The 288,358-nt window shown below is 40.0% G+C and overlaps 2 protein-coding genes across 2 annotated transcripts; one reads left to right on the top strand and one right to left on the bottom strand.

The window, feature by feature from the left end:
* The first annotated feature begins 1,599 nt into the window (after positions 1-1,599).
* LOC121949357 (nuclear receptor subfamily 0 group B member 1-like) lies at positions 1,600-3,559 on the top strand. Its single transcript, XM_042495023.1, is given in 3 exon segments — positions 1,600-1,790; positions 1,793-2,374; positions 2,955-3,559. Coding segments are annotated over 3 exon segments (879 nt in total). The 5' UTR covers positions 1,600-1,735; the 3' UTR covers positions 3,197-3,559.
* Positions 3,560-14,793: 11,234 nt separating this feature from the next.
* il1rapl1a (interleukin 1 receptor accessory protein-like 1a) lies at positions 14,794-221,540 on the bottom strand. The gene is made up of 11 exons (XM_042494889.1): positions 221,459-221,540; positions 155,936-156,221; positions 146,308-146,494; positions 143,688-143,841; positions 89,832-89,906; positions 39,851-39,983; positions 32,813-32,958; positions 24,321-24,467; positions 20,441-20,611; positions 18,027-18,071; positions 14,794-15,883 (listed from the first exon to the last, which is right to left on the bottom strand). Exons 1-11 carry the CDS (start codon positions 221,538-221,540, stop codon positions 15,162-15,164), a joined length of 2,148 nt encoding a protein of 715 aa, XP_042350823.1. The 3' UTR covers positions 14,794-15,161.
* Positions 221,541-288,358: the final 66,818 nt, after the last annotated feature.

Genomic DNA, 288,358 nt, shown 5'->3' on the forward strand with positions numbered 1-288,358 from the left:
CCCTGGCGCCCCCTTCCTGCTGCTCTCTCTTTCAGGTAGCAGTCAACCCTAACCTGCGCTCCCTCTTAGGAGCAATTAAGATAAACCTCTAATTCATCTGCTTTATCCTGACCTGTCTTTCTCAGTCTCTCATTCACTTGACCTCCACTCCTCCCTTCCTTCAAACCAGCCGCACCCCCTCCCCCCATCCTCCTTCAGTGACAGAGGCAAGGAGAGCATTGAGTCATGACATCATAATTCACCAGCTCCTGTTTTCACGGTTAAATCAATATCAGTGTGTCCGAGTCAAGGTTGGAGGCCGGCCTTCACAGCTCAGCTCTTCCTACTTCTTTCTCATAGAAAATCATATAAATTGTCCCTAAAATAATTAAGCCTTCAGATCCGTCGCTGGCCTATATTTTTTACCGGCTCCTGCCTGATGAACAGCGCTGCCAGAGAGTCAAGGTAATGCTGAGAATAGAACCGGGCTCTGATTCCTTGTCTGTCTCTCTCTGCCTTTTTCCTCCTTTTTCTCAATTAATATTATAGTCTGGTTAATTAACCAGACCTACTGACTGCTGCTTTTTACATTTGAAGCTATTATGTGACACAGTCACGCTGAGTCACATAAATTGTTTTATTTGAACTTTTCTTAACTTTTTGAGCAAAGAAAGATGTAAACCACTTTAGATTATTAACTGAGTTTTTGGTGCAAAAATATATTTTTTTTATAGTGTGGCACAGGCCACCTCTGAAATCTGACTCGCTGCCCCAGATGCCATCTCATCATGATTGAGTGGTTTGACGAGTTAACTGAATTTTCATTTATAGGTGCAATTCAGTCTTAAACCTGAAAGGCAGTAATGTGCCAGAGCAGTGTTTAGCTTGACTAAATTTTTTGCGTGGTTTCTACATCTTAAGGAGGATAAGATTAAATACTTTTAAAGACTGTTTTAATTAAATTACATTTATTGTTAAATTTAAGTTTATTGTAACACTTAAAAAAATAAATAAGTTATTTAAAAAAATACATTAGTAACATGTTTTTGAGAATTTACATTTCAATGTCAGAAAAAAAGGAAAACAAATTCCCTATTTCCCACGTTTTGGCATTTCTAAGACTTTTGAAATATTGATGTAGACATTTTAATACCAATCAAGGCCTTTTTTTTTTTATATTTTAAGACTTTTTAAGGATACGTGGGAATCTTTACTAAAAACACATTTAACCTTTAATGATGTCTCATATTAAACAGAATGGGGAAAATATTTGTATATCCTCTTTACAACTTTGCTAAAACAACAAATTAACAATGTCATGAGACTTTTGCACAGTTTGTAGGTAAGAGTGGAAATGGTAAACTTGTGTACTTCATGCCACCCCTGCAAAAGTCAGTGCCCCCACATGGGCCACCCCCTGTAAAAAAAAAAAAAGTCTGGACACACCACTGTATAGGATGTGTTTGAATATGTGGGGGCCCAAAAAAGTGTGTGTGTATGTATGAGCGAGAGAGAGAGGGAGAGAGTTTGAGAGGACGAAGAGGAGGTGGAGAAAGAGGAGGTGCCTGAGCCTGGGGAGGCGGAATATGCAGAGAGTCTGAACAGGCTCTCAAAGCGCGGAGACAGACGGGAGCTAATATAAACGTGCTGCCCTTCACTCGGGGCTAACAGGGGCTAAGAAAACAGCGCTACCTCTGCCACTGACCTCCTGCGCTTCAAAGAGACAGCGGGACGCGCTGAGCTCCGGCCAGCGGCCATGGCCACGCTGGAGGGCTGCCGCTGTCGGGGTGCCAGCGGGCGAAACAACAACAGCATCTCTACAGCATTTTGAAGAGTGACAGCCTCGCGACCGCCGAGGAACACCAACAACAACACCCCCAAGAACAACAACAAACATTGCAACACTTGCTCCACAAGACCTCCTCCTCCGCCGCCCCAGCGTCGCTGCAGGAGCTCCGGCAGCAGGCGTGCTCCTGCGGATCGACGCGGCGCCGCGGAGTCCTCCGCTCCCCGCAGGTGACGTGCAAAGCCGCCTCGGCGGTTCTGGTGAAGACGCTGCGGTTCGTGAAAAACGTCCCCTGTTTTCGCGAGCTGCCGGAGGACGACCAGCTGATGCTGATCCGGAGCGGCTGGGCGCCTCTGCTCGTGCTGGGGCTCGCGCAAGACCGAGTGGACTTTGAGACCACGGAGACCGTGGAGCCCAGCATGCTGCAGCGCATCCTCACGGGTTTACCGGACAGGCAGGGTGAGGTGCTGGCCGGCCAGAGCAGGGGGACAGCCGGGGTCTCTGTCGTGGATATCGAAGCGATTAAAGCTTTCCTGAAGAAGTGCTGGAGTGTAGATATCAGTACGAAGGAGTACGCGTATCTGAAGGGGGCTGTGCTGTTCAACCCAGGTAGGCAGTGAACACCTGTGCGTCCCAGTTATTTTACTCAGGTAGCACAAAGCGGGCTGTGCGTTATTATAGTCTATACGCTAATTGATTGGCTTTTATATACTTCGTTGTTTGGTTTTCTAACAGCAACATGTGAATCAGTGAAATGAGATACAGAAAGTGCCTTTTTAATAGATTTCAGGATTATTGCATCGTCTTGCTGCCGGTTGTTGTATTTACAGCATGTATGGAAACTAGAGATGAAAACAATAAATCGAGAATACATTAATCCTTGTTAAGAATTTAATCTAATTTAAAACATATTTAAAGTAAAATTTAGCCTAATTGTTCATAAGCTATGTAATGCTGTCAAAGTATATGCAATATGTTGCTGTGAGCTTTGATTGAGGAAAAACGCATTTGGTATTGTTTGAAATAAGTAAAGTTTTCATGTTTTTCAAATAACAATCGATCATTCATTTTTACCAATAATCGATTAAGGAAAGTGCTTATTCGCAACCCAAATGGAAACCAAACTGAACTTCTCTGTCCATTCACCTCACTTTCCATGTCTCCCTTCTCTCAATTATCTTTTCCCCAGATGTGGAGGGTCTGCGCTGCCTCCACTACATCCAGTCCCTGCGTCGCGAGGCGCACCAGGCTCTGAACGAGCACGTCAGGCTGATCCACCGCGAGGACACGACGCGGTTCGCCAAATTGCTCATAGCTCTGTCCATGCTGAGGGCCATCAGCCCGCCGGTGGTCGCTCAGCTCTTCTTCAGACCCGTTATAGGGAGCGTCAGCATCGAGGAGGTGCTCATGGAGATGTTCTACGGAAAGTAGGTCCCAGTCCACAGAGGACTGAGATGAATTCAGCTGCCAGATGGGACTGAAAGGCCCCAAAACTCTTAATGGGTGGGAGGTGAGGGCAGATGAAGAAGATATTAGAGACTGAATTTACAACTACTGTATGTGGGAGATCTTCAAGGACTGGGACATGATCAACACAAGTGTGTGTGTGTGTGTGTGTGTGTGTGTGTGTGTGTGTGTGTGTGTGTGCGCGCGCGCGAGAGAGAGAGAGAGAGAGAGAGTGAGAGAAAGGAAGAATGTCGAAGGCGAGAAATGTTATAATAGAGGAAAAATACAAAGCAGCTGCTGGAATTCATAACTTATTTGTTTTTATATAAACTATTTTTCTATAATAAAAAAAAATACTCTCTGGACAGTTTTTTTTTTTTAACCATTGTTGTTTGTGTGCGTGTCAAGGTTATTATAGTTAACCCTGTTAAACCTGAGCAAATTGGCTTAATTTCTTTCAAAAACATGGGAAGGCAGCATGCTGGTTATCAAAAATAGCCCAAACATTAGCAAGAAATAATGGTAAAAACTTAGAAGATAATAACCGAAAAATTTTGGGGAAAAGTGCAAGAAAATGACCTCAAGAAAGAGCTAAAAGGAATTTAAACAGTCTTTTTCCTTTTTCTGGAACATAATTATAAATATATAATTTTGATAATCTCCAGTAATCCAGCCCTGCTAATTTTTAATTTTAATTTTGCCACCATTTACTAATTCTTTGCAATGTGGGACATCAACATCAAACCAGTTTTCTCAAGTTTCAGAGGTTTTTAATGCCAGTGGAAAAATGTCTGAATGCAGCACAAAAAAATTGATGTCGATCCAGGTGTTAAAGGGTTAACTAAAACTAAAATTAGTTTAGTAAACTGAAAACAAAATAAAAACAAGACTTGTAAGAAGGAAGAGAACTTAGAGAAACTGCATTGTACTTACAAAACCAACTAAAATAACATAAAAATATACAGAGGACATCTTTAGTTTTACTCTTTGTCAATTTGGTCACATTTGTCAACACAACAAGCACAAGGGGGCATTTGTACGTAAGCTGACTGAGATAAGCCTGAGTCAACTGCCCTCACAAAGCATTTGTAATACTGGTTCTGAATTTCTCAAATCTAACCCCACCCCCCCCCATTACAATAAAAATAAAGAATAATAAAATTATTTAATTAATATTAATTATTTAATTACTAATTAATAAAAAACCAAATCTAATCCGAAATGAGCATTCTAGAAGCAGACTGAAACTACACATAAATGAAAAAAAAAGAAAAAGAAAGAAAACTACTGAACTATAACAACTCTGGCATGTTCGAGAAAGAGAGAGAGATATGGATATCAGCTCTGCCAATACTGACACACTTGTCACTGGGTCAAGTATGAAATCAGCCCTACATAGAGGTTTATCTAGGAGATAATATGTTGCTGTACGTAAGCAACTTGTAAATCTAACGTGCGTCACCTTGAAAAAAAAAATCTGAGTCACACTGATTCATGTCAACTGCTGTTTAGGTTATTCATTAAACATTTCACTTGGGGATGCACAGTATTGGATTTTTTTGCTGATATCCTATATGCCGACGTTTTCTTACTTATTGTGGCTGATTGCCAATGCAGAAACTGATAGATGCACATTTATTTTTCCACCTTAATGCAGAAACCAGCAAGTCTCTCCTGTAGCGTGATTAACATTTTATGCCTATTCTTATCATGACGGCCCACTGGTGGTAGATGCACACATAAATTACAATGCTTCTCAAAATGTACACATTCAATGGACAAAACAAGAAAGCTACTTCAACTTGTATTACATTTAAAACATGCCATATACATTTATATATCACAAATTTTAAAACAAAACTGCAAAATTCATCCCATTTTAGCAGCTTCTGTGATGCTCTCCCTTAGACAGTCCTGCAATAGCCAAAAAAATTAGACCTATAAAGTCGCATAATTCAAGTGTCATCTTGTCGGCCTGTTATATTGGCAGAAATGTTCATTTCAAGCTAATGCTGATATTTCATTTTAAAACCTATCTGCCGATACCGATGACATGCCGATATTATCATGCACTGTAGTATAACTACAGATTAACATGAAGCTACAGTCCAGCTTCTCACTGTCCAGTCCAGCAGGTAAGTTGGAGACTTTAACAGCGGCACTATGACTAGCTGAAATGCCATCTTAGACCACCAGAGTGCAACAGCAGCACACGCATCACCCTCCTCGTCCACCGACACACACAGGCTCCCCCCCACACACACAGACAGGTGCAGAAATGGTGTAGTAAAAGTGCCTCAGGTAATGTTCTAACTGTCTCTCCAACTCTGGCCATTACAGTGTGGAGTTTTGTGGATGCAGACTAAAATGCCCCCGGCAGAAACTATCTATAGAGGAAGGATGGAGGACTGGCTCTCTGGCAAAAAAAAAAAAAAAAAAAGTCGACCGTATCCTGCAGAGAGAAAGCATCTGGAGATTGCACATAAAGGCAAAGACAGATACTGTATGGCATCATCATGCAGCATTAGGTTCCATTAATTCTATAGAGAACTAAGTGATGAAACACTTTAAAACAATGGGGCAAAGCTTTCCTGCTGTTACAGTACATTACAGTAAGAACGAATTATTTTACGAGTCCCTGGACACCTGATTACCGCTCCCAGCTACCACACTTAGTCACTGTTCAAAGGCCAGATGGCTTGTAGCGGCACTCAGTCCCTGCAGTTTTGTTTTGGCCCGCTCTGACAAAATAATCTGGCCAGAAGGTTATAACTATTTTACAATAACAGATGACCTGTTCTGCCCATTTTTGGATTATATCCTAACCCAAATAAGGGAGAGAAAAGACACAAATAACTTATTTTTCCTGGGCAGTAGGTGTGGGCCCCAAAATACAATATTATCATGATACATAAGTAGTTAGTAGTATTAGTGCAATTTTAAACATGTTACTATATGCTATATGAGTACTGCGACTACATATATTGCAATATTTTGCGATTTAACTGCAAATTATGTCCCCAAAGGAATATTTGTAAAAATCTGTACTGTCTATTAAAGTAGTTTTTGTCTCTTCATCTTGCTTCACACTCATTTTTATTGCAGCAAGATGAACTGAAAGAGCAATTTATTATATTATTCTAGTACGCTACCAAAGTTTGACCCTTTGAAAGCTGGACTGAATTTCTTAAAAAAAAAAAAAAAAAACAGGAAGAATTCAATGAGCATCTTAAGAGGAAATGATCCAAAATAAGCAAGAAATTATTAAGGTACTAGGAAAAGTACTGGAAAATTAGCACCAAAAAGGAAAAGAAAATTTAAAAAAATAAAATAAAATAAAATTAAATTAAAAAAAAAAATTGGGAAAAAACCTTGAAAAATAATAATTTTTGTAACATAAATTTAAAAGTGTAATTCTGATCATTATGTAGTTTATTTGTACATTTTCACCTTGGTTTGAAAAAAGGTTTTTCTAAATCTACTAATTTACGGAACATTTCTTGTCAAGATGCTCATTGCCTTTTTTTTTGTCATGTTCTCAAAAGAAATAGATTTGCTCAGGGTTCAAATGGTTAATTTGTTTTTGAAGTATTTCTAAATTAAAAAACAAAAAAAATTATACTCGGCATCCATGTGACAATATGATATTGCCACACAAAAATATTGTGATACTATGTTGTGTCCATTTTCCCCCCACCCTTACTGCGCCTTAAAACAGAGAGCATTGACGTCAGTCACTGTGCAACAACATTTGGAAGCTGTCTGGGTGTAGAGGAGGCTGTGAAGGGCGGGAGGTGGTGTACTGTTAAAAAACATCACAGCGCAGTTGAGTCTTTCAGTAAGCGACAACCTTATTGAACTGCTCTTTAGAGTAGAGTGAAAAGATATTTCTGTGCCTGATCAAGAGTTTTGACAGGTCTTATTGAGTAAAGTTTGCCAGGGATATTTCCATTCACCAGTGCCTCACATTTATATTGAACTCACAAGTTTGGCAGCCTCATCTGCTGGAGCACCTGCTGTTTGGTACTTACGACAAAGGAAAAATAAAATGAAACATAAAAAAGTACACAAATGGATTATATCAGCTCTACAAAATCTCAATGAAAAGATGTTTACAAGGGCAGTATGCAACACACTAGCGATGGCTCTACTGCTCTGCTGTTTTTTTATGTTTAGCAAAAAATTACCACATTTAATCAAAATGAAATGGCAATGAAGGGAAGAAGCCAAAGACAATGAATAATAAGAAGAAACCATGAGATACCAACTGAATGTTCATGTAAAACAATCACTGATAACTCTCACACTCCTCCCAGTGGACTGATAAAGTATTGCAGGACAGGACAAAAATGACAAACAAACTGGCACCCTGGCACGTGAGGGACCATCGTGGACTAAAGATATGCTTATTTTCACAGATGGAAGGTGTACTAGGATATTTCACTAATGAAGCCTCAAGTATTGTTACCCTAATAAAAGTTTACTCATGTACAAATAAATTATATTGTGTAGAAATCTGGTCTACCTAAAAGTAAAAAGTAGGTCACTCTGAATAAATTAGCCGACTGCGTTACTTGCAATAGGGCAAGCAAGTAGCCAAAGCCAAGAAAGAAAGATAACGATGATGATGATGTTATTAAAACACATTTTTAGGCAACAAAATGAAGGGCAAATGTGTCAACAATGAGCCCCCGTTTATAAGGGCAATTTGCACAAATGACAAAAATCACAGACAGTGAATAAGAAAAACTGTGAACACCACGGCAGGTGCAACAAGAATTATTAGAAAATACAAGCCGACACTGCTTACAGAATCAACAAAACCATAAAATATCGCAAACAGGATTTGTCTAAGCAAAGATGACTGAGGACAGCAAATATCGAAAGGTTGAAATGAGTAATTCATTTATTATATATACCAATAAATATTATGAATGTTTGTTTATAAGCTGCTCCATGGTCAAATATAATTTTGCAAAAGTGGCTGCAGGGCAAAAGCAAGTTGAGCATCCCCGGCCTAGACTATAAACAATATCAACTGATGAGCAGCAGCAGCAGCAAACACATATTAAGGCACCTCAGGACTACCATCACACAACCAATAGCAAGGCAGTATGAGACAATTAAGTATCTGTTTAACCCATAGACTGGATATGAGGATTATTTTATATACAGTCTACGGTTTAACCTGACAATATCGTATTATATTGGTCATGAAAAATACAAACTGCCCAACATTCCTGTTTAAAAAACAGCTTTTTTTTTTTTTTACCAGTTTAAGATGCTTCCACTGGTTGACCAACTTAAAGTGTGTTTTTGCATTGTTTTTGATGATTAAGCTGGTCATACGAGCTTGTGACAGTCACTCTAGCTGGTTTATCTATATAAATTCCTGTAAAACTGAACCCAAACCAATGTCCTTGAGCATGGAGACATAACAGCCTCAAGAGGGGGAGGTATGAAAAGCAAAGGGCATAAATCAGTTAAGTCTACTGAACTGGAATATGCACAAATATAAATGTGCGCAACTTGGAGGGCTGGTCACACCAGCATGTCAGCTAAACCATCAAAGACCAACAAGAACTAGGTCAGGACCATCTCAGACCATCTTCGACCAACTAAAACCAACTATAACCAGTTACTAGCACGAGTTGTTTTTCCAAGCTGGTTATTTTCTGCAGGCATGAGCGGTAATGAGTTGGGAGACAAGCATGAAACATAAGGAAATTGAAAATGTACTTACATCATTTCGCGGTATTCATTAGCAGGCTAGCTAACCTTAGCTAGAAAGTTAGCTTTCGGTGTCCCTCACATACACACATCGCTGCTGCAGGCGATACAAACACCGCGTTAGTTCACGTGAGAGCAGTGCGCTGAAGCAGCACGTGAGCTCCACGGTGTGGAACGTTCGTGGGAGAATTCTAAGGTCACGTTCTAAAGTCACGCAACTTTAGAATTCTTCCTCGAAGAGTTCCACCCATAAACACATTTGTTGTTGAACTCACCTGAGTGACTCCGCGAAACCATCCCCAATGTGCTCCAGGTGCAACTTTTCTGTTAAACTTCTGTTCGTTAACCAGTCCACTGGGCCTCTCCACGGAACTCCTGAAAGTTGTTGTTGTTGTTGTTGTTGTTGTTGTTGTTGTTGTTGTTGTTTCAACACATTTTTAGTTAATTAAAGAGGTTCTTCGACCGAAACTGGGGGTAAAAAGTTCCTCGCGAACGCAAAAATAACCGCACGAAGGTCCAACGAAGGCGTTTTGGCAGTTAGCATAGCATGTTAGCCAGACCCGTGACATTCACCCGGCAGTTGACGTCACGAGACGTCATGGGTGTGTTTGATTTGTATCACCTGGCTGGTGCTGCATGAAACCACCGACTAATGAAGGTAGCCTACACGCAGGGCCGGCTCTTGGCATAGGCGATGTAGGCGGTCGCCTAGGGCGCCATCTGCTGGAGGGGCGCCGCCACGCCGCCAGTCCCCCTTGGCCTCGAGGGAAAATAATAATAAAATAATAATTTTCCAAGCCCACTGGCGCCCTCACTTAGTGTTTTCTGTCTAGAAAAAAAATATATATATATTGACATTACAAATAAAAAAACAGTGACATGTTCCTAAATTATGTGTGAGCACGTGATGTGTCGTTATTGGCTGCGGAGGTGCGGGTTAGGGTTAGGGCACTTAGGCCACCAAATTGGTTAGAGCCAGCCCTGCCTACACGCAGCTTATTTTACTTATTTATCTATTTATTTATTTATTTTATGATGATGGCAATACTACTAATAATAAATAACAACAACAATAATAACAATTCTTGTTGTTATTATTATTATTAGTATTATCATTATTATACCAAGGTCCAAGGTGCAGCTATGCTAATCTCAATCCATAATTGAAGTGAACTGAATATAGGCTACTTTATTTCAAACACTGAAATAATAATAATAATAATAATACTGATGATAATAATAATAATAATGGTGTAATTTGTAGGCAATATGTTAAATAACAGTAACCAACAGGCCTAAATAACGGTGAACGTATAATGACACAATTATTACTGTATATTGTTTTGAATTATGGTACTGTTCACAAACTGGTAGCCTAGTGGCAGCCTCATACCCAATTTTACAATTTGAGCATTTTTCTGGAGTGTCAGCTGCATCATCTTCTCTGCCACAGCTGTTGATTTGACTCTTGTCTTTACTTCCATTCAGCTAACTTTGAAATGTGACCTTTGCTCTGTAATCACTGCGCCTTGAAATGTACCAAAATACACAATTGAAAATGAAAAATAAACTGCTAAGGTAAAAGCAAAATTATTAATTACATAAAACACTCCCACACACCCCTGTAACAGCAATGATAGAAGATGAAATTTATTACTTCAACTTGTGCTTATTTCTGTCCATCTCTAGATGTTCCCTCTCGATGGAGCCTATTTTCTCTCCAATTAAGCTCTTAATTGCTTTGGGTAATAAAGAGTCTATTAATCCTGTGTCTGCTAATAAAACTCCAGCTGTCTGGCAGGCGGCTGCCAACATGCAACAGTCACCAGCTCTACTTGTGGTTGACACCATGTTGTGTGCACCTGCATGTGTGCATGCTCAAACTGTTGTCATCTTTATTAGGCCAAAGTCAATTCAAGTGGTTGTGGTTCATTTATGTTTTCACTTTTGTAGCTGTACCTGTTGTTTCTTTGTGTTTGCATAGTCTGAAACCTTCTGAGCTTTCTTGAGCTCATTTTGCGCACCAACAAAAATCCATAGCTTGTTTTTATGGTAACAAACTCTTTGTCTTTCACTACCTTTCTCTCTTTTTAACTCTGTCCCCGTCTTTTTTCCCTGCCCCAGTTTCTCTTTCTCTCTGTTATCTCCTGGGATTGAGAGAAATTCAGTAAATCTGCTTTCTGTTTCTGTTTACCTGCGTTCCATCACAAACAGCCCTTGTAGGTAGTGTGAATCCCCAGGAGATGGCACTGTTTGGCAGCACTGCACCACCGTTGTGTTTACGTTGCCAAGCAAAAGTCAGGCATCAAATGAGACTGCCTGGCTCCGAGCCACAATGTTTCTTTAACCAGCACTTTTTAAAAAAGGTTTATCTTTGGCATTTTGACAGGAAACATGGAGGGGGGTGGGGGGGTACGATGCAAAGATGGTCCCCAGCCAGGGTCAAACCAGGGAAATGACGATTACATGGTGAGTGTTGTTGACTACAAGTCCTCAGAGAGCCAAATATCAGCCCACTTTAACATGTGCGATTCCTGACTGCTGTTATTACATGCTGTCTAACTGTTGTCCTTTCTCCTTTGCACTGACATCCTGCTGTAAATAATAATGTTAGTGTTACGTTATATAATGTGAGACTTATTAAAAGACAGGAACATAAACGTACACTGCTGTTAAAAAGTTTCGAATCGCCTATAATACTGATGTTTTTCTGCTTAACCTTTAATACAGCCAATTTAACAGTTAATAACAGTACACTTCAGACACAATTTTTTATATTTGAAATAGTTTTGGCCTCCAAGGTCAAATTAAATGATTAAAACTTCCATTTAGGTGTTGCATGAAAGGGGAGAATCATCCTGAAACCATTTTTTTTTTCCAAATACCTTCAATGTTGAATTTGTTTTCCAGTCAAGAGAAGCGTAAATGCTTCTCCATCAGTACTGAACAACAACAGCGCTTGCAATTGGGCTCTAAATATTTTAGAAACCCATTTTTCTTTTGGTCCTCTGTACTCAGTTGTTAGATTGAGTAGCTTTAAACTATGTGGTGGAAAGAAACTAAATACATTTACTCAAGTACTGTACAATTTTGAGGTACTTTTAGTTTTTCTGTTTTCTGCTACTTTACTGCTCTACTTGACTACACCCCAGGGGCAAATATTGTAGTTTTTATTTTTCATTCTGCATTTATCGGACTAAATTTACTAACTAGTTACTAGTTTTCAGATTTCAGAGAAAAACATAAATTTAATATAATATAATCACCAAACACATTATGGTGTTAAATCATCTCAAATCAAGTGTCTATTAAAATGTCTTTTTTTGTTTTCCTGTCCACAGCTGCTCAGCATGGAAACACATGGAAGGAATTCTTAACTAAAAAGAAAAAGGTCTTCCTTTGATTAACTCAGACTGCTAAAGCATCATTTTGGCTTCAGATAAATTTTGAAATATGCTTCAAGTTACAGAAATGGAACGAGCATTGTGTATTTCTTTCCTTATCTCTTCTATTGGAAGTCAACAAGCACTCTCTTCGGCTGTCTGTCTGTCTCGTTCTACTACAGCGTGTGAAGGTGAAGGTGAAGGCACAGTTAGTGTTTCGAGGCTTTTCAGGAGTATCTGGACATGAAACCCAGAAAAAATGTCGGCATTGAGTGTTTCTGAAAACCATGGACACGTTACATTTGTATGTTATTATGGATATACTTACAAATACATTGAACCTTTATGTTTCTCTATGTTTCAACAACAATGTGGTTAATCGTGTATACTTTATTGTGTATGTATGTATGTATATGTATGTTGAGGAGAGGTCGTGGTGCCGGGATGGGCTCTGTGTGGCTGCCTAAGTTATTGTTTGATAGTTTGTCTAATTTGGTTGGATTTTATTCTTTTGATTGTGTCTGACTGTGGATCCTTTTATATCTATATAATTTGTATGTATGTATGAAGTCTAAGTGAGTACATTTGAGTGTTTTCAAAAATAATACAAATTTGAATGACAAAAACAGTGGGGTTAATGCAGGGTTTGATACAAAACACTTAATTATGGTTAGGAGACAATTATGTTTCGGCCTAAAATACCCATTTTTGGCGTCACGATCCCATCAGGAAATACAGTGATGTCGCTGTAAAAAAACAATCTCTTTTCTTTGCACGATCCCTGGTGGAAAAAAAGAAGCGATGGCTTGCTGTTTGGTGCCGTTGGGAACACAGCGATGACTCATTAAATCACAACCTTTATTTTGTTGGACTTTTAACAGCTGTATGCAGTATTCTGCAGCTTGGCAGGCATCTCACCTACATCATGCCATCCACCATCCCCGATTGCAAAGTCAGCTCATATATTACGTCAGTTTGGAAATGTTAATATTATACATATGAAACATACAAATGTAAAATATTCGTGGTTTGCGGAAATGTGCAATGCCAACTTTCTTTCTGCTGATCGGGCTGGTAGTGCCACTCATTTTTTCACCCATGAGTCAACCGTCACCAAATAAGTCACAGAGGGCGATAAACATGACATTTATCTGACTATTAATGCTAATTTTCAGTGGTGTGATTAGCATGTGAGGCAGATGTTATGAATTATCGTCGTAGATTAAGTGTCAAAGTTGGACAAAAAAGAAAACATCAAAAGGAAATCAATGTTTTTAATGTGCAGTGAGAAAGTAAGGGCAACTGATAATGATTGTGTTTCTATAAAGATAGACATTTCTTTCCAAGTGAAAATCGTGTTTATATATTTATATAAATATCTATATTATATATAGAATACATATCTATTTGCTATGCATACTCAAAAATCACACCTTCAAATATATTTAAAAAGTCTTTCAAAACACAAATGTATTCTTTTCTTTCCTTAAACATGAACTATCCATATGAACCAAAGTAATTATCAGGATGGGAATAATATTATGGTTTAAAAACCGAAACATTGAAAATGCTTTACTTTTGAATCTAGAACAGTAGAGGACATTATTTTTTTTTCATGTGGGATTCAAAAGCCACCTTAACCTCTTGACAAACCAGGAACCACATTGCAAGTGTACAAAACCAGCATAACACTTATACACAAATCCCCTTCCTATGGTCGATGAAATGCAAATAAGTATGACTTCTCAAGCAAACTCTTTTCTGTTATAAAAATAGAATTCTTTTTAAAATAATCTACAGATTTCCTTTTAAGGTGAGGCATTTCACTATCACTCTAAAACAGCAAGGCTGTTTGTTTCAATAGAAAATATGAAGCTTTAGAGAGAGATCTGCCAGTCTATCGGTCGATCTGATTGGAGAGGACTAGCACTGCCCCCCAATCGCTCCTCCTTTGCGGTCCCACGGGACGGTATATTTTTGCCAGCTCCTCCTTCTTTTTGCATATTCTATGATTTTTTAAAAGAGAGTTTCCTTTTAAACTAGATACACCTTTTACAGGTAAACAAAAAGAAGTTTCAGCTCCTTGAAGCTCCTGAAATGTCCAGGCAAATTTCAAAAGTGTTAAAAAATGTTCTCTTAAACTACACAAAGATTTAAAAACAAAAACAAAACAACAGCGCAGGTACATGACATACTGGCTTTTCCAAAAGAAAAAAAAAAGAAGAAAAAAAAAGAAAAAAGCGCACTGAAATAAGAATGAAAACTAAAAAGAGAAAAAAATATACAACTCTGTATAACAAGTTAAAGCAAAGTCCTACAGTAGAGAAGGCAACAAACATGACTGAATAAAACAAACAAAAGAACAAAACAGGAAAACACTGATGCTACAAATAAATTGAAATATATGTACAAGACCCTGTTTTCCTTTTGTTTGTGTGTGTATGCACATTTGTGTGTGTGTGTGTGTGTGTGTGTGTGTGTGTGTGTGTGTGTGTGTACGCGCGAATGTGTGCACAATTGCCATAGAGTGTTCTTGAATGTGGAGTTCTTGCAAGTCCGTATCTCGCTCGTGGATGAAACAGTGTTTTAATTTTATCTCCTGTAGTTCCATTTAGAAAACATCCTCTGTAAAAGAGGCGCTGTCCGCTTGAAAAAAACAAGGGAAGTCCAACCTGCTGTATCTCCATCACTTGCCGCCAGTTAACAACGGTTGGAACCAAACGGGTCCAAATCTCTTCTCGCCGCGTTCACGATCATAAACTGTTCCTACCAGACTGAGCCTCGCCACATCTGGCTCCGACTGATCTTCCTTTGGCCGATGCTGAGCCTGCTCATCATTACCAGATGACGCTGGAGATGCTGGTTTCTCTCGGCAGCAGAGGGAGCATGGCGTTGTTAGCGTGCGCCTCCTCCAGGCTGTGCTCTCGGCTCTTCCCGGGCGGCCTCTGTCCGTTCAGCAGTGTCAGTGGGATGTTGCAGTAGGTGTGCTGGTTCCCCAGAGAGGACAGAGGTGGCAGGGTCCCTCCTGGGGGTAAGTCATACTCGTAGCTGCGGTAGTAGTGTTTCTGCCTCATGGTGGTGTGGTAGGTGTTGTGGAAAGACGAGCGCAGTTCGGGGTGGGCGGTCGCCATGGCGGTGGAAGTGGCCGCTGCCATGGAGATGGCGGAGACGGTCTGCAGCTCTCCGAAGGGGCCCTGCTCGCTGACGTCCAGCGCCGGCTCGTGGGTGAGCATGGGCTCTGTGCGCCTGAACGGCATCTCGTACTGCAGCTGCTTCCAGAACTTGGAGTTGAGCTTGTTGCTCTTGGAGCCGCGCCACTTGATGACAGTGAGGGTTTTAATGGTATGCTTGAGGGCCTCCACCTCCTGGTAGTTCATGATGCCGCGCAACTCGGCACACTCGATCAGGATGACTTTGATCTCTCCAGTCACCAGCATGTTGCGCAGCCGCGTCTCCAGCTCAAAGATGCTCCAGCCTCGCCGCACCACATAGTTGGGTGTCATCACTATAATGAGGCGCTTGCTCTGGTCCACACAGCGTGCCACGTCCTCGATGTAAGCTGCAGGAAACAAGAAGCGAAGAAAGAAAAGAACAAACATGCATGAGAAAATAAGAGCGGCAAAACAGCTGAGTATGTACATTCAGTGTTTTGAGCTTATGATTTAGTGAGGACAGGGGCACAACACGTAATGATGGATGAACACACAGCATCAGACACAAAACACAAGACAGTGAGGGTGGCTATTATGCTGTCCACCTCCAGTATCTGGTCAAATAATACTCATGTTAGTCCGCAGTTTATCGTCTGTAGCGAACAACAGACACTGTATATGTGTGTGGAGATTATTTATTTTAATCTGTAAACCTTTTTATTTGGGAGGCACTTTGTGCTTTATCTTGAAAAGTGCTACATACATAAAGATTATTATTATTACTGTTAGATATATATCTAATCTATCTGTCTCTGTTCAGCTGAATAAATATGTTTTTGTTCCGGTGCATAGAGTTGGGTCAGTTTTGCTGGTTTTGCTGGTCTGTTCTGGTGTACAAGCTTAAACTGGTTTGATTTTATATAAACTGGCTCAACCGGCATTTATCAATGTGACAGATGCTGGCAAATGAAAAAGTAGCTGGCATCAGCAGCCTGTGCCTAAGATGTCATGGTGCTAAATCCAGCTTATATGACAACATTATTAACAAAATGTTGTGTTTATAAACAGACAAACAGCTACTAGTTTCTAACCGACAAAGTGCAATTTACTGCCGAGCCGAGCACTGACAACATGAAGGTGATGACATTTCATTTGTGCTGCGAAGGGGGAGGTTATGTTTATTTATTAAAAAGTTCTTGTGTGTTTCGGGTTGGCGAGACAAGACATAGCAGAGATAATCTCTCAAGAGAACTAAAATTGCACCAATATGCCAACATTTTGGATTTGAAGCCAATGAAAGAGGAATGCAGTGCGCCATTTGAAGCTCAACTTTTGTCAGAAGCCCTGTCTACATTTATATCTGCTGCTTGCTTTGAAAGCTCCGCAGTGGACGAGGAAAGCTGATTCATGAAGTTGAAACGAGGAATTATCTATACGACACCTCCTAAAAACGTATTTTCTATTGTTAATAAACGATGTGATCAATATTTCTCTTTTAAGTGAAGGGTTACCTATCATATTCTTTTTAGCCATAACTTTAAAAATCCTGATATTAAAGATTCACTTTAAATTCGTGGCGAAGCTATAAGGTCAGTGCACCGCTGAAGAGAGAAAAACAAATCGTGGTGAAAAGCTGGCTCTTCAGGTTAAGTAAAAGTAAGCGATGTTGGACGGAGGAGACCGAGACGGTGATGCATCAGAATTAGAAAAAAAAGAAGCAATATCTGATTCAGAGCAGCAATTATAATGGCTTAATGAACAAAACTTTGGTCAAAATATGACAGCGCTTTATGTGGTTCATTAAAATTTGAAGGACCTTTTAATGAAAAGGGGCTATTTTCAAAGTATTCCAGTACTTGGTCTTTTCCTCCTCAAAATTCAAGCACTCTAAGCACTTCATGCACATCGTGCAAACCTTGTATGTTCTATGTCATTTCCAGTAAATATCAAAGTATAAAATCTGTTTTCTGTTTAAAAAAAGTACCAACGCAGAAGTGTTTACGTATCCAGTCTGATCCCTCCCATATATTTATTTATTTTTTAACGTGACTTGACTGAAGTGCATACTGAATGGATTCAGTGTAGACAGCGAGCTCTGATATAACGCAATGCAATGTGATAGTCGGACGCTTGTATATTTTTGTTACATTCTGTCATTATATTCCTCTAGGGTGCAGCTGCTTAGTCAAGTGTGACCCCTAGTGGCAAAATTCAGTATATCGGTCCGATGTTAGGCTGAATATCAAACTGGTTTGAACATTTTTTCACCAGCCCAGTTCCTCTGGTGCAGTTTAAAGTATGCATTTTAATCAAAACTCTGGAGGTCAGACCCACAGACAAAGCTAAGCGCTGTACTAAATGGCTCTAGATGGGGGGCGATGATTGATAAAGCTGCACAGTCTACAGGATTAGGCTGAGTCGCTGTCTGTTGAACTTGTCCTGGTGTTTCAGATCACACAGCACTGCCACTCTAAGCGTCTCTTTGAAATTTCCTAGGAGCAGGTAAATGACAGCAGCTGATACAAGAGGAAAAAGACTGAGGGCAAGTACCTCCAAAGAGTCGTGTTTCGTCCTGGTAATGCTCATTGGTGAGACCTAAACATAAACATTTTAACATTTAGGTCACAGGCAGAACACAGCACAGACACAGAAACATGCTCAACATAGTCGTAAAAAGTGGCCGCATCTCCTCTCAACTCATCTTTTTTATTTCACATATGATTAATCACATACCATGTTTCCTTGATTGGACATTCATCTACAATGAGTTTGCTTGGCACTGATGCTGGCAGCAATTTTCTTTTGATTAAAGGGAAGAGGCGGCAGGGCTCAGAGCTTTCACACATTTCTCACTGATGTTTAATTCTGTCTGGACCAACTAGGACGTGTTTGTGTTTTATCTGTTCCACATGAAGCCTACAGTACAAACACACAGCATTACTACTAACTAGAGCACGCTGTGTACCACTGGCACAGACGGACTACTGAGCAGAGTTAACACGCATGAGAATATGTTCAGACAGAATTTTCATGGACTTATTAATGCATGGATGAAAACCAGGGAGGATGATAAATTTGTTCAAGATATCAGCTCCTGGTGCACACTGTATATTCCCATGCCTGTAGTACATAGTATAAGAATAGCTGATGTGAAATACTATGATCTTCTGCTTTTATCCAGAGAGGTTTGAGAGGATACAAGAAAACGGCTTCTTGCCGATTGTATTGTATTGACTGAATATTTCCTTTTTCTTCTTTGAAATAGTCATCCACTAATTAGTAATGAGTGTGCATGCACTCTGAATCTGCCCATACAGCACAAAACATTGAAACACAAGACAGTGACAGTGAAAAACAACACAGAAGACACACTACACAACAAACAAACACTTCAAACTCATGAAGTTAACTTGATTAAGGGAGCCGGGCCGTGTCTCAACCACACTCAATCAAGCCCACTTACACCTGTTTAACTGATCCTAATCTGCTCTTTAGTCTGTTTTCTAGACGACAGAGTTAACTGCATGCTTGTGTCAAGCCAAAAAGTTAAAATAATGCTAACTTTGACAGCACCAAAGAAACAACATTGATCTTGAGCTGCAGATCAATCGCGTTTGAAAGCGACTCTCCTTTCCTGTCAGCCCTGATACTTCACACATCTGCCACAATCCTCGGTCCACTCTTACCGAAGCCACATCCACACTCGTACGTTTTCGTTTTATAATGCATAACTATAGAGAGCCCCAGTAATGGAAAAAAACCTGGAAATTTGTTAGAATTCCAGCACCTTGTTCCCTTGTCGCAGAGTCAATGGGTTTGTTGGTTAGAAAACTAAAACAAGATCCAGCTTAAGAGACTCTCACATTTTGGTCTATGACATGAAATATATATTGGTGAAAACGCCACTACTTTGAAGCTTTTATGTGTTTTTAAATAGACAAATGCTAACAAGAGGCTAAAGGAGACTACAGAATATCATCGTCGTGTCGTGTCGTTCATTTATTGCCTAACTTTAGCTTTTCACTTCTGGCGATCACATCTAGGCTTCAAAAACCCTAAAAGTGGTGCTCATTTGTGAAGATTATCTTGCTGAACAAAACGTGTGCGTATCATAAACATTTGTTTGCCACAGAGCTCGTCTTCTGCAGTGATCTAAAATCCAATGGAAAACCCTGAAAGCTTTTTGACATAGGAACCAGGACAATGTTGACTTCTGCGTCGGCTTGTTGAAAAATGTCATCCCTTGGGCGCTCTGTTTCTGCGTTTAAGCCTAGCATTTACTCTACTCTGGTGGTTTGGTTTGTGTTTAAATTTCCATATGTATATGGCGTACACCCCTAGTGTTCAAAGTCAAGGGATGCATGTGTTCATGTATGGACAGAAACGCCATAGCTGAAATGGCGGAAATGTTCATTTTTATTGTTTTCCTTCATCCAATCTTGTTGAATATGCACATGTTGCAGTAGAGACAAAAAAGGACCAATAATGCACGGCAGCACATAAATGGTGAGGTTGGCCTGTCATCTGTGTGGTCAGATTTGTGAAATATTTTGTTTAAAGACGTATGATCCACTGTGCATGCACTTGCACTAGGCTTGAGTGATATCTAATTTTTAATACCTTTATACCATCCTGAAATTTCACTGGGGTGCAGAGTTTATGACCCTATTAGTGTGTGGCATGAATGCCCCCCAGAATGGCCTAAACAGACAACTTCCTCTTGTACGCTCGTCCCTTTCCTCACATCCATCCTCAACATCCAATACTTCCTCATTTCACTGAACCTTTAAACTCATGTTGTTGTGGCATGGTCCGTGCTACTGAATGAGAAAGTTTAACAAATCTGCCAAACATTGCAGCAACTATAATACACGAGCAACTGTGAGTGCCCTCTCGCTCCAATACAATATGACACATGAACATTTATGTGCAAGCGCGTAAACACTGACAGTCACCGGGCTTACTTCCTGTTGGAATGAGGTCTCGATCTGGGATGAAGAGTTTGTAGCCGTAATGTTTCTCCAGGACATCGGGGAGGATCTCCAGGGCAAAGCGTTCCTCCTCCCTGGTCTCCTGACTCCACTGGTCAGGGTCCACTTTGGTGTAGGACAGGTACGCATCGTAGTCTTTATTTTCTAAAAAACAGAGAGAAACAATGGAGAGTGGCTCATGAGAGCTGCGCTAAATACCTTTAAGTCCTGCACAAATGGCACAATTTGAAAGCGTGTATACACATATGCTAGATGGACAAAAGTATGGACACCTAAACACTTCATCCATATTTGATTAAAAACACCTATGCTGGTTTTATAACAATTTATAATAGCTTTGGCTCAACTTTCACAGCAGTTTCAATTACAAACCTCTTAAAGGAATACTATAAATGCCCTATATAACCATTTGTACATCAGTTACTCACCCTGTGCTACGTAAATTTAAAGCTTGAAGAAAAGCTTGTTTTCCTCATATGCTTTTGGTGAACGAAAAATCCAAAGTTAATTTTTGATGAATTGAAGTCAAACTGAATTGAAGGGGTCCATGTTTAACAACAGCAAAACTATGTAATACATCCGTTTACAAACTCTACAAACTACAGCTCGTGCAGGACAATCCACCTCCCAAACAGACAGTCCTTCCCGATGGGGAACTGAAATAAAAGTGAATCTTATCTAATAACCTTAGACTTTACTGACAATAACAGTCATTTTACCTCACTGAACACGGCAGCTGCTGGTCTGCCGCTGCCCTGATCAGTTAGTTTGTGTTATTGTGTGACTTTGGTGAATCCAAAACAAACCCTCAAAACACCAAAATCACACAGTAATACATACTATCAATGACGCAGCAGTAAACCAGCAGCTCCCGTGTTCAGCGAGGTAAAATTACTGGTTTTGTCAATGGAGTTTGGCTGTGAAAAGAACAATGATAAGTTTGACTTTTAGTTTAGTTACCTGTTGGAAAGAGCTGTCTGTTTGGGAAGTACCGAGCATATGACTTTATAAATGAGACTTGGATCATATTGCACGGCATGAGAGTTTTTAAACAGCTGTTTTGACCTAATTTTTCTGATGTTAAATGCGGACCCCTTTTACTTCAATTAATCAAGATTTTTCCCGTTTTTGATTTCTTTGCTCATCACTACTCAACTAAGTATTCCTCATGAATTCATTGTAACACAGGGTGAGTAATTGGGCATATATGGGTGAGGTACGCCTTTAAGACAAAACACTATGTTAATAATTTTGGGCTTAGAATCTTATCTGCACAGCACACAAAATGAAAATGCCTGTATTGCATTTAGTATGTCATGGTTATTTCCTCAAAGATTATACAAATTACTTAAAGAAGAAATATGCAGAAGCCAGACGAGGAATAAGTGCAACTTTTAAAAATGGTCATTGTTTTTTAATTGAATGTGCTGCATTGCTGTAAATATAATGCAGTCTAGAGTCTGACTTAACACCACAACAGAACTTACATTCATACAAGATAAAGCAATCATAGCATTTGTACTTCACTGCATCGGTTTACATCATCTGTCCCGCACCAGCCGCAGTTTGCTTTTAGTAAAACACCAAATATCTGATATTTCAATCACTTGTATATTTTCTATAAAATGCTCCTGTAACAGTCTCTATTCTAATGGGAGGGCTTTACACAGAACCTAGATTCACGGATCTGCTCTGATTCTGAAGAGTGTTAGTGAAGTCGGCCACTGATGTTAGGAGATACAGCCAATCCAGTTCATCAAGTTCACCATTTCTTTCTAGATCTCGCTGTTTGCACAAAAGCTTTGTCATACTGAAACAGGAAAAAATACTTTTCCAAATCACACTTTAGCATCTTTAATTGGAACAAAATGCCCTTAGAAAAAAACAAAACCCAGCCACGCACAAGTATTTGGACACAGGCGTCCATATATCATTGGCCAAATAGTGGAGGAGAAATAAATTGGGGTAGATACAAAAATATCAAGATCAAGATGCAGGCAATACCCTATTCCCCACCTCGAAATGATTTCCCAGAAGACAGTGGGAAGAACTGAGAAGGCAGAAAATAGAAGACAGGGGAAAAAAGCACCACTGGTGACATGTTCAGTGAGTCCTAGTCATTATGCTCTGTAGAAACCGGATTGTGGGCCAGCCAAAAAGGGAAGAGGGGCTTTTTCACAAACTCTTTGAGGAGCATACGTAGCTTTGAATCTCACTGGAAAGGCCAGGGCTGCGCTCAATCGGATCCATACATCAAATAATGGCTTTCAAATTAGCAACCAACCTCAAATTAACCACCTAGCAATCTTAGAAGAATCAAAAACAGCTTGTATCCGCGGGTCCCTGACGGTATGACTTAATCATGTGGAAGTTTGAGTCAACAAAACAGCGTGTAATAGATAATGCATGCTACTGTAGAAACAAGCCAATGATTCAAAAATGAGTTTCCAGAATTTTTGAGGAGAGAGCAGAAAGAGTCAAAGCGAAAAGGGAAGATAGTGGGACACCAACAGATGAATCGTTAACTGAAGCAAAAGTTAACTCTGTTCTGTAGAGAAAACAGAAAGTTGCCCTCCAATTTCAGGCTGTTTACGCCCCTATGTGCTGCTCAGGGAAGGAGCTTGGAGCCTGCCCGGTCCCCGTGTCCTGCTATCTGGCCTTCGACAGCAGAGGGTGGGCATCATTCCATGACATATTGAGACTGATCTCTTTTTAAATGGGCAACAAATTGAAAATCTGTCTCCTCTCTTCCCTATGCAGCTGATGCAGGAATATACAGTCACGTGCACCTCCACACCAACAGTCGAGAGAGAGAGAGGAAATGGGCTGCTGTCACTGAGATAGGAGACGACATTTGTATCTAGCAGGGAGTCTGTTATGGATAGAGGCTCTGACAGCACACACACATTAAATCTCATGCACATGGGTAAACAAACAGATTGATTTACCAGTGGTGGAAGAAGTATTCAGATACTTTACTTACTTCAAAAGTACAAATATCACCCTGTGAAAATACTCTGTTACAAGTAAAGCATTGAGAAAGGTATGTAAGTAAAAGTAAGTAAGTATAATCAGGAAAATGTAGTTATAAGTAAAAGTACTGAGCGGAGTAAAAAAAAAACAACAACAAAAAAAAAATCATTAAAAATGAACACACCTAAAAAAATTAAAAAATTTAAAAAAAAGGAAAAAAAAAAGATAAAATAAAATAAAAAACACCCCAAATCTCAGAATTATTAAAAAAGGAACATCCCCCAAAAAATCTAACTATAAAACAAAAAAACCCACCCCAAACTTCATAAGGAAAAAAACATCTAAAAATTACCCATAAAAAGTAGAAGAAATATCCCAAAAAACTCAAAATCATAAACAAAACTGAAAATAACATCCTCCTCCACAAAACTCAAAAATAAAGGAAAAAGACTTAAATGTTTATCAAAATAGTTGGCAGTTAATCAACTTAACTTATTGTTGCAGCTGTACTTGTATTAACTGTTTGGTAATAAAATGAATATCAACCATCATGTTTCATAAACCTTTCTTATGTTTTTATGCAAAAATTTCAAAAGTAACTAAAGCCGTCAGAGAAATGTATTGCAGTAAAAAGTACAATATTTCTCTCTGAAATTTGGCAGAGTAAAAGTATAAAGCAGCATGAAAATAAAACATTCAAGTTAAGTACAAGTACCTCAAATTCATACTTATGTGCAGTGAGTCACATTTCACCATTAATTAACCCTAAACAGGCACATACACAACCATCTCTGCTTCAAATTTTGGAAAAGAAAAGCCTGGTGAAGAAAGAATAAGTTTGAGGTCTTTAGGAAAAAACAGGGAGAATTTGTTTCTTTACCTCCATCCACATCCTCGCTGCCAAAGTGCCTCCTATAGAAAAGCATCAGCTCGATCTTGTAGCATTTGTAAAGGGAGATGAGGAAGATGAGTAGCAGGAGGATCGCTCCCAGCCCTCCTGCCAGCTCCACGGTGTACATGAGTTCTGCTGAGGACGACACACAGAGCAGAAAATATTCAAAACTGCTGGTACGCTCACATGAATGCCCCAGGTTGAACTCAGGTTGGCTTCCTCTTCAATCCCCTGTTAAAGGTCAGATGTTTGGGATTTTGGAGGATGTAGTGGCAGAAACACACATTCCTTTGTGTGTAATCACCTGAAAATGTTACCTTTGAATGAGCTGTTATATCTACGTAGGTAGCGGGTCCTAGTCTATGAAAATGACCATGTGTGTTGCTATATTTCTACAGTAGCCCAGAATGGACAAAATAAACTCTGGCCACCACGAAAAAGCAAAGAGCCCTATCAAGAGCCAAAGTATTTAGCAGCCCCTCAGTGAAGACCAGAGTTGGAAAAACACAGTTTTTAAAAATCTGAAACTGTTTTATACAGTGATTTTTTAGTGGTTTAAAACACCTGGTTTAAATAATGCACACAGGAACATATTTTCACTGGAGGGTTCAGCACATTATATATATATATACATACATAGCTCACAGGAGCTAAAGGGACACTGCTCAGATGCACCTGCATTGGAAGCCCCTCAGACACTGTTTCTCTCTGGACTGCAGGTGCCGAAATTTGTTATATTTAATTTTATTGGTGACAAAAAGTTGTCTCTTCGCTGAAGATACTCACATATAGTGGGCAAACCACAACATTCGCTACGCTCTTCGGCTGCCTCACCATTAGTGTTAGCTGCCATTACTACACTCCCTCCTGATGGACATGCCCCCACAGTGGAAGTCCCACATATTCAAGATATTATACAGAGCTAAAAAAATGATCCTGATATTCTTCTGGACTTTCTCAGCAAGTTATTGCTATTAATTGGCTCCTGGTACTTCAGATCCCTCCCTAAGTTTGGCTGACCCATGGATGACCTCGACCCTGTAATGAAGACCTTGTCACATCTGATTGGAGAAATTAATTAAATCGTACATTTTAAACATTTCATGTATTTCCTTACAGGCACACCATCATATGCTGTTCACAATTTAAAACAAAAGATTAGATAATCCATTAGTTTTGGTAAATAGCCAACTATTTACAGAATGGGATGTTCCACTCCTTGTCAACAGTGGGTGCTGCAGCACGCTCAGCACCCACCTTCCCTCACTCCAAAGTCCTTTTGTTTTGGAGAGGAGCAGACCTCTGCAGATTATTTCACTCCTGGTAAAAAAAAACAAAAAACCTCCTAAATGTCTGAATCTTAGAAGAGAAAAAAAGGTAAGCACATTAGCAGGTGCTGGGCTAGCAGCCAGTCTCCAACCAGCCAAACTGTGTCAAAGAAACACTGATTTTTAAAGGAAAACTGATTTTATTTGAGAGTTTTTAATAGTTTAAATCATCTGGTTCATTTGTTTTGTAGTGAAAGAGACCCCTGTGGATAATTCAGCACCAGGTAAAAACCTCCAGAACAATAAACACTGAAGGGATTATAACCTGGACAAGTTTCAGCTGGTTGCAGTGTTTCAGTCTGCTATCCTCACCGCAAGATGCCACTACATCCCCCTGAATCTTACACCTTCAAAGTCAAAGGATGAGGCACTTCTAGGACACATTTACATTTGCTGGAAGGCTGGACAATCATCAGTATTTTCAGAGCGAAGCAGCATCAATCTTCAGGGGGAAGAGACACAAGGCTCATAATGACTTTGGGAAAGATGAGAGGGCACAGTGCAGGGAGACACACGGAGGAAAATAGGAGGATGATGAGAAATGGGGGTTCATTTCTTTGGAGCAGCGATGACACAGCTCTGCACTTTGGCTGTCGTCCACAGTGGGACTTGTGACAATTCTGGACATGGATGGAGGCATTCTCAAAACAAGAGGCTTCAGTCTACTCATCTCACTCACTCCCCTCTCCATCATAACTCTCTGTCTTCAGAGCTATCTTGCCTTCCTCCCCCTCTTTTCTCCCCCTTTGTCACTCCATTCATTTCTCTTCTTTATTATCTTCTCTCCATCTCCCCAGAGACCCGGCTTAGGGAAGGATGAGTTATGTTGTGTATGAAAGCAGCGTTTACCTGGTCGGCTCAGCTAGAACGGGTTCACCTTATATCTCTGTCACTGTAGGCTGGAGCGATGCATGGCTGCCATGGCAACCGCAATGCCCCCTCAGTATTATCACAGATTACGGACACAATGAAGATACATACCTTTACGTTCCTTTCAGTGACATGAGATAGTCTCGCAGGATTTCAGTGCAAGCCATTTTATTTTAATGATTTTCTTTGCTGCACGCGAGTGATAGCGACCAAGATAGAAGTGAAGTTATCTCACCACATTGTTGCATCTGACTGGTGCTGCGTCCCAAATTCCATAGCAACAGGCTAATCAGTATGCTTAAAAGTATGTGAGATTTTTTTTTTTTTAATGTGTCTGCAACCTTTGTATGAAACCACTAGTACGATAATTGCATACTTTTTCGCAGTAAATACTACTGTATGTGATAGCTGGACACCCGCATAAATAATCCCATAATGCAACGTGGTCAGTAACAGTGTTCACAATAGGCAATGGTGGATAGCGACCAAAACAGCCCTGTAACATCAATGTAAGTGTTAGTATAGGCTTTCACCTTTCTAGGTATAAATAATATAATATAGTACAGTACAGTATATTATATTATATTATATTATATTATGTATATATAAGGGCGGATGAAGTTTTCACGTAATGTGATAATTACAGCTCAGTGCGTCCAAAAACATACATACTAGTGTTCATTCACACAAACCCTAATCCTCCAAACAGACCTGGGGAAACAGCATAGACAACTGTGACGTCACCCAACAGTTTGTGGAGTCCCATTTTCAAGCCTTTATGTCAGCATTTTGGCCGTTGCCATCTTGGTTTTTTGGAGTCAGAACTGACCGTATTTAGACAAGAGGCTGGAGCTGTGGAGGAGCGAGGGTGGGTCTGACACACGGCCTGTAGTGACGCCTTTCAGGCAGCCTGTCACTCAAACTGCCTCGCCCCTTAAATATATGTAAGTTTGGGCCTTTAAAGATGTGTACTTTACACTTTTTATTTAGTATGTTTAATCTGTGCAAAACCACGGTGTAAAAGTACTTTTGTCTTGACCTAGTGCTGGAGTCAAAACTGTGAAGTTTCTGCCTTCAGTCTTATTTATGTTAAACTAAGCTAACCAGCTGCTGGCGGCGGCTTCGTTTTCACCAAACAGACAGACTGGTATCGATCTTCTCATCTAACTTTTGGCAAAAAAGCAAATGAGGATATTTCCCCAGATATCAAACAAATCCTTTAACTTGTAAAGACAGATTTTCTGTATCAGTTAGCACATTACCCTTGATTTATTTACCGCTCTCTCTCAGGCAGACAGCAATGTTAATTTGTCTCTGTTAAATGTAAATTCTTGGCCTTTAATGCTTTTAATTAACAGTCATCTTATCTCTCACGTTGTTTATGTTTCACTGACCACCACTTACCCTCTGAATTCTCTTTTTTCTCTCCATCTTTTCTGAGATGGACGGACAGGCAACCTGCAGAGACATACCTGCTGCAGGGCTTAAGAGTGATGCATTCTGGGAGGGGGAAACATGAAATAAACATCAGAGTAATGTGTGAGAGAGACAGCTTGACTTGAAGTCTGTCTTTGCGTCCCTCTCCTTGGAAATGCTGCTTTGACAGAGACAGTTAAATGAAGCTGTCTGGAGTCTACAAAGACCACTCAAAAGGAATTGGGCCATCTAAAGATGGTCACAGAGACGGAGATTAAAGCGGAGGAGACAGACAGATAAAGACTTAAAATGTAATTGTATGCTGAACTTATTGGCCTGTTGGGAAAAGCTGAGGACCAATTTGCTGTTTAAACAGCCATCAAATTACCTCTCTTTGCAGGGTGACAACCAGTGCATGAAAAGAGCTTCAGACAAGTCATGCTAGAGAGCCAAAATAGCTGCACAGCTGCTGGAGCACATGAAGGAAGGAGAGGCACAACCACACGGAGCTCCAGCACAGACTGTTAACACACGCGTGGATAATAGAGGAAGTGAAGAATGGACAAGAAAAGGACAAACAAAAGGATGCTGTAAGGATTTTAGGGGGGATAAAGTAACGTGTATGATGTCTTTTTTTGTCCTGTTATTCTGAGGTGAAACCTGGTCAGATATCAGCTGTTTCTTGGGCTGTGTTCAGACTTCTTTCACAAGCTGTAAAACCTTCAAAACCAGAGAAAATTAGGTTGGTTTCTTTTAAAAACTTTGGAAAAACAAAAATGCAATTACCTACTTGGCAAGAGATGCCCTGCAAACAGCAAGAAATAAGGAAAAGGTGACAGGAAAATGACCTAGAAAATGACCAAGTTTTTAAATTTTTTTAAGGAGAGGCAAAATGTCCATAAAACTATAACTATTTTTTAAAATTAATTATTGTTAATTATTTTTGTTTTATTTTTATTTATTATTATCATTTCTTTCAGCTAATTTTCAGGTTATTTTCTTGTATTTTTCCATTATTTTGAAAAATTTCAGTTTAGTGAAAAATATGTAATTAAATTAAAATTATTATTTAAAATGTTTTTTTTTTTTTTAGCTCCGTAAAACAAACAGGTTACATACAAAACAAATTCTTCTCAGTAAAAGTTTATATGTTGAATTAAACATTAATTCTGTTGCTTAAAGCCTTTTTTTCGGTGCAGGTCAACAAAACTGCTGAAAGTTATTTGATATTTATGACCTTATGTCTTTAGGTCTTTTCCACTTTATTGCCCTGTTTAAACATTTGTCAGAAAAGCAATCAAAAAGTAATCAAATGTAATAAGTTATATTCTTTGAAGTTATTAAAATACTTATGTAACTTTTTATATTTTTAACAGATTAACTGGTAATCTGTATCCTATTACATTTAAAAAAGTCACCTGCCCAACACTGCATGTACACACGACCACTTAATAAAATATTTTTTGGGCCACTTGGGGGCAGCAAAAATGATCTGTGAACACAAAACTGACATACAGTAGTATGACGTCAAAAGGTCGATATGACCAACTTAATGACAAACATTATTTACATATCTGGCAGATGCGAAGTAACATAAGCGTTAACCTGGCGACATGTTTTTAAACATCTGTTGATTTTTTTCTTTTAACTCTAGCTTTTACTTTTAGTTTTGTTCTCCTTTCCTCTTGAGGGAAATATCTGGCTCTAAATATGTCGGCTGTTTGCTGCTGAGCTGGTAGCCTGGTAGTCCTGCAAAAAAGGTGATTCATGGGTGATATTTTGTCTTAATTTTATTTCCCGTGTCAGCTATGGCTAAGTAAAAGAACATGCCAGTCAGATTGACAACGTTGGATCATAAATATATTAAAAAAATTAAATGAAAACAATAATAAAGATTTTATGTTGTAATCCTCTGACTGTTCACTTTGTGTGTTGGGTCTGGCTCGTGTTCAAGCTGGAATATGAGAGCTGCTTCAGATAGTTGCGTTACTAACAGGCATGTTAAACTGTGGAGATGTATCTAAATATTATGAGATTAAGCAAAAAATACTCATTCAAATGTAATTCCTGAATAACATTGGTTTTAAATGAGATTATCTTAGTTTTACGTGTATGAGATGGCCTAAAATGATCACTTCAGATGTGCTGCAGTTGTGTGTCAGCTGGTCTTCTGTGCTATATAGAATATAAAATCTGCTTCAATCAGGTGTGTCAATAACAGAAGCATGCAAAGTATACCATGGCTTTTGGGGAGCTCACTTTGGTTTTTGGAGGAATGCATGCCTTGAGGAAAGGTCTGATTGTGACTCTTGCTGCGAAGAAGCATTCATAGCTGCCAGTATGTCGGCCTACTTGCTTTACATCAACACATTTGATATGTAAAAGATCTTTGGGTTAATTTGTGTTTATCATATTGAGCTGCCACGCTTTGATGGTGATGCATTGTTGGCAATAATAGTATGCATCCAAGTATCTTTGTCAAAGTTAAATATTGATGACTCACCCTTATGCATGAATCATACATTTATAAAATCCTAATTTTATATATGATCCATGATGATGAAGATTGAGTAAAATTGAAACTGCATTGAAAAAAGGCTTATTGTCAATATTTTAGAGACCCAAATTTCACAAATCATGTTTTCAGGGGAGCTCATGTCTTACTAAGAGGAGCTGAGCTCCTGTGGCTCTGCTGCAGATCACATCCTGACTAACAGGCACTTAAACTGTGGAAATGTGCTGCTAGATATTATGAGAATAAGCAAAAAATATGCATTTAAATGGAATTTCCTTCTTAGTTGTGCATGTATGAAATAGCACAAAACGATCACTTTAAAAGTGCTGCCTAACCAAATTATTTGAAACAAAGCATGGTTATTATAGGATTTGCCGTTTCAGGTGGGCCTCAGATCTTGTGTTAACTGGTTGTAACTTACTGGTCATATGTGTGAGTGGTCTGCTGGGTGCATTACTGCAAATTTCGGTGCTGGTTCGGGTCTTGATAATCAGACCTGTGCAGGCTCTTTCAGGTAGCGTACATACAGTTTATTAGGGCTTTTCTCATTGAAAACAGCTTCTTGCTGTGTCTTGAAACAACACTGACAAGAGCAGAGAGTCAATCAAAACACCAAAGTTGTGCGCCCTCAAACCAAAACAATGAGCTGAAGGATGCTAAAACATTCTGTGGGCTGAGGGAAACTGCAGTCAGGCGATCAACTCTCTGTGGGTTTGTCACTAAAAGTAAATCTTTACACATTACACCAAGTTATTTGATCCATTATGTATATATGATTAGAGCAATGGGTCTTATCCAGAGTTCCTGGGGTCCCCCAAAAAATGTGGAATAATTTATTTTCTGTATTTAATTCACTATAGAGCCCAATGTCAGTTCAAGTCATAAGAGTGACTCTTCTGATCAGAGGTTTCACCTCGTCCACAGTTATCATGGTAGCTGACAACTACAGATTTCTTGCTTGTAGTTGTGATTTCTTTATTTGTAGTTTTTATTTATGGTTTGCAGTTTATTGTTTTATTGGTATTTACTACATATTTAACATTTTGATTAGCACTGGGGCACTTCAATTGTTTTATCTTTCATCATCTTGTCATGTTTTATCCTGTATGTTGTCTGTGGTGTCTGAAAACTGTGTTAAATGGATACCATGAACTTTATACTGCAAACCAAATAAAGGAACCTGAACCTGAATCTTAATCATGTCTAGCAACCAAAATCTTTTCAGATGGAAGTCCCTGACCGAATGTGTATCAATGTAGGGGTCCTTGACACAAAAAAGGTTGAGAACCATTAAATCAGCTTTAACCCCTTTAACCTCAATGAAGCAGCCAACACAACACAAAGAGCCTTTAAAAATCTAATAGAAATTCAGGAGACACCAAATATGTGATGGTTAACATTTGAGGAAACCTGTATAAAGTGATGCACAAGTAGGGGCAAAGGACCAAATTCAGGGGCCTATGCATAAGCAGTCTCTTTTAAAATGTTCATCTTACAAAATCATTTTGCTTTCTTTCTCTTTCCTTTCTCTTTTGGAACACGGATTTCACTTTCTTGGGGGGAGACGTGATGTTGTACCTTCGTAATTTTGTCATGGCACCAGTTACTTAAAAATAAATACTTGCAAAAAACTACAACAACAAAAAAACCCTTTTCATTTAAGGCTTTTTGAGCCCCCCCCAAAGCACTGGGCATCTGAGTAATCAGTCCCATTATTCCCTTTACCATGACACCTCTGTGCACAAGACATCTAAAAATATGAGCATCTGGTGAAATGGTGCATCCAGGCTTTGCATATTCATTCATCACGTACTGTAGCTTCAATGAAAAGTTGAAACACACGGATATAAAGTATATATTTTTATCTTTGTTTTATTCCCACTGATGTGATGTTGTCTTCATATATTTTTTATTTTATTTTTATCGTCTTCTATTGCTTTTACTCTTATAACTTCTAAAATGTATTCATTTAGTCCTTTACCTGCCTTTCGAGCCCTGCCTGCTTTATCACTTTTACTCCTTTTATTTGCTTTAATCGTGTTGACCGTTTGTTGCGCATTTCATTCTTGCCTTGTGGTTCGCCTTTTATAGACCTCTCTCTGTTTGGCATGTTTGTTGATGTTTATCTTACTATTCCCTGAGTTGCTGCCTTTGCTTCGTCTGGTAACAGTTGTTTTTCAAGGTGCTATATAAATAAAGTTATACATATATGTATGACTTAGTCAGACAGTGAGGAATAAGATGATTATTCCAACCTTAAAGCCAATTATGGGGAAATCAAATGCAAAAACTGGATGTTGAGGCGTTAACAGCCCTCAAGGCTGAAGTGTGAAACATCAACCAGCTCTTACCCCGCCTGAAGAGCTGGATGGTAGCTTGGCGACGGCCGTTACCATTTTCCACATAACAGGAATAATTTCCCAGGTCCTCCTCCTCCAAGGAGTCAATGGTCAAAGAAATGGCCACTTCCTGCTCACCGAGATGCTCCTTGACAACCCTGAAAGACAAAACACCAAAACTTAATGACTTCCCTGCAGCTCCAGGTAAACAGAGAAGAGAAGTGGCTCCGCCTGTTGAAGCCACTTCCTCTGATCTGATGTACGAGAACGTGTAATCAAGTGCATGTAATGACACGCGGCATGTATGTAATGGAGCCTCGAGAGCTGTGATCAGGACTGCAGCAATCACAGAGCATATTGTGTTACAATTCCCAACGGCCGCGCCATAAAATGCCTGTGAGCAACCTCGTTCTCTAACAAATATATCTCCATGAAGCGCCCTTTTGTGTTACAGTAAGTACTTGCAGGTATGTTCATTTCTTCTCTCTGCACTCAAAACATATGAGAAATGAAAATCAATAAGGGCTCTTCCTCGGAGTGTGCGGGGGGGGGGGGGGGGAGGGGAAGGAGGGGGGGATCAAATAATGGCGATCAGAAGAAAATCTTTTTATAGCGGCTGCCATGGTAACGGAGAGAAGGAGAGAAAGTAATATTCCATAAAGTAAATGAGTGTCCCCCGCTGGGCTGGTTGAGCCTGATGGAGGAGAGAATGGGGAGATAATGCTCTCTCATACCTTAGACACACTACTTAGCCCACTTTCTGCCGTACCCTCAGCACAAATTACACTTTGGAGGAAACAAAGTGCAAATGAGAAAGAGATGTCTGTTTGTGTGAGTGCGAGCATGTGCATGTATGTGTTAATAACGGCGGTGTTGAGAAGGAGGAGTGGGACGAGGAGAGTGTGTGTGTGTTTGAGTGTGTAGGGGGATAATGACTCTCAAGCATCTCTCTTCTTGCTTGCCTTCAAGCCGATAAACTGCACATAAGGACAGCTTGTTGGGGAGATTTGGCATCAGTAATTGAAAGTGTATCACGGGCGCCGCGTGGAGAGGCTGAGGCGGTGCTGATGATATTTGTAGTTTCAGCTGAGTTTGTTGTGCAATGGTGTTGGAAAGGGGGGGATGCTGGGAGCGCTGGGAGAAGTAGGCACGGGAATAATTCATGTCTCTCCAGGGAGTGGTGGCTACTTTGAAGCCTCCAGTTTCACATTATCACACCGTATGAGGCAACGCAGCTCGCTGCCATACCAGCTGATGTATAATGACCAACGCTGTTCAACCTAAGCCTCGAATGGAGACGATGAGGACCTTAAGTTAGAGGAGGTAAATAACAAGGTCCAGGTGAAGCGCAGATATGCATATCGCAGCTGAATTACAGCTCGTAACACGCATACAGCTGGGCTGAGGAGGGAAACTGAACTTCAAGAACACTTTGATCATCTGCTGGTGGTTCACTGAAGGATCCCAGCAACAGCTGAAAAAAAAGCAGGGAGGGAGCCTTCGTCAATTACACCCCAAATGTGAGGAACACACTATTTATAGATATCAGGGAAGCCAGCTCAATAAATACTTTTAAAAGCCAAAAACTTATTTCTTGATTTGGTCAGCAGAAGTCCAGTGTGCAGGATTTAGGGGGATATTTGGCAGAAATGGATTGCAATACATTAAGTGTATTTTCTTTTGAATATAATCATCTGAAAATAAGAACTGTTGTGTTTTAATTACCTTAGAATGAGTAATTTATATCTACACAGGAAGTGGATCCTCATCTGTGGAATATGCCACGTTTTTGCTGTCGCCCAGAAAGGACAAATCAGACAGAGGGTCTAGATCAGGGCCATGTGCGATTTCACGTTAACAATCAAAATTTCCAGCCCCCACATGAAACTGCTATATTCAGTGTTTTCACTGATTTAAATCACTGAGTCTGTTTGTTTAGGAGAGGAAGACCCCTCTGCGGATAATTCGACCATGAATAAAAACCTCCTGAACATGAACACTGAAGAAATTCTAACTGGGAGAAGTTTCAGCTGGTTGCAATCTGTGATCCTCAATGCTGGATGCCACTAAATCCTCCTAAATCTTACACACTGGACTTTAAACCATGACTTTTTTAACACAGGCCTGAAACTCTGTCTTTTTATACCTTGCACTGCTGCAATTTCTTACTTTACTTTATGTCACTTTAATATAAATGTTTGGTAATTTATTTGATTTTATAATATATGATTTTATGATTTTTTTTAATTTATGGTTTTTTTGGCATTGAGCTATCACGCCCTCTCTGTATTCTATTTTATTTTTGTTTTTGATTTAAATGTTATTTTAAATTGAATAACCTTGTTGGCCTGTTTTATGTCCATTCGTGTAAAGCACTTTATACTGCATTTCTTAAAAGAAAAACAGTGGCACCTCCAAGAGGTGGAAAAAAATCAGTACAATTTAAAGGTTTTAGTGGACTGTAGGTATGGGAACTTTGGGATTCATGACCCCACACGTTAAATAACACCATCACAACATTATTTTTGTTGCCCCACTTGCCGGGTGTTATTCAAATATATCAGATTTAAACATAATTCCAGCTAGCAGGCATATATTGAGACAGTCTCGGAACGTGGGGAGAAAGTAAAGAAACGTACGGTAAACAAAACATCACCATTTCTGCATAGCTATGCAGAGCAGAGCTGCTTCACTTCAGCAGCTACAGAAAATACATTTGCCGTCATGTAATGTTACATGGAGGATTATCCACAGAAAATAACTGTGAAATCAATTTTACTTTTTCAAAACTCACAAGGATTCCACTACTTCAATGACTTTTCCAAGCCAAGAAAACAAGATTTTGGAATTCAATGACTTTTCCAGGTTTTCCATGACCGAGGACACCTTGTATATTGCATGTTAGAACAGCAGAATCAAATTCCTGAAATTCAGTGATGATTTTTGGGGTTGATGTGTGACCCCAAGATTTTCACTGGCCCCATCTGGGCACCTCCATGTCAAATTTCTGGCAGTGCCACTGATGAAAGGTGCTACATGAATATATTTTTATCTTTTATGTTACACTGCTGCATCTGCCGTAACACGTTAACCCCTAGGCCTCAGATTTATAGAATTCCATGTATATCTTTGTAAAACTCTTCAGCTAAACACTTTTCTTCTGGTTGAGCAAGTTTATCAATATCAAGTTAGCTAAATGAGTAAATTGTGAACACTTTCCCAAACGGTGGCTGCTGCAGGCACTTCTTTCTTTCCAATATTCTCTCTCTTTCTTGTGAGCAGAAGTCTGTGTTTGCAACTTATTCAGCCCCTTTATACATTCAATTCAACGTACACCTGCAAAAACACCAACTGAACTGGGTCAATAACATATCGATCACCTTCGTTAATATGCTGAGCCAGATTTGTTTTGTTAATTTATTAATCTCTGCATGCTATGCTAATGTCCAGTCATCCATGCTATGATAACAACAATAGCCCTGTCCCGCTGGCGCAAATGAGAATTTATGGGCTCGGGTTACCATAGAAATGGGGCCCTGTGAATCAATAGGCTCTGGGTTGGGTAAATAAACGCCTGCAGAGACTCTGAGCCCAAGGTATGAACGCTCGTCTTTTAGCTCAAGTTTGGCTGGTGATGCATTAGTAATAAAGCTAAAAGAGTGTGGGTGCTGGCCTGAAGAAGAGATAGCTAATCCTTAGAAACATGCCCACAGTATCATGTAAAAGGGAGACAGCTTGGCTGCAGGGCGAGCACAGATTTGCTCATGTTTAGTTTCTTCTCTCCTTCCTCTTGGTTGCTCCCCGTCCATGCTTGGTCCACATGTCTGTCTGACTTTGCGGGAGTAAAACCGCGGCAGCAGCGGCTGGATGTGAGGAAGCTTCAGGTGGCAGCATCAGCAACAGAGAGTGGATGATCAAATACATTATTGATCTGCTGCATGAAATATTGGTATGAATTATTGATATGATAACCCCTCAGCCAGCGAGCGGGGGAATCCTGGTGTCAGGGAGTAATGGAGGAAGAGAGAGACGGAGAAGGACAGGAGAACAGCGTCGGTGATCAAAATGAGATTTGTTTCTGTTGCATGTTCATATCAGCACACAAGCAAAATCACAGATTTGTCTTCTTTACTTTCCTCCTAGGTGACTTATACCATATTTCTTACTCTTTCTACTTTTTTTCTGTCTGCCCCCTTTCTCCCTCTCTCCTCCTCCTCCTCAGCTCCCCGTGGCCCATCTGCATGCCGCTATAGGTGGCTGCAGCGAGGGAGATAGCGATAGTGGCGGCGGTGTGAAAAATGGCGGTTGTTAACCATCTGACAGGGCTGTCTCCCCAGAGCTGCAGCCTCTCCAAACAGCCCTAATGGGAAACATGCACATGGACGAGGGAATGGACTTGTTTAAATATGTTACACCACTAGGAGGGAGAAACATGGAAATGGGCTTGTTTTAAATGTCTTGGAGTGCTGAAAGTGAGGCATGCTGGGTGAATTTCACAATGTTACACTGAAAGGAGAGGACAAGGGAGGGCCCGTTACAAGAAAGTGCTTTTTTAAGGATCAACACTTAGCAGACTTATACTTGTACATGTGTGATTTATGTGGACAGAAAGGCGGATATGGACTTCCTTTTTCTTAAACGGTGGTTTCCTACTGTGGCGGTGAGTATAAACCGGTAAATGTGCATCCTAGTATCCACCTGATAAATACAAATTTAGAAAATGCTTGCCATGGAAAGAATGCAGTAAACAGTAAAGAAACAAACTGGTTCCTATGTAAGAACTTAACTGGAGACCTACTTTCTAAAACTGTCCAAAATACAATAAAATTGACATGACTTCTTCACAGATTTATCGTCCAAACTCCACGCTTCCTCTTCCTTTCATGAGAAAAATCATACTCAAAGGCTGCATTACTCTGAGACAATCAACAGCTGAACAGGCCAGAGAATTTATGACTGCATGTCGTACGGCAAGAGATGTTTGTCTCACATGATAGGTTCAATTTTTTAAAGAAAATCTTTCTGTGTTATGGTGGCATGCATTACCTATTTAACAAACTATTTAATAAAATGTAACTATTTCACAAATTGAATGCACATCGTATTTTATCCTAAACTGAGATGGGGCAAGAGAAACACATCAAGTATTCATGAAAGCTGAGATCTTAAAGGCTAAGTTTAGTATTTATACTATATATATTTAGTCAACTTGGACCCTATATTCAAATGTTTTTGTGTCTAAGTGACTAAAGTGAACAAAACGTTTCTGAAACTGGTCCAGTACTGAGCAAGACTGCTTCAACAGCCACTCGGGGCATGGTTTCACTGCCAATATAAATCCACAAAAAGTTGTTTTTGCCACTGACATGTTCAGGTTGTTACTATAAGAGTCTGATAAGAAACAGAGCTTTTTGTTAGAGCGTGAGATCCTTTTTGTTAAACCAGAAACAGCTCCAAAGTTGCTACTGCCAAACCCACCAGACCCCATTTAATGATTGTAAATCACATTTCATTCAAATCAACAGAAACAAAATAAAACTCACAAAAAACATCTTGGTTCATCTTTTCAGTGTTACAACAATCGCAAAGTCTGATTGGGCGAAATAAACCCTAAATTCACCCAGTTAGGTGAGAAAATATGCTGCCTCTAAACACACTAAAATTACTGCTTTTTTAAATGTAGTCTGATGGAATTGGCTATGGGGATCCTGGGGCTGTTTCTAGTTAGGCAGAAAGGATTTAAAAAGCAGACTCATCTGTTTTGACTTGCCTTTGTTTGATTTGCCTATGTTTGTTTTTCATGTAATTATCTGTATTTAGTGTTTTAATCCTTTGCTATAAATCACTTTGTGCTCTTGAAAGGTGCTACATATATAAACTTTACTCACTTACTCAAAACTGGACCAATGTGAAAAACAGTTTTCCCCATTAGTCGTTTATAAATAAGAACACGGGAAAATAGGTTGAAATATTCCAAACTAACCCATTAAAGAACAGTACTGCACCTCAACAACTGTGTCTGCCACCAATTTCACTATGAAATTATTTTGCAGAGACTTGAAACTTGCTGGCATTAGACAATCCACCATGACACACAATTCACCACCTGTATTCGTTTTCATATTTTGCCAGAACTGGTAATTCTGCTGCACACAAGGACTGGTTTGAAAACTCTCTTTGATGTAGCACTCAAGGACGCTCCGACATCCCTGACTTCAGTCAGCTGCAGAACAACTAACTTTTCAATGCAAGAAACAACAAAACACCACAGTTTCTTTCCATGATGTAAAGGTTTGTTGATTTTTTTTGTTTTTTTGGCTTGAGGCCTGACTTTTCGACAGCAAAACTGGTAAATGCAATGAGGCGTGGGACAAATAATCAATACAAAACTGTGGTACAATACAATACACTGGCACTAATACTGTAGTATGTTGTGTTGATACAGTGTGCAGCTATACTAACACAACAATGTTTGGAATTATAAGCTTGTACTCATTGATTTGTGTTTAAAACATGAAAATAAAAACAATTTAGAAAGCTGTTAATAAACAGTATTCCTCGAAAAGTTGAAATATGATTTTTCTATTTCAGGGGTGTGTGTTTAATTCACTGACACACGTATTGCGATACATAATAGATGATTATCTTGCTGTGTATGTGATGGATGCGCCTCTATTGGTACTGTGCAAAATGTAGCTTATTATCCTGTTTCCACCTGCTTGCCGACGCATTTCCACTGAACAAAAATGTAATTTAAACAATAAAATAAAGGTGACAAAATGAATGAGTGATGCTTTAAAACAAGCTTTAAGTCTCTGCATGATGGTCACACCAGAGCAAAATAAATGAAAACCAGCAGCTGTTTGGAAGGCAGCAAATAAATCTCTGGAAAATGGTTGGTTTAGTGAATGCAATTTGGAGTTAATGGGCTAAAACATGCAAAGCCATTGGTATCGTCCGTTAATATTTTCCAGTGAATTTATCTACATCTGCTATTAATTCCTCATTAGTGCCATGTCCTGTGAAATCAACTCCAGCAGAGTTTCTTACTTGATGTCGCTTTCCTGGATCCTCTCTTCGTCCAAGTCCTCGATGAACTTCTCTCCCTTCATCCAGTAGATGAGTGGGCTGACGTCGCCGCTGTAGCCGAAAAATGCCCGGCACGTCAGGTTCAAAGCGCTTCCTGCAAAGACAGGAGGAGACATGCTGTCATGCTTGATTGTCCTGCTGGCTTGTTAAAAGGTGTGCGTTAGTGTGCAAGGCCCAGAAAATATGGCACAGCTCCTTCAAAGTCAGTGACATCAACAGAAACATTTTGGTGGAGACGTTAAATTCATATGTATGCATCAAACATATGCTGGTGCATTACTGCCTGGGCTATCATGTGTACACACACATCCTAGCACAAAATTCATGTCAAAAGTGGTTGCATGAGAGACGATGTAAGCTGGACACTCAACACACCTTGGGCCGCTGTGATTACACCAGACAGTCTGTCCTTCAACACAGAGTGAAGGGATCTCAGGAAATGTTTTGATTCTCTCACGTCAACAGCACACACATACAGTAAACTGATCTGAGTAAACAGCAATGAACACATGAGGGCACTCAAGAGCTTTCTACAAAACCCCTCGAGACTGTGTGCCCATGAGAGAAAAGAAGGCAAAATGATGTGAGTGGAGGCTGACAATAACATTATTTTACTTCGAGCTGCTGCTGCTGGGTATGAAGGAAGGTCAGGAGTCAACAACTGCAGTTTGCTGAGAGCTGATGTGTGGAGGAAGAAGTGATTGTCACTGAGGGTCTTTGTTCCGTGAATTGATGGATTATCTCGTTGGTTCAACAGAGAGAGGCCGAGTATCCAGGAGGAAAACAAAGGTGATGCTTCATGCAGCAATTGAAGAAAACCTTCATTTTAAAGGGACAGTTACCCCCAAAATCAAAAATAGATATTTTTCTTCTTATGTGTAGTGCTATTTATCAGCCCAGATTATTTTGGTGTGAGTTGCAGAGTGTTGGAGATACCGGCAGAAGAGATGTCTGCCTTCTTTCCAATGTAATTGAACTAGCTGGCACTTGGCTCGTGGTGCTAAAAGTTCTAAAAAAAATAATGTGAACAGTAATGTCTCTTTATAGAAATCATGACCCCATTACTCAAGATAATCCACAGACCTTGTTGTTAACAGTTTCGTGTAGGAACTAGTTCTTTATACTACTATATATACTATACCCATGGACAAGACGCTTGTGACAGCGTGAGTTGTAAACATTAATTGCATCCTCCCCGGCTGAGCTGTAATGTCAGCTAACTCAGTGGTGTTAAGTGAGCTAGCAGTAGATGCATGCTTCCCTTTGCGCGGTAATATGGTTGGTGAGTGTACTTTGGTAGAAAGAAAATGATTCCTTCCAACATGAAACTTCTTACAACAGGGTCTGTGGATTATCTTGAGTAACCGAGTCATGATTTCTGGAAAGAGACATTACTGTTGAGTTTTTCAAATCTTTTTTTGTTGCTTTGAACACCACAAGCTGAGTGCCATCTAGTTTACCTCACTGTTCTTCATAAAAGTTACGATCGTGGGATGGGGGAACAGAGTTTTGCACGCCTTTAGGGCAGCACCAGAAGTAGTAACAGCACTAAACAGACTTCATTATAAAAGGGGAAGCTGGCAGGACAGGATCATGAGCAGGACAGTTTTGATGAAGTGTTACGCATGCGACCCACCTCTGGGACATTTGAAAAGTAGCTGGTAACAGTTAGCAGCTAACTCAAAAACCAAGAAGCAGCTGAAAATGTCTGCAAACTGGTAAAACTATGAGATTCGGGAGCTCCTTACCCTTCAAGCAGAGGACAACATCCAGTCCCATAACACAGGGACAGTAAGTGATTGTTATTGCCATATTGTGCAGTTGTTATTCTTTAAAAGGTGACATGTAGCCAACATGTATGTTGCACTAGAGGCAGGCACTGTTGTGTTAAATGTCACACCTGTCAGGCCTCTTTTGCTTCTTTGATGCCGGTATGCTGTCTAAAATTACATACTGGAGCAGCATGATGCTGCCATTATTTTGTTCTGTTAAAAATGCAAAGGAAGCATAAAGAAGGGACTATGTTGTGGCCATTTATTGCACTCTCTGTGTAAAAAAGAGCTTTTGAGGGAATATTCCTACAACCAAACAATTTAGACTCATAACAAATATCAGGAAAATATGTATTTTTTTAAATTTTGGGCTGGACCAACTCTTTAAATCCATTTCACTAACACTAGTGGTGTAAGTGTGCTATGAAAGATGTAAACATGCAGCACAGACTGTAGCAGTGGTGTGAGTCGATTAGATTTGGCATAAAGAGGCTCCTCTTTCCCCCACTCAGGCAAGACCTTTAGTGTCCATGAACTATGCATGTATCAGGCTGGTGAGTGTAAAGATGGAGCACTGTTGGCATATACGAGCACATGTTTATTTTGCTTCTCTCTGGAGTGGCATTCTCAAAAAGGCCCGGGGTGCAGCAGCATGTTATTGCTCTCAGCGAACGACACAGTAACATGTAAACAACATACAGATGAGGGAGGCTCATCATGCAGCAGCAAGTACTGTAAACTGTACAGTGAAGGACGCTCTCCTCTTGGGAGAGCCAGTGCTCTGCCTGACTTCGAGGCATGTGATTCGGGGAGCATTGGGAGGAAGGCATGACAGGGGATGGGGAGGTGAAAGAGACGCTTTTCCCTGTTTCACAGCAGGATTTATGAGCAGGAGTGCAAGGTAAACTGTGCTGGTATGGGGCATGTATTCCATTAATCCTGCTTAGCATGTGACAGCACCATGGACAGCTCCCCACAGCCTAGTGGAGGGAAAAGATGGCAAACTATAGTCCTTAAAGAAGTATTTCACCGAAATAAAGAAGGTCCTTGAATAAATCTAGGCCGTCTATGCAGTAGAAATACGCACATTCTTTTGAAACTGGTGCTACGTTAACAGAGAAAACAGAGAAGGATGCTTTTGCTCAAAACTACCAGAATGCTACATGCCTCATCAGACCAATAAACACTCCTGCTGTTGGATGATGTAATGTAGACTGGTCTTTGTGCAAGAATGGCTGGATCTCGTGTTACAGTTATGTACGGCAAGCTAAAACTTTTGAGGTGAGAAATAGGTAGTCTAGTAAAACCATCCTGATAACATGAGCTCAACACCCTGTTTCTCTCCCTAGTTCAGTCTGGACTTTAGTTTGCGGCAGTTACTCGCTTTGACAGATAAACTCCATCAGCCAATACGTTAGCATTTGCATCTGTTCCTGTACTACATGTCGCCAGTCTATAAAAGTCTAATAAAATACAATTTATTTATATTAACCATTTGTATGTGAAGTGTACCTCATCAACAACATAGTTTTTGTGGTACACTGGCATTGCCAGTTAATGTTATTTCTCCATTTCTCATTCAGCAGTCCAGAGGCAGCTGGCTGCTGAATACCAGCTGGCAGCGTCCTCGTCTGTCCGTAGCATTGTGAACAACAACCTGCACGGCCGTGATCAGCTTTTCAGCCCCTCGTTTCTGCTTCTCCATTAGTGCAATCAGTGGCAAAACAACAATTAACATTGTATTTGTACCAGGGAACATCCTCATCACCAACAGAGCCAGTTAGTAAAACAAGCTTTTGCCAAATCCAGTCAGAAAAATGGCAAAAAAAAGTCTTCTCCTCAGAGGCACTCCGAGAGTGCATCCTCCTGTCCTTTTTTGTCTCAGTTTAATGTTCTTGTCGACTCTACCGCTGATCTAATTTCACTTATTCCTGCGTTTACTCTGCTAATGCTGATGTTAGCACTTGTTGCTGCATGAGCCACTATTACTGTTTTGAAAGCAGTGGCTGTCAAACTACATCATCTACTATAATGCAGTTTCTGACCGGCTGCTGATGTTTTCAACTACAGATCCTTGATTCGCCTGACTGGACTGTGGTGGACTGAAATCGTTCAGACTGAAGACAGGGAGAGATGGTGAATAGATTCACCTGGCTAATAAATAGGCAACATAATCTTATTTAATGTTTGATCAGCATTGATCAGTTTTTTTTCGACTTCCATTCTCACTGTACAGTATGGTACCCACTTCCTGCTGAAAAAAAATCACTACTGCAGCTAATCGGGGCATTAAAATTTGCAGTAACATTATCATTGCCTAGTTTTATCGTTTGATTGCATTTCGAGTCCAAGTTCGAGTTTGAGAGAGAGGCGGGTAAATCCTTGTGATCCAGCTCTGGTGGGCAATACAAATATGTGGAAGTACAGCCTGAGAGCTGGCCAGACACTGTCAAATAATGTGAAATATGTCATTTGATTGAGGGAAGGAGGGATGTCTAGGGACATCTTGGCACTGGTTAGAGGGAAGAAAATTTACCATGGTTCATCTACACATACTGCCCACATTGTTGTTATACAAAGCTGGCTGAAAATTGGAAAAATAACTAGTATCCTCTCAGATACAATCACAACATAATGCTCATTGTGCTGCATTTTACTGGGGTTTCCATTTTTTGGGGGAGGGTGGTCTTTGCACCCCTTCCTCTCCACTAACAACCTTTTTCTCCGCTGCCCTCGCCAAGACCGGTGGAACACATGTCTTCAGAGCAAAACTGGCAAGGTTATTTTTGAAAACCTGTTTGTGTTTGAACTAAGGGCATGTATCCTCTGTGCTCCCGCTGCCCACAAACCCAGACACAGCTTCAAAAGATTTCAGTAGGTCACTCTCTGCACAAGCAAAGTTTTAAGGCGTGCAGAGAAGGAGGATGGGAGGACACCCAGGAATGAACTGATGGTGGAGCAGTGGCTGACATTTCCAAAGTTCAACAGCCACTCTCAGCTTGGTATTTGTGCACAGCCGGGCTCTACAAAGGCTACACGCTGTACCTACAAAACAGGAAACCTCCTGCACGCACACGCACACGCACACGCACACGCACATGGACACAGACACAGACACACACACACACACACACACACACACACACACACGAAGGGTTTTCTGCAGTGATACTTAACTGTACAGTCACAATTCATCATTTGTGCAGCAATCGTGCAAAGTAACCACACTGTGCAAAGCACGTATTGTACAACTGTGTTTCTCTGTGTGTGAGGCTGATGCAGCATTTCCTTTTTCCTCTGCTTATAAATCCCCCCCATGCTGTTAGTTTATCCCACAGATCAATTGCAAACTAGGAATGTCATGCTGCCGGCAGCCGCTGCCTGGAGAGGAAGTCTCCACTGAGCTCCCAGGGAATCACAGGAAATTGTTGAAGGCCTCATGCTGTCTTATTCTAATCCAAGTGCAGCACGCCCCAAAACTCCCTCACAGCCACTTTGGTTACTTCTTCCACCACTGCAAACATTGCTGGGGGGTGTTAAACCTGCAACTTCACCATCACATTCATAACACCCGTTTCCACTGCAGGAACACGGGGTAGTTTACGGGGACTTGCCTGTTGGCGCAGGTCCTCGGTAGAACAATTTTCTGGAATTTTTATGGGGGTGAAACAAGTCCGTGCCTCAAGGTATGTACTTCAGTGCAGGCCCGAAAACTGCTAGGAGGGTCATGAGGATGATTCTGTGCTGACTGGGTATAACTCAAGGTGGAGGAAGACATCAACAAAACAAGCACCATTTTTAATACTACGTTCATGTCATATCGGAATAAATGGAGTAATGACATTCCCACTGGAAAAATTCACACGAACGGCCTCTCATGTCTGAAAACAACTCAGAGATAATTTAATAACACAAGTTGCTGACTTGGCATCGTGAATGCATAAACATGGTGGGCAAAACTCCATGTTTGGTCAATGGTAATACCCTTTTGGCCTTTTGGCGTTGCACACTTACGCCAAAAGCACTGACGAAGCGGCACTATTTTACGAGTTCAGAATGAGAACGGACCGGTAGGACGTCTCACTGTTGACTGTTACATAAAGATGTCATTAAGAAAAAAGTTATAGTGTGTGCACTTTTTCATGTGCAGCCTTCAATTATATGCTGGCTCCCTAACACTCAGTCATCATTACTTTTCAAAATGCTCCAAAATGGTTAGTTTAGCAGGAGTTACTCCCAGGCCCTCTCGAAGGGTTGCAGAAGGTTTCAATTGAAAATGTTCCTCCTACTGTTAAAAAGGTGATTACAACCCTGCATCACATGATCTTAGGCAGCAGATGGAATTTGCCAAGTTGTATTGGTAGATCGATTCCTCAGACTTATTATTCTTAAGAAAAAAATTGAAGGACAACCTTCTACTTTTAAAAACACAATATAGTTCCTTCGACTATTCCCAAAACAAAGACCATGTGTGCCATTCGATATGTTCAGTCAACAGCTTTACAGACATGTCTTTCACAATGATGGTCTAGAGCAGAAATTGTTTTTTTTTGTTGTTGGCTGGGGGGATAAATTGGCAGCAAGGCTGAATGCTACATCATACACAGCTCTATAGTGCATCAATATATCCATGGTCACATCACGTCCTCCTCCGACGCTAAAAGTACATTCACTTCCCTCTACGGTTCTTAAGTTATTCGCTGCACATTCCAATGCACAGTTGAAATAACACCAAGTTATTAAACATAACATGTATACATCTACAACAAACCACCACAGCTGCAGTTTAAATCTGCGTGCTGAAGAGAACGAGTGTGTGCGCAGTGCTGTAGAAAAAGATGTACAAATATTAGCCATGACTAATATTTGGCATGACTCTGTCATTAGCCTCTGAGCCAGCAAACTACTATGATGTCAAGCCGGTTGAAGTTTGAGCAGATGGTGGGAAGACTATTAACCAGGACTGGAACAATGAGGTGAATAATTCGCACACTATCAAGTTAAAGAGGAGGAGGAGCAGCTTTTTAAATCTGTTCTCTCCTGCTGTCAAACCCCACAGCAGTGTCATCATTACTATTATGATCTATTATTATTCCTGAGCAGTTTGTAACCCTTGGTAACTCACAAGAATGGTGTCTGTGTTGACTTAAACTGATCTTGATGGTGAATTATTACCAAGACGTTATTGTTTCTAAATGGGTGAGGTAGTAATGTGCACAGACAGACCCCAGACCACGCAGACTGTAGTCAGTTCTAATGATGTGAGTGTGTGTGTGTGTGTGTGTGTGTGTGTGTGTGTGTGTGTGTGTGTGTGTGTGGAGGAGTTAAGGGTCCATTCACCACCTCGGGTGTCCTAACAGAAGAAAAACATACACGTCTAAAAACCTGGGTAATTAAAGTGCTTACCGGTTCATTTTAAAAGAAGAGTCAGTTCTCAGATAAAAGCAGCACGGAGGGCGAGGAAAGCCAAAGAAAGTTAAATTATAACCTTGGGCTTGAGAGAGGCTTTTAAGAGAGCAGCATGAAAAAACAAGAACAAGCTGAAGGATCTGTTCCAGCGAGAGTAGCAGATTAGAGTGAGTCCTTTTCAGAGGCTACTTCACATTGTTGGGACTGTAACCGCAGTCACAGTTACAGGTTTTAACTAGAATTAAAACCTCACAGTCTTCGCCAACCAGACAACTTACAGTTCACATACATGCCTGTCAAGACTCATATAATATATGGAGAGAGGACTTTAAACAAGCTATTAAGAGTATTCTTTGGCGAAATGTGGATGCACACATCTTCAACCCAGCAGCACAGAAGATCTTTAAAATAAGGTGTGCATCAGGGATGTGTTTAGGGAGCGGCCTGAGGTGGAAAGTTTTAAAGGGCTGCAACTGACAAAATTTTTTATTATCAATTATTCTTTGTATTATTTTCTCGCTCAATCAATGATTCGTTTAGTATGAAATGTTTAGGAAAAAAAGTATTTTTAATATTTTAAATGAGTTAAAATCATCTACTATTGCATAGGGAAAATAAAAGTGCCAGACATTATTTTTCAAGTAATTTTTTTCTCTACAAATTTATTTTCACATAAGGATATAGTTTAAAAGCTAATTTGCAATAAAATATTAAAAGAATTACAACGATTATTAAACATTTTCTTGATATTGATATTATCATCACGATGTTTTTTCCTTTATCATCAAATCCTGCCATAAAAATGTTTATTGTGGCTGGCAGCCCTACTCACAATTTACAGCAAACAAAAGTGAAAACAACATGCCTTTTTAATATGCTGTTAACAAAACAAGACTTGGCAAAATACCATTTCATAGGCTGCCAGCAATATTAGTTTACATTTACATTTGATATGTAAAAACGAAAAAATTCAAATCCATCCAGTTTTTTTTGAAGTTGACAAATAAATGTGTCATTACAAGACTTGGCAAAATTTGTTGTGAGAAATATCCCCCGCTGAATGTGCGCCTCGTCCAGCACCGGAGCATGATTAAGTGTTTTTGTGAGTGTGTGTCTCTTTATCTGTGCATGTCTCTGTGTGTCGTCTTTGCCTTCACGCATGCGTGGGTGTGGAACAAATGCATGTAATCTGAGTGATTGACATCCTCCCCCCGGCTGAGAGTTGGTCACAGCGCCTGATGGAAATGAGATTTAAGATCCACCCTTTCTTTTATATCTGCCCCGCGTCTATCAGAGTCTCACCGACTTCCACACAGACTGATTACGACTCGGGTCCACCAGAAGCTACATGATGAATACTCAGTGAAGGACAGTATAATTTGAAAGGATACCTCTTGAACCTAATTAGAACTGGATGTGCAGTGGAGGTGAAGTTATAAAGAGCCCCATCCCCGCTGTAATCTAGCCTCTGTACCACTGGCCCCACAACACCGTTTTCTCAAATTGTTTTTTTCTCTTGTTGGTCTTTGAAAAGCTAAAATGGGAGTTTCCATCAAGACAAATGGGTGCGTTATACTGTACTGGCTGGAAAACCTCAATATTTCAGCAGATGATTATTTTGTGAGCGTTCAGTGACTTCATGAGTCAGTGCTGTTAAAGCGGAAAAACAGTGAGTCTGGCTCCGTCCAGGTAAAAAAAAATTCACCTATAAGCACGTCTAAATTGACTAATTCATTCAGTACTTCTTGTTTGTGTGGGTGCAATCACTTCCTGAAGTTTTGTCATCACTGTGAGGTTGCCAAGCTTGAAATAACCCAGCATATAACTTCCTGTGAAGCCATGAATTGTTGTTTGGCTTTGATACAAGTTAAACAAACATGATACAATTTGTTAATTTGTGAGCTTTAAAGGTGCAGATTTCGTTATCTCTGGACAGAGTCAGGCTATCAAGCTTTATATTAAGTTAAGCTACCTTGTGCTCACCCCGCCAGAGGAAATGTTGGCATTATACGTTTCTGTAAACCACGAATACTTTGTATGTATGTATGTTAAATGTTTCTAAAGCGAAGTGAGTTGACTTCGTCGTTGGGAGGTGCAGAGGATGGTGGATGTGGTGACAACTAGCTTCAAGGCCTTCCATACTGCAGCCCACAACAGACCACTATTCAAGACCAACAAACAACACTGTGTGTGTACTGTGTCACAAATGAATGAGTGAATACGTGAATGCGTGAGAGACCAAGAATGGTGTATTTTGGCATTTGGAGCGACTATAAAATGACTCGTGCTGCAGAGGGTCATGAATTTGATTTGCATCAACCCTCTGCGCGTGTTTAGCTGATTTCACAGTATTTGGGATAATTAGGCTTCACAGAGCTGGCACTCAGATTCAGACAGAGGAATACTTTCTGAGCCAGAGGAGAGGAAAACAAACCTTGCACAGAAAACACTCTGCAGATGCTGTCCAAATTCAGCACAGATGCACAGCGCACACAGTGAGATTGACAGATACGCAGACAGAGGGGCAGATGAATGAACAGACAGGCAGGAAAAAAAGAAACAATAAAACCATGCGCATACAAACATGATTATAAGCGAACAGACGCACACATGCACGTCAATGTCAGCTCTGTCTTTTCTGTCTCTTCTCTTTCTCCCAGAATCCACTGAATAGGCCCGTTGTCTTTTACATGTCACTGCTCTGAGCAGAGTTTGATTCTTTGTGTGTGACAGCCACCACCATATTTTATTTGTAGAATAAGCAACAATCTGGAGTGCTTTCTGAATAAGTCATGGTCGGAGTGTGTTTGATGTTTCATAACACACTCTGGTCTTCATCACAACCCAATGTTCTCTCAGTGCTCTATTTTCAAGGCAGGGCGAAGTCTGGCACAAAAAGCGATACCACATGTTGGTGTTGTATTCACCCTGAAGTGCACTTTGCACATTTGTTTGATTTTCTTGCCCTGTGCAGGTGGGAGGAACACTGAGTTGGAAGGTGTTGGTATTTTGTTTTAATAAAGTATTCAGTTTTCATCAAAACGTCAATCATTTTGCAAATATTCATAATTCCATTTGAGCTGAAACTACCATATCAGCGACTATGATTTGAAAAGTGTGGCACCAAAACACAACACCGCTACATAGAAAGCTGGAATTGCTGTGATGAAATAATGCACAACTCTGCTGCAAAATAACCACATCATCCCAGTTAAACTCAATCATTTCTGACAACCATAAAATGCAGGAGAGTCTGGGGACACGTGGAAGGTAAAAAGTTTGCACAACTGACAGTGAAAATATCAGAATTAGAAAACCAGCCTCCTTTTAACATCATATCACATCCTCGGGACTGCCTGTTCCTACCAGCCTTCACTCTGTGGACTCATCCAAAAACACGATGTTACCAAGGGAAACAGCTGCGTGCATCATCTCCCTTTTTTCCATCCTGTCTTGCAAAAGCCCCATTTCATTTTTAAGAGCTTTCCTAATTGCAATATGATGTCATACAGCAAAATAAAGATCCAACCTAGACACATGATAAGACTTTAAAATGGCATGCTCTGAATTTACTATTGTCCAAAACAGATTTTCCACTAAAATGTTCACTACTTTACTGAATACTGATTGTGCTGTGTGTTCACTGGAGATTTAAAGGTTTCATTTGTGTAATTTGACCTTCAGGTCATTGCTCAAATGTGAATGTCTCAAGCCATGATTGACAGCTGTGACAGCCAATCCATGTGCTCGCATTCAATGGGGCTTCTAACGATTGGTCGGATGGGTTCTCCCACTGCGACTATCGCTACTGCGTCTGGCTCCAAGTCTGGCTCCATATGACTTCACTAGCGCAAGATGGCAGCGCCCATATATATTTTAGCCTCACTTAAGTATAGCTGGGGTATGTGGTGGCACATCAACCATCTTTATATACAGTCTATGGCAGTTACCCATGGTCGTCTTGTGGGAGGGGCTTCAGACAGACAGAAGACGTTTTTTTCGAATTCTGCTGTTTTTTGCCTTTTCCAGATTCCTGCTGTACCCAGCTCTAATAGCGTCATTGAGTTAATGTGGGGGAATTGTCATGTTTTTGCACCCATTAAACCAATTATCTCTTCACTTGTAGTTGACAACAAGGACACTGTGTTTGCATTAAAACTGAACCAAGTTTAATTTATTTGTTGAATTACTACTTAATTTTATATTAATTAATTAAAACCTCATTTAGCTGGTTTTCGTTTTTAGCCAAGTTAGCCAAACAGCTCCTGAGATGGCAGTTTTGTCTGTCAGTCCGTCACTATCCAGGTTAATGATCTCAACAGCTATCACACTGTCATTAAATTTGATACAAAGAGTCATGGTCCTAAGTACATGGATCTCCATAACTTCTGGTAGACTCTTAGTCACTTGTTTTGTTTTTATCTTCACACCTGCGTGTTTCTGTACATAAAAAAGCACAGTCACGAAGCCAAGTATCATTCCAAAGCAAATTAAATATTTCCAGAAAATCAGCAAAAGAAAATTCACCCGCATAGGTTTTGTAATTAGCAGTTTGGTGCATGGAGATAAACCATTGATGGTGCCATCAAACCACTGCAGAACAAGAGAGTGAAAGACTTTAAAAAGGCACATCATCTACTTTTGTTATATATATATTACATGTGTCTGTTTTTTTGTTTGCGTTGTTTGTTTGCCACAGTATGTATTTTTTTTCTTTCGACTTAACAACTTTGCACTGTGTTGCAATTTAGCAGTTACATTACGATAACAACTGAATAAACCTCTGACTGCAAATTTCTCTCCTTTTAACACAGACACACACCTGATGCTACTACAGCGTTTTTAAGGCAGCCGGTTGGCGTCCTTACAGCTGTGGTTGGTTGGGAAACCAAGATGGTACAATCATGAGCAAACCTGTCAGCTTATACCGGCAGTAATGTACTGATGTAGATCAGATGAACACCTCATATTCTTTAAATGTCAACATATGACAAGTTGAGAGCAGCAGAGTTGGAGCAGACTTGTTATAAGCTTGAGCTTATCAAATGAGATTTTAAGGTGAGCTGTAAATCTAAATACAAGAGAGGTTTCTCATTCCATATAATGCCATAAAACCTCTCATCTGAAGTGAAAAATCTCCAAAACTGCAGTATAATAAGACTTTCATGCAAAACAGCGTTCTTCTACAGCCCTGCTTTTGACAGACCCTGTCATTTCAGTTTGGGTATTTGGAGCATTAATTAAAATGGCCAAGCAGAAAGTGCTTGTGCGCGCATATGTACTGTATATGTGTGCCTGTGTGTGAGAGAGAAGGAGGGGGAGAATTCGTGTTGGTGAAGATTTCCTGTGGATATCGCTGCAGGAAGATCTGATACAAGTCCTGTCAGTCACGATTCTTCCCCCACAAGGTGTGAAACAAGCATGAAAAAGTGCACATGGTACTGTGTAATCCTTTTTCCGCACGCAGAAAGGATAAGAGGAGCGAACAAGACAGGCAGTAAATAGACACATGTAGCTTTGAACAACAAAATTCCGATGCATTTCAGACTGTTGTGATACTTCGGGGGCATGCTTGCTTTCAATACATTACAGATATAAATGTGTGAGTGTGTGTCGTTTGCTCAAAGGGAGGTGCATCCATCTGTGTGGTTAAAAATGGATGGATCACTACAGAAAGTGGCAGTGAAGAGAGTCCCTGTGCATCTTGCATATGATAATTTTCTATATGCTGTCTTATGTAAACTACATGCAGCCTCAGATTCACCCCACAATCACACAGTAGCACACTTCCACAGTACACACATGCTCAAGTCAAGGGCAACAGAGTGAGATGAGTTTGGGGAGAGCCAGAAAGTGCTAAAAAAAAAAAGGAGTATTGAGAAAAGATGGTGAACGACAGCAACTGAGCATCAGCAACAACCCCTAGAGATTCCACAAAATTCTCATTCCAGTCCCCGTCGCTAAAAATATCTGATCCTGCTTCGCCGTCTGGACTCATCTCTCGCTGCGAGGGGAGGGGCATCTCCAGAGAGAACAGGGCAGGTGTGTTTACTGTTTTCTGGTCATATCAGGAGTGGGGTGTTGAGCTCCGGAAAAGTCCAAATCTGTCTGTCAACGTGCCTTTTCTTCAGCTGCCTGCAGGTTTCCATGACAACGCCTACTGTGCTGGGTAGGAGCAGCTCTGTGGGCTCCATCAGGACCAGAAAAAACAGTGAAGACAGGTACTGTGCCACATTAGGACCTCTGTTGCTTTGTGCCGATGGCGTGCGGCAATCAAAGTCGGCTCTAATTGGAGGAGAGCAGACACAAAATTCTGGCTGCACACAACCAGGCAACATTTTTAGAACTATAGCTGCCCTGATGCATGTTAAAAAAATATTTAATTGCTTGGAAATGGCCTTTTAATAAAACTAGAATGCCTAGGCAGTAGAAAGAAAAAAATACTAAATTAAAATTAGTGCTACATGACCAGAGGAAACAGAAAAAGGACACTTTTGCTCAAGATGTAGGAGCCTACAACTACCAGAATGCACTGTGCCACAGCAGACTAATAAAAGCTCCCGCTGGTGGTAATGTTAACTTGTTCAAGTGAAACAATGGCAGTCGGCTCTCACATTACAGATTAACAATATACTAAAGCAGGCGAGAAATGGCAATGCGGTAACAGAATCATGGTTCATATTTGATCAGCGCTGCTTAGTTTTACCATTAAATCTCTTTTTTTTCAACCTCTATTTTTATTGTGCAGAGCTAATTTAGTTGAAAACGGGTATTTGTGTTTGCAGTGGCGGCATCAGAGTTCAGTTGCACCAACATACAAACATAAACACGACTTGTCCTTTGCCTCAGCTTGTTCAACAAACGTCCAAACATACGAACACTGATAGTGCACCGCTAATTTTTCAAGCAAGATAGCTAAAGTTTTCTAATTAACTGATCTGCAGCAGCACATTAAGCAACACTAACGTTATATACGGGCAAATGTCACTTTAGTCCGTTAAGACACTTGTGTGGTCCTTACTCTTTAAAACCACTGCTAACGGCACACTGTCCGTGAGTTGTAAGCAGACCGTTTACTTCTTCTCTCCTTCAAAAGATTATTTTATAGGCTTTTCAGCTTTAATGGATAGGACAGACTTTACCATGAAAAGAGGGAGAGAGGGGAAGACATGCAGCGAAGGGCCGAAGTCGGACTTGAACCTGCAGTCGCTGCAGCGAGGACATAGTCTACCAGGTGAGACTGGAAGCCCCACTTTTTCTCACCAGTTCTACTATCCTTCGTGACTCCATGTCTCTGAAATTCGCTTTTCTTTTTCTCTGATCCTCCATAATAATTTTATCGCAAATGATAAATCACCAGCTACATAGTAGCAAGACAGCAGGAGAAGGTTAATGTATCTGAGCACCACATGCGCTGCTCGGCAACAGCCGTAGTCGCTGCAGATTCACTTAGACCAGGCGTAGTTAACACTAGACTTAAGTTTGGTTGGTGCAACCGACGTAAAGTCCGTTCTAAAAACTGGTCTTAACAAAGACCGGCTCAGCATTCGGGACCAGGCTTAGTTAAGACCAGCCGATGCAAATGGCTCCTGGGCAGCACGGGTGGCGGGCAATATGAAAATGCAGAGGAACAGCCTGCGGTTCAAACAACAACCCAGGAGAGACAGCGAAACTCTGCCAGGTGACGTTCTTGCATCAAATTGCATCACCCATCAGAGTTTTGCCATTTGGGGGGAGGGGGGATATCTAGGCACTGTTTAATGGTGGAAAGTTTACCACAGTTCGTTTACACACACAACACACTTTGTTACGATACAAAGCTGGTTAAAAATTGGTTAAGTATCCCTTTAAGATGCGGCGTTTTTTGTTCACGGCATGGCAGTGAGGTGATGTGGAACAATGATGGGCTGAACTGATTACGTTTTACTCTGCATTGCGGAGAAGTGCAGGTCGGCGTGAGGTGGGCAAATTGGAGGGGTAAGAAGTGCAGCAAAAGAGCGGATAGGAGGATTTGGGAAGAATAAGTGGAGGAATGAGTAAGGGCAATGAGAACATGAAAGAGTTGGGGCCCACCCCCCTCCGCCTCTCTTCTGTTCTAATATCGTCCCCTCTCCAGAGACAAGCCCTTAATTACCATTACAAGCCTGAGAGCTTTTAACAGAGGAGAATCCTGCTTCTTTCCTCTCTGTGGCTCCTTCTCAACCGTTTGTTCCGTGGCCCCTGATGATCCATCAGGGAAATGTCAGCCTTTAATTACCGGTAAAAATTAAAGCCTTTGTGAACAGGTAGTTGGTGCCCTCACTTTCATCTCCCCTTTCCTCTGCTAATCGTCCCTTTTTGATGACATAATAGGTGCTCTGTCCGAGGCAGCGGAAGACAGAGGCCCATTATACCATGAGAGGCACTGTGGGGTATTATGCGATGATGAACTAAATAAACGCTCCTTTATCTTTCTGGCAATTTCATACCGACTGAGGGATCAACGTTGCATCAAGTGCCTCCTCAAACCTCAGACTTGTCCATATCCCATGACAGTAGCCCCTTCAACACAGAGTTTGCACTGCAGAGACGCAACAAAGTGACTTCTTTATGCCCTCTTTTAATGTTTTGCAAAGAACCAAAATTCATAGACATCATGCTGTTCTTATGTATATTTTAGACAGCATGCCAGCATTGTGGAAACAAAAGAAGAGTGATGGGCGTGACATTTAACACAACAGCATCTGCCTCTTGTGAGACAAATAACAAACGCTTCGCCAGCACTTTATAAACAATAACAACGGCATGACATGGCTATAACAATCATTTACAGTTCCTGTTATATGTTATACTGTTTTGAAAAGTGTCGTTTTGGCACTGGTATTGGGAAAAAAAACACACAAATGATACCCATCCCTGTTTGCTATCGTATCTTTTATACTAAACAGCAAGACAGCATAATGGCATGATATTCCCACGGCGCTAGTGTGTCCCTGAGCACCACCAGCAGAAATAAATTCCTCAACACACCCGAGCTCAACCACGCTGTGAACCCTGGCCCTTTTAACCTGTCTGCAGCCTGGCACACTGTAATCCAGACATTTAGAAACTACTGAGTCTTGTTCTCTGACAAAGTGTCTTTGTCACACACGTCTTATCATCGCTGCAGGCTCCACATCCTCTCTTTCTTTTATACCCCTTTTATTTTTATGCCTGAGGGTTTGGGGACCACTTTCCCCACTGCTGTGGGTTCATGTGGAGTCTCCTTTTATGGTCAAAATGAGACCAAAGAGAATATAATTTTCCCTCAATGACACTGGGAGTCATCCCTCTAAAAACTCCCTCTCAAGAGTCTTCAGAAACCAGGGGCAAAATTGCCACTGACCAAGAAAATGTATTGAAATAAAAATGCGTGTCAATACCTGTGATGTTGAAAATGGCAACGTAAATGCGAAACAAAGAGAGAGGGGGAGAAAGAAAGATTAGTGTGAGCATTGCAGTGAAAAGACAAGTGCAAAGATGCAGAGCATGAGAGAGAGGGAGCTGTAATTGGCTCCTGTCCAGGGGGCTGGAGGCCAATTAAATGGTGTGATTTGAACACTTGACGAGGAACATCACTTTAACGAACGACCCGAGAAAGGCCTGGCTGCAGGCGCTGACCCACTGACCAGAATACTGACTGAGGCCAGACTAACTCAATCAAAACCAGAGCTCACTAAACAAGATCAGGGCACACCAACCCAGACCATCCACTATTAACCCACAAATTACAGAGGACTTTAACAGTCATCTTCTGTCAGCAGAAAGACCCAAGACCCCAAACCACTATATATTTCTGATATGAAACGGGGAACAATGCACCTGCTTTAATGTTATTACCTGATTAAATAGGCGCTACTGGTGGTTCTCAGCCTCATAAATATGGGTTAGCAGGGTCCCACCATACCGACTAGTACGTTGAGAATGCCATTATCAGCCCATTAAATACTGGTTGGTATCAGGAGCAATTTAGGTTTAATCTTTTTGGGTCTTAAGTGCCAAAACTACATGGTTAGGTTTAGAAAAAACATCATATTTTGGCTTACAGTAAGTACTTTAGCTACTGACATAACGCTAAAGATATAATGTGTAACATTTTTGCAATAAATTGCTTAAAAACAATAAGACTGTTTTGACCACAAATAACAATGCTGGACTACCCAAAAATTGAACTTGCTACTCAGCTAACGTTACAGTCTCTGTATAGGTAGTGGACTCTTCTGATGCTAATGGCATAATTATATACATCAGTGGACACATATAATACATTACTGTAAAATGTGTTGATAAAACATCAATTGAGTAAAACTCTTGCTTTCCTACTAAAAGTAGTAGTTCAGTAATACCAGAAACGTTGCAAGAAGTAAGACAAGATCAGAAAACATCTGTCACACAGTAAATGACACAGTTTAGAGGCTTGTGACTGATAAATCAGTCAGATAAATGCCAAATTGGATGGAAAATCTGGTCAGGCAAAGTAAATGATGAGTCTATTTTCCATGCTAACCATTACTGAGGTATTAATTAGACAGGAAAGGCAGGTAGACAACACCTGCTGTGGTCAGTGGAACACAAAGTAATTAAATGCTTTACATGCGCTTTACGTGAGACTCTGAAACTAAAACAGGAGAATAAATTACACGAAATGAAAAAAAAAAAAGAAATTGAGGGTTTATTTCCAAAAGCAAAGTTGGTGATTGTTGGACAGTGGAACAACTATGACTACTGAGAAAGTACGTCGGTTTTGGTAAGTTTTACTTTGTTGTTTGTAGATTTTAAATGAAGTGTATTTTACGATGAGTTAACATGGCAGGTAAGCTTAGTCTTAGTTTGGTTAAACAGAGAGTCTGATTTGGGTATGGATGTATTTTTCTGTTTAATAAGTACAATAAGAGTAAGAAAAGGCCAAAATGCCATTTTCAAACTATTGAGTGTCACTCACATTAAGGCCCCACTGCCGTGTGTTATAACTAAAAACAATCGGCATCATCTTTTGTACTAGTCAAATGACCACGGCAAACATTTCAATGTCCTCTATATACTTGTTCTATTTTTGTACTGTTATCGTTAGCTTCTCTCTAATTTACTGTTGGTTAATATTTTTAAAAATCTGTTCTTGTGCCAACTCCATTGTCGTATCTTTTGAATTTCACTGAACTTGTACAGCCCACATATATTTGTACATTTGGACAACTTTTTTTTTACATTTCAACATTTGCCTGCAGTAAAAACTTCAAAGGCCGATGTCTGTCCTCACCTTTAATTGTAGCTGTGTACCTGCATGCATAGTGAGGTGAAGTGTTGATGTTGCAGCAGAAGGTCAGAGATGTATTTTGGTCCTCAGCACTTCAGTGATTTACAGTAAAAATGAGTATAGTCGCATTTTAAAATGAGGATGGCGGCTGCGCAGGGAAGTGTGAATGTCATTGTGGAGCAACATGTTTATGAAGCTCACTCATGCATTTTCAGTCAATAATTAATATAGCTCGAATAAAGCATACATGCTAATAACTGTAAGACTGAAATGAGCAACAATGACACTTGCTTCACAGCCGCTGTTTGTGTTTCTCAGTCAAACCCCGCAATTCATCACAATAGAGCGAGGATTAGACACAAATGTGACGCATTCGAACCAATTTAGACTGCAAGATATTCATGCCTAATTTAAAAACATGAAGGTACATTATACTAATTTGCAGTTTAATAGCGACAAGACTTGCTCATGCCATTCTAAATGTAATAATTTTATGCAGGAATTGTGATTTCTTTTTTTTTTTTGCACACCCTCTGGAGCTTTACACACACCCCTGGCTTTACGCTCATACCCTGTCTTGAGAATAGCAGATCTAAGGAATTAATTTACTATTTCTCTTTCATCTTTTTTCTCCATGCAAGAGATCACATATCTCCACTTCCTGAAGACAGAGACCCTCTGCATCTCTTCTTTATCCTCCAGATATGTCGCCCCTCCACTTTGCAGCTAACCTTTTTTTTTTTTTTTTTTAATGTGTAGCTATCGAGCTATTTCCTCCAACCAAAGCTTATCTTCTGAACATCACTCCAAACCCCCGTTGCCCTTTTTTCTTTTCCTCCCCTGCCTGCTTTTTCTGTTCTCCTCACAGTCCACCCCCCCCTCCCCTCCACACACATATACAGCCCTCCTTCTTTCTATAACAGAAAGGGGTGCCCACCCCTCTTCACCTCGGTTTCTTATCGCACCTCCAGCACTCTGTTTGCACTCTCACCCCCTGGTTCTGAAGCCTGACCCTCAAATCTCAACACAGCACTTCAACCATTTTCAATTGAGGCCTTGATAGACACATAAGCCTCGCTACGCCTTCTCCTCATCTTTTTTTTTTCTCTGTTTGTCTCACACTTCTCCCTCTTTGTCATCTCTTTGCAGTTTCAATTGCTGGTTCCTCTCCATCATGTCGCCATCATATCCCTCCCTTTACACAATGCACCCGGAGCATGTCCGGTAAATTCAGGACTTTTGAGTGGGCGTGCAGATTGAGCTCCAGCCACAGGAGGCCCATGTGTTGATAAATCTAAATCAAGGCTGACAAATGACTTGTGCCAAGTGGGCTGGAGACACTGGGACAGGGGGCACTGGGGAAAACAGAAATGTTTACACACTAACACAGGCTGATGATGTCCCCTGGTACTTGCAAAGCGCTGGGATAATTTCACTCTGGCAAAAATACCTGTGGGAACTGCACGGAGCTGCTTCTCAGGAGGACTTTCAGCCAATCAGAGCGGCAACGAGGGAGCGCGCTAGGACGTTAATTACAGCAATGATTTCCTGTGAGGAGCAGGCTGTGTTTGATTTGTGTGTGTATTTGCATGTGTGTGTGTCACAAGCTACAGAATATATATGCTCCATCATGCCGGGAGGAGAGCTCAGCATCAATCAGTGCCCCCTTGTCTCCAGAAGAGATTAAACAAGCTGCACTGCTCAAATCCTTACAGAGATGACTCATCACTCATTTCTCCTCAGCTTCTGTCATTTTGGTCGTAACCTTAAAGGGGTAGTTCAGTTTTTTTGAAGTCGGGGTATATGGGGTACTTATCCGTAGACAGTGTATTACATACCCCCCAGTTTTGGAGAAGCAGGCTGAAGTCCGACATGGAAGCTAAGCACTCGGTGGCTAAAACTTAATTGAGCCACCAAGAAAAATAAATATCAGTTGAAGTGTACACTATATTGAGAGTATTTTTACTGCTTTACCTCAGTGTCACATAGTAATTTCCAATGGAAAAATAAGCAGTTACATTGCTCTCTTCAAAACCAGACTCCACTGAGAAAAATACAGGAGCTGCTGGTCTACTGCTGCCCTGATCAATTATTTTGTTTGTGTTATTGTGTGACTTTGGCGTCTAAAAGGGTTAGTTCGGATTTACCAAAATAACACAATGACACAAACTAACTAACTGATCGAAGTAGCTCCAGTGATCAGGGAGGCAATATGACTGTTTTTTTCAATGAATGAATGAAGCGAAAGTTAAAACATATTATAAACAAAGAATCAAAACAAAAGCATACTGTCCACAAAGGACTAGGTACAAGTAAAACTATATTCCTACTCCTTTCTCACTTTTTTCTTTTATCTCATATTATGTCAAAAAAAATTCCATAATTTATTTACAACTAGTGTACAAACAACCATCCCCAGATTACGTTTCACCCAATTAAATAAATAAATACATACCGCAGGTTTATTGACGATCTAAATATCCCTCAGTGATACCTGCCAAAAATATCTCTTTTGTATAGTTTTTTAAATTGATTTATGTTCATGCTTTGTTTCAACCCAACCCATTTCACAAGTCCACCCTGTACGCTGAAATACACACTCTTTTTAGTTGTACGAACATATTGTTTGTTTCTTTAAATTCAATTCTTCTCTTAAATGACCCCTCCCCCCTCCTTGTCAGAAGGCATTTTTTGGATGTTGCCCAGAAGTAAATTATTTCTTGCTCTAAACATGATTATTGCAGTCTTAAATTTGATCCTTTCAATGCGCGTGACTTTAAAAACAGTTTCAGTGGAGTCTGGTGGATTTGAAGAGAGCATAGATGGGGACTCTCCCATTGGAGTGGGCTGTTTGACGAAAAGGTTAAAACACTCGGAATAAATTGTACACCTAAACTGAGAGTGATTTTGTCAGGTGAGACTTTTTTAGGTGGCTAAAACACATTCTGTTGCTGACCCCCATCACCAGCAATTCATAGCTTCTGTGTCAAACTCCAGCCTCCAACCTGCTGCAAACTGGGGACATGCTCATTGACATCTGGTGTATTTAACACACTTACTGTGGATGAGCACCCCATACAACCCCACTTCAAAAAAAATCCCAACTATCCCTTCAAATGCTGCTGCCCTGTTACTGTAATGATAACACATTTTCCCTGGCATAAATCTAACAGAGCATCCTCTTGATGATTCAAACTTGCAAGGACACTATTTTTAGGACATCAAAACTCAATACATCATTTAATACTTTTAATTTTTTCTGTAATATAACTAGGATCTGGTTTCTATAGTAACAGAAAAGTTCACTGTGCGCTCATAATTTATCCACAAGCAGAAACAACAAGGCTTTCAATTATCGTCAGAAAATGAAGATCGTGTGTGCGTGTGTGTGTGTGTGTGTGTGTGTGTGTGTGTGTGTGTGTGTGTGCAAACAACGTGTTAGGCTTTACATCTACTGGTTAAGCCGACTGAGCAGTACATTGTGATCTTGCTGTTTGTAATGACTTTATTTTACACTGTATGATTGACATTGTTTGAAGTACACAGTGTGTGTCACATGACAATACATAAACATTTAGTTTTGTAAAACACAGCTTGACATCGTGTCTTGTATTCAGTCAGACATGTTTTAACTATATAGTCGTATATCGACAGTTACAGCTGTCCTTCACATTTCTGCAAAATCTTTGTTCTATAAAGTAGCTTCTTTTCCATCAGCCTGAAATGGTATTTACTAGTTTCTCACTTTGAGAGTTATTAACATATTGTTTTTGAAAGGCTTTGGTGTTTCACATTATTAGCTATATTTAAAATTATTTTTTTTTCACTAGTTTTAATTGTACATACACACATGCGTGGATTTAACATATCTTAGCTTAAATGCCATATATTGTGCTACATAAATTAAATTCAAATCTCACAAAAAAATACCTAAATTTGATGATTTGAAGATTTCTTAAGTGTAGGAATCTTTATCATCTACAGATATTGTAGAAACTGTGAAAGAGTGAGCTGAGTGATTTCAGCAATATGCATATGATATGTCAGTGTGAGCATATCTGACTGAATAATAAGTTTTGAGAAGAAAGAGTGTAGTTTTCAACATAAACTGTGTCAACAGGTTGCTTTCTAAGGGTAACATAAGTGTACCAGCTCTTAATTAGGTAATCTACTCTTCAGAAATATTTAAAATCCTGTAACTGTGCCCCCTGCGTGCATCTTCAGAGAACACAAATGCACACAAACAAAAACAAACACACCTTCACTAATCACAATGCCTAATCTTTAAATGATGAATAAGAACAATTCCACCACTAAACTATACAGTGGTGCAGATTTATCCGTGGTCTGCTGGGCTAAGACAAAATGTGAGTGATTATTCTCTGTGTGACAACAGAAGCGGTGCCTTATGGTCGACTCTAATTGATTCCATAAAGAGACAGGTATTACCAGTGAGGCAGCGTGGTAATTCATTTCAGAGACAAGTGGCCCTGAGATGCACTCAGAAATATACAGAGCCAGCAATCATGGCTGTGTGTGTTTGTGTGTGTGCCTAAATGTGCAAATACAACACAGCTTGGGCCACATTTAAACAATTATTTCCCTTATAAATATGTCTGGCAGTGAGGCAGGTTAAACTGGGAGATCCTCTACACACACAAATAGAGCCTCGCTGACTCTCTGATAATATCTTTGGATTAATAAAAGAAGATAAAGTGCCATTTGAGTGTGTGGGCACATGCTTGTGTGTGGCTGTTTCATGTGTGTTTGTGTGTTAGCAGGTTGAGATTATAAAAAGTCTCAGATTTGACAACTTGAAATGACCCTCAGGCAGGGATGAATCGGCTAAGAACATCTGATAGGAAACTGTTAAATTGTTAAATTGTCAAACACTGTCTTTACTGTTCTTCCAAGTTAAACATGTGTAACAGCAATAAATGATCTTTGCAATCACGCAGGTCGGTTACAGCTTAATTCTATCAGCTCCTTCTTATAATAACTGAGGCCTTGCACTTGTAAGCACAGTTGAAGCCTCATAATGACATTGGATATGATTACAGAAAATAGTGCCAGGACCATTTAATGTCCAGCTACGAGAGCAAACAGCTAACATTACAAAAAAGAAAATCTACACCCTGATTTCCTGCAGCACGTCCAGGGTTTCCCCTATAACTGTCCAGGTCAGGAACCTCTGTTAGGCCCCTGATTTCTGTCGTAATCCCAAAAATAAAACAAAGAAAATCCCACACACTGTCCTGCTTACTGCTGAGGTATTTATTGAATAAATAAAAGGACGTTTTGGTCTAACAGACCTTCATCGGGTATGATGGCAGCATCAGAACATTTCTACATACATACAAACACACAGTGCCTCATTTTTTTTATCATCCAATCAGAGGACTGCTGAGACTGAAGCAGTGTCAGGTGATCATCAGTCTCAGCAGTCCTCTGATTGGATGATAAAAAAAAAATTGAGGCACTCTCTGTGTTTGTATGTTTGTAGAAATGTTCTGATGCTGCCATCATACCTGATTCATACCTGATGAAGGTGCGCTAGATCAAGATGTTGTTTTACTCATTCAATAAATATGTCAGAAGTAACAGGCACAGTGTGTGGGAGTTTCTCTCTTTGTTTATAAATGGCACCATCCTCCGACGCACCTGTCACACATTCAGATGTGTAGAGATTATTCTCTGCAATTTCAATGCCAAAAATAATGCTAAATATCCATTCATTCTGAAATCAATGGTTTTGAGTTTTGCCTCTTTGCAGCATAGTTTATGTGCACTTGTCTCATTTCAGTTCAGTGTTCGCTGCGTTTTGCTGTCATTTATGGCCTCCTGTCTGTGTTTCACCAAGGGCCGGGCTTTGCTCTTCCAGATTAGGAATGATTACAATTTATTATGAACTGAACTGGTCAAATAAAGATCAGATTCTGATATATAAACAATGTGTTTTCTACTACAGAGTACTGCAGGGATAATGTACTGTAGGCCAACACAGAACTTAACATCACCCTGGTTCCCTCGCCAAAAAGCCATAGGATTTTTCTATTGGATATTGGATTACTGCAGAAAATAAACGCTGTGGCAAACAAACGTTTATGAAACTTACATGTTTTGTTCAGCAAATGAATCCTCATAAGTGAACACCACTTTCATGATATCTTTAGACTAAATGGATGTAAACCGCTAATGCTAGGCTATAAACGCACTGTACACTGATCACATGACTCAACATTTCCAGCACAATCACACTGTAGTCTGAGGTGTCATTTAGCCAATCTTTAGCGACCGTTTTTTTTTTATATGTAAGGGCTTTATCATTCACAAATGCTGTATTTACTGACATACTTTATGTCGTAAAACAAAACCTGAAAGTCTCTTAAGCTTGTGTTAACTACAGAATCGGCACTATTTCAGGCATCTAACAAAAACCCATTCAAAAAAACCCACTGACTCTGAGACAAGGGAAGGTTGACAGAGGTGCTAAAATGCTAACTAATCTTCAGGTTTTAGGAGTCATTATTGCAACACTTAACACTGCAGATATCAATACAATGCAATAGTGTATTTTGACAGCATGTTGCAATGACTAGCATTAGCAAATAAAGGAAGCAACATAACTTTTTTGTGACATAGCAGCCATCTTGGGGTCTGGAGGAAGAGCGTGGTGGCAACACTAAAGAATGACGTGGGCAAAATAAAGCATTATTCCGTTAAATTCAATGTGTTTCAAGTGTCTGTGCCTCTACATCTTTATATGTTTCACACACTATGAAATGCTGTCAAAGGAAATGCAAAATGTTACTGTGAGTTTTGATTGAGGTAGAAATGCATAGTTTGGTAAAAGCAAAGATTTTATGTTTTATTAAATCATGGTTAATCAATTAATTGATTGTGAATGTCACCAATGATTGATTGAGGCAAATACTGATTTTGCAACCCTGACTCAGACACATGGAGTCGAGCACCAGAGAGATGAGACAGGTGAAGTGAATGTTACTCAGGTTGACAACTGGATACGTTACTCTGGCAAAAAAAAAAAAAAAAAAACTTCTGAAAGATCCAAAGACAGACAGACATCGACCTCCCAAGACGTCTGTAAATCAAGCTAAAATATCTGCATTTTTTAAATGCACCGCCAAACCCGAATCTGGCGAAGGTGGCACTGACACAGCTGCACCCCGACAAGCACAGAAAGACAGGCTTTGATCCAACTTGGCTGTCAGAGAGGAAACACTCCTCCTGGCTCCGACTCCAGAAAGGTTAGGTGTAAAACTTCAGAAAAATGTGTAAATGTTTAAATGTTCCTGTTGTTAAGCCATGTTTCATGATAGTGGAGTCAGTTTGATAGTTAATAATGACATCATGATGAAACTTGTGATTTACACCACAAATTATTAATAAAACATTTTTTTTGAAAGGCAAACACTACATTATTACTCTTCTTCATAAAAAAAGAGATTCATTTTTGTGCTACAAATTGAGTGCTGGTTTTAGGAGTGTTGCTCCAACATGGCTTCAACAAGACCAAACAACCAAGCAGAGTCTTCACACGCTGATTTCATCAGACCTTCAGGTAACACTTTATTTCATAGATCTCTAATTTCCTTATTATTTCAATGGGACTTTGCTGTATAGATCTATATAATTTGGCATTAAAAACAGAGACAAGGTTATTGCAGTTTCATGAGTCATATTTGTAAAGCAAATTTACAGAGAAAATTCCCTGACTCACAATAAAAGTTTGACACCGCAATGCAGATCTACTTCAACTTGACGGATGGCCTACAGTACCTACATAGTCATGAGCACACACTGTTTTGTTTACAGAAGTATAGGATGCAAATATAAGATGAATGAAAATACAGGCAGGTCCAGAAAGGACACAGCTACATAGATTATATTAGAGATGGCCAACCTGCAGGTCGTGAGCCGGGTGCAGGAGATGTGTGTGTGAGTATGTTTACATGATGTTGTGAACTCGTACATGTGAGACAATGGCAGACGGCCAGCAAGAAATAATCTCGTATTACAGTTAAATAGTAAGCTACACGTTTCTGAAAACATTTGACTGGATTGGGGTGGGGGGATATGTAGGCATATGTAGGGAAGTTTACTACAGTTTATCTACACAAACTACCCACTTTGTCTCAGTACAAAGCTGCTTGAAAATCGGTGAAGTATCCCATCGAACAGAATCTTGACAGTCAGGCTACAATCGCTGCTGGACGCACAAAAGATGATCCGAACAGCCAAGTACAAGTGCTGTACACGGTCTGCTTTATATTTTCATCTAAAGGAAAGAATACAGGCTTTTGATGATTATCTCAGTAGATGCTGTAAAGTTGTTTTCAACTTTAAGTCCGCTCTGAAACTGTAGCCAAGCAGCTAATTAGTTATATGTCCTCATAATCAACAGAAATGATGGCCAAAGCTATTAAACCCTGGGTGAAAAAAAATATCCCTTAATAGCTATGAGTGGGCCATTGGTTCAGTGTTTTCATTATTTCTAACAAACCATCTGCTGTTCGCTCACACCCACCAGAAATGCAAATCTGAGCGAAAGATTCAAGGCAGGGGCCCACTAAAAAGCTGTTTGCTAAACTTTGTAATTACTACAAGATGTTTCGCTGTCAAATCTTCTATCACGCAAATGACAACTGGAGGCGTTGTAGTCTAAGAAACCTGGAACTGTATCAGAGATCAAAGGGTGAGAGAAGAAACAGGTGAAAAGTGCCATGAAGCAGGATCTTGGTTAGATAAAAATGGCTCCAGGCGCTACTGTTGTGCGATGCGGGGAACATAAAACCTCTGCTTGTTTGTCTGTATTTTGTGATCCCCGATTGATCTCGCTCTGGCTAAAAAAACCTCTTTGGTCCTCAAACTGGAGGCAAGGCCATCCACATTTAAATGCCAATGGCTTAAAGCAGGAAAAAAAATCAATGAAATTCAAATAAAGTTCCTCTGAAGTTATCAGCCATCCAATGTCAGTGTGGAGCAGGGAATTTCACAGATACCTCCCTGGTTCAATGCAGGAGTTAAGATGCAAATGAAGCCAAACTGCATGCGGCTCCAAACGCCGGCTCGCAGGAGGGTTCACGTTTTAAAGCTCAGCACCAGAAAACATACAACAAACATGCACGTCCTGGCACATACTTGAAGCTGACTTTCCTTCCCACATTATTCAATCTTTCTTGCTATGTCTCCTATTTTCCTTCCTCTTTCCCATCCTATTAACTGCAGGCATTTAGTCTGTGTGGAATCTTGCCGCAGTACTCTCTCAGAATGCTAATATGCCGGGCTGATGTGGGTCAGGACTTAATCCTGTAGAAATGATTATCGCTGCACGGCTGGAACTTCTCCTGTAGGATATCATTACCATTCTGTACTTTTCCACTGCACTGCACTATCACTCCCACCAAGACAACCACATCACTCCGGAGAAACTGGAACAATCAAAATGAAAATTATAGGTTGTAGCACCCAACTGGGAAATAGTCTGTCCCTTTGTGTATTCATTGGGACGTTGTGTGTGTATGCGTGTTGATGTGCTATATATATATATATAACAGCATATATGTGTAGAAAAAAAACTCTTCCCAATTGCCTCCAATTGCCTCCACTCTTATACAAATTGTTAGGATACTAACACTGGGTAGGGATGAGGGTAGAATGGGCATGTGTGACCATCAAGTGACATGATCAGCTGGTAAAGTAAAAGAAAAACTCATGGAAATTAGTCTCGATACTAGTCACAAACAAATATTTGCTTAAACAAAATAAAAAACAACATTTACAAACGTGCATGAAAATTTGTGAGTAATTTCTGGTGTTAAGGAATGCATTTTAAAATCCTTAAACATATAAAACATGTCATAACATCTTAAAACATATCCTACACATATTAGAGCCCATCAAGGGTTGAGAGCAAGATTTTATTTTCTTTTGCATCCCCTGGTGGTATGTTTTACATTCTCTCCCAATAAATTTTGCATTCTTTTGCAGTCCTTTCACAATACCTTGCAATACATCCATGTCTTTTTAGCCATATGTCCATTTCCACTCAGCTACTCCCGGCACAACATCCCATTACGGAAGAGCTCACTGAATTTTACTTTGAACTGGGCATTAAGCATGCTGACATGTTACTGCTGCTCAATAGGCATGGTTATGTAATTATTTAGCTTAAATTAATTCTTAGATCATATTGACTGACACCAAAGCTCTTTCACTGACACTGCATGCTTGTGCGTTACTTTAGGTTACAGATGCACCAAAAAAGACATGCTCAACCAGATGCACATCATGAAACACAAGCATCATTTGGAGGACAAAAGTCACAGAACTAACGAAAATGGCGCATGCAACACTTTAACCGATGCTGCTGGCTTAAAATACATAAAAACAACGAACAGCGAACAGGTCATGATTGCGAAATATACCCTGACAGAGTGAAACAAACAAAGGACCTTCACCCAGGAAACTGCTGTTTATGTCCCAAGTGTCACCAGAAGTCAAAGCCATTATTCTGAGGCAAAACAGAAGTGTCAAAAACTGCAATTCATCGTATGGCCACTTGAGGCTCGCTCCAAAACACAGTAAATCCCCAGAGAGCAAATATGCCGAACTTTACAGCAAAAATAAACCTGTTTGCAGCATGGCACAGCCTGATCTGTAAATATTTTCTCTAACCCATCTGTTTACATTTAATAAAGGCTCAAAATTAGAAATATTTAGGGGCGGGGCTGCTTTGAGTGACAGGCTGTTTGCAAGGGCAATGATTCAGTCCGAACTAGAGGCTTTTAAACAACAGTCAACAAACCAATGGTTGACATCACAGTAGTTACATCAATTATTTATACAATCTATCATTTTACCCAATCCATGTTTTTTTCCTAAACCTAACCAAGTAGTTTTGATACTAAAGCCTACCATTACTTTGAAAACAGTAGTTTATTTTGAAAAGGCACCGTATGCATGCAACACGTGGCAACTGACATGCCCAAAACAAGGGCCAGAGGGGCACCTAGTTTGAAGTGTAGGGCCATTGACAAAGATGCCGTATTTGATGAGTTGGGAGTGAGAGTGCATTTCATTGTTACCACTGCAGTGCCCCAGAACAACGCCCTTAATCCCAGCTGCTGCTCTGGGCGTTCTGGGCTTCTCACAGTGAAATTTCCCTCAGCAACTAAAGGTTAAAAAAAACACATATCTTAACTTGTCTGGTTCAGTCAACTAGCTTTTCGCCGCTGCTTTCGCTTTGTCTCATTGGTTGGCATGAGAGTGTCTTAGAAGGACCTGAAAGATTTAGCTGTGGAGAAAGACGTGAGGGCAGAAAATTGGTAAAGGGACAATCCATCAAACAATAACAATAATTATTTTATCAGGCAATAAGTGACTATTTTCATCCATGTGCGATTGTTCCCTTGTGTGTGTTTGTGTTCATCTGTGCATGTGTATGTTGTTGATTCACATAGGTGAAAAGCTAAGCTACCTGCAGAGCATGGGGAATCTGGGTAATGGAAAACTTATTTGTTTCACAAATAGAGTTTAAGCCAAAAGGGAATACTGTTGTTGTGGTGGAAATAGCATGAGTGCATGCTTGAACAACTGTACACAGAAGAAGAGAGAGGCTGAGATAGAGGAAGAGACAGCACTAGTGCTGATGCAATGCCCATATAAACAGTAAAAAGCTGAATTTCCCTCTTCTTTCTCTAACCAGCCACTGAACATTAACTGCATCCATAAAGCAAGGCGCAGCATATTAGCGATATGCTTGCTCTTAAATTACTTTCAATATAACGATCACTCACTGGTGAGTAAGGTGTATAGAGGGGATAAAACACAATTTATTTTTAATACTCAGAGGGAAAGTAAAAAAAAAATACAGAGGTAAACAAGTCCAAGTTAATTTCACTGCTCTGCCACAAATAAAATGAACTTTTGATACATTTGCCTCAGATGAGGCCTGCAAATGAAAGTATATATGATGACTACTTATTCACCACTTTAGTTTCAGTTGAGAAAAACCCCTCAAACTTTACTCTGGTAATGGGAATCACAAAAGAGGGCGAGATAAATTGAATGGGTGATGGAGCTGGAGAGAGAAAATAGAGGCAGGAGTCCAAAACCAATGAGCGGCAAAGAATGTGATGAGGAGGAACACCACGAAAGAGTGAAAGTGACAGATTACTTGTGAAACAAGCCGTGATCTGGAGGGCCTGTTCTGCTGAGGAGAACAAGAGATGAGGTCAGAGGAGTCCTTGTAAGCTTGACTACACTTGCACATACGTAAAGGTGACTAATTTTCTCATTTTCCAGTTGAGGACAAAGACTTGTAATGGCCCTCTTCGGCTGAACTCCATGATCAAGTCCACTTTAGCCCCACATTATGCTCTACTCGATCCACAGCTGTTCTCAGTCTGCCTCACTCTTAAAGGTCACACAGGAAACTGCCAACACACAAAAGGTCATGTTATCTCTAATAGGGGAGTGCATGCGATTAGAAAAGCCACTGAGTAAAGAAAAAAATTAAGTAGGAAAGGAGAGAAAGGAGATTATTACTGTAACAAGTTGGTGGTCTTCTCTGCCTGGCACACCTCGTATGAAAAAGGCCACGCTTGTGTCATGATACTAGATAATTAAATGCATAGAAGAGCATAAAGGAAGGAGTTGAGATGCAGGACGGAAAATAAAGTGAAAACACCAAAATGATCATGTTTTGTTGGTTTCACTGATTTTCAACAAGATTTGCAAGAAGGCACTGTTTACTGTGGTCAGAGTTATAGAAAGTCATAGAAAGAGTAAAATGGGGAAACCAGAATTATTGCCTCATGTTTGTATGACTCCAGTGAAGTTACATTCACATCCATGTCTGTGAAAATGTGGATGGTTCACACACATCGAAGATCTACACACACAGAAGATCTTTACAATCAGCACAGTTTTCAGGTGCGCACCCAAAATTAGTGTCACTACTTCAGTATCTGACCAGCGAGTTATGATGTTGAGTAATGGCCAGGAAAGTGTTTTTTCAGGACATTATAATGTCACAGCGAAAGTAACCTTCAGGATATTAAATGTCAAAACTTCATCATTTTATCCTATTAGAGATTTGAATAAAATTTTGTCATAATTAGCATACAAATTTCTGAGTTCTGTTCTTTGGGGCCATAGTGACCTTTGACCGCTAAGTTCAGTTTACTCTTGAGTCCAAGAATGGTTTTGCAAGATTTGAGGAAATTTCCTCAAGGTGTTCTTGAGAGAAAGATGCAAGGTCCCACTAATCTTGACCTTTGACCACCAAAGTCTTATACATTTATTGTTGACTAAAAGTGGCATTTGTGCCACATTTGAGTAAATTTCCACAAAGCGTTCTTGAGATATTCCATTCACAAGAATGAGCGTTGTTGTTGCTTTTTTGCAGTGGACTTCCCCATCTACATATTACGCTCTCTGTATCCTTCTGCGTCTTTTATTTACGTTCTGGGATGCCGCAACCGTGATGTCAAAAAAAGCACGTGGTGGGACAGATTACGTTGCACATGGTTATGTTTAGGCAACAAAAGCACATGGCAACCAGTGCCAGGACATCAACAATCACACATGCTGGCACGGATGTTTAGGATTAGGCATTAAGGGCAGGAATGGTTAGGTTTAGGCAAAAAAGGCACATGGGTAGATGTAGAAAAAACAAAACACATTTAGACACGAAGCAAACACTGGACTCCTTTATGAAAGTTTGCAGTTTGTTGACCCATCAAACGTTTCTTCCGCCCGCTCTATAGACACCTATGCCCTCCTTACAATATGTCATTACTGTCAGCGTTTAAACTTGACACTTTCTTGTCGCATATCATGCGGACGTGACAGGTTCCATCCAGCCGCGCTCTCAACTGATGCTGATTGTATGTGGATGGGGCAGGTGCTGTCCGCCTGTCCAGCAGCATATAATAATACTGTGCCTGGTTCTGTGTGGCTGTGTTCTCAGCGGCATTTCATGCGGATTTTGGATTGGGATTTTACACCGAAAGCACTACAAAGGCGGCAGTATTTGAAGATTTTGGAATGAGAACGAGCTGGCTTAAAACTAGACACCAGAGTCCCTTTAAGTAACTGAACAAGCACAAATTTGCAATAGCTGTGACCACATACACACATGCATCCACGTTTCCCTTTTATGCCAATTGGCATGAACACTTAGTCAGCTTCCCATTGGCTAATGACGAACCTGTTGACCAAATCTTGGGTATGTCTGTGTTATGTCTGTAGTGTCAGTGAGTCAGCAAGAAACTCACCATTTTGAAATTGCTGACTGCAAATCACTGTAAATGAAAGAGGTGTTTTGGATTTTGAAACAAAGTCTCACTGTGAGACAGAATGCGGCGCAATTATCTTTTTATCTCGATTATCTTTCTTTCATAATTGTTGGAAGCCAAAATCACAACTGAAAGTTGCTCAGTTCTACAACAGAGCAAGCTATAGAGCTGCTGGTTGCAGCAAAAAATAAGCAAATAAATAAAAATTAGGACCAAATTGAACTCATGACTGCCAGCTTTGAAAATAGTATATTTGGTGTCTGTTGGAGGCAAACAGCCAACGAGTCCTCACAACAGGCAGGTTTGTGATGCCAGCAGGCAGCAGTGGACAGATGGTGAGAGCTCTACAGGATTTTAAAGAACACCTCCTCTGAGTGTTGAGATATACAGTGACAGCAACCTGAGGTGAGAGGAAGAGAGGGGAGACGTGTCTGACTCACGGTCACCATCAGAGTTTTAACTGGAAAAACTCATAATAATTAAACTAACACTTATTAGGGCCTTCGCAATTAATGTAGCTGATTCAAAAATGTTTGTGCAGTGCATTGGTTAAATTCTGATAACCATGGTTAAAAGCTGACCTTTGTATGACATGAGACACAAACCACAGTAACACGCTTTACATGTCACACTTCTTTTGTCTTTGCTACAAAACACAAGGCCTTAAAGGGACAGTTCACACAAAGATTAAGACTACATATTTCCCTCTTGCCTGTTTTTATCAGTCTAGATTGTTTTGGTATGAGTTGCAAAGTGTTGGAGATATCGACTGTAGAGATGTCTGCCTTCTCTCAAATATTACGGAACAAGATGGCACTTGGCTTGTGATGCTCGCAGCAACAACAACAACAAAAAACAATTTGAAAAACTCCACAGCAATGTCTCTTTCAAGAAATCATGACCTGGTTACTCACGATAATCCACAGACCTTCTTGTGAGCAGTTTCATGTAGGAGCTAATCGAACTACACCCGCCAACCGTATCACAGCACAGAAGGAAGAGTGCATCGACTCATAGACGAGAGGCTCATGAGAGTGGGAGATTTAAATATTAATGGCATTCACCTCAGCTGAGCTTTAACATAAGCTTGCTCGGTGGTGTTAAGTGAGCTAACAGAAGATGCACAGTGATATGGCTGGTGGGTGTACTTCATTAAAATAGTTCCTACATAAAACTGCTCAAAACAAGGTCTGTGGATTATCTTGAGTCAGCGGGGCATGATTTCTGGAAAGAGACATTGGTGTTGACTTTTTCCGTCCAGTTCGATTATATCAGAAGCAGGGAAGACATCTCTATGACTGATATCACCAACACTCTGCAACTCACACCAAAACAAACTAGATTGATGAGTAGCACTGCATGTAAGAGGAAATGTGTGCCTTTAATTTAGGGATGAACTGTCTCTTTGATAAAGTTTCTGTCAACCAGTTTTGTGTTTGTTTGGTTTTTGTTTGGTTTTGGAGAGGATTGCACCCTCTCTGCATAGATCAGCATGTAACGTGAATGCAGGAATGATGGTGATGACGCAGTAGCTGGGTTAAGAGTCTACTCAGGCTGCTACATAGAGCACTTTCTAATTAGAAATGGAATAAAGTAGTTCCCTGGCAGCATTCTTGGCATGTCTGATGCACACGTGAGGCTCATAAGGTCTGGTCTCATACTCAAACTGAATGCTAAATTTCATTTCGAATATTTAATTGTTGCATTGCCATCAGTGCAAATAGTCATCAGGTACTGTCTTACCCCATGACTAGTCTTAATGGGGAATAAGTCATTTATTTTTCTTGATTAACAAGTAACAATGACTGATTGTATACAGCTGCCAAACTGTTTGCAAGAAGACATCAAAAGAGAAGGCTGCTTCTTAATAATATTATGAAAGTAAATGAGGCAAAGCAACATGATGATGGAAGTTTGAACTACTATGTAAATCTTATGTGACTCAGGAAGGAAGACGATATTGGCTGAGCCAGAACTTACCAAGAATTTGACTGGTTTGGCAAGATTTTAGAGTAGGATAAAAGAGGCAAGAACAACAGAAAAGATCTTAAGATCAGAGATATTTAGGAAGCTCAGTGTGCCGTCATTGCAACAATCTGTAGCTTGGAACATAAAACTGAGATGAGAGGAGGCAGTGAGGAAGCTGGCTTTAAAAAAACGATCCCCACTCTTCATGTCGCATACACATTGAGTCACTGAGATCAATGTTGGCTCAACAGGAGCCACTTAAGTGGTTATTAATGACAGCATGGATGTGTTATTGTGACAAGTGGTCAATGTTATTAGCTAACAGGTATGGAAGAGTTGAAATACAGTGCTCACATTTGGTTGGTCAATTAATTAGAAACAGTATCTGCCTCAATACTGACTTCAGGAAATATCAGCCACATGTTACCAATTCATATAACATAAGGACAGTTTCTTTGGGGCAGCCTGGTGGCTAAGATAAATCTACATAACTATAGGGCATCTGTGCCATAACTATGTGTAGGGCATTTCTACAATAATTTTTAACAAGACTTGCGCAATTACTCAAGGCAGGGCATCTGTGCAACACTTGGGTCTAGGCCCTAGATAGATGGATAGATAGATAGATAGATCAACATGGCAAGAAATATCCAACAAATTGCGAATTACCAAAAATTTTGAAAATAAAGGGAGGGTTTTTTAGAAATTTATCAGATAAGGAAAATATGCCCAGAAAATTCAAATTTTTGTCATGTCTTGTTAAGTTACTAATTGCCCTCTAACCATGTTTTCGAAAGAAATCAGACCAATTTTCCAAGATATCAAAAGGTTAAGTTCAGTTGAAGCTAATATGGGGCTTTAGCAGTCCGACAATCCTAGTTTGCCTTTTTAGTTTGCAATTTCATCTTTGTGTGTCCCTGGACAGTATTTCCTTGTTAAAAGGCAACTGCAGATTGACACCCATAAGCTTTTACTAACTTGACTGACCTTTAGAATCAATTTTTTGCCCAGAACGACTATAGATTTTAAATAACCATGCAGTGGTGTTAGAAGAGGAGAAATTATTGCAATCACCAAACTCTACTGAAAAATGTAAATAATAAATGAATTATGAATTGTGTACTGTGCTGTGCAATCAGTGGTTTTGGTTTTGCTTTGTTCATTGATAAAACAAGTGTAAGTTGTGAGTAAAGTGGAAAACTTCAATAAAAAAAAGGTCTGCAGTCTGTAATAACATGTGCTAACTATATATGTGCAACAGTGAGTGTGCACCCACACATAAACATCTAACACACAATGCCAGCTGCACTCTTATTGCCTGGTAACCCAAGAAGGGTTTTTTCTTTTGTTTCCAAGGGGGTTATTTTTACCACGGAGGGTAGTTATTAAGGCAAGTAAAGCTGGTACTTAAAATGCCTAGTCTTCCATTGTTTAATACTAATAACACATTTCAGGGGTTGAAGAGAGTAGTTAAGGGAGGAAGGAAAGAAGCAAGGAGGAGGAAAGAAGGGAGAAATTGCAAGGAGAGGCTAAAATAGCTAAAGGAAATGAGGGTTTCTCTCATCCTTCCACTGGGCAATTACAGTTAAAAAAAGGGTTATCTGTTTTTTTATTTAAAATTTACAACAATTTCTCTTTCATCCTGTGCAGTTTTCTTACCATTAGTAAGAATAACAACCTTTGTCGGCGGAAAAAAAAAAAAAAAACTAATTTCATCTTGCTATGCTTCCCTGTAAGCGTCCCCACAGGCTTAAACCGCCACTGTTAACTTTTATTCTTAAAAATAGAGTCAGCAGCAGCCAATCAATCCTACAATGTTTATGGTAATGACAAAATTGAAGATAATTATCTGCATAAAACAGTGTGTTTATTCATAAAATTATGCAAATTATGCACAAACCACTTCTATACTGCTTCTGTTCCTCTGCAGTAGGTTTTGATCTACTGTATAATGTGTGCCATGTGGAGGAAGAGAGAGGGGGGGGGGGGGGGGGTGGGGGGGGGGATCGGAAGTCCACGTTGGGGTAGACAGACTGGGTGAGGATGAGAGCAGGGGAGAGAAAAGGGAAACAAGAAAGACAAAGATAGAGAAAGTCCATTAACACACTTGTAAATGAGTCTCAGCTATTTACCCCACGCTGGGCCTCTCGAATTACCGACTGTGTTCAGGATGCAGATTGCAGATGGCAATTAAAGATGAACCGTGTGCAAAGACACACGAGGAATGACGCACACACACACACAACATAAGCTTGCATACTCTCTCCCTAAGGCGAGCACTTCGGTGCAGATCTACTGATCTCCATAGCAACATTCAGTGCCGTGGGCGATGGTGACATCATGAAGATTGATTGTCATAAAAAAATAATAATAATAAAAAGAAGCAGAAAGAGGGCAGCCGGTAATAGAGGTGTTAGCTAAAGTGCAACAGTGCTCCTCACTGCTAGATGGAGCCGCGGCCCCCAGCTGGAGGTCTGCTTTGGTTAATGAAGAACACACATATGTGAAGGGCCTCAGCTGGTCTCCAAATACTTGTCAGCAGCGAGGATGGAGGGATCAGCTTATGTAACGTGTAGAAAGATAGAGAGCTACTGTAGATAGCTCTCTGGGGTTCAAATGCTCGGTGTGGTCGCTCTGCTTTCTTTTCTGTTTACCCTCCCTCCTCCTCCATCCCTCTCCTCTGTCTTCTCATCTTTTAACTGTCCGACAGCCTCCTTTCAACCCTCCTTTCTTGTCTCTTTTCACACCACTGACTGATCTCCCCCTCCTTCTGCTTTTACCCCTCTCTCAACACCAAAGCTCGCTATGGCGTGGTGACTAACTCCAGCGTCCAGATGCAGCTACTCGCTTGCCGGAAACATCAGAGAAATGAAGTTTGGAAGTTCTGTCTTGCCTCCTTTTTTCTCTCCCTCTCTCTCCACCCTGCCTCTTTTTTTTGGCACTTGTTTTTCTTCATTTTTCTGTTACGTAAGACAGACAGAAGTGGAGCAGGCTTCAAAGTGAATGGCAAAGCCGCCTTTTCCCCTGCTCGCTTTGCTGTTCATGCATGTCATTCCAGTGCCAGCTCCCTCCTTCCTTTTCCCTCCATCTCTCTCTATCCTCATCTTTCTTCCTCCATCGTTTCTTATTACTGTACATTCATCTCTTTCTGCCTATTGGCTCAATTACTTCACCCTCACTGCATTTTCTGTATGTAGTCTGTATGTCCAGTTGCTCTTTTAGATGATTTGCCCTGACCTCATCACGGACACCTTGACCAAACAGAGGTGGCAGCGACCGGCGGAAGAGGATGAGCGTGCAGCTTCTGAAAGCGCTGAAAAGGAAGCGGGTCTCATTATGTCTGCCTCTTCCTCCTGTCTGCCCTTGTTGTATCAAACGCAGAGTGATGCAGGGATGAGTGGGGTGCTCCTTCTCTTTGATTACCTGTCAGTGAGCCTGAGCATCAGAGGCAGACGAGGTAAAAGCTACCATTACCTAAATCATCTCTCTTTAAAGACATCCCTCGGCTTAAAAGGTGGAGAAACTCTTACCCGGTGACTGATTTAATGCAACTGCCTGGGACGGCCTGGATAATGGTTGTGTTATAAATACCGACACACACACTGAGACACACAAACACATGACTGACAACATGGAATATGCACGCTGACAGTAAGCATAAAGTTGAGCTCAGGCCAGAGAGAGACGAAGCAGATCTGTTGGCCTTGTTGTGGGTGGACCTTATGGACCTGACACACCAAACACAAAGTGCTGACAAAAACCCACTGATGCGTCACCTCGCATCACCTCAAGTCTTCTAAGTAGCACTTAAACACACAGCAGAGACTGCAGCAGACACTCTTGCCAACATGCAGGCGTGCTTTGCATGTTTGTGACAGGAAGTAACAAGTCAGGAGTTCATTTTCTTCTTTTAAACATATCAACAACAACAGTATTTTCTGAATAGTATATTACAAGTGGAGGTCAATTGAGCTTTACTTATATTTATTGTTATTCTGTCTTTAGGTGCTCAATTTCAAATCTCATCAGCTGTCTGTCTGACTGTGATATGACCTCTTAAGCCTACAGCCAATATCTCAGGGGTTCCAGTGCGTATAGCGAGTGGATTTCCAAATAACGGATAGCAATAATCCATGCCAAGACTTCCTCCTCTGTGCACCAGTTATTGTTACCAGTCCCATTACCCACTTTCTGTAGGTGTTTTACGCCCAGACTACATACCCCCTAATCTCTTTAACCTTCATATGAATGCAAATAGAGCGGCACAGTGATGTCGTGGTTAGCTGTTTCCTCACAGCAAGAGGGTCCCTGGTTCGAACCCGGGTTGGAACTGGGTTCGGTCCGTGGGCGGGGGCCCTTCTGTGCGGAGTTTGCATGTTCTCCCTGTGCCTGCGTGGGTTCTATATGTGTCGGCCCTGCAATAGTCTGGCGACCTGTCCAGGGTGCACCCCGCCTTCTGCCCAGTGACAGCTTGCGAGGACAAGCGGTTACAGAAAATGAGTTAGTAAGCACTGCACTAGACTATGTTCCCATAAATATTTCACTCAATCACCGCCAAAGTGATGTTTCAAAGTTCAGGCTCTTCATCAGACAAAATATGATGCAAAGACACACTTTTAAATACCTACTAGGCCTACGAGGCCTAGGAAACAGCATTCTAGCTCCAACAAATGTAGTTAAGATTTGATAACAAAAAACAAACCAAAAAACAGAATATCCAAATTCCAAGAAAACTGAACCCCAACCTAACAAACAAGTATCCGAACAGTTAAATATTCCAGTCCAACCCTAGTTCTGAAATTGCATTTCGGCTTGTGTTCTGCCTCTTTTGCTGTCCCTGCATGCAACTCGAGCCCACTCAAATGTTAATCGTCAACACTAGTTGGACTACAAACGGATGACAAATGGACTACAAATGAAAATCAGAACGCTTCTGATACCAAAACTGTCCCGCTGCCTACAGATTCTGCATTCATATGCAGGTATCTGTTTATAGAGATTATTAAGTGTTAGAATACAGGTGCAGATATTGCTATTATTAACAGATGACAGTGCAATTAGGCAGGTCTTAGTGTGCATGACTGAACAAGTTTGGGAATAACAAGGTGTTAATAAGACTAAGACAAGTCTGCTGTGATTTAAACCTTCAAATAAACCTCTTATTAAATGTTTTTAAATGTTCACTGGTTTAATACACAAGAAAGTTGTGTTGATTAAATGGAACACAAGTCAAATAGGAAACAATCCTTTGCAGACTAAGTGGGATACGATTTGTGAACGCGTCTGATGAAAAGTTGGCACTGTCACTGTAGAAAGTTTTGCTTTGCTTTGCAATGCTGTTGTGTGCTGCCAGCGGAGGAAGTGAAAGGCATGAAATAAAAAATAAAGAACGAAGGAGAAACCACACTAAATGGATGAAATCACTGATTCACTGGGCTGAGCAGCCAGTCAGACAGCTCTTTCTCAGCGACTGCTTCTGCCGCCCGATTCAACATGCTGAATCGGCTTAACGGCTGCTGATAAGGTCTATTAAAACCAACGGTGCTGGACACGCCGCTAAAACTGCAGCTGCTCAAAGACAGTGCCTGACAGTCCCACGTCAGCTTGGTGCCTCGGAGGAAAAATAACCAGGAGCCTGGTTTGAATCAAGAATGGGTTCTCACCCCCTCTTGCATCTTCTTACTGGGCTTCAGTGGCTGCAGTGAGTAATGTCAAGGCAGCAATAAACAAGCAGCTGTATGTGATGCACAGCGGGGCGTTGTGTCTGTCTTTATTGCCTGCTATGTGGTGCTGTTTCTGTCTCTGCCTTTGTGTATTTTCTCATTCCCCTGCTTTCCTCTCTCTCCCCTTCCTGTTAGGAATGTGTAGAGGCGCTGTTAGTTCATTTATCATACAGCAGGCTCCAGCTCTCAGCCCCAGACTCAGTGATTAATGACGACCGTTCACACACTTAAACATTTAGCTTTGTTTCGCTGACACACTAGTTACCATACCGGTCACCACGGCTTACTTAACACCAGGTCACTGTGGGACTGAAACCAAATTGAATGACGACACCATTTTTTTTCTCCTCTCATATCTGCAATGTGACCTTTAAGGGCTGTTTTTTTCCCCTCTGTGTGTTAGAATGAAAATATGTCATTTATCACAAGAAATTAACATATCCACACCGACACAGCCAATTGGGAAAGTGCCTTGTGGCCCTTCCACCCTCCGTTAAAGATAAAGATACATGTACTTGGTTAATTAAAAATCCTCTTCTGATAGATTTCATCTCATTTAATGAGCCATGTGACCGTTTCAGAGCATTAAAGAAGTGTTTTACTGCTGGGTAGATGTTTTTTGTTTTTTTCATAAAACTGCTATCTATGCAGTGGAAAGATGCAAACACTTCTGAAATTGGTGCTTCCTGAGAGAAAAAGGAGGAAAAGGGCTGAGGATTTTGAAAAACTACCAGAATTCACTACGTTACACGGCATCTGTTCACAAATTCTTAAATTACAGCAATCATTGAATGAAATCATTTTAGGCAAGTCAAGAGCAATGTTTAGCACTGCTTTGTTTTACTGTTTGAACTCACGTTTTCAGGGCACATTTCAATGACACAGGAAACATGATGGCACCCACTCCTGTAACCCATTCTTGTACTACAGCCAGAACGAGCACTAAAGTATTATAGGAGAGAACAATTTAGAAACAGCATGGCACCCTCTTTCTTAAAAAATGATTGTATTACAGCCAATCAGTGCAATAAAATTTGTTTCTGAAAACATTTTCGGCAAGGAAAAACTAACTCTTTACTCTGCTTTGTTTTACAATTTCATCTAATTTTTGTCAGCCTCCAGTTTGACAATACAGGAAACAGTGTGGCACCCATTTCTTGTTCACGTATTCTCGTATTACAGCCAAACAGTGCACTAAAATATGTTTCTGAAACATTTTTGGGAGAGAAATAGGAAATACGGTGACAGAATTTGGATTTATACTTGACCAACATCGCCTAGTTTGACAGTTCAACCAGAGCTTGGTTTGAGTTACTGAGAGAGAGAGGTGGCACTCTCTCGATCCACCTCTATACTGCTCGTATCTGTGGTGGCGGGCATACAAAAATGCCAAAGTACAATATTTAGTTTGAGCCACAGCCCTAAAACCTACCTACCTACCTCTAACCACACTGCTTTGATACAAAGCTGGCTAAAAATCTGCAGAGTATCCCTTTAAGACTGCAGCTGGACCATACGCTCTTGTCCTTTTTATGGATTCTCTGTAAGATAACCATCATTTCCATCACCACTATAGCTAATGCCATTATTACCAACATGTCTCACTCCACTCACACACACATTCAAACATACAAACCCCAAAATGACCATGCTATTACAGATAATTTCATGCATGTCTGAGCTGAAAAAGAAGGAGGTGAGAGGGAGTGAGACTAACAGTAAAAGATATGGTGTTCAAGTGACAGAGTGTGTGTGTGTGAGTGTAACACAGAGACAGACAGAGAGCAAGAGAGAGACAGAGAGTAATTTAGTGAAGTGACTCTGTGTTGACCTTTAGCAACTCTCCAGAGCAATGTCAATTTCAATTTCACCCTTCTCAGTGGAAAGGTTGACACGTGCGGTGAAACAGCTAGGTGTTCCTCAGTACTGTGTACTTCTTGTAGAGAGTACAGAAGAGAAGGGAAGAGAAGATGGAGTGTTGTTAACCACTTCATAAGAGTTGGGGAAATCTGGACAAACTCAATGACAAATCCTCAAATCTTCAAGCAAAGAGAGGTCAATGTATGTGGCGGCAAGGAGAGAAGAGGGGTATGGGATAAAGGGATGTAGGAAGAGAAAGAAGAAGGGAAGGGAGAGAGCAAGAACGTGGAATTTTGAGGTGCTATATGTGGAAGTAGGTTTATAGAGTGTGCGTGAACAAAAGTCAAGCTACAGTAGGCATTTTTGAGAGACTGGTATGAAAAAAATGCCCTGTGGATATTGCTGGTACCTGTCACTGCTTCAGTATTGCTTTGTGTCACAATAATCCAACAATACATGTAATGGATATATGAATAAACTCAAAACTAAAGGTGTAAAGTAAGGGTGCAGCTCTGCGAACAAAGAGTTTTTAAAACAATCTCTAAAGAAAAAAAATTACTATCGTGCTTCACGGATATAGAGTAGCAACAACTTGTCAAAAACATACCCCCTTTAAAGTGAAAGTTAGAGTGAGTTACAGTAAATACAAAGCAGCAGTAATTTAATTGTGCCTCTGTCTGGTCTGGTATGTGGCTGATAAGGGGAAATGCGCCAAAATGGTCCAAAACATTTACACCAGGTGTTACCTGCTGCAGCTTCCCAATTTTAAAAACACAGACAAAAATTCAAACAATAGAAATGTGCGCAAATGAAAAAAATGTGCTGCTAAAAGCCAAAACAAATGCATTAACAGCAAACATGCTGCAAATACAGAAACTATGAAAAGTCAAAAACACTTAAATCCTGAAAACAAATGGAACAGAAAAATGTTGCATATCCAGTCAACACAGCAGTTCTCCAGACCTCTCAATCTTGCAGTCATTTCCAGTAAGTGTGCAAAGACTGTTTGATTGGAGACAACACTACCCTGTCAAAATGTGCATATTACACAAATAAGCAAACAGTGTATGCAGTGTACTACATGTCAGTGTACTGTAAATTTACATGCACATTTAAGTTACAGCTCTTTTAGGCTGTTTAATCTTATCCTTGCCCCAGTATGCAAGCACCATGGAAGAATTGATTTATTGACTCAGCCACAGTAGGTGGCAATATGTCCCCTTTCAGATATTTTTTTTTACATATTTTTCCAGTTGACCTACTACGTCACATACCAAACAAGTTAGTAAGCGGCAAATGGATTACATGTCGAACGGTGGTTAACTTTTCTGCACTGTACATTTCATACGTACTCTCTCGTACTTTTCCTGGCTTTCTTCTATGAATTTATGCTGTTTGACTTCCAGGTCAAAGCCCAGCGCAGGGACTAGGAGCATGCGCACAAGGCCTAGACCAGTTCAGGTCCAGTTGAGGCATAGACATGAAAGAGTAAATCGACTCCTAACCACATTATCTACGTGTGTTTGTCCGACTTCGAGAAATTTGGCTAAGTATGATTTCAGTCGGACCAACATGCAAACATATATTTTAAAAAATCAGTTTAAGTCAGACTAACACAATAATTTGTTTTCCTCCAACATCATGTAAATGTACAGACTTAAGTATCCAATTTGAGAAAAAGCATGACAGTATTTGCACCACTGTCGCCTGATGACTGAATGACAACCATGCAGCATCTTTTTTTGTGGAGCAGTTTAAACTCTGGCATGTTAGAATTACATGAAATTGGAAGGTGTGACTCAGCTAATAAGATTATTTCTTGAATTGCAGACTCTCCGCATCTCTTTTACCCAACATGTCAGACTGTTTGCAAAAGTTTACCAAATATGAACTCAACATAAAAATCCCTGCATGGATTTACTTCGCTTACAAAAGCAAATCCACTGATTGGAGGAATTCCACTGAAATGAAAAAGAAAAATGACTGTTTGGTGTCTTGGCCAGCAGACTGATGTTTTCAAATGAAGAGGGAAGAATATGGAGGTAATTTGGGGAGGAGAGGGAGATCAGAATGGAACAGCCACACTGTCAGTCTATTCCTCCGAGCTTGTCAAAAACATATTGCTAAAACACCGGGGAAATCAGGAATGTCACCATCTCTGAGTGTAAGCCATCTAAGCGTGCATGGCGTGCGCCTGTACGAAGTGCATGTTGAAGTAAAATAAATATAAGAGTCATCTCCCTCCTGCCACCCATCCGGTGCTGTTGGGTCCTGCTCTCTGAAATAATTGATTCTAATTCCTTTCCACTAGAGTGCACCCATCTGCTGGCTTTGGGGGACAGTAAAATCCTCTATCAGTTACAATTATCCCACAGTTACGAAGGACTGCGCCGCCACCGTGTGTGACCCACCCACCCCGAGTGGTGCAGGGGCATGTGCAAATATCTGTGCGTGCACACGTGATGAAGAGGGAGAACTGGCGGGACAGAGAGAGTGCTGCGTAAGCGTGAGTTGAATTCCTCCACCCCTCTCCTCTGGGACGACGAATCCATGACAAATCATCCCGAGGGAATAAACACCAAGTCAGTGAGTTTGTGAGTGTGTGTTTTAAACTCAGAGCTTTGTGTAATATGTCACATACTGGAAAGCGTGTGTGTGCTTCTGTGTGGCTCCCTCACACGAAACCCCAACACGTAGACACAAACCCCTCAGTATGAATCATCCAATTCTGGAGAAGTGGACTGCACCAACTCGCCACTGGGGGACAGCACTAAATCTGGCAAGAGAGAAACTGGAGGACGACAGACAAAAAACCAAAACATCCTACACAACCTTGATTTTTGTCTCCTTTGAAAACTAAAAATGTCAAGTTGTCCAGAAGTAATATTTGTGATGGAAAATAGGCCTGCTTTCAGTTTTTTGCACACATCCCTGAGGACTCCTGAGGCCCTGAAGCCTTGTAGATCTGTGATGATAGCGGCCCACACACGTACGCACGCGCGCACACACACACACACACACACACACACACACACACACACACTGTGCTGTGGCACTGTGGTTTAGCGTCCTGAGTGACTGAATCTGCAGCTGTGAGATTTGGGCTCTTCAGCTAAAAGGGACACAGTGGCAGAAACATGTGAGGAGACATTTGGAGAGCAGGGAAAGGGACACTCTGAGAAGACCCGGCTCTCCTCAAGCCTCCTACAGACGGTGTAATTTTAGCAATCTTCTAAGTATAGTGCAAACTACACTGTGTAACATGGATCTGATAAACTTGGGTATGATATCAAGTTTGATGTATGACAATGGCTTTTGAATCGCAGGCTACAATGTAAGTCCATCTACGCCAATACGCAGAACAAAACGTCAACAGCGTGCGTCATCCAACTACATCGCTGTGGGGGTTAGAGAAAAATGTAAACAAACATAAACAAACTCGCTATAGTGACATTTATGTGTGTCAAAAAAGTCTGAAGAGGAGGAAGAGAATGTGGACGTGGTCGTGGCTGGGGAAAAGAGGCCAACTTGGCATGCCAATTTTGCAACGAGAGCTAATCTACTAGCATCTAGCAGTGTCACGCTGATCAGTGCGTCATTTCATGCTGCTTTTCTATTGGTTGTTAGAATATGTAACCCGTAACAGCAGTCACACAGTGTGATGGTCATCCCAAACTTCTGCTACTGTCGGAATTTATCCACAGTTGTCTTTGATTGCACGACTGTGACAATGGCCATCCTTGAACCTCTCTCAGTGGACCACCGTTTTTAAGCCGTGACCTAAGATATCGCCACGTTTCTTTTGTCTGGGACAGTTCAAAATTGCAACTACGACACAAAGGAAATTTTCTTCCTTTGGAGAGCAGATGAAGGGACACTGACAAGACCCCGCTCTCCTTGGAAAAAACACTGAACATCCCCTTCCTCTAAACATGCCCAATCCTCTTGCTTTTACAACCACTCTCGCTTTCATTCTTATTCTGTCCTCCTCTCTGCATCATCCTCTTTGACTTACGTCCCTGCCGCGTGTCCTCTGTGAGAGTTTATGTAACATATGTGTTTTATTTATGTCTGCGTGTGTGTGTTGTGTGGAGCTGGCTGCGATGGCGGCTGTCTGAGACCTGCACTGGTTGCAGCAGCGGAGGAGATAAAGTGGGGCTGTGTTTCCCGGCAGTGTTGCAGATTTATCTCTCTGCTTACGGCTCTGATTTTACTGCCCATCCACAAGCCTTCACTGGATCCCATCTCTCCCTCTCTCTATCTCCCACTTGCCATAAGGGACCAGCCTCTCTCTGTGCACGCTCTGGCTACCATAAATCTGCCACGTTGCTCCATAAAGCTGCTTAGGGCATGACTCAACAAATATTAAGGAAGAGGAGAATAAATAAATAAAGCAAAATAGAAACTCTCGTCTGGAGGGAGAGACAACTTTTCTGCACACAAAATGGAGCCCGGCTGTAAAATATTTACCTCGGTGTCTCTGTACTTTAGACACTCTTCTGGGATTGTAGAGGCTCACTGCACAACATCACACATACTTTCTCTCCTTCCCTGCCTTGCTTAGGGCTCTCTTTTTGCCATGGTAGAGCCGAGCCCTCCTGTAACATACCAGGAGAGGGAAACTCCAGTGGTTTTACACATCAAGGCCAGTTTACTTGTTACTGGAAGTACTTATGGGTCAGTTCCATGATGTCTTATATGTCTCCTGTTAAGTCTATTAAAAAAATAACCCATATTATGTCACCTGAGTTATCAAGTCTGGAGAAAAACTGCATTTCAAACTGGGAACATTATGTTCTGCATTTACCCAGCATGGAGGGTTAAGCAAAGACACGGCATTAAATTGCATTAGGGTTCAAATTGGCTATAAAATAGTTGGCAATGAATTTCATTAGTGACTAGTAGTCTATGTTATGATTCATGCTGTGGTTACATATCCTAAGGTGGAGGCAGAAAGCCAGTATTGCGCCTTTTGTAGCTGTGATGTGATGAGTTACACAAAATGACACTGTTTCCTTTGTCTCTGGAGCAAGTTTCTGAATACAGAAAAGGATTCATTTTAGACCTAATTTCAGCTAATTAGCGTTAGTAAATCTGCCATCTCCTGCATATTTGTCTTCCGTTTTGACAGACAAACGCACAATTACAGGTTAAATTTATAAAGAAAATTTAGCTGACACAAATAGATTGCAGAGGAATGAGTCCTAAAACCCAGAAGTGAGTTAGTATTTTTGTAATGCTCCTCATCTCAAAGTCATGAGATGATGAGATGAGATGATAAAAGTGTTTTTATTTCAAGGGGTTTTTGGTTAGATGCCTGAAATAAGGTCTGTTGTTCTCCAACATAAAATACGTCAGTAAATACTTCACTTTTGAATTTTGAATATGTTGAGTGTCTTTAAAAAGGGGTTTCTTGACAAGTGGCTAAATAAGGCTGCAGAGGTTAACATCTTCATGCCAAAGAACGTTTTACAGCCTTGTTTGTGGTGGCGGCATTAAAACATGTGACCGTGGTGTAGTTCATGTATAGCCTAACGTGAGCTTTTTACTCCTGACTACTGCATTTATGCTTCAGAAATACTGAAAGTGGTGTTCAATTGTGAAGATTATCTTGCTGAACAAAATCATAAACTTTTTTTAAGCTTATTTTTGAGCAAACCAACAAATAATCCAACCCAATGGACAAATCCCATTGGCTTTTTGTCAAGGGAACTGGGGCTATGGTAACTACCTGGTTGGCCTAAAAAAAAAAACTCACAAAAAAACTCAAATCTCACTGTATAGTGAGAGATCAATGGAAGCTGCATTGATTCATCACGAATTGTAGAGAAAAGACATGGAAAGGGGTGCCCAGTTGGTAGAGCAGGCGTACAGAGGCTACGTCCTTGCCACAGTGGCCGTGGGTTCGATTCCAACCTCAGCCCTTTGTGGCATTTCATCCCCTCTTTCTCCCCCTTTCACACTAAAGCTGTCCTATCAAATAAAGGCAAAACTCGCCCAAAAATATTCTTAAAAACAACAACAAAAAAAGAAAACAGAAGGTATTTCTATCCATTACATTTGTTTTTAAATTCACTTATAATACATTTGTCCATCAAAACTGTCAAAAATCTGCTGGAAACTGCAGATAATTTGCTGAAATTAGACTGGAGAGACACAGAAGTAAAATGTAACATTATCGAGTTTATGGAATACTTCCTGCGATTAGTCAAAGACCGCCTAAAGGGAATCATCTATTTCTTAGGAACACAAACTTGAGCATTATCTGATCAAATATATATTAGTTACATTTCCCTTTTTTGTCAATGCATTGCTGCATCCCAAATGTACTTTTATTTAATTTAATGTCTTAATTGTAGTGACCTTGTTAGTATTTTCTCTAAAGGCAGCATACACTTTTGAATTTGCAAGTTGTTTAAAAGAGCACTGCACAAGAAGATGAAGAACAAGTATTGTTTTTGGTATAAAATGTTGGAAATAATAAAATTCATCTGTTTTTCTCGTCTGTCCTCTAATAAACAGATTATTTGATTATCAGATCAGTTGTTAGTTGCAGCTCTAACCTCGGCTGCACCGATTTAAACAATTCTTTTGTTTAAACTGTCACTTACAAGTCTCGAATGTTATGAAAGTGCAGTATTAAATCACTGTGGAGTACTGAGTGCACTAACTCTTTAACACACACTCCACAGCAGCTACAACAGTTACTCACTCTGCATACATAAGACAGAAGTGACAAGAGAGGCTTTAAATAATTGTGAGAAAGTTTCAAAGGACGAGACAAAGCTTTCCTTAAAGTCTCTGTGATATTGAGACAAACGACACAAATAGCTGAAGGGTGCATTGTGCAACCTGCTCATGCATGGGTGTGAGTGTGCTGACATATTAGACTGCGCTTGTCAGTTTATCAACAGCAGCAATTTTTCACTCTTGATCAACCAACCGTGGAGGCATTTTAAATGAACTACCTGGATGCCAACAGCATCAGATACGAGACAAAAGGTAACCTCTCCGTGAATCATTGCACTTTCTTTGTCTCCGTCCCTGCCCCTCCTCTCTTTCTGTCACACACTTATCCAATCCTTCTCTCGCTTTCCAGACCTCTCAGTCTTGTCCGATCGGCTGACAGACACATGAGCCATTCATAGAGCGGCGAGCACCATGTGGACAGCGGACTGTGCCCAGAAATCGAGCAATATGCTGTCAGAGAAAAAAAACAAACACAACCACATGCATACATGCGCTCAACGCACGCTTGCACACATGGTAGGCCCACTGTGACCCCACGTCAAATAAGACAAACAACAGCGACTGAAAGCAGCCGCCTTTCCATGTGGCCAGCCGGCGTATGGAACCCTGGCACCATATGGGCTCTTCATTGTTGACAAAACAGCCGTAGGGACATTAGCATCCACCATTTGCATATATGGAAAACACTTTTACAATTGTTTTTTCTTTTGCCATTTCTCTAGCAAATAAAAGTGCCATCATCAATCTGTGTTCAGCGCCTGGAGGCGTGTTGGAGCGGATTTGTAAAGTCATCCATTTCCTGTCATTTGGAAATGACACAGACAATACTGACTGCAGCTGGAGGAAATCCCATGATGCACTTACCTAGCTGCAGCTCCATGTTGCTAATCTTGTTTTCCGAGGGAAACAGGATCTTTGGCGGCTTGTCGGTCAAAGGAGCTGAAAAGGAGAAAAAGACAATTTAAATATAGTATCGTAAAAGACAAAGCAACAATGCAGGCAGACTGACTTTGAAGAAGAATAGAGAGGATTTCTGATTGAACTATTTTTAAGTTAATTCCCAGTGTAGTTTTGCACTTGGCTCCCAATATTTTTCTTTGCATCCCACTCTGCCTTACAGAGATTTGCTAGCATTTCAGCACAAAAAGAAGTTATCTCCTACCTCTTCTTCAACATAAATAAAGTGCTCATCCCTTTTCTGTCTGTCCTTGTTCCTCCCGCTCTCCCAACTTGCTCTGAGTGTCTTCGCAGACACATCGTTCTCTAGTGTCTCTACACCTTCCCTTCAATTCATTTGACCTACTTCTAATCATAAATTAATCACTGCTTTGCCAAGAACATGCCACCATTTAATCTGCATGAGTGTTAGGTGTTTGAAGAGCCATCATGGAGTGTGTGTACGTGTTTGTGTGTGTGTGTGTGTGTGTGTGTGTGTGTGCCTGAATGAGGGGGAGCAGCTGATGCTCTAATGATGCTAATCATCCATACGGCGGATGTCAGACCTGCTGCTGAAGTCCTTCCTCTGGGGAACGCCTGAACATGCAGCAGTTTTATTGTGGTTAAAAGCGTTTGTGTGTTCTGCGCTCTTTGGGGTTGTGGGGTTAAGAGAACAGAAAGAGGGTTTTGTATGAACACGACTGAACAGTAACACAAGGCAAGAGAAATGGAGGGGCTGTGTCTCCACGTTAGATGTCTTGATCATGAGGTACTCTATCTTTCTCTCAGAAAAACTTAAACAACCTTTTTCTTTTGTATTTTTCCATGCTTTTCTTCTAGTATGGTCTTGCTGCAAAGTTTGCCACTGAGCTTCTGCACTGGAGCAGACAAAGTTTTTTTTTAATTAATTGCTTATTTTTAAACTAATTGCTCTGAGGTCTCTCTGCTTTTGGCCACAACAGTTCTTTGCTTTAGTTATGGTTACGCTGGTATGGTGACAAACTGTATTGAATAGGGAAGCTAATAATGAACTGTTGACCAACAACAAGAATTTTGACTGAATCTTATCAGTTAAAGCCCAAGCTATCATCTGAAACCAAGCCAATAAACAATCCCAACCATCTCACATCAAAATGGCTTGATTTGTCAAACTTGTGAGATAAAGTTGGCCGTGTGATGCTAACAGTTAGCTGGTCTCTCTCTGTGTGTGCAGGTCGTGCAGACTCTCAACATCCCCGGTGAGAAGTTCCCAGTCTCACTCCCAGAGCGAGAGCTGGGCAAGAAACAGAAGAAGCACTGCTCTATAATGAGATTAAACACACTTAAAATAATTTTTAAAAAGTCATTTTTATGATTGGTTACCATGGCGATCATTTAGAAAGAAAAATTTAAATGAACATCCCTAGTATAAGAGTATTGTTGGTACAATCAAAACTAGACATATTGCCACACAGTTGTATGTCTCTGTGCACCAATCAGGTCTCAGAGTTTAAATCCATGTCTGTGAAAACATGGATGCTTCACACACAGAAATTCTACAAAGTCAGCACAGTTTCAAGGTGAATTTTGAAAGTTCTTGAGTTATTGCCAAAAACATGTATGAGGCTGTGACCTTGACCTTTTGACCTTCAACCACCAGACTCCAAATGGATGTTTGTGCCAAATTTGTAGAAATTCCCTCAAGGTCTGCTTGAGATATTGCATTTGTGAAAATGAGACGGATGCAAGGTCCCAGTGACCTTTGAACACCAAATTCTATTCAGTTCATCATTGAGTTCATCTGAATGTTTGTGTCAAACTGAAATAAATTCCCTTACGGTGTTCTTGAGACACTGTGTTTACAAGAATGAGACAAATGTAAGGTCACTGTGACCTTTCACCACCAAAATCAGATCAATTAAATTACAATTAAAAAGTCTACTCAAATGTTTGTGTTAAATTCAAAGGGAGGCCAAGACTGTCGCTAGCAGGGAGGCATAAAAAGTGGTCAACACTCACTATTTTCATCTTTCTGATGCCTGAACGTATGAAGGTGTATTCCTGTTTATATGTTACAGTTTTATTTTGGATAAAAGACACAGAGCTTGCATTATCACTGCACTGATCGGACTAAGATCTGTATCCACACCAAACCGCAAAATTATCCTGACCAGATTGTTTTTTTTCGTTACGCAAGGATCCATTTGCCAGTGTGATTGAATGCACCCGACGTGTGAACAAGATGTCAAATGCTAGTTAGCAAGATTTCACAAAGAGAACAAAATTCAATAGAGGAATATCCATGAAGTCTCCTGCAGTCCAGCACTGAATCCATGTGCTCTAACAGCTGCTTGGCCAAGGAACACTTGGACCAGTGCCTCCAATCTGAAAGTGACACCTTTAGTGCCAGAAAGCAAGGCCCTCGTTACAGTCAAAATGTATAGTTTCTCCCCCTTTGTCAAGACACTGTCTTGCTATATGTGTGTTGTTTAGTTCAATTATTAAAAATAAGTTTTTGTTTTGTTATGGACATTTCTTTCTGATTTGTATTCATGTCGATGAGTTGTGCTGACGTTGTCCCTGACCTCTGAATTTATGCTAAATTGGCGTCCCTGAATTTTGGAATAGTCTACCACAAACAATTAAATCTTTTTCTATTTCCTTTACCCTTTTAATAACCATGATGACATCTTTGACCATACTTTTTTTGTTGTATTTTACTTTGTTATTTGTGCTATGCTGCTTTTTTGTTATGACTTCATCAAGATATTGTATGCCTTTATTCATCTACGTATATTCTCAAATTTATGACTGATTTTATTTGATCTCTTTATATAGCACTTTGCTTAACGTTTGTTGTTTTCATGGACTCTATAAATAAACCTGACTAGACTAAATTAATTTCTGAAATATAAACCCTGCTTTATGGCAAGTATCAGCACAGCAGGCACCAATTAAACTAGTCACTCTGGCCTATCCTTGCATATTTATACTTCAACAGTTACATAATTACAGTGCCAATTGTGCTCACCTTTATGTAAAAGGGGAAAAAGTTATCACGTTATGCTACCATTTTTTCTCTGCTCTTTTTAACACCATGTTTGAGTTTGGTATATTCTGTGATACACTCAAACCTATTTTTTTTTTGTTGCTGTGGCATTACATCATGAGGAAAAATTGGGGCACGTTAAGCTCATTATAACCCACATTTCTCTGCTGGCAAGCATGACATGTTTGATATAATTGCAGACTTCAAATTTCTTCTTCTGTATTAAAATGAGTGCAGAAGTCGTCCATTCTAATTATACTACAGTGTTTATAAGGCTAGAGACAGAGCTCACTGGAATAAAACAGTTGTGATGCATGGTCTGCAGCTTGCAGGTACATTTCTGTGTGCAGTGACCTGAATGTATATATTTATGGTAATAGCTATATGCACTACATTTTAATAGTAGGTCAGATAAGATGTGTTTGACCTCTGACTGTCACACATAGAAACCAAAGACAAAACAAGCACACATACTGCATACAATCATATGCACTAAGGAGTCAAACACTAATTCTGTGCTTCCTAAACCAGCTATGATGAAAAAAAAAAGCTTTATTGAATAAAACAGAGGCTACTCCCAACAGCGGACCTCTCAGGCACGTCTAATTATGTAGCGGTAAATTTGCAAAGGCGGCTTATTCAGGCCAGTTTGTAGCCTGGCGCTTTCATTAAGATGTTTCCTTAGTGTCCTTACAAGCCCTCTTCTTCAGCCTTATTATGAGAGAACCCTAACAAGCGGTTTGAAAGCCCTGCTCTGTCTTTGGTGTCTGTATTTGAGAGGAACGAGCCATGCAGTGCTGCTGAGCGAACTCACTGAGCGCAGTGATGTGCATTAAAGTGTGTGGTCTTGTCTTAAGTAAAGCGGTCTTGTAGAGTACTTAGTTTATAGCTGCAGGTAACATGTTTAACAATTCCTCAGCTGTTAGAAGATTTGTTCATGTGAGGAGCTGGACACCAAAATGCTTATTAAAGGGGAGCTTTCATGCTTTTCCTTATTTTCTGTCATTAATGTTACAGTGCTGGATGTTCATGTTAAATGTGGCCAAACTTTAAAAATAGTAAGATAAACATATCATAACTCTGTTTACATGTTTTTCTGATTTTGAGACAGGCTAACATCTGCTCTTGCAGATTTCTTCATATGGTCTTCAGCTCCAGGCAAGTGTTTATATTATATAGCCTGCAGGGTTACATGTAGCTACATGCTAACATCTGAGAAACATGTTATCTTGGTTATCGATGTAAATTTCTCCTCGATTTCAGATTAAATTCTGGGTGGAAGGTGACCATTTGTGTTTAGAAGCTTTTATTGGTGATTTTTAATAAAGGAAAATGCTGTCATACATACTCATTCCCAGGCTGCAAGTACACTGCTACATGTAGCTAAATGCTAACCTCAGGGTAAGATGTAATTTTTGATGCTAAATGTTAATTTTCTCCCCAAAGTCGGATCATAATCTTGTTTGAATAGGATTGCAGATTATTATTTCAATGCTTTTATTATATATATATGTCATGGCAGATAGTGCTGCAACACTTTATTACCGTAATTGCCCGGCTGCAAGTACAGTGCTACATGTGCCTACACGCTAACACTGGGAAAACAGGTAATCTTGGTTGCTGATGTTATAAATTTCTCCCTAATTTTGGATCCAATTCTTGCTGTAACCTGCCTGGTTGTGGAAATATTGGTTTAGAAGCTTTTATTCGTACCTTTATACTCCAGTCATCTCCCAGCTGCAACTGTGACTTGACCAAATGCCAATGTCAGGGTAACATGTAATCTTGCTTGCTGATGTTGTCAATTTCTCCCTGATTTCAGGTCATATTCCTGCTGGGACATGTCCAGTTGTGAAGAATTTAGTTTAGAAGCTTTTATTGGTGATTTTTCACAGTAGAAAGTATCGCTTTTTCTCCTACACTCATATTTTTGATAAGGCGTACTGACCGCATCAGTTTGCAATTTGTGCACTTGGGCATTGTTCACTCTTTCGACAGTGAATGATGCTTGTTTTACACGGCATGCTCACGAAACACCAGCAGCCAACGAAGCTACTGGTACTGCTGAAGCCAGTTCATATGGATTTTTGAAGGACTTTTATGAAAAAAAGTCCATAGCAAAAAACTCACGTTTATAATGAAATTGTGCTCCAAATGTCAGCCACATTGGCAACAAATCTGAAATGAGACAACCAGTAGAAGTATCCCACAAGTTTTGGTAAATATCTATGAGCAGATCTCAGCAAGCTTTCAGAACAGACTGGGGTTTTTCGAGAGGGGGGTTTAAAGAGACAGCCACTAAAACGGCGCATCTCAGACAGAGTGAATACAGTTTAAGCACAGACAGTATTAGGTGTGAGTATCGTTAAGATTTTAACGTAACTACTACTCTTACCAATAAATGTTATCGGATCTGGACTTAAATTGTACGTTTATCGGTGCCTTTGGGGTTTTTCAAGGAAAACAAAGAACAGAATTAACATAGCTTCATTTTCTATTTACATAAGAACAGTATACAAATTACCATTCAGCAATAGCACTGATTTGAACTAATCACTATTATAGACTCTAACATGCCTGAGGTGGATGGGGTAACAGAAGATAAACTACAAATTAGGCCGCCACAAACGGTGCATTTTTCCATGCATGTGTGACGCACTTTTACAAGATGTTTTGAAAGATTCCTCGTGTTTCCCCCTTACGTGCAAAAGAGTTGTTGCAATTGTCGGCATCAACTCTTGAGATGTGTAACTTCACTTTGGAGTGTGCCACTGAGAGTGAGTGTGTGTGTGTGTGTGTGTGTGTGTGTGTGTGTGTGTGTGAAACAGAGTGGCGTAGCTGACCCGGCCCTGCCCCTGGCACATGCAGCATGCTGCAGGCTCCGACACACAGAGCTCTCCTGACTGAAGAGCAAAAATGCATCAGAGTATAATGTCATTATCTTCTTGCAAATGAGAAATGGAGTTTGTGAGATAAAAACTGTAAAAGAGAACATTTATGTAACCCATTTAACCAAGAAAAATATGTTCTTCATTTCTCCAATACCGATAGCAGAACTCTTAACTTCAGAGTTTATTGATACCACAGTCATTAATAATTTGGCAGTGGTGCCCATTTAATACTTGGTTTTGGTACCCATCCCTAGACAGTATGAGGAAAATCAAATGTTTTTTTTAACCATTACAGTATGAGCCTCAAAATAGCATAATAGGCCCCCTTTAGGATTTTTTATTATTACACGCTGATCTGACTTTGCTCATATGTAGCACTTAATGTTACAGTATGAAAATCCCGACATCGAAGCACAGTGACGACTATGAGAGGGGCGGTCACGGGCTTTTAGGCACAACTGTTTGCACTGTTAATAGGTAATCACACAGCACAAATTGCACTGGATACTGATACAATTTTAATTACATATCAAACTGCTATACATAATTACACAATGGGTGATCCTATAGCCAATTATGCACTGGGCAAACAAATGAGGACATGCAGTGTATAGGAGACGGGAGGGGAAGCACATGTGGTAAGGAGAACGCAGATAGGAGGCAAACACATAAGCAGAAGAAAAGCAGAGCTGGTGAAATAAAGAGAATAAAACAGGGAAATTTATAAAGCTAAAGTGAACCAGTCAAGAAACATGCCCCCCCTCATTTTGGCATGCTACACTTGCTTCTGAAAATCTCATTATCTTAATTACCGCTCCTTTATGGGAAATACATCAATTATCACGGTTCAGGGGGGGGACACCATTTAAAATACGGAGGATTGGGAGCACCTCCAAACAAAGGAAAGAGTCTCCGATTGCCATTAGCGGGCAAAGTCTGGAATTAAGCAACCGTGGACATAAACAGGTAATTAAACAAGCAAATATATCTAGTGAGCTGTTAACTTAATAAAAGGGTGTGAGAATGTCATAAAAAAGAAATGGATGTCTCACTTTTCTAAAAGACCTTCTATGACTATATCCTGTGTATTTAAGGGGGAGAAGGAAACGAACAACTTAACAAGAAATGGCCTGAAAAATATTAATAAATTACTAATGTTGGCTGGACGAGCCAGGGATCAAACCGTCAACCCTCTGATTAGTGCATGACCCGCTCTACCTCTGAACCACACCCACCCATATTGTACATTTCTGTAAACCTCAAATACATCAGATTTGCACATTTCAAACGTATCATATCAATGTATTTAGAGTGATGTAACACAAAAGATGACTTCGTCATTAATCCATGGATTATGGATGGCGTGACACCTAGGTGAGAGGGCTGCCGAGGCGTCAACCACTGTTTGAGACCAACAAACAAAACTGTTTTATTTTTCTTGTTCAAGATTATTATGTAGATTATGTGCAGCAAAGGACCGCAGGCTGGAGTTGAATCCACAGCCACTGTGGCGAGGACACAGCCTCTGTACATGGGCTGCCCGCTCTGCCAAGTGAACTAATGGGCGTCCCAATTCCAGCGATTTTTTAGCCACCAAATCTGGGTCCTGCTCAGTAACCCATTGCTATTTCCAACAAGCAGAGTACAATGAAAAGCAGTTGTTTTTTACTCAGAGATCAGTGCCTCAAAAACATAGTGGTTTTTGTGCCTTTTTCCAATCCAACACATTTCCACTGCGACTTCTCCTCGTTTTCTTGGCTCTTTGCCATTATCTGCCTGGTGCTGTTTGATGGTGACACAAAGTCTCAAAAAAAAGATGCATCTTAAAGATGTTAATATGGACAGTGATTTTCTCTTTGCATTGATATTACTGGTTGTTTCTCACTAAATCGATATATCAATCAAGATCAAAGGATTGTTACACTCTTAGGTAACCGCAATATTGCTTTAATTTAAAGTTTCAACATATCTGCTGGATAATAACAATCAAATTAGCGTATTGATGGTTTGCAGAAACACACAATTCAAGTTCAAGTTAAAGTTTATTATGTGTAAAGAATTACAAAGAGATGATTGTGCTCAGTGGCACTCTGCCTACACAAAGAGTAAAAAAAAAAGCCTGAAATAAGTAATAAGCACAATCTACAAGCAACAATGTGAGGTGCATATGGATGTGTCAAGTGTTCGGTAACCTAACTGCGTGAAGAATGAAGCTATTACTGAGACGGTTTGTGTGTGATTTGATGCTTGGGTAGCAGTTTTTAGGTGCCAGCTTTTATTCTGGTGATTGGGTTGGCTTTTCTACCTTAATGGACAGTTTGTCCCTATTTTACATTTTCACATTCACTGATGCAAGGCGGTATCCAAACCATCAGGAGCCATTGTTGTTCAGTATCTAAATAACACTTTGACATGTGGACAATAGAAGGTGGAGATGGAACCACCAACCATGCAATTAATGGACAACCCTCTCTAACCCCTGAGCCAGAGTCGCCAACAAAATAAAACTTTGGGGACAATTTATAAGCATAAATACTGCATAAGCTGCAGCTTTAAAGTGGATAAAGTTGGCAAAAGTGTTTGAACTCTAGCGAGCGCCTCCTCATTGATCCTGTCTGAGTATGACATGTACTGTATGACATAGTTGTCTGTTAGCAGAGTCAATTAATGTCTCCTGTGCGAAGATGTGTCTTCAGGGGACTGGAATGGCCGTGCTGGTGTGCTTGTGCAAATTTTATGCTCTGGGATCAATGATTCACTATAAAACATTGATGTCAGAGTATCCTCGGGGCAGAAGCATTGTCTATTCTTTGCAGCAAACCAGGCTGAATTAATTTCAGAAGGTGACACAAAGTATCTCTGCAAACTCTCACACTTGGCCTGTATTCCTTTAACTCATGATGGTTGCTTTACATGTAAAGTTAAGTGACTGGGAACATATGAAGTGGAAAATGACTGAGCCTCTGCTTGTGTCTAATGGCTTGAAAGATGTAGCATGCAGAGCGTTATTTGCAAAGTAATTGCAGCCGCGTTTGTGTTCTCTACGTTTTCAAAGTCTGAGATGCTGTGCTTCAATGTGAGAAGGTTTTAAGTGCTATTGAGGAGAGACCAAATTAAGCTTTGAATGTATGCATGTGTGTGTGTGTGTATGTGTGTGTGTGTTCGTGCAGACCTACATGTGGATACATTAACACAGAGTGGGGACGAATATAAGCTTTGTGATAAGTCATCCACAATCCCATTTCTGCTTGGTAGCGGAAAAGCTCAGTGGACTTTCCAGATGGATTATTCTGGGTGACTGACTGAAGGGAAACAGCAAATTAATGAATTAAGGATGGAGCTGAGATACTTGGATCGCTGGGCTTTTTCTGTTAGTCATTCAAATTGTGGCGGATTTGCGAAAGAGAAATATGCTGATGGCAAATTGGTGATAAAGGTGAAAATAAGAACAAATCAAATATATAAATTACTGGCGGTGTACGGGTGAGCAGGCATGGACAAACGGACACACACATTCATGCATGGACACACACATACACACGGCTGTGAAGTTGTGAACAGAGGCCTGCATTGTCCTTTGGTCTCAGGAAATTGGCTCCCAAAGGTTTTCAGTATTTTTACCAACAAAGGCAGTCAAGCTGGAGAATAAAGGCGAAAATAGGAGGATGGAGACTCGAGCAAACACAAAGTCCTTGTGAGTCTCCCAAGACTGCTAAGCTTGAGAGAAGTCTCCTCTACGGATGGCAGCCTCCTATACTGTGCGAGATCACCATATATTAACAGTGACCTTCCTCTGTACTGTTGTCACCTTTGCGCCAGTTTCATTACATTCCTGATGGTGCAATAACCATCCTGTATGATTCCCTTATAAAGTCACCTCAGAGTATACAGAATTCAATTCCAGGCTCGACCATTTCCCACATGAGAGAGGCTGAGCAGAAAGCCGGATGGTGTCATCCAGAGGAGGCTAATAAAAGCACTTACATTCATCCTAAACCACATCACGCTCCCCCACTGTCCGCCACTGTTGTGCTCTCTGAGAGCCCTGCCTCTGGCAAAGCTCAAATACTTCAACATCAAAAGCAACAGGAGAGTGCGTTCTTTCCCACGAATATATATGACTGGACAGATTCCTGCATCACAGTCGGCGGCGCCATCAAATGGCCATCATCTCGAAAAGTGAGAACAATTGGCCCCTTTTGGCCTGGGCGGCCAGCGGAGCGTTTCCGACTAAGAGGTCCTCTAAGAGACGATCTGATGATGAAACATGGCAGTGATCAAGCTGTTCAAAGTAGGATTCCAGCTGTGAGACCTCAATAATCCATATCTTTGTGAAATGAGAAGACAGAGGAAATTAAAAGCCAAGTGCCACTCATGTCAGCTCCGTGCTCATTTGCGGAGCACGTTAGCCAACCAATGGGAACTACATTTAACAATTCATTACCTAACAAGTTAATTAAAGATGAATTTGACTAAGAGGAGGAAACTGTTAGAGGAAGATGAAAGCGAGAGAGCGATCGGGACGCAGAGTGAAGTGAACAGACGGACAAAATGTGTTATTGATTGCTGGAGGTTTACCATGATTCCACCCTCTCGGCAGGCGTGTGTGCACACGTGTGTGTGGGTGTACACGTGTATACTTGTGCCTGCACAGCCACGGATCTCTGACCCTTAATAAACGCTCCATCCAATAATCTCACCGCTGTCTCCTCCTACAAGAACGCTGTCTGCGGGCTTTCCCTCCTCGCAAACTTTAACAGGCCTTTTATCTATAACTCAACATCAATTAGCCAAAGAATCACCTTGAGTCAGGCTTCAAGTGGCTGCAACAAACGAATGCTCAGGAAGTATGTGCCTCCACGCAGTATAACAATGTATTATTCTCTACTTAAAAAAGCAACCTCATTAAGACAGTCTTAATTTGTTTTTTCAGACTCTCAACAAGGATTAAATTTTACGCAGGTTGATAGAATAACTTGCATTGTATTCACAGTAAGAGGTTCAATTAAGCAGTCGGGGAATGTGAAGAGTGTTTGAAATGAATGAGGAGCATTTTTATGGGTCTATTGTTTACAGAACAGCGAGCTGAAAGCGGGCATGCTGAGACAGGGGGCGGGGGGGAGAGACAAAGGTGTCCTCCAAATTTTATGGTCTCCCTTGTGCATCCGAGTTGAGCAGAGAAATGAAAACAGTCTATGATACACGTTCACAGACATTTACAAATGTAATTAATCCTATTGTACGGGCTAAAATAGTGAGACTTTGATGACTGATATTAAGCAGATTTTGCTTTACTGCTGAAATGACAACAATGGGTTTGTCTCCGGGTTTAATTAACGGAAATCAAAGTAATTAGAGTGATAAAGTGAGTACTGTACCAACCAAACCGGTGTACTATCTCTCTCTTTCACTCTTCTCTTACATGTACACACAAACATTCCCCTGCCAAACACTACACACACACACACACACACACACACACACAAATAACGTACCCAATCAGCTTTCCTTAAAAGTCCATAGGGATCTGTGACACATACTGAGACCTATTTTAATCCCAAAAGGTGCAAAACGGTAATCAAGGGATGTGGTCAAATTGTCTTTTTTTCTTATAGGTTCCTTACTTGGTGAAATGACACAAAAGTATCAGCAGTGATCGGAGCTGTTTAAATTCAGTAAATTCTGAGGAAAGGTTCATCAGTGCTGCTTTTTTAAATCTCCTTTAGTATAGGATACACTGGACAATACTTTATGAAATAAACATGATGATGCTTTCCAAAAGATCCTTGCAGATGCAACAAGTCAATGCACAGCCCAGTTGCTACAAGAAAAAGTTCACATCACACGTTTCCGCAAAGGGGATGATGGCAAGCCATCCTGCCAAGCTGCAGACAACTGCTCGAGAGCAACAAACCTTAACTCAGGTTGTCTTTTGGCAACAACCAGTGTTTGTAGCAACGTCCTGAGTGTTTTTGTTGGCACTTTGCGGTGTTTTCCAGTGGTGTTTGTGACACTGAACTTGGGTGGTTTTAGCCAACACATTTACCAGCAGCATTTCAGTGAACCTAAATGTTTTTTAACCTTCATTAAAATGCATTGCCTAAGGGCAGTTAAGCCACCGGACCTGGCTTTACTTCATTGAGCCATCTGAGCTTTTCCAGCAGTGTTTTATGCGATCAAATGTGGGTTTTTTTTTTTTTTTTTTTAATTACTTTTTGGGAAATTTTCCCTTTATTTGACTGGACAGAAAGTGTGAAAGGGGGAGAGAGAGGGGTTGGCATGCAGCAAAGAGCTGCAGGTTGGAGTCAAACCCCCAGCTGCTGCAGGGAGGATATAGCCTCTGTACATGGGGAACCCGCTCAACCAGGTGAGCTACCGGGTGCCCCCAAAGCAAACATTTTTTTGGGTTACAGTGCACCACATCAGTCGCTCTTTGAATCAACTATTTTGTCACGTTACAGAATCACAGCTTTTATCAGCGATAACAACCTCAAAGCACAATCACGTCAGCATGAAAGGTGTTTACTAAGTTACATGATTGTTTTTCAGCTACTACATTTCATATAATCACACTAATTGGGATTTGTGTTGATAAATCTGACTGGACAAGAGGATGAGCGTGAACATCCATCCTTAATGTGACAGTTATTTCATTTCATTTTTGTGACCAATGGTAATGAAGTCATATTTTTCCACTGAGTTGTTAACATTTATATCTCCTGCATAAAACAAAGCAGTAAGAATGAATGGGGGAAAGTATCCATGAACTGCTTTTTGTTGTCCATCTTTTTGGGAAGATTGGCGTTTCACCACAACCTTGTCAATAATATCTGCTATTGCATAATTACAGAGCCACATGTGGCTGCAGTGGGACTCTTTTAGCACCACAGTTGCCTTTTCCTAAGTCCATATGAATTTCCCTTCACATCTTTCCTTGGCCTCATGAACAGCGTTTAGAAGAAGACGTATTAGACTCCAAGCACGCCTGGTTTTGGTTCATTTAAGTACCTGCAGCAGTGCACAGTGCAAAAGGGCTGGCTGAAGGTGAGTTCAGATCGAAGGGTGTTGTGACTAATAAATAAACTCTCAGCACATCACTGTTCTCACTCTGAAACAGCTGTGCCAATCACAGCGAGACATGAAATCATATTGTTGTCTGGATGGTGCCGAGTAGCAGAAACTGAACACACAACACCTGAAATCTGCAGCTAGCGGCAGATGGTGTGGGGCTTTTCAACACTTAATTAGTACAATAATGGAGAAATGAATAATAAAAAATAGCTTGATGAAGCCGCTTATAGGATCATTCTATCAATCCAATGCTATTTTGGTCATTATTTTAATGTAGTTCACATTGTAAACGGTTACATCACATGTTAATATGATACAGCAGCATTTGCTTCGTAGTGCATTTCAATTATATAACAGGAAGCGCTGATTTTCCTTTTTTTTTTATTAGGCAAGGTGGCTGTGATGCACAGGATTAATGAGCTCCTGTAATCCGCTGTCTCTGGCATAAAACAGCAGAATGTTACAACAGACCCATCTGACATATGTGTCATTTGTGCGTGAATTAATGAAGGTAAACACATTGGATGGCCAATAGCAGCTCACTCTGGGGTGGCACTTCTCTATTCAGAGGCTGCAGATTTATCAATGTATCTGTCCTGCTGCCTTCACTTGGCTGGAGGGATTTAATGAAGTGAAGAAAAAAAGTTTCATTTGGCAGCTGTGGATAACAGATAGTGTAAAAATCATATTAATCCATTAATCAGTGCAGATATATATGGACCTTCCTGCTTTAACCTCATTAAAGGTCATTTTTTAATGAAGATTTAAATGCATCTACTGGCCGCATGTATAATTTAGATTCTTTATTTATGTTTTAATCTATGTCTTTCTTCTGCACATCTGCACTAGGGCTGGTTTTTCAAAGAAAACATATTTTATAAACTCATGTTTTTTATGTTAAAATCTTAATCTCTAAAGTAACTAAAGCATTTAGATACATGGAGTTACGAAAAAAGGTATATTATTTCTTTCTAAAATGTAGTGGAGTAGAAGTTTAAGTGATAAGAAAAGAAAATACTCAAGTAAAGTACAAATACATAATTTTTTTCTACATAAGTACAGTACTTGAGGAAATGTACTTAGTTACATTCCACCAGTGACAATAATGTCACCCCGTCTGTGTGTGAACAAGGCAAGTGAGAATGGATGTCTGCATGTTTTAAAACCCCTGAATGTGTGTGTTTGAGCGTGTGTGCTCATGCATGTTCAAATGAACGTACTGGGAGAGAAGACAGAGGCAACTACAATTGCCAAACAGAGAGCAAAAGACAGAGAGTAAGAAGGCGCGAGAGAGAAAGCACACGCTGCACGTTTCTGATCTTCACAGGGTTATGTGCCTGTGAGGATACATAAAAACGGTGCATGTGAGGATGTGTGCACCTGTGATATAATTCAAAGTTCAAATGAGTATGAATAAGCGGGAGGGCACCCCACGTGTAGTTCGTGTATGTCTGTGTTTGTTTTATGAGCAAGCACCGAACATTACTGCTTCTGGGACCTTGGATGGATGTGAAGTGGAAAGAAACAAAGATGAAGAGGGAGTGTGGGTGAGGGGGAGTGTTGTAAGAGGACGGAGAGGGGTGGAGGAGGAGAACTTGATGGGGACAAGATCCTTGTGCTTAGAGTCACAGTCTGCTCGACCCCGGCCCCAAATGTACTGCTGATGAAGTATCGACATATCAACAATCTGTGTGGGTGTAGCTCAGCACAGTCTGCTTCGTGCCCTCTCTGAGCTCAACAGCTCACTCTTTTCATCCGCCTCTGACACCGCTCTGTTCTTAACCTCTCTCACTGTGGCACACAACGATATTTTTCTTTCATTCTATCTCACTAAGAAGCGTGGCCCTTTCTTCTGCACTGTCATCCTTTCATCCTTTTGTCACTGTCCCAGAATTGGCCCTGCCACACTCTTTTTTACCTTTCAGTAAACCTTTCCACTTCTTTTCTTAGCTTCTTTTCCTGCGCACTCATCCCAGCTTATGCCCCTGCCTCTCCCTGGCAGCATGTACGTGTGGGTCTGTGCAGTGTATCTCGGATAATATCACTGTGAACTTTAATGTTCCCCAATGGGTAGAGTGTACACTACACTGTTCTTCCATTAGGGCTCAGCTCACAGACATCTTGTACACATTCAATAATGCAGGTCGGTGCTTAACGTCTGCCGGTGTGCAACATCAGCATACATCCTGGCTACCTGGTGCAACAGACAGACTTGCGCGCGCGCGCACACACACACACACACACACACACACACACACACACACACACACACACTCATTCACTCACATACACAAAGATGCACACAAGCAAACATTTGGTCCCATAGCAACACAACACACACTCATCCAGTGCACACACCTTCCTGTCAGCCTCAGATAACCGAAGCCAGCGGTGGAGAGGCGATAAAGAAGCCATTCCTCCTAAATGAAAGAGTAAAACGTACAATAAATACACCTGTGTGGAGCTTATGCAGATAGGCAGAGAGGGAGGATCGACAAGGAAGACGTGCGACACTCAACAGAGATGTAAAAAAACAACACGACCATCAAAACATCCTGCAGCGAGTCCTACAGTAGGCAATGAAAGAGGATTATCTCTCTAATCAGTGCGATCTCCGCGGGCAATTCAGAGGGAAGCCCGAGTGGCCTGGTGTCCATTCTGTCACTCGGTCAGAGCAGAAGGACGAGGCTAACCCAGTCAACTGCAGGGGAGAGCCGAAGCAGGTGGATACACACCTGAGGGACAGGATTAACACAGTCCTGGCACATTACAAGCAGCAAGCACTGTGTATAATCCTACTGGAAGGGTGTGTGTATGTGTGCCTCTCCTTTTTTTTTTACCAGGTGTGTAAAAACACTGGTCTTACCAGTAGGTTTTACCTGAGGTGACACACACGGGGCTGAGATTTACATGAAGAAACAGAGGAACAGATAGGCGGCCTGCAGGGTCACCTAACTGCCATCTGCTTCATCGGCTCCCTTTGACCCGTCTCCACGGCAACCTCAGCAGTTCACATAATCCACTGTTACGTCTCATCTGTGTGTACTCACCCTGTGATGAATGTACACAGTAACAACAAACGTGAACTTGTCTGCGCAGTAACATCACTGTGCTGTACTTGACGTGTAGTTAATTATTTTGTGCATTTCCAGCCCTTTTCTAGTCATCAGGTCAACAAATACTAACACTTTGTTACACTGAAGGCACCCTTTGGCATCTCTGAGACATCAAGCTTTGAATTAATACTGATGTAAAACCATTTGCAACAGTATTCAATGCTCAAAGCAACTGATGTCATAGAAACAGGGTTTCCAACACATTTACATAGACAAAATTAAAAAGCTTTTCAATGACTTTTTATAGACCCATGGACCCAATACAATAAAAATCTGCTGTACTAGCCTGGCATTTTAAAACATATCAGATTAAACCTCTATTCCTGTGTTGTAATACTGATATACCTGAACATGTTGCAGCTACTCCTGGTCAGAAACACAGATGAAATACTCTAATTTGAGGTATTAATATACAGAGAGGTGTATTAGTTGCTTGTTTTGACATACTCACTGTCGTTATATAGTAAACATTTATTTAATTAGTTTCATACATTATTCATTATGCATTCAATGAGTTTGTTTTTTGCTGGCACATTAACAGTGTTAAGTATATAAGTTAGTAACGCATAGAAAACAACACACCCAAGATCTACAGTCTGTCAGAAACCCTGCAGCTGCACAGAGCACTATTTGCATTTTTATTCAAATATTCAAAGTTTGCTATTATTGAAGATGTCAAAAGTCTAAATTGCACCAAAATTTTCAATGTACAGTTTTAGGTCCACAGCAATACACCCCAAGTGTGAAGTAGATCAGACCAACAGTTGTTGAGATATGCGAAGGACACACATACAAATATGCAAAGATTCCTCGCTTTATAGTTTGATGACAGCGTTGCATACTTCTGACTTTTCTCTTCCTGGCAGAAATTCAGTGATTCGGGCTTCAGTTGGCGGTTGCATGCTTGAGCTCTGCATCCCATGTGACAATAGGTGACTAATGGGCGCAGTGATGCTTAAATTGTAATGCAGTTACAGTAAAGTACTTTACAACAGCTTCAAACATGCCTCAGCCAATCATAATCAAGGACTGCAGCTATTCATGTTATAAACCAAAATAGGCTCTGGCATACACACAGTAAACAAACATATTGTCACACAAGCACTCTTACTGGAGAGCAGCAATCATTAGCATGACACAACTGATGGTGTAAACTGTCTCTGAGCTACGTTTTACCAGCTGACTCAAATGAAGCCAGTCACACAACACAGTGCCAGGGCGAGATCTGCAAATCCTGTGTTTGTTTGCTTCCCCCTATTCCAAAAGCCTAACGATGCTCTTCTCTCCCAGCCTTCTAAGACAGATGGAGATCATTAGCTTCCCTCACTCCTCTCTCTCTCTCCCTCCCTTTCTCTCTCTGTCCCCTCTCTACGATCTGTCACGTCTAAACCACAGGCACTCTTTGTCTCGCCTCCTTGCTCATCCCCTCCTGTTTGCCCCTCACTCACTGTCTCTGTCCATCTCCCTCTACACAGATTTATATCGAAAGGTTTCAAACTCTAGCCGAATCTTACAACTTTAACAAGTGCTTCATCACTCTTGTCAGAAGTAGTTACAGGAGTCATGACACACACTTCCCTGGACAGGAGGAATTGATGAGAAGCCATTAGACTCTGCTGATCCTGGAGTGAACGGGAAGGCCTCCATCATGACATTCCTCTACTCCGAGACATAAAGTATGGACGCCAGAAGGAATTTGGACATGCGTCAGATGCACCATTTCTTTGAAATGTAGCTTCAAATGTGTAAACAAAGTTTTGTGCATTACTTAATAAATTGGGGAACATAAAAATGCAATGTTAACAAAGGCTACAGTTAATGCACGCCAGTATTCCCCTATTAGTCCAAATATGACAATATTCTGAATTTGATGCAGGTCATATAAATGGCATGTTCTGTTTAAATATTCCAAATGATGCTGTTTTCCAAATTTTGCATTTTCCACCTAAGACATGTGGAATATGTCAGTATTATTCAGGTTTTAGGAGCATTATTTGGGCATGTATGCAGCCAATTCATAATATGAGTCTCAACTTGGGTTTCTACTGCAGTTTGTGATATCAACCTTTTGTCTATTTACGTGCAGCTCTGTGCGTTGTCACGGATACGTTGTACACAAACTAACTCACTTTACCAAGCTATGGGGTAGAAATGCATGCAAAAAAATCCCACATTTCTGGTCAGAAGAAGAAACACATCTGCTATTAAACTTTATGAAGACCTGGATATCAACAGCTTTATGGATATGAACAAATATCGCAAACACAAATATCGGAAACTGTGAAAAAAGTCTATTTTGATACAAAATAGAAAAAAAAGGAAAAGCAACTCCAGCTGTTCTGCTTCTCCATATTTTGATCTGATAAGCAGCATATTTGGGCACATTGCATGTAAACGGGAGTATTAGTGGAATCTTCATTTTCATTAGACATGTAAACAGCTTAGTAAGAATATCATCTTTTTGGAATAAAAAAAAAAACCATTTTGTGCATGTAAACGTACTCACTGACCTTCACAGCTGTGGTTGCTACGGTGATTCCCTAATACACCATAAGTCTGCCAAATGCACAAAGAGTCAATTACTTATTAATGAGTCTCTGTCACGTTTTGATAGTATTATTAGGAGACACACAGACTTTTTTGTTTGTATTGTAACAGTTTTGTGCCGTGTGCCTGTTTTCAGCAATGTTTCAAAGTGTTAACAGAGCTCCTGCTGTCCTGCCTGCACTGGTGACCATCTGGACCGAATCCATCACTTCCTCCTGCACTTCCTTCGTGGCCCCGACTCCTAATTTCTCATTATGACACCGTGGTTGTGGGACCAACTATCCGAGGGGCCATTTAGCAGCAAGCCGACGAGCTGACTGTCAATGCCATGTTCTCTTAGTGTTGTGTTTGTGATAGCTGAAATGTTTTAGCTTTCTGATAAAAGTGAAATAAAGTGTCAGAGAGAGGTAATGGATACCAAATACATCTTTTAAGACCAAGCAGAAAGTCTCCATCATTATTTTTCCACGGAAAACTAGAATATCTTCCAGTTTGGGCTGCATACCAAATATAGTATACCAAGTTTTTAAATGTTATTCTTTCATGTTTATTACAATGTTTGGTAATATATTTAGTAGGGCAGAAATTCCTCTACAGGTGGAAAAAAACATCTTACAGAAAAGCTTGATCAGATATTTTTACCAACATCTTACTGGTTTTAATATGCTCCAGTAGATGTATGGGAGGTGATGCCCATCTACTGACCAGGGCTGCAACTAATTCTATATTATATTATCATTATCAACTAAACTGCATATTATTTTCACAATTAATCAATTAATCATTTCATCCATAAAATGTCAAAATGTTTTGAAAAAAGCTAATCACCATTCCCAAGAATCCAAACTGATTTCTTCAATTTGCTTCATTTTATCTTGTTTTTATCTTGTCTTAATGTTTTAACCCTTTGAAACTTGAGCAAATTTATTTGATTTCTTAGAAGAACATGGGAGAACCTAACAAGACATGGCCCAAAAGTTTGCAAAGAAATTAGAAAAAAGAACCAAGAAAATGATGAAAATAAAGTGCTGAAAAATATATATGCATTTATCTTATGTTATTTTTTGTAACATCATCTTAAATAGAAAAAAAATAGAATGATAAATATAGTTTTCTAGACATTTTCCCTTTTTTGGGGATAATTTCCTAATAATCCTTTCCTCTTTCTTAAAACTATTTTTAAGTAATTTTCTTGTCATCTTTTACTAATTTCTTGCAATTTGTTGTACATTCCTTGGCAAGTTGGTCATAACCTTTTTCCCCCCATGTTTTCCAAAGTAATCGACCAATTTGCTCAGTTTTCAAAGGGTTGAATACTTATCTGGATGCAGCACAAGAAAACTGATAATCCAGGTTTGTATTTCGTTTGTTTGCAGCTGTCCTGAGAGTAACCAAACATGATTTTGTTGTACATCTACCATGACAAATAAAGTGTCTTATGTCTTGCCCAACCAACAGTCCATAATCCTCTCTTCATTTACTATCATAAATGACAAAGAAAAGCAGCAAATTCTTGTATTTAAGAAGCTAGAAACGGCAAATGTTTGCCATCTTTGCTTAAAAAAATGACTTAAACGATTAATGGATTATCAAAATAGTTGGCGATTAAATTTTTTTTGATCAACTAATTGATTCATTTTCACAGCTCTAGTGCTGACCTTGGGGTCACTACAGGGAAGAAGCGTCTGTCACATGCAGCTATTTTGGCGTTTTTTCATGGATTGAGGCACAAGATCATTGTTCTTGGACTTTATTTTAAAATTTAAAATCTTTTGTAACCCATAGTGCACCTGTTGAATGCTGCTCTGACACTCTGATCTGGGGACAAAATAGGCTACTAGTTAAGCTGCAAGTACATGTTTGCACCCACATTTATCCCTCTGATCTGTGCACATTAATTCAAATATAATAATAGATTGCCACAAAGCTGAAAGCTAAGCTGCCATTTTAGCATGAAAAGTAATTGGAGGCAACCACTGCAGCTAAAAAAGTTGATCCAGTTATACTGTGCTGTAATAACTGCATGTCAAGGTCAGACTTTTGTTTTTGGCAGGGACACTGGCGTGTTCGCATTAATGAGACCAATGATTTTTGTCCCACATGACGGTCATCAGTGAGCGAGCACACACATGCTAAAAAACCTTGGTTCCTGCATCTATTTATGCAGGGGAAATGGAGTCAATTTTGGCTAGAATTCACATTAAATCCCAGAATCACAATGAGTTGTTCAGCTCTACACTATATCCTTATCACTCAGAGGAAACCTCCGCAGTTCCTTTTCTGCTCTTCTCCATTAAGCCACTGTCTACAGTATGTAATAGGTTTACACAGAAGTCAGCCTCCAAGTATATTTGCAGGTGGACACAAGTTACACAAGAGCACACATGCACTAAACTAGACCAACAGCCGCTCCTGCCTGTATTTTACATTGAATCCTAAGCTAATAAAAGCAGAGGAGCTGATTGAGTGCTTTGACCTCCCTGGAGGTGGTCGGGGTTAAACGGGTGCAGGTCTGGGCTCTCTTTCTCCGCTTTTAAAAGCCTGACTTGTTCTCTGCAGGATGTCTGACCCTCTCTGACCACAAATCAACCAGCAATTACAACCCTACAGAAAGCCGCACACACACACCATCATGGTACTCCACGACTAATGCCTCTGTGTAGACCTGAAACAACAAGGCGAGGACATATATTTCTGAGGATGCAAAGTGGAATATCAAGACACGTAGTACAGGGTGGGATGGCAAGCAGAAAGAAGTAACAGAGAAGCAAGAACAGGAGGGGAAACAAGTGTGAGTTGTAAACAGAAAAGCTACACAAACATAAAGAGCTAAATATTTGGAATAGTAGTATTTGTCACATTGTTTTGCTTTAACTGAGATGGTAACATCTTCTTAGTCCGCATCAGCACACCTGCCAACACTTCTCCTGATATGTAACCCATTCTCCCACTGTGCCCTCAATTGGTAATTTTTCCTTAGTTAATCTCCTGATTACATGGTGATTTACAATTCAAACGGGTTTTTCCTGTGTTTCTGTGTTGACAGATTATACTGTAGGAAAGTATAATCTCCTTCACACATTATACTTAATTTGTACCAGCCTCACAACTATGTTAATTTCAGTGGTGGAAGAAAAAAAGTAGTAATAACGCATTTTAAAAATACTTTCTTTCTTTACTGCTTTGAAAATATATTTATTTTAAAACAATGGTAAAAACACAGCAAAACCGGAAAATATTTTAAAAACATCCAAGAAACTCAAAATTATGAAAAAAAAAAAAAAAAAAACCACCAACAAAAAGCTCACAAAAAAGTAAAATCCTAAAAAAAAAATAGAGACTTAAATGTTTGTCAAAATAGTTTGCAATAAATTGTAGGTCAGTAGATTGATTGCTTAATCAACTCCTCATTGCAGCTGTACTTCCATAAACGGTTAATTTAATTTATAGCAAAACATCATATTTTATGAACTCTTCTTATGTTTTTAAGGTACAAATATGTCTGTTAAGGAGAGAAGTTTTTCCCTCTGAAATGTAGTCGAGTGGCAAGAAAAGAAAATACTCAAGAAAAGTACAAATACCTCATATTTTTACTTATATACAGTACTTGGGTAAATGTACTTAGTTATATTCCACCACTGTAAGTCGGTCAGGAAGGCAAATCGCTGTCAGGTCAAGACCCTGGTGAGTATGACGAGCACGCAGATGAGAGTCGCTGTGACAGTTTGTGACAGTTTGTGCAGTAAAATGTGAATTGTGCAAACTCTTTATTACATAAGTTGTTTGGGTGGCTAGTCTGCAGTTGTGAGGCTGGATGTTGGTTGGATGTACTGCCAAAGTCATGAAAATGGCATTGGAGACGGCTCATGGACTTTGAGGGTAGGCTACTTGTCAATACCCACAGAAAATCTCCCTCTTTTTCCCACAGCCTAATGTTGGCAGGTATGCATTATTGTCATTCTGAAAAACCCAAAACCTTGTGATTACATGACTCATTCATCTATTATTTCATTCAGTCTACTCAACTGTGTCTGGCCTTTTGTATGTGAAGATCTATAGATACAGTCCTGACACTGGAATAAAAAGCACTGGAGACTTGAGGTCTGAGTGGCAGTCATGTTTGGCTGTTTTATTCCATGGCAGTGTGTCTCATAAATAAGGCAAGTCCCAGAGGGCCGGAAAGCCCTCCTAAGCCACCGCTTTGTTTCGAGACAAAGCCCCTTTTTATTCCACTCGGAATAACTTGTCACAACACAGCCGAACCCAAGGTGCCACCCTATCAATTTCCATGGAAACAGGGTTGGTGGCATTGGCAAATGTTGAAAAGAGTGTGGTGGGCAGTTCTTCAGGGCAGTCTCTGAGGAGGCCACCTTTCACTTTGGATTCAGATGGAATGAAAGCAGCTCTTTTTTATTATAAGAATTTATATCATTTCTCCTTTTTTTCTGATAATTTTTTTTACTGAAGTCTGGATGGTCTGGATGGACAAGAGGAGTGAGTAGAGTGACTGATAACTTGTATGTATTGCATTAAGATAACTTTAAAAAAAACTGCAGCTATACTTAAACAAATAAAACAAAAATATCAAAAGAAACAATAAACTGGATATGATTGCTGGTGATAAATGTATGACTCAACTACAAAAAAGTGCAGATCCAGTCTCCATGTGGCTTAAAGAAATCTCCTTTTACATGTCATCATAAAAAATAATAATGTGAGCTAGCTGCGACGCTCAATCAGCTAGTAACGCCATCCCAGTGGCAGACCCGTTGCTGCAAGAACATTTTGCCCACCCTCTGGTCTCGCGCCGCTAAGTAAGCGGCTTTATTTTAACCGCAAAACCCCTTAGCTTTGTCAACTATGTTAGCCATTTCCTGTGCAAACACTGCTAACAGTAGTAACAGAGCTAACAGCAGTTGACAATGGGGTGTTTTACATCTCAAAACTGAGCCGCTTACTCACCAGGGCGAGCTTTAGGGAGACTGGAGGGTCGGTAATAATTGTCGAATGAGCTGCACCAGACCCGGGTGGGCCACAGTGCAGTTAACTAAAGAGTGGCAAAATAACCTGTTGACCGACACCAGTTGAAAATATTGTTGGCAGTTACTGGTTAACCATCGATATCCCTGGTAGGATTGGACAGTGACTATTCAATGAGAGGCTTAGTGAAGGATAGAATAAAGAACATGATGGACTGAACCATTAACGATGACAAATAAAGACTTTTTCTTCACCTTACTCAGCCAATAGAAACACAGTAGTAGCCATCCTTACATCATTTTGTTCATGTAAAATGTATGTAAAATCTCATGCGAAATTTGTTAGAGTGGGTTTCCACAACAAATTTTCCAGCTCAGATAAAAGGGAATAAAACAGCGGGCACCAGGTGGCCACAACATATAGTCATGTTCCCCAAAGAAGCACCATCAGCGCTGCACTATCACATTCTCAAAGAGATACCAGAAGATGTAACGATATCTACGTTATTTGCATTTCGGATACAACCACCTGTTAACTTCAAAGCATAGCAGCAGAGAGAAACACCAAGTTTGACAGTAATGACTAATCATGGACCAGCGATACAAAGCGGGCCTCTTCACAGGGAGCCTTTGATGCAGGTGAATCACATCCTAAACATACTTATTAGCAGGAGTGGGGGAGGAGAGTGAGGGAGGAAGGGTGAAGAGAGAGAAAGGGGGGGAGAAATTTGTTCCGCACGTTAGCTGGCACGCTTGGGTGCGCGAGAACAGAAGGTTGGCATAATGAATTTTGGCGTGCAAGCGGCTGTTAATGAAATAAAGAGCCCCACCCCAACAGAGGTGTGAATGTGTGTGTGCTGGATTGTGTGAGCATGTGAGGGAGGGATGGGGCAAGACAGAGGAAGTTAGAGAAGTGAGGAGAGAGAAAGAGACGGGTGAGGGTTTTTTGAGAGGGGAAAAGCAGATATAGGCTGTAACAATGAACCAGAAAAAAGTTTGTTACTATATATGAGCAGGTATTTTGTATGTGTGTGTGCTCTTGTGTGGCTTTTCAAAGTAAAAACCTTTAGCTTTGGATGTTTTGGTTGCTTATCTCAGGCAGAGCTGCATAATACAGGAATAATCTGGGACAACAAGGACTTTCTAGCCATGTTGATTGGTTGTTAATTCTGTCTCTTTGTTATCTTTTGCTTCGAGGAGTCTGGGGAGAAAAGAGACTGCAAACAAATCTTACATACTTAAAAGGAAAAAGTGGTATTAAAGTTATTTTGCTCATCAGTGAGGTATCTTCAAGAAAAAAAACTCTTATTTCTTCATGTTTGGCCTAATAACATAAAATAATCTTGCATATGGCTCTATCACAGATGGATCTTCAAAAAAACCCACTTCAAGTTGTTGAACTTTATCAAAACTTTCTCACTTTTTCTTTATTACTTCACTCTCAAGAGAAGCACAAGTATCACAAACTATGCAGCTTTGTAGCAGCTCAATTTATAAATCAAAGCTTTTTGCTGAAACAACATAAAGCACGTCTCATTGAAGCACATCAACCCTGATCCTTCCATCTGTCAGGGATTCCTAAATATTGTAGCCAAGCAGACATTATGGGCCTCTTTCTCAAATACAGTATCTTTTTATTTCTCAAGGAAGGTCCATAGAACAGTCTGTCAGATTCATGACATGTTTCTAAGCTGCACAACTGTTCACGTGTACATATAATGATGAATCCTATCGTCCTGGTAGGTTAAAAATGCATACCAGATTATCTTAATTGGCATAGGTAAATGCCCGCAAAGCCCCATAAAAGGGCATAAGACTGCAGGGCTGTGTGCACAAGAGGAAGAAGCAGAAGAAGAAAAAGTAAAGTTGAGAGTATTAAGTCAAGAATGCCCAACCAAAAGTCTAGAGGAGGAGAAGCAACAAACAACAACAACACAATCAACAACAACATAAACCCACGCTAAATGAGCTGTCATACTGCGTCAGGAGTTGATATCAAAAAACACAAAACAGATGCATGGGATGCTAAAAAATACACATTAATCAACCACTCAAACAAGAACTGACCCGTTATCTTTTTGGGATGTTAATCACGAGTTTCATCGAGACACAACATTATATCGATTCTTTGGATTATACGATACTGGCTGATGTCACAATACGATTCTTCATTCATTTTACTTCAGGGGCCCACGACCACTGCGACGATATCAGTAATAATCTTCATTGTCTTTTTCTCAGCTGCTTGTGATTGTCTGCGTGGCGCTAACCCACAATCAATGTTTAAATGTCTAGAAAGTTTTGCTTGAACAGGAAAGGTGACAGATGTGCTATGGGAAATTAAAAAGAAATCTTAAAGGTGACAATATGCACTGGTGTCTTTGCATTGGTGATATAGGATTATTGATCATTGAGTCAATATATCAATCCAGATTGATGTATTGTTAGACCTGCACCAACTTTATGCATTATAATAGCAAAATTACAAACCATGGCACTCCAAGTTGTGCATGTGTGTGTTTGAAAGAGAGAGAGAGACAGAAAGAGGGGACAAGAAGGTGGAAGGTTGTCTATTGCATGGAAATTTCTGTAAGTTATTAACAACTTATTCAGAGTGCTGCTTTGTCACTTTTTGTCCTGTTTACCTGAGCCGCCCAATATCTTTTTTAGAACAATTAGTCACTAATTATTTGATAGCATGGTTCCTATTAACATAACTGATATGAATTTAATTGAATTGTGAGAATATTTTTTAGTTTAAAATACCATAATGCTTTTTGTAAAATAATCAAATAATTATAAAACTAAGTATTAATTAACAAATAATAATAATTATTTAAAAAAAGATTTTGGGGGGCTTCTTTGCCTTTATGTGATAGGACAGATTAAGTGTGAAAGGGGGAGAGAGAAGGGATGACATGCAGCAAAAGGCAAAGGCCAGAATCGACCAACGGCCACTGTGGCAAGGATGTAGCCTCTGTACATACATAGGCGCCCGCTCTACCAACAGAGCCGCTGGGCGCCCCTATGAAATAATTAGCTAAAAATATTATTAGAAAATAGTATTATAAAACAAACTTGTAATTTAACATTACACAACTGTAAGTTGAAGAAAACTATTTTTCTGTACAAACTTGTCAGTTCAAAGTGTTCGAATTTCTTCTTAAGAACAGTGGTAAATGAAGCTCATTCTGCTTAAATTATTAACAGGATGTTGTATCGAAGGACCAAAAAGGCAAGTGATATGAGTTTATGTGTAAGTGACGTACAGTATGTTCTCACTAGGCCAGGTGGTGTTTGACGCTCTGATATGATTTTCTAAAGCCTCAGAAGACAGCCCGTCCCCACCCTCTCAACACGAGTTGCCTAATTGAGTGTTAATTTGGTGCTAATTATGTAACATGTTATCCCAGTGAGACGCCCCAGATGCCACGAGACAAAGGCGTGTGGAAGAGTGTGCAGAATTGCACAGCAAAGCATTTAGGGAGACACTCTGTGAGGCCCCGTCTGCATCTGCTTCCTGAATTCAATGAGTCACGATGCAGGGAAAAAAAAAACACATCCCGCATTAAGATGCATTCAATCAAGTCAACAAAAACAGTGAAAAGTGCGCACTTTTTAGAAATAAGGTCATCCTCACATGAACCACAACTGATTGTTAAACAAATATTCCTCTCTACAAGCAAGATGAATTAATCATTCAACAAACATTTCCCAGTGAAAGTTTGGCCCCTGCATTAAAAATTAATCCGATTTTTTTGTAACCGTGAAAGTAATAAACACTGAGGCTGAGTAGTGAGTGGTTGGGTCAGAGACAGTGCTGTGGCACCGAAGCTCTCTTCTCCCTCCGTTCTGTTTGTTCCTCAACATAAATATAACATGATTATGACGAAGACCTCTCTGCTCTTTTATGTATCAAAGTCATGGAGCCTTATAGGCAAGGCAGTTTTATTTATAAAGTATGTGTCATACACAGAGGTAGATTCAAGTTTCTTATACAACAAACACTGCTGAATACTCTGCACAGGAACCAGAGGGGGGTATTAGGATCTACGAATGTGTGTGCCGCACTTATTACATGAGTGCGTGGATATTTGTGTGCACGCACGTGACAGTTTATGTGTGTGTGTATTAGGAACACCGTATCACAATTCCATCAAAGAAAAAGGCTGTTTTCTATCTTTTTGTTTTTGTCACCAAATTCCAAGAAAAGCCCAAAACCAACAATGCATTACACTGTCTTTCAATAATTTCTGACTTCCCTTGCTTGCCTGTGGCTCTCTAGGCCCATTTGTTCTGGACGTAAATCTTTAAACACAAGCTCAAAATATATAGTTTTATTTTTTAAAGAGGATGACGACTTTCTTAAAACAGCTGGTGACTGGACATGTTAGCAAACATTATTAGTAAATATTGCATTAGTTGGGGACTATTTTCTGCGACGGATGAATACACATTTGGTGTGCAAGTGAGTATATATAATACCAGGACTTAGCTTAAAGAAAAATATGGAAAATTCTTCTTCTTCTCTTTTGTCCACTCTGTAAAGACAGATTCATAACTAAAACTAGCCATGATCCAGAACTTTCAAACTATAAATCATGAATATTTGGTGCTATCTGAGAAATTTCGCCATTTCATGCATCCAGTGTTCAGAAACTTTGAGAAAGTTGCAGCAGTGGCAATGTCAAGGACCCAAAACAGAACTTCCTCAGGCGAAGTGCAGTGACATTTTGACACATCACAGTAGGAAAAGCACAGCTGTAAATAATAAAATGAATGACGGCTGAATTCCATTTAGCTGCTTCATTTTCAGGGTCCTAGTATTGTTCATGCTGGGTCACTGTCACATTGTCATGACTTCCTGGGACACTTTTATTGAATAGACCATCATTAATGTTATTAGTCACAGCTGTACTTTTCCTGCTACAACAAGTCAAAATGTCTATTATGAATTGTCTATTGGTGACTGCAGGTTATATTACACCAATACTGATGTTGGAGTATGCATTTCTGAAGTATACGAACTGTTCCCTTTCTCAAATGTGTTTGTGACCGTAATCACAGTGTTTTTTTAGAGGTCTACAGAGACGTCATTATATGTATCTGTTTATGTTAAACCAACAGAATTATCAGTCAATTATCACTTTATATTAAGCTAATGTTCTATTTTCTAAACTGAAATTCATTGTAAATTACATTTTTGTGCCTTCAAAGAGTCAAAAATAACTTACGATTTTTAAATCAATAACAAATAAATGAAAAATACATAAATAAATATATCAATGAAATAAATTCTGTAGTAAATAAATGAGGAAATAAACATATAAATAAATTTGAATTTGGGCTCTGACTGCACTGTCGATGTGGTCAGAGCTGATCAGATCAGATTGATGGATGAGAGGAGCAGTGCTGTGAGTGAATGCAAACTTTAAGACCCGGCAGAATAAACAGTTACATTTCAATTTAAATGCGCCTGACGTTCAGCTGCTCCATCTATGTCCAGAGTACGTATGGCATTTATATTTCAACAGTTATCCTAATGAACGGTCCACCTCCAAAAACAGAAAATCTATTTGTAGTGTTAGATCATTTGATTGTGGCGGGCAGCCACAAATAAGTGAATGTATGAGAGCCCCTGTAGATAGTGAAATCAAAGTCCTTTTTAGCAAACAGACTGGGCATTTAATCTTGTGGCCTTTCACAATAATATTAATCGATGTGAGGACACATAATGGCTGACACACAGACATCTCCATTATGCCCCCCCCCCAAATAATAGCAAGCAACTTCAGGCAGAAGAAATATCAGTTTTCATCACATTATTTGTGCTTTGCCAAATAATGTATTTGGATTCAGGTTTACCCCTATTTATCTTCCTTCTGATAGGTGTGGGAGACATAAAGGACATCTGTTGTTTTCTTGTGAATATAGTAATGACAGGGGAGATGACTGTAGTTAGCTCAACAATAACTGAACTCAGCAATCCCTCATTCTACACTGATCTTTCGTTGCATTCACTAATAGATTTCCTATTCTTGTCTAATTAAAACAGGAAGCCTTTTTTTTCCCCTGAAAGGCTCCCAGAGCTATATTGAGGGGTGGAGAGGTCGCTGGGAATCCATCAGATGTGATGCAGTTAATCAGCATAAAGCCTGCTCCAGTGCACTGCTAAACAACAACTGCAGGAATGGACCCAACCCTCACACTGCACCACACCGGGACTCTAAGCCACACAGGCACAGAAGCAAGATAAAATTCATATACAGTATTGTCTGGAAAAACTACAATACCTTGTATTTTCTCTGTTCCCTCTAAAACGGGTAATTAAAAGGGATTTAAAAATAACTACAGAGACAGCCAGCGAGAGAGCAATATGGCGAGAGAAAGTGAGAGAAAAAGGTTTGTGGGAGAGAATATAAAGAAAATGAGGGGACAGAGCCCTCGCCCACGGTAATTACCTGTCTCTCCTTCCTATCTTTTTGAGGACAACAAAAGACGTGAGAAGAGAGGAAGGGAGACAGGAGACAGGTGGAGGAGAATGTAGGAGAGCTGGAGCCAAAGGACAGTAGAGAGGAGAGGAGAGGAGAGGAGAGGGGTAAACATGTACAGAAAGAGAAAAAAACAAACTCTATGACACTCCTGAAACACATCGTTCTGCAGCAAACTGGCAAGTCGGTAACGCAGGCTGACTCAACCTCCTCCGGTGATGCACAATTTACCTTTCTTTTTGTTCAACACACCTATGATTAAGGTATAGTAGGCAAGGCAATTTTATTTATATAGCAGGTATCTGATTTTGAGTGAGACTCGGCAAGGAGCAGCGGTGGTCATAGAGACAACAGATGACGTTCCCTACTTTTAAGCATTTAACCCTTTCAACCTCGCAAGGGACTTTTTTTTTCTTTTCATTTTTCGATCATTTTGGCTGTTAATGCACGTGGCATACATTTTTCTTAGAATGTGAATTTTTTTGTAAATTCTGTGAATTGAACCTCAGCTAATAGAATAAGTCTATAATAAACAGTGCAGTCAAAACAAAACAAAAAAAAAAAAAACATTAAACCCATTAAAATCACAGGTTTTGATCCTAGTGCCATGTCATCATAAAGTCATGCTTTCTATGATATCAGACTTTCAATCTAGAGCCAGGACCACAAAACTGTCAAAATGATTGTTTTCTGAAAATATCAAATAATATTAAATCAAATACTCTAAAAATGAATTAATGACTATTTGGTTGTTATGATTATGCCAGAAGGACCTTTTTTTAAATTTTAATCCAACGCTCAAAAAAGAAGAAAAATTCTATTTAGCATGTTGTTTACAGAAAATAACAAAACTTTTGTGTTTTTTTCCTATAAAAACAACTGTGGCATCATGTAAACAAAGTGGCATTTAAAGGATTAAAATTTGGAAAATTAACAAATATTTGGCAATTATGATCAGGACTAAAGTTGGTTTCAAGATTAAAGTCAGTGAATGTGGACAATAATACTAACATATAATATTTTTTATGGCTGTTTAAGGAAGCTGACAGTTTTATCCTCTAATGACACCAGAGGCACTTTTTAACGTGAGGCACAAGGGTTAAACACGACAGCACTGTGAATATGAGGTGAATATTGCAATCAGAGACATCAGCCACATGTCACCTGTTATGGCAAAGGAAACAGATATATGGGTACTGCTGGCACCTATTAACATGATCTCATCCAGTTTTTCTGGTGTGCCTCCTGCCTCCTAGAAACCAACTCCTCTTTGGCTCAGAGAAGCGGTAAGACTCACACCTGTCTGTCCAAAGTGGCGACTGGCTTTAGGGAGGAACAGGTGGAACAGAAACTGTGCCATTCATTTTGCAGTTATCACAACTGGGCAGCCATGCATGGATGGATGTGTACATACAGTACACACACAGGTACAGCTGATTTACAAAGCTTTGTACTAAAACAAACAAGCCGACATACACAAGCTTATATGTGGGCAAGCAGAGGCGGAGAAAGCAGGCTCACACATTCATACACACACACACACACACACACACAATGAAAGCAAACTGTAGATGCTGACACTGGCTTCCTGGATGACCTCTCTAACTGTATGGGGATGCCAGAGGAGGAGAGAAAGAGCGTGCAGCAATGCTGCTGTGAAGACATCATTTCCATTATGTACCAGGGAAAGTGGTGGCAACACAAAATGATAATGACAGTTAAGGCGTTTAGTCACGGAGTCACTGGAAGGAACTGAAGACAAAAACAGCCCTCGTTTTGACATAACCGATATTCTCTAAGGCACCGCTATTGAGTCCAAAATAATTATGACGCGGAAGGACACATCTCAAGAGAGTGAGTACAAAAACACACGTACAGTATGTGTGTACAAACATACATATGCAGGACAGTGGTGCTTATACACAAACACATGATGTGAAAAACTTTCGTCAGTCTACATTTTGATAAATAGTAAATTTAACTCCATGAGCCTTGATTGTTCTTACATTGAATATAAAGGATTAATTACAACACAGATTAGACATCAGAGAAGTCTCTGGCACAGCATGTGTGCATAGACAGCTCAGTCGCCAGAAAAAAATGTTTGCATCGGATGTTTCTGAAAACCATGAACACATGTATGCATATTATATATGAATGTCATATGTATCATATCAAAATCTCTAATTAGAGATTTCTTCTTATAATATATAAATTGACTTTGTTACCAGTAGGTCAAAAGGATGGTGGATGTCATGTTAGGTGAGATGCCTGCCAAGCTGCAGAATACTGTTCAAAACAAGCAAATAACACCAATTCGATTTTGGTGATCCTTTGCGGCTGGGTGTTTTTTCAACACATGGCTGCGTTTCCCAGAAACGCTTAAGCCACCAAACCACCAACCAATTTTTTACCAATACATTGCTGCCTTTAAGCCACAAAATCTGGGTGCACTTCACCAACACATCCCTGCTTTTCCATCTACATTTGTGTCACCAAATCAGGGTGTTTTTAGCAGCACATAATGGCATTACTAAGCAGCTTTTGTGACACCAAACCTTGATGGTTATTACCAATACATCGCCACGTAGGGGGGGTTGAGCCACTGCACATAGGTGTTTTTAACTGACCTGTCCCTGCTTTTCTAGCAGCTTTTGTGCCACCAAAAAATGGGCGTTTTGAGCCAAAACATGATCTTTTCCTGACCTTGACCGATGGGTTTTTGAGCCTTAAACTCACCACACCTTCACACAGCGCTGTAGAGAAAAGTTACGTTTCAGCATATCCATATAAGTGATGCATTCATTAATATCAAAAATACATCTACGCTTATCTTTTAAATTAATCAAACCTCCAATCAGGTAGAAAATTAGAACTTGTAACTTCAAGCCTTGTACACATGTAATAAAGCCATCACGACTTAATTAACTTTAAAAAAAAAAAAATCTGAGAAAACAACAACAGGCCTGGTGTGAACATCATTAAATGAGAAATAAATATGAATCTTACTGGTCTCCAGTTAGTGACAGTAACAAATCACACAAACTAAAGTGCAAATTGGCTCTACCACTCGCCTCAATACAAACATGCTGTTAACCCTTCCTGCTTTAGCTTCCAGACTGTGGTCAGGGAGCACAAAAAAACACATTCGCTACAGCAAACAATTCGATATGTAAACATGAGGATTGCACTTTAACCCGGCCATGACCATTTTTTCACACGATAGTACAGCCAGCATCAAAGCTTGCGCGTGACATTTCTAGAGTTGTTTTTTTTCATTTACTCTCATTCCCATATGTCACATGGAGCATAGGGCAGCGTGTGTGCACGTGACGCTCACAGGGGTATGTGTTTCCAACTCGGTTGATTTTTCTTTGTAAATGGCAGCTTTTGCAATTTAACAATTGCACTCTCTTACACTGCCATGTCGGTTTGAGTGCGAGTAATCGTTTAGCCCTTGTGGGAGGGCTCTCCTACAGCAGAGATCTTACAGAGATCTCTTTGTGTCTCCACCCTCAGGCTGACAGGCTCTGACTGCACACTATATGGTATGATTTAGAGTACTGAGTGACAGGAAAAGGGCGAGGGTTGCATCAACCTTATGAAGCTCCACAACTCCAGGGGGGAAAAAGAGCTAGAGGTGAGGGCATACAGAGAAACAGAGAGGGTAAGAGACAGATGATGTCAGACTTTTTTTATAATTGAACCTCATGTATAGTTGACAGGAAAAACAATCTCCACCTTATCTCTGAAAACTGTGACAGCAGAATCCTTTCATATCCCGACCTCCCCATTTCAGGTGTATGGGAATACGCTCACACACGTATTGTACTCCTTCATTAATTTGGACTCCTCACAGCCTGCTGTATACTTAGAGGTGGGCAGTATATCGATTACACTCAGTGAATTGAGGCATGTTTCACGTGGGATGTAGTAAATGATTATATTGTGAACGTGGGTCATAAATTTCCATTGTTTTTTGAGCTACTGACATGAAACTTGAATTGGAATTTCGGCTCTTTCCTTCCAACAGGCACAAGAAAAAAAGAAAAAAAAGACGTACATAATGCATTACCCTCCGTCCCCTGCACATCCAGACCACACTCTCCTGGGCGAGTGTGTGAGCAGGAGAGGCATTTGACAAACATTTTGTTGCATCTTGCGATGATAGAACACCAGTGTGACTCCAAAATATTATTAATATATGAACTGGAGAGCTTTTAGTTTGTTTCGCGCTCACAGTGAATAAATCCTCACAATGAACAGCACTGCTGTAGGAGTTAACCTTTCCCTAACTGCTAACAGCCAACTATTCACGTGATGCTTCAAGTTCACAACAAAACAACAAAATTCCCTTCCTGACATGAGCTAGATACTTCAGAATATAAACACCAGTGGCTCCACCCTGATTTAATTCATAACAGCAATATTTTATTTTTTCAAATTTGATTACAGCAGTGCTTGATTCAAATTCATTGTAACAGTACTCCAGCTTTATTAGAGCAATAGTTAAACTTTATTATAACAGTATTTCATTTAATCTTATTTTAAAAGTATTTATTTATCTACTTTAGTACTTAATTTCACTTAATTATCACAGTGTTTTATTTTACCTTAGTGTGACGGTGGGTTTCTAACTTTATTACAACCACATATTATTTAACTTAATCATAACAGTACTTTACTTTATTAGAACAATACATCCTTTAACTTTGTTAAAACAGTACTGTAACTTTGTTGCAACAGTGCTTTATTTATCTTTATTACAACAGTGCTTAATTTATCTTTATTGTAACAGTAATTTATTCATCTACCTGTAAGAGTACTTTAACTTTATTATAATGGTACCTTATTTAGCTTTATCGTTCCAGTACTTTAGCATTTTAGTTACTTACAGTAGTTTTGAGGATGTTTCAAAATAGCCTGAAAATATCTCAATATTACCTCTAGGCCATATCGCCCAGCTCTGCAAATTGTTGCTCCGTGGCTGAGATCAAATGTGTGACAATCTTTCTATTTTTCTGTAAAAGTCCCTGGTGGTTGTCAATGGTCACCTTCTTATCTTTTAATTGGGCAGAGGGTTTTCTGGAGTGCTCTTTTCTTAAGAACACTGTATAATGAGAGGGTTATTTAAGGCCCTCTAATTGACCTTCAGCCTTTTCGTATCCTGTCATGAGAGTTCCACTGCAGATGGCACTGTTCAGATTATAACGGAGCAAACTTTATTCGGTCCGGACAGCAAGTAAAAAACCCAAAGTTAGGTGGTCGCTGCCTGTTGGAGGAGAGAACAGGAGAGGAGAGGCTAATGTCTGCAGGGAGAAGTGAGTCAGGATGTAAGGGGCCAATTACCACTGGACTGCTGGCAAGGAAAACAGGTATTGCAGGGAGATCAGATAAACTAAGGCCATAACATGATCAGTGTCAACATGGCTGACACAGTATTGTAACAAAGACAGGCAGAGAAGGAGGGTAAAAACCACAGACTTAAGCACGAGGTATACACTATAAGCAACACTCACAAAACCTCCCCACTAGTTGTTCAAATTAAACCACTGAGGCCCATTAGTGTGACTGGGGCTGCTGCTGTGTTTAAATGAGACTGTATAGAAGTAGCTCTAACCCTTTTTTAAAAGAGAATTTTAACATTAACTTATCCAAGTTTGGGGTATAGTGTGACATAATGCAACACATTTTTGATAGTGCTCTCTATGTCTTGAAAATATGCTGTACTTCAGCGAACTGATTCTCAGTAGTGCTCAGAAAAACTACAAGCTGGGGCGCCCAGTAGTTCAATTGGTCAGGCGGGTGCCCCATATACAGAGGTGTGCTGTAGACTACGATGGACAATTGGACAAATGTTTGATGACTGGCTGAGTGCATTGCCGGCAGTTTTCTGTCATTTTGTTTTGCTTCCACCTCCAATATCAATCAGAGCTGCCTCTCTGCAGTCAATTGAGAGACAGCTGGGAAATACAGCCTTTAGAGCAGCAATACTCAACTTATGCCCTGCGGGCCAAATGTGGCCCTCAGTAGGGTGTTGGGTGGCCCCCCAACCATTTTCTGTTTGCCAATAAAAATAAAGTGACTGACACTGGGAAATGTTTTTGTTCTTTTAGTATGCATAAGATGCCAGAGTGCAAAAAAACAGCATCAAAATAGAGCCTGTTTATAAAAAAAGCACTAGTGGAGGATCCCCCGCATCCCTCGACAGAGGTCCTAGGAAAGTCCTGAAATCCTAGAAATGTCCTAAAGTCATAAAAATGTTCTAAAATCCTAGAAGATTCAAAAAATCTGAGAAGCATCCTAAAATCCTACAAACATCCTCAAATCCAAGAAAATGCATAGAGCGGCTGCAACTGGCCCCTGGCCCCCTGTCATTTTGAAAAGGAAGTCCCACAGCAAAGCAAGTTGAGTATCCTTGCTGTAGAATATTTTACATCTTACTCAGTTAAAAGGGTTTATTTTGACCAAACCAGAGCTGGTGAATACTGGAAAAGTGGACTAACCTACCATGACATAACCTACCATGTTTTTTTTTTTTTATTTGAATTTTAATGAATTCCTTTTTATATATAATAACTGGTTGTTCAGCTAACTGTGGCCAGTTGGAAACTCACTGGAGACCTCTTGCAGGATCATGAAGATAAACTGTAATAAACAAATAAACCAAGAGGGCAGATGATCACTGAGTGAGGTTATTTTTGTCATCTAATGTTATTTTTGGTCAACAAAGTAGTAGCTTTTGGTTGTGGTGATGATGCACGGCTTTCAGGTACTGTACAGGGTGCAGTGGTATAATTTTTGTTGTTAATACTACCATATTATTACCAGTGAAGTAAGTTTTTTTTCACATTTTCACCTCCGCATGCTCGGCAGGTTTGGGGAGTAAGTGAGGTGCATTGCATACATGTAGACACCAGTGGCGTGGGTTTTTATTGAGGAAGCCAAGTGAGACAAAACCTTTAATCTATTTGATTGTTAGGGAGTGGGGGACAGAAAATAGTATGTTGCAGCTTGTATGTACCTATTCCATGTAACCGGATGACCTTATAAAGTGCCCAGTATCGTTTTACCAGGACTTACACAGGCCTGTTATCTAACGACACTTTGAACACCGACACACGCTCTTTTCCTCTCCCTCAATCACTCACTCACCCACACATACATTGTCCTTTTGACTTGACTTAAACATCTTATTATGCTACTGAACCCCACACTCAAATACACAACTGGCCGCTTAATGCACAGTGCAGATTTAATGGTGAAAAAAATAGCATCCATTCACAAACGTAAACGTAAAGTTTTACGTCGACGTCATACACGACTTGCACGCTGTGTGTGCTTTAGATACACACTTACCTAATTTTCTTATTGTTTAATAACCCAAATGCTCATTATACTGCATGACCCCAAAAAACAGCAACAAAACAACCAAATACCAATGACTATAAACAGCACGCCTGACACGTGCATCTATTCAGGAAGGCCGCTGTCCGTGGTTCTGATTTTCTCAGCGTAAACAACCGCAATAAACAATAACTTCAGCAGAGTGACACATGCAGCTTAATCGAGGCAAGCAAGGCACAAAAGCAATATAACCACATCAAAACTAACACGCATAGCTAAATAGACAGTTCAGTAACTAGTAAAGCACAGACAAAGTGTGCATTTTACTCACCCTATTTGAAGAGGAACGCCATTCTCCTGTCTTTCATGAAGGCAATGTGGTCAACAACCATGTTTCCACTGGCCTTTAGGTCCTCCACAACAACAAGTCAATGGATATCTTGGCTAAGTTGACAAGTCTGTCCTTTCCAGATATATTTGTAGTGTATATCTGGAAAGGAGTGTTTCCTGTCCAGAGCCTTGTCAATCCTGACGCGCCCAAAAAGTTTCAATTTCACAGCACAGTCAATGTGACTTTTTGATTTACCGTCACTCTCAATTACCCGGGACAAGTTGGCAAGGTCTGTGAATCCTCTGGTGACCCAAGGATTGTTCAGTGAGCAGGAATCCTTATCAAAAAGAAGACAGTACCAAAAATATGACCGCTAAAGTTTAGCGCTACCAGCTAGCCACTCGGTGCGGACGTAATACTCCTCATTCAAAGTCCGAAAACCTTTCTTCCTCTCTGTACGCAGCTCTAGTTTCGGCCTTCCGTCAGATTTTATCTTAAGTTGTTGCTGTAGAGGTTGTTAAGTAAAATCGTTTTTTACTAAATACTCCAAATCTCCACCCTCTGTAACTGCACTTGCTAATTTTGCTAGAGATGTCAACACAAACTTGTTAATCTCGCGTTATTTCATCAGTGACTTGATGATGGCGATACTATGATTTGATTGGTGTGAGGCCAAAGGGTGGGCGGCTTCCCTTGACACAGTCCTGGCTAATCACAGGTGAGCAAAGTCACGAGGGCAACCTTACCTGATTGGTTAATCATTCTTCTACAACGCATTTCATCACTCATTGGCTGTTTTACACCTGGTAAAATGCCTAATAATTATAGGAGAAAAATAAAATGCAACTGATAGGCACTGCCAAAAAAAAAAAAAAAAAAAAAAAGGGCTGTGCCAGAAGAAAAACGAAACAAAACTCAGATTCTCTGTCAATGCAGCACACACGGAAGTGTTTATTGCTTAAACTGACTGCATTTACCATTAACACTGATGGGATATCCCTTAAAACATGTCAAATTTCTCCTTTAAGGCACATTATTGTCACATGTAGGTTTCAAACTTCACGCAAGCCATTATCTCAACGTGTCGTTAAAAAGGGCCGTGTTTTTTATAGAGCACAGAGACAGAGAATAACAGCGAAAAACATTAATTTAATGTGTTCCACTGTATGCAACAAGCTCACCCATAAAACGTCCCCACTTCTCATTCATACTGAACCACACTGAGGCCTATTAGTCTTACTGGAGCTACTGCGTGGAGACCGTATAGGAGCCGCTCTATCTTTGCTTTATGGTACATAATTGCCTAATGTAGGTTTTAAAACTTCACGTGGGCCATTATTTCAAAATGTCATTAAAAAAGATGATGTTATTTTGGGCACACATGAGGTAAAAACCATTAATGTAAGATGTTCCACTGTAAGTAAAATGCTATGCCACAAAACATCCCCGCTATTTGCTCAAATTAAACCACACTGAGGCCATTACTGCACCTGCAGCTGCTAAGTGAGATTGTGCAGGAGCAGCTCTAGCCTTACTTTATGGTAGAAAATACAAATCTCAACTGTGCCTTTATCATGCAGTTCAAAAGACCTTGTTTCTTCAGGCAGAAACTGGACTCACTGCAAATTTACAGCTTGAGAGTAGCTGCTTGAACATGCATGTTAAGGTTGCATATAGAGAGGAAGAGAGACACACACACACAGAGAAAGCCTAGATTTGTCCTCTCTAGAGACGGAGGATTGAAAGCAAAATGCTGCGCTGACATGGATGATTTACGTCAGGAGGAGAATACATGACAACAAGGCTTTGTTTTTCCATTCACTGTGCTGGATGTACTGCTGCAGCAGCGAACAGTGGGCTTACACCTGCAGTGTTTCAGCAGGCTTATAAGGGCAGCACTCATGAAAATATTTGTCAAGGCAACTTCAAAAAAAAAAAAAAAGAGCCCAGTAATATTTGATAGTGTAGATTCCCGGAGAGTTCCATACATTTTAAGCAGCAGAGGGCTTTGATGCTCATGGAAGATGCAGAGAGGCTGAGATTCTGCTTTTCCACATATAAAAACGATCTGTGCCCCTGCTCTCACTGAAATTATTTTTGTTTTTGTTGAAGAAACAACCCCAAAAACCCCTGTCCCTGTGAAGGTGTTTTGTACAATACAGAAAAGCATGCATTTTGCAATGCTTTATAAGAAATAACTTAGTTCATAATTGGGGAAAAAAGGAAATATTAAAAGAAATGTTAGAGGGGTGTTATGCTGAAGATCTTAATAATTTATTTAATCAATTATGTCCAAATTCAATCTCAAGCACAATGTCATACAAAAGGAATTCAAAGTGCTTTTTCCTCTGAATGAATTCTGGGAATTTGAAGGAGACGCCACTCCAGTGAGCTGTAAACTCTGTCGTGTTGGTAAAATACATTTTTGTCAGATATTGTGTTTAATCAGGCACCATTAAAGGACTAGAGCAATGTTTTTAAGCAATGACTGTATTCACTTTCTTGCTGATATTTAGATGAGAAGATTTGTGGCTTTATGAGGGGTCATTTCTCAGTGGGGTCATTTCTTAGTCTTTACATATTGACCAGGAAACAAAAAGTGTATCTCCTAAAATGGTCAACGATTCCCTTAAAGAGCTTTATGAACCAGGAGCAGAACCTCAACGTCAATTCTTTTGTAAACTGGTTGCCATTCGAGATGTCAAACTTCACTGTTCTCTGTTGCTGAAAATGTTTGCACACTTATTTTATTTTCATAAGTATACCTAGCATTGGTCATATGTTGTACTTATGTTGGTTATATTGTAATTTTGAGTATTTTTGTATATTTATATCATTATTATAATATGTCATGTCTTATTTTATATGAAATGTGTTGTTTTTTATAGTATTCACCTGTGGCAAGTGGCATCAGGGCACTGGGTGGTGTTTCATCCTAGCGCTTCACTTGAATATCCCACTGAGCACTTATCTTAATCATGCACTATGTGTTGGTTTTGTTACTAAGAAAACAATATCTTGACATTAATGCCGGCTAGGTGGCTAACAGCTGACACAGCTAACATAACAATGCGTACAGTGATAAAAGGAGAAGACTCACCAGCAACATTCAGTGTTTGCCAGCCGATCTGCTTCCACAAATGAGCTTTTTCTGTAGTCTCTGACTGACAAATCATAGAAATCAGGATACACAGTAGCTAAAGAAGTGCCAGTGATGACACCAGTGCCTTTTTGAAAAGTTGGGAGATTTTCAACAAGAAGTGCTCAGAGCGTCTGCACAAAAAAACACGAGCGCACCAAAAAAAACAATTTTGGGCGCGGTGCTGTTTTCGCTGTTTTTAGGCGCCGACATAAAAACACTATATGGACAAAGGCCCTGATATGACTGCATGTTTCAGTCTTAGTGAAGATGCTGATAAATGGGGTGTCCGGTGGCTGAGTGGATAAAACGGCACCCCATGAATGAGGGCAGTGTCCTTGCCGCAGCGGCTGCAGGTTCAATTCCAGCTCACGGCCCTTTGCTGCATGTCATCCCCTCCCTCTCTCCCTATTGATCTGTCCTGTCTAATAGGGAAAAAATGCAAAAAAAAAAAAAAAGGTACAGAAAGACCAGTCAAAGGAATATAGCATTAATCTGACTGGGATGGAAACAAAATTTATTTCTAAAGTATGAAACAAAAAAAGGGAAATTTAATGATAGGCTGACAGGATCAACAATACATTTAAATCTTTTGATTTGATCAGTGGTAAGAAGGGACAGATTGCAGCCTCTAAGGCTTTGCATCCAAAACTAGAGCTATATTTTTTTCTGTTTAACTGCAGGGTGTTTTGTGACAGAGACTGATGTCGTCCCAACAGCCTTGGCAGTTTAAACTGCTAATGTTATTGGAGATAGTGAAATATAGAGTTGTTTATCATCCACATAGCTCCAATAAGTAACGTCAAGTACCTATTTCGCTGCTGAATATCTCACTCTGGGTTCTAAAACAAAAGCTTTAAAGTGTGTTTTTTTCCAGATGTATAACGCCAACTGCTGAAAAACACTGCTTAATTATTGACCTACACTTCAAAGGGCTTCAAAACACAGCATGATATTTTTAATTTCGGCTCTCTTGCTCTGGTACCGGCCCTATACGCTGAGATAATGATAACAACCAAAGACTGAGGGGGTGTGTGCGTGGGTGGAGTAGGGTAGGTCAGGCAAGATTAATTGTGGGGGATGTAAATTTCATTCGTCACACGCAGATTGATGTCAATTTTAATTGAATTAAAACAATGTGAACCCTGGCCTGCTTAGAAACTAGGACAGCTGGTGAATAGTGATGAAGTGAGTTGGAGAACACTTGAGAGAAGGGGGGAGGGGGGTGGAGAGGTTAAGGGTGAGGAAGACAGAGAGAGGGAGAGGGAGATTAGTAAGTGATGAGAGTGATAGTTGACCTTAAACTAATGAGCCATTCTGCTCCACCCTACACTGGTAATACTATCATTTCATGAGTTACTTAGCTGCTCAGTACGGGCATTAAAAGAGTGTGGCACGTCCCATATTTAATCTTCATACCAGACTTTCTGTTGTAATGATTTACAATGCCAGTAGAACCATACAGATATACAAAAAGTTATGTCCTATAATGGCATATTAGAGCCATTGGAAGATTTGAAAAAAGAGAAGTAGAGGGAGTAGAGGGAGGGGGCAATATTCTGAGAACAAAACCTATATATTCTCAATGATTTTAAAGCCATAAATTTACAAGAAAAGATGAATATTCTTCGAAATCAAAGTTACGCAGGAAAGAATCCCTAACAAAATGTGTTTTTCCTTTAATTATTTTTTTTTTTCACAAGGAACCACATCTCTTTACTTCACAAGCTTGAATTAACCTTATCACACCACGCCACCAGTGAATGAGGAATCTCAAAAATCACTAAGACCTTCAATAACCATTCTTTGAACATCCAGATTTGATTCAAAATAAAGTTCCAAAATCAAAGTTTTGCTAATGTCTGGTTAACACTGTTGATAAATAGGCCTATTCTGCAAAAAGTTAATGTAGTCCGTATGTATTCAGCATCTATGTACTTTCTAAAAACCAAAAATAATAAGTAAACTAAGTCTAACAATAATAAGCCAACATTGCCTCATATGGGACACAAACCCTGGTCTCCTGCGTGAAAGCCCTTTTTTTATTATTGCAAATTTATGACTTCATAATCTTAGGCAATATTTGAGGGTTTTTTTCCTCATAAATCTGCAAGTGATTTGGGTTAATTTACTACACTACTTTCAGACAATATCCAAGTTTTGGTTTAATATATTCTCAAAAATTATATTAAAAAAATTCAGTTCAATTCAAAGTTTTATTCTCAGAATATTATCTCCTTCTCCCGACTGCTTTTTAAATTTTTTTTTAAAAAAATATATCATTATCATTATTATTATTTTACCTATAATGGCCCTAAAATATCATCATAACCATGGGACAACTGCTAGCACTGAAAAATGAAGCCATTAACAAACTGCTAAAAAAAAGCAGTTCCTTGAATGTCCACCTGAGGCTTGAGTCAATCCTGAAAGACGTCTATGTTAAAATGCCCATTATGGCAAAAATAATGGCTGATACAACAGTTTTGATCTTTATACCTAATTTCATGTTCATTACAACTGTAAGGGGATTGAATTTTAATAAAACCAACCTGTTAAAATTGTATTATGATCAGTTCTGGTTCCAAAAAAGCAAGATGGTGCTAAACTCAAGGCTTAAAAGCAGCAGTCCACAAACCAGTGGTTGACATTGCAGTAGCTTTGTCCATCATTTTTGCAGCTTATGGTTGTAACAAATAGATGTACACATGGCCACACACAGATATAGACAGTACACAAAATCCCCATGACAGACAACAGGTCATTCTGCACTTATCACACACACAAAGTGCTCTTACAGTGTGTGCACCAGCTCCTAATGGGTGTGACTGATGTACATGTGTGTGTACACAGCTGCATACATGTGTGCAGGTGGAGTCAGGAAAAGTCAACTGCTGGAGTAACACTTATCTCAGGTGTGATTTTATCATCTTCCCCCCAAGGACATGTAGCCGAGGGCTGAGTGTTTAGCGTGACCGCGATGTATTCACGCAAGACTCCAGCATATAGACTGTGAGATGGAGAAGGGTTTCAGTCGAGAGCAAACCCATCTCATTTTGTCACCCAGCACCTCTTATCTCACCCCACTTCTTCCTCTTCTCCCAACTCTCTAGGATAATATCAGCACTAATCGCTGGCCTCTCCATCCATCTATCTACCTCCAGCCTGATAGATGGGGAAGGAGAACAGAAGGAGGAAGGTGTGGAGGCCACAGCTCCTTGTGTCTCTGCTGACTGCTTCTGCCTCTGTCCTTTTCCTGCTGAAACATCCGCTGTGGCGAGATTACGCAGCTGGCTGGGTAAAAGACAAGCTATCGCCATAATAAATAAATAAATAAATAAATAAATCACATGCACCAAGTCCTGCTCACATGTGTGCACACAGGCTGTAACATTTTATAAGGTTGTGGAAGTGCTCATGCTTCTGAAGGTGACCCTATAGCAGAAGAACTGTAAGGAACCTTTTACTGCAATGAGACAGCGTCCTGGATCACCTCCCCACACCTCAGCTCCTCCTCATATACACACACACACACACACACACACACACACACACACACACACACATACTCTCTCTCTAAGACGCACACACACGCAGTATGCATGTTGTGGTAACTCCAATGTGAGATCAAGCCCAGAGAGGCAAGGGCAATCAGGTTACTGTGAATGCTGATGGATGAATCTTAAATGTAACAGCGCCTGCTGAAGATGTGAAATCAAACCGTAGTGCACTGAGATACAGCGAGCACGGATACCTGGGTTTACCACACATCCATATTGCAGGATGCCACAATCAAAACATCTGTCGCCAAGAATAGATATTCGAGTTTTGGAGCTGGAAAGTTCACAAGGAGCTACTGGAATGTACTGTAAATGCTCTTCTGCTATTTATAGCACCACAGTGTTGCAGTGCAAAGCTTACAATGGGCAGAGACTGAGCAGCACAACAGCAGGCACAGTGAAAGTGAAATTCAACCGTTTATTCTGCTGGGTCCAAAAGTTTGCTTTCACTCCCTCTGCAGCAGCAGCTCCTCTCATTGATTGATTTGATCAGCGCTGACCAGATCGACAGATCAATTATCCACCCCACGAGTCACAAACTGCTGCTGAGGAAAAGTACTCATGGAGTTTGTCCTGTGCTGTGTTCACAGACACACAAATAAGTCTGAATTTGGAATGGGGACACAGAATGATAGAAATGGGACACAAATACAAGATTATAAACTAGAATTATCGCCATGTGGTTATATGCTTCTGCACACCAGTCAAGTTGCAGTAACAGTTTAAATCCATGTCTGTGAAACATGGATGCTTACAAAAGATCTAGAGCTCAGCACAGTTTCAAGGTACCCAAGATTAGAAACACCAATTCAGTATCTGACCAAATGTCTTCCCCCTTCTGTTCCTGAGTTATGACCTTGAGTAAGGGCCAGAAAAGTGTATTTGCAGACCATTATGATGTCACAGGTGACCCCTGACCTCTTGGATATAAAATGTCAGAACTTTATCATTATGTCACATTTGACATTTGTGTGAAATCTGAGTGTATGAATTCTTGAGTTGTGGCCAAACACATGTTTTATGAGGTCACCTTAACCTTGACTTTTAACCACCAGATTTTAATCAGTTCATTCTTGAGTCCACGTCAATGTGAGTGCGAAATTTGAGGAAAATCCCTCAAGCCCATCTTCAGATAGTGTGATCGCAACAATAGAATGGATGCAAGGTCACAGTGACCTTGATCTCTGACCACCAAATTCTTATCAGCTCATTGATGAGTCCAAGTGAATGTTTATGTCAAATCTGAAAAATATCCCTTTAAGTATTCTTGAAATATCTCTTTCACAAGAATGAGACAAATGCAAGTTCACCGTGACCTTGACCTCTAACCACCAAAATGTATTGAGTTCATCCTTGAGTCCAAGTCAAAGTCAAATTTGAGGAAATTCTCTCAAGTTGTTCTTGAGATATTGCTTTCACAAGAATGACACAGACGAGGTGACCGTGACCTTGACCTTTTGACCACCAAATTCCAACCAAATTCTAATCTGCTTATTGTTGAGTCCAAGAAAATGTTTGTGCTAAATTGGAAGAAATTCCCTCATCGCGTTCTTGAGATATTGTGTTCTCATTCTTATGTATGTACAGATAAATGAATAACATAATGTCTCCAGCCCTGGCTATTGCCGGAGCAAAGGCATTAAAATCTCCCGTAAATGCCGCACATGGACTCTAATTCTGTGGGAAACAATGGACACCACATGCAAACAAGCAAAACACCCACAACAGTCACACATATATATTTATGCACAGTACATAAAGTGTGTTTCCCAAGCATCTCCCCTCTAACCGTAAATACACTATGAGACGCGATGTAAGGTAGATGATTCCTCTCCTCCCCTCAATTTCCTCTTGCCCCCTGCTCCTACAATTCACTGTGCCAAATGGTACATTTACATTGGTCATAACCTCAATCACCATGCTTGCAGGCTATGCTGAATGTGCAGACAGACATTTCTACAGCGAGGGGATGCAGACAGAGGTATAATGGGAGCAATAGATAGAAACCCACGCCCGAGGCATCCATCAAACCAAACGACTCCATTACAGTAAGTCCGACAGAGGCAAACGGTAATGTGCACTGTGATAAACACTGGGATAATAGTCTGTTTATAGTCCTGGACACACTGTTTCTGCTGGGAAACACTGGCAAGGAATACAGATAAGATACAGGAGCAGCAACCCCTCTATCTTTTTTCATTCTTTCTATCTCTTCTCCTCTCTCTCCTTCACCGTTATCAGTCACTTTCACTCCCTTGTTCTCTTTATCCTTTTGCTCTCGCTCTGTATAATATTTTGCTTCCAACAGAACGCAGAGGGAGCTGCATACATCAGCTGAACAGGGCTTTTATCTGGTGTTATACTATTGTAGCATTACCATCGCAGCGCTGGAATGAGGCCTAGGAGAACCATAAAAATTGAATAGAAATGATTCAGATGTACTATTAAAAAAACAGACACATTGCAGCAGACGCTCATGGGTATGCATTCCTTAAAAAGACAAACACACAAGCGGGCATACATGGAGCGGCCCATACTGTACATGCATGTATCAATTAATCATATCTGGCTGAGGCGTTGCTCCTTGTGTCTTTGATAATAGAAAGGGGTAAACACAAGAGTAGACTAATCTGACCACACTCGGTATTCCTCAGAGGAACCGCGAAACAGCAAACCTGCTGCAGCTATGAATCAATTATAAGAGTACACAAAAATGCACTCTCTTTACAGATGGGAGGTTGAGGTGAAGAGAAAAACAAAATCTTTCCATCTGTTGATAACGGCGTTTTCTATTCTCAATACACACCACGACGCTGCACAGGCTGTACCTGTGCTGTGTGTCCTCATGCTCAGAATGAGATAGGAACATTTAAATGCACTGTGACATAAAGTGGAGGGAACACGGAACGAGGCAAGGGGTCGCTGTTTCGTTTACATTTCTATTAACCTGGGGAGCGTCAGGGCTTGATTAAGGGTCTCTTGGATCAGCCTGGTCTGGGTGAGTCTATGTTTATGCCCATAGTTAACCTCTATTACAAGTCTGACCTTCAGTTCAGACGGCCGCTCTTCTTCTGCTCCTAATGGAGGCCGTTACAGTGTGCAGCAGGGTCAGAACAGTATCCACACACACACACACACACACACACACACACACACACACACACATACACACACACACTCTCTGCAGCAAGGCGGGTCAAAGCAAAGGCCGGTGTCTATTGCGTTATATTTAAGATCAGTTAAACTTAATGACCTCCTTCATCCTCTTGGACTATCAAATAAACTACAACATTAGCGCTCGCAGCTCAGGCATAGTTTGGCCTTTTATGCTTCCCGTCCAGGAGATGTCGGGTTTTTTACAGGATGTGATAAAATGTGGATAATCTCACGCCCACTTGAGGGGATGATGGTGTAGGTTTTATTAAAGGAAATGAGGCTATGGCCGCAGTGAGCTAATCTAATTCTACCAGGATACTACAGCTTTAAAGAGGAGGTACCCTGCTGCTATGGTAATGTGGCAAAATGCTTTAATAATGTAGAGCGAAGCAGAAGCAGCATATTGATGACATAGGATGATGACAGGCACCTATTGTGATGCTGTAAAATAACTATTGCATTTTTTTCCTATTTATTTTTTATTGCTTCCTTATTATCACCGACTTATTACTTATTTTTCAATATATGTAATATTTTTTCCCCATTTTTTTTCTGTCTTTCTTCCATATTTAACAGACTGTAGCTACACTTAGTAATCAAACAATATAAGCAACAGTAACTGCAAAATGCTACTATTGTTATGTCTATTATTTTATGTTTACACATTATGTTATGTTTGGTTTGCTGTGTTTTATATACTATACTAGAAATGCGCCAATTGCAATTTTTTTTTTTACTGAATTTGATTTTTAATTTTTTAAAAGTCTGACCACACTCAGAGCATTTGCCAATTCGTATGATGTTTCTTTTTGAGGAACTAGACATCATATACGTTTTTTTGAACTTTCCTTTCACTTTTCAACACCTGGATCGACATCAGTTTTCTTATGCTGCATCCAGACCCCTTTCACTTGCATTTTAACTCTCTGAAACCTGTGAAAATTTGATTAATTTATTTTGGAAACATTGGAGAACAGGCAATGAGCAACAAGACAAGGAATGTCTCTATTTTTTGCAAAAAACAAACCAGTTAAAGGTGACAAGAAAATGACCTGAAAATTTGCTGGGGAGAACTATTAGATATTATCAAAAAAAAAATGTTTTGGGGGCCATTTCTCACTAAATTGCTTATTGACTTCTTCCCATGCTTTTGAGAGAAACCAAGCTAATTTACTCAGGTTTCAAAGGATTAAAGCCACTCCAAATTTCCAGTCTCCATCCGATCAATTGGTGCATTTCTACTATATGCCATGTCATGTTCTGTGGGCCAACTTTTTTCTTTGTCTTTTCATGTATATATATTTTTTGTACCTGTAAAGTCACCACTGTTTTTATTTGGCACGAATAAAAAAGAAAAAAACAATTTTCTCTACACAGCAATTGCGGGTTTTATGCTGGTAGCATGTTTTCTAATAAATATGAGACCCTTGTTCAGTCACGCAGCATTGGCTTCATTTTGGAAACGTGCTCCATGTAAATCATTTCATGTACTGCAAGAAAGCGAAACAATTGTGGGATCTCGACATCAACCTGCTGCACTGAAAAAGTAGAACATTGCAACCTGGGTGTCGAATAAAATTACTTTACCTCTAGTTTGATGCCTTATTGACGTGTCATTATGGGAAACATGCATCGAGGTATCTCAGATAGCTTGTAGGTGTTTCTATGCGGCTCTATATGGATGTGAAAGTACATACTGCATATGTGTGCATACAGGCTTTGAGAGTAGCCATACAAGAAACTATGGTTGGTTTAATAAGAACACAGAACAATGGAAAATAGAACTCAAGATTAAAATTACATTTCTTTATTTTTTTGCCGTCCCTGACTCACTCTTGGTTAAAGGGTTGATTAACTCTAAAGCTCGCTGTTGCTATTGTTCCAGCTTCTATTGTTCAGCCAGGTTCATAACTCACATTGCATCCAGGCAACATGTAGGGTTTTGTATGGAAAGAAAATGTTTCCCACTTTACCAGTTTTACTTTATGTTGCTCTATGCATCTTTCTCTCCCTCTTTCGACCCTCCTTCCTCCTCCCTGTATCATTAATGTGAACTGTGTGTATTTATAACCCAATAAAGTCTTTATGGCCACAGTCATTATGGAACATTGAGGTCATGCTGACAGGATAAAAAACACGCAAGGGTAAAGCCAAAGTACATACAGCATATAGCCAACATAGGATTCATTTGCCAGACATACAAACTGTATAGCACACAACTGACCACATTAAATACATTAAACATCTTTTCACAGCAACAGCGTGAATATGTCACATGTCTCAGCAGCGTAAATCACAGGACACTGATGCACATGTTCTGAGCCTGCCCACTTCTGAATTCGTACTCGACCTCTATACTCGCAGTGCTTAGTGGCATCACAGGTACAATGATTCCCACCGAACCCAGAGCAATTCTTTGAGCCAACACATCTAATATAAAAGTCGATAAAAACAAACTCAAATTTATTAGGACTGGCCTTATTACAGCCAACAAATGTAAAGCCATGCAATGGAAAGATGAACAACCACCTAAATCTAAGAGATGGAGTAATGAATTAGTGAAAGCATACCAAACCAAAAAATAATGTATAACCTGAGACAAACCTGGGGAGTTCATAAAGATGTCAGATGGTTACTTAAGGTTTTTGGAGACAGAGGCCACAACTTAGTACTCTATTGTTACCCACAGAAGTACTTATTCTATCTGTTAATCATATGTAAGTCAAGTTTATTTTATGGTTGCGGCTTTCTTAGTCCTGCTCTTTCACCTAAATTGCATTATTTACTTGGAAATGTTATTAAAATGTACTTATTTTATTTTTATTAATGTATTTTTATTATTATTTGATATTTTTGACACTTTACTCTTTTTACTTCCTCCCCTATTTTATTTTATTTTATTTTATTTTATTTTATTTTATGTTTTTTATGTTATTTTAGTGTTACAGAATTTAAGGCTTGTATCCGAAGGGGAGGGCTAGAGGGATATGTGAGGGTTAAGCAACATGAGTGAAAGGGTATGAGGGAAGTGAGGGCCGATCAGGCATTTGACGTGACCACATATTTGTACATTGTTGATTCACCCTTGGACTGTTATGTTATAAAAACAATAAAGACAATGTTTTTTTTTTTTAAAAGTGGCCAAATAAAACCAAACAACAGCCTAAAGGATAGGGAGGAAGATGTGTTTTTTTTTCTGTGAATTGGGGAAATTGACCCTTTTAAACTGTGGTGCAGGACCCAAAACTAGTTAAGAACCTAATGGACCTGCTGCTGGTGGCCTCTCACACTGAATATAGCATTATGTTGCTCATGCATGTCCTCAGGAATTTCTAATTTAGGTGCTTTACAGGGAAGCATGCACACACGGAGCACTCAGTGTACTCCACTGTGATGGTAATGGTGATAAAATGAAATCTAGTGTATCTTCCTCCTCATATCTGCCTCATATTTATTGAGCCCCACTGGGGATAACATGCAGGCCCATCAATCACGAGAGCAGCCAATCTGGAAGCCACACCTCCAGGATCATATTTTAACCTCATCCAATAAGGCACACCTGCTGATGTGGAGGTATGTATCTCACTGCTTGCGAGATTGGAAATAACCTGTGTGTCTTACGCTGATATCACCCTCATATCACACAAGAGCAATGGCCAGCCACACAAATAAACACCACACTGATACTAATCAAATGCTAACACTACTTCTGTGTGGAATAACAGCAAACAAACACACACACACAGACACACACACACACACACACACTCTGAGAGGCCCAGTGAGTTGATGAATCCTATAAGAGCTTTACTGCATTAACTAGTTGAAAACACAAACAAACATTAAGGCAGTTCGAGCAAAACCAATTTGTTTTGGTTTGTATATAAACCACACATCCAACATGATGCAATGACCAAGCAACAACGCCTTTTAAATGTTGCCACCTTTAATCCATTAATCTTAGTTATAAACATCTCAGCCCAGTCACCAAAATAAAAGGTTGGCTCTGTAAGTGTCTGCAAACCACAGATATGCTACATCTTATACATATGACGCAGTTCAAATTACATGTATGTGAGCCAAGTTTCTCATCAGGAGGCAGAGGGACTGCGTGAAAACCACAGACGAGAAGGCTGCCAAGCAGTTCACAGCAGCACGCCGCCGTTTGAAAGCCTGTATTATAGAAGGTCGGTTTGTGCTCAACTGTATTTGCAGCCACAAAACTGTGTATTTTTTAACGAGAGTTAAAGCATTTCAGGCCGTGTTTGCTGCAACAAAGAATATATATTTTTAATGAGAGTTTGGGACATTTCCATCTGTGTTTGCAGCAACAAAATTGGGTATTTTTTAGAAAGACTTCAGGACATGTCCAGTCATGTTTGCAGCAACAAATGTGGATATTTTTTAATAAGAATTAACATGTCCAATTGTGTTTGTGGCAACAAAAGCGTGCATTTTAACAGAGTTAGGGATATTTCCAGCTGTGTTTGCAATGACAAAAGTGGGCATTTTTTTAATGAGGGTTTGGGACATTGCTAGCTATTTTTGTATTTTTGACAGGAGTTTGGGACTTTTCTACAGTCCAGCAGCAACAAAAGCAGGTGTTTTAAATGAGAATTTAAAAAATGTCCAGACGTGTTAGTAGCGATAAAGGCAGATATTCTTTTAACGAGGGTTTGGGACATGTCCAGTAATGTTTGCAGCAACATAAGGTATTTTTTAAATGAGAATTCACACCATTTCCAGCTGTTTTTGTAGTGACAAAAAGGGGTATTTTTCAACGACAATTAAAAACATGTCCAACTGTGTTTGTAGTCACAAATGCTTTGTATACAGCACAAAAGTGGGTATTTTTCTGATGAGAATTCTCTACATGTCCAGCCGTATGAAAAGCATCAAATGCAGATAATTTAGTGAGAGTTGGGGAAATTTCTAGCTGTGTATACAGCATTACTACATTATCGTTTGGGACATTAGTCGTGTTTATATTGACCAAACAAGGTATTTCAGGCCAAAACATGATTCTGTCTTAACCCCACCTAAGCAATTTTAGTGCCTTAACCCAAAGACACATCAACCACAGTATTATCGAAACATAAAACTGAAATTTGAAACATGAGGATATGTAAAGTTTCAACATACCGCATACCGCTATATATGAAATAAATGTAACTTACCTGTGTTTAGCCAACATTTATCCTGGCAATTGGTTTGTATATCTACAATTCACACCATCCTAAGCAGTGTCAAACTGATGGACTCGAAGCATTAATGACTTTTCTGAAAATGTAAACTTTTATAACCTTTTTTTCATTTTGCTGATTGCCATTTAATTACCAAAATTGGAGGTCAAGCTAAGCTCAGTGAATTTGCTACAGTGTCACTGAGCACAGCCACAATTTTAATCTTTAATTCGTATGCTCTGATGCTTGTAATGGATAACATCGAACAAATGTACGCATTAGAATACAACGGGTAAGACTACCTTTGAGAAACAGAAAAGATGACGGGGGGGGAAAAATAGATTTGACCTTTTCATCAACCTCAATCAGAGGCGTTTGACCTGGCAGTGCTCGGTGCACCCGATCCTCACACCTCGCCCTGGAGTACGCTCACACTGCGAGAGACCGAATGAATGCTTTTATTTGTCATGTGCTCACCTTGCAGCTGTGCAAGGCAAAGAGATGGAGAGAGAGAGAGAGAGAGAGAGAGAGAGAGAGAGAGATGGATAGAAATGGAGAGAAGCAGAGTAAGAGAACTGTAAATCTCCTGACCTTGGTCCTGGCTCTTTAGCTCTCTGTGTGAAGGGGTTTACCCTATAGCCTTAAATATTTCAACACTGCTTGGTTGGCTGGAAAGTGCTGAGTTAGAAGAAGGGATAGAGGCCAGGCCACAGCATTCAACCTCCCCCAGCAATTAACACAGCAGCAGGACATCGCTGCAGTACTCAGTGGTGTGTGTGTGTGTGTGTGTGTTTTACCATCCATTCCTTTTCTTCTAGCGACTGTTAGAACTGCTACTCTATTGATTCTCCCAACATTAACAGTAGAGTTTGTAAAATCGACGCCCCAGCCCTTTCACAAAGACAAACTTTTTACCTTTGATTTTTGCTTTTCTTGAAGACTTACCAGTGATTGTGAGTTCAGCTGTCCTCCTGACCACGAAGCCACCAAACTGGACTTCACAGGTGTAATTCCCAATGTCATCTTCCTTTACCTCCTGGATGGACAGAATGTCTCGCTTCTGGAGGATACTGGCACGCCACTGCTTTGGACGGCACTCCTGTATATTAGGAGAAGGACACTCAGGTCAAACTTACAAGCTTACTTTTGATGAAGCACTGGAGAGGCAGAATAGAAAATGACTGGCAGCAGACAGATGGGAAGTATACTGCACATGGTCAGGAATTAAATATTCTAAGCCAAGCCCGACATTAAGAAATTTAAGACCTTCTTCATAATGAATTAGATCCATAAGATTTCAAGTGGTTTGAGCTGGACATAAAAACTTTGGAGCGTCACTGAGTGTTAGAGAAAGTGGATGAAGTGGTGGAGTTGCACAGCTTGGCACTCTGACATAAAAACTCCATACAGTAAAACGATAAAGCTGAGCCATTATCCTACTTATCTGATCAAGATTTATTGCATGGAACTAAATATTCTCCATTCAATACTCCAGTAGAGGCACAGAGGACGGGGAATGTTATTTACAGTCGTCTCTGCTGGCAACATAAGTGTGTTTGTGTGAGAGCATGTGTGAATATATATATGTGTGTGTGCAGGCACAATAAGTGTGTCCATGAAGCGATCCTCTCTGCAGACCTTCGGTGGCTCTGGCACACTGTAAAATATGACAAGTTGATTTTACTTGAAATATCTAGGAAACCAATTATCTTTATTTTATTTTATTTTTATCTTATTTCATTTTTTTTACTTGCTCTTAACAAAATTCCAAAATATAAAATCTTGTATGCTGTCCCTTTAAAAAGGCACAACAAAAAACCCTCCTCCAAAGAAACTGAAAAACTGAAAGACAAATTATAAAATACTAAAATGAAAGTATAAATGCAAATACATACATGTACACATTTTAGACACACATGAACAAACAGCAAAATTAATCCAAATGTACACATAAATACTCACACACATATTTGTACAAACAAATAGATAATTACATCAGTCACAGCTGTGTATAGTCATTGTAATTTGCTTTGAATAAGGATCAGTTATGGACGAGCACACAGTTTTAACGTTGTCATGATTGTCAGAAATGGTTGCCGTGTCCTATAAAATCTACCCGTAGAGCCAATTAGCATACACTTTATTTTCTGCAAGTGTAAAGAATTCATAAGTTCCCCAGTGGGCTGGGGCATGTGAAGCCTCCTGCTTCCACTTCAAATTACCTTGAAAAATTTAAGTAAATATAATTATTAATCTTAATTGATGTTTAATTTATATCTAATTGTTAAGTTTACTGAAAAACTAGTGAAATTTGCTTCATTTTGTGAAGTTCTTGTAACTTAAAAATTACAAATTTTATTAAATAAATATTTCCAAGTTGTAGCAACTTCAGTAAATCAAGTTTATTGTGATATATATCTGTATTTTGCTGGTTGCATACTAGTTAATAATATTTATATTTTCTTAAACGTTCAGAAAACAGAACTCGCAGATCTCCAAACTTTATCATTGTCAAAATCCTCTGCAATAAGCAAGTTAAGTCAGACTAACTTGGTTTATTGAAGTTACTATCAATTACAAAAAACAAGGTGATTTCACTTGTCATCTTTAAGTTGCAACAACTTCACAAAATTAAGTAGATACGGTTAAATATCAAGGAAAATTACCACTTAGATATAAAGTAAACTTAAATTATGATTTAGAGTTATATTTACTTTACTTTAATCGGTTTTAAAGATTAGTTTATGTAAGATCAATTTGTCAGATTTTACAGTGCAGCAACAACGGTGGCTCGGTGGATTTTATTCCACCATCGCTTCCGGCAACCTTTGGATTCAATCACTGTGGCTCCGCAGTGGTCCAAATAACTCTGGGTTCCAGCACTCCCAGTCATTACCCAGACCGTAATTGAATTCTGGAAAAAACCTAGAGGTCAAGCCCGGCCAGCTAATCTACTGCTGATCTGCCTGTGATTAGTCTGGCCTGGGCCCTTAACCGGGATGCACTTTGTTGTCCGCAGGCCATGCCTGACCTGGGAAAGGCAAGGACCCAGGTGAGAGACAGGAAGGTGCATACTGAATAAAGATCACGGGCTGGGAGCATTTGGAGGGCATCCACTCAATCCGCAGGGCAGAGAGTGACATCGCACAATTTTCTCCTTTCACAAGTTTTCTGTTTATTATGAAAGCCATCTCTGAGGCTGCCCTCTGCTCAGCCCCTGTTCCCTTTAGATGAATTGCTCTTATGTAATTCATCGTGATAATTTGCATCCATACATAATCTTCCTAAGTGATCTGGAACCACGTTTCCAACAAGGCTTTTAAACATAAACAGCCGAGAAATTAGTTGAAAACAAACCAATGGACCATTCAAGAATATTTCTCGCTTGTATAGTCACAAAGACAGATGCCTTCCTTATTACTTTTCCCCAGAAAATAACAAATATTCAAGACACACACACAAAGAGAAATGAACCTTGAGGCGAGTGCATAAATGATACACAAATCACACGGCAGTGGAGATCAATAAAACCACAGAATCACAAACATTCAGAGAGCGAGCTCACCTTGAACCAGGTGATGTCCGGCTCTTTGCCAGGTTCAACATAGTCATCTATGTCAGGACAGAGGATGTCTTTACTCTTGCTGAGCTCAGCCTTCTCAGCTCGTCTCATGTTGGAGTTGTAGCACAGGTTTGTGTCATTCTCCGCCACTATCAGAGACATGGACACCTTCATGCAGTACGTGGAGTTCCTGTGGGCAGAGAACAACAATACAAGGAGATTAAGATTCACCTTTACTTGTCCGATACTGGGAGTTCAGTGAGAACACCTTTATCATATGTCATCCTATGAGGGTCACTAATTTCATTTTGAAGCAGTTAATACAAACACAGTTTCTTTAAAAGGTCTTTAGATAGCCATCCTGTGAACAAAACACAACCATGTCCCCTTCATGTTGTTACAAAATATTTTGCAGCAAAAAGTAATGAAATTTATCAAGATTTTGACTCACCCCATAGACAAAAAAGTGGAGCCGAAACCACTCTCAAATAGTTACTTTTACTTATGGTAATACATGATAGCCTGTTGGCTATGGTTGGGTGTAGGACTCAGTACTTTGAAGACTACTGGCCGAATTACGTGAGTATTAAAGAGAACCAGTTCACGTTAAATCCATTGGTGTTTGTAGCCGAGAGCGCATCTGGGTGAGAACACCGAGTTAAGACAAGACATGGAAAATGTTGCAAAGCGCCTGAAGCCTGGCAGCCAGGTTCAATGTCAGACAGCAGGTAGAAGCACCCCTAAACTGGGAAGCCGGCCACTGAGCTCCACAGCCAGTCCATCGCTTCCAGGGAGACAAAACTGTGATGATCTGTTGCAATAGTTTGGGCATCTGTTGTCTTTTCTCTCATTTATTGTTTTAAGATATAAGTTATAATTTAGTATCACTGCTAAATGGGTAAAATTGCCTACCATGTCTCACCTGCAGCTTGTTCAAATATTCCATTTTTTGTTAATACAGAAAGAGTAAAGCACCGATAAAAGGTACTGTTGGGTACCGGTAACAAAGTACTGAATCCGATACCGGTATCATTTCAAATTTGAGTAATCAAGTTACTTCAAGTTTGGGTAATCACATTGTTTAGAAACCTTACAAAAACAATACAGCAAAATGTGTAAAGTGAGGAGCAAAACACATTTTTCATGTTAATAATGTAACAAAGGATGCAAAAATCAATAGTTTTTATTTCTTGTATACTTTTAGAGATATATAAAAAAAATGCCATTACACCCTATAGAGCTCAAGTTTTTAAGACCTTTTACAATGTTTAAACTAGACACTCCAAGCTCCAATACAATAGATACTGCTCCCACATTTGAAGTTTAAAAGAAGTTCTAGTGTGTGCAGCTCCCTCTGTTTTTGTAATATATTCATTTTTGGACTGTCAAAAGCCTGCCCTCTGAAAAAGTCAAGGGGGCATGTCCCCTGTATTTCCCTCCATAAATTACGCCCCTGCATACTACAACATTAATAGTACTGACGTTACATTATAAAAAATAAAACAACTCACTGATACTGCACAGACTCAAACAAGTAGAATTTTATGTTTACTCCCTTTGATACCCATTTCAGTTATTTTTATCCTCCTCCATCCCTCCTCTGGCTCCCTCCCCCTCCCCGATGTTTGTGGGGTTAGCAATAACGACGTGTTCAGCAGCTTTACCGAGTCAATGACTCACACTCACGACCACTATTGGATTTATGGGGGGAGTCAGCTGGGGCCTGGGAATGCTAATCAGAGAAGAGACAAACGCTGAGAGGGCCCCACGACATGAAGGAAGGAGAAAGCTGCTTGGTCATCACAAGGAGTTAGTCCCCGCTGCACATCCCCCATCCTTCATCTCCCAGCAACCATCAACACACTTCACCTCTGATGCACACGAGCTGGCAGAGGTGAAGCGTGTCCCTCTGTCTGTCTTACCGTGCTGTTATTGTTGTCATAATCATCATCATTAGAGCCAACGTCACTTCCAACCCCCATCACCACTGACACAAAACCATCCCACTGCACCCGCCTCCTTAGACGTGACAGTGATGAGGTGTTCCCTGCAAACCGTAGGCTCCGTGGCCAAAAGTATGTGGACACTTTCTTTTTCTATCTATAACAACCTTTGGGAAGTCTTTCCACATGATTTTGAGCCTTGCTGCAGGGATTTGCCCACTTTCAACCGCAAGAGCTTTAGTGAGGTTTGACACATTTTTATTCATAGGGTGTTTTTTGAGATTCTCAAAGACACTTTACATGACAAGTTTGATAAAAAAACTTAAAAAACAGTCAAGGCACAAGGAAGCACTGTATGTAAAAAATTAAAAGCTGTTCTAAAACGGTGAATTTTGAGTGATTCCTTAAGATTGGTGCATTCATGGATGCGTTTGGGAAGAGAGTTTAAGAAGAAGGAGAAGGCACCATCAAAGCCTGGTCCAGTGTCTGAACAGAGGGGACGAGGAGGGTGGCGTCGGGGTAACAGAGGCTGCAGGAAGGATTGAAGCAGTTGACAAGGTGGGTGAGATAGGTCCTTATGCAGAGATTTGTGTGTAAAAAGGAGTTTCGGTTGAATCTTTTGCGGGGCAGGAAGCTAGTAGAGGCGCTTTAGAACTGGGGTCGTGTGGTCACAGGAGTGGGAATGAGTGGGCGTCACAGTTCTGGATGTACTGGAGTTTATTAAAGGGGACTTATTATGCTCATTTTCAGGTTCAGCCTGTGTTTTGGTTTCATCTAAAATATGTTTACATGCGGTAATGTTCCTAAAATAAAAATTCACTTAATTTTCCACATACTATCCGCTGGATCACCTATATTTACCCTCTATCTAAAAGAATAGCAGCATCTTTATTGGAAAAATCATCATTGATCAAAATCTAAATCTTCATAACTAGATATGTTCCAGCAAGAATATGATCTGAAATCAGAAGGATATTTACAACATTAAAAATCAAGATTATATTGTTTCTCTGATGTTACTATGTAGCTACATGTAGCAGAGTACTTGCATAACTGAGTATAGCAAGACTGTCAAGCAAAAATTGAACAACAAAAGTATCCATTTCACAACTGGACATGCTCCACCTGGAATATGATCAGCATTTGCAGAGAAATGAACAAGACTAGAAGTTTTCCCGATGTTAGCATATAGCTACATGTAGCAGTTTAAGCTACATAATGTCAGCATACAATCTTCAAGAGCTGACATCAGCTTGTCTCGAAAGTGGAAAAAAAAAACTGTAACGGAGTATTTAGAAAACGCTGAAGCTTAAGGTTTATTTATATTTACCTCATTATTTGATATATTGTCCCCTTTTAATATGAACATCTAGCATTGTTGCATTATACTGTATATATGATATATGAAATTATATACATAAAATAGGAAAAAGAACAATAGGTCCCCTTTAAGAACAATGCACCTTAAAGATTGCTGGTGCAGCAGCCGATTCCAGAGGTAATGAGTACATGTATCAGAGTTTAACCAACAGAAAGCTGATGCACTATGATGATGAAACGAGCAAGAGCCGTCTCCAAACTGTTGCCACTAAATTGGAGTCACACTCTAATTTAAAATAGCTGTAACATTAATGTTTTCCTTAATTTGAAGTAAGTGGCCTAGTTCAAACCATAAAAAAACAGCCCCAGACTAAAAGTCCACATAGTTTTATAACATCTGTCTGTCTGTATTTCCATCCTCTGCCGCCTGGCCAAGCCTGGCTGTGATCTGACACGGTCAGTCACTCAGCCGGTCGAACGGGCGGCTGTGCATGCAGCCATATGGGCTTTCATTTCATTTCATTACATTACATTTACGGCTCGCCAGATGCTCCCATTCACTGTAAATGACAGGGTTTCATATGATCTACTCAGGTTATGGAAGCAATAAGGGAGTCACCTCTCTCATATAAACACCTCTGACCCCCTGGGACCATAAAACACAGATGCAGACACACACACACACTAACACACACACACGTACTTTAAAGACTAATGTGGCTACGTGCAGTTGTGGAAGACTGGGTAGAGATAGTGATGAGAGGAGCAGAAGGAGAATAGCTACTTGGAAGGAGAAAAAAAGATACTGTATACTTCTACAACATAGAAGATGACTAAAAGGGCATCTGGAAAATGCTGTAGGAAGCAAAAGTAAGATGCAAGATACTGCAACAGAGCAGTGCCCTCTTGGTGCTGAAATCTAACATTATCGACTCAATGCCTCCTATCTACAGGGAATGGAGTGGGAAGATGCGGTGCTGTAGGCTTACAAAGTACACTTGGACAATATATTTGTCTACAGAACAAACTCAACCATGCAAACACACGCGGACACATACATGCACGTGTCTGCAAACTCACACACCTACAAAGTCAGCCCCCGCTGCTTGTTGATATAACGAGAAGATGATCAGAAATGACCTCTCTCAGTCATGCACCTGAGCCATTAAAGTCCCCAGGGAGCCAATAGGAGACACAGCTACATGTTAAATATTCACAGCGGGCACCCTGTGGCTTTGTGGGAAGGTGTCAGTGGTGGTGCTTGATTGATGGACAGCCGGGGGTCGATGCACAGTCCTGTGGTGTCTTTCACGTCTGTCACATTCTATTTGAGTGTAGCTGCTTTGGATATTAGTCTGCGGCTCACGTTAGCTGTAATTCTCCACACATTATTATCCCACATGTTGGATAATGTAATCACGGGAAGGAAACACACATGGTTTCACCTCCTCTAGAAGACAGACTCATTACGAGAACTATTATAAAAATAATTCATCAGGAGAAACACAGAGGGACTGTGGCTGTTCGAGAGGCAGAGCGAGGAGGACAGAGTGATGGATCTGAATCGATGTTACAGGCCTTATGCGAAATGACGTGCAGAGGAGAGCAAGGCAGAGAAAGAGCAAAGGGGTGCAAGAGAGGGAGAGCGGAGGAAAGCACAAAGAGATTGCTATGTAAATGAAGTCACCTTCACGTGAAAACTGGCGATTAGACTTAAATTTCCCAGACAGAGAAGGACAAAGATAACTATTCACACGTGCACACATTTATGCATTGCCGAAAGACACACACTTGGGTGCGCCTCCATATCTCTGTCTGAGTAAAACATCTGGAGGGCTTCAGTGAAAAGCTGAACTTAACACGGAGGGTTTTACCTACATTTATAAACAGTACACAACACGCCCAGAGCTATTGGAAAGTATCCTGCCATATATACAGTGCAGTCAGAAGGTATTAGGGCAGTGACACATCTTTTGTTGTGCTGGCTTTTGTACTGCGGCGCACTGGATTAGAAATGAAACAATGACTACAGCTTTAAAGCACCGACTATCAGCTTTAATTTGAGGGTGCTTACATCAAGATCAGATTGAATTGTGATACAATAAAATCATTGTAGCATAGTGTGCAGTCATCATCCCCCCTAAATAGCTCATTGCCTTCACCACCACTAAATTTCTGGTATGCATTCTCCAAGCATCTCAACCTGACCGGTCTCTGTGGGCAGAAATATCTGTGTATCACACAGCCCTAAGGTGCTGTTACATCTCAAAAACAGTGCAGGCAAGCTCCTTCAAAGGCCATGGCCATGGAGTCAACAAATCTGCAGAGGGATTGAACCATACTGATACTTTCTGGCAAAATGTTATTTATTTTGACAACAATTCAAAGTGCAAAATGACGCACTGACGTTAACGTTACCTTTTCAAGCATGCCCTTACTGAAGTGCCGTGTTATTTACTGAGCCCCGAGGTGCCATGGAGAGAAAAAAATAAATAAATCAGGGCTGTGTTTTACTAAATCCAGCGCTTGAGATGCTATTGCGTGGCCCTATTATGCTAACACATCTTAACTTTATTTTTGCATGGCCTTAAGATTGGTTAATTTATTCCTTTGTTTTGGCTGAATCATGCAGTGGAGATATAATTCGTTCCCTCATTTTAGTTCATTTGTGGCCTTGAATTCAGTAGGCCAATCAAATCATTTAATTCCAGCCGCCACCTGTGAAGGCACTTGTCTTTGGTTTATATCCAGAGACACTTTAAGTATTATTTTAGCTTGGGGATGAGTTATCAAGACATGTGGATAGCACTTGCTTTGTAAGGGACTGTTATTAGTTAAAGACAATTATCAAGGAAACTGAGAGCTCATTACTTCAGCAATATGCTGACTTTGCAGATGCTATCATCTTTAATGGCGGTGAACTTATTTTTTAAGGTGGATATTCGACAGATATTCACTCTGGACCAAGCAGCGCTTCTTTACTCTGTTTCACTCCATGTTGGCGGTATGAGGATGGTTAGATCACTTCCTTGCATTTAAACGCTGGAGGCTGACTTAGGTACAATCACATGTATACAATTACTGCCTTGGCTTCCTCAATACCTCTAGCTAGATTGGTGTTAAATTTAAACAAATACCACAGAAAAAAACATGCTGGGATTTGGTGTCAATTTTTTTTAATGAGATATCTGTAAGAATAGCATTTTCAGTGATTGGCCAGCACTTCTGCCCTGGAAACTGCTCAGAAACTCGCTTATTGTCAACAAACTTATATTGAAAAGTTACAAATCCTCTGAATGCCCCAGGTCTCTAATTTGCGGTTGTTAAGTTTCATGAGGCTGCGATTATCCAGAGGTCACTATAGGTCATTTTATACAGAGATGTCCACTTTAGAAAAATGGTCTCACTACAATTAAATGGTCTACTCGACTCTAGGGGCTAAAATCACCACACGAGTAAAATTGGGCTCACTGAATCCACAAGAGTCTTAGCTTTCCAGTCACACCCAACTTAGGCAATTCCAAGACTGCTTAGGGACCCCAGTTTGCAGAAATATTCAAATACAATAAATGGAAATAAAGTTCTGGCTCAAAAGTGTGCAGGACTAGCATAAAGTGGGCATGTCTATAGAGACTCATGGGTACCCATGAGATCCATTTTCATTAAGATATCACGACACTTCAACAGACTCCAATGAAAATGTCAATGCCATTTTTTCCCTCACCAGATTATAGTCTTACTTTGGAGCATTTTTTAACCCTCTTTTTAGGTCTTCTACTTTCATATGATATCTTCTCTCTAGCTTTAAAAGTCAGCTCGTTGCAGCCTCTGAAACGCAGTAACGTCAGCCAATGACGCCAGCGTCCTCACAGAGTTGAGGAGGTTAATCTGTAAATGCAGATTTAGAAAAAAAAGAGCAACCCTAAATGATGAAATGAAACACATCATAGCAGAGGTCATTGAAGCCACTGAATTACATCTCAGGGCTAATTTACATTGAAATAACATTTGTGAAATATGACACATACTGTGCATGCTCATTCTGACATGCTATACAGTACAAGTGGCACTTAATGTGCTTTTAATTGCATGTTTTAATGATGACATTTCTATAGCCGAGTAACTTATTAAGGTTTTGGATTATACACTGAGCTGCCAGTTTATTAGGTGAACAATTAGGTAAATCGATTACCAAATCAATCAGCCCTGCAACAAAGCCTTCCTTTACAAAGCTTATTGTATATATTCAATTTTTTATGATAATGTGTCAAAACGGCGCTGATTCATCTTTATTGTTCATCACTAGCCATGTAAATGAGGGTTGTTATAATATTCGATGTCTGAGTTTTGAATAAATGAATGTCTACGGCGTTTACTGTATGAACTCTGAAGAAAAGACGGAGGCATATTTTCCCTGTCTTTGCCTGCGGGGAGTTTTAGGGGAGAGTGTTTAGGTCATATGTGCTAAAATGTGTGACTCAAAAGCTTACACCCTAACAAAGACAATTGATTTCAGCTCAGAGGCAAATCTCTCGCAGTGTTCTGATTAGGTTATCTGAGAAGTTTAAAATCCCCCCCAGCTCAACACGAGCACCGAGAAAGACAGAGCTGGGGGCACTTTTTACAATGTAGTGCTCCACAGAGCTGAAGTCTGCTCTGAATTTCAAACATTTGAATAGAAATCGAGCCTTGTTGGAAGAAATTGTCAATAATCAGGAGACAATATTAATTTACAGTGAGACAAGACTGTTTGTGCCAGATTAGTCCTACAGAGTGCAGTAATGAATTGCAGTACAGGCTGGGGTATCATTGACAAACACACTCCCCCGGTCACACTCAGTGTATCCTGCAAGCCTCTCTGGGTCTTTAAGAGGCCTTTAACTAGGTTTATTAAAAACTCTCTGAAATGAAGAGCTGCAATGAGCCGTTTATTGAAGGATGTTCTCCACTGTAAAGGTTAATAAGTTACTGCCACATAATTATGCATCTTGTATTAGGAAGAGTCTCTCTGTAATGGCCCACTAAAGAGTGTGTACGTGTGGGTGTTTGTGTTTGTATTCGGTTATCTCTCTTTGTCTGTACAGTTAATCTCCCCTCGCCACTTCACAGCGCTTATAGCTCACTATACGATCAATTACCTAATGGGATCAGTCAATTTCATCTGATTTAAAAGGTAAACACACAAGTTACAAGTGCTGGAGTGTTGGGCAAGTCATTTTCAAAATGTTAAATATTACTTTTACTGATTACCTGCGTCTGAAGGTAATGTTTCCTTGAGAATATCACTGTCTGTACAGACTAATGAGCCACTAATTACACTACTTTTAGCATTTCACCTCGTTTATTTGCATTTTTTATGCAATGTCTCTCTTGGGTGTCTGCTGCACCTGATTGCTACCTTTTTTTACAAATTCCCCATCTCACCTGCGCATTGTGGGAGCACACACCCATAAATGTCCCATACATGGTAAATAAGAAGAATCCAAGAAAATACAGGCAGGGGGCAAAGACTCTGCAGAAAAATATACTGCTGCATACTTCTTGATGATGATTTAAAGCAATTACTTTTATATGAGTCTATAAACAGTCTTTTTTTTTCAGGAAAAATTCTGCACAGTATATGTTTATATGGAAGAGGGTAACATTGTTTCATAGCTGATAATCAAAGCTAAGCCCAAGTTTATTGCATCTCACTACAAATCCAGTGGTGGGCAATACTGTACAGCTTAATGAAAGCTATTAATAATGCGTTATATTGCTTTGGTACTGCTAAAAGTTATACATAATTCTGCAACTACACAGCCCTAAACAGTGTCAATTACACATTTCAGGGACAAATAAGAGGATTTAGATGATGAAACTTACTTCAAGAACATTCTTGAAAATGGCTACCTTTTTTTTTCAGCAATAACATTCTCTCTAATTTCCCTAATTTCAAGAAATGGTTCAAAATTTTGATAAAATGTTTAATTGCTTTCTGTCTTGAAACATCAAGACTATGTGTGTCTTGTGATTTTTTTTTTCTTTTCATTTATGTTTGTGTACAAATTATGCTGTAGAACAAAATGCCAGTTTGTAGATCTCAGGGTTGGCGGTAGGAATATTTTTGAGTTTTTTTAGGGAACCAGGTTAGCTGCTTCCTCTCACTTCCAGTTTCTACACTGAAGCAAGGCTGATCACCTTCAAGTTCCAGCTCAATACTTAATGCACAGACATGTGAGTGATATTAATCTTCTCATTTAATGCGAAACTGTGTCTAAGAGAGAAACAGGATTGTGAAAACTACAGCAAAACGAAATGAGATAACTTACTAAACTGGCCATTTAAATGCGTTATCCCCAGCATAATGTCTTTTCCCTCCATCCTACCGTAAGACGCAGGAGTACAGGCCCACGTCCTGGAGGTCAGCAGGTCTGAACCAGATGGCATCCTCCTCCTTGCTCATACGCACGCCGTCGAAAGAGATGGGCTCCTCGAAGTCGCTGTGGCCCAGGCCCGAGCTGCGGTACCACATGAGGCTGAGGCCCACACTCTGTGCCTGGCTGTAGTTGGCCCGGATGTAACCATAGAACAGAGCGCACTTCAGCCGCACCGGCTCACCCTGCAGCACCCGGTACTTCAGGTAGTCCACTGACCAGTCTGTACAGCCGTCCACTGCAGAGACACAGAGAGAAAGACATTGACAACACAGTATTAGTTTGTGCGTACCATTATGATTGAGAAATAATAAAATACGTATAACCACATACAGGATTGGTGATTACAGCACATAAAGATTTTACATTTACAGCAAAAAATATAGCAATATTATGCATCTTCAGATTGCTTTATAAGAACATATGAGTAGGATGAGGATTACCAGGTCATAAACCACCCACAATAATCCTCTCCTTATTTATTAAAAATCAGTCACTCTAATAGCTTTATTAGTAATGAGACACTAAGTACTGAGGCTATACTAAGCTGTATGCAGTATGCAAGCATACATTTTCTTCAAAGGGATTGAACCCTTTGAAACCTGAACAAATTTGATTTATTGATTTTTTTTTTATACAACAAAGAAAGATAAAGAAAAGAAAGATAGAGAAAGAAAAAATAGTCAAAGGAAAAGAAAATTACCTGAAAAGTGTGTGAGATAAATAAATAAATAAATAAATAACTTTTTAATTTGTATAATATTATTATAAATAAAAAAGAAAATTAAAAAAACAAGGCAAACAAGACTATTCTAATAATTCTGATTAACATATTTTTAAATATGCAATTATGTATTACATATTAGTAATAATCTACTAATTTCCACATGTGGAACATTAATTATCAAGTTGCTAATTGCATATTCTCTCATCACAAATCACACCAATTGGATCAGGGTTCAAAGGTTTAAAGGCATCTGAAAGTAGCACAAGAAAAGTGATGTTGCTCCAAGTTTTAAAGGTTTAACATGTTCTGCTTCTGGATTGCAATTTTACTGCGCAATGCCTCCTCTTCTCACCTCCCCTGACGCTGCTCACACATTCAGGGCATGTGTGCCACCCTGACAGCTCAGACCCTATCCTGCAATATCCAAACACGCAACCACTCTGAAATTTGGGAATGACCTGTAAAATATCTCCATAAATGATGTCAGGCTCCTCTAATGCCGAGGGTGCACCACAGCTCCAGTGTCAAAGGGTGGAAGGCCAGTTTGTTAACTGGGAATACGCCTGCAGCTCTTGAGGCAAGGCGTGCTCCCGGTCGAACAGTTATATGGACAGATATTTTTCCTAAGGCTCTTTGTCTCATAGTTGTTGTCCTGAGCTAACAGGCTGGGTCAGCTACAATCCATTGTTAGAGATGCGGATACCCTTCACTTGCACTTTTTTTGATAAACAAGTTCTATTTTGATGTTGTTTTATGCACTCTGGCATCGTTTACATACTAAAAATGCAAAAGCAATTCCCAGTGTGAATCACTTTATTTTTATTTTGAATCAGAAAATTGTTGGGTGGCCGTCCCTGCCGACCAGGGGCCAGATTTAGCCCACGGGTTTTAAGTTGAGTATCACTGCTCTACCGTGACTGGAGTGAGAGTTTGACCTACATGTCTACCTAGGTTAGTGTGCATACTACAGTGAAAGTAGAATAGCCCATTTTACAGATAAAACCACGTGCAACACAGATGGAAACTGTATCTCCTGGCCTCATTTTTGAAATTCAGCTGCTGCAGTTTAACAAAGTGCAGACGAGAAAAGAGTGAGGCAGAGTGTGCATTTGACAAAAATCAGAGACACTGGCACAGCCCCTTAGGCACGCTGCTGTGTTATAGTTCAAGCCAGCAGATCTCTCTTAATTCCCGAATGAGCGGAGGTTAACCTATGGCCAGCTATCAGTCTCAGACTAATTAGCAACCATTTGTTTATCCATCAGGTGTATATTAGAGAGTACATGTGTGTGCATGTGTATCCAGAGAGATTGAGAGAGGGAGAGGGGTGATGGTGTGGTGAGATAAAGTAATAAGAACCCTGCTGCGTGCCAGTCTGTGAGTGATACAGAGTCTCACAGGGACAGCTATGCTTGTAATTAATACTCTTAATTACCAGGGAAGTAATGTGTGTCTTCGTGTGTGTGTGTGTGTGTGTGTGTGTTTGCATGAGCATGCATTCCCTATACGAATGGTTGTCTGCCTAATTATGTCTGTTAATTACCAGTAGGCTAAGCCACAAATGTGTGTGTGCTCACATATGAATGTGAGAGAAACAGAAAGTGTGTAATGTGTGAAACCCTGTCCAATTATCACTCCTAATAATGAGAGCTGAGCCCCTATAGATACAGACAGGCACACATGCACTCTCATGTGTGTGTTCACATGCGCTCTTCACAACTTTAAACTTGATTATACAACTGTATAGCATCTTAATGATGGGCACTTTTTAAAATTTAAGCACAGAAGACAAGCTGTTTTTTGGCATTTGAATTATATGGCTAAATTATTCAAATATCACCCAGAAACAAGAAAGCAATCTTCTTTCCCATTACTATTTCAGAAACAAACGGCACCATTCACTTTCATTTGCGATTGAGCATCTGCGCGGGCATTAGCCTAAACACCGACAAACACGAGACTGACCATGATAGAGCATCATCATATTCATAAAAAGTTGAAAAATAAAATGTATTTTATATTTAGAAAACCATTACTAGCTTGCTGTTTATGAATAAGATTTTATTATCAGCTGACATAAGGCTGCGAGTAACCATCAGCTAATCCATTTAGAATACCTAAATTACAGCTAGCTAGCTAACATTAGCTCAGGTGACGGTTAGCTTGTTGGCTGCATCACTCCTGGCTGGTAGAAAGCACTTTGTACCGTTACATCATTTATTGTAGGCTAAATCAACACAGGCATAATACTTGTAAATAGGTTAGTGCCATGAATCACGTTAGCTCACCATGTAATGTGGCGAGCTGCGTAGCCAACTGACATGTCCACTCAGATAGGTGGTCTGAGTTCGGTTCTGCAGTGCGGTTCGATTTACTTGTGCATTGTGAACACAAAATGCTCTGGGTTCGTTTTGCTCTTTACCATTGGATTTTAGCCCAAATCACATATTACTGAGCTGGGACGCTCAAAAAACACACAGGCAGAACCATAACGGCCTGTAGCGCTAGCACGGAGGATTTTAATCTGCGGATGATACTGCAGATGTAATGAAGAACACATCGAATGTCAACAGTCTACAATGCACAGAAGTGTAGGCGTTTTCTTCCAGTCTTCATTATGAAAGTAAGAGGTTTCATAAGTGCAAACTATCGCAACCCCAATTAGGGTCACTATAGCTTCACAGGGGGTGGTGAGATGGATATAGGCTATAGTGTGAACAGAAAGGGGACTGAGACCCCATCAGACCTGTGTGGACCAGAGAGAGAACTGAGTCCTCTTTTAAATGACCTGATAATGTGAACACAAGAGGAACTGAGTCCTTTTTCAGTTGGTTCACTTTTGGTCCACTTTCAGAGCACTAAAAGGACTATATGTGAAAACAGTCTCTTAATTTGGCGCCAGTTGCATTTTAGAAATACTGTCGCTAAGAGGGTCTGAAAAGTTGCTTAATACAGCAAGAAAGTTGCCAAGTTGGCAACACTGCCCCTGGCACTTAGATGCTTGGTCGTGTTCTGGCTGAGTTGCTACAGGGCGCTAAGTGAAGGTACGTCACCTCAGTCCCTGCAAAATATACATAAAGAAAACGCAGCAGGTCTGGACTCTTGTGGTGGATGCCGGTTGTTTTTTGACATTAGCAGATTACATTTCTTAGATAACCTTAGCTACTTTTCAACAATGTTATTGCTGTAGTGATGCATAATGTCAGATCTTTTGGATTTATACAGGAAATCGGTCTGGAGTCTTTAAGTCATTCTACAGGTTGCTGGAGGCAACCAATAAAGTCGGGAAAAGTCTTACAACCTGAGTTACAACCTGTTCACCCATTGGCAATAAGAGAAAATTAATACTTGTAAAAACGTACAGAATCTTTAGGCGTTATATAGAAGATATCATGTGAGAAACACTAAACCACATAAATTCCTCCCCTGGCATTTGAGTGAGTTTCCACTGAAGGCAGCAGGTAAGTCCTCTGCCCTCTCTGCATATCAATCTGCTAATCAGCAGGGACAGCAGACGCTTCATTCAGCCCTTTCTTTATTCAGCCTCTACACCTCTAATGGATATGACCTCTGCCTCTCACTCACACTCTCCATTTCTGCCCTCCCTGCCACAACAAAAACTGTTTATTCTAACGAGCTTGTATCCCGATTCACAATGAAAGAAAACATTTCATTCAGTGCCCGAGCGCCTGTCAGTTTGTCTCACCGTGCAGTTTTTGCAGACACGTGCTGTCCGAACAACAAACTCTGCATGCATAAGGCCACATAAAAACACCCGCACGCACCCACACACACCCGCACACACCCGCACACACAATAACAACAAGGAGGCCTTTCATTCCTCACAGACCTCCAGATGGGGGTTGTTTAATGCAGTGGCCTTTTGTGGGGGAAACCATATTTACGTCTGAAACTCAAAACGGTTTTATCAACTCAATTAGAGGCTGACATTTCCCACATCCCCACGCTGGGCTGGAAAATCAATGCTTCCCGCTGGAGGAATACTGCAGTCCTCACCTCTCACTCTCCCTCTGTTGACAGCACATACACATCGACACACACAAATACAGGATCGCTCCCTGTTCCTCACTGCACCTCTGGGACATCGCACCTTTAGCGATTCTGTTCAGCCGTTCTTAGACAAGCCCACAGCGGTAAAGGATGTTTCCATATGGATGCATTCCCACATGGCTGTCAGGCTGAGGGGCCGCTGCCCAGACTGAATCTTACTGCAGCACTCCTTCACACTCTTAGAAAAAAAGGTTCCAAAAAGGTTCATCCTGAAGGACTGAGGTTCTACCCAAAACTCTTTGCTTCTAAAGAGGAAAGTGTTCTTCAGAGGTTCTTTATAAGACAAAGAGTTCCATTAAGAACAAACGCCATGGTTAGTGGAAGATAGATCTATGGGTGATGTGGTCAGTTACTATTTTTTTAGACCCCCCTGGATGGGTTCTAGAAGAAACCCTTGGGATAAGATAGGGATCTTGATAGAATTCCCTGGGTGGGTTCTAGATTTATTTCTTCGATTATGAAAGGATTCTCTGTTCAAACCCCTGGGTAGGTTCTAGATGAAACCCCTCAAATATAGATGGGCTCGCTGTAAAATCCCCTCGGTGGGTTCTAGATGAAATCCTTGGAATATAAAAGGGTTCTCAGTAGAATCCCCTGGGCGGGTCATAGACTAAAACCTTGGAATATAAATGGTTTCTTGGTAGCATATCCTGGGTGGGTTCTAGACTTAATTCCTCGATTATTAAGGGTTCTCTGTAAAATCCCCTTGGTGGGTTCTAGATTAAACCCTTGAAATATAAAAGGGTTCTCAGTAGAATCAGTTTAATCTAATCAATTAGAATCAGTAAACTAAGTATACTGTTCTATATATCTGCTGGTTGCGTACAAGTCAGTCACATTTGTGTTTCTTTAACACATTAAAACAGAACTCACAGATCTCCTCACTTCATTATTGGCAAAATCCTGTTTGTGATCAAGTTAAGTCAGACTAGGTCCACTGATGTTGCTAACACTTAGAAAGAACAAGGTGACTTTAAGTTGCATCAACTTCACAATATTAAGTTAATACAGCTAAATTACAAGTACACTTAAAAATTAGATATAAAGTACACACGAATTAAGGTTCATAGCTATATTTACTTTACTTTATTAAGGCAATCAGTTTCCAAGATTATTTTCAGTAAAATGAACTTTCATATTGTACAGTAAGCAATCTCTTGTGTTCAGTCGTCTTCAATTCACCACAGTACCTGTATTTCTAAGAGTGTACCAGCGACTGCTGCTCTGCTGCTGCTCTAGCACTGCTACAGCACATGACGTGTAGGGCATAGGTATGGCCAATGCAAGGAAATAGCAAGGGAGGGGTGTCAAGCTATAGGATATGTATGTGTGGCTCTCAGAGAACTTATTACATTTTGCATCAAGGCAGTCCTGTCTGTCTTCCAGTGACATTAAACCAAAGCAATAAATATAGACCCCTGAGCTACAATAAATTTACCCACATTCATGCATAAACACAAACAAGCAAATGCACACTCACAAACATACACAATCCCACAGCCGGCTACGTGTCATCCAAGTCTTCCCCCCTCCCCCCATAATCAAATTCCCATTATCCTCTCACAACAGTATATCACTCAAGTGTGCCTCGCTTTCCTACTTGCATGTGTCTCATGCCGCCCCTGAGTCGTCGGCCCTCTCTTCGCTCATCACTACCTGTCTCCTAATGAAGTGTAATTATCAGATGTTGGGTGGGCGGCAGGGTTCTCGCAGGCCAGGAAGACATTCAGTGATCTATATGTGGATAAGGACTCTTAATAACTCTCTGTCTCTCTCATTCTCTTTCTCTCCTCCTCACCCACTCCACAGAACTCCATCTCTACCTCCAAATTCAGCCGACTCATTCCCTTCAGCTTGGCACTGATCTTTTTTCCTCCTCCATAGCCTATTTGGTGGTTTATAACTGTTATTTAAAACAATAATGACTAATTCCCTTTTTGGTACACTGTAGAATTATTTTTTTTATATAAAACTACCTTATTATATTACCTTACAGGACAAACCCCGGAGGCAAAGAAATGACTGACATAGAAATTCACCTATGTATTTCTGGCAAAGGCTAATTATGTAGGTATAGATCTCCATGGTTTTCTGGCTCCAGGAGTGCAGGTACTGTGGCTGACCCCTAAAGGTAATTGTGCAGAATCTATAGCAAATGGTTCACCGCACTATTAAGACCTGGCACTGGATAAAAACTACCCATAACCTCTCAGCAAATTAAATATTATTCTCCTGTGCGGCACATATTACTGATGTAAGTCCTCTGCACTGAGAAAGTATGTGATTATTCAATATACACAGCAGTAAATGTACAACATATCATTCTAGCATTATTCTTCAAAATGAGCTAAGGTACCCCCTGCAGTCTGCTAGGCTCATTACCTGTCCATCATTCTCTCTCTGCATAGTATCTCTGTCTACTTTACCCTCAAGATAAGTTAAAGGTTTTGTATGCAACATTCAGAACATTATCAGTTATCAATATCATCATTATCTTTTTATCAAAATCAAATAGTATCAAAAATAAAATCATGCGCATGATTTGCTGACTTGGAAAAAGTTATTCATGCTTTTATTTTCTCAAGATTAGACTACTGTAATTCACTCTCAGCAACACAATGTTAGGACTAAGATTAGGCTCTATAACAGCAATATCAAATCTGCTGGTGAGTGGTAAGAGGAGACATGGACAAGATCAATGCCTTCCACAATAGGTGCCTGATGAAAATCTGCCGCATCTTCTGGCCCAACAAAGTGTCAAACAGAGAGCAATATCGCAACACTGTCTGCAACAGTGTGATCCATAAAATAAAACATTGGCAGCTCAGATGGCGAGGACACACATTCAGAATGGACCAGGACAAGATACCAAAGGCAGCATTAATTGGGACACCGCCTGGAAAACGAAGACCTGGACGGCCAAAGATCACCTGGCGCAGAACAGTTGAAGGCGAGCTGAGAGAAATGAAACTTCCGTGGGGTGAGGCTCACAAGATAGCAAAAAATCGAGATGGATGGCGCTGGATCGTTGAAGCCTTATTTCCCACTTGGGAAGAAGAGGACGAAGTAAATAATTAAGTAATTCACTCTTTACCTGCCTGCACAGTAAAGCACAGTCAAGCCTTCAGACTGTACAAAATGCTGCACTGAAGTCACATAACACAATCGAATCGGCCCTGCATAGGCTTCCTGTTAACTTTAGGATTGATTTCAAGGTTTCACTCATTACTTTTTTTTAAAGATTAATTTTTGGGGCTTTTTTGCCTTTATTTGACAGGATAGGAGCAACGTGAAAGGGGGAGAGAGAGGGGAAGACATGCAGCAAAGGGCCGTGGGCTGGAATCAAACCCTTGGCCACTGTAACAAAGACATACAGTAGCTGTTATACATGGGGCTACAGGAGGTCTTACTCATTACTTTTAAAACACTACATGGTCTAGCACCTGCATACATCTGCAAACTTTTATGCCCCCATGCACCTGCACACCATCTCTCAAATACAACTGGATAAATGAGAATTGGATTATGCAGCATGAGTTATGTGAGAGCCTGTAAACATATATTTTGATGAATATTTTCTTGCTGATGTTAAATGAAGATCCTTGTGACTTCAATGCATGAAGAATTTTCTCTTTCCCTCCTTTCACCTTGAAGGCATGAAAGAAAGGTGTTTTTTTTTCTTCACCAATTCAAGAATAAATGCAGCGGGTAATTGCTATACAAATGGTAAGTTTGTGGGTGAAGTATTCTCTTAACCTGCAGTGAAAGAATCGCAGATGCCTCTCTGAATTACTGGCTTTTCTCTTTTAGCCAATAGCAAACCAATCTGTGCCCTGACTTTGAGTCTTTCTTCCAGACTTCTTGTCCTCAAAATAGTGGTAGGTGATCAAAGCATCCTACCTGCGTGAACTCTGCATGACTTTTAAATGTTTCTATCCACCTGTTTCTATACTCATTTTCACCTGATTCAGTTCAAAAAGAAACAAACAAATGGAACAGTGTGAGCTCAGTTACAGACTCAGGCCTTTGAAGTTTGAAATGACATTTGCTGCAAGATTCAGCGAACTGCAGCCCGATAAGAAAAATAAGCTTGTGTGTCATCAATCTTCGTTGTCTGGGATCCAAAAACACTAGAACAAACCGAGTTAATGTAGCCTGGCTTTGTTTTGGTCTGTCTGGCTCCAGTGGGGCCAAGATCTGTTTTAACAGGACCTGACACCACCTGAATTAACAATAATACAAGAGGCATTTTGCATGTAAGCTGAAAAATTACAAATAATCTATAATTTATTCATGTTTCAAGTCAGAGCTGACATCAACTGAAAGGTTACCTTGGCAATATTTTATGAATATAAATAATGTATACGTGTATTACACATCATATGTTTCACTGAAGCCATAGTTGTGTATTACTGTTCCCTCCTTGTCTTTGTGCCACTCTAAGTTACTTAATATCTGAAGTTTTAGTCTCTCCCTCTGTGCCGTGCCACTCCATATTTCTCTGTCTCAAAATCATTCACTCTCACTGACAGTTAACCATTGTTCATTTATATGCAAATGCAGACCAATACTGATAATTTCTCTCTCAAGTGCTGAAGTACCTCGCTGTCTATCCCAAAAACTGTGACAGGGAGAAACACTCTACCTACTCTTTGTCTTTCTCATTCTGCCATGACTAAAAAAAATAATGATAAAGGTATAGATTTAACTCTCAAACTGTATTTTTTGCCCATTTATTTTATTTGAATTAGAATACAAAATCTCTTAATCACAATAATCCTGTTTATTGTGTTCTTTCTTCAGCTTTCTGGTAATTCAGTTTATAGTTATGCTAGTTATATTATATTAGTTATATTAGTTATATATATTAGGAGTAGGCAACAAAAGTACTTCGTTGTGGTTAGAAAAAGGGTTGTGGATATCACAAAAAAAAACACCCAGCTTTGCACAAACACTGCTAGAAAGGCAAAGCTGTGTCCCTACAAAATAGCCGACTTTGAGCGGCATGAATGTAGTGGTGAGAAGGAAATAGCAGAATAGCTTGTTTATGGTTAGGAAAAGGATGTGATTTTTTTTTGCCTAAAAACCATACTGCTTTGAGTGCAAACATGGTTTTGAGAAAGAATTGGCAAATACAATTAGACAGCAAAACTACTTAGTTACAGTGTGATGTCGCTAAAAAACACACTAATAATGATGTGAATGGGTTTACACTGGAATCGGTGTAAAGCCCAGTTCATCTCACACAAAACTGAGCGGTATATTTTTTTGCCCTGGCAGTGAGACCAGGCTGTTTGTAGTTAGTTATCTGTCTTATTGCCACTTGTTTGTACTTGTGATAACAAAATCATTGCAATATTTTGATCACATCTGAGCCTGAGAAATATGAGTATTCTTTTGGAAAGTATGAATATCAGTACCCAATGTCACGCCATCTGGTCAGTAATTTTTTGACATTTCTTGCTCTGAGAGAAATTGTTGAACAGATCAGTCAATCTGCTGCAGGAAAGTACCAAACTTTAAACACTGTCACTGCTTCACCTTAGTTTCAACTCTAGCAAATGTGTGGAGAAGAAGTCACATAATTATAACAAAGGACTGGAGGAGCAGACAGAGAGAGACAACAGAGAGATGAAGGCAACTGAAACTGTGATGGGATGTGATGTGAAGGCTGCATATGCAAAGCAAATAAGCAGCATGTCTGCCAGGCCTGCTGCCACACAGCTTCCCACCGACACAAACCCCCACCTGAACAGCCCAGTGCCAGACTTGGAATGTGTCCCCACTGCTGCGGCTATTGTAGCCCAAATCTGGCTGCTTCTGCTGATTGTTCAAAGAAGTACTGAGTAATTTACCCTGGATTTGGTTCTCTTACAGCCTTGCTATTTTGTTTGTGGAGAATTCCAGCTCATTTTTTTCCCCCTGTAGCTTTTCTCATCATAACTCACAGAAAATGCAGAGTTATTCCCAGAGCTTTTACACCAGAGGTTTTCAAACGGTAAGGCACGTCCCCCCGGGGAATAAGAGACATGAGGCAAAGATACTGAATAAGGTGAAAGGGACAGGTGTGTGCTGGTGTTTAAAAAACAAGAGGAAGCAAGTTATTACTCTGCCCCATTGATTTTGCCTGTTTATCAAAATGGTTGGCAGTTGGACAAAGCTAATGGAAGCAATTAAGGTATTTTAAACTTTACTTTAGAATCAGACTGCTGTAATTTGCATCAAAATATTTGTCATAAGACACAGAATTTCACATATTTTCAGACATAGTGTGACTTTAACACTGAGAATCATCTTAGTTGTCTGATGCAAATTACTATCTAGAAAAAAGATCCTCCCTATGTCTCAAGAAGCTGCCGTCACATTTTTAAAGGGATAGTTCAGTGTGAGTTTTGAAGTTGGGCTGTATGAGATACTTATTTATAGTCAGTGTATTACATGGAGCGGCTGGCGGTTGGCGTGCTTCCGCTTTGTAGCAACAGATGAGGCGCAGAGCCCAGAGCTCACCATTACAATGCTTTATTAGAGGGGTTGATATCAAAACGTGTTTTAGCCACTTTAAGAAACGCTTACCTAAAAAATACAATATCAGTCTAATTGGATGCTGGATTGAAAGTGTTTTCAACGTGAAGTTTTGTTTCAGTCTGATCGCCAAACAGCTGCAAACAGCACTTTCTGACCCAAACAGCTGACTGGTGCTGGATGAGAAATGTAGTGCCAAAGGAAAAGGCTGAGTGAGAGCAAGGTTAAGTTGTGAACATACTCTAAATATTGTCTACTTCGACTCAAACCAACCCCGACAGTTTGTACAAACTGGGAGTGCGCCGACCACCAACTACTGTATGTAATACACTGACTATACTATATACTATGTGTCTCATACAGCCCCACTTTTAAAAAATCCCGAAACTATCACTTTATGTGTTCTTTAGCATCAATGTAATCCATTGATCGTTGTCTGTACATTGCAAACAGGAAGTGCTAATAACTAATTCTGCTTCAGGGACGTTCCTTTAGACTGTTTTCCCCTGATGTTTAAATGTAAGTTTTAACTTCGACTAGTCAACGAATCTGAAAGTAAGAAATCGCTCAGAAAACTGTCAAAGTCAGGCACAATTTATATTATTTAGAGCCATTTGAAATCGTTATCACAGTTTTCAATAACCAAAACGTACTTTAAATACTAGTTTCTAAAATGTTTGGCACTTAGCACGGTGCATTATGAGAATTATGCATTATGCAACAAAGCAGCCCAGCAAAAAGACATCCAGCTGGATTAGTGTGTGTGAAGCTTGGACATATTTTCTGTGCTGAACATCTGTGGACAGCTGTAGACTTGAACCAGTCATGTGACCAGTCACTTCCATCCATTAAGTCTGAAAGCGCACGTGTGTTTGTGTGTGAGAAAGTGAAAGTGTGTGAGAGAGAGAGAGAAACTCCTCCTGTTTTTTCTGAAAAAAAAACTAAAGTTGCGGCTCACAGCATAACTAACTCAATGGAAACATTATACTTCCTGTTTACATCCTCCCCAAAGCCCCCAAATTATGGTTAGTGTCATTTCAACACTTAAAGCATGATTATCCCCTAAATAGAAAGGCTAATAGGAGTTACAAAATCCATTAATTATTAACTTAAAATTTAATGTGAACATCATCTTTGGGGAAGGAGCTATAAAATCGGTTTGACCTCTGACTAATACTGCCTGTTTTGCTCTGATAATGCCCCAGTAACATTCTCGTGCTTGTTTTGAAAGCGTCCTATTACCGCAACCTATTGGAAAATGTGTTAATTCTACTCCGGCTGATTTACTACAATTTAATTATGTTCCAGACTCTGCCTTGTGTCTGTAACAACAAAACTCTGACACTCAGTCAGAGCTCTTCTGTTCTTCTTTCTGGGTTTACAGCTGTAACTAAAATATCCATGAAACACTGAAGACTGTGGACACCGAGTGTCTCACTGCAAGGTTAAACACTTCCTGCCTTGACACTGTACATGCATGGACTAAAATGACCTTCGTTTTTAGGAATCGTGTCTAATTAGTAAATGTATGATAATGAACTTTCTTAATGTCTGCTGTGATGGCTGATATACTCCAACGGCTGTCCTGCATACACTCTTACAAACATATAAAACTACAATCCAATATTTTCCTTAAAAAAGGGACATGAGTACTTTAAACAAAACCACTTATAGAAAACCAACAAACGCACACTTTACCAAATTAAAAGCACTAAAATTTAAAGATTTGCTTCAAATCATGTGCAAAGAAAAAAAGCTATTATTGTATATGTATATATGTAATTGAATCCAAAATTGGCTTTAAATAAAGTAAACTCAAAATTTAAAATTTGGGATTTAGACTAATGTCTGATCGTTTTTGTTGCTTTTTATTGTGTCTGTAAGATGCTAAATTACATCATGAGAAAGTATTGGGTGATTTGGGTTCCCAGAGCGTTTAATCTTTCAATTTGATTTGATTGGGGTGTGTATGGTGAACACTGAGGCAGAAAGTGGAAATATTTAGGTTGAATTTTAAGTTTATTGATAAAATATTTTTTTAAAAAATGGATAGAATTTAATAAGTTTGCATTTCTTCCTGCTCCTTTTTGAACATGAAATACATTGTTGAATAAATATGTTTTCTTATTTTCTTTATTTGACTTTTTTTTAAGTGTCTCTATAAAAATAAGGTATTCTTATTATTATTTTTGCCGGGTATTCTTGGTTTTCTTTCTTAACTGTATACTTATTCTAATCTTTGTTTTATCATTTTTAAATATATTTTTGAATATATTTTGAAGTAAAATGTAATTTAAAATCTAATCTTTTTGTGTTTTTCCCCTTTATTTACTATCATGCATGCCTCCTTTTTTCCAGATTGTTCTGCAGTATATGGTTGCTGTTATGCAGTTATAAGGGAAATGCAATAGAAAAAAAACAGAAATAACTCAAAGATGAGTTGATCACATATGTTCCCTATAGACTGAGGTCAGTATCCCTATTAAGTCATGCTCAGAAAACCCATCCTGGCCATACATGTATGTGTGTGTGTGTGTGTGTATCCTCATTGGTGCAATACACTCATCATAACTCATGTGAATTAAATCAGAGCCTCCATTTCTCTGCATCTTGCTTTATTAATGTTGGTTCCTGACATTATTTGCAGTGCACACACTGTAAATTGTGCCATAATGCACAGCAGTGTTACATTAAACTACTGAACCTGCACCTGAGGACCACAGAGAGGATATACAGTGTAGGAACAATAGGGAAACGAGGTAAATCTAATTTGTGGCGGTGGATCTTGACATTTGCATACATATTGGCAGAGTAATTTCAGAGGCAACATGAAGCTTTCAGAGATAAACCTAAAACAATACCTTAAAATGAGGCAAATCCCCAACAGTGGGATTTGCCTCACAGAATCTAAGCAGGTATACGAAAGGAAACTGTAGAAAAACATATTCAGGGCGACAATAACTAAACCATGATGGATTCAAATCTACATAAACAGTATTAAAAGTAGTTTATGCGGCAAATCAGAAACTTTCAAGTTTGCCTGAAGGTGACAGTCCTGTTTCTATTGTTTCATATAGAAACCAGGGTGAGTTTGTTGCCCTTGACCAAGTTCAGCACAGCTCACTGAGATCCTTTTAATAACTCTCCAATTGACTTCAAATTAACCAGAACCCGTTATAGAACAGAAATTTCCCCTGTTGTGTGAGAAAGGGTGTCAGTGAGACATTAGCTTTTTGACTTTCTCTCTCTCTCCTTCCCTCGCTCATCCTTTCTTCCTTTCTCTTGATGATAAAGGGCTCTTTTTTAAGGAGAACAGAAAGCTTGTCAGGATTTGGCCAGCTGGAGAAAGTCATTTGAGGCCCAAATTGATGCGCTCGGGACTCTCAATAGTATCTCTCCAATAGTGGGGGCAGCGCAGAGGGAGATGTGGTGGCCGGGACATTGTTCCTCGTAAATGGCTCTTTATTTCATAGGCGAAGTTGGGGAAATGAGCAGCACCGTTCATGGCTGCTGCCGCCACCGCTGCTGCACCGAGGAGGATGGCCATGCGTAAAATAGAACACTAAGAAACAGGAGCCCCTAATATCTTAACAACTAAAACGGCTCTCCTACATCATGTGCGGTTTTACTGGTAATGGAAACACATGCAAATAAAGTCCCTATAAGTTATAAAGTCGAGGCTGTGTGCGAACACCATCCATCATGCTGACGGGGTGGCGGGCAGGCTATGTAGACGTGAATCCATACACAGCATGACTGGCTGAGCCAAGCCTCTTGGACCATGACTGGGAAGAGCAGAAGCATTTCAAATCACAAGATAGCCGAATGCAAAGTGTGAGCATGTGGAGGAATCTGTTTGTCTATGCAGGTGTCAGTCTGCTGTGTAGTATTAAAATGCCAGCAATTTCTTCTCTCTCTCTCTCTCTCTCTCTCTCTCTCTCTCTCTCTGTGTGTGTGTGTGTGTGTGTGTGTGTGTGCGTGCTGGTGCTCTCCATTGTGCAGCTGTGATCCATGAGATTCAGGCTGAGCTGTCACTCCGCTAATCTCCCCCAGTAGAAATACAGCTTGGAAAATGTCATCTGAACATTCCGAATTGTGTTTACACTCGCTGCAGGTTCCATCGCTTCTAATTTGACAAGTCATTATCACCCATGCTCCTCTCCCTCTTCCCTCTTGCGGCCTGAGACACAAAAATAAAAAGAGGAGGGGAGAATGAAGGAGACAAAACAAGGGCATTAAATTCCACTCACAGACGCGCAATTGTGCTCTCGATAATCAGGTAATCCAAACACCTTGGCGAGGATACGAGGGAAAGGGGGGGGGGGGGGGGGGTGATTATTGTTATTTTCATTAATTTACATAGGCTATTCTGCTTCAGATGTCTCTGTGAACTTCATATCTTTCAAAAAGTCACTCCCCGGGGCCTGCTTAAAAATATAAAACACACAACTAGACAGAGAGCCCTCCTGGTGACGTTGTTGGCTGTGTGGTAAAAAGCAGCAGCTGGTGGCTATATGTGTGTTGGGAGAAGCACATGGCTCTCCACACCCTCAGGCCTGCAGTGAAAGGAGCAGTGACAAAGACCGCAGTACAGTGGGAATTCAGCTTTGAAATATCAAAAAAAAAAATCTCACAGAAGTCCGCCAAATGTAACAACCAAATATGTTGTTGGTCTCCGTCCATCTATAAGCTTCTTCTCATCTGAAGACACATGATGTTACAATCATCAGGACGATACTCCCTCATAAAGCCCCCCAAAATGATTTTTATTGTCACAGTGCTTAAGGTTTGGTTTAGGGTTGCAGCAATATGCTGGTTTTAGGGTACTGCGCGGTATGGAAACTGATGGTTATCATACAGTGAATTATTGCATATCTACGGTATAAAAAAAAAAAAAAGCATAAAGTTTAATTATTTTAAAAAGACAGACTTTTTACACATACTTACTTTAAAAAAAGTTTATAGTTATCATAGTTTGTGCTACAATAACTACTTGGTAACAGTAAGACGGCCCTCGCCTCCATGGTGACACCAGTAACCACTTGATTAAAGTTGATTAACTGCCGCTGTCATGATAAAAATAAATTTGATTGAATGTATACACATACTGCGATGCTGCACAACATCTTGATGTCTGAGTCTGATAAAATCTGCTCTGCTAAAGAATCAAACAGACTCTCAGTGAACAGACTGCATCAATAAATCCTGACATAAAAAAACAAAAAGAAAAAAAAAAAAGAAAAATGCTTCTTGAAACTGAGCTTTCTCTTCAAAAGGTTAGTGGGCAATGGGGTTATGTATCCTCAGGGTTTGCAAACGAGCATTTCTCGTTACTTCTATTACAAGGCATAAAACTTACAGCCTGGAGGGGAATCTCCAAAATACAAAATGCAAGTGCGGACAGGGACACACAGAGAAAACGGGGTATTTAAAAGCTACCACCACTCATTTTTAAGACCTGAGTGCTGGTTAAATGTACCGATCCCTGCAAATGAGCCTTTTAACTCCATTGTGACTCTATCCGTGGTGCTGAACAGACATAGGTCTAACACGTGAGTCATTTTTAAGCAGACCACAGAATTCAATATTAATGCTTATATGCAATGGCCTCACTTGGCTGTCAGGTTGGTTGTAAATAAATTGGTATGTCACTTTTATGTCATCAATGTGCACGTTTTCATTATTTACCATGTTTAATAATATATTGGAATGATTTATTCATCTATGACATTATGCAGTAACACTATATGTATTCTGTCTCTATGGAAAAATGCTTTTTTTTGCTTAAGATTTCAATGTTTATGTCACCATTTGTTTCTTTTCTCTGCCATCTGTTTGTCTACAGATGTTATTTTTTGGGGTTTGCTGGTTGAATTGTGAGTCACTTAATTTTTAAAGTAAAAAATGGTGGTACTGAGATTCTGGTACTGAAGTAAATAATAAAAAACTTTTAATGTTTATTTCACATTTTTTCCCTGTCTGTGTTTTTCTGTATTCTGACCTCCAAAACAAATTGAACCCAGTATAAGAGGAAATCTGCCTCAAGAACAAACTGAAATAAATAAATTTAAAAAATAAAGTCATGGCTATGGTTGAATAAGAAATGTGATGCTGAATCAAGGTGATAGCAAAGAGAAATGAACGATGAGGGAGGGGGCTGGGAGAGGGATGGATGCAATGACCCATCCATCCATCCAGTCAGGAAAGACAGATCTCCAGTGAGGGCGACACTCGGGGCCAGACATTAATGACACTACTGCCCTAGGCTTGGACCTGGGCGCCATGCCCACGATCATAAAAACACAGACATGCACACAGCTCAAGTGATTTCTATATTTTTTACCAGTATGTCCTCTAAAGAAAGCAAACTGCCATGAAGGCCTGACACAAAGTGAGCGTGAGGTCCATCCATCAGCCCACACTCGTCATTGGATGCTGGTTATTGACTGATAGGTTGAAGTGTCGCTACAGTCTGCTGCCACCTGCCCCTAATTGATTTCTCCTATTTCACCTCATCCTCTCTCTGTTGCTTTACTTGTCCAACGCCTTCGTTTGCTGCTGTTGTTTGAGGTGCTAGCAGTGTGTCAACAAGGTCCGCAGAGTGACCACTTTCGTAACACAAGAAAAACACTGAGACACTTTCTCTCTTTGACAACTATGTGGTTTAGGAACACAAAGGGACTGTGTTTATGTGCACAAAAATATTCCACAATTGTCACAAATATCAAAATATTCTGAATTTTAACAGCATATTCGCTTAGGTTATTCCAAATGGGGCCTTTTTCCTGATGAAGAATTTTCTAATTAAGACACTTGGGACATACTAATATTATTTGTTTTTTATGAGCTTTCTTAGTACGTGTATGCTGCACATTGAGAATATATATCTCAACTGGGGTTTTCCTTCAAGTCAAGTCATTTTTATTTAGAAAGCCCCTTATCGCAAATCACAATTTGCCTCAGAGGGCTTTTCAGCATACAAACTCCCCCTGTCCTTGCACCCTCGCAGCAGATAAGGAAAAACTCCCCCCAAAAAACCCTTTAATAGGAAGAAAATGTAGTTTTGTCACTGATACATTGTACACAAACCAACTCACCAACAGTTTGCAGGGCTGTGGGGTAAAAATGCATGCTCAAAAGAAAAGTTAACATTTCTGTTTAGAAGAAGAAGCAAACCTTGTTTAAACATTATGAATAACTTGCATATCAACTGTTTTTTGGATATGCTCAAATATCACTAAACTGACCTTTTCAAGAAGGTGGCTGAAGGAATAAAAGAGAGAAGGCTGTGTTCTCATTGCAGAATAAGTGTGCCACAGATGGGAAAATTTGACAACTATTTTGGCGCAAAGAAGCAAAACAGCACAAGCTGCCCCAGCTGTTCCACATTTCAATATTTTATTGGGATAAACTTGGTTAGGGCATGGTTATCAGAGCATGCACAACTGAATGTAAACAGGAATATTAGTAGAATATTCACTTTCTATGGAAGCTAAGGTTGAGCCAAATACCTGCATTAAACATGTATCTAATACAGATAATTTACTTTTTATGAGTATGAGTATCATTCAAGTAAAATATGTCATTATCCATATTCCTGATGATGGAAAATGATTTGAAGCTCAATCCTGAGACTGTTCTGTAAATACTTCTGATCAAACCATATCAAAAACAAGTTTCAAAAACAACTTCAGATTCGGTCCCACACATTTCCAGTTCAAGCCCCATCACCAATCCCGTCCATTCTGAGTACAGAAACGGATACACATCATAGATGCTTAGATACTAACGGTGTATAATGGTGCACTCGCTCATCCCTATCATTAGCCCTGTAAACAGCGTATTAGTAATACTGTCTTCTTCAGAACAAAGTCAAAAAAACCTTAGTATTATAACTTAAATTCCTCTGCCTGGAACCCTCTCTTCTTCCTCGCCTCCCCCACCAAGTTACTCTCCCCTGGTTTCTTGCCATGACACCTTGCGGCTTATACCTTTCATCGATCCTCATTCGATCTTTTGTTCATCCCCTTGTGCACAACCATCATTTAATCCCACCCTTCGAACCCAACCTCTCTCATCCCATCGTCCCTGACGACCGTTATTCATCCGCCTTCACCTTCATTCCAACAAACTAATTAAAACTTATAAGAAGGCCTGGGTATCTTTAAAAAAAATGATACCAGCACCCTTGAAGTGATACCAATACCAATAGAGTACTTTATTTGATATGTTTTTATCTACCACTTTTGATACCAACCATGAGCATGGAATCATTGTCTTGTGTAAAGCACCACCAGATACCACTTGCGTGTAGTTCAGCTATACTTTGGAACCTTTTGATGGCATCTCAGCACACTGAACTGCAAACTCCTTCAAATATATCACGGGTGACTTCACCACACCAGACTGCACGGGTGGTAGCTGCTGCAGTGTTGGGCCGATCACACCTTGCAATAAATTGAAGCACGCTTGTGGTGACTGGCTGAGAGCAAAACCACACAAATAGCCATTTTTTTCTATATAGTAGTACAAGAAGAAGATACACTAAGAGATCCAAGTGTATAAAACAGCAGCAAAAAGTCCAGTGTGTGTTATTTTTCTATATGTGAGTACTATGAGCTTATTACATACTATCTACAGTATATGTATTACATCAGTTGCATTGAGGGAGACGATAAATGAGCAAGCACTGGCAATGAAAGAACATTTTCAATTAAGATGAGTATGAAGGCTCATTCATTAATAATGCAAAAATCATTACCCCCATTACGATAGCGCCCTAGTTTAAAGCCAATGTATATGTGCACGTATGTTTGCTTGCCAGCTCCTGCATGCAAGCATGTGCCTAGTGTGTAAGTAAAATGGATTCCTCAAGTGATTTGGTGCCAATAACTCAGCCCCCCCCATTGGCGAGAGGGAAAAAAAAAAGCTTTACAGCTTCTCAGAAACCTGCACAGCTTGTGTGTGCATGTGCATACTGAGAGTACATGCTCTGCTGCATCTTCATGCAGACAAGAGACAAAAGAGATGAAAAAGACAGAGGACAGTCAGATAGGCAGACTTGTCCGATGCGTTCTTCTGAAATATTTATGTAGTTGGAGATTTCTGTCCCTGATTTGGAGTCCAATTAAAGCTCGTCTCCAAATGAATGTGCTTGTACAGGAGCCAGGAAGGGAAGTGGCAGCAGCAGCAGTCTGCAGAAGCAGCAAACACAATGCTGCAACTCAATCTTACAGTCAGTATTTCATAACAGCACACTGACACACACATTCAGTAAGCACACACAGCTATAACATACGTAGAGACGCACCTTCATTCATGAATGTAATGCACTAACCACACAACATCACTGTGCTTATTTGCTATGCGTGTGCTGACATTATAAATTACTGCCTGCGTTTAATGCAACAGCAAACTCCCGACATTAACCTGCTAGCCAGGAATTAAAGCAATCCCCTTTACGTCTGAAACTGCTGAATTATTCAGCGGCTCTCCAATAAGGAGCGGTGCTAGAGAGGATGGGGCCTCTGGGTGGGCACTTCTCAGACAAATGACACAGATGCTAACATGCACTGCTCTCCAGTGCCACACGCATTAGTCTCATGAAGTCACCTCATGAGCATCTGGGAAACAATAGGAGATGAGTGATTTATAAAGACTTACAAAATGAACTCAGCAACAGAAATTAACAGAAATCATACTGACTAACATAACATGGACTCACTCTGTCTCCGAGCTGCCTGCTCTCCCTCGGCCCGGAGAGCAGGGAGGGCAGTGCCTGTGCGGCAGCTTTAAATAGGAATTAGCAGCATTTCATTGTGATAGTGATTGAGTATGGGTCCCTGGGGTGGGTCTGCTCATTGTTACCAGGCCGTGTAAATCTACAGTAATCCTCCCAGTGCAGGACAGAAACACACACATACACAGGCATGAATATTGTGCATACACACATGCTTAGAAATATTGTGCATACATGCATGCTATTTTTTTTTTCCTGACAAAATAACCCAGTGTAAAACAAACAAGCCACATGCCTTGTGTAGGTGGAAGACAGTTTAATTCTCACAGATCTGGTGATTTTTTAAAAAAACTGTTCTGTATGTAACTTTCAGAAAAACCTTGTTATTAGTGACTCCTCTCTCCAAGGTTATGAAATTAACTGCAGTCAGTACCAGCATGTGCACTCCATAAGCATGACCGATCACCTGCTCAAAACAACAACGTGACATAAATGAGACTGACTGACTGGCATCATGTTGATAGAACGCAGGAAAATACATTACAGTCATATTTAGAGTAACTTTCTGCAATGTACCTATATTTCATTTGGACCATGAGTGCATTTCAGTCCCGCCCCCACCAAAGATGATCAAATATTTTTAAATATAAAAGCATGTCACCAGCATGTCAAAATAAGTAATGTAAAGAGAAAGGACTGTGCGATAGAGGGCATGGTTATCAAAGTATGATGCATTGCGCTCTGTCTCTACACAGATCCCCACGGATGGCATTTTTCTGTTGGCGAAACCAGAAGCTAGCGTTGCCCTGGCTCCTTCGTTAAAAAGGCTTTGAGAGTTTTCCATTAGATTTTGGATCACTGCAGAAAATATAGGATTTTTGACACCTAAATGTAAGTAAAAAGCTGAAGTTAAAAGTTAATGCTTGGCTAAAAACGAACAACACTATGGTCGCGTCACCACCGCTACAAGGCTGGAAAACCATGCTCAGTAAGGCTCAGTGTGATGACGTTGTGTAGTCTCATTTAGCCACTTGTTAGCAACTGCCTTTCTTAAGACACATAAAAGCTTCAAAGTTCACAGTGGGGTATTTACTGACCAATTTTATGTTGTGGAACAAAGCCAAAATTTCTTAAGCTTGTCTTAACCACAGACCTGATTTCAGGCTTATAATATAAAAACCCATTCAAAACACCCATTGACTTTGAGACAAGGGAAGCAGAGGTGCTAATTTGCTGACTGATTTCTGTGTTTTATGTGTTTAATGCGTGTAAAAACTTACATTCAGAACCTTTAATTCATTACATGAATCCAATAACCACATTCAGAGCCCTACAGCAAAGTTTGTCTCTTGTGGTCTGTGTGAATATGATTAGAACAACTATGTTGTCAGAGTTTAGTTCCTTACACTAACTACTATCCATACTGCTCATTCTGTAACATTTGGCCTCCACCCACTCATCCACCCACACACACACACAGACACACACACACACACACAGTGCTGAGACGCAGTGAGAGTGCAGAACTAGTTTGCAGCTTGCTGACTCTATCTCTTGCAAGCTCCCCACAGTCAGGGTTCACCTGTCTCTGCACTTTACATATTTACAAATCTAGCACCAGTTTGTGAACTTCACTGAGCCCCGCACAAAAGATCACCACACAGGCCCGATCAGCCAAAGGTTAGGAAGTACTTCAGCCTGCACTGGAGAGGTGAGAAGAGGCAGTTGTATGGTCCTTGTTCAGCACACAGCTGAGAGGACGGCCGCTTCAGAGGAGTAAGAGCCACAATCCATTAATCCCTGCTGCTTCAGGGGGTTGGGGCACACAGTGAGTAGTCCAAGCTGACATACCAAATTCCTAATGTGGTTTCTGAGCTTAAACATCTAAGTATCTCAACATGGATCGACTCAAGCTTGTGCTGACAATAGAAAGGTCAAGCTGGAGTTGATTGATGGCTGTATCGGATTTCGGAATCTAAATATTTAAGCTTTGAAAATGTCCCTTAAGATCATTTCAATAGCCAACTACAAAGGTAAATAATACAAGGAAGTAGACAAAAATGGACACATACATGCACAACACAGACATGAACATGAAAAATAAAGTGTCCACACTGAAAATCAGTGCTGGACAAAGTAATCAGATCCTTAAAAAAACCCCTAGAAATATAATAATGCAAAATATACTCAATTACTAGTAAATGCATTTAGAGATATACTGTGCTCTATTAGTTGGCTACTGTTGGTAAACAGAATGGCCAACCTGGGCTTTGTCCACTGAAGATTTCGCCTCACTATATTTGTATTTTTGAAGCTTTGTGTCCACAATTTACATAGCTTCCTCCTGGATGCCTGTTGCTTATAGTCTGACAACTGTTTGCTGCCTTTTTATGAAATTCCAACCTCACATGAGTGCTGTGCCCATGAATGTCCTTTATAGAAAAAAAGGGGGAAAAAACAGGCAAAGGGCCTATGCAGATTGAATGGGTTTACTTCTGTATGAGTGGACACATTGCTTTATTAAGGACAATTTTGCTTAGTACATCTTTAAATTTTTACATGAACCTGCAATAATGTATTTCTTTAGCCACTTGGGGTGAAAAAACAACTTTGAACACAACATTGATTTGTCAACTTTTAAATCTTCATGGCTTGGTTGTAGACCAACAATTACTTATTTAAAAATCCAGCTTTTAAAGAGCAACATGTTCATTCATTCAAAGTCCCTTTTCTTTCACCATTATTTACTATCTTTTAGCTCTACTTTTGGTCTCCATGACGGCTTCCTATAAGAGAAGCAAAAACATCTTGATTGCCGCCTTGCTGCTGACTGCAGTGTAGGTCATAGATCCCGCCCCCTCCATGTTAGTTATGGGACAACAGCCAAACTAAAACATCAAAATGTATGTCAAATACATTCTTCTAAAGATGTTTTTTGTAATTTTAAGAAGTTTTTATATAACAAATATATAGTTTATATAATTTTGGCTCTTAGTTATTTAATGTTGTAAAAGGAGGTTTGACATCATAATTGACAACTGTGACTGTCAATCAGAGTGGTTGCATCATTTGGGCTGTTTGGGATTGGTCAAACAGCAGGATCGTGATATCGCAGAGACTGCTACTGCACAGACTTGACTTATGTCACCAGCACAAGATGGCAGTGGCTGTATCCAGGATATTTTGGCTTCATTTTTTGTGCACTGGGAGGAAGTGGAGGTGCATTGTCCATCCTTATATGCAGTCATTGGTCTCTACCAACTCCAGAGGGAAATATTCGGCTCTTTGCTAACTATGTCATTATGTTGTTTAGTGTTAGGCAGGTAGCATACAGTCGGATTTAAGAGCTTTAATGTTAAAAACAAACAAAAACAGCTGCCTGCTGCAGCTGAAAACAAAGCTATAAACAAGATACAGAGTCGTGCACTGACCATGAGCTGAAACTCTCTATAAAGCCAACACGAGCTGCTGTCTTTCCAATCATGTTCAAAGAAATTCAACAAATTTCAAATAAACAGAAAAAATGTACAGCAGTATGTAGCCTGTGTAAATTGACCCCAGTCATTTAAAGTGCAATATAAAGCATTCAATGCAAATAGAAGAGAAAGTAATAAAACCAGGCGTCCTCTATTAGCATGCCCTGTTCTCACATTAAGGTGTATGCACTCGACTGTGCCTACAGACACACAGAGCCGGCGCACGAGCCCACACTGAGAAATTGTATCTGCTGCTCTCTCAGGCATTCACTATATATACTATTTTCATATTTAAGCACACAGTGGGCAAAGGCTCCTCTCTGGTGCACAGTAGGTGTTGTGGAAATAAATATTTTATACAGGAATCTAATTGCATTTTGTGGCCCTGAGCGCCCTACCAGACAATCTGCAATACTGCTCTAATGGCCAAGCTCCTCAGTGTTTGGTGGGAGGGAGCATGCACGCACACACACACACACACACACACACACACACACACACACACACACACACACACAAATCTATGAAGCTCTCACACATCTGCACTCTGTTTCTGTACACCAGCGGTCTCTCATATAGGTCTATAGGTCATGGAGCCGTGTGAGTGTATATATGTATTTATGTATGTGGGTCTGTTTACATAATCAAAAGAAGCATAATCTCTGGCAGAGTCTGTGAGCCATACAGTTGTTCACAGAGGACTGACTGCGCCCTTTCTGCTTCTGCTTATTGACCGGAATGGCCTTGTGCATGCCTCATGAGAGAGTTTTGAGGTTAAGCATATGCACATTGCAAACACATATGTAGACATACTGTCATAAACTTACATAAGATCTTATCATGATAAAAAAAATGAGATTAGTGCATTATCGGTAAGGGATTTATGTGTCCTAAAAATATCAACCATTCAAGAACTAGCGCAAACAAACAGACAAACACAGAGATAACTAAATCTGGTTTGGGCTACAGGCCACAGAGATTATGTATTGTCCTTCAATGATGGCCTTATTGACAATCAACAGAGCCAGACTAGTATAATCTAAAGGAAAGGCCAAATCAATATCCACTACAGGATCCAGCACCTACCACTCCGATGAGGGTTTAAATCCACTCAAAAAGGGGCCTGGAAAAGCTCTATCAACCCTCGAGGCCAACAACCAGACAAATCCCAAGCCCCTGGTTTTAATAAGGGAATCAAAATAATCAGCTGGCCTTGGCTTTGTTTTTGTGTCTTTCGATATGGGCTGATGGATGTTGCAGAGCGGATGCTGGACCAGCATCTCCCTGCACACACAGTGAGAGCAAACAAACAGATGGTCACATAGTCAAACATAATTTTCTAAAGGTCGAGCTGCTAAAACAAAAGAACTTGCTAAAAAATGCAGTCCATAGTGAGTCCATAACTACAACAATCTGCCGCTTCCCTTCCTGCAGAAGCCCACGGATGTGCACTAATGTTACTGAGATGCACCGCTATCTCTCATTGCTTCCTGTGGAGGAAAAATTGCGTAAATGTGTAAAATATTAATAAAGCATAGTATTTTATTGATCAAGTAGCATAAATCAGTAGTGAACATAATTATCAGAGAAGAAAAGCCTCTAGAGGATATCTATTATCACCCAGACCAGTGGTTCCCAACTGGTGCAACCACTGGGTCAAGATTTCTCCTTAGTCATTAGTTCAAGGTCTGCATGTAAGAGAAACTACCACATATTCAATTTTATTTGACAAAATGTAAACAACACATGCTCAAAACATAATGAAGGATAAAGTGCAATCAGTTAAAACCAGGGACATTTCTATTGTAGGATTTGAAGACATCGGGGGCCTAGCCCGCACCTCAGTATGAAAAGTTTTTTTTCAATTTTATTTTTATGGCTTTTTTTTTCAAAATTTTCAAAATCTTATGGCACTTTATTTTCTTTCAAAGTGTTGGGGTTTTTTCTTTCTCTAAAATGTTTTGGCAGTTTTTAAAGAAAATATGCCCTCCAAACAGCAGGCTGGCAAAATAAAAATGAAACAATTTATAACAGCCATAAACTGTAAAAACAAAAAATATTGTTGGATTTACACGTTTTCGGCGGACAATGCAACCTCAGCCCAGTACAGCCTTTTAAAGTCAGAAATGTCAGCCTGTGATTAATGCAATTAAAAAAAAACAACAAAAAAACAATGCTATGTACAGACCTTAATCGCATCGTGATTGGCGCATTAACGCTGACAGCCCTAGTTTAAATGTATATAATGTATATAATTGTTTGTTATACTGAATTTGTTCTATGTGTCGGACCCGGGGAGATTAACTGATGCTTGGGTGTTAGCTAATGGCCATCCAGATAAACCAAACTCAGGTAAACAGATATCCCTTCAGGATTACCCAGTATAGCTGTGGTTGTATCAGTGATGCACAGGAAAAGGGTGGGCTCAGTGCAGCGCAGAAGTCTGATATGGTGTTCTGCTGGCACACAGCCAGCATTTACATATGAATAAATATGAGTAAAAAATCAAATAAAGAAAAGGGAAGCAGGGAAAAATAATCCTGTTAAAGATCAAACAGCAGGCTCCCTTTCCCCTCCTTCTGCTGTTCTCTCCTGCCTCAGTTTCTTCCTCCAATTTATACCTATATTCCTTCGCTCGTCAGTGCTCCCACCTTCCTGTTTTCTCCCTTATTTTAGGCAACTCTACCTTCACTTTCAATATTCATGTCTCCCCATCCTCTTTCTCTCCATCTTTTCTCCCTCTTACCCCATCTTCCATCTCCTTTTTCGATTTCATGGCCAGCCATATCTTTAATCTTGCTCTTCCCCCTTTTCCCCTGTTGGACGCTCCCTCGACGCCCTCCCTCCTCTCCAGTGCAGAACTAAATGGAGATTAATGAAGGGAGGAAGATGTGTCTGTCATCCAGACACTCTGATGCAGCCACCACAGCCACTGGAGTACTAGATCTATTCAAAACACACGAGGGAAAGCTATACGCTAATGCTGCTCCAGCTGAGAAGAACTACAGATTAGCCCTCCACTTCTATTTCGATGATTTGTAAATACTAACCATGCATTCCTTTCCACAGTATTTGCCGTATGGGTTCCCTCTCCCATGTCTCTTACTTTTATCCTATCTTTGTAGGATATTCAGAGCACACCCCAGTGTCTCATTTCCTCCCTAAGTTTAAATCCTGACAACTGACGGCCGCTCGCTGCTCACACGCCAGTCAAACCGCTCTGATAAGCCCCGCAGGAAATTGACTCGTATTTTAGAGCTTCATCTCCCACATCACATCCATTCCACCACCCATCACGCCCTTGGTTAGAGGTCAAGCAGCTTTCACTAATCTCATATGCAAATTTGTACATGGTACAGTGTGAACTGTAAGGGTGATGTATGAAGCATGTCCAGAATTCACGAGCCATTAACAGTTACAAGTCACACTTAGGCATCGATCAGACAGAGCACGTTCTCTATGTTGCAAAACGCAAAGTGCACTGCAGTGCCTTTTTTTAAATTTGTTTGTTGCTGAAGTCTGCCCCAATCAGACAGACTGCCTTTTAAACTTGCTGTAAACTAACGGATCTGTACCTTAAAATCTGAATTAAATATGGACAGGATTGAGGGCACTTGGAGACACTTGGACTCGGGGAAACGGGGAAACAGAGATCCGAGTGGGTGCATCAGACAAGGGAGAAATCACAGGGAGTATCGGCAGCTGGTCCAGGATCTTTGCCTGGATGATGCTCTGTTGAAGACTTATTTTAGGCACAATGAGTTGTGGACAGTTTGACAAACTTCTGTAAATCATCTGGCCTGATTATTGTTTGTAAAATGTAGGAAAATAGTTCAAACTACAGTTATTTCAGACATGTCTTGCAGCTTGCCTATTGTGTCGTTGGAAGTGAGCAAACACCACCACAGGCCTCTCTATAATAGATCTATAATAATAACTTGATACCAGACCCTAAAATGACACCTATCCAGTCCAATGGAATTGCTTGTCTGGTGCACATGCCGAAAATGTTGTCTAGCTTCTGGGTTTACTTCTGGGGTATGCAGACCACTGAATATCACGGATGTATAAAGAGAACTGGATACAGCGTTGAAAGCAGGCCCCTTTCCATCCTATGAAAGTTGCTCAGTGGTGCATAAAGCCAAAATCATTTGACTACAGCGTATAAAATTACCTGGATGATCATTGCTGCTGCTGCTGCTGCTGCATTGTGTGACTCATAAAGCAGGTGAACTAGAGACTTCTGCTGGTTTAGCGCTCCACTAACTTGAATGGGGATAAAATGATTTAATCATGCAGCTCTTCTAGACTTTAAAATTTTCATCAGACCAACTGGATCGAATCCTAAAAGTAAAACAAATCATTTTGCAGGAGTTGTGGCGCTAAACAAATACATCCACTGATTTACAGACGTCTCTGTTGCCATGAGTCCAGAAAAAAAATCACCATGTGACGGTGTAATTACACTGTTTGGTCACTATAACCTTTGGCCTAAAACCCTGAAGAACTTCCTGGGGGCCCGCTGATTATGTGCAGTAATGTATCTCTTGATGGGGCCTGCCTGCTAAGTCCTCACAGACTTCACATTGTGATAACAGATGTTTGAGATCACTTTTCTCAGCTCAAGGAAAGTTTTACACACATAAAACCACCATGGAATAGAGAGAGCAGTAAATAGCCTTGTTTGCAGTTCAAGTTTTTTTTTTTTTTTTTTTTTTTTAATCGCTGCAATACCTCAAGTGGCCACTATGACAAACTGGAAGTAAGGCTGAACTGCATTCCTGGGGTCCTGGTTTTAGGTGTGTTAGTCGAATCAATTAAACTTTATTCCACTTCTAGGAAACTGCACAAAGTGGTCTGGAAACCCCACAGCCAACTAGCTTTTTGAAGTTGTAATTGCAGGGTGACACAGACACACCACTGCACATACAGACCACTTGCTTAAAGCCTACGCACAACTAGAGATGTAATTTGTGTGTGTGCTGCATGTGTGTGTGTGTAGTCAAAAAGGGATGAAGGAGCCTGCTGCATGAAATATTTAGCATGGACGGCAATAAAATGCTCTGTGCTCGCCTGGTCATCATCTTAACACATCCTTATCGTTCTCTATATGTCCTTGATATTACCACGCTGTCTTGAGATGATACAGTATTTATGTGTGTGTGTGTGTTTGTGTGCATGTGTGTTTGAGTGTATTTGAACGAGAGAATAGGGGAGTGCACTCATCACCACACAGTCGGCTTGAATTGCAAACAAACATTTTGATGAAGATGATGGATTTACTCACAAGGTAATTACAAGCATCAATTAAAACCCATCCACAAACGGGCATGTGTGCGCCGCGTTTAACACTACAATCAGCTGCTCGTACGCACACACGCACTCACACTATTGCTTATCAAGGCTCGCATAGCCTGTGTGGATTAGCAGATTTTTAATGTGTGTTATATATTCATCTATCTATTGTGCTCGTTCTCTCAGCCTGGCTGGGTGGTGCTTTCAAGGCACAGACATCTCCTCTCGAGTCTTTCTGTAGCGTCGTGCACAGCAGCCAGGGGAACGCAGCAGGGGGACCAGGCTCATGTGACTCTACTACTGGTGAGAAAGAGGCAGCAAACTGACAGGCTGGCGTACACAACCGGGACTCGAGTTAAGTCGACAGGAAGGACTCCTGTGAGGCTGCTGCAGATATGCTTGGAGGAACTGGAGCTGAATTACATGAAAGCATCTGCCCAGTTTAAATGGAGTCCAATTTCAGCATCTTTTTCCCAAATTCACAGCAAAAACAGAGCTTTATTGAGTGGACTGAAATGACCGAAAATATCAAAGATTTACTTAACGGTGCAACTGAGCTTGAAAAGATAAGATAGTGACCTAAAAAGCTGCAGGGGGAGTTGGTGCTTGGAGGCAGGACATTGCAGAAATTGTCCTTCTAACCTTCCATCTGTAATTAAAAAGCATCGCTGACATTCCTGTGCTTTTGAACAGCTGGTCTTTAATCTCAAAGAATTTTCCACCACTGTTGTACTTCCTTGACCTTCCCTGCTGGCTACATCAATAAATGAATAAACAATGAATATCTTTGAAAGCAAAGACCATGGAGTGACTGTGACTTCCTACCCTCCACACAGACTAAAATGCACTCATATTTTTCTCATAACCCTCCTCCTGCTCCTTTTCTCATCAAAATGCCACAGCAAGAAATGACATCATTAATTGTCATGGAGTGATCCCTTCACGCTACTTCCCCCCATCTCCTGTTCTTCTTTTCTCTACATGCCCTCATCCCTCCTCCTAATCAGCCCGGGGGTAATGCCTGTGTCAGGTTTGCTCATCTGTGACTTCCATGGCAACTGCTGGGACCCTGATACCGACTCATACACTGCACACCCATATAAACGCGCACACGGCAGAAAGTCTGTGAGCCATACAGCCAACCCATACAGCCAACCCATACAGCCAACCCATACAGCCAACCCATACAGCCAACCCATACAGCCATATTAGCAGCTCAGTCCGGTAACGGTTGCTGGTTATGGTAAGGCTTTACTGTGGGCTTGAAAGCTTTATATAACAGCAGCAGGTTATTCAACAGCAAACCTTGCATAACTGACAGCTCATTTTATAACGCTCCTGATACTACCTGCGATTACAATAAGATAATGAGCAATTCAGCTCAATATAATTGACAAAACGGGGGAATGATGAACTAAAAGCCAGAGCATTATTCTCACATTACAGCACTGAACAAGTCTGAAAAACAGTAAAGGAAAAATTCGCATTGTTATATAATGTGGTACTCAGTAGCTCTACACATCAATCATATAACTTTTTTGAACTCAGTATCGTCAAAACGACTGGACAAACCATCAGGCAAGATTTAAACTTTAAAAGCAGCTTAAAATAATAAAAAGTTGCGATTTTTTTTATCTGTGATAAATGGATTGATCAATGCAGCACAGCCAGATGACACAAGTCCAGGTCATTTTATTTGTGTCTGTAGATAGTTTTTGTTTTGCAGTAGAAGAAGCATCCACACATATTTCGAAACCACACAGACCAGAGAGAGAACGAGCATTAAAGTCCCACCTACACCGGAGTCGGGGGAGGGGGAGGGGGGGCAATCTATTGCTATCCACTGACTTTGTATTGCGTGAAGATGCCTCCTTGACATTTACGTCTGCTAGCAAACAACACAAAAATGGCCAAAAGTTGCTGTGTGATGCAATGCACTACCAACAGTGTAAAGAACCCAGGACCAAGTTTCTATAAGCTGCAGAAATGAAAAACTGAACTTTTAAAAGGACAAAAGTGGATACAGAAGTGAGGGATCAGTAGACAGAATGGGGGGAAACTGTGGGATCCTGATACTTACTATCTATGAGCTGCAAGTATTTCGATAATTTGATCAGACAGACTGTACAGATTGAAGCTAATTATTACTCTTGTAGGCATGAGGTCCTAAAATAACCCTTTTACATGCTGATATCTAATGCTTTTCACTAGTTACAGACATTTTGTTAGAGTTTCAGCCCTTGTTTGCATGTTGTGGCGCCAATAGTTTCCCCCCAGGGTGGGTGCAGATTTCAGAGTATGACATATTGCACTCTGTCTCTATATGCAGATATGACAAAAGCATATAATTAAAAAAATACACCATTAAAATATAATAAACAGATAAATAAATAAGTGTTGCTTCTACAGCATCTGTGCAATGTTACAATTTGTTCATCTGAGCAATGGCTGATTGAAAAAAAGCTCTTCTGTTACTGCTTTGTTCTACACATTGGGACTGTAAACCTTCACTGTGCAAAAGTTGGGAGTCGTCATTTAAAATCAAGCCAGTGATCCGACTCGCTGTAACTGTCTGCTGTGCAGGGACACTGGGTCAAGTTGTAACTCACCAATCAGCCAACTGGACCATTTAACAATTTGACTCAGAAAGTTTCTGTTCCTTAAAGAGTTCAGGCTTCTAGATCATGACAATAGAGAAGAAGATAAAATGAATTCAATAAAAGTACAAAAGACTAAGGTCATCATGGTTTTATCAATGTGAAAAAAGACATTTTATACAAGCAAAGCAGGTGGTACTGCTTTTAAAACATGGCTTCACAGTTTGTTTAAGAGTTTAATTGTGAGTCAATAAGATTGCCCACATTTCACTTTTACTTTGTTCTTCAGTAGTTAACACTGACAATGCATGCCAGGTCACCACGGCACTATATTCTCCTATCATACACGAGCAGCAGAACATAGGAACATAACTTGCACCTAACTTTTTACTCACATGACGATTTCGGTCATAGTGTAGCAACACTGTGTGTCAACTCTCAACTCTAGTATATTACATATATATATTAATTCTACTTGGACTTTGTCACTCTTTATACTATGTGAGTTTTGTCTTTGCTCCCATCATTTGAGGGAGGACAGTCTGCAGCACATAGGTCATGTGATTACAGCAACCTGGGTCAAGATAATGTGGGTTACATTTAAATTATAGTGTATTACTTTTTGGAGGTATACATGCAAATGGTGAATGAAAACAGCCTGTTTTTTGTTTGTTTGTTTCTTTGGTTTTTACACAGGGGTTAAAGTTGATCTTTGAATAACCAAAAGGGGCTTTAACTGTAGTTGTAGGAGCACACAGTCCAGCACTGTGGTGGATAATTGTAATAAATGTATGTTCCCTAGTAAATTATTCAGATAAGGTGGCTAGACTGTGGATTACTTCAAAACCAGCCAGATCATTTAATCGCTAATGTTGCTTGTCCTACCAGACTCCCCATATCTCAAGGATGAAACTGATGAGTACAGTGTTACCATAGGTGATAAAAATGATGGACAGAATGACAGGAGTGACACCAAGTTGACAAATAAAGTTCAAAAATAAAAATCTGTACACTGACGAAACCATGCCAGCTCTTTCTCATCTAAAGCAGGTGGCAGGTTCATCGACAGACCAGCAAAACTGACGCCTCCTGAAGCCTCTGCAACACTCTTATCACCACCGTCTGTTCCCTAATTGAAGGATTAACTAGGGAGAGGCCTGCTTGAGTCAGTCTTATGCATGGAAATACACTGCTGCTGGCCTTCTACTCAGACAGAAGATGGCAAGTAAAAATCCTGAGAGGAAGACGGAAATGGCAGAAATGTCGCTCGATATGTCATTACTAAAGGTGTACAGAGGCTCTGGGGTAAACTGCGAGTCTGAATGCATTTCTAAACTAAATCAAAAGCAGACAGGAACAGCAAGTTAAACACAGTCGAGGGGATGTTTTGTGATTACCACAGATGAAAATGTGTCCTGACATAAAATATGTGAAGCCGAAAAAATTTCCCATCTTCCCATTCATCTTCACTTTAGTTTTTACCTCGGCCGTTTTCTCTGTGTGCAGTCAGAGAGCTCCCTCTCTATCATTTTATGTATCATAATGTTGTATTTTTCCTCGATTTTGTCCTTCACACGGCATACATTTCCGCCTCATTCATATGCTAATATTCTGATTTTAATTTCTTTTCGCCCTCCCTTTTACTTGCTGTGTTCACTCTCTCATCCATCGTGTTAATATCGGCATTCCTCTCATTCCCCTCCCCCCTACCTTCCTCTTTCTCCCATCTTCCCATCCTCTTTTGATCTGTGAACTGAATTATTCCATCTTACCCGGGCTTTTAATTCTCTTGATTGAGCCAATTACCTTCTGGCTGGATCAATGTGGGAAAGGTAATGATTTAAATGGCTGCCGCATAAAGCCACATAACCACTTCAACTGGTGCAAAAGGGAAAGGGAGGGGGAGGAGGAGGAGAGTAAAGGAAGGTGGTTTAGCAGGGGGAGGGAAATGAATATCCTCTCTTTAACACAACCGTGCATGATTCAGCATGTACGTCTAAGTGCTTCATTTTGTGTCCCTGCCTCTACCTGCTGTATGCCACAATGTAAAACCATGCAGGGGAGGCAGACTGTGCAAACCCAGTTTCCTCAGGGATTATCTAAAATGTATGGGCTCTGTGGAAACTGGGTCAGTCTGATCCTAAATGGTGCCATCGTAGCAGAAACCCACTAAGTCAACATCCTTCAGTATCCAACAGTCCGTCACTTGCCTGTCAGCCTACCTCTCTTCTTCATGTAACATGCACACACTTTTGCATACTGTACATGTGCACACACAAACACACACACACACACACACATACACGTCCGCCCGTCGTTGTGACTTGTCATCTCCTGTTGAGTGAGCTGTCCCATCCTATTTGGCCCTCCTCCTTCATCCTCCTATCTATTATTGATGTAATGGAGCATTGTATCTAAATGCAGCTCTGCCTGTGACAAGCACTTCAGCCCGGAGGGAACCAGGGAAGCAGGCCAACGGCTGCGAGCTCCTACTGAGGTTCGCTCTGGGGGCGAGTCAGTGCAGAGATGGATGAATGATTGGGCAGGTGGTTATCTCGGGCTTGGACTTGGCCTGACACAGATATCTGAGGCAAAGAATTTTCCCCTCATTTGTGCCATCTCGGCCGTTCTTCAGACAGGAATGTGTAACACTGCTGGGGTCATAAGTCGGTGAAATTGATGGCATTTTATTCTTTCACATAGGTGTCCATTATCTAAATGTTTCATGTGTCTATATTCTAAGAAAGAAAATCTACTGAGGATGGAAAATGGCAGTGAGTTAATCGACATTAGGAAAGAACAGTGTTCTCAGTTCTCTTTTACAACTTTTAAACTGTGTGTTGAAGGCAGGAATATCACACAGTTTTTCTGCTTCTTTGTTCTGTATAAAAGGTAAGATCATAGAACGGGGGGACAGAGCTGTCTCCCCTTAAAGCCACCAGTGGAGCTAGTAACATCTCTGAATCAAGGTCTGTGTTAAAGGGACAGCCAGCAGGATAAGACCATAGAGCATGATGTTTTGACAATGTGTAAACAACCCACCAACATGAGCATTAAAATGCAGGTAGACACAGTTAGCAGCGGATTCAAGGAAGGAGAACAACAGCCAAAAATGTCTGCAAATAGGAGAGACAATTAGGTCCAGGAACTTCTTACCCTTGAGTAAAGGATGAGGTCAACCTCGACACAGTAACTGATTGTTGTTGCCATGTTATGCCATTGTCATGTTGAGAAACTGCTGCCTGATGGGTATGTCATGGTTCACGTGAAAGGGCATGGGCGGATTATGATATAATGGGCCCCTGGGCACAGAAATGCCACGGGCCCCACCACCTCTCCTACACAGAAGCAAGACCATAGACTGTATATAAAGATGGACAACATGACAGATCCTCCAAAGTGTAAGTATCCCCCCCGGTGTCTGTCTGCACTGTAGGTCATAAAGCCCACCCCTCCATGTTAGTGAAAGGGACATAGGCCAAATTAAAAACTCAAACTACGGGCCAAATACATTTTTCCCAAAGATGGTTTCAGTCACTAAAAGTAGTTCTCATTACCCTGATGTTTGTTCAAGTGTTTGTTTTTATAAGTTTGGTTTAAATTAGTTATTAAATTATGCAAAAAGCAGATTTTCTGCCATGATTGACGGCTGTGACAGCAAATCCATGCACTCGCATTTAATGTAGCTGCTTGCAATTGGTCAGATGGGTGTTTTAGCGGGAACTCCCCCACCGTGGATATCGCTACTGCACAGACTCCAAGATGTGCAAGATGGCAGCGGCTCTTTAACAGATATTTTAATCTCACTTAAGCATAGCAGGGGTAAGTGGGGGCACGTCGTCCATTTTATATACAATCCATGAGCAAGACACACAGACTTTGGTGGTTTTGCATCTCTTTGTAGTTTACTTTTCTTTCTGTCTCTTTTGAGTCAGAATAAGAGTCAGTTAGTAGTCATTTTGTTTCTCCTTGTGATTTGGCCATTTTCATAGTTTAATTTTGGGCCTCTATGTAGTTCCTTTGCATTTCTTTGTGGTCTTCTTGTGACTTTTTGTGGTCATTTCAAGTCTCTTCTTGGTCGGGATGTGCTAATTTGAGTGACATTTTGCAGGTGAACACCAGGAGGACCCTGCCACTTTGAGCCTCTGGGCCTGTTCAGTAATCCATCCCTACATAAGTCCAATGCTGTTGTGAAAGACATCACACCTGTTAGTGTCTTTTGCGTCCGAAACGCAGGTATGCTGTCTAAAATCACATAGTGCTGCCACAGTTTGGTCCTATATTCCAACTGAAAGCCGGCCCTATCACAGGATACTGCTTTAGTTGATGATCACTTTGAGCCTGAGGGACACTCAACCTGTTCTCAGGGAATCTGCTAATATACTCTATTATGACTTTTATCATAAAACTCTGCTTCAATTTTAGAGTCCAACAGTGACCAGGCATCAAGAGATAACATTCCTATTTGCTAACTTGCTGTATGCAAAGCATTTTACTAAATATTCATAACTTCAACCGTACAGCTGGCATGAATGCAAGTTGAAAATATAAGGAGGAAGGAAGCTGGTCTGATTATTAATGTGATTGTGTCTTTTTGTCTACACTGCCAGATGAAAAATTCAGTTTTATAGACTGATCAGACATTAAAAGAATTTCCTCAACAACTTAAAGTTGGCTCATTCACAGAGATTTGTGCATTTCACTGATTTTATTTTCTCTGAGCAAAAGATAATTAAGTGATCCATGTGCATAGTACACTTTGTAAGGAGAATGAGACGATCTTAATTTCTCTCTAAGCCTGTTTTACCATTTTATGTGGTCGGCTTTACGCTGAAGGCGATCTGCATTGATTTTAAACATCACAGTTTGTCTACAGGTCTTGCAGATTGCAGCTGAATATTTGAAAAATGTTGCCTTGTGTTGCCTTTGTGTCTGATAAAGTGAGGTCAAATGAGTCAGTGTGGGCTGACCCTGAAGATCACAAGTTTGAAAATTAAAACAATCAGGGGTGTGGAAAGGTGACTTCACCAGACCTCAGTGTCCTGCTCCTCATCTCTGCTTGAGACGAGTGGCTTGAGGCTTCATTAGCTGCCACTAGCATACTCCTAAATCTGCAAACAAAACAGTTGGTGGCCAAATCTCATTTTGGGTAATGTAGGTGCCAGGTTTGGACCATAGACTTGCATAAAAATAGTAGACTTATGGATTACTCTTGTGGAAAGACAGAACAGCTGGAAAGGGTCTGGGAAAGAGAGCTGGGGGTAAAAATCACAGCTGAAACATGGAAAGACATCTTTGAGAATACAAAGAAAATCTCGGTCTATAATAGAACCACAGCACTGCAACTTAAAATCCTACATAGGGTCCACCTGACCCCAGACAGCCTCTCCAAATTCAAACATGGGGTCTCTCCAATGTGTTCTAAATGTAAGATAAATGCTGGGACTCTCACTCATTGTTACTGGACTTGCCCTAAACTTCAGGTATATTGGTTGAGTATTTCGGGAGGAAATACGGAAGATTTTAAAGATGAACACTGAATTAGACCCAGAGTCTTTTCTCCTAGGCCTACCCAGCAACTGTATTGTCAGTCCACATCAGAAAAAACGACGAACATGTTACTGGACATCTGATAAGGCCCCCGGACTTTCTGTTTGGCGTAAACTAATCCTGGAGTCCATTAGAAGATGTATGATACACTGTAAAACAAATAGTTTTAATAAAACATGGCACCCATTTTTGCAATATGTCGATGTTAACCTGCCTGCTATATTAATATGAGCCTTTGTATAGTGTAGTATATATGTTGGTTATTTACCATATTTAGACAATTTTTAACAACTGAGTACAACAGTTATGAATGCAGAAATGTGATCTTTTTTTGTTCCAGGCTGTAAACATGTTAACACAAAGTTGGGCAATGGGGGTCCATCATAGATTGTAAAAATAATGGACATAGCTACTGTATCATCACCTATTGGTTTGTGGACTCCCGTTTTGAAGCCTCATGTACAACATTTTGACCGTTGGCATTTTGTTTTTTGCTTGGGGTTAACTTGCCTTTGGAGTCAACTCAAGTGGCCAATTTAAGTTACTGCAGTTTTCGGCAATTTGACGTTGGCTTAATTTTCAGCCCTGAGGTTGCTGCTTGGTTTTGACCACAAAGAAGAATGCGTACCATTAAAATAATGATAGCTATTTGTGCATATTTCTGCTGCATATATTGATCTTTTTTTTCTTTTTTTTTCAAACTGTCCATCATGAGTCTGACAGTGTTTTATGCTTCATGTTACAGTATTTGTACTAGGCCAAACCATTAGATTTACATTACAGGGGGCTTGTCTAAATGTGAAAAAGGAACTCTTGTATAACTGCTCTTTTCAAGAGGTTGTTGACAGGTATAGTATCGTAGTTTTAAGTGTTAAAGAGGATTAGCAGTAAACGACAGACGACGAATGTTCGGCCCCAAGATGGATGAGGGCTAAAATAGCCGATGAGCTGCCAATAGCCGGTCCTTATTTAAATAGCATTGTTTTTAATTACTCAAAGTGATTGGCAGCAGTAATTAATTTAGTTCTCCGTCTCGTGTGTGTGGTCTCTTTCTTTACTCGTCTTGTTTTCTCGTGTCTTTCTCACTGGTAACTCAACAGGGCCGAGTAAATCATCAGTTAAATGCTTCGGAGCAACAACATAGTCAGTTCAACAAGGTGAAAGCAGGCACAGACGGCCTGAGGGGTCACACATCATGTCTGAGAATAAGTTTGTAGCTCTAGGTTTGGCATTTGCTCAGTCTCTGTTAATATTTTCTTTTCTCATCCAAAAGACACAAAATTAACCCTTTAAAACTTAGATCGACATCAGTTTTCTTGGACAGCATTCAGATGCCTTTAGCAAGTATTAAAACCTTTGAAACAGGATTTCTTTCAAAAACATGGGGAAAAAAACAGCTATCAACAACTTGGAATGAAATGTCCCGCAAATTGCAAAAAATATTACAGGCTGACAAGAAAGAGAAAAGGAGTTTCATTAGAAAATTATCAAATGACTTAGGAGAAATATCAAGAAAATTATTTCTAATTATTATTCTTATTATATTTTTAAAATTCAATTCCAGAAAAAAATATTGTTATGATGTATATTTCTTATTTTATGTTTTGACTATTTTTCAGGTCATTTTCTGTTTTTCTTCTATAACCTTTCTGTACTTTAAAAAAAGGTAATTTTCTTGCAATTTTTTTTTTTTACAAATGTATAGGTAATTTTCTGGTCATTTGTTTTTAAGTTGCTTATTGCCTTGCTATGTTTTTGAAAGAAATCAAGGCAATTTGCTCTGATTTCAAAGGGTTAAGCAGCACTACTGTACATCCACTAAACTTCCCATTATCTCCTCTCTTTACTTGAGGTATGTTAGGAACTCCAGCTGGAATTCTGTCCCTGTTTTCCGATCACATTGCAGCCAAAGTGCAGCACCTTGGTGGGCCATTTTCAGCCCAAAGTCCATGCGAGCCACTTAACTGAGGACAAGGAGGCCAACGGCAGATTTGGTTACCACAGCAACCAGAGACTGGTTTAGTTTGGGAGGTCAGTGGTGATCGATTCTCGGCAAGGGAGATGATGTTGAAGAGGCAGTGGAGGTTCAGGATCATTCAGAGTATAAAGGCCTCTCAAACCCTTCACTTTCTATCTCTGTTGAACAGGACTCTCCTTTTCCTGCCCAGTTTCATACAAGACCAGAGTTTATCTCTGTCCTTTCATCCCTCTCATATTCCAAAATTTAACTTTCTGTATGTATAAATATAATTTATAGTATATATAGTAGTTATGTTTGTCAGTTTCTGTTAATTTTGATAACCACTAACATTTTCACACCTGAATCAACATCAGTTTTCTTGTGCTGTGTTCCAACACTTTTCACAAGCAATTTAACCTTTGAATACAGATAAAATTAGTTCAATTTCTTTCAAAAGCATAGGAATAAACATAATGTGAATCAAGGAAATAAAATCCTAAAAAAAATAAAATAAAATAAAATAAAATAAAATAAAATAAAATAAAATAAAATAATTAGAAATTTAGTAACGTCTGACAAGGAAATGACCTAAAAATAAGCTGGGGGTTATGCTTATTTTCAGGTTATAATTTTTTGGTAACTTTTTGCTAATTTCATACTAATTTTTGGGTCATTTCTTCCAATTTTTTAAGAAATCAAGCCAGTTTGCTCAGGTTTCAAAGGGTTAGCTGGTAACTAATAAAAAAAAAAAAAAAGAAAAAAGAAAAAAAACCTAGATGATGTGAAACGCAAGTCTGTACAAATACAATACAAATACAAGTCTGGCACTCTATAGATATAGTGAGCTTTAGCGCCACATTTAAATATGCTAGGTGACAAAATTTGCTATGTTTTATGATGTAAATGTAATGCCTTTTATTTTATTTTCTGTTGGCTTTGCTGACATACAGAAACATAGTACACAGTAGGGCTGTATACAAAAAATGGCAATACCAGTACCTTTGAAGTGATATCGATTCCAATAGAGCTCTTCATTTAACCCATAATGTGAATGAACTAGCATGTATGCTGTGAAACTTCAGTTAATAGTCTGAGCTATTGTTTGCTTATCAGTTAGAGACAGATAAGAGATAGAGACAGAAACGGAGATAGAGAGAGACTGTTACACCACTCGTTCCACTGTGCATACCATATATAAATATATATATAATATGCTATCATTAACATAAATAGTAACCTTGATTTTTATGTGCATGTTCAATATATGCAAAGCTATAACTCACTCAGTATATGTCTCACATGCATTGATACCTTGGACTTTTCATCATCCTTGAGCCAAGACAAAGATGTGTGCAGAAGCAGCTTTAATTAGCTTATGTATTCTCCTTATACATAACAGCCTGCCAGAACACCTTTTTTTTTTTAAAAAAAGATTATCATTTGCATAAGTAGATAAATCAGACCACGTTAAAGTTACGTTTTTATTTCCCTGCAAAACAAATTGCTCTGCACTGAATCATAAAGAGCTCTCATGGTGCTATTTTATTTCACTGGATTATTTAGTGATTAACATTTTGAATCTTTTATTAGTTTGGTTCCTTTAAACATCACATTGATATACAACTTTTATTTGTGTTTTATTTGTATTGTCCCGTCTTTCTGTGTTGTACAAAATATTATACTTTCAAATGTTTGCATTAAGTCATCCATGTTTCTGTTTTACGTCTTCACCCGTAATTGTTTACATTTGTTTTCTCATAAGGTTTGAAAAAAGAGGATTGTCTGCAATTCTAACTTTGTTTTAAAACTCCACTTGCTAAGCCAGGATGAACAGATGAAACAAAAGAATTAAACCAGTCACGTTACAGGGATCATGTACAAACACATCAGCACCAGTGATGGGAGCCCATCAGGTCCAGACGTGAGACTGCAAATCTAAAGAGACAAACAAGTACCTGCAAACCACCTTGTGACATACGAAGATTGGAATCTGGCAGCGTTGCTTCAACTAAAAGGCTTTCTAAAAAGAAGAAATATTCTGGAAAAATATTACAGGGGCAAAATAAGGAGCCATTGGTAAAAGGGATTCAAAGCTGTGGTAAAAGCCTTTGGGGAATTGATTTAATTTTTTTAAACTTTTTTAAAAATTTGTTGATAATTATATGTCCTTCATATACGCTACAGTTGACAGTGTGAGCTGTAGATGTAAAGTAGTTAAATCTGTCCTTTTTTTGAGGCAGTCTTTGCTAAAATAAGATATATTATACGAGATGGATCTCTTTCCAAGAAGCTATTTAAAATTGAAATCTGCAGGAGTTTGTGAGTGCACTACCAAACAATACCTTTTTGTCTTACATGTGCACAAATTCAATTGTTTTCTTTCATTAATTCAGGATTCCTCTCTGTTCTGCATAATCCTGTTTCGTCTCGCACCCAATCTCTCATTTTTCTGTCCACTCTGCAACTTCAGGCCGCTGACTCTTTTAGCGCCCCTTTTCTCTACTCAGCAGCCAATAATCCTGCAGCACGCGTACCTTCTCACCTGCCCGCTTCCCAAGTTTTTGCATTTTACCCCATTCTCCCAAGCTTGCCCCCTTTCTCCTTGTCAGCTCCTGCCACTCGCCCTCAGATGGCATAATCCCTGTCATATTGTCACATTACAGAGTTCAGATGCTAATGGCTGCACTGCTAATCCAGCTGCCGGCAAGCCTGGGCCGGTGCCCATACCCGCTCTGCCTGGCTCCGCAACAGCTGCGCCTTGCTCAGTCATGCCAATGATGCAGCAGGGATCTCAGACACGGAGCAGTCGGGCTGCTGGTAGGAGGACTGGATGCTAAAGTGGACATTACAGAGGAGGGCAGGGGGCCTTGAGATATGGTTAGGACTGCAGGAAGAGATATGTGCTGGACAGGAGGGAGACGGAGGGGAGAGAGGCTGTGTGTGCTGACAGAGCTGTAGGCGGCAGGTCGGGGAAACAAACTTGAAGGTCATTGTGCAAAAGCTTCAATAAGATGGAAGTTGCAGCTGTACCTTAAACTAACATTTTGAAGTTTAATAAAACAGAGACAGAAAAAACGAGAGAAAGTTGGGATTCACTAGAGGGAAGCAGATAAAAACAGTACAGTAGCTTATTGAGCTGTGGATGTGAATGAGCCTTGGCAGGCAATTATGGTCATTACTGTCTCTTACAATCTTTCTGAAATAGAAATGTCCCATTCTATGGGAAGCGGGGAATGTACTTAAGCTCCAGAGCATTTGGTGTTTATTGTGAAGTTGTTCCAACAGCTCTCCCATCCATTAGAGGAGGAAAATCGGTTTGCCTATAATCCAAGTATAACACCACTTATCAAAAATTTAAAGTGAATTAAAACCTCCTCCTTTTCAATAAAACATCTGCCCGAAAGCACCGTCCCATTAGTGAAAAGCAGGCGTTCAGCTACTTCAAAATAATTCAGCTAATTTGGCTGAAACCTCTGGGTTCAATTATTGATGGATGAAAACTACAAGAGCAGAGGATGGAGAGGGACACAGAAGTGGACTGAATACATGATCAGGGATACGAGGGCTCTTTTGGGAGTGTCCTTCATCAATTCTATCGCCCTCTTTGGTTCACAATAATGATGAACTTTACTTCGGGTTGATGAGAGAGAGAAACGTGTGTGTGTGTGTGTGTGTGTTTGTGTGTGTGTGTGTTCTGTTGGGGAGGGGGGTTACTTCAGCCACATGATGGATGGCAACATCAGGCAAATGTCCTGTTAATAGATGAGTGTAGTCCATCAAGATCAACTGAGAATCACAGTGAGCTACGATACGGGCTGAATTGCTCGGTTAATTTGATTGCTGTGTTTTGGGGCGAAATCAAACCTAAAACAGGGATGAGCAAATCCAATTCCAAGTTTGAAACAGAATTATCAGATATCATCAGTTGCCAAATCAGGAAACAGAGGCTCACAATCTGTAATTTTACAAAAAGAAAATTTACCCGAGAGAAGAGACAAAGACCCCAGACCTCGCATGAACACAAACTCTCATCTCAATCTTCCAGTGTGTAAAGAGGGAGACCTTTGACCCCCGTACTCAAACAGAGCAAAGTTTGGAGAGTGGATGCAGAGCCTGTGTACTCAGCTCTTGTGCACACAGTGCTTCGCCTCCTGTCTGTGTGTTCATGCTGTTTACCTTTCATTAGACTAGGTGATGTGTCTATTACAGTGGAAGCCCTTGAGTTATAGTGGTAATGGCTTTTCGTCACAATGAACTAAATCTAACAGGATACAAAAAGATACGATTCGGTCCTGATGAGTCCATTAAAAGAAAATTAGCTGGCAACTGTTTTGATAAAAACATAATTTATTTTATTTGGTTTCATGCTTCCTAAATGTGAGAATCGGATGCTTTTCTTTCTCAAACTTGAATTGAATTGGCTTTTTATTATTACTGGTCTGATAAAAGATACAATTTGAAGTCACCTTGGGCTCTAGGAAACTACACAGACAAAACTATTTATCAATTTATCAAGAAAAAAATGGGCAGATTGATCAATAATAAAAATATTTTATAAGTTAAATGTATTCATGTTTATGTGGTTTTGTTTATGTATATTCATTTTGTCCTCATAAACCAATTAAAAAATACAGACTTACTAAAAAAAAAAAAAAAAGAGAGACAGGGAACCGATTTACCAGCCGAACATTGATATCGGCCAATATTCGCCATGTTGATTGCTATCGGCCTCTCTGCAAACAAGATGACATTTACTGATGGCAGTGGTGGATGTTCTTGTGTTGTGTCACACCAGTTTTGTGCAGGCTAGAAAGCTGGGCTTTAGACTAATGGCGTCCCGGGAAAATGACTTTGGGACAAACAGGGATCTTTCTCCATTTGCCACTGGGTCAAAAAGACGAAGTAAACCCACAAACAAAGTGCCAGGGGAAGCATCCTATGCTTTTCCTGATAATGTGCTACACTGTGTACAACAAATCTGTATCAAAATCGACAGGAGAGCTAGTTAACATTAGCTTTTAGCAGCCAAATCTAATAGTTAACAAATGATGTGTTGAAGCTCTGTTCAGTAAAAATGAGTATTGGGTGAGGGTAAATTATATATAAAATAGACATTAGAGAGGGAATTATGATACATAATATTTTATCTTTGCTGCAGCTGGGAGTGGGCAGTTAAATTAAAAAGGACGGGTCCTGGAGATTAATTAACATGAAGGATGGAGCATCAAGTGAAATGGAAAAATAGATAAAAGCAGGACATTACAATAAAAAGCAGAGCAAAGCTCAAATTTGAAGGAATTTTTCAAGAATATTACAGATAATCATGATAACACTGAATCCCAGAGACACCAGAATAACTACAATTACGAATGTAATTATGCACTAGAAAGTAATTTCGCTACTTATTAACGAGAGGTATGCATATCTTTCCTAATACCCAAGTAAAATAACGGAAGAAGACTCCATCAATTGATAATCAATCTATTGTGCAGGCACGTATGGTCAGAACATGCCTCAGTCTTTTTGACCACTCAAGCGCTGTCACACTGCTGGTCACATTTATCCATTCACACACACATTCATACATTGGTTGCTGAGGCTACTGTAAAAAGTGCCACATACTACTCAGTTTTTTAAACATTCATATACACCTTAAATTGCTGGACAAGCCACTCTACCTCCTAAACCACAGCTGCCCCACAATGGACGGGAAAATATGACACATGAAGATGTTTTTTACTAGAAAGAGTGTTATATTAAAGGATGCTTCATACATATGTATGATGAAGTTGTGCTCATTAAAAGGTAGAGTAATGATTGGCAGAGTGTCTTTAAAACAGTTTTTTGGGGCAAAAATAACAACACAAGCTAAACAACCAACAACAAGAAAACACTGGTATCGACAATTTGACTAATTTCACCATCAGTGCTTCTCCATTAGTTGCAGCCCTAGCTCTGATTAAGTCAAACAGACAGACGTTGTGTGAGCAGAGAGGAGGAACTCTGCTGTTGCAATTTTTCATTCCTGGCAAAGTTACACCCTGTTCAGGGTAAAATATGTAGTAATTTGTCATTCAAAAGCCCCCATAACACTCTTCATGATATCTAAAGAATAGAAGATGAGAATTTAGTAACAACCAGTAACTGAGTGCATGATATGCTACTCTACATTCACCATTACAATAAGAGTCCGTCATTACATCACTATATAGCATATGTTAGAGGCAGACCGCAGTGTGTAGCAGCTGGCTACAATGAGCAGTCTTATAGAAAATGAGCTGTTTCTGATGTGCTCACTGAGGCTCGCTTTTGAACATTTTCCCTCCCACTGCTGCTCCAAGTTCACCGCGGACTGCTGAGAGGGCCCTGAGCTCACGGGTGAGGAGTTCACCGAACACACAACACCAACAAAGTGTGAGAGAGAGATTCAATGGCTTTTTAAATAGAAAAAATTTAAATGAAAAAAAAACTGAAGGAAGACAAAAAAGGGAAACTTGAGTTCTTTCCTGTTATTGTTGGGCCTTTATTCCTGGTATGAAGAAAGGGTCTCGGGGTCAGATTGGTTGGGAATGTGTACTGAGAGGGTTGAAAGGGAGAAATGCCCTCGGTGATTGGCTGAGATTCCCAGAGGAAAATCGGTGAAGCTTGAGGAAGCCTCTAAGGCTAATCTATCATTAGCATTCTGAAGGAACCACTGGGACTTGGACAGAAAAACACACACACACACACACACACACACACACACACCAGCATTGGCCTGATTACCACATTTATGAATGTTTCGTACAAAAACAAGCAGGGACGAAAATGAATAAACATCTCGCTGCAACCAGGACTTCTGAATCAGTCTCCCATTCAACCCTCTGTAACCCCACAGAGGCAATAAATGTCAAGAAATAAACATTTATTTAATCTACAGCTGCAATGATTCATCTATCGATCAATCAAGATGAGATTAATCTGAATATATTTTGTTAAGAGAATACATTTTTAAGACATCTTGCCAGTGGCGCCCTCAGGAGTGTTTTCATAGGGATGGCCACTGAACATCTTTGGGTGGCACACAAAAACCAAAAGCGATAACTGAATTTCAGGAATTCTATTATGTTGTTGTAGTATATCGTGCTGGTTGAAAATTATGTCAGTATGAGAGCTGAAGGTCCAGTGTGAAGGATTTATGAAGATATACAGGCAGAAAAGGAGTATAATATAATAAGCATGTTTTCTTTAGTTTATAATCACCTTAAAATTATAATGGTTGTGTTTTTGTTACCTAAGAATGAGACATATATATATATATCTACACAGGGTGCGAGTCCTTGTTTAGGGAAATGTTTTTACCAGTTTAATCACAGGTCCAATTATTTTGGGGAGGGAGAGACCTATGTGGATAATTTGGCTTTTGATAAAAAACCTCAATGAACAATGAACACTGAAGGTACCAAGCATGTCACCATGTCATGGTGCTTTAGTTTGTCTAGTTTTACAAGATCCCAATATCCTTCAGCTTAAAAAAATAACATGCCACAGCGTAGTAAAATCAGCCCCCAATTATTTTTGCCAGGAAGGGGTCAAATATTTGATCATTCCAGTGTCTAAAATCGGAAGATTTGCAGATTTTTCTTGTCTTACAATAAAATAAATTAAATCACCGTATTTTAAACTACTGGTTGGGAAAAATAGTGCATCCAAAGAGATCGCCTTGGGCTTTGGGAGAGCAGGAAAGACATACTTCACCATTTTAAAACCATTAATTGAGAAAATAAATGATAATAATTCTCAGTTGCAGCCACAATTGAATAAATTTAAAGTAAAGCCAAATAAACTGTATTCAAATTAAAATAATAATAACTTGGTGAACGAGTCTGTAATAATGTGAATACAAAAAAATCCACAGAAACAGTCTCAACAGAAGATAAATCACGTAGGGGCGAGAAAAAAGGGCCAAATCTGAGATACCTTATTATGCACAAACACACATACAAGCTGACAAATACACATGAACAGAGTTTGATCTCACTAGTCCATTGTATGGTAAACACAATGAGGTCTGTTCCAGTAATGAGGGAATCCAGAGCTGTATTGATCACATGCAGTGGATCAGAAGACCTCTGTCAGTCCCTCAGAGCCCACTTTATACAGCCCGAGAACCCGACACAACCCCCCTCTCATTTAACACTTTACATCTCCCTCCCTCAGCCCTTCTCCTGCCCCCTGCCCCCACACCGCAACTTGTACTCTTGATCCATTTTAGACCCCCCCCCCCCCTCATCTTTTGTTGCCTCATCTCTTCTCTTCTTCGTCTTCTCTTTCTCTCTGCTTCCATGTATCAACCTCTTTATTTATGTAAATCCATTTGCTGTGAGAATGAAGCTTGTCTAATGTCCTGAACACTGCTGGATTTCATGCCATTTCTTCCCGGTAACGTTAGAATAATGAAAATGTAAATAGCGTTAAGCTGGGTAGCTTAAGACAACCTCTTAATGAAGGCAGAGAGAGAAAGAGACGGAGAGGGAAAGAGCATTCTTAGCTTCAAAAGAACCCCGACGTCACGGGCTACAACATCACATACAGCAAGCCACTGAGGCATGTGTATGGGAACCAGCTCGAGGATGGACATTATAGGAGTTCGAGACGTGTGGTTGGTAGGAGCTGCCTACTCAAAAAGCCTGAAAGAAAATCCTTTCAAGTGACATTTGAAGTGGTATGCTCCAAACACCATTCATGTGTCTCGCCCTCTTGTTTGTGTCTTCGGGATTTCCCTATGGTTGCCAGTCAATCTCGAGGGAACAAACCCGGGCTGTGATCGGAGAAGATGTTAATCAGGCTTTGCCTCGCTCTGAAGTGGCTGTCCATTAGCGGGATAAACCTAATATTTTCTGAGCACTGATGTTATCAATATTCCCACTGCCTCTAAAACTCACGTTGCTTTTTACACATCCAGGAGAGTGAGGGGGAGGCGGTTATGTAACACGGGATCCAGGAGGGCTTCCCTTGAGCTTTGCAGAGAAAGTGAAAGGAACGAGCAAAAGGAGAGAAACACGGGGGTATGCAAACAATGAAAAAACACAGGAAATGGGGCAGAGGTGCACAAAAGGTGACCTCTCATATGCTGCTGATGAAAAGATTGAGTCAGGGAAAGCAGAAAGGGGAGGGGAAGGAAACAGAATAAAACAGAATAATTAGTGATTTCAAACAGTGATTAAAAGAGAGGCAGAGACAGGCGAAGGGAAACAAAAGAGGCAGAGAAAAGAATTAAAATGAATTAAACTGAAAGGGAGCTTTTGTTTCAGGAGTACTTCCTCAACACAAGATAAGTGTTTGCTGTCACCTTTATAAATGTCCTGCGCCTGTAGAAAAGATTGTGGATCTACATAGACCTGCAAAACAGCATGTGTGTCCTTCCCATGCTGCTCAACCTTGGGATAACTCTGCATTAGCACATCAGGCTGTTAAGTCAATCCCAGAGCTACTCAGCCACGCAGACCCATTGGCTTGATCTTTGATTGTAAAAGCCTGCCAGGCTGGCAAGTTAATCCTGGAGCGTAGTAGGCCAATCAAGTTGTCAGGCCGGGCTCACCGTCAATAACACATTCAGGTCAAACACAAAGACACAGGGAAGACCTGATCCCCTAAAGACGTACTTCCACTAAAAACTCAAACAGGCTGTATATATCCAGGGTGAAGTCAGGTAATTTGGGACACTTTTTGGTAGGTTACCTAGAAAACCGCCTTAAACTCGGCAGACCACCTTAATCCCTAAATTCCACCGGGTCTGTGAGCTTCGCGGAGTCAATCACGGACGTTCTAGCAAATGCTTGCGGTTCCACCAGGCTCGCCTCAGAGCGTCTCAGCAGTGTCCCAAACGCAGCTTGCCACTCTGCTCTGCGTAAAATACTCGCCGTATCAAATGGTTCAATAAGAATAGCAATATTGTCACACCCAGAGTTGTTAAGTAAAATAAATTCAAAACTGTTGACCTTTAAACACATCGAGAACCCTGACCTCACTATGATAACGTGTTCAGGTAAAATGGTACAATCATGTTTGTTTGTATTTTAAATGGTCAAATCACTTTATTGGTTCAGTGATTTATTCATAAAATCACAACCTGCAGCAATTCAATAAAAAAAGATTGTCCAACTTTTCTTCCTTGGTTCCATATTGTCTACAATGGACATGCATGTGTGTGCAGTATTTTGGCTGACATGGACTCACAGCATCATGTTTAATATTTTTTAGTTGACTAAAATACTTTAAATGTCTGTAATGTGACAGGTTGGCACACAAAAGCATAAGTCGTGATTTTATGGTACCTGGTTGTCTAAAAACATGCTTTATTTCAGAAAAATGTCCCATTTTAGCTTATTGTTTTGTCCCATTCTACCTGAATACATCAGATACTCACTCAAAACCCTTTCCCATAAAAAGTAAACAGAGATGTGAAAATATTTTGATTTTAAGTAAACATTTCACAAAAAGTAACACCCTACTATCATTTTTGCTGTTATACTTTCAGTATTTTGGCTGCAGTTTTCTTATTACCATACATGAGAAAACCAACATGCCACATGGCTTTTCTTGCATGTTCTTGGACCAGTTATTTTTATTTTTTTTTACTCTTTGCCCAGTCCACACTAGTCATCTCAAATCAATAAAAATGATTTTCATATAAATCACATTTGTAGCAAGAACTTAATAACATGTTAAGTGACTGGCTGCTAATATTTAAAGTGGAAAACCTTATTTGTCCCATTTTACCTGATTTCACCCTGTATGTATGTTCAAAGAAGTAAGTCTTTAAAAGTTCTTTTTATTAAAAAAAAAAAAGTATAAAATCAATACAGGATCGGGGAGTCTGCTGGATAACTTGTTAAAGCTGCCTTTTTTTATTGATCGCCATCTGAGCTCAGGCACTTGACAACATGAAGCAGGAGAAAGGTTATTGTGCAGTCACCAGAACCACCCACATCTGCAGTGGCACAGAAAAATGAACTCGGGAGCAGAACAAGTAGACAGGAGTGGAAAAGAACGGCGGCTGTGAAGGACGAGGGAGGTGCTGTGGCAACGAGAGGAGTGGAAGGAGGGCGAGGACCGCAGAAAAGATCGAACGGAATAAAGAGTGATGGAGAGAAACAGAGAGAGGAGGAGAGACGGAGGCAGACGGGGAGACAGCACTATTTACGGTAGATTAGTTGTTATGGTGATAAGCAGAAGGGAAAGGAAAGGATGTAGTTGTCAGGGTGATGGGGCTGCACTGGGCTACTAATGATATGTTAAAAAAAAACTGTTCTTCGATTTTGCCCTACCTTTGCAAAGGCAAAAAAAAGACATGCTAACACACATCCACACACAAACATGCTCAGATAAATACAAAGAAAGACAAAGCAGTCTGTTGAAGCAGGCTCCTCTTATTAGCATTTGGAGACGTACTCAGATTCCTCCCCCACATTCTCAGCATGGAGCTCACTTTTTTTGTGAGTTTTTGCTTAATGAGGGATGGTAGATAGATACACACAAACACTGGAGATGCGTGTGTGAGTGCTTGTTGCTGTGTGTAACGCTTGTAGCTCGGCGCTTCTAAAGGTCTGACAACAGCTACTGAGTGCATATCACTTTGACAGAGGGAGATGGCAGAGGACTGTGGGTAATTGTAGTTTAAATGGCCTGAAGGGGTTTCTAGAACACTGGTCTTTGTTTTTTCGCTGCCTGCGGTGTAACCTCTGGGTTTTTCCAAAGGCATCTGATGTAATCACTGTCAAGGAACAATCAAACACACGTCTCCATATGCCAAGTGCCAACAAATGACATCTCAGTTATGACAACAAGCACACAAACTGTATGTCATAATCCAAAAGCTCAAGTGCTGTACGATTCGTACATATGGGGATGAGTTGAATTCAAGGACTTTCAAGCACTTTTTCAAGCACTTGTTGTTTTTTTTCCAAGGATTAAACTGTTTTCTACACAACCAACTGTTGTAAGAAAATTGTGCAAATTCTTAAATGGAGAAAACATGGCTCCAGGGCCAAAAATCAGTTTATTATTAATAACCTGCCTCTAATTTACTGCCAAATTACAGCTCAAAACTTGTGCAAATGGCTGATAATGCTCTGGTGCAAGTGTTTTTCAAGCTAGCAAAGCATCCCCGTGCAAACTATTTACTGGCAATTACCGATAAATTTATGCTCATAAGGCATTACCTTTATTAATTGCATTATTAATTAAAGAATCTCACACTATACAGTCAAGGCAAACTTAGCCTTGACCAGCTGCAATGTTACAACGTCTGCACGTCAGTGAATCAGTAAAAATAATTTAAAAAATATTAAAATAAAAAGAAATTACAATGGCCAATCTCTATGATTACTACTTTTACTTTGAAATAATTGAGTGCATTTTTCTGGTAGAGCATCCACGCCTTTACTGCAGTAAATTTTAAAACACAGGAATTGTATTTCAGTGTATTTCTACACTGCAGTGCGTAGACTTTTACTGTGTAGTATAGACTTATTCCATCACTGGTTATGTCCAATATAACAGAAAACACTGAGAGGGAATTTTTAATCCATCAGGATCAACATGAGAGCAAACATTTAACAGATACTAAAGGCTTCTGGGAAATAAGACATTACAGCACACTAACACACAGAGCACATACACTTTTCTACTACATCACAACCATTTAATGTGGAATAAATTGCCTTGATGCATATAAAAGCATGTATTCGCACCTCTGCTCATTTACCAACATTTAATTACCTGGTAGTCTATTTCTGTAGAATATACACATAAACCCACTCACTTCAACAAACACACACTCTTACAGAAGTGCATCTGCTGTGCTAAATTTATAATAAATGTACTTCTGCCACAAACATGAGTGATTCCCCCGGCATAATTGCTTCATTATCAGTGAAGACCAGCACACATATCAAAAGGCACGTCTTTCTAGTCATGTGTTCACCCTGATATATACGGCCACTGTCCTCCACACACCACACACATACATGCAATATTCCTGAGCATACATTAACTAAAGGGAGCGGTAATATCCTCGGCTATGATGTCTTTAAAGGGAAACCGCGAGAGGATTTAAGGACTTGCTGTATATAAGCCACTAACAGTCGTTTCTCAAGGGTTACCCTCTACCTGGCCCTCCACTAAAGTCTTATTCCCAACCCCCTTTCCCACTGGAAAAAAACCCTCAGTAACATCTGGCTGTTGTAATTATGGGAAAGGTTACAATCTACAATCTCAGGTGACTCTCCAATTGTCACAGTTCAATATCAGCTCTAGTTCTGATCGGTAGTTCTGAAAATATGACACTTAGGTGGATGTGCAAATTTTGCAAATTTTGTGCATATGGACCTTTTGCCAGCACAATGCAGTGTTGCACCGACACAAAATCCTTCTGTCTCTGTCCAAGCAGCGATCAAACATCAGGGTTTCCCACTCATTCATATATTTGCAGCGGCCCATCACAATCAAGGCAGCAGCCGCCATGTATGGATTTTATATTTTTGGGGCTGGGCTGTTCATTAGGGAAATTTTGGGATATATTTACCATTGTGTTATCCATTGCACCACTCTCTCAGAGCACATAGTGTACATTTTGCACATATGGAGCAGCAGAGCGCCAGGCACAGTGAAAGTTAAACTTAATCATTAATTGTGTTTGGTCTAAAAACATAGCGACAACTATCAATGAAAAAGCTGTTAAGAGGCTAAGTAGACTTGTTGTAAGAAACTCATTTTTGAGTCCAGAGATGCATTTTATGGTGGTTTATTAAATAAAAGACTGGTAACTAGACTTAAGTAAATAAAGTAAAACAAGATAAAATCTGATATAAATGGCCTACAGAAAATATCGCACCCAAACTCACCCTCTTTGTCTAAGTGCTGCCAGGTACGGCGTGAACAGGTAAATCATGCAAAATCACACCCCAGTGCCAATTACAACTACCGGATATGAAAGTCACTAAATAATAAATAAACAACAGAGGCCTAATACACACTGTAGCTCCTACAAAAAGTTTGTTTTCTCTTGCCTCTAAAGCAGCTGCTTCTCTCATCTGTTGATCTGATCAGATCAAATCTGTTCTTTGATGACTGAAAAATTCTCTGCCCTACGACTCAAACCTCACAAACTGCTGCCAAGAGAATTAATGAAATCATCAAGAGTTCTGCTTCGCTGTATACACAGACCCACAAAAATGTCTGAATTTAGAGGTAGTACACAGAATGATTAAAAAACACACAAGACCAGAAAACAAAACCAAACCCATCTTAAAATTTTCACTGGGCTCCATGCTGCTTTCTATCACATACTAACATGTTTTCCGGCCTGTCTGTGACATTAAAAACAAAGGCATACTCTGCTACTGTCTGTCACCTATTTTTAAGGCATTTTCCTGAGTTTAAAAAACCCTAATACACTCGCAAATTTTGATGGAAACACATGATTACTGTGCAACACTGGAAACATTTAGAAATCCTCAATATTTTTGAGGCGCTTCTGCCTCCATACATCCAGACATTGGCTGCCTACAACAGAGGCAAAAACCTATAAAATAATTCCAGTCTTTAAAAGATACAATCGACAACTTTCTTGTTCTTTATTTCAGTAGGCAAAATGATGATGCAGACCAATGAAACCACTCTACCTTCCTATAAAAATCAATGCATTATAGCTTGATTGCTTGCATATGCTCTGTCCTAAGGCTGTGCAGCTGTTGTGAACCGAGCAAAAAAAAAAAAAAGGCAGGCTTCCTATCTACACAATGCACCAACCAGGGGCAGTCTGGCTCTCCACAAGAAAGCCATTTAATCTCCAGTAGTCTGCATGTGATCAATCTCCCAGCACAGTGTTACTGCAGCGCAGGCCATTCCTCATCATTTAGAGAGAGGTATTGACCAGGCCGGGACAGCCTCTGTAGTGCATTTGTGTGTGTTGGGAGCCAACGGGAAAGAATAAACAAAATTGTCTGGTGTATAAAACACATCCTGTGTTTGTTTCTCTATTGTGTACATGTATGTGGATATATGCATATGTATAAGAAGTGGATATGTTTTTATCAGAGGGGCAAAAACAGTAGGATTATAAACATGTTTATAGCGGGCTTGTTTGCATATTGATGTCTTGTGGGCCGATACAGCTGGCCATATTTTCCACTTATCATCAATACATCCTTGGTTAAATATTCCTGCTTGGTGGCACCCATCAAAAAAACAGGCACCAAGGACGAGTACAGCATCGCTAATGAGCATCAAATGCAATGGACTTAGTACAGCGATGCAAAAGATGAGGCAAGGCTGGGAATGAAACTACTCTAGGATGGGGAGCATCATTTTAGATATGTCAAGCTGAAGGTTCAGGGTGATCAATCGTTTAACTTGAGACTGGCTGCAGTCATACATTAGTGTGCATAGATGTCAAAGTGGACAGTTGATCTGTCAATAAACTGTTACACTCGTTTCCAGCACAAGCATCTAGGAAGCCTCGGGGGTATGAGACAGGCATGACAAGTAGAGACAAGGTCTCACTATGTCTTATTTGTGCGGGTCATTTAGCCCATCTGCCTGACAGAGAAAATGTATAGACAGGCACATTTCAGGTTTGGAGTGTCAGGGAAATTGCACCAGTATCATTTGTGAAATGAAAGGAGAGCGCCTTGACAAATAAATTAACTGACTGGATTTTGTGTTCCTGTCCCCGCACTTATCGTGAGGTTATTCAGGCGTCAGCTCCACGGACTTCATCCCCCACACTGCCTTGGGGCCATGTCAGATTTACAGTTATCCATGACGGGCTCTTATCAGGGATTTGAAGCGGGACTTTGCAGAGTCATCTAGAATATTGGCTGTATCGTTTTTATCCCAGCTCAGAGAAACAGCACGAGGCCAAGGTTGGGATATCACAAGTCACACACGGAGAAACTTTCAGATGAATACAATCACGCAGTGCACACACGCACATAACTGATATATCCTGCTGGGATCATTGGGTAGCAATGCCCTGTGATATCAGAGTGTGTAGACAGCAAGCTGACTGCAGTGGCTTCTGGGACACTATGCTACATTAGACTAGCAGTCACAGCTGGTACCGCTCTCTGCAGCTTTGAGCCTTATCTGTTTTTACAATAACACTCTTTGAAAGGCCCAATTTAAAGTTGATTTGCACATGGGAATTAGAGGCTCATTTTCATTCTACATCGCTGCAGAGTTTGAGTTAAGAACAAAAATCTGAAAAAAACAAACAAACAAAAAAAAAAAAAACAAACATTTGTTTTAACTGACCATCAAAGAAAATAAGCTTTAGTTTTTTTCTGCCATTTCTATTGACAGTCTGGAAGTAAACAAATCTTAAAAAGTTTAGATGTTAGATATGTCCAGTACAGGAATGTCAGTGGTTAACTGTTAATCAGTTAACCACCAAAAATATTTTTGACCTGTTATGCATGTTGGTCTATAGGTTAATTTTGCTACTCTTCAGTTTACTACACAGCACACACCTTCATCCTTTTTCCACCAACATGGTAGAAGTTTCATTCCTGTTTCCGCACCATTTTTGAACCAATCAAAGCCAAAAGCCAAATTAACTAAATCTGACCTCCCTAATCCAGTAATAGTCCTTGTATTAAAAGACATGCTTATGATCAATTTCAGAGTTTTAGCATGTTCTAATTTTGTGTATTTTTTGCAAAGCGGCTTTCATTTTACTATATCGTACCTTTAAAGTAGAATCACTAATCACTTTGAATAAAGTCAAGCACTCCACATATTATCTTTAAGATAGTGCCTCTCCTGGGTTAAATGTAAGACATAGTGAAACTCTCATTCTTTTGTTTGAGTCGAGTGCAGAGCATTGTTTCCCACTGCACCATGTTCACTCATCCCTGCAGGCTGTGTTTAAGAGCCATTATTCCAGCTAACAGACCGGTCAGCAGGCCTTGGATGTGTTTAGTGATGTGTATTCTCTCATGACATTTGGAGTGCATAAATGGACAAAGTGTTCATGTGGTGGTTTTATTTTTTGTCTCTGTACGGGACAGTAGAGGCTGTGATGGTGCAGAGTCGCAGCTGTGCGCAATTTGTAATCAGGGCTATTGTCTTTTTATGTGCTGGCAGTGAGTCTGGGGCAAAAGACAACACACACTTGGCAGCTGTGGACGATTCTCATGATGACACACTACACTCAACCTTTGACCAGGTGACATTGATTGATGGGCAGGTATTTCCAGTACAGTGTTCAGCCTCTGTGTACATGATGAGGCACAGAAACCCACTAAAACTGGCAAGAAAACAATACGTCTCTCACCATATTGACATATTGTGTTTGTAAAACACACTGTTGTTACATATGTTGTTTTTTTTTTCTCCTAATGAGCTATTATCTTATCGGCTTACATACTCCGTGAAGGTTTCTCCTTAAAGCAAGCTGAAATACTCCTAAAATGCAGGGGGCAGTGTATTAAAAACTCAAATCTACAGCATGATTTCATTTTTTCTGCCCATCCGCGCAGTGACGTTTCTTGCACATTTGGTGCCACTGGCACTAAAGTTCATCCAAATGATGTGCCAGCTATGGATAATGTCATTTTGACTTAATGGGCACAGCATATACAGAGGGTGTCCTTTGTCCTTATGGCAGTCAGGACTCAACCCCAAAAAGTGTGAAGTTGTGGGATATTAGGTTGAAAGCAGGTGTGTTTGAGAAGACTGGGGAGATGTTGTCTGCCTCAGGTCTGAATCTAAAGAGGAACAATAGCTTATTCGGTTGACCGGTTACTGTTGCCACTTCATCCTCAACTTCCAACACTAATAATTGTCTTGACTGATCTCTGCTGAAACTCAGATTCAGTCCAGTGGACAGAGCAGTGCCAACAGGTCTTTTACAGGATCCACAGAAGAATGGCTCTTATTTAGCTTTTTGCTTTGGCTCCAGACCTGCTCCAGATCCTGCACTGGACACAAAACTGGAAGCTGTTTATTCCCAGGAAAGACAGCAGATGATGAAGTGGCCAATGCTTCACCAGTGAGGACATCTAAATGGCAAAATGCACCGACAGCATATGATGTATCACCCACACACCCATTGTCTTCTTTGTAAGCCCACCCACCACCCATGTGTGTCATTGTGGGTTAATACACATCATCTGGTAGGGATATTCCTCTGTCCCGTTTCCCAGTGTGTTGTGTAGAATTAATTTTCCCTCATCAGCCACGCATGTTTTATTTGTTCTGTATACAAAGCTTGGGCAGCATCACAGTATCCCAAAGGTATGCTTATTAATGCCGCCATAAATACAGGTGCTCCTCTTTCTCTTACACTTATTGTATGTAGTGCACAGCATGCACCACCAGAGCTCAGTCTCCAGTCTCTGGTGGAACAGGCAGCTGAGCTAAACAACACCACGACACCTAATGGTGGAGGGATAAGTTACAGTAGTGTAGACAGCCAGCGGCCAGCAACAGCAGAGAGAGACCGTGGAGAATAATGGCATGTTTGTTTACATCTAACTTGGTGAATTAAGGATTTATTTGTACTGAACTAGCGTTGGTGATTGTTGGCGCAGTGGACAAGATGGTTTGGGTGAGTCCTATTTGTTTTTGTTGAGTTCAAATGAAGTGTTTTTTTATGAGGCAATTAAGCCTTGTCAGTCTTTCCTGATAGAGAAAAAGTGCTATTCAAAAGGTATATAGCTGTATTTCTCTATTTCAGAAGGTAAATAGGCGTTAGAATATTACTTTTCTCAACATTTTGTGGGTTTCTATTGTGTATATATTAGTAGGTGGGGTTTGGGGGGTTAGCGCCGCAAACCTATACCGTTACTGTATATCCTGGTGAGGAGTATGAAAAATGAGATATTACCCAAGCCTAATGTATACATGCACAAGATGTTAAACCATTACAGCATTGTCATTATCAATCAATCCATTATTTGCTTTTTAATCAATTGACCATCTTGCTAATAAATTACAGATGTCTGTTTTACAATCAATTAACTATCTTGCTAATAAATTAGAGATGCCTGTGTGCAGTTCTCACAGTCCAAATGATGCCTTCAAACCTTTTATTTTGTCTTTGAGAAGCCACAGAAATAGACATCATTCAGTTGACTCAAAAATCTAATCAAGACAAGAAGTCACTGTCAAAAAGGCTGACAGTTTTACTTCATAAAAGACTGACTGATCTGTACTGTCATATATTCCTTTACTGTTGATCTAATCCCTTTATGCTTTCAGCAACACTTCTAAACACCATTTTTTCTGCATGCAGCCTTCTTGATCTCTAACTCTCTTGCTCTTAACAAGGTCTGACATGCTATTGTGTTTTGGTGCGCAGACCACCAGGTTTTGTGCTTTCTTCGTACCCATATTTAACATTCTTCAGTGTGGCTTTCAGCCTGCTGCAAACTGGTAATTGGGTTTGCGAGCGGACTGAGACCACAGTTAAAGAGTCCCTGCCTTGTCTGATTTAATACCCGGTCTTTATGGACTGATCTCTGGAAGAAAGGCTTGAACAGGCCCGCTCAAGTCTGACTGGGCTGGGCTGGACCGAGAAGGAGACAATATGAGTCTGACGGATGGACCCCGACAGCTTGTCCCTGTCAGTGACCTGCTCCAGAGTCCCTGCGAGTGAATCACACGCAGTGTCAGCTCGGCCTTGGTCAGCCCACTCTACCATTGCACCGAGGTGAGAAGACATACTGAGCAGAGTGCCCGGGGTGAAAACCCTCATTTGCAGCAGCAGAGCACACACAGTCCAAGATGTGGGTCAAACATGACCTGTGTGCGAACAGCTCATACATGCATCCGCAACAAACATCACGAACCAAAAACAGCAATCTATCCCAATTGATAGCCAATTCTTTGGAGGCTAGCTGGTCATTAAAACCATGAGCAGCACCAAGTGTGGTGCAAACAATGAGGGAATAAGAGACACATGCAGCCTCCACACCTTTGGGAAACTCATTAGTCCAGGTAATACAGGCCAGAGCCAACCCTATATTAAATAATGGTCAGATTTTGGAGGGCTACAAACTCTGGGAATCCCATCCGGACATTGGGAAAATCAATTGAATAGCTGCTTTATATCCAGTGTCTCTTGAGGGCTAATCAAGCCCTTGTAGCAGATCCCTTTGCCCATAACTATTCAAGGTTGTGGAATCAAATTCCCTACTCTTCTCACAATCCTACGGAAACAATAAGAGTATTCCCATCTGACACCAAATTCACAACAAACAAATCATTAGAGCAGCAATCCAAACAAGAGTTCCTCTTTGTCTCCAACTTTAGAACGTTACAATTTCTGGTTTGGACTCAATCGTAATAATAACTACCTTTAAATGACTTTGACCTGTGAGCAAGTAAGAAGCCAGAGGTGGTCATTTGAAGTTAATTTAATAGCAGTCATGAGAGTCTAGCTGCTCCATGTCTTTCATCCCCAGCACATGAAGACAAATATCCCAAACCTTTGAACCAGAAAACAATCACCCACTGGGGACTTTATCAACCAATTAATCTCCTTTACCACCGGATTTCATCTTTAACAGACACCAAACCTTCATTCTGTTCAATTACTCAGAGACTAGAACTGGAGAAAGCGAAGGCAGAAAAATTAATTTGACACATGGCAACAAGGCAGCACAATTTAATAAAGTACAAAATACAATACTGAAATCAAAACGCCTGCAATGTCTCCACTGACAAAAGGCTGCAGTGCTTTCTTGAACTTTAAAGGACAGATGTAAAAGACATTTAATACTCAAGATACTTAATTACTAAATCCAGGGTTCATACACACATAAATTCAATGACTTTTTCAAGCACTACATTATCACTTTTAAGCATAAAAAAAACATTTGATTTTCAAATATTTTTTCATTAAAAGTAAATAAATATGCTAAATGTCTCCCCTTTGAGTGAAGGGGTACTTTTCACCCTCTTTTAGGCATAATTGTATAAAATCATCAAAAAAAAATATTTGAGTGTCATAGAACCGTCCAGAAAAAAAAGCACAAAGAAATGATGCCAGCTGGAATTTAGGTTTCATTTTCAGTTTTCAGCGGAGCTATTATATAGGTGCATCATTCAGTACATTTACATGCAGTTTGGTCAAGCTACGGTTATAGCTCGATTAGGCCATTAAACTGGACTACTGTCCTTGTCCCAGCATACAAGCACCGGGGGAGAATTGATTTAATGAGGGAAGTATATCCGACTCCACCAAGGCAGGGGGAGATGTGTCCTTTTTTGGCTAGTTGCAATAAACCTATATTATTTAAACAGTCTATGATATAGACAGAATCACAAACATAGCTGTTTATTTACAGCATTATGTGGTTCATTTGAATTTCAAGGACTTTTTCAGCAATTTGACAAAAAGGGTTTTTTTAAAGGTATTCCAGGTCTCTATTTTCTACCCACAAAATTCAAGCACTTCAAGCCGCTGTAAATCAAGTTTTCAATTCATACAAACAAATAATTACAACATAGGCGTGTTAGGTTGCCACCTCTGAAGCATTTTTTCAAACAAAAAATATGAAGAAACAATGCAGGGAGCATTTAAATATGTGCATGTAAATGTGAATGTTTGAGGCCATAGTATGTGTTTTTATCCCTGTGTGTGTGTGTGTGTGTGTGTGTGTATATGTGTGACAGACAGAGACAAAGAGGGTCCATGTCCCAGATTACAAGTTCAATGTGAGCTTGTCTGTTTCTCAACATGCCTCCATTTATAATCTTCAAGTCAGACAGAGGAGCCTTTCAAAGTGCCATTAAATAGCCAAACTGCCCTGTGACACTGCGTCACCTTTGACCCCTCCGTTGGGGGGTAATATTGACTTTACAGCTATCAATATTTGACCGGGGGACCCAGAGGACCAACTTGATTTAACTGATCTGATGAGCTGTCCTGTCTCTGATCTATATGGAAATCCTCCACAGACCGAAGCAAACTACCACACAGGGGCTCACGTGTGGAGGCACATACGGTACGTAAGAAACCCATAATCACACACGTGCGCACAAGCAGTCAATTACCTATTAAAGACAGCTCAATACTTGAAGAGAAACCAAGTTAAATTCCATTAAGTTTGGCTCTCATTGTGTTACTTTATCCTATAACTATAAGAGCGAAAGCCTATTTCACAGTTAAATAACCAAAGCCATCATATACTGTAACTTAGTTGGATTATAACTGTGCAAAAGATTTTCAGACAACAAAATTGCCTAATCAATTATGTTTCATTGATCTTTTTAAGCAGTCTGAGGGGTCTGATAAGGCTAACAGGCTGATTTCACTACCTTGTGTCAAACCTTCTATTTTAGCTAATTACAGGTATGATTACCATCTTGAACAGTTAGTTACAGTGCAACATCAGGCGTTTATGTATTATCTATTCGTGTAGTCTTTTGAGGACAATAAAAGCAACTCCTTTTGTTGTCTATGTACAGGCGGTCGGGAGATTTAACAACATAGATTTACAACAGAAAAGTACTTGGGTCTACTTTTATCAGTCTTTTAATAGCAGCTGGAGGTTGATAATTAAAGGACGGTGGACAAGTGGACAGGGAGGTTTGGAGTATATTGAGCCAAACAGAGAGTATTTAAGGCTAAGTTCTGTATTTTTCAGCCTGGTCTTCTACATGTCTTTTTGTCTGAATGGCTAAAGGTAACAACATTTTTTTATATTAGTCCAGGATTGACAGAGTGCACCAGGCTGCACTGCAAACACTGGGGCAATGTGGGCGCCGTCAATCCACTAAAAGTGCTTGTTTTTGCTATCGACAGGCTCAGATTGTAATTCTATGTTTCTGAAAACATTGTAGGAGGGATTCCTAAAGATAGACCTTTTTGTTAACGAGTAAGATGCTTTTTGTTTAACCAGAGATGACTGCCCAAATTGGCTATCGCCACCAAACTCCATTCAAATAAACAGTAATTTTATCATTGTATATCACACTACATTCACAGTCAACAGAAACAAAATACAACTCACAAAAGTTGTCTTGGTTCACTTTTGCTGGCTTGACACACACTAAAATTGTGGTTTATTTAAATGGAATCTGGTGGAATTGGCAACGGTGATTTCAGAGCAAAGCAAAAAGGATCCTACTTTTAAACAAAAAGGTCTATCTCTGTATGGATCCTTTCCATGTTTTAGACCCTTACAATAACAATCAGAGCCTGTCAGAGGCAAAAACAAGCACTTTTTGTGAATGCACACTGACAATATAAGCATTTCTTTAAGAGTTAGCAGCCTGTCGTGCTCAATACTGGACCAGTTGGACAATTTGTTATTTAACTTTAAATTTAACTTTAAAATTTAACTTTATTTAACTTCCTTTTTCAGATATCAACTGCTCCACAGAGGAAAGAGGAATGGTTTGCATACAGTTATGAAACAGGAGTCGATTGTGCAAATATATCTTTTTAAATAAACTAGGTAAACTTATTCTCCTGTTAGTGGCAGAGATAACTGACAGACATAAAGCCTGCTGGTTTGAAGAGCTTTTATTGCTCTGAATAAGTCTTTATTAAGTCAATACAATCCTGAGTGCTTTACCAACTAGCCCCTGTGAATACCCTACAGTACATTTTAAAGTTTGATTCCTGAATGTGTTTTTTTTCTGTTCAGTAGCTGCATGGATAAGTGTGTCTGTATTCTGTGTCACTGACCATCTTCTTTGCAGGCTGAAGCACATTATTCATTGATAAGTTGCCCTTCTGCTCTTTGTGCTTGTGTCTGTCGGGTGGGTGTGCTTCCTTCAATATAAAACCTTTATCTAAAGGTCAGTCCTTAAATCTTCAGACATGCCCACTCATGTCTGCAGAACAAACACACCCAGACACACAGAGACATAAACTCAGCGTGTCATGAGCACACACACAAATGTGCACATTCCTGTATGCATTTAAAGGCATACCAAGTATTATCTGACATAAATTTACCTGCCAAGTGACATTTTTCAACAAACCAAGCAGTAGTAATAAAGTAGTATCTGAATACCGTATGCAAAGGGTACATTATAATGCACAAGCCCTGCTTTTTCTCTGTAATGGCAACTTGTCCTCACAGTATTTTAAGTGACCACCTGACTGCCTATATGTATTCCTGTCATGAAAAGCTTCTACCTTCAATCTTTTTGCTCTCCATTTTCTCTTTTGACCTTTGCATTTGTTCACAATTGATGCTCAATTTGCTGGCATTTAGAGCCAAAATGAGTTTTGCAGTAACCCTTGGTGACCCAGTCAGTGAGCAATTGGATCATTTGGTAGCTGTCACTCTCGCCAGATTGAGGTAAGTCTAGCTAATTTTGAGAAGTACAGTGTATATCATTTCATTAATTCACGTTCTTCACTTAAGACACAGGCAAAGAAAAAAATTGCCAGTTATATCTAAATTGGTCAATGGCGCTCCCATGTTCTTGTGTGAGTCATTCCCACACATATGTAGGACAGACATCCTCCTTGCAATTACTTGATCATATTTTTGAACAGTATTATTTTAAAGAATGTAACACACAATAGTAGCTGAGGTTACATCATGGATATTTCTTCAGTCCGATTTCAACTTCACTGTTAACATGGCCAGGAAACAAAGTGATCCTATAAGATGTGTTTACATGCCCCAAAGCATTTAATCAGAATATAAGCAAGCATTGACTTGAGCAATGTGCTTACACCTGCTGTATATAACAGAACATTGCTTTGTCTTAGCACTGCTGTGTGTATGTGTGTTTGTATGTGTGTGTCTGTGTGTGTGTGACAGAGAGTTATAGAGAGGGGGAAGAGGAGGTGGAAGGTGGACTATTGCAAGCAATGCTTCTGAATTGAATTGGATTGAATTATTAATGATTCAGAACGCCACAGGTCGGGCCTCATCACTGGATGCAAAGCAAGTGCTTCACTGCAGTTGACAGTTCCAAATAACTGTCAAAATTGATCTCAGCTGTTACCTTTTCTCGTCAGACATCCAATTTAATACTTGAAGCAAGGGTTGAAGACTGCGCTGAGAACACTGGCGTCGATTACCATGGCAACACATAAAGCTTTGAAGCAATGGGGTCAGCCCCCGGCAGTAATAATTTCCAATTGAACGGATGTTCTGAGGTTTACAGCACTCCTCTCAACCATATCGATGTGATTACATGATGTATTTTTATTCAAAATGGGCTATTATCCTGACGACTAGTGGAATACTATGGTCCATGTAAACGCACCTAGTGAGACAGCAATGTTTTCTCGTAGCATCTGAAGTCTTTAATTTAACATCTTGATTTAACATCTAGACTATGTATATTTTTTATAGACAGAAGTTAATAAAAGAGGAGCAAAAACATTATTAATTTACGTCAGTGAAGCCTCCAAATTGCATCAATGGTGACGCCATTGTTGACGGCAACTAATAACTACAGACATCAGGCTGGTACACACTTGCACACATACATAAAAAAACTGTCATTGAAATAACACACAGTGGGTGCATGCACAGGTTTCAGACATACAAGAGAAGGGATGTGTTAAATACCTGAGCCTCTCTTGGAGACCACCTTTAAACTCTTGGACAGCGTGACGTACAGCAGGATCAGCAGAGGGCTGGGAGGTCTCATCTTCCCCCCGTCCTCACAGCCTGGAGGAGGAGACACGGGTAGAGAGAAGGAGGGATGGCAGCAGAGAGAGAAAGAGAGTGATCAGTCAGTGCTTATACACGAGATCAAGTACCTCCTTGTTGCTACTAGACAACAGTAAGTGTCAGCGTGGAGGGATGTTCTGTAACGGCCCAAACACTACAGCAAGCAAGCACACACACTGCAAATATTTGCAAGCCCACACACACTAATACACAGTTGGACACTCACATCATAGCATTTTGCACATTCCCCTGGGGGTCTTTCTTGTAATGATTTCCTCTCATGATTGCAATTGAGACGAGTTATCATAGCAGGGATATATTTCATGAGAAACCATTCCCTAAGATGCTGACGAATCAATAAAGAAATAATTACATGTGTAAGAAACAGCACTTTAAGTCGCCAGCTTCATTAAAAACATTGGAGACCTTGAAAGAAATTTCAAATTATCACCTTGTGACTCGTGGAGATGCTGCAAGTATCCCACCCATATCCCTTATCGACCCATATATCATATTAATTGATGGAGGTGACTCGTTCTCCACTTCTCATCTTCTCTGAGTAAATGACATAATCTAACATGTAGTAATTACCCTCTAATAGCCAGCTCCTGAAATAGCGCCAGTGCTGCTGTATAAATTTGATGTTTAATAAAAAAAAAAGAATACACTCATCAAAGTAACAGTTTATTAGTTTTAGTGCTAGCCGATGGCAATATCTTTCAAATTCAACCATCATCTAACAGACAAAACAAGCCACAAATCAAAAGTAGAAAGAGAAGTTAATAAAAGTGTAAAACGTTCAACATTTTGGGAAAATCTCTCATTCATGTACTTACAAAGACTTAGATGAGAAGATTGATACCACTCTCATGTCTCTACATTAAAGCTACAGACTGAAGCTGGTCAGCTAAGCAGCAGCGTCTGAGGCTGTAAACTGAAGCCAGTGCCAGAGTGCCAAAAACTTCACTTCCTCAAAGGGAGTCCCTGTAGACTCGCGTTTTAATACTCAACTATAGAAGAACAGGTTAAGAGCCTCTTACAAAAAACGGTCCTGGTCTCTAAAGCTAATTTTCCCTATTCATTTAGATTCAGGGGATGATACCAGTCATTCAAGCACCTAGAATTCAGTACTAGTACCCAACAGTACCTTTAGTAGTACAGTACTAACCAATAGAGTGGCCGACGAAGTGACGGACAGAGCGACTAGCTTCACAAGCTTTGTAGTGCTTCCAGTTCCTTTCTTAAGTTGAACCCAGCAGCACAGCCGGCCTCGGAGCTCCATGGATTAACTGCCAGGTTTTGGGGAGCTTCACTTTTGTCTAAACCCAGCTCACCCTGATGTACTCCCATGTACCCACATTTGGCATGGATGGATTTAACCTGAATTGGTACCAATCAGAGGTTTGAGGCCTCAAAATCGTATCCCACAAACCAAGGGGTGATGTAAGCACAAAGACTGGACACAGAAAGAAACTGCTAGCCTGGTTCTGCTTGAAGGTGACAAAATCCACCTACCAGCACCTCTAAAGCCAAAAAATTAACACTATTTCATGGTATGGGCGAGTAAATTCCTGGAGTATCTACTGGTTGCTTGGTTCAGTTTGTACAGACTAAGCAAACCAGATATATCCTAGCATGTTCATTAGTGAGCTTCAAAGGTCCTGATAGGCACCTGGCTTGATGTTTCCCCCCTTTTTCCAGTCTTTGCGCTAAGCTAAGTTTGCTGGCTTTGGTCAGCAGGTTCATATTTACAGTACTGATGTGTGTGTGGTATCCATCTCATCAACTAACTCTTGGCAAGAAGGCGAAGGAGCATTTCTCTCAATATGTTGAACTTTTACATTTAATTGGACCCATTGCTTTGTTTCATTGTTTCAACTGAGTGGAAAAGCTCTCACTCCACTGAATCTGCCAGTCTGAGAAGTGTGTCAGAGGTACCAGACGACCAAACAGAATGAGGTGATAGGAGGAGAAGAGCAGATCCATGTTTCTGTGCAGTGTAACTATAAGAAAGGAAGAGTACAACACACAGCAAATTAACCCGATGAGCCAGAAAGGAGAAGACGAGGCGCCCTGGCCTTTAGAGACAGAGACTAACAGCGCAGAGAGCAGGAGCCAGGAGGGACCCTGGAGTCTGCGGCAAGTCACGTGCACTCCAGATTAGCATAGCTAATGAAAGGAGCCTCTCTCAGTGTGTGTTTACACGATACTCGCAAGGCCCGCTCTGAAAAGAAGCCTTTCTCTCCTCCTCGATCGCATTCTACTTGGAAACAACGTTCCAGTCGATAAACACCGCTCTGCCAATAACATTCTGGCAAATGCCACAGCTGAAGGATTGGCTCCTCTTTGCTCGGCTAAAAGGCCTTTAAAAACACTTGCCGATAAGCCGGTCGGGTCTAATTGTGTGTTTGAAGCTGCAGCAGTAACCCCACGCTCGGTTTATCGCTTTGTGTGCACATATATCACCAACCAGAAACACTTGAGAGGTCCAAATCCTAAAGAGGTCAGTTCAGAGTTCAACTCAATTCAGATAAGAGACCTTAATCTGAAACCCCACAATATCTCTTTTTAAACACAAAAACATCCCATGACTGTTGCTGCAGTACTGTCCTACTAAAGTAACAGGACTAACTTAATAGAGAGGCTTGAAGCTACCAAATACACAATGACCAGTAAAAATTTTAAAAAATCAAGAAACATGGAAGAGTTTCACTGAGACCATAATCACACAAACACAAGCAGAGGAGAGAGAAAGACACAGCTGACATCACCATTGTGGCTGCATGATATTGAGCTCTTCACTGCTGCTAACTGAAAAACAGCAGTGCATGTTGTTCCTGGCTCCTTGTAAAACTCCTGAACTCTAGCACAGCTTTCCTAATGTAACTATAACAGTACCTGCCAAATGCTCTCTCACGTCAAGATAGTAATTTGCTGACTGATTGCCCACGTCAAAATTGTTAATCATAACATGTCATTCATTTTTGTATTCAGTGCTAAAGCATTGTTCTACTCAAATAAAGTTAAAATAAACACCCAATTTGAGTTTGTTCCGTGTAGTTCGACAGCCTGGTCTAACTCCCTGTGCATCAGAATTGAGCGGTATCACGGTATTACTGTATACCAGGGTATTTAGAAATCCTGAAGGTATGTTCTTCAATACTGTCATAAATACAAGTGCTCCTGGTTCTATTACACTCATTGTATGTAGTGCACAGCATGCACCACCAGAGCTCTACTGATGGAACAGGCAGCTGAGCTGAAAGACACCACGGCACCTAGTGGTGAGGGATAAGTAACAGGACTGTAAACAGCCGACGGCCAGCAATGGCAGAGAGAGACCGTGGGGTATAACGGCATATTTTTTACAATCAACTTAGTGAATTAAGAATATATTTCTGCCAAACCGCTGCTGGTGATTGTTAGAAGAGCAGAGCTTAACTACAGTAGCAAGAGTAACCAAGATGGTTTGGGTGGGTTGTATTTTGTTTCTGTTGAGTCTGAATGAAGTATTTTATTATGAGGTAATGAGGCAATTATGCCTCATCAGTCTTGTGCGCCCAAGAAAAAGTTGAATTAAAAAAAACACCAGTTGTATTTCTCTGTTTAAAAAGAAAAATATCTGTGAGAATATTACTTTTTTTCACATTTTGTGGGTTTCTATTGTGTAGTGCGCTCGCTATTGGGTGACGGAGGGGTTGTTAACACTGCATACCATCATATACTGTGTAACCTAGTGAAATTTCAGGAAGGTATGAACTATAACATACTGCCCAAGCATAAAAAACCACTGGTCAAAGACCGTTAACGTAGACTATGGACATTGCACCCTTGTTCTGTATCAGATGCACAAGGCTTTCAACCAACTTCAATGCAAATCAATCCACTTCATAAACCGATGTTAAGAGAAACAGACATAGTATTAAGAGCACAAATTTCCGCTGAGAAAGGGGGGAGTGGAGGTGGAGGTGAACAGGTCACATGACTTTGACCCAGGAGACCATGTTTGTGTCCAATGTGAAACTTTAAGTCAGTGTTTAGCTGTTTTGTTATGTCAGTCATTAGTAACTGGAGTTGACTGACATGACTAACATCAACCACAATCCTTTCCTAACATTAACCAGGAAGTTTTGTTGCCAAAACCAAACCGCTGACCCCTTCTGCGTCAACGCAAAAGGCTTCTGCTCAAGTGTGAAATTATGACAAGTACGGATAAGATCCTGCTTAGATTTGGGTTTCCAACTTGGTACTTGTACGGGTCTCAAGAGTATCGAGTGCATAGGTACTACTAAGTATCAATTTACGTTATATCCATCTACGCCAAAAAACCTGAAAGCTCATCTGTGTGAGACCACCTGGTTTAGATAAGAGGAGAATGTGTCTCAAAATCCTCTAAAGCCTGGAAGCCAGTCACTGAGCTCTGAGGTCAGCAACAGAGCTTGGTGAAGCCCCTGTGTTCAACTTTAGACAAGAGGTGGAAACACCCCACAGCCTGAAATCCAGCCATGAAGCCCCGTGGCTGCTCTGTTGGCAAAAATGTTGGCTGCTCCATCGGCTTCCCAGGGTGCCAAAACTATCGCTGAGCTGCCGATCTGTTGCTATAGTTTTGTACTGGTTTGTGTGGTATTGTTTAAAATGTGGCATCCACCCCAAGTCATACTGTGTTTTATCTGTTGTGAGTTTCATAAAAAAAATCATTTTAAATTCAGATTTCATTTTTGGGCATCGATTTAAGGTGCAGAACATACTGTATAACTGCTCCAGTTTGATTCTAGACAGGAGCCATGGTTGCATGCATCCCTACTGTTTTCTGTTTATATCTACACTTTAGCCTGTCCAAAAATGCCACAAAAGATCACTTCACTCCAAGCTCCTGATAAGTTGATTTACCTAACATAACTGAGTGATTGGCAGGTTGTGTTTCTTTAGCTGCAGAATGAGAGCTGCCCCCTGTCACAGCCTGATTCAATAGAACAATACCATTGCACTCCTCTGTGTCCCAATCATGTCATGCCTTTACAGGCTCAGTCGTCTTTGGGTCCTGCCAGCCATGACATCACCGGCCTGCCTTCCTCACACACAGAGGCGCATTGTGCGCCTCCATAATGACCCCCCAGAAACACCCAATGCACCTCAACTCCCCTCATCTCTCCACTCCTCCTCAGTTGTCCCCACAAGTAAGTCAAACCTGCTGCACAAAAGCACTTAAAAACCCAACTTCTAAGCATTAAAACCACGACTCTCCAGAAAAACACTGCTCGTTGATGTGTGAGAGAAGGTATTAACACACATTAAACACCAGTCTGTAGACTCTGTAAAGCAGCAGGATTCCTGTAAAGGATGTAGCTGTTAAGAATTTGCAATTGCTAATCGGAGAGTGAAGCTGTTTTTTTAGACACGCATCACATGGCTCTCAAAGGTTTTCTCATCGTTTCATCATGCACAAAGGGAGTATACACTGAGTTTAAATATCATACCAGTAAATTCTCAGGTTCCTCCAAAAGGCCACGAAGCCTTGCTAACTAGTGAATTTATTTAAGCTATATAAGAGAAATCTTTTATTTTAAATCTTTGTGTGTTTGACTCATCTGACACTCATCCTTGTTTATGGTGTAAGATCCTAGAAATATCCTAAAATTCTCAAAATGTCACAAAACTCTAGAAATGTCCTAAAATCCGAGAAACTTCCTAAAAACCTAGAAATGTCCTAAAATCCTAGAAAAGTCCAAAAATCATAGAAATGTCCTGAAATCCAGAAACATATATGGGGCTGCTGCAACCGGCCCATGTCCTCCTGTCATGCAGCAAAAGTGTCCTCAAGCACAGCAAGTTGTGTATCCCTTATCCACTTAGTCATCATATCTACATTACTGATGATTATTCATAGAAAGCTCTCATGGTATTTTGTGAAGGCACCGATTGCAGGCTTTCCCAACATCTGCCGCCAAATATTGATCTTATATTTTTGGAGCTGGATGTTCATTATCAGCGCTATTGGAATATATATATCAGTCAGCTTTCGATTGCACCACATTCTCTGAGCACAGAGTTTACTCTGGGCCAAGACGGAGCAGCAGGGTGCTAGGCACAGTGAAAATAAAACTCAACTGTTCATTGTGCTGGGTCAAAAAACTCGCCTTTTCAGCAGCTGCTCCTCTTATCCATCAATCTGATCAATTATTCACCCCATGACAAAACTCCTCAAACCCCTGCAGAGGGCTCATGACGAGTCAAGCCAGTTTATGGACCCGCAAAAACGTTCAAATTTAGAGAGGGACAAAGAGTTAAGGAACACACACACACACACAAGATAAAACAGCCATCCACCCTGCAGCAGTCAGCTCCCGCCACACATTTATTCTAATTCTGTGGGAAACACTGAATCATCAACCCTGCAATATCATCACAATATCAATATCAAGGTGTTTGGTCAAAAATATCGTGATATTTGATTTTCTCCGTGTTGCACAGATATTTTTAAAAGTCCTGCACAGCAGTAAGAAGTAACACAGATTTATCTTCTTATTGTAATACAACATTCTGGCATTGCTCGTACTGTTAAATAGAGCCAAGCTGTTTTCTCTGAGGCGTCAGGAGCAGGTGTGTTTGAGGAGGCACACACAGAGGCATGGCGTGATATCCACGCTTCAGCGATGCATGAAGCATGCACACATCATCACACACAGTAGCACACATGCCGTTTGCCTGCTGCTTTTTTTAACCAGAAAATGAGGGGCATGGCCCAGCACTGGCTGCTGACTCGCCCCTGACAAAGGAGCAGAGGAATTTACTGTCTGTTGCCATTGTTATGGGACTGCATCTCCCAGGGTAGCTGTATCTCCTCCTATCTTCCCTTAATGTTTCCCAAATTCAATTATCGCCTCACGCTATTTGTTGCTAGCACACTCCCTCTGCTGTGTGCATGTGGTGCGTGTCTATGTGGCTCTGTGTACGTTAACTCACATATTCCACTTTTGTTATCTCTCGGGACCAAGCAGGACACACACATTCACAGTCTACAAGCAGAACCTAAAAACACACTTTCATTTCGAGCTCTGTTACTGCTGCTGTAGTATGGCAGTTGTGCCATCTTAAGACAGAGAAGGAAACCTCCGCCATCTTGGCACAGCAAGCTGTGGATGATTGATCATGTGATTTAGGGATTTAATCCAATTTGAAGGCAGCCTGCGCTGTGGTCTTAGGTAAAGTACATCTTCATAGCATTTACTGGAGGTGGCTCTGTGCCCCGACAAGACCAGAAATGCAGACGGTGAAAATGCGATTCTGAAAATAATTCATCTGAAACATGTTGTTGTTTCCTTAGAGTCATCATACTACATCTGGTTCAAAAATTAAACATTATGCCATCTAGTGTTTTTACTGTGATACAGAAAGTAGATTACTACAAGTAAAACTGTGTTTTTCTTAAGAACTGACAGAGATGGGCACAAATGCATGAAGAGGTATCTTTGTACAAATTACAAATATTAAAAACATGCAAAATATATTCTATACTGATAGTATTGTATTATTAGGCATTCAGTATCCTCAATATTGGACTGACCTTTACTCTCCACATTAAAAAACATGAGCTTTCCCACATCATAGAATCAATCAATCGGGATATGTTGGAGGTGGGAGGCTGCAAATTTAGGGTGCACGCTGGGTGATTTCTATCAATCAAATGTCTCATTTCCACTCCATGGTTTGGCTCGACTCAACTCAGTTTTGGTACCAGGCCCTAGGCATGGACGGTATCACAGTATTACAATATATCAGGGTATGTAGAAATCCCGAAGGTGTGATTTTAAATGTCGTCCAAAACACGAACCCTCAACTTTCTACTAACTTCTGAAAACTGAGGAGGCTTTATTGAGGATCTTTGGTATGCAGTGCACATCACGTGCCCTGTAGACGATGCACGGGGCACATTGCATGCGTGATCAGTGCGCTCACACTGGTAGCAATTGTTGTTGTTTTGCTGCTGCAGAGCTGCCAACTATTATAACTACTGTATTTCAACAACTAGAAGCACATACTCTGACAACAGAAATGCTGTCAGAGGACTTCTATTTTGAAACATGAATGGTTGAATAAAACAGATAATTTCCTCATGTTTTAAATATCTCGAGCTTTACAAAAAAACATTTAAAAAGAGCAATTATATGAAAATATTTTAAATATCTTGAAAACACAAACATAAGCACTTTGAGTAATTAGTTACAAATCAAATCTTGTTTTGTCCAGCAAAATACAAATCACAAAAAACTCAAAAGTACTTGAATACTGCTCATTTATGAGAGCTAATTAATAAAAACCTGCCTAATTATTCACTTTTGAAAAGGTTATAAAATAGTGTTTTCATAGTCACTTAATGGAAAAATAAAGGCCTGGTCTGTTTATTCAATAAAATGGGAGGTTCATTAAGACAGAAGAGAAAACCGGAGGGTCTGTGCTTCAAACATCTCTGCTGGGTTACAGCGAGGCCACAGAACTTAAGAGTGTACAAGGAATTAAACTTTCTCTCACGCACACATTACAAAACCAGTAGTGGTTTTTGATCAATATTGTATGAGTAATAACTGCTGAATACTACATGAGAATTCAGCAGGTGGAAAAAATATCCCCTTAAGATGCATTCAGATCATTACCCTTGTGTCATGAGATGAGATTTTATATATATATATATATATATATACATATATATATATATATACGGTAGATGTATACCATCCTCCATTCTAGAAACACTACATTATTTATTGCCTTCAGCAGCCTGTGCTCAGCTTCAAAGCAGAGGTCTTCAAGTTTCTGAGGCCAAGGACCCTTCACTCAAAGAGAGGCGGAGCAGGGACCCCCTACTACATGGACTGTATGAATCTTAGTTGCACTTGAAATAACTTTCAAAATAATTTCTGGGTCCTCTATAATTTGCGCTTGCCTGTAGCTGTCAAGTCAGCAGCAGTTGTAGCATAGCTATGTGCAATAGCATCACCTTTTGAACTTTCGCCAGTGGTTCCTGAAGTAGACCGTATGTCAGAATCTCTTGCGTGAAAAATTTGCAAGAATGTCTGCAGACTTGGAATAATCAGGGTTTCCTACACATTCTTTTGTACGTGGCAGCCCGCCACGATCAAAACATACACTGCCACATGCTGGTTTTATACTTTGGAGCTGGACCGCTCAGTTGGAGTGCTACTGGAACGTAGCCTCATTGTGCCATACTGTCAGAGTGCAGTGTGTGCTCTGTGCACAAAATAACAGCCGAGCATCAGACATAGGGAAACTAAAACATGATCATGAATGGTCCAAAAGTTTGCGTTCACTCGCCTCAACTCTCCTCTCTCCCATCAATCTGATCTGATTAGCTCTGACTGAGTTGATAGATCAGTTAAATTTCTGCTAAAGAAAAAAAAAAGATCTTATGAGAATTCTGCCTGATCTGTGGACCCACAAAAATGCTTGAATTTAGGGAATTTATAAGAGGGGACACAGAATGATAAGAAAGGGATGTTTTAAGAGTATGTAAATATTATAACGTGGTGTATTAATTGTTGTTTTTTAATTAATAGCCTTTATCTATGCTAATTATATGCTGGATTAGTGTTAGTAAATTTTCAGACAAACTTCAATTTTTAGCATATTTTAAATTTTCAAACAATAATTTGACAGCACCCCTGTAGTAAATCTGAGGACCACCTGTTAAAAACCAGAGACTGTCTAACTAATGGACGTAGCTACGGTGACAACACCCATTGGTTTATGGACTGCCACTTAGAAGCCTAGACTGCGACCATTAGCGTTGACTCACAAACAGCCTGCCACTCAAGAGGCCCCACCCTTAAATGTGCATATCTTCGAGCCTTAATTAGATGTAAACAGGTGAGTTATTAAAAAAAACAAAAAACAAAACAAAAATGTACAGTTTTTAAGTGTTCAAATTAGCTAGACCAAAACAGTTTTTTTTTACCAGGCTGTAAACATGTTTATTTCTGCTGTAGAATTGGATATTTTAACATGGAGGTCTATGGGGATTTACTTGGTTATGGAGCCAGCCTCAAGTGGCCATTTGATGAACTACAGTTTTTGGCACTTCCACATAGGCCTTATTTTTCAGCCTCTGAGACTGCCGTTTGCTGAAAACCCGTGCTTTAAAGGATACTCTGCATATATGTATAAACTGACTGATAATATGGAGCCAGTTCACCACTGAAGTCGAAAACAGCAATTAAAGGAGATAATCAGAATTATTAATCAAAAGTGAAAGTAAGTTTGTGTACAGATGCAACACTTTCAGATTCCCTGTTCTTCTCTCTCCATCTGTAGTTTCGACTATGCCAACATCAAATGTGACACTAACATGCAGAGCGGCCAGAAACAAAGACAAAGAAGACTACTATAAGCACACACACACACACACACAACACACACACACACACACACACACACACACACACACACACACGAGAGTGAGTCAGAGGTGTTTCTGTGTGTCACTGTGTCAAAGAGATTCATGCTGGGATGCTAGTAAATGGCACAGAGCACTGCAACTATGCTTACTGCATTGTCTACCTGTTCCTTCATCTGTGCCATGTGGCATGTGTGTGTGTCTCTGCTGTTTGCCAGATGTGTCACAGCGTGAGTCAGGTCCCATGAGTATTATTCTGCAGCCGTAATGTGAATCACTGCCTGAGAATAAAAAATAAGCTTGGTGGTAGGCTGAGTGAGCATTCGTTAAAACGCATTTGACCGCTTTTGACCATGGGCAGCCCTCGTTAATCTCCAGAGGCCGGCCATAGGTGGTTAGAGTTAACGAGCAAGGTGCGGTGAGCTATGCCCGGCCTCAGTCCCAACATGCATCTCTTCACTGAGTGAGATTAATTACCGCACGTTTCCGAGCCAATCCGAATCCCCGCTGTTCTCCCGGCCACAGTCGTACACAACAGATACTGTACATGCTCTTTAAGAGCACATTGGAACACAAAATGCAACGCTGCGTGCATGATTAATTAAAAGAGCTTCAAGGCAAACTAAAGCCATTTGCACATGATTGGTCAAGAGCAGAGCTGTGGGTTGTTGCAAGAGAGTTCAGACACATTCCACCAGCAGAGAAACATTTTCCTCCAGTGGTTGTTGATTGCTTTCAGCCATATCCCCCCGATGCCCAGGCCCATTGTCAGCTGTCCAAGGATGACTGGCTGCAGAGACACTCTCATGCTTCCAGTCAATGCCGCCTTTGATGGAGAGCAGGGGCCAACACTCTCCTCACCCATTTAGTGTACACACCCCGCTGGGAGCAGCCACAACACTGACACACGGAAAGACTAAAAATACTGTCAAACATGAGCACATACACAGAAACACAGACGCTCAGGTGTGCTCAGCATAAAGCATGTTGTGACGTTCAAACGTTTGCCCTTTACATTATATTTAACATCATTCTCACTCTTAGCCCCTCAGTTTAAGGCTGCTATGTATATTTGTATTCAGTAATAGTGTATGTTGATCACATGTTACATATGTTCTGATTTCACTGTTGATATAATAGTATTTTGCAGGGATGGGGGAAAAAATGATACAGCTTAGTATCATCATTTTGTATTTATGCATGGATGACAAGTATTGACTTTTACATTTTTATAAATTATTAATGTTACAAATAGAAATGAGACTTTTGGTAGCCTACTACAGCAATAAAATCAATCGTTTTTTTTTGTTCAGTCTACTTGATACAATTTGCTGTAACAAAAATGACTGAAGTAAGATGTGTAGACTGAAAACTTTCTTTCAAGATTAAATCGACGTAGACAAAGGTTGCCTTTGGGGACATAATTAACGGTTGGAAAAAAGTAAATAATTGCAATTTCTGTTATTGCAATACTAAGCCCATTGCAACAAGCATACAATTGGAATAATATTGTATTATGATGACTTAAGTATCGTGATTACTTGTATCAAGGCCCCCGTGGTGATTCCCATTCATAGTATTATGTATGATTAAATAGTGAAATATAGTTGAACTCTGCTATGGTTATACTATGTTTAGCATTATTCTTTCCTTGTGTGCTACAATACAGGTACAAATAAAGCATTTTGCATTATTATTACTGACTGGTTAGTGCACAAAAGTATAAAGAAACAGATACAGAAACAGCTGAGCATTTGTCCCAGTAATTACATTATAAAATACAATAACTGTGATGCTCTGAACGGGTAACAAAAAAGTATTGCCAAAGCACAATAAAATGTAAATGCGTAATACAAAATAGAACATCAGGTTGGTAATGGACCAGTCTGAGATGTCGCTTTAGTTTAGATAAAATGCACCTGCTTGGATTGAAATAATCCTCCAGTTGTCAAATTAACCTGATGCTTTCTCTGTCTTCTGTATTTATGAGTGTACTGATTTAAGTAGCAAGAAAACTGGATCAATTAAGTGAAACACAAGTCAAAATCAAGACTTGCAGATTAGGTGGCCTTGTAACTGCATTAAGCACTCTAAATAGTGTGCAATATAAGGGAGGTGCTAGAGGCGGTACAATGGCCTCTTCCCTATTTCTCACCCTCTACATCCAGCCCCCTTGCTCGGACCAAATCCACCTTCAAACTCAAGCTTTATGTTGATCTCAACTACACATCTCTTAAGTTTTGAGACTGCATCTTACAAAGTTGCAACTTTGATTTGTCCAAAACAGACAGATGCACATAAATACAAGTGGCAAAATACCCAAGACCACTTCTGTGGTAGTTCCGCTACAATTTGTGTCAACAGCACCACATTTTGCCATGATGACACACACACACTCTCACAGACTCACAAAGTGAAAATAACACCAGCTGTTGCAACACTGTCACGGCCTATAATAATGAAGTTGCCTATACAGTAGTTATCCCTATAGTGTTATTATCTGTCCTAGTAGAAGTGCTATATACACCACATGCATATATATGCTGCACATTCCTATTTCTCTGCCCATCTCTATTCTCCCACAACACATGTGGGAGGACTGAGGTCAGTCTTTACCATGAAAAGTGCTGCCCTTTTGTAGTGAATCATGTAGCCAAGCAACAGAGCTGGCATCTGCTAAATTGTATCCTCTCATCATCTTAAGTAAATCAAAATACCACCAAATGGTTATTGATTGGTTTAAATAGCCTAGATTCTGATTTTATCAGGCGTAGAACATAATGCCCTTCATTTGCCAAATTGCAGTCTGATATTGACAGCTGCTATTAGAGGGCATCCAAGTGTTCAGTACAAATGCCAACACGGTTTTCTAAATGCATGACTGTTGTCTTCTGCAACAAGAGATCACATATATCCAACTCAGACAGTCTTAAAGAGGAAACTTTTAAATTTGTTTCCAAAAATTTAACGTTTTTGTATTTGAACTACTGGTGCACGTGTCCTTCCTGCACCTCAGTGCTCCTACTGCATGTGCTCCTACTGCATTTGCTCTGCTGCGTCACATTGCTTTTGCTCTCATGCAACCACACACCCGCTCACTAACAGTAGGCATGGGTGGTATAACGGTATTAATGTATACCAGAGTATTTAGAAATCCAGACAATGTGATTTTAAATACTGTAAAAAACCCAACAAAAAACGGACTGTTATCTTTCTATTAACTTCACACTTGAGAGGTTGAATTGAGACTCAGTTTCTCTACATGTGCTGCAGTTGAGCAGTGCTGCTCAAGCAATCAGTGTAGCTGCTCTAATCTGCTAACGTGGACGATGAAATCAAAAACAACAGGTTGCACAATACCAAAGTCTCAGTTTTGGTAAAAGAGAAACATGAATTCAGAAGGTGTATGGTTCTTGTTCTCTGTTTCATGAGGAAAATGGGCGTAAGAATATTACTTTTTGTTGATATCTCATGAATGCATTGTGTATTGCATAAGTAGAGTGAAAGTGGCAAGACAAGGCAGCCTGCAGAGCAAAGCGAACTCGCTGGTTGGCTGTGTGTGGAGGGGGCACTGATACTGTCCTATTCCATATACCCCGGTGAAATTCAGGAAGGCACGAAAAAGTAGATACCATCCAAACCTAACTAACAGACTGTGAGATGTTGCAGGATAATGTCAGCGTGACAGTCGTTTCCAAAATTAAGCTACTGTTTCTTCATGAACACTTATTTAGAAACTGTAAGCCTGAGGGGAAACGTGGGGTCCTGAGGAACCCTGTAAGACCTTCATCTGCTTAGTGTGGTCACCACATATTGTGCTGCTGTCTAGGTTAAACTATAGCAGGAGTCGCAGAAGCTTTCCTGAAACCGTTCAATCCTAGAAAGAGAAAGAGGACTGTGATTGGCTTTGCACGCTTGAGCTGCCTGACAGATATACAGCTGCTATAGAGGAGCAGAGTCCCCTGATGAGGAATCAGCAGCCGCTGTTTACAGTAGAACCACACTGCCATATGTTGCAGAATGCACAAAAAACTATGGCAGGGATGAAAAAGTGAAAGGTGGCATGCGGTATATAGCTTGAAAAAAAAAAACCCCATACATTTGCTTTATTTCTCTCCTATCTCGCCTGCGGCTGTGAAATGTGCTGGATGTGCCTATATTAGTGGTGTGTGGAGAGGCACTGCGGTCCATCCTCTCACACTGACAGGGATTTCTTAAAACAAAGCTCCCTGAAGACAGGAAATGCTGGCCTGAGCGGTTTTCAGCCGGAATGTGCATTTACGCCTTGGTATCCATGACAGAGTCTATCCTATTGTCTAGAGGAGCCATTGTGGTGGCAATGGAGCCTAAATGAGGCCAATAATGGTTCTCTGCTCAGTCCCCAGAGTCTTGCCTGTTTAAAAATCGATTCTCTGCTTGACTAGGGACAGGCTGGGAATAGAGAGAACTAGAAGAAATGGAGAGGAAAGTGGTGGAAAGAAGGAGGAGCCCATGAAAGGTTACAGAAGATGAGAAAGATACCACGAGTAAAAATCCAGCCACATATTCAATTAATCAATGTGTTCGTGTGTCAGTGAGTCATAACATTATTATTCTTTGTTTATATCACTAGAGCAATGCCCGATCAAAATGTGGCCGATTGCTTGGGTTCAAGTATTGCTGCTTTTTTTCAGAACCACTCATTTAAACATTTTCATCACACTCAAAGCAGCGCTATCTTGGGAATATATGCATCATTTACTAACAGCTAGCTATTTGGGACCAGGCTATTTCCTGGGAATAAAAGCAGTTTTCCTGAAAGTTGCATCACTGATGCTTGAAATGTTTGAGTTTGGGTCTCTAACCGACTCAGAGTTAAATCAGTGAAATTAGATTTGGCTTTTTGATACGAATATATGAATATTTGACTGTTCATTCCTGTTTTTCCACATAGAGAGAGAGTCTGAAGAGGGTTTGCTGGAACATTCAAGGCAACAGCAACGTTCACAAAACAAGCCAAGTCAGCCCTCCGAGCTTAAGTGTGCTAACTACACTACCAACTGATCAGCTAATCTGGTTGCTAACATCCGGCAATATCAAACACTCTATCTTTGGTGTCACTCTAATATCCAACGTTTTTGCAGGTCCATCAATGCAGCGCAGCAGGCGAAGTTCTTTTTATCTCCTTCGCAGTTGAATGGGGCTCGTGGTGTGTGGATAATTGATCTGTTGTTACAGTCACAGCTGATCAGATCAGATAGATAGATAGAGGTACTGGAGATTTTTGTAAGTGTGAGACAGTTTTTGGCCCAGCAGAATGAACGGTTCATTTTCACTTTTAATGTGCCTGACGTTGTGTAGCTACTGAGCTATAAATAAACCAACAGGGTTTTAATACGGCTCTTAATTAACAGTCCAGCTCCATTGAGACTATGGCAGGACAAATTAGACTATGGTGGCCCACCGTAGTCTTGGCTATTAATGGGAACACTGTGTATATATATATATATATATATATATATATATATATATATATATATATATATATATATATATATATATATATATATATATGTATACACACGAAACTACTTGACTTTAAAACAAAACACCTATCAAGTGTAAAGTCGTTCCAATGAACACTTGTTGAGAAAATTTAGGAATAAACAGGTAGACAGAGACTCATTCCATTTTAGTTAAATGTTAATTTTACGTCATGTGGGTTAATATGTTTGCAAGTTTTTTGTTGACTTGCTTTTTAAAGTAAACATTCAAATCACTTCATTATGTAAATTCTCATTAAAACAATTTTCTTTAACTGTATAAGGTCATGTGGGTTGCATATATATGTTAACTTTATCCACCAACAGATAGAGTTACCTGTATTTTCATTATTGTAAAACTCACACAGCACTTATTCCGACATTTTTTACACTGACAGATGCTCTCAGCTTATTTGTACCAAACAGTTGCCAATCAGACCAGCACCCTGTATGTATATCACTGTTTGTTGTCTGGCTGATGTTGTTTATTTCTATTGCGTAACTATTTGCCTTTTGACAGAAGCTATATCCTTATGTTTGTTTGGCTTTGCTCTCTTTGTTCAGCTATGATTTTTGGCACTGCTTGATGAGAGCTTCAACTGGAGTACGTGACAGTATTTCAGCGCAATAAACCTTATGCTGTTGAAAAAAGGTGCCCAGTTTAAGTCAGAGTTATGAAAAATGCACTTTCAGTTCTGTGGATTGCAGCATCTTGGGTTGGGTTTTATGTTCCCTGTTTGGTTTACGACTAACAGCACAAAGATGCTAAAGTAACAACAGAGAATATAAATTATTTGTTAAAGAAATTTAATTGAAGAGAAAAGCAATGAAGCAGAATTTGGGATGTTACCTTGTGTCTCACCAAAGCCCTCAAAATGCTTCTGAGTGTGTAGATTAATATAAACCAGTAACTTAAACTTTATGTACCAAAACTTTATGATAATTCTGATGAAACTTGGCATCTATGGACTGCTGGTGATGGATAATAAAATAAAATTAAAAAGAAAAATCTCACTGTTTTGGGGAAAATGAGCCAAAGGAGTTTCATAAAACTAATTGCAAAAAATATCTTAAGTCATGCACTTAACACCGTGGAGATGTGTTTTATAAAACATCAGCATAAATTTGAACAACTTCAAAATTATACCTCGACTTGTATCATATCCACATCAACTTCTGCTTGACCAAAAAATAACAATAACTGTCTCTATCCATGCCAGAAACTGAAGCACGCATCACAAATAAACAGCATGGCAACTTACCAAAGAGAGGGTAAACCTGTCACAGACTCGCAGTGAAGAGGAAAAGTCTTCTCTCCTACTTTACAGCCTAAAATGACCTCAAGATGCTGTCAGTTTTGGCAGAGAAAGATATATGGGCTTCATGAGCAACGGGACCAATGTGAGCAACTTGTGGGTGGTGCTGAACAATAGCTACAGCCAACCAAGAGCCCCAAACACACATAAAGAGAGCAACAGAAGGTGTGTGAGGGCCTTATTAAACCAATGAGGTCTTATTGAGCGGATGGCAGCACACACTCGCTGGGGACGAGGGGGGCGGATGTAGGAAGTATGGGGAATCAGAGAATGTTTTATTCAACATGCGCTCAGCTCCTTATCTGTTGCTCATTTTTACACCACCCCTCCACCCCGTCTCACTTCAGCTCTCCTGTGTGTGAACTGCACTCCTTAAACACGTCTCAGTGACCTTCAACTGTCTCCTGTGTCTCCGACACGCTCACCTGTTTGTCTCAACCCGACCCTCGTGTACACTCTACTGTTTGACACAATGGGGCTCCAAACTCGATCTCCAAATAAGGTACCACTGAGGACACAGATACGCTAGAACACACAATGCACACCTATAGATTTCTTCTCTCCTTGCACTGATGTTGTACAGACAAAAACTTGCAGGGAAAGTGCAGGTATGGTATGTGTTGAACTCTAGTTCTCTGTGGCATAAAAATATTTGCTAATTTAAAGTGTAAAGAGACAACTTTTCAACTTTCCCTCCACTAGTGTTTCCATGTGTTATTGTTGTTGGTGCCTCTGTTACAAAGACAGCAAGATCCAGTGTTTCCCCCACACTGATTTATTTGTTGTGGCCTGCCACGATTAAAACATCTGCTGCCACAATCTCTGGGCACAGACAAAGCAGCAGAATGCCAAATGCAGTGAAAATTAAACTTAACCATAAAGTTTGCATCCTTTCACCTCTGCAGCATTTTCTCTCAAAGATTGATGTGTTCTGATCAGCTGTGATCAGATCGACTGATCAATTATGCACCAAACTTCACAAACTGCTGCTGAGTAAAAAAAAAAATCCCATGTAGAGTTCCACCTGCGCTACAACCACAGAACTGCAAAACTCTGAATTTAGAGAAACAGAATAAAACAAAGGACTAGGAGTCGAACCGATATGAGATCAATAACCATTATTTGGAACCAATATGCATTTAAAATAAAAATTAAAATCTTTCTGTCAATAAATAGAATTTGAAATATAACAAACTCCAACACAAAGCTTTGTTTAAAAGCCTTTTGCAAAACTGATTAAACATTCAAATTCAACATAACATACAGCAAGTTCCCAGCAACTTGTTTTTTATAAAGTCAATTAAAAAAATTTAAATAAATAAATAAATAAATAAAATAGCTCCGCGATGTTTTTCGAAGTAGAAGTTCCTCCCGTGCTGACTCTTTCTTTGCTCTTTTTAATTAGCTGATTTTATCAGTGATAACTAAAATAAAATACCAATACAGATAATTGGCAAAATACCAAATATTGGTCCCAATAATTGGCCAGACTGATAATCTGTAGACCCCTACAAAGGACACACATGCAAAAAAATGGAAATGGAAAATGGAAATTTTACCGACCCCCTCAAGACAGAATTGCATGGTGAAACTGATGCTTATAGGGAACCAGAATAAAGAATAAACTTTCTACACTGAATGTCTGCAGACAGCTACAATAAATCAGATGCATGTGGCTCCATTCATAGTACAACTGAGGGCTGGGAGTTGAGCCTACTGTCCTCCTCCTGCCAACATCGGGTGAAACTGAAGACAGAAAAAACCACAGGGTCCAAAGCGAATGTCAGTTGAAATACCTAACCTAAAACTAACTTCACCATGGTGCAGCAGCTGCATTCAGCTTGACTGCAGTATTTTGGAATTCACTGTAGTGTGGAAGAAGAAATGTGAGCATGCACAGTTGGCACACTTGCTATGTGTACAGTCTGAGTGGTCGTTAAAAATGGATTGCAGAAGGATGTCCACATAGAGGTCCAAGCAGACCCTTGTGGTCATGGGTGGATGAAAACATTTAAGTCAGGCAGAACAAAGTGACCTATGCAGACATGCAGACGTGGAAACTATTATCTCGCCTTAAACATAGATGGTGTCATTATTCTATTGCATTGCGCAAACATTTACTTCATTATTTTAAAGTGAAGCAGAACTATTTCTACTTAAAAGTACAATAAAAAGTTCAATTATACTTCACTTTGCCTTAATTTGTTTGACTTAATAAGTTATTAATGTACATGCAACAAGGTTACTATTAAATCGATGTGAAGATATCTGATACATAATTTCTTTGTTCTTCAGATTTACACAAAAAAATGTTTAAAAGGACGCAACCAAATCTATCTGATTTATTTCCATCATATTTCCATCATATTGTTTTGGCTGTTGTAAAACTTTAATATCTACCATCCATTTTGGCTGTTGATTCAAAAATTCTATTTAAAATCCCAGATGCACACACACTCAAACATACACAACACACACACTTAGTAGCATTGATTGTTCTCCAACCATTGCTGTATCCATTCTACAGTGCAGCTGCTGTGGGTCTGAGAGAGGGGAAAAGGCCCCGCGGGGAGCAGTCCAGTTATCTCAGATGGAATCTTATTACAGGATTTATGTGAACAGAAACAGAACTGTAAGACAGTGAATCTGTGTGTCTGTGTGTGCGTGTGTGAATCCCTGCTGCGAGGTTATCCAAGGTTTTGTCAGTGGAGTATGGAAACGGTTTTGTCGATTGCTATCCTGGCCTGTGAATAGCCACAGCTCTTCACAGGCCATGTGTTCAGTTTCTTTTGTGTGGCATATTATAATTAGGTACATTATACTGCCATATAGCTGTCATATGATAGCAAAGCGCTGCGAAGAGAGCCAGAAATGAGGAGGCACACAGGGGGGAGACTGGGTAAAAGTCCAGTCAGCTTGCTTTCTATTTTTTTTTTCTAACACCCTGCAAGGCCTGGGCAGGCTGATCTGCACTGGTGTGTGGATGGAGGGAGAAAAGACGGATGGAGGAGGGGGAGGAGGAGAAGAGGCAGCAGGAGAGAGAGAGAGGGAGAGGGGGGAGACATGGCAGGGGCTGCAGGACTAGGAGAAGTGCCAGATCACTGCTGGAGCCAAGAACAGGACTGACTGGGCCTGTGTGTCACATCAGTGTGCACAGGCATATAGACACACAGGCAAACACACACACAAGCATATGCAGGATGAACAGACACATAGATGTCACTGACCTTCGATAAACACACTGCAATGTCACAGCACTAACAAACTGAGGCACCAACACTTAGCAATCATTGTAAAGATCCACCATTATATGCACTTAAAAAGCAATTTGCGGTGTGTTTGTTTAGTGAGCTCTCCGACTCGAAGAATTTCAGCTTTCAGCTCGTCCTCTAACAAGGAGGACGTCTGCTCCCGTGTGAACTCGATTGGACGAGCGTTTAAAGACTTTTAACAGTTGGCTGCGACTCCGGTTCCCTACTCATTACTGACCGACGCCGCTAATAGCCAGCATCCTGTACGCAATGTGAGCCTACATCAGAGACGGCTGTTCCACACAGTGCAATGTTTATGGCAGTCCATACTCCCCGGGGACTCATTGCACCATAACACAGACCGCTGCAGCTGACAAAATAACAGGGCAGAGTGTTCTAGCTTTAGGAAACAGTAGGAACACCTCTCGTTCTCTCTTTGCCTCTTACTGCTTCGCTCTCTCTCTCCCTCTCCCTCCCCAATTCTCGCATGACCTCGTCTGTGTTTTTGTCGTTCCTCCTTTATAGCTCAGAGTTGGGGCCATCTGAATAGATTTCAGAGACAAGTTGACAAGCCAAGAAACAGAAAATTGAGATAAAGTCCCTCCCCTCATCCTGTCTCTCTTTTGTGGTCCGGTCCACCGAGAGATCACGGCTTACAATTTCACTGTTGTGAGCAAATCTGATCTCGAAAATTCTGACAACTTCCTTACAAGCAACTGCCAGCTCGGAGATTTTCAACATCTCGCGTCTCGGAGGAATGCTACAACGGTGATTCACTTTCCGCACCAGTTCGACAAAAAAAGAAAACGATTAAATTACACCTGTAAATGCAATTTCATCCTGTAAGACAAGGCAATTTTCCCGGACTAATCTTGCATGTGAATGTATGTGTGTCACACAGAAACACAGAGGCTGCAATTTTCTACTTTACACTCCTGCGGTCTTTTCATCTCTGTTTTGTATGTGCACATGTTGGAGCGGTTTATTTCTCATCTCTTACACATTTGCCCATTGGACATTGGCAAGATTTTGCAAGAACGAATGCAAAGTGACAGCTGAGAGAATGACTCCATTACGGCTGGTGTAGTCTGCTCTCTCTGTGTTATGACAACGCTGATGGCAGCATGTGAACAGAGAGAGAGAGAAACCTAAAATGAATAAAGTTAGAGGTGAGATCTATTCAAGCTGTTTCCCCTCATGTGAGAAATAATCAACATTGTCCAGTCATCCATCCAGTCTGTGTTTTCTTCTGATGGGCCTCATAGTCACAGCAGCAGCTGATAAGGCCAGAAACCTGCAACAAGTCCTCGTAACTTAACAATTACACCGGTTGAATGCCTGAAAACTTGTTTTAATCTTGAGTATATCTCTTTAATTCCTGACTAAATAAGCAACACCACAACGTCATTCGGAGGTTCAAAAATGGCTATATCCTGAATCCTAAATTCCACTTATGGAAGTACGTCACATTGCCATTTTCATAACCTGACACACCAGGTGATTTGTGCACAAAACCATCTGAGAGGCTGTGATTGGAAAGTGTTTGGGGAAAAGGGCGAGCACTGTCAAAATAACTGGATGAACCATCTGTCGATCACTTTCTATTACGGCTAACTTCAGCCAATGAGATTAAACAAAGCCAGCCCAGAAAAAAACGAAAATATCTTTTTCACTGAGAAAAACCTTGAGAAACATTCTTTGCTGTTCTTTTAATGAAGAAATACCCTCCAGTTCTGATTAAACTGATGCTTTTGCAGCATCTTCCCTCAGCTCTTTGGAGCTGTCATTACATGATGACACACACACGTAAATCACTGCCAGTAGCTCGTCACAGGATGTCGTTTGGTCTGCATTACTGGCAGTTGGGATTAAAGCCTATTTCTTAAACAAGTATTTCACTGATATACAAAGGCTCCTTACATAAAACTGGCCGCCTATGCAGTAGGAAAACACAAATACTTTTTGAAATTGGTGCACACAACCGGTAAAAAAAAGCAGAAAAGGGCTGTGGTATTTGCTTTTGCTCAGTAGGTAGAAAACCTAAAACTACCAGAATGCAAGACGCCATATCAGACCAATAAACGCCCCCCCGTACAGTCAAACAGTAAGCTTAAAAATGTTTCTAAGAACATTTTAGGAGATAAATAACCTGTGTAGTAACATAATCTTGATTTATATTTGATCAGCTCTCCTTATTTTACTGTTCTATCAGATTTCGGTGTCTGAGTTTGACAGCGGGGGGGAGGGGTAAGTCTCGTCATCGAGGTCTATACTGTTTGTGTCCGCGGTGGCGGCATAGGTAGCGGGCAATACAGAAATGCAGTAAAGCTACGCAACAACCCAAGAGCCAGCAATGTATTTTACGTCATTCAGTGTAGTATCCCTTAACAGACTAATAAGATAGATTCTCCTGTGATCATGTGATATTACAAGAATCAATTTCCCAAAAGAGCTTAAAAATTTCAAACCACTGAAAAGAACTGAGACTAAAACACAAATACGGACATCTTTCATGAGAAATAACCAAACCCAAAAAGTGTATTTATGTAAGACCTCATTGCTAATAGTAAGAAGCTAAACAGACTAGAGACTCTATCAGTAGGTCAGAAAATCACTCAAACCAGCGTGTTTGGATCAACAAGTCCTCCAAATAAAACATTAAAATGCGCTGATGGTCCACGCCATCTAGAATGACATATAAAATACGTTTTCCAATCTGACGCCACTATGGTTAAGGCTGGGTTGGGCACAAAAATATCTTGGTTAGCAGATGCCCTCGTCATCATGGGTACAATAACAGCTACTTAGCTGTGATAGGGAACTATCGTGGTAATGCTATATCAATAAGGAGCATTATTAGAATTATTATAGAAACCAACACTGACTGTCGGAAACAGGCAACCAATCAGCCATCTTTTGGCCCTTTAGTAACATCACAATATTTCCTCCTTTGTTCCAGGCGGACAAGAATCAAAGTCGCCACGGCCACAAGGGGGCCTCCTCACTTGAACTAGACATCTCATTTTTGGCCTTTTGCTGAAACACCTGATGCTCTCGTATTTCTCCTGAGGACAGTCTCGTTTGGATGCAATAATTTATGATTAAATTAGCATGAAATAAAATGCAGCCTCAGGCGTTATAGAAGGAAAATACCTCAGAGCATGTAAATACTCAATCAATTTACATTAACGCAGTCCAACCTCGATTACAGGTTCTCCTCAAACATATGAGCTCGTGCCTCTAATCTCTCTGTTCTGCTTGCAGAAAGAGGGATTCAAAGCAAGTGGAGCAAATACAAGCTCAGTATGTCCGGCTGTACAGCAAATGAAAACAAGCTTGAGCACCTCCTTTCAATTTACTTTTTTCACCTTTCTTTCACCTCTATCTGCTTCCCTCTCTTTCTCTTCTCCTGGTCCATCCTCTTCCCTCACTGATTTAGACACGGAGGCCGTTTGGCATGAAAGTTCGGTATAAGTGTCCACACATGAAGTTTCAGCTGGTGAGTTAAGTAAAAATCAACACCACTTAAGTCTTAATACTGTACCTGCTGACAAGATAGTCCTTCAAATGATTGAATTAAAAGCCCCAAGCTCTTTAAAGAGACTTTGACATGCCGACTTTGTTTACCACAGCTGTTGAAGCACAGTTAAAAGGGAGAAGTTTTTTTGCTCCTGGTAGAAACTTTGGGCAGAGACAGAGGTATGAAAGAAGGAAAAAGAAACATAAAAGAAAAAAGAGCAGTGGAGTGGGACCTCTGCTATGTGCTGAGAGAGCGATAGTGTCAGGGAGGTTATCGGAGAGGAGATATAAGTGGAGGCAAGTTCAAGTTTCCATTGTCAAGTATCCTGTGGTCTTCTGCATCAAAGTCTTTACCTGTTGACTCTACAAAACATGATATTGTGCTGTCACTCTGATTTAACTGTATTTTCTGTAGCCATACTTTTGTCTATGGTTGTGATAAAAAGCAGCCAACAGAGCTGATAATTCAGGTTAGCAGGCACGCTATCACTTATTATTCTTCTGTATGTGTTTATTTGTAGGGGACATGGTAAATTAACAACACTGACATTTTGCTACATCGCTGCTCAACAGCTAATTTGCACCCATAGTCCAAATACAACTAAGACTGAAAAATAGATAAAAAGCATAAAAAATAATAGAGTTGCATTTAAAATAATTGGAGGGCATCTATCACAGCACTTAGTCCTCACAATCTTAACAAACATTACAGTTAGACAGATATAAAAAGTTTAAAACGTTAAAAAAAAATAGGGATCAAACACTAGAAAGGAGCTGAAGTCAAATCTATACAAATATTAGATCTTTCATAAGTATATATTGGAATAGGTTTAAACCCAATCTAAGTGTCAGAAAACATGTTTTGTTTTTTGCAGATCACAGATGCGTTGCATTTGAGCATTATTTTGTAGTGAATAAATTGGCCCTTTACATTTCTCGGCAAGGCTGTGGGGAAGGTGTCTGATAGGGAAAAGACCATTTTTCAGATTAAAACACCCAAAACACCAAAGTGACGCTAAAAAACAACACCCAAGTTCAGTACCACAAACACTGCAGAGGGTTTCCAAATAACAACTGATGCTGGTTTTGAACAGTGGTCTGCAGCTTGGCAGGTGTCTTGACTAGGTGACCCGCCATCCACCATCATCTCCACTCCACCCCCACCCAATTTCCATTTACAAAACAAATGATGAACAGTCTGAGATGTTCTAGGAAATTAAATACAATTTCAACAATATGCTTCAGTTTTTCCACATTCACTCTGTCTATTACTCACTGTCATAACATGCACAGGGATGGATTACTGAACAAGTCTACCGGGCACAGACTCAGGAACCAATAGTGTCAGGGCCCCCGGCCTTTGCCTGCAAAACGCAGCGAGATAAACAAAACGACCATAAAGAGATACAAAGCAACTGCCAAGAGACAAAAAATAACTACAAAAAGGCGCAGAACAACCAAAAAGACATAGAATTATCTGGAAACCCCCACAAAATTACACCAAAAAGCCAGAAAAAAAGCTATAGAGAGACAAAAAATGACTGCAAAGCAACAAAAAAGAACCACAAAAGACACAAAATTACCTAAAAAAAATTACACAAAATGCACAAAATGACTACAAGGAGATGCAAAAAAAAACTACAGAAGGGGCAAAATGACTAAAATGAGACACAAAGAGAGCAAAGACACACAAAAGGAGCAAGAAAGACACAAAAGTACCTGAAAAACACCAAGACAATTACCCTGAAGTATCACAAACAACAACAGACACTAAATAAATACAAAAGGGGCCAAACAAACACAACTGACCTCACAGAGACACATTACCTCTAAAAAACACAAATTTATCCCAAAGAGTCACAATACGACTATAAAGAGACACAAAAAACTGACAAAAAGGGCCAAACAACAAAAAAAGAGCCAAAAAATGTTTAAAATGAGACACAAAACAACACAAAATGACTATAAAAAAGAGGTAAAAACATCAAAAGCTGAGGGGTGGTGGGGCCTTTTCATGTCTGTGCCCAGGGGAACATTGTCTCATTATTCTCCTGTGAAGAAACGCTGGCATCACCACAACAAACCAACGTGAAATCTGCTTTCACAATTGCCTCAATATTTGATGCGCAAGGTCATCCAGTGGGCTGAATTGGAACCTTTTTGGGGCCAGTTCTGCCTGCATGTTTGTCAACCCTGATTTAGAAGGACAGTTTTCCAAAAATGACATCCTGGAAACATATTTCAGACACTAGACAGTTGTTTTCCAAGAGCTGAAATTTCATATTGTTGTGTTTCTAACCCTCTCAACCCTCACTGCAACAACCTTCCCATTTCAAACACTGTTTACACGTATAGTATTGACAGTAGAAGAAAATCTAAATTATATTACAGCTCTTAAACTCTGTATCGCCGCAGCACTCTGCTATCATTTAGACCTATAAGCACCAAAGCCTTAAGAATTCAAGCTGGAGGGTCTTCAAGCCAGCATCTGAATGCTGTCGTCCTAATTTGTGAGATGGAAACCAGATTTATTGCACACGTTTGGTTATTTTGAAGGGCAGTTAATCAAGCGGCATTCTCTCCGTGCTGTTTATTGTTCCTTTATTGTCAATCAATGTGACAAGGAGGAGATGGTCTTTTAAAACATGACCCTCCTCCTAATATCAATTCCAATAGTTCAGTGATGAAAACAATGTGCATGTGAGTGTGTGTGTGTGTATGCACGCCGGTGGGTGGATTAATGAATTAGCTCTCAACCGCAACCTATCCTCAACCTTTTCTGCAACAGGGACACAAATCACTGACCTGTCCTTTCTGCAGTGATCTGAGGGGCTTCATTAGATGACAGACAGCCTAAGAGCTTGTTCCCAGACGCCGCTCTGTATTCTACATCCATGTGTTGTTATTGTGTGATTGTATGCATCTGTGCATAATTGAACACTTTGAACCCTTGAGCCAATATGCCTCGAATGAATCCTCAGCACCCACATCAAAATGATTATTTCTAAACAAACCGTGTTTAATCGACTGCGTGCCTCCGCGGCACTCTCCATCTGGAGGATGCTGTGTGACAGCTTCCCTTAAATTACAAATATCAATCTGCCACAGTGGGAGCTCAGCTGCCAGTGGCCTCATGGGGGTCCACGTCAAAGCAACCAGCCTTCAAAACAAAGCCATCAAAACACAACGCCAGCTAGATGCTTCGCTCTTAGATGGCTACGTTCATCACCTGATCACAAAATTAAATGAAAGGACCAAATCTCTGAATGGCAAGGGACTGCAGCTCAAGATAAAGAAAGAAAATATCAGCTAAACTGAGTTGGATCCAGTAAGAAAACTGAAGTGAAGTTGGCCCACTGTTTGGCTCCACCCCCCTCTCCCTTCATGGCAGGGACAGACAGACGCCAGCACCAAGGGCTCCCAATCTGCTGTGTGATCCGCGGTACTCTCCCTAAGCATGCTTCCCCTCCTCATCACCGGCTGTCTGCCTGCGGCAACACCACCACTTACACACCATCCACCCGCTTATTGATACACTTCACCACAGGATCGGCTTCGAGTGCTCCTTGGGAAAGCAATGGGTCTGCGGGGTGGCTTAATTCAATCAACGTTGAGGGAATACACACACATCATTCATCACCAACACAGAATTAGGACGACTCTACCGGCTCCTTCTTACGAGGTGACCATTAACACACAAACAAATTACCTTGCTGTGTTCCCATTGGGTGGCTCGGTGAACCTTATCGTGCACTTTTATCATGTAAAGACATTTAAAGACACTGGATGCAGAGATACTGAGCAAAAGTAATCACAGAATAGCAATGCAGTCAATTATTAGACGCACACTAGACATCATGGCTCTCCCGGGGTTAATTCAATTTCCACTTGGGCTGTGTATCGGTGCCCCGACTGTGTTTACAGCAGGCATGATGTGGGCCCTGTGCATTGCAACAGGCACAATCGGGTGTTTAACCCCGTGAAATCCAAACTGCAGCAGGAGAATGCCACTAAAGGCACAATTATCAGTATTTCAAATTTCAAGTCTCAGTGGCACATTTATAAAATGCATGGGTATTATACGTGGGCCTCATCATGAGACGCAAACACTATGGCTGAGAGAGAGAGAGAATCCCTGAATTCAACATCTGCAACACCAAGAAAAGCTTGATGTGCTGCCTTTTTTAAATATATTTCAGCATGCTTTGTACATTTTACAGACAACAAGAAAATAAACAGTTTTGCGTGATTGGATTTGCATCCATTACAAGCACAAAAGACTGAGCAGAGATATTCTTTCAGATAAATGTTGCATAATTAAGCAGCACGGGCACACAAAGCTGGCCCTATAGTTATTACAGTCCTGCTTGTCATAACGTTGCTGTACTTTTGTACTTTTGTGTTACGTTTCATTTCCACAAAACCTGTTCTCACATGGTCAAGCCAAGCACCACTTCATGATGATCAGCTGATGCATTATAACAACAGTCATTACACATGATGATGCCATTTAAAGCAAATGCTGTAATGCAAGGCCAAAACTGTAAAAAAAAAGCATGTACGACATACGATGTGTCATTATGCCAAGAACAATGCTGCACTGGGACTCGATGCAGCAATTAAAATGGTTAGCATGTAATATGTATGAAGCATATGGGCATAATTTACACGATGGTGAAATGAAAGCCATTATCAGACAAATATCACGATACAGATGACCTAAATTCTCAAACTCCTCACAAGGTTTGAGAAAAATACACGGCACTGGATAAAAGGCACAAAATAACATCATACCAACAGTAATTGGACTTAATGGGCCAACTGAAATAAGATATGTATGAGGCATATAAGCATTGATGAAACACTTACCGGTCTCATGAAAACCAAGACAAAATTCCCTTCTTAGCTTTACCGTTTCAAATTTTAATAATTATTTAAAATGTGTTTGATTACAGAGATTTGAAAAACTTTCAAGCACGGACCAAAGTTGGCAACAGTCCCCCAGACACATGACCACACAGTGCTCCATGTTATTGTTGTCTTCGTATGTCAAATTGGCTGCTGAAATGTTGCTTTAGCTTATCTGTCTTTTTGCAATAATGGGGGATAGCACAAGGTCAGCAATAGTACGCACCCCTGGAGCAGTTTGGGGCTTTGGTGCCTTGCTCAAGTGCCCCGCAGGTGAAGTGGCACTACACCAGCTGCCAGTCAACACTACATATTTAATTGATACAGACTTGAACCAACAACCTTTCCATTTACAAGACAAGTCTCTTAGACAGAGCTATTGTCACCCCTATGATTTGATATGTTTTTCATATGTTTACATCCTGAAATTGTCTATTATTTCAATGTTTATGCAAATAAAAAGTGCATGGTGCTGCCAACTGTTTGTGATTTCCAATAAAACACTTGGTGAAATGATTTCTGCATGTGTATGACTACTTTTTGAACCTTTTCAACACATTTTACACATAACCATTTGAATTTTGGTCACTACAATCGTGACATGAAATTTCCATATCACTTGATATCTAATAAGCATAATATACATGGGGGGTAAAATAATGCTATTATTAGGCAGATATGATGACACTGTTGACCTGACTTGTCATACTCTTCACAGGGTTTGGGAAAAACACAGAATAAAAGACACAATATGTCATTATACCAAGTGCCGTGCAACATTGGGACTTAATAAGGTCAATTAACATAAGGTATGTATGAAGCATATAAGCAATATGAATGAAACCGTTACCGGTTTCACAGTAAACTAACCCTGCAGTTAGTATTACTGTTTCAAATTTTAATAATCATTGAACCGTTTTTTAAAGTAAAAATTGGCATCAGCATGGCACATTCTAATAATACAGCCATAATACAGATAACTGTGATAATTTGGTCACGATTTCATACTCTTTCATCTCTAATAAGCATAATGAACATAGTCATACAATACATACCATTATTTGACAAACATGGCAACACAGTTGAGGTGAATGCTCAACTCCTCACAGGATATAAGACACAATGTGTCATTATAGCAGAGCAGTGCAATTATGGTACATAATGGGTCAACTGAAATAAGATATGTATGAATCCTATAGGTATATTGGACGTGGTCGCACAATCAATGCCATTATCAGACAAATCGGATAACACCGTTTACCTGAATTTCTTAACTGCTCTCTGAATGTTTTCTAAATGCTGAGAGCTCATTGCAGATATTCAGTGCTTCCCAATGAAAATGCCTTACTCTCATGAGTTTACAAGCTCAGAATGGCATACAGGCGTGTATTTCTGGGGCTGCTCAAATATTTAAAATATAAAGTGAGGCCACAGAGAGTTACTGCAGCCAACGAAATTTCAACTTACAAAATGAGCCCAGACTTGAACAAAGGAGCTGTCTGTTTCAGCACCACGGACAGTTCCTGTCATCTTCCCTGTGACGAGGCGCTGCTGGCAGCAGCGAAGGCCTGCCAGTTTTATCTGCTGCACTTTGTAACATCAGACACAAGTGATTTCAGGAATTCATTAATGCAAGGCCCTCGTGCTCACAAAAATTACACCGAAAATCCAGAGTGACACACAGACATATTCTTTCAGGACTTCGTATTGTTTTAAGAGGATAAATTGGGGATGTGGCCCACCTCAAACTGGCATCTGGCACGTAGTCTCTGCCAGCACAAGCAGATATAGGTCACCTGACAACAGCCTTCTCTGAATAACGGGGAACATGACCGAGCATGGTGTCTTCTCAAAACACAGCCAGTGAAACAGCAATGATTTGCGTTTCAAGAAACCCAAATATCCTCTCATATGCGTGTGAAGGGAGAGCGAGCCTACCTTGGCACAAGCATGCGCTCACTGACAGCACATGCTCAAGATGAGCCCAACAGACCACAAACAATATCTCCTCAAAAAGACTTGTAGCAGCGTTGAGCAAACACCACATAAAAATAACAATAAATAAGGCTGACACTTCCGGAGGGTTCGCCACTAAGGTTTAAAGTGGTCCGCATTTCTGATCCAGGCGCACTTCCAGAAATAGGATCATCATCAATCATCACTCAGACTCCTGCGTCACGCGTCGGTATTCGCGCGGTTCCACCCAAGGGAGCGCGCTGTTTGTCCTCATGGGGAAACTCGTACAGTAGGTCGAAACGGCAAGAAACCCAAACGCGTGCTGATGAAGCATCGACCTGTCACCCAAGATACAGTTAAACTGGCTTAATAGGACGGATTTGGCGGGGGATATATATATATATATATATTGATTTATATATATATATATATATATATATATATTTATATATACGCCTTAAATAAATACATAATCACACAAATAAAAATAATAATTATTATTATGGTTATGCAACTATAGTGACGCACTCTCTCACACACAATCAAACTCAATCACTGGGAGTGTGTGAGGAGTGTGTGCGCGGCACGTGACACACACAGGCAGAGAGAGAGAGAGAGAGAGAGAGAGAGAGAGAGAGAGAGAGAGAGAGCATGTTAAGTTGTTTTGTGGCGCAACCATTAAAAAACTTAAGGTCTTTTCTATTGTGAAATCGCTGCCTCAGTACAACCAACAGACTATATCCTCCGTATAAAGAGCGGATTGTGCATATAATAAGGCTTACTGGTAGACTGCCTTCAGGGAAAGCTACCGCTTCGCTTACACCTTTATCTAAATCCTCTCCTTAGTGAGCTCCAGTGAGCCCGGCGGGCCGGTGTGTGAGACTGCACTGCAGAGGGCTCCTCTGGCATCTCCATGATTGAGCTTATGAGCAAACACACTCGCGAGCCAAATATATATATAAATGTATAGATATATATATATATATAAATAGGGTCCAAAAAAGAGAGGCGCTAAGATTCCCTCACACTGCGACACATACCATTAGTTTAATTATTTATCTATTGCTTTCCTGATTGTTGGAGTATATATTGATCTATATTTATTGATGCAACAGTGGCAGATGCTCAACTTCTCTTCCTTTACGCATTTGACTGCCTAAAAAAAACATCACATCTCCACCACTGTGTGCTTTTTCCCTCTAGAATAACTGCTGCAACTGTTTAACAGAAAGCACAGAGTCACGGGCGGTCAATTCATTGCCGCAATAATCGAAGAACCAATTAAATGGAGGTCTGCGAACTTTATAAAATGCCGAGAGAAAAAAAATGTCATGTCGGCAAGCCAAGAGGAAAACTGGCCTACCTTCAACTCGATTCCAAAATGGTACGACGCCGTTTGTCAGTCAGTGGGGAAGGCTTTGGACATCACAACTCCAGGTCAATAGAGAAAACACGTTTCCATAAAATGGGTGCAAGCCAGTGACAGTCTGTGTTTCAGCGAGGTCACCCATTCAGCCAATCGTCCGGTTTAAATCCAAACAGAATAATGGAGATCTTGTCTCTGTCCTTTGGGGAAGAAGTGCGCCAAGCGCTCTCCTACGCAGACGTGACTTTGCGCGCTTGAAATAAAGCGGATGATGGGTAGAAATGAGAGAGAGAGAGAGAAAAATACTACAACCAATAAAAAAAATATCAAAAGGAGTGGGGGCGAATCTACCAAATGATCACCCCCACCTCCCCAAAAACCTGACAGCTGACTTTTACGCAAATCGTGCACAATTGCTAATCCTCTCCTGGGTGCTTCACCATCCCAGACGCACTGGTTGGTGCGATCCCCACTCAGCAGCGCCGCGGTGGAGATGGGAAAAAGAAATGTATGGATATAATGGCCAGATCCGATGGGGGGTTTCCTGCTCAGCTCCGCTCTGTAGTTGCAATGCACACGGCGAGAAGGATCTCTCCCCGGTCCTAGTGCACCACACACCGTTCCCTGCTGGCTCTAACACGCGCCGCGGCTGCACCTGCACTCCGTCATCTTCATCGATTTAAACAGTGAAATGGATGAGGGGGAAATAAATTCCAACAGACACCTATAACTCAACTCAAAGCTCCAACGCTGAGCAGAACGGAGTGTGCAAAAAGGGTCCTCACTTGTTGGAGGAGGGAGAGGGGGAGAGAGAAGCGGAGAGAGAGAGAGAAAGAGCTATAGAGGGAGTCAGAGGGAACAGACTCCCCAATAATCCCGCATACAGCTGCGGTCCCAGCATCAAATGATTGGAGATATTGAAATAAAGTCTGAGTTCAAAGCTCTATTCGTGTTTAACATGTGCGCAAATTAAGTGATTTAGAGCAAGACAGGATGGGGTCCTATTAAACGCAATCATCCTGTAACAATGATCGTGTTTGTAGTTTACATAAATCAAAAACGCAGCGGTGATTGACATCATGTGAAATATGGAAATTAAGTAGACTGAATCTTTGAATCATGCCGTTCATAATGTGATCAAAGCACCCTGGCAAAAGGTTGTTCGTGGCGTTTATCTAAGTGTCCTGGATCCTTCTAACATCATGAAATGTGACCACTTTTGCACTAAACTTCCCATGCAGGGTCATAAAAACACACAGGAAAAATAACTTTAATATCAAGCAATTGTACTGTAGTGGTGCCAATACAATCATGCCAGAAGTAAACCGCATGACTTAAAGTAAATCAGAGAGCCTAATGTTTATCAAGGATAAACTGAATTTATTAGGGCCACTTAGTTGCTGCCCGCTGTCCCAACCTGCAGCGCCTGCTGCTGATTTCTTAAAGAGAGGGCAAATAAATATCATCCAAGGTGATGAGAACTATCACTATTCATGTGCGGAAGAGCACTTTTAATTCTGTCAATGAGGTAGCTGTTCAAAACTTGAAGTGATTTATCAGTGTATTTTTCTAAAGTGGTGTATCCAATTTGGTTACCAGAGAATAAGACTCATTTGTTTGAGTGTTATGAAGAATGTTAGTTAAATGTAGATGGCCTTTAGCTGTAAAATGTCAACCTAACAAACCAAGATGAGACTCAAAATGACCATAAAGAGATACAAAAAGACCACAAAAAGTTGGAAATGAAGTGCAGAGAGACACAAACTATCGACAGAAACTAAAAAAAAAGGAACTACAAAGAGACATAGAACAACCAAAAAGACACAAAATGACCTCAAAATGACCAAATGACTAGAAAGCCACACAAAACCACAGTGAGCCACAAAATGACCACAAAGCAATGCAGAGGAACTACCAAGAGACACAATATATCTGTAGAAAAGGGCAAAAAACAACCACTCAAAAACAAACAAAAAAAAGACAAAATTACCTCAATAAAACTAAAAATTAGCCAAAAGAGACCAAATTAACTACACAAGTACACAAAACAACCAGGACACAAAAAGAACACAAAGATTCAGAGGAACTGGAAAAAGACATAAAATATTTTCAGAAATGGGAAAAAAAAAACAACCACATATTGAAACACAATGACCACAAGGATACACAAAATGACTACATAGCAACACAAAACAACCAATAAGACACAAAATTACCTAAAAGTAACCATAATGACTACAATAATACACCACAAGGAGAAAAATAATGACAATGAACAAAACAAGACCACAAAGAGATGAAAAGGAATGGCAAAGAAACACAAAATATCTGCAGAAACTATCAAGACCAACCACACAGGGACACAAAATGACCACAAAACAACACAAAACGACAACAACGAGACACAAAATGACTACAGAGCGACCACCAAAAGACACAAAATTACCTCAATAAAACACAAAATCATCCTAAAGAGACACAAATCAATAGATAAAGCAACTAAGTGACAACAAGAAGATACACAATGACTACAGAGCAACACAAAAAAGCCATAACGTGTCACAAAATAACTACAAAGCAAAAAAGTGACCACAAAATTACCTCAATAAAACACAAAATCACCTTAGGGAGACACAAACAACTACATAAATACACAACAAATACACATAAATGCACTACAACAGGACCAAAAATGGCTACAAAGCAACAAAAAACAACAATAAGGAGTCACAAGATGACTACAAAGTGACAAAAACAACCACTGTAGCAAACAAAATTACCTCAGAGACACAAAATTGACCAAATGACCAGAAAAGACACAAAATAACCCTTAAAGACCCCCCCAAAAAAACACAAACCTAAGAGATCCAAACAACTAAAAAGACTCAAAACAACCACAAGGAGACAAAAAACAACCACAAAGAGACACAAAACCACAAAAATGATACATAATGACTACAGAGAAACAAAACCACCACAAAGTCTGTGTCCTGCTCCAAATGCTCCATTGTACAGTGTCTTTGAGTGTGTGAAAAGTGCTTTATAAATACAATGTATCATTATTATTATTATTACTATTATATGAAAGAAAGGTGGTGGGTCCCTTTGCATATAAGTGTCTAATAATCCGCCCATGAATATGCGTGTTTCTATGGTGGAGATGAACAGCTACTATGAAAAAGTGTGTTACATACATGCCCTTAGCCCTTGGTATTACGTAACAGCTGACGTCAGACGAAGGCCACTTGGAAAGCCGAGGGAAAGGTATGTTAATACACACACACATAGGTAATCAGCTGCATGACTTTCTGATATAATAATTTTTGCGTGTGATCTGTATCATGATTATCACAACTATTGTTTTTAATAGGTTTATGATATTTTGCAAAACAGCATTTGTTTGTTGATTTTAGATAGCAGGGGGCAAAGACACACACCTGTCTACGTCGGCAGAGCTGAGGTGGAGCAGGCGAACAGCTATAGGTTCCTTGGAATTACCATCACTGAGAAACTGTCTTGGTCATCACACATCACCACCCACATTATAAAAGCACAGAAAAGGCTCTACTTGCCACTGAAACTTAGGAAAGCTAAATTCCAGAGCAAGATCCTGGTTAACTTCTACAGATGAGCAATAGAAAGCATCCTGACTGGAAACATCACAAACTGGCATGGTTCTTGCACGGCCCAGGACAGGAAGGCTCTATAATCTGGCAAACACCAGCTCATTTAATAAAAAACCTGCATACTCTGTGTACAGATCTGACAAAATACAATGACCTTACTGCTCAGATGGTGAATTCACAGGAGATATTTCCATTGGCAGCATTTATGTTTAAAAATACTTATTTGACTCAGTTTTTTTTTTTTTTGTTGATTTGCTTCTTTGTTTGATATTCTGTCTGTTAATTCATTACTAAAGGTTTTGATTATAATGTCCTTTAATTTAAATGTACTATTAATTAGCCCAAATGTTGTAGAGTAAGTGAAAATTAAATATCTTACATTAAACTGTAGTTTCTGCCTGATACACAGGGATTTTCTTCCTCATATGTGACTAAGTTGAAATGACTGTTACAATGTGTTTATAGCCAAAAGACATCAGAGTCTCCTCCTCCCCCTGACTATACTATTATTGATGATACAGATTAAAAAGTTATATAACTGATCATAAAGAGAAAAATCTTTTTAATGAATAAAGACCTACAAACACAACAAATAACTAGAATTAGACATCAGACAAGGTCCCTTTGACCACCAAAATGTAATTAGCTCGTTGCTGCGTCCAAGTGGACATTTGTGCTAAATTTGATGAATTTCTCTGACGGCGTTTTCCTAAGATTACATAAAAATTGCATGCCACGATGTAATGTGTATCAGTCTGATCAGCTGCAGCATCCAGTCAGTTACAGATTTGCAATAAAGGGGCATGTTGGATTGATAAAAGACTTCCACAAAGGCTGTTCTTAGGTATCCTCCCTCCTCACAAGAATAAGAGCCTTGGAGTGACCTCAATGATGGTCCACTACAATGATTTCCGGGTCAAGGGATGAATGAGGAATGATCAAACAAGAGAATTGGCATGTTCCTATTGACAGGGAAACAGATTCAAACAACTCCTGTGCCGGGGCTAAGTCTGCAAGCTGCTGTTAAAAAAAACACAGCAACATGTCCTCATAAAAAGGTCCAAATGACATCCTGTGTAAAAGCACACACAACAGTTGGTATGATATCCTATGAATTAGCCCTTCATGTATGACATTACATCCTTAACCTAAAGTTAGATAATTAAAATTAAGTTTGGGAGGTTAGGTTTAGGCAAGTGAAGTTACTATGGTTAGGTTTAGGCAAAGAAACACGGTGGAATAACTCAAAGTTCACTGAAGGTTCACATGGTTCCAAACACACATCTCCACGGGAAAGTCGTTTTTTTTGGGGCGCATAAACCATCCCAAACCTGCCAACTAACAAAACTGATTCACTGTTAACTACCATCATGTGATCGCAGCCTTTTTAAAAATATGTGGGATATGTACGAATTTGGGTGCATAACCGTTTATACAAAAATGTATTAACAGTTTGCGATAAGAGCCTGGACAGACACAGAACCGCTGTTCAATCCAGCTGAGCTAAGAAGGAGAGTGTCTGATTTCTCTTCAAAGAGCCTTTTTTTCCCTTTTAATAGTATAAATCTATTAACAAAACATTTAAAAACATGTTGACATTCTTGTTGACTTTAAAGGCCCTGCACACCCATGGTAATCCCACACAGGTGATTTAAATATTTTGGCTGATGAGACCTGCTCTCAGAGCTGTGTGGGAGTGTACAGACAGCTGCAACACCTTTATTATTCTTTTCAGTACACTGAGTCCACTGACGTCACATCATTCCCAGCACCACTCTTCCACTTTCTACCTGAGCAAAGGTCTAATCATCAGCCAAATAAAATAGAACACCTGTGTGGGTGTCAAGCCGAAATAAACAATAGTGAATGATTCAGTTCTTGTATTCATCTCCTACTGTCACTCAGTATGAACCATCAGTGGTGATCATCAGCAGATGTATCCTACTTATGTAATTGCTGTCTGGGAAAAACATTGCTCACACACACAAACAGGAAATGGTGAATACTTGAGTGATCTGATATTTGCACTGAACACTGAACGCTGTGTCCCCGTCAGGTGTGTACCTTCTGTTTCAAGCTGGTTTGACATCTTGTTGGATAAAACATTCTCTACAGTATTAGAAAATTTGGGTAGTTGCACAAAGATCGAGACCCAATTCATCACAAACTAAGCTGAGTATATTGGTAAAATATTTATCATAGAGGGTAAAAAGTACATTTTAAAACCTCTATTTTTTGTCCATACTTGAAATTCACCTCCAACATTGAGCTTTTAAAGACTCAACTATTGAAGCCCTACTTATTGAATTTTGCAAAGACTTTCAAACAGTAAATTATTTATATCCTCTTGATAAGCCGTGAGTACACCAGCGTTTTTTCACTCCTTGATATGGATGTCAGTTTTAAGTTAATTTAGCCTTTGATAGCTCGACATTTATTTACCAGTTAATATTGATGAAAAATATGCAAAATGAGGTGGAATACAAGAGGCCTATCCTTAAAGTCCAGCGCTCCACTGAATCAAGAGCTTTAGCACCACATTTGGAAGCACAATCTGTTAAAAGGTGGGGGTATTTTTACATTTTGTGATGTAAATGTCTTGCCATTTCTATTATTTTCTTTTGGCTTAGCCGACCGGGAGATAGCTATCAGTGCTGCTCATTTGGTGATTACCACTGCTTGATACCCATGGTAGTGCCATGGTGTTGCTCTGTAAATGTGGTCACAACCCTCTTGTCTCCCCCCATGTAGCCCCAGTGAATAGGCAGCTCAATTTTGAGTCCAAAAATCCCTGCAGCATTGGTAACTAGGCTCAAACCACTAACTGTGCTGATGCTGTACAGTGCTAACTATTCCAACAAAGCTAACAATGCTAAAGGGGTTTTGTGACTCAAAATGAAGCCACTTATTTACTGGGACCCCTGAGAATAGACCAAAGGCTAAGGCCAAGGTTTCCACGGCAACACAGTCGGGCCACAACTGACCGATTGCTGCACAAATACAAGTCTATAGAACTCTCAGCTATCTTTTCTTGCCTTTTTTAAGGTTAGAAAACTATAGTAAAGTATGAAAACTGTCCACAGCATGTTCTGTGGATTATCTAGGGGGAGACAATGATTGTGGAAAGTGGACATCTCTCTGCTGGATTTTAAACAATGCCGTGAGCACCGCAAACAACATCCCATTCACCTTTTCCAGCTTTCCAACAGCTATGGGCAGATGTACTTTTTTGTCTACATAAACAAAATTTCAGAGTGTGAGCCCCAATCATGTCAGAGGAAACCAGTGGTGGAGAAAGTAAGTAAAAGTTGTACTACCAAAAAAAAACCCCAACAAAAATGTTATGAGAAAAATCCATCATCATGTGTATGCATTTTAGCATTCTACTGTTTTAGTAGGTTGAGCCAGACCTAGTTAGAACTATTTTAAATATTGCGGGATGGTTTAATCTCTAGCCTAAAAAAAATTAAATATATCAGCGTCATTTCTCAACTATGTTCCAATTTGGTCTTGAAACACATATTTATAGAAATATATTTATTCAATATTTTTGGTTTTAAAAAAAAAGTAATTTCCATTACCACATTTGTTTTTTTTTCATCACAATAAACAGATTGATGGAAATTATTGTTGTGGAAATGACATTTTGTCACATTTAAAATAAATCTTATTATGTTAGCTTGCTATTGTCTATTTTAAATGTTTTTCTTATTATTTGTGATTTATTATTACACGTTTAAAAGAAACTTTGAGATGTTTGAAATTGACAGCCAATTAACATGTTCTTCATTTAATAAAGATCGACTTTGATTTCTTCAGTTCCCTCTATGGAGCTAACTGTCCTCCAGTCATGTGCTCTCTTATCACATGACTATTCCTGCGGCTGCCAAGTACACAAACTCTAAAAAATAAAATAAAAAAAATATTAAAAATCATTTTGTACACTGTAGTGTAAATGACAGTAACCCCAAGGGACAGGTGTTCTCTTTATGAAAAACGAAAAACAAAGACATGAAATACTAATACATCATACAAAACCTTAAACATTCTGTATTTACTGTATTACCAGTATTAGTATTATCAGTGTCAAAGTCATGATTATGCAGGGTTAAATGTCCAAATCTGACTCTGCAACAAAGGAAATATAGCAAACACCACACATAAAAGGCCACTTTATATAAAGTTAAAATAATTACTGAATATTTCCATATAAACTACAGTTGAGTAGAAGTATGAAGCAGCAGAAAAAGAAAAAGAAGTATTTAAGTAATGTATAAGCACCCTGAAATTGTATTGTTGCGTACTTGTGTAAATGTAGGTAGTTACTTTGCACCACTGGAGCTTTTGTTAAATGAATAGATCTAAAACATCTGATAAAAGTCGTAACTCATTCATCTAAAACATCTACTCCACCCACATGCCTCATTCAAGCCTTTAGATTTTGACTTTTGAGGATCTTTTAATGCTTTCTTATCTCTCTGATGGCATTTAGTTAAATATATTGTATTTCTTTGTTGTATTAATTATGATCTGTTAAAGCAGGAAAGCTGCTTAAAGCCACTTTAAATAGAGTCAAGCCAGGAAAAGTGTGATATTTTCTTAACATAAAACGCAAATGAAAGCTGACAGAGAATATCCATTTTGGATGTCAATCACTTAAGAACACATCAGTCCTTTTCAAATGGCAGTCATCTCAATTATAGGGATTATCAGCAGGTTTGCACATCATCCTTCATGAATAAATTACCCTCAGACAACAGTAATGATGTATCAAAAAAAAAAGTTAAAAAAAGATGTTTTCATGAGCCAACACCTCAAAGACACACAGGGCGATAGCACTCCAGACACACCTGTGTGTTTGTGTGTCAATATGAGGACACTTCTCCTTTTCAAATCCCATCAGGAGCCACGAAAAGAAGAGGGCTGACTTGTGTAACCGCACTTGCCCAGGGCTCAGGAAACTCGTCACAGACGTATATCTGCCTCCACAGTTTTACCTTTCAGAGTATGAGTAGGTACCTGACCATTATCCGTCATGCAGAAAATATAGAGTCTGACTGATATGACATAAATCCTCCTCTTCAGTCTCTTTAAAAAAAAAATCTCACTCACTCACTCACTCACTCACTCACTCACTCACTCACTCACTCACTCTCTCTCTCTCTCTCTCTCGCTCGCTCGCTCGCTCACTCACTCACTCACTCGCTCGCTCACTCACTCGCTGCTGCCTGCTGAATATTCAGTAGATAAATGGTGCATGAGTGATGCATCACCATCACGTCTTACTTACTCCCACACTTATTTTTTCCCTCTTGCTGCTGCATTGTCCAGTCTCCTTCTACTAAATGGCTCTCCACAGCAGCGCTCCTCTCAACACAGTAAAAGCTCTCAGTCATTTCAAAAAGAAAAAGGAGGGGGGGCAACTTTGCTTTAAAGAGCAATATCTTGAATTAGCATCATGTCCCACTTTCATGCAAGGATAGAAATAGAGTTTGCATTACAATGCAATCAGATAGAGAAACAATTAATTTCTTGGTCCAAATTGAAAATAAGAAAGAAATAATTTGAATTCCCATTGGGACCCACTCTGCTGTAGTAGTTTGTGAATCACAGACGAATTGATCCTAACATAAAAGTCATCATTCTGTTCTTTCTTCTTGAACATCTTTCATAGTTTTGAACTAATTGGATAAAAAGATTTTTTTTAACATTTGTGCCATTCAAAGCATTCAGATCCACTGGTGAATGAAAAGTGGATGAATGCATGCATGGGGGTGTTAATGTTGAAGCATTAAAGTTTATCTTTTACTCTAAGAACTCTTGTGCTGGGAATATACTGTACGATTTGAGCCCAATTCTTGACTAATTTTAGGGTTGGACCAAATTTAAGGAACCAAAACATGGACTGATCAGTTTTTGAAATCAGGCAATCTGTTTTGGAGTGGGGGTCTGTCTCTATGTTATTATTAACTGTAGCTCTGCTAACAAACAAACTAAGTTCAGTTTTTAGTATAGTTTAGTGTATTGTGGTCAAATCTCCAACTTATACAACTCAAGTACACGCAAGAAAAAATTGCAATAATAATTATACCAAGAATAATTAAATCACCTTTGAAGCTATTTTTGCTATTTTTAAAAGCTGTTAAGTTAGATGATAAAGAAACTTCTCTGAATGTGTCACATAAAACACTGAAAAGAAATGACAGACTGCTCTTCGAATGAAATACATAAGCTTATCTAAGTCATGTTTAAAAAAAATCTGTCTCTCAGTAACCAGGTAAAACAATGGATGATTAATACTTTTACTCGACAGCACTAAAATCTTTTTTGATGTCATTATTTATAGTTCCTACTTCTTTTGCAATGTCATTCTATATGTACATATGTCACTACTGCTTATAGTGCCTTTTTGTGTATATTATTTTCTAGTCTTTAAATTGCATACCTTGTTCTTTTTTTGTCTGATTGTTTTGGGATTTTTTTGTTTTTCTTTCTCTTGCTCATGTATTTAAATAAGTCTTTAAAACTATATGCCCTATTTTTTTGTTCTTTAGCTTTGTTGTATTTTAGGAAGCCTTGTGTAACACCTTGGCCAAGGGACTACAGATGAAAAATAGCCTCCTAGTTAATTTTGGTATTTTTATACCTTGTGTATTTATTAATTTGCCCTGTTCCTTTTTAAAGAAACTAAACCTAAACTCAGCTTGTTTCTCTAATAACTTTAAATCCAGATGTCTGATGGCTAAAATCCTTGATCCAGTTAAAAAAACATTTAAAACAACCAAATCTCTGGCAAGAAGATGCATTGTATTTCTGTCCAGACTTCCTACTGTTAACCATTGGTATAGAGAGATTTTTTAAAGTTTTGCCAATGGAGCGCTTGAGCTTAGTCTTAAAAGAGAATGAGAGTTTTCGATAAACTGTGGGTGCCCTTTCTAGACTACCATCCAGACCTAGAACGTAAGGGTCATTGTACTGAAGACTGGTGTCCCTCAAGTGCTCCTGTGAGCGTCTAAAGCTCTCCCTCCATGTATGTCTTTCTCTGTAAGGTGTACGCCTAAATGCAATGCTGTTTTTCCCCCTTTTTATGTTTGTGTTTTTTTCCCTTCCCTTATGCTCTGTGATCTGTTTATATAGATTTTTGCTGTCATGTGTTTTCTGTATTTCACTCTGTCGTTTAAAATTAAATATAACATCGTGTTACAAAAAGCTGACACTGATTAGAATTTGGCAGTCAAATGTTAAAAAAAAAATCTAAGAGCAACAAAGTAGTCAGCCCTAAATATTTTGGCTATCCAGGCGATGGCCAACTCTTATGGAAAACCTTGCACATAGTCATCCATTCATTGTTTCCATTAGCACTAATCCTGGTACAGGGTTGTGGAAAGGCTTCTGTCTATCCCAACTGACACTGGACAAGAAGCGGGTATGACCAAGACAGGTCACCAGATTATCACAGGGCTGACACAAAAGAAAAGACAACCATTCATGGTCACATTCACGCCTATGGGCAAATTAGTGTCACCCATCAACACTGCATGTCTTAGGACTGTGGGAGGAAGCCAGAGGACCTGCAGAAAACCCAAGCTGACGTGGGGAGAAGCGCACTCAGAAGGGCCCCAGCCGTCTAGCAGATTTGAACTTGGAATCCTCATGCTGTGAGGAAATAGTGCTAACATTGTCATCCATTGTTTACATTTTAAAATATCTTGACATTAACAGCTTTAAATGTTCACCGGGAAGCCAGTGAGGATGATGTCCTAGTGATTCCTGCTGGTTATTCTGGGCACATGCACAGAGGAAGGTGGGATCTAAACATCGTAGCATTAACCTCATTGTTTCTTGTCCTCCTGGTGAAGCTTCTCCGTGGAGAGGCAACAAGGATTAAAATACAAAGGAAGTGGTAAATCTGAATAGGTGGAAAACAATGCAAATAAAAATCAAATGATGATTTTGCATGCATGACAAGACTTAATATATAAAGAAAGCCAGGCCTTCAGTTTCATGCTAATTATTGTCAAATAAGATGAAGCTAATAATTTTGCATATCAGCACAACAAAATTATTCTCTCTGTCATAGATCAGTTTCTTTTTCCTTTCTGTCTGGCATTTGTCTCCCCTATAATCTCCTTTACTGTTACACACACACACACACACACACACACACACACACACACACACACACACACACACACACACACACACACAGAGGCACACAGACAAGCAGATGTTTCACAGAGTGTGCTGACTGATACATGCCCATTGCCTAATTGCAGGTTTATAAAATCTGCAGGTTGCGGGTGCCAAGCAGTTTCCAAACGGATGCCAAGTGGTTGCCGTGACAGCAGGTCATGACCTTCCAGTAATTGTAGAGATGATGCCATTTCCCCTGCTCATCTGGTATGCACATCTGTGCCAGTGCGGAACCACTGACAGCCAGAGCACACAATTGAAATAAAACCAATACATCAGAATGAGAGTCACTTTATTGTTATCAGTCCCTCAGGGGTTTACCTTCCAAAATGTTAATTCATTTTTCATAATTGCCTGATATGCCTGATTTGCTCCGCAAATAATTGATACGTATACTGCCAACGCAGACATCTGCAAGCATGCAAGACGGTTCTGGGAAATTTGGAGACATTTTCTTGTTCTTGATTATTTTATTGTTTTGGCTCCTTGATGTTGTGATCACCCCCCTCAGCAGCCAGCATACATCTTTCCTGATCAGAGAGGCGTCTTCCACCTTCTAGCTAGACTGTCCAGTACAGCTGTGTGACGCTGCAGTGTGAAATGACCCTAGCTTACACTGCCTGTTAGGCGAGATTATCGGTCCTTTATGCCACCTCGCCATTAAAAATAAAAGGTACGATTGCAGAATGAGGAGACGGAGTTGTCTTGCCTCTTAGCCAGCACAGGAGGTAGTAACAGTGTTAAAATGGTTTCTGTTTTAACAGGACAGGCAGTAGTAGGGATCACAGGAAAGGACAGGTGTAACATTTTGACAACGGATTAAGATCCAGAAACACTAAACCGACTTTAGAGAACTACAAAAGCCCCCTGCTGTGAAGCCATATCTTGTCCAAAAAGTTACACATAAACACACCAAACCAACAGCCAGCAAGTACGTACGCTCTGCACCTGCGTGAAAGGAAGTACCCCTCCATACCAGCAGACGGCAGCTGTCTGTATTCATCATTCACAAAGGAAACCGGAAGACCGTCTTGACGCTACTTAGCCAGTTTGCACATCAACAACACAATCCAATGATGAAAGAACAAAGTGGCAGCGAACAACAACACAAACCATCAGGAAACATTTCTGTAAAGCGCTCAATGACTCAAGAAAAACAATCTTACCACATGTAACATTTTTTTTCGACCTTACTCCCTCTTGACTTTAGCCGTTTGTGAACATTTCTCGCTCTTCATGTGTGCAAAACTGAACAACCAATCAGAGTGATTTGATTAACTGATGGGCTCCACCAAACAAGGGTAGATGAAGGCCAGCAGTTGGGGCCTTAATGTGTGCAGCCCACTGCAGGAAATTCAAAAAAGTAGCTACCAGCAGTTAGCAGCTCAACTCAAAGAACTCAAAGAGGAGGAAAAGCAGCCGTAAGGGTCCACAAATTGAGGAAACACTAAGAACCAGGAGGTCCTCACCCTCTGAGCAGAGGATGACATCAGCTGCCATAAACAGAGATAATAATGATTGTTGTTGCCATGTTATGTCATTGTTGTTTAGAGAGTGCTGCAGACGTGTATTTTATGTCACACTACAGGCCAATGCTGTTGTGTTCAACATCACGCCTGTCACCCCTCTTTTGCTTCTATGATGCCAACATTCTGTCTAAAATCACACACTGGAGTGGAATGATGCCGCTGTTTTTTGGTTTTATGTAAAAATGCAAAGTCATTGCAAAGAAGGTACCTCGTAGCAGACCTATTGCATGATCTCTAGGGCTTTAAATGTGAAACTTCACACAATCAGCTGGTCCATTACAGAGAAGTAGGACACACAGGGGTGGAAGATTCAGAACGACTGTCTGGTTTTCACAAAAAAGAACCACCTACTGCTGGATGTTCAAAATCTAAAAACACTCATCATGTAACTGTGGTGAGATTTAGTTATAGCACAAAAAGTCTTGGGAGGAAAGTCAGCCTACACGTTTGATATTTTAATGTAACATTTTTTTTTAATGTTCAGCCAATCAATACATGAATTCTGCTTAAGGGATCTGCTATATTTGAACATAAAGTTACATTTATCCCTGTCATTCACTCACCTCCCTGTTTTGTCTCTGAAATTGTTGTTTTTGCAACAGGATTGTGCAGGAATAATCACTGTATTAGTCCGAGCTTCTTCACTGCCTTGTTATTTTACTTTGTGCTAAGAGTTTGTGAGCAGCTGGAGTAATATTCATGGCATTGTACAGCTTAGCTTCTTTCCGCATGCTGAGTACTGCTAAATATTTCAACAGGGAACTAGATTTTCTCCCTCTGCAGCTCACCAACAAACCATCTCCAACGCACAGAAATTATCATAAGAACTCAAAAAAAACCCAGTGAAAGCAGAATTTCCTCAAACAGAGAAGGAAGAGAGAAGGAAAGAGCTCGGTGAGCAGCACTCTGAAAACTCTGCTATGAAGATGCATTTGTGAGCACCTGCGGTGAAATGCTGAAACACTACTGAGGAAGTTAAATTTACGTACATCAGATGTAGGTGCATGGCTAAAAGAAAATGGCATTGATTAAGAGGCCTGCACAACAACACATCTATGTTTTGAAATTAAAGAATAAAGAGGTTACCAATAAGCACCATAAGTGTGGTGACAGGTGCTATTAAACCATATATCCTGCCCCTGGTGCTAAACATCTCAAAGCAAATAACAGATAAAGTTCCATTTCAGTACAATGCTAGAATGATTTTTTTGGACAACACTGGATTTGCTAATATCACAAAGTCTGCCACAATACCATATCAATTTGATTACACTCAATAGCCAGCAATCGATATGAGATGATATCAGTAAATATCCTCTTTGTCTCTGCCTGGCGCTAGGCTGCTAACACTTTAAAAGTTTGGGAGGATGTGCGCTTGGATGGAAATGATGACACAGAAGGCCGATGGGAAGTTCTAAATAAAGGTGCATCTTAAAGTCATGTGTCAATGTCTTTACTTTGCATCTATGACATTGTATAGTTTACCATTGAATCAATGTCAATCCCGAACAGTGTATTGTTATATGCATACTACGTTTACCAGCTAGTCTCTAACTAGCTGCTGTACCTGCTTAGCTCTTTGGCGTATGATTTGTTTTTGGGGCTTTATTTGAGAAAACAGCTGCACTTCATACACATGCTCAAGACTACGGAAAACTATCCACAAGCAGCTACACTGTAATAGCAAAATGTGCAAAAAATATTTTATCTTATCTGCTTGGTTCAGATATTTTTTGTGTAACCATATCTAAACATTTTAACTCTGACAAAGACCCAATTGGTTTTGATATGTTGTCTATCTAAATAAATTTCAGGTATGGAGTGAGTGTGCAGGCGTTTCTCTTTTTCATTGACACTGGAACACTTGTCAACATCATTAGCCAGTCTCATTAAGGTTTCCCATCTAACCTGAATTATACATCAAGCAGCCAATCAAGAGCGTGCCTCCAGAGCTGTCATGGGAGAATTCCTGATGATTCCCAGTAGAAGCTTTTCCTTTTAATCAGACGGCTGGAGCAGGATCAGCGTTTTCCATCTAAAGGAATACAGGGAAAGGTAGAATGAGAGAGAGGAAGACAGAAGGACACAAGGGAGAGAAGAGAAAGAGAGAGGCAGGGTGAAGAAGTCCCACAGGTGCAGAAATGTAAAGCTTCACACATACTCTATCCATGTGCTACTTGTGGGACTAAGTGGGGTTAATAAAAGGTTGACTTTGGAGTATGTATTCCTGCCCCCAAATGTTAAAGAAAAATGCAAATTAAACACATCATTTAACACCAAAAAGAAAACAGTTTAATCAAAGAGAGATTCAGTCTCACTGGACAGTTCACTCGAAAACCAAAAACTCCTATTTTTCTTCTTACATGTAGTGCTATTTATATATCCAGATTGTTTTGGTGTGAGTTGCTGAGAGTTGAGATATCAGCCGTAGAGATATCTGCCTTCTCTTCAGTATAATGGAATAAGATGGCACTTGCCTGTGGTTCTCAAGGCACCAAACTGACTGAGCTGTAATGTTAGCTAGTTCAGCGGTGCTAGCAAAATTAAATTATGATGCACACTTGGTTCTGCGCTGTGATACAGTTGGTATAGTTTGGTAGAAAGAAAACAGTTCCTTCATGAAGCTGCTCACAACAAGGTTTGTAGGTTATCTTCAGTAACCAGGTCATGATTTCTGGAAAGACACATTGCATTGCGTTAATTAAAATGTATTTTTTGGCGCTTTAAGGACCACAAGCCCAGTGCCATCTAGTCTTATTATACTTGAAAGAAGGCAGTCGTCTCTACAGCCGATATCTCCATCACTCAGCAACTCAGATAATCCTTAAGAACTGTAAATCTTAGAATTGACCCCTTAAAGGTGAGATCCATTCACAGGTTTACATGTGTACATAAAACTGCGTTAACACAATGCTGGCAGAATGGGGAGAACAGGAGAACTTGTCATCATTCCAAGATGGTCAACCCCACTGCTACAATTGTAGTCTCATCCTTCAAACAGCCTATATTTGCTGCCTTGTTGCATTCTGCATTTGTATCAGTTCTTTAACAAGTGAAACCAGATACAAACAAAGTGTGTGAAGCTCTTTTTAAATTGGCAGAACTCATTGTAGTGTTAATATTGGATTTTAAACAGATGTAGCCCCCGGGGATGGCATTTTGATTAACAAAAGAAAGAAGTGTAGTTCTTTCCACCATGTACGAGATATCTTTGCTGTCAGAAATTCATGATATCTCTGACTCAGAATTAAAACTAGGAGGCTGACTTGTGCATTTTTCACAACTAAGCTGCTCATAATAATGATGACAAAATTAGCATGTTTTCTGTGTATCGTGTGGGTGTGAAAGGTGGCTTTTGGTGCGGGATCATTTGCTGAGAGCACTGTCAAAGCGGTGATGTTTGATAACTTTGGAATGAGAACGGGCTGGCCAAACACCTTGGAGAAACGCTGATTTGTAATGTGAAACTGCCTTTCACTAACGCGAAACAGAGATCTGCAGATAATCCAGCTCTTGGTGAAAACCTCCTAAACAATAAACACTGAAGAATCTCTAACCAGGACAAGTTTCAGCTGGTTGCAAATCTGAAATCCTCAATACCACTAAACCCCCTATTCTTACACACTGCTCCTTCAAATTTCCATATGGCTAAGAGTCTATAACTTGTTGTTCTATGTTCTTCTCAGTGCTGGTGTTTGATTGTCTATTTGACACAGTGTAGATGTTTGCAATACTATAGCACAATTATCACAATAAATGCAGCACAGCACTACTTTTACAACCCAAAACGGATATGAAATCATGCAAAAATACAGTAATAAAAGTGAAGGATTTGAGGACATTTGTCATCATATGTCTCGTATCTCTCTCCCTCTTTTAACACAAGGTTACTTAACAGTCTTTTAATCACGTAGCTCCTCCTCGGAACATCAACTTTGTCTGAAAACAATTGTCCCCTCCCTGTCCCTCCCCATCGCCTCTAGTGTTCATTAACATAGAAATTGACGAGCCACAATTGATGCTCTAAAGCAAAGTTCAGACAGCAAGGTCAGCCAAGAATCAGTAATTAAGCCAGTCCTTAAAGTGTGGCGGATCTGCTTATTAGTAGTGCAGGCCAGGACTCATCCACATAGAACTGAAAATGGAAATAAAATCCATCTCATTCCCGGAGAGGCCCGCAGGACGTCCGCACTCAGCGTGTAAAACAATTACAGACTAATACGTAGGGCGCAGTGGGTTGAAAGTGGACTTTGTCTCCTTGCCTCTAACTGTCTTTTAAGAGACACAAAGGCTGTCTCATTTTGGATGCTTATAGATATGTCCAAAGTTTTCACCCAAAGACAGCTTTATAATTCAGAAAAGAGAAAAGTCCAATATAAAGGTGTCCTGAGGAGGTGAAGAAGCTCACCTGCTGCTGGCTCAAAGGAAACCTAAGACCCTTCGCCTCCAGTATGAACAAGCTCTGGTCTTATATGCTACTCAGATATGCCCAATTGCTTGTCATTTCAAGCCTAGTTTGGTCCGAATTGGAGAAAAAGAGACTAAAGCTACACCCTCTAATAACTTTTCCATTGTACTGGGACTCCCTTCCCTCAGCTCTCTCACATTAAACAGTCATAACAGCAAGTGTTTGAATGATTTGAAGGACAAAAGGGGTGCTTTTAAGTACAGCAGAGATGATTTATTCATTGTTTTAAGCTCCATTGTATCAGAGGCCCTACCGCAGGTGGTAGAGGCGGGCTAGATCTGCACTCAAATTGTCTGACAGAGGCGTAGGCAGGAGTGCTACAGTCGCTCTTTCACTCTTTCCCTCTTCCACTGTCACTGACATGGCAGTGTTTTTGGATGCTGCAATATAAGCAGCTGATGTCGATGTTAGGACACCAGCATGTAGTGGGACTGGAGAGTTTCATCATACCATAATACGTCTGCATTAGTTTACTTTTTAGGCCCCCTGGCTCCCACATGCAAAACTCTCCTGTCGATTACCAACTTAGGGATAAACATGAAGACTGTGAATTATTTAGCTGGAATATGGAAATCATAGAGAGCAAACACTTTTTTCTCAAATAAAATTTCAGATCTCGCTATTTCCTACTTTGATAGTTGTTTTCAATGTGAAATCTAACATGTTGATCTTATTTAGGACTCTAAATTGCCATAAAAAAGGTAAGAAAACACTACTATTAGGCCTAAATCATGCATACTAGGCTTGGTTGGTATCAAGGTATTTAGAAATCCCGAAGGAATGTTTTTCTATACCGTCATAAATACAGGTGCTTCTTCTTCTGTTAAACTCATTGTATGTGGTGCACAGCACGCACCACCAGAGCTCAGTCTCCGGTCTCTGGTGGAGTAGGCAGCTGAGCTGAAAGACACAGTGACACCTAGTGGTGGAGGGATAAGTTACAGGACTGTAAACAGCCGATGGACAGCAACAGCAGACCGTGGGGAATAACAGCATGTTTTTTGCACCTAACTTGGCAAATTAAGGATTTATTTCAACCACACCAGAGTTGGTGATTGTCGGAACAGTGGACATACTAACTACTTGCAAGAGAAACCAAGACGGTTGGAGAGTTTTATTTTGTCTCTGTCGAGTTCGAATGATTTGTGTTTTATGATAAGTTACTGAGACAATTAAGCCTCGTCTGTCTTCCATGACTGAAAAAAAGTTGAATTCAAGAGGTGCACATTTTATTTCTCTGTTTAATAAGGAAAACAGGTGTGAGAATATTTTTCATATTTTGTGGGTTTCTATTGTGTATTTGTTAGTTTGAAATGTGAAAGTAAATAGCACACCCGCTGTCAAGGGTGGGGAGTATCGCAATGCCATCATATACTCTATACACCTATGAAACGTCAGGAAATGAAAAAAGGTATGAAATATTACATACTGTCCAAGCTTAATGCTTACCTTTAATAAGTTATGTTTACTTTATAAGCTACGAGAAAAGTGCACTCAGAGTGCAGATCTCCACCACCGCCCCAGCTGATCTTGGCCACTCTAGACAATTCCTGTAGCCTAACGTCAGCAGACGCACTACAGCACATTTCATAAACTAATAAAAATACGTGCCTTGTCTATTTTTGACAGACCCAGAAAGAGTTTTCCTGCTAACAGGCATTGTACGTGAAATATACTGTAAGTACAATATAATTATCAAGACTGAATGTATTTTGAATAATTTAAACTTCTAAACAAATCTTTGATCTATATAATTCATAACTGCATCCTGAACAGTATTAACTTTGTCAGTAGGTCACAGCAAAACAAGGAGGAAAAACAACAATAAACACAAATAAAATAGAAAAAATGAAACCATTTAACTTAGAAGATAGAAGCAGAAGTATCAAGGAAAAATAAAAAATAAAATGTAAAAAATAAAAAATCCCCAAATTGGGCGAGCAAAATTGATTTGCTCCTAAAATGCTCCCGGTGTGGTATGTCACCATGCAGCAGACTACAAAACAAAACTGGGTCACAGGTGGACAACATAGAGCTTCACCCAGTGAAATTATCCTTCCAGGCTCAATCAAAGTCAAGATGGCAGAAAAGCTAACAAAATAACCCTAATTCATCTCAATCCTGCCAAACTTTAGTGGACCATAAGACATGGTATGAAATGTATCAGCAGATACTTCGGTTCATAATGAGCCCAAACTTTTCGATGGATGTCAGTTTGTGAGCCACAATGAAGGCCAAAATGTAGCCTGTAACAGTCTGTTGTTTTTAGCCAAGTTTTGTTTCAGAGGAATGAGAAGTCAGCAGTCAATGACCATATAAAAAAAGAAAAACGTAACAAAATGTGTTTTTCAACAATTGCAAATCATCACAACAAGAGCTTGTTGATCATGCAGTCATAAATGTGCATACAAAATGTGTAAATTTAGCACAGTGATTCCAAAACTGTGGTACGTGTACCACTAGTTGTACACGAGTGCCAACTAGTAGTTATAGAGGAGCATTGTTGAAAGACCTACCTGGCCCAAGTCAGAGTAATAGTCAAAGTCGAATTTGAACCAAAATAATATCATTTAATGTAATTAAAGGCAATATTTATTAAATAACACGTACTACAGTAATGTAAAATTGAGTTCTTAATCATTAAATTATTTCAGAAATAAAGCTTGAGCACAGCTATGTGCTATATGAGGCAAAGCAAAGTGCTGTGCTGTCTGTCACAGCATGAACTACTCATGTTAGCCTATCACAGTGGGATTCAGACTTCTCAATTGCTAATTAGCAAAATGAGAACAGGAGAATGTGCTTGAGGTATCATTGGAAAGCACCCTCATGTTGTAACTAAAAAAAAAAAACATCACTTCTTAACTTTTGGATCAAACAAAACCATGAGTACCCAGTGAGGACACAATTTAATTTAATTTTTTTTTAACTTTGTAAAAAATGACAAATAAATCTACTTTCTACCTTCTTCTACCTTCTCTCACTGAAGGCTGCACTCACTCACTTACTCCTGGCAGAGATAATTATAATTACCTTATATGTAAACATAACTAAGAATAAAACTAATAGTTATGTTTACTTACCTTTTCCAAGGCTGTTTGTTTCCTGGATTTTTTAAAAGTAAGATCAACTTGTCAGAGTTTAGGTCTTGCACAAGGACATAGAAAAAGCTGAATAATAAAATGCCTACTTGTGGTTAAGTGGTTGTTATTTAGGCAGGTGAAGTCTGTACTGTTTGTCCCTCGAGTTGCGAGGCGAAGACAGACAGGCGAGCTTTGTTGTCTCACAAGGGGTTTTGGAAAAACTTGTCACATGTACTCCCATTGGGAGGGAAGGGTTGCTGTAACAGCAGAGAACAGCAGAAATACTTTAAGAATTCAGTGACAAAGCAGCGAGACCCACACAGCTATGGGCTGGACTGTCAAATCCACCCACTCTATACAGTAACAGCTAAACACTCAGTTCATGACAAGTTGCCACTTTGTTGTTATATAAATTTCTTGGGGTGGGGGCTGGGGGTGCTTGAGTCCTTTGACCTTTTTTCCAGGAGTCTCAGGGTCTAATTACAGCATATAATATTGAGCATAGTCATTGGTATTGCCAATGTCTATGTAGGATTTAATGTCATTATAGTGCGACTCTATACTATTTTGTTCCAACAACCACCCACCCTAAGATATAAAGCCCTGCGCCACCACAACCCACCTACAATTCAGTTCCACAATGATGTTAATGTTTAAGAGCAGTAAATCCGAATGATTAACATATCTTTTTCACAAATTTAATTGCAAATGGTATGTTAAAAGGATGTAATCTTATTTCATCCTGAGGGGGCATCCTGGTATCTTAATGGTGCACACCACAAACATGCAGTATTACTGGTTACTGTCTCTCATTTAGTATATGTATTTAGTATATATATATAAATGCCCTGAGAAAAATTGTTATATCTATTCTTTTTTTAGTCCCTGTTCTCAATGGCTTTGATGAAATTTATTTGACTTTATGTGAGCGTTAAGACAGAAAACAACCTTGTGATAAAAATTGCAACAGGCTGTGTTGGTGAGGGCATGTTGCCTCAGGTATATTCATAGTAAGTTCAAACTATGAGCAAAAGGCTGCAACTTGTGGCCTTGTGGCCAACTACAATGTTGCCATGTTGTTATTAAAGTGTTGCTTAAGTGCTTGTTGAGACAGTTCTGTTGTTATGGGAAAATAGTGAAACAAAACATATGATTGGTTGGACTGGAGCACTGAAGTGCAACATGCCCGTCCAGCTCAGTCACCGGAAGAAAATATTGGTATTGAATGTTTCTGCAAATCATAAATACATTACATTTGTACATTTCATACCTATCACATCAACTGAGCTGACTGTCATCATGAGGTGAAGGGGGTGGTGGATGGCTTGTCTCGCTGGTGAGACGCCTGCCAAGCTGCAGACCTTGGTTTGAGACCAACAAGCGGCAAAACAAGTTGTGATTTATTGCTGTGTTCCGAGCGGCTTTTTAGACACCAAACGTGGGTGTTTTTTAGCAACCTATACTGTTTTTCTAGCGGCTTTTTAGGCCTGAAATGCTGCTTTTCTCTACCTGAAATATACTCCAAAACTGGACATTTTTAGCCAGACAAGTACCATCAGCTGGTAGCTTCATGTCAACAGCTTATATCAAAAGTTACTTATAGCCTGTTTCTCTGTTAAGAAGTTGATAAAATATGATTCAATAAATCCAGATTGAGTAACAGATCCATGACACTAAGGGCTTTTTTGACTCCAAAACGCATAGCAGGATTTTACTGCTATGGAAAAGTTATCATGTTTGCATTCATTTTGCAGTTTTATCTTTTGTAACAGTGACCGCATTGTAAATAGTAAAGATACGTAATTCAAGAAAATATGGTTTAAAATGGTGCCACATAAACAAATAAGGCTGCAAATTACCTGATTTTGTTCATGTGCATAAAACAAACAGTCCTGTGGAGACATCTATGTGCAGTTTCTCTCTGTGTTAATGGGAGAGCATCTGAAGACAGCTGCTGAAACATCTGCTGGCGCTGTGTCACTCATGCATCAAGTGTTTCCGGTTCACTCTGGGCTAATGGTTGAGAGAGACAGGCCAAGATGCATTGTCAGTGCAGCCCAGCTACAATTTCAATAATTACAGTGGAAAGTTGTCAATGACACTCCTCTTTGTCACTGTTCAGCAGCTACATCATCCTGACACATTTCATGTGTTGCAGTCATTGCCCTCTTTTTGTGGAATGAGAAAGGCTGCGGATGTGGCTGAGGCAACAAACATCCAGATTTTTGTCACCCAACGTGTGCGTTACTGTTCCAATCAAGAGTCAGTTGAGCCAAACAAAACATAATCAGGGTCCTCTGAGTGGCACCGGCTGACTCATAGTGAAAAAACTCCACCGCACCACTATTATATAGTATGGAATTTGTTTTCAAGTGCACTAATTTGCAGCACTTATGTAACTTTTGCTTCTTAGTGTGAAAATATGCTTCCTTTCTGTCTCAGTTTAAACAGGAAACTACAATTACCACAATGCTGTTGCATGCTTCTGTGTACCAGTCAAGTTGCACTTACAATTTACATCCATGTCTGTAAAAACATGGATACCTCACACACGTTCCCCCCACATCAGCACAGAAGATCTATACAATCAGAGAAGTTTCAAGGTGGACACCCAAGATTAGTGTCACCAATTCTGTGCCTGACTGAATGTCCCCCCTTCTGTTCCTGACTTATGACATTGAGTAATGGTCAGAAAAGTGTTTTGCAGAACATTATTAAGTCACAGTTGATCTCTGACCTTTTGGATATAAAATGTCAGAACTTCACCAATTAATTCTATGAGACATTTTTGTGAAATATGAGAGTTCTGAATTTTTGAGTTACGGCAAAAACATGTTTTATGAGGTCACTGTGACCTTGACCTTGACTTCCCCTAAATCACTAGATCACTAGATTCTAATCAGTTAATTCTTGAGTCCAACTTGACGTTTGTGCCAAATTTGAGGAAACTCCCTCAAGGCCATCTTCAGATATTGCCTTCACAAGAATGAGAGAGATGCAAGCTCACAGTGACCTTGGCATATGAACAACAAATTCTAATCAGCTCATTGTTGAGTCCACATGAATGTTTGTGCCAAATCTGAAGAAATTCCCTCAAGGTGTTCTAGAGATATTGCTTTCACAAGAATGAAATTGACCACCAAAGTCTATACAGTTTATCCAAGAGTCCACTCAAACTTGTGTGACAAATTTGAAGAAGAGTGAGACAGATGAGGTCCCAGTAAACTTTACTTATGACCTTTGACCACCAAAATCTAACCCGTTCTTCCTTGAGTCCAAGTGAATGTTTGTGCTAAACCTGAAGAAATTCCCTCAAGGCGTTCTTGAGATATTGCGTTCACAAGAATGGGACGTATGGACGTACAAATGGACAATAAGAAAACATAATGCCTCCGACCTTGGCTATTGCCGGCACGCAGTCATAAAAACAACAAAGACAGACTGAAGCTGCATCATAGAATAAGAACATCATCATGGTGGAGAGGCGAACCAACAATAACAACACACACAAAGGAAAAACACCACTTCCACTACTAAACCCGGTGTAGTAGTGGGAGGCAGCAAGTTCTTGAAGGTCAAAAGACAGACTGAGACAGGGAAGGACAGAAGGAGAGCACTGTTAGCCTACAGTGACAAAAGGAGGAGTGTTAGATGCTTGCCACTTCATCATTTTGCTGTGAATGATTTTGCATGAATTTGTATGATGACTCATGATACGCTGATTGATTTGCTCTGAAGCTAAATGCTTGTAATTAGTAACTGGAAGTGAAGAAAAAAAAATCAACCATGTGAATGACTTTATTGTAAAAGTTAAAGTAGTTGTATCAGTGTCGTCCGTCCTGAAGAAAAAAAGCTCCTCTATTCACAGTCTGAACAAATGTGTCCTTAATAGGCCAACATATTAGATACATACTCAATATTAATGTCCATCTTGCGAGTCATGCTGTTATTGTTGTGCTCATTATGGTGGGATGGGAAGCCGGAGTGGGTGTATCATTAGTGGTAAGTTGATCTGGACTGAGGGAGCAGGAGTCTCCCCTGGCTTGCTCATGTCTGACAGCTGGAAGATTAGTATGAAGGATGTTCTTCATTTGTTAAGTGCTGATACTAATCCCATCTATCCACGTTATGGAGTGACACTCTGTCTTAATACGGCCTTGACAGCATCTCCAAGATCAACACTGACGGAAATTAAAACCAGAACCTGCTGCCCTTCATTCATCCATCAGTTATTCATGTCTCATGTGTTATGACAACACAGTGTTTTGTTTTTGTGAAGCAGTCAGATACATTCACAGAACACAAGGACACATTTTCCGCTCACACATGACAAGGCAAATTCATAAACAATATAATGCACCTTTTCTCAGCTAAAATTACTCACAGGTTTTTCATTTATAGTCTTACCTAACCTGGTAGGGGCAGTAATTTATGGTGGCCAACAGCAGCAACCGTTACATCGATATCGTTGTTTGAACTATAGTCACTGAGAATTCTTGATTCTGATTGAGTTTTAGAAGTAAAGTACCCTTAAGTAACTAGACAGTATAACTGGACAGTTTAGTTCCAAATTAAATGAGCAGTGTGTGGGATTTAGTGGCATCTAGCAGTGAGGATTGCAGAAAGCAACAAACGTGAACTCCCCTTTAGGAGGTTTGTCACCGGCAGAGAGATCTCCATGTCCAAAACAAACAAACTTGGGGAAAAAATTCAGTAAAAACACAGAACAAAGCAGTTTTGTGTTAAAAATCATTGGTTTTCCAATGCTGTTTGGCTCATCACAGAGGAGTTACTACGGTGGCCAACGTAAAAATGTGAATGGCCCTATCTAGAGCCAGTGTTCAGTTTGTCCATTTGTCCATACTGTAGCAAATGACGTTGCAACATGGCGAACTCTGTGGACAAGGACCAGCTTCCTGTATATGCATAAATGGCTCATTCTACACTTGACTCATTTACAAGTGGTTATCCACTAAAGAAAATATACTTATTATATTATATTCCATTTCTGCCAATATATCCTGCTAAATCCAACACACTAGACCTTCAATGTAGAAGCACTGAACTTTACATAAAGACAGCCATATTGACAAACTAATATTCTGCAATTGTTGTCAATATTGTGAATATTCCCAATTCATTATAGGTCATGTACACAGCTTATTCCATTTAGGTATTCCGAATTAGGCTTTACTCCAAATGTAACATTTTAAGATCAAGACACGGAGGAATTGCTGATATTATTCAGATTTTAGGAGCATTTTTTGACATGTATACGGCGCATTCGGAATATGTGTCTCAACTGGGCTTTTTAACTGTCATTTGCAACACACAGCCCCCTTCCTGTTTACGGTCAGCTCTGTGCATACAGAAACTAGCTTGCCATCAGTTTTCAAGACTGTGGAGTACAGAAGTATGCCCAAATGAAAAGCCAACATTTCTGGTCAGATGGAAGACTACTTTTAAACACTATAAAAGACAACATGTTTTATAGTGATTGTCCCGTAACTGTCACTTGTTGCCAAAGAAGACAATATTCAGCAAAAGTTTTTCCTCCATTTTGGTTATTAATTTTCCCATTGTGGCACAATGGATAGTACAAGGTGGGGATAATGTACACTATCCTGCTTATTACACAGCTATTTACAAAATTAATCAATAATTGATTTTAATGCTTCCACTATGTGTCTATGATCAGAACTTCATCCACAGCAACTTTCTCTGGTACATACCAGCAGTCTGTTATTCGGAAATAACAGATGGTAGATGGCCCTAATTGACTATTTAGAATGAAGTATTCAATAAAACTGTGTAATAATATAATAATAATAATATATTGTGCGTCTGAAATAATGATAAAAAAAAGTTATTTACTGCCTTTCTAATGTGAGAATTATTGTTGTGAATGAAATACGTTTGATTTTAAAACTGTTCAAACAAAATATGATATAGATTTTAAAAATATCACTCTGGGGTCTGGTAGCTGAACCTGTTTTATAGACCAAACAATTATCATGACATTAATCTATCATAAAAAAACAGGTCAAACCAATGTCACAAGATGACAAACAGAGAAAAGCATAAAGTGAACAATGCTGTCATAATGTGAGACAGAACAGCATCCATTACCGTAAAATGTTCACGTTATAGTTCCGGAGGGACCATAATATTTAAGCAACAGAGGGAGTTGGACGTGAATGTGCCGGGTGATGGAGGTGGATTCATAAATAGTACACACTGAGCTGGTTGAGGAGGTTTGCAAGGCTGCTGCACTTGGAAGCTTCTTAGTGAATGAAAGTTCACAAAGTGGTGAGGGCCCTCCTCCACTCTGCGGCCCACACAGCCAGGACTTCACACCAGTTTATGTAACCACGGATGGAGAAGTAGAGAGGCAACAAGGGAGGCAGAGAAATAGAGAGGTGGTGAAAGATAGAAGTAGGAAGAGAAAAAGATGGCGTCACAGAGAAGAGAGATAAAATTAAATATAGAAACTATGAATAAGATGGACACTTAACTTTAAATAGTTTGATGAAACCTTATTTTTGGGGGCCTTGGTCAGAAAAATCACTTTAAAGTAGAAAGCTGGCAATTCTATATTTTTCTCAGCATCAATAAATCCCATGAAAAGACCAACACCAATTCTGCATTAGTCCATCTCTCTCTCTCTGTACATTTGTGGCTCTCAGCCCATTCCTTCCTAATAAAGCTGTAAATCTTTAAAAATGGCTCACAAATGCAGAGTTTAATTTTTTAAAGGCTGAGTAATTTCCTAAAACAGCTGGGCACTGTCGTTTTTTTAGTAAATGTTATTCAAACAGAAGTAAATTTGGCAGGGACTATTTTCAGCTGCCGACTAAAACACATTTGGTGCTCTACTGAGTTTAAGACAGCACGATGGCGTATGTGGGACTGGCTTGAATAAACTACAGTGCCCATGTTGATCATCATGAGGGAACATGTTACCCAGTGCAACGTCATGGCTCATTAATGTTTTTAATCGTTTTTGAAGGTCTATGGCGGAGAGGAAAAAGCTATATTAGGCTTCTTTCAAGGAATTTGTTAACAATAAGTAAATAAGAAATAGTAAGAATATCTTAATTTGTACCCATTAAAAGAACAATTGAATTAAACAAATCCGTGTTTATTATTCTAACAACTACTATTGTTATTATTATAATTATTATTAAAACACTGAAAAGTTACGTGTGAATATTAGTTTGACTTTTAGATACCAATAGTATCTTCAACTCCCCAAACATTGGCATTAACTCACAAGATTAGTTGAGCATTAAAAAAGTCACAAAGCAATTTTCTAATATTTTTATTTTTAAAAATGTTTTTTTTTTTAATTTTACCTAAATGTTTTTTGTAACATCATACAAAGATAGATTTGATCGAGATAGATTAATAAACTCAATACCTTTTGAGACTTTATAAGGATCCGCGGGAACCCTGACTGCACCACCATGCTGTACTGATTTAATACACTTGCCATAAATTACTTACTTTAATGTCTACATCTTTAATGTATTTTCTTACATTTGACGTTGCTTTATGACTTATATCATGGTAGGTTAAAGCAACATTGGCAAATCGGCTGGTGCCACTGCAGTACAGCAGTTTTTCAGTCGTCAGTGATGCTAAATCTAAGCTTCACACAGCTTCAAATCCTTTATAGTGGTCTAGGTAACAAAAATGTATCACCATTGCAAAAGGTCAGACAAAAACTTTGTGTTCAGTCTTGGACAGAAAAGACTTTGCTGTGTTCTTTCATACGGGTGTACGGTTTTAAACACAATTTCGATAACAGCAAAAACAGTGTGACAGATGGAGAATGACTGCAAAGGGAAAACAACGTCAGAAACAGCATGTATACCAAAGTCAAAACCAGCCCTATAATAGCAGTGTCATAGACAGGATGCTGCATGTGCAGGTTGACTGCACATACCGGATTCAATCTAACAGCACCTCCACTGACTATCTGCAGGAGTGGCGAGTTGTCAGTTCTCCGCAGCTCAACCTTCTAATGCACCGTAAGCTTTGTAAAGTGGTTATGAAGAGCAGGAGTCATGGTTTCCAGTGCATGGAACAGAAACATTGTCTCCACGGAGCCCTAAAAATAGGTCATGCTCTGCTCTCTGATCTACTCCGCACTGTTACATAAAATATACTCTGCTTTGTACCAAATCCCTGTTTCTTCCCCTCTCTCTCTCTCGCACAGTACACAAAAAGAATCCACATGCTGCAATTACAACATAGGCAGCACACTGTATTTATTAGACCTAATAGATGTGAGGAATTAAAGGCAGGACTTTACAGAAAAAAAGCACCATTATGTTTTTAACATGAACTCTTGGCGAAAAATGAGCATCATTATCTAGACTTCAAAAATAGCAGGTATCCGAGGTGCAGAAGGTTATTGAAATGCACCATCTGTTTGTGCAAGGTTATGCAATAAATTTTTCATTTGAGATAATGGGATAATATCAAAAATGGCAAGCCAGCGATGATGAATCATGCTGTTAGCTACCTGTATCATATTGTGAGGCTTTTCTATGGACATTTTTTAGGACCTCAACAAAGACAGTGTTGTAATCGATACACCACTGCTCTTCATAATTCTTCACCTCTCGCTTTGTTTTCTGAGCCACATTGTTTTCTAGTCAAAGAGTCCTATTCTCTTTCACTCAGATGAGGCTTATACACTAATCACAGCCATAATTGGTGATAATGCCACTGTTTGTTTTCAGATGAAAGCGGCTGAGATGAGAGGCCAGCTTAATGCCACTGAGAAAAGATCATCTGAACCCCTCTAACCTTTTATATCGATCCCTAAGCAACATGACGCTCATTGACTATCAGCACTCTGAAAAACAAGTGCAGATTGATAGCACAGAACTGAAATACCTCTCTGTGTTTGCTATGATACTTTTCAATTTAGAGTTCTTGTAAGTTTTGTTCATGTTTAAACTCAGAGTATACTTGCATCCATGCCTGCAATATTTTCTCAAACACGTCAATGCCTTTTTTTTCTTTATATTAAACAGCTGCCCTAGTCTTATTGAGAAGTCAGCACAAACAGTAGTGGATCCTCCTCCAGATGACCTAGAAAGGGGGACAGATTTGCCCCTCACCCACACAAAAAAACATCTCTTCTTTTGACATTTAAAAAAGAAAAATCAAACGGACAGGTGATGGTGGAGTGGTTTGCATCTGCAAAGCATTGGAGTAAGACTAAATGAAAATGCAGTAGCTATCTGGGATGCAGTACAAACACAAAAAGAAACGAAATTTGCAAATTTGCACATACTTTACTTTGTACCTATTGTATGTTATATATTATTATTGTTTGCTCGCTAAGTTGTTTATTTGTGTTGATTTCTCATGAGCTTTTTTTCTTGTTAGTAATACATACAATAAATATAAAATAAAATGATGATTAAACTGTGTGTTTGAGTCTGTTTGTGTCTGGGGAGCACCTGTCTGTCTACAGCTGCTCTCAAAAACTATTGGACCTAATATTTTGTGTGTACACTGATAACTCTATGCTCAAGGACCTCCGACTTTCTTGGTGACTCACAATTGTTGAAAAACCTATTTTACTGACTGTTTTATACTGTCCTTGACTGCTGCATTGATGCCAAAACTAAAGATTTGTGTTTTGACAATAAAAAGGTAAAACTGTCTAGAATGGGGCTGCTGCAAGTTTTCAAGTATGAACTTCAAACTCTCTCAACAGACTTTAGGTTTAACTTGTGTACATATGGTTTGATTAAAAATTTATTAAGTATACTTTAAATGAAGTGCATCTGAATATTAAACTCAGGAGTGTTGAGTATTCATGGGGAGTCTGTCCTGTCTTGACAAGAAGATTAGTTTAAGGCCTGTTAAGAATCCAAAGTCAACATCCAAACAGAGCGAGTGATTGAATTATTTATTGCTTTCATCGTGAATCATGCACTCACGGGAGAAGTAACCGTAAGCAAATATAAAAGAACGCAAACTAATGTGATGGAGCCAGATGTCTGTCAATGGAAAGGCCTAAAAATTGCTGCCCGGTCACCAGAAGAAACTGTTGTTCAAAGTGTTAACATTGTGCATTTATGCAAACTGCAAATACATTACATTTGCATGTTTCATATATAATGTATAATGGTTTTGTATGCATAGATGTGCTGCCTGTAGGTTCCAAATATTAGTGGTTTGTAACAACCCATCTGTGGTTTCCAGAACACTCTGAAGTCTCCAAACCTTGCTATTCTGAAGTGACTTGACTGTTTTTCCTGCAGCTTTTTGGGCACCTAACATTAGCGTTTTGTAATGACTTGTCTGTGGTTTTTTTTGGCAGCTTGTTAGGCCCCAAACATGAGTGTTTTGTAGTGACCTATGACTGTTTTTCAGGCTGATTTTTAGGTTTTAAACATGGGTATTTTATCGCCCGTTTTTCTGACGGCTTTTTAGACTCTAAATGGTGTTTTGCTGCAACCCAACAGGCTGTTTGCACAATTAAAGGATGCAAATCAATCAGTGTCCTTCAGTCCATTTTCTCTCTTTGTAATAGGTCATTCCTACATCAGATATATGATAACTCCACTTTGTTAGATACTGTCCTGTTGACCCAGAAGCTGCAGCATATATCAGCCCCTTGAATGATACCCATCCCAAACCCCTTTCATTCTCACTCTGCGCAAACCTCCTCCCTCACCACTTCTCTCCCTCACTTCTCGCCACAGGTTCGATTAACAGCACCCGCTTTGTTCTGACCCCCTGGGGCTAGTCCTTTTGCAGGGTACCTGTGTGTGTGTGTGTGTGTGTGTGTGTGTGTGTGTGTGTGTGTGTGTGTGTGTGTGTGTGTGTGTGTGTGTGTGTGTGCATGAATGAGTGTGAGTGGAGCGCAATGCAAGAGTAGAGTAGAGAGTCTTTGAAGAGCGAGAGGAAAGGAGGGGTGCCAGAAACGGATAAACACAAGAATACCCAGGGACAAAATAAACCCGTGCTGTTGAAGTTATTTTACACAGAATAGGGAGGGTGATGAAAATTTTCAAGAGAACTAGAGCACTGCATAAGACGAGGGTGTAAGGATCAAAAGGATATGCGGAGGGGAGACATGCGTACATTCATAGCAACTGCTCACCTCTTATGTGTCATCTTTATGTGATGTGTGTCTTCCTTAAAGGTTAAAGAATATCTCAACAATGGCACATTCAGTATTTATGCATGTGTCGTGCTGTTCTGAAGATCTTAAGACTTCTGTACTGAATGTTCAGAGTGAACTGGCTGACATGATATCTCATATCTTGTATCAGTGTGTGTGTGCGGCTGATGTAATAACTTGTAAGTGTTGTTTACTGGTAATATTATACACACACTATCTACATAGGGTGTTATACATGCAGGATATGATCACAGAGAGTGAATACTTACAGTGTGGAGATCTTCCCATCCTGACATGCCTACAACTAATGGTAAATGATCAATAAAGCTGCTTATGTGTGATACTGTGTGTGTCTGTGTGTGCAAATGTGTGTTGCTATTAGATTCAATCATGCTGTTTGACCACCTGCAGAGACATTGCTATTTGTTACATAAATGCAGTGAGTGCTTTCAGCACAGCAGAGAAATAAGAGTAATCAACAGAAATCTAGAGAATCGCAAATATCTGAGTGTTAACAAGTATTATCTTTAATGCAGCTTCAAGTGAATTTACTAATAAGCGAGTGTAATCCCATTTTGTCTTTCTTGATTCACAAATGTATTTCAATGGTAGATAAACAGTTAAGCACAAATCACCAATCACCAATTTGAGCCCTCAAATATGTATTGAAGTAAGTAAGTACAGCTTCTAGAGGAAGAAGTCGAAGAAAAGCGTGAGGACCAACAAGGAGAAGAAGAGGAATTTTCTGATCCAAATTCCTCCATATCCTGGTACCTAGGCGCCTTTACACATGCTGTATTTGCTGCGCCCTCAAATCAATAGTTTTCACTGTAGACACATGGTCTGTGAGCTCCAAAGCGAGAGCAATTTTGTCATGGCACGTAAGTGTTCCAAAGTGCCTGTTTTTTCAGGGCACAACTGCTGCTAGAATTGGGCTTGTATAAACATTTCTACGCCGGTTTGATATTAAGCAAAGCACTGGACCAGACCAGTAAACCAAGTGTTTACCGAGTGTCGCACTAGACTCAGCAGCCGATCCGGAGTGGATCATAACGCCGTTATGTCCCAACAGCAAACAAGTGTCTGGCTATCACGTTGCATATGCATGTTGCTCTGTCCTCACTGAATCCATCAAGTATTGACTACTGTTACGTCATGTAAACAAACCACTTAAATATCAGCTGTGCACCACTAAAAACATTGTGGTTCGGCTCCACATTACAACAGAAAGCAAACAGCTCCCAGGTGAAAATCTTTGGCTAGTTGGACCCATCCGTCGCTCTTCCTGCCCGCCCTATAGGGAATTTGAGCTCTTTATATTGCGTCACTCCTGGCACCATCCAAGAACATATTATACCGTTATAGGTGCCATCCGGCCAACCGCCGGTGTATCATAACACTGCAAAAGGTGGCTTTTGGTGTCAGTATTTTTTGGTGTCAGTATCTTCTTCCAAAATCACTGACAAAGTGGCGTTATTTGATGACTTTTAAATGAAAATGGCTGCAACAAACATAGCCTGTGCTGCTCCCCTAACCTCTCTACCAAAGTTTGAGCTCCTACACTAGTAGCTCCTTCACTCATTTTACACACATGATATTATCTTACTGACATTGTCATATTTCTCATTACTAATGCAGCACAAGTTGGATTCAGCACTGTGGCACCGCAGGCTGCTAATTTGCCAAAACGGTTCAGCCAGTTGCAAAAGATCAAACTGGTCAAAGCTTGTACACCGGACTGGCAAAACCGGAAATTGATCCAACTCAAATGGCTACAACTTTTAAAAAACAAAGTTCAATCACAGCTGGCAGAAATCTTTTATTCTGTAATGATAAACCTAAGACAAATATTGGCCTCACACACACTTCAATGTTTGAGAAGAAGACTACCTCCAAACTGAGGATGTATAGGCTATACAGTGCTGGTTATGGTCGTCTAGTTACTTCAACGCTGTGACATGTGTCCTGACCCTAAAATGTTTGAAAAGATGTAAGCTGTGAGACAATCAAGTGAATCAAAGCAGAGTTGTTCACTAAAAAAAAAAAAATGCAGAACAGCATGGTAAATGAAACGCCAACTGAAAAGGCACCAACTTAAAACCTGCACTCATAGATTCCTGCAGCAGCTATTTATTTCTCTTGTAAAACTGTATTGTCATATTGATTTTCAAAATCCATTTGTTAGCAATATATGAATGCATTGATCTATTTAAAGACTGTTTGATGTCAGTTATGAATCCCTTTTTGTTTCATTTAAATATCAAGATCATTAGGGTCATAATCATTTCATTTTCCCTTTAAGTATTAATCAATTCATTCTGCAAAGTCTTTTATGTGCTTTGTGTTTAGTGCCCAATTAAATATAAATTAATGAACTGTTTCACAACATGATGCAAGACCTTAAAAGTCATCTAGTCGAATAAAGTCTTTCCACAGTCTTATTTTCGGCAGAGGCCTTTGTTTGCTAATTATTGATGCTCTGACAACACAATGTA

This window comes from Plectropomus leopardus, chromosome 10 (genome assembly GCF_008729295.1).
Source record: "Plectropomus leopardus isolate mb chromosome 10, YSFRI_Pleo_2.0, whole genome shotgun sequence".
In the NCBI taxonomy this organism is placed as follows: Eukaryota; Metazoa; Chordata; class Actinopteri; order Perciformes; family Serranidae; genus Plectropomus; species Plectropomus leopardus.

What these genes read in the sequence shown, in the direction of transcription:
- il1rapl1a (XM_042494889.1), bottom strand. Translation starts at nt 221,540, where the DNA reads ATGAGACCTCCCAGCCCTCTGCTGATCCTGCTGTACGTCACGCTGTCC. An exon ending in CAACATGGAGCTGCAGCTAG is followed by an intron (nt 39,984 to 89,831) that starts GTAAGTGCATCA and finishes CTGTCTTTGCAG; the next exon opens with GAAGCGCTTTGAACCTGACG. An exon ending in CGAAACACGACTCTTTGGAG is followed by an intron (nt 15,884 to 18,026) that starts GTACTTGCCCTC and finishes TGTTTCCTGCAG; the next exon opens with CTTACATCGAGGACGTGGCA.